This window comes from Octopus sinensis, linkage group LG5 (genome assembly GCF_006345805.1).
Source record: "Octopus sinensis linkage group LG5, ASM634580v1, whole genome shotgun sequence".
NCBI lineage: Eukaryota > Metazoa > Mollusca > Cephalopoda > Octopoda > Octopodidae > Octopus > Octopus sinensis.
This window is the reverse complement of record NC_043001.1, coordinates 44560937-44798436: the sequence shown is the minus strand read 5'-3', so window position 1 is coordinate 44798436 and position 237500 is coordinate 44560937. Positions and strand designations below refer to the sequence as shown.

Here is a 237500-nt window from a genome sequence, read left to right as displayed (position 1 = left end):
GATGGTTTCAAGATTTGGCATAAGCCCAGCAATTTCAAGGAAAGGGCTAAGTCAGTTACATTTGGCCCCAGTGCCCAACTGGTATTTATTTTATTGTAAGTTTGTTTTTGTTTAGTTACAAGTCAGTTCCAATTCAGCTGAGTTTCCAACTAGGACCATCTTGTCTTTTTTGCAATTATTCATTATTCAGACTTCTTGGAAAAAACCATGGAGACTTCCTGGAAAAGTCCATGGAGATATTGTGACTTCCTGGAAAAGTTCACATAGACATGGAAAATCCATGGAAACTTCTTGGAAAAACCCATGGAGATGTGGGGACTTTCTCGAAAAGTCCATGGAGACTTCCTGAAAACGTCTATGGAGACATGGAAGGAGACTTTGAGTTCAGTTAACTTTTGAGTTTACTTAGAATCTCATGTTATAAACTCTGAGCTCTGGCTATTTTCATATTCTTACCAATACCTTTGAAAAAAAGGTATTAGTACTCTTGTCACTGAAGTCAGAAGTAGTTATTAGGTTGCTAGGATTAGTGTCAGTAAATGCCTGTTGACTTTTAGATGGAAATTGTTATATAATGCTTTCAAATGTCCAATTTAACAGACACTAATTTGACTATTTTCTACACTGTAAAGCCATCAAATCAGATTTAAGGACTTGTTTCTAAGAACATATTAGTAGCTTTTGATTTTGTATTTCATTTAACTTGTGTGTGTGTGTCTGTGTGAGTGTGATTTATCTGAAGAAATTGTCTCTTTACAATAATTGCCTCCAGGGCGTGAGTGTGTGCATGCACATGTGCGAGTGTGCATGCACATGTGCGAGTGTGCATGCACATGTGCGAGTGTGCATGCACATGTGCGAGTGTGCGTGCACATGTGCGAGTGTGCGTGCACATGTGCGAGTGTGCGTGCACATGTGCGAGTGTGCATGCACATGTGCGAGTGTGCATGCACATGTGCGAGTGTGCATGTGCGCATCCGTGCACCTCTGCCCATACAAGCATATTTTTCTTTTCAAGTAATACCTTCATGTTTGTGCATCAACATAACCACCATTTAATGACTGAAAGCAATAAAATACGGTCTTTTTTTAAAATAGATTTTGTAGGGACAAACTTTCAATATTTTACAATGTAATTTTTATTACCGCTGCCTCAGCAAAGGTGGAGGTATTGTTTTCTGTCGTGTTTGTTTGTTTGTCCTTCTACAAGATATCTCAAGAACTGCGGGATGGATATGGATGAAACTTTCAGGGATGTTTGGCCTCATGACTGGCATAAACTGATTAGATTTTGGGATTGATCTGGTACCGGACAAGGATTCTGGATTATTTTTCTGTTTTTTTTTACTTAATTTTTGTGAGCAGTTGGGTTCATTTTTTAGTATACTCATTTGTGGCTAATCGTTCAGAGGACGTTGGTGTTGCTTTGGCGGACAGAGGTTTGCGCTTTCTGAGTGCTCATGTTATTTAATGCAATTTTGCTAAGCATTTCCTTTTGCCCATTACTCCTACTCCTCCAGAATTTCAACCTTTTTAAAATCTCCAGTTTGCATACATTGTTTTTCCCATATCTGTTGACCTACATAACTTAATCTTTTATCTTTTACTTATTTCAGTCATTGAACTGTAGCCATGCTGGGGCACCACTTTGAAGGGTTTAGTTGAAGAAATCAACTCCAGTACTTATTGTTTTATAGCCTGGTGCTTACTTTATCAGTCACTTTTGCTAAACTGCAAAGCTATGGGGATGTAAACAAAGTAACACCAGTTGTCAAATGGTGGTGGGGAACAAACACAAAGACACACACACAAGGGGGTGCTGAAAAGTTCCTGACTCTAAGGGTATCATGAAAAGCCTGGTTGGAGGTCCAACCTTCTGGGTTCTTTGACAGGGCTTACAAAAACTAAATGGCCACTGCAATAAGTGTGAATCTGAGAGGAAAATATGTTGAATAAAATCATAATTAATCAGCTCTCCTGTATTTTCTTTTAACCCAAAGTCAGGAACTTTACAGCACCCCATCACAAGTGTAGGTATATGCCCTGTAGATTTCTGTATATCTATGTGTGTATATGCAGATGTTTATATATATATATATATATATATATATATATATATAATATATATATATATATACACATACATACATACACATATATACATACACACACACACACACACACACGAGGGGATGCCAGAAAGTTCCTGGCTTTAAGGGCATCATGAAAGGCCTGATTGAAGGTCCAACCTTCTGAGTTCTTTGACAGGGCTTGCAAAAACTGAAGGGCCGCTGCGATAAATGTGTGAATCTGAGGGGGGAATATGTTGAATAAAACCATAATTATTTTCTTTAACTCAAAGCCAGGAACTTTTCAGCACCCCGTCGTAAGTGTTGGTATATGCACTTGTAGATGTCTCTATATCTGTATGTGTGTATATGCAAATGTTTATACACACACACACAGGGCCAGATGTTAGGGGTGATGTGATCACAGAAATTGTCTGACAGCCATGACTGGGTTATTTTGCTTGTGTGGCATGGTGCAGAGTCCTGTTGCCAGACAATAGGGTCTTCCAGCAGCTACCCTCTTGACCCAGGGCAGCACTACGTCCTCCAGACACTTGATGTAGGCCTCTGTATTGAGTCTGAGGCCATGTGGAAAGATGAATTGGGGTATAATGCCACCATCACTAGTGATCACTCCAAACACCATGATGCTGACTGGATGTTTGATTTTTATCACTCTTGGTACATGTCCTCAGATTTACATACAAACACTCTGAAATGTTCATATTGGAGCTTTCTGCTTGAATTCTAAGCAGTACAGTGTGTCATTTCCAAATTTCTGGCAGAGTGAATTATGGCATGCTGCTGTTTTTCTCACAGATGGTGCTCAACTGACCCAACTATACTGTGTAGTCGACAACAAAATCAAAAACAAACAATGCGCATGCATGAAATAAAAAAAAATATAAAATGGCAACAATTTACCCATCGCACCCTGTATATATATATATACACATACGAGGAGGTGCCGAAAAGTTCCTGGCTTAAAGGGTATCGTGAAAGGCCTGATCGGAGGCCCAACTTTCTAAGTTCTTTTACAGGGCTTAGATAAACTGAAGAACCGCTGCAATAAGTGTGTGAATCAAAGAGGGGAATATGTTGAATAAAATTATAATTAACTGATCCTCCAATATTTTCTTTTACCCAAAGTCAGGAACTTTTCAGCACCTGCTCATAAATATATACATCCACACACACACACACGGTACCATTGAAGTTTCTTAACAATACAACCAATGCCTGCAACTGGATGTCAAACTAAATATAAAACACCTTAACCTTTTTGATATCAACTCATCTGAGATCACTGCTAGTTCTTTGATGCAAACTTCCTGTTTTAAACATTATCAAAATTTGATGTGAATTTATGTCCCTATCGCCAGATTCCTGATGACAAAGTTATTTTACTAAATTCATCATAATTTTCAGAATCAATTTAAATATATAAGGTAAAGACCACCTTTGTTCAAGAATGACCAGGAATTGCACCTAGAAAGTTACCCTCTGAGGCACAAGTCCAGGGAAGGTTGTCTATGGAAGACTAGCAGTCACCCATGCAAAGCAGCTTCCTCTCTTCATGCCACCAATGTTATCCAAGGGAGAGGTGAAGGCCGAGATAGCTTGGCACGATTGATGTAACTTATTTCTACAGAAGAGTGAACTGGAGCAATGTGAAATATAGTGTCTTGCTCAAGAACACAACACACAGCCCAGTCCAGAAATTGAACTCACTACATCATGGTTGTGAGCCTGACACTAAGCCATGTGCCTTTACAATTTAAATATAGGCAGTGCATTTTAGAAATATAGTCCCTCAGACACAATAAACTCTCCCCAGACACAAATAAAGTAACAAAAGTATTAATCATACCATTCTAAGAAGATATGTTTAAAAAAATAGAGGAAACAGTTCCCCATTTTTTGGCTGACAAACAAAAAGAAAGAGAATATATATTCCTTTCTGCGTGTCCTTGTTGTTGTTGTTTAACCCTAGGTGAGCTTTGATCCAGCCGATCTATGATCAAAGACATTCCAGTTATGACTGATCCATATCCAGTTAAGTAAAATTGAGGCAATAAAAACATGTCCTTTATGTCCATGTTCCTCCCACCTCACTACACACACAATCTGTTCTTGACAAATGTCTCCCCCTTATCCCATCTTCCCCAACACCCTCTCTCTCAAATGTGTTCACCACTCACTGTATTTCCACACCCCTATCTCCCACCCTCCCTTGCAGACCTACCTACATACAATACTTCTCTGTCAAATCTATCCCCTGAAACAAACTCTCCTAACACTTCCTCCCTTTACCTCTTCCCACTCACAATCTCACAAACTTACCCACTCACCTTATCCAAGCCCTGGTTCACTTCAATCTATGCACCTCCCTGTAACTTGTGTGTACATCCCGTCCACCCCGTCACATCCTCACTGTCTTATCTCTTTCCAACTGAGGCAGACATGTATCTCCTCTTCTACAAGACACCTATTTCTGTTCTTCTGTTCTTATTCTAACTTCTCATCACATGGCACAAAGCCACCTTCCTCAATATTACTCCCACCTTAGTTGAGAGGTCTTTTGTTGCTAGTTATTTAGTGACCTTGCTGCTGCAGCTGCCAGATAGAAAGCACCCAGGTACAATGTAAAGTAGATAGCATTAGGAAGAGCATCCAGCCATAGAAATCATGCCAAAACAGACTGTCAAACTTGGTACAGTCTTCTGACTTGCCAGCTCCTGTCAAAATGTCCAACCCATATCAGCATGGAAAGAGGATGTTAAAAGCTGATGATGATGATAATGACACAGAATATCTATGATTACATTATCCAATATGTCCTTCCTCTTTTAAGCTAGTGGGATGTGATTTGAGGAAGATTTTGCTGTTTTTTGTAGCAGATCTAGCCACCGCTTACAGAAGCTTTAGTTGTCTATTGTTAAAAATGTATAACTCTCAGTCCATCCTATCCATAAATAGGTAGCACAACGTGGAATAGCTCATGCCTGTAAACAGTGGCAGCTCTATAGAATTACAATTTGTTGTTAGTCAAAAGGCTGAGAAGAATTGTTTCATTAACTCAGATGTATATAGGTCTCTCCCTGCCCATTAGCTTGGACCATGATAGAAGTGGTATCAACAGGGCTCTCTGCTTTCATCCCTATTACCATCTGCTTCAGAAAGGATACTAAAAAGAATTCTGTGTGTGATGCTGGTAATCAAAAATTTTGACTATATAGTCTCCTCCTTCTCTTCCTTCTTAGGGCACTTAAAAACACCCTAGATATTGATGTTCTTTTGAGTTATTGAATAATTATTGACAATGTTTTGATTCATAAATGTAAATTTTTTTGATTCTCTAGTTGTTTCAGACTTTAATTCTATAAGTGGCTAATGTTAAACTTTTGATGTGTGCTTGTAGCAATGTGTTTGTGTGTATGCAAGAGCACTGTATAATTCATTTATTATTATCATTATTATTATTATTATTGCTATCATTATTTTCTATTATTCTTTTTTACAGCACTCCAGATGTTGATGATAACATTGTTTGGGTAATTAAAATATTTTTGATATATTTTCACTCACAAGTACAAGCTTTTTGATTCGATTATTAACCCTCCTTCCCTTCCATATACACACAACTGTAACTCTAAAAGATATCCTGTTCTAACATTTGTCCCTTTCTACATTTCTATTTTTATTTGCAATAAGTAAGGTACAGTGGTGGTGGGGTTAACTTTGGTGCTGGGTGAATGACCCACAGAGTCATAATTTCAGATCTAACCACAGCCATTGTGTTGCAACCCTGAGCACAGTGCATGATTTAGCTTGCTTTTGTTTTGCCTGACTAAATATTAAAAAAAAAGATCTTAATTCGCAGGCGTTACCACAAGGCAGGGTGTCAGCTATCTGTAAAAGCATTTAGTGCAACAACCGAACCATTTGATCTAATTCAAACAAATGTAACTAAATAATAGATATAATACAAATGTTTGGTAAACGCCATACACAAGCATCTCATAAACTGTGTCTGTTGAATTGGATTTTGGATTATCATGATCTTTGAATAAGGCATGAATATCGCAGCTAGTTTCTCCCAATGGATTTTTACATTGGTTACCATTTTGAGTATTTCACTTGTTCAACCAACAAAACTATCTACTTATTGCATTATAGTTGAATAGATGTGGCTGTGTATTCCTGAGACACTTGAACATCTTAACATAATTATCAGGCATAACCAATGTGATACATCAAGTGAAATAGCTGGCCTCTTAATTAATTAGTACAGTCTATCCAACAGGCTTTTTATGCAGTTTCTGTCTACCTAATTTCTTTTACAAAAATTTGGTTGTATACACTTGCTCCAGAGGTTGTGCTGTGGGGTTGAACCAAGGGACATTATGATAGTGAAGTAAACTTCTTGACCACTTAATCACACCTACATTTCTGCTTGGGCAATTCAACAAACTCAGACTGCATGACCAATAAAGCCCTGTCTTTTGTGTGGCTAAAGAAAACAGGTGTTATTATTTGTCTCCAAGTCACTTCTGATTGAGCAGATTTATGATCAGATATTCCAGCTGTGACATTCCTGTTACTTTTCATGCATAGAGCCATCAAGGGAGTTAAATCTACATTTTTAGACTAACAAAGCAGGCACTATATTGTTGCTCAATTTATTAGAAATAGAAGCGAAATCTTCTTGAAATCATATCTTAGTGTTTATTTTTCACCTCATCCTGTATTGTAATATTTGTGCATGTATCTTCTTAATGGAATTGGATTTAGTAAATTCTTATCAATGATCGATTTCAACCATCTTATCCCTAAGACTGGTAAAGGTAGTTGACAAAAACAGTATTATATTTTTCCTGCAGGGCTTCAGTCATAGTTGAAAGATGTTGTTATTATGTAGGGAGATAGACCAGCAGAATTGTTAGTGTTGAACAAAGTGTTTTGTGGTGTTTAGTTGCATCTCTTTATGTTCTCAGTTCAAATCTCACTGAGATTGGCTTTGCCTTTTATCCATCTGGGTTTGATAAGTCCCAATCAATTACTGAAGAAATTTTCATTGATTATACTCCCCATCAAAAATAAAATTTGTGGTCTAATATGTGAAAATCGTTATTTCTTGGTGAATTTAGGTTGGTGGATTGGTAGAATCATTAGAACACTGGATAAAATGCCTTGCAATTTTTAATTATTGCTCTTCAAATCATTCTGAAGTTTCCTTTGCTTTTCATCTTTCTGGGGTCAATAAACTAAAATACCAGTCAAGTACTGGGTTGATAGTATTGGCTATTCCCTCTAAATATGCTACAAACAATCATTATTACTAGAAATCTCTCATTGTTTGGCTTACCACAGTCCTGTCAAATGAAACTTGTTAATTCTTTACAAATTCTTTTAATACTATTTAGATCTAAAAAAAACCCCTGTTTTTTTTCCTCTGTCATTTCTAACTAATAATAAATAATATGTATTTAGGGTGCAGGTATAGCTGTGTCAAGAAATTTGTTTCCCCAACCACATACTTCCAAGTTCAGTCCGACCACACAGCACATTAGTCAAGTGTCTTCTACTATTCTACTATAGTCCTGAGTTGACCAAAGCCTTATAAATAAATCTAGTATATGGATACTGAAAGAAGCTTGTCATAAATATATATTTGTGTGCACATGGGTGAGTGTGTGTGTTTGTGTTTCCTTGCCATGACATTGCAAGATAATTGTGAATGAGTATCACCATCTTAAAAACAGTGTTGATTGTTTCCAACTTTCCAAGAAAAGCATGTCTGAAAATGGGGAAATATTACCTTGCTTGTTAAAAGATAAGGGTTGGCAAGAGGAAGGGCATCTAGCCATAAAATATTTGCTGTAACAGATTTCATCTCATTCATGCAAGCAAGGATAAGTTGACATCAAAGTTATGATGATATATATACACACACACACACACACACACACACACTTTAAGTTTTATATTTTAGACTTGCATTACTGCATGTTACTGTTTTTCCCCATAACTAAGATTTTATTATTAATCTCATAATAAAATCTTAGTCATGTGACAAAATGACAAAAGACCAAGATACCCAGTGCCTTGCTGTACTCAAGAAGATCCATTCTCCACTGCAGAAATGTTAAGGCTAGTGAAGAAGATTGTGTTGTGAGAATCCTGTGCCAGTGCCATGTTAAAAGCACCCAGCACACACTCTAAAATGGTTGGCATTAGGAAGGACATCAAGCCATAGAAAGCAAGCCATATCAGACTGGAACTTGGTGCAGCTGTCCAGCTTGCCAGCTCTGGTCAAACCATCCAATCCTTGCCAGCAGGGATGTTAAAAGGATGATGATGATAATGTGAAATGCAGTAATATAAAACTCAGTATAAAATGTCCATCTTTAATTTTTTAATACTAACTCAAGGTGAATATATTGGGAAATTCTGTCTTAATTTGTGTGTGTGTATGTATAGTTACACACACGCACACACGTATATATACTCACACATACACAAAGCGTACCATCTCCAGGCAAGGCTTGTTCTTTTCCTTAATGGCATGCCAACTTTGGAGAATTTCATTATTATTGAGATTATTTCCCCTTCTCACCTGAAGCTGCTCTTAATTGCCATTTGGTGATTATGATACATCCTCTAGTGACAGAAGTAATTTTAATAAGTCAAGAATTTGTTGTAGAGTAGTTGATACAGCTACCTGTATTTGTTTATACATGCACACCACATGGCTTTTTGTTCAGTGTTTCTCTTCCTGACACCTTGAGCAAGTGTCTTTTACTATCAAAGCCTCAAGGAGTGGATTTGGTTGGTGGAAACTGAAAGAAGCATATTGTGTATATAATATGTAAATGTGTGTGTTAGTATATTCTTTTCTTGACGTCCACATTGATCGTAATTGAATGTCACCTTTGTACAAGCAGTGTTGTTTGCTTGCAATCCTCTATATTGTTTGTGTTCAAAGGAATAGGGGAAATACAACTTTACTTGGAGACAGGTGAAGGTTGGCAACTGGAAGAGCATCCAGCCATAGAAAATCTACCTCAGTGAATTTCGTTTGACCTGTGCGAATATGGAAAAGTTGATGTTAAATTAATGATGATAAGGGATGATGCTGATATGTGTGTATATGTATTTATGTTTCCACTACTATTATTGTTGTTTATGCTGTGTCCTTTTATGTCCTGTATCTTAGTGGATTGACAAATGTTATTGATAGATATTTCTTATACAGAAATAAGCATTAAGGTTGATATGGTTGGCTAAACCTTTGATGACACATCCTCAGTATGACCATAGTCCATTGACTGAAATGAATGAAAGAATAAAAGAATATACATACATTCCATAGCATCTCACTCTGTCTACACACACATGCAGCCACACACACAAACATAAGTATCTGACTAACTTTCTTTCACTCTGTCTCTCTCCCTTTATGTATACACACATACACATAACACTACATAAATGTACATTTGTGTGTTTGTGTATATATAAATATGAAACGAGAGCAGAGACATCAAAATGTAGCCCTTTTCTTTATCATCACTGGTTTTCTGTCTACTTTTCCCTTGTGACATAAGCTGAATAGTTCTAAAAGACAGCAGCTTTGCTTGCATCTTGTTGCTGGTCCTGCATCTTTCTTGTATTGAATGAAGTTTCGATTGAGATGGGCTTTTGTTGTTGTTTGTTTAATGAGTTGATACTCTTGCTATTGTCAATCAGAACATTTAAACAGATGAATTAGTAATTTGATAAAGACAATATAGGTGTGGACATGGCCATGTAGTTAAGAACTTCTGTTTTGACCCTTCTACATGGCACCTTGGGCAAATTCTTTTCTACTGTGTAATCTCAGGTTGAACACGAGTGAATGAAATTTGGTTGCCAGAAAATGAAGGTAAACTGTCAAAGGAAGCTTTCCTATTTTGAGATGGTAGACTTAATTGCTGCCAAGTTGAAACAGTCACCTGGTCCAAGAGTGTCTTTGGTATTGTTCACTCTGTTGCAAGCATTCAAGTGAGATTTTAAGTCTGAACATGACTTCTTTCTATGAGTCTTAGGGGTGAGGGTCTTGCAAAGGGTCAAGGGCACTGCCTTTTCAACTCTGACTAAGCTATAAGAATATATGAATAAATATAAAACGCACTAATGCTATCAGCTAACTGCCATCTTAACAAACTAACTTCAAATTCTTTTACATGCAAAGTTCACAGTGAACCACCTACTCTTCAGATATTCTTGGTTTTGGTGAAAGTAATTATATAGAAAATGCAAAAACTGGTGTCTGAAATATTGTCATCAAACTTCAGTGAATTGAACTTAAATTATTCCCAATTGTAATTGTTATTCTTAGATTGGTGGACAGTAGAATTGGTAGATTACCTGACAAAATACTTTGTGATATTTATTTTCTGTTAATTTTACATTCTAATTTGAAATACTGTTGAGTTTAATTTTGCTTTTCACTCTTTTGAAAGTGATAATATAAAAACCAGTCATATAATGGAGTTGACTCAGTTCACTATACTCTTTTCTCTTGAATGTTGTGAATTTGTGCCTGTGTCATCACTGTTATTATTATTGAACTGACAGAACCTTTAGCATGCTGGGCAAAATTGCTTTTCTTACTTTTGAGATTGATAAAATAAGTACCAGTTGAGCACTGGGTTCAATGTAATTAACTGACTTAATACCTCTCCTGAGCTTGCTGGCTCTGTGCCAAAATTTGAAACCATTATTAAGGCGGCAAGCTGGCTGAATCGTTAGCATGCTAGACAAAATACTTAGCAGTATTTCATCCATCTTTATGTTCAAATTCCGCTGAGGCTGACTAAGGCTTTGCCTTTCATCCTTTTGGGCTTGATAAAATAAGTACCAGTTGAGCACTTGGGTCAGTGTAATTGACAAGCCCCCTTCCCCAAATTTCAGGCCTTGTGCCTATAATAGAAAGGATTATTATTATTATTATTATTATCATTATTATATCAGTGGATCTGTGGACTGATACAACTGGTGGAACACTGAACTAAATAATTTCAAGTATTTATATTTTATTATATCTGAGTTCAAATCTTCCCGGGGTTGATGTTACTCTTCAATCACCACCCTCTCTAGGATCAAGAAAAAAAACAAACTAGTTAGTAACTATAGGTGGCTGCATAAATCATCCCCTTCCTGAGTTTGTATATATGACTAGGACTGCAAATCATCATCATCATCATTATCATTAGAAAGTTGATAACAAGGCAGAATCAGTATAATGGAGGGCAAAATACTTTGCAGTATTTTGTTATGTTCCTTTACATCTTGGTTTCAAATCCAGTTGGAGACAACTTTTACTTTTCATTCCTCTTGGGAGCTGGGTTGATAAAATAGATATCAGTTATATGTTGGGGTTTGATTCAATCAGCTATACACACAAATTTGTGCACTTATGCCAATGTAATAAATTATTATCATTATTATTTATTTATTTATTCTCTTTATTATCACTCTTTCTAATTCGGTGTAAAATAAATAAATTAATTAAAAAAAAAAACAGAATATTAACAAAACATTAATAAAACAAAAAGTAACATTATTTATTTAATTTTTAGCGTGCTGATTTAATAAAGTTATATATATATATATATATATATATGTATGTATGTATAATTTATGTAATATTTATAGATTTTATAGATAACACTCCGCTACATTCACAGCTATTCTGCAGCCTTATTTAAAACTTCAATTTAATCACTTGAAAATGAAAAATAATAAGTGTCTAAGCCACAACAGAAGGGGCACAAACATGTTTATAGTATAAAATTCTAAATACAGTAATATATATTATAATGTAGTATGTATATTTCAAATGCAGCAACCACAGTTGCTAGCAGCACGCTAAAGGTTAATTTTTTTTTTTAAAGCTATATATAAATATATGTATATATTTATATAGCAAATTTACTTTACATTAATGTTCTTTTCCACGTAGAAATTCTTTAATGTTCATCTTGTTTTAGGTTGGAATTCCTTCCTGGTTGGTCGGTCAGGTCAGTGGCTGCTGTTTGATTGGTTGATTTATAAAACAAAAGTGGAAAACAACAAACACAAAAAAAAAGAATAAACAAAATAACTCTCACCAATGCGGCTCAAGGAATTTTAAAAAAATACATAAACTATTCAAAAAAAAAAGCCAAATATTTGTGTGTTTCTTTGCTGATGTCACAAATTTAAAACTTAGAAGAAGATACATACATACACATATATATATATAAAAATACTCACCGACAAAAACACACACTTTTGCTTGGCCATCTAGCTGAAATGTTCATCTGTTGCAAATTTTAGTTGGGGGCTACATGTTCTCTCTCTTTTTTCGTCTGCAAAACCTGACATCCAGCTGCACTGTTGTAATGTGCTTCCATCATAGTACCAACTTTGAATAAATATATACTCATGCACAAATATATAGATATTTGTATATATATATGACACACACAAACTTAAACAAATTTTGAGAAGTATTCCTTGAATACATGCACACACACATATATATATTTACATACACAAACTTTATCACCATCATTCTTCAGAACTATTCTTTGATTGCTCTTGCAGTTTCTGCTCTCTTGATTCTACAACAGCCCAAGATCACACCCGCTTGTTCCTATTTTCCAAACTACCATCTCTATAAGTTTCAAATAAGCAGCCCTAATTCCACACTGTTCACTTATAGTACTTTAATTTTGTCATCACTGAGAAGCCAAATTTAATTCAATAATAAATATAATAATAATGATAATTTAAAACACAAGCACACACACACACACATTACTTGGGGTTTGATCTATATATTATTTTTGTCTGTGGATTTCTGGGGTTTTAAATTTTGGTGTAACTGTCTGTGTGTTTGATGTAAAAAAAAAATTCCATTGATTTATTTTCTGGTTTTGTAGGATACCCCTATCTTGTCCCCTCAACTAACATTTCACAAGAAAAGACGGCACTTAATATTTTTCTCAGTTTTCTCCCTTCGCCTTTTAGCTCTTTATTTTTAAAAAATAATTCCTTTTTATGATTAGAATGTGAAAGTGTTACTTTTGATATATATATCAAAACAATCTGTGATAATCTTGTACTGATTGTGTGTGGTATTTTACATATATGTATATAATTTTGAGCATAACTTGTGTGGTTAAGCATCATACGTACAAGGATAGATACCTTTCTTACTCTTTCAATGCTAGACAAATTGAAAGCTAAGTATTAATTACTTTCTTAAGGGACCCATAACTTTTCCAAAACATTGAAAGTTTAACTGAACTTGATCATATTTTTTCCTTTCTCCCTTTACTCCTATTCCCACATGATGTATTAGAAACGAACAGGAACAAAGTTAACTAATCTCCATGTTATTTATGTCAAATTCAGGGGTTTTATTTAACCTCCAAATTGAAATGTTAAAATTGATGAAATGTCTAAATATCATGAAAGCAAGGACCCTCCTGAATGCGGAGTTGCCAGTTAAGAGCAGTCACTTGCTACTGAGAACCTTGAACATTGAAAGAAGTGGTCTTTGAATATCTGGTGAGAAAGGATGCATTCCGTTGAAAAATTGCCAGTTTTGCCATCGATACTATCTCATTCGATAGAAAAACTGCCAGTTCTCTCAGCAGCAATGCCGTTCCAGGCAGATGGAAATACTCTTGCAAATGTCCCCAAATCTCCTGGCATTGAGTCTTTTCTTTTTGAAAACCAAGAATTTAACAACCCTAATAATAATGATAATATCAGCAGCAGCAGCAACAACAACAATAACAACAACAACAACAGTGATAATATTAACAACAACAACGGGAAAGTAGAACAGTCTACTATTTTAAATGAAGCCACTACCAACAGTTGTGGTGAAAATGACCAAAGTAACATTAAAGATAATGATGACAACAACAACAACAGTAGCAACAACAGCAACAACCACAACAGAAGTAGTAGTGGCAATGGTTCTGGAATGTTTGAGTGTAAATTCTGTTTGAAGCATTTCTCTCATTCTGGTCATTTCAATGAACACCTTCGAACACACACTGGTGTTAAGCCATACCAGTGTAAGTTTTGTCCCAAGACATTTTCACAAAGTGGTCACTTAACAATTCACTTGAGAACTCATACAGGAGAGAGGCCATTTGTATGTAGTTACTGTCAAAAATCGTTTTCCCAGTCAGGCACGCTTTCATCTCATCTACGAATTCACACCGAAGAGAAGCCGTACGAATGCCCTTACTGTCTCAAACTGTTCTCACGAACGAGTTACTTAATAACACATCTGCGAGTCCACACTGAAGAGAAGCCATTTGAATGCAAGTTCTGTCAAAAAAGATTTTCTCAAAGCGGGCATTTGAATGGTCACTTGAAGATTCATACTGGAGAGAAACCTTACACTTGTGATTTCTGCCAAAAGTCCTTCTCATTATCAGGCAACTTGACGAAGCACTTGAGAATTCACACTGGGGAACGTCCGTATGAATGTGACTTCTGCCAAAAGTCCTTCTCTCAGTCAAACTCACTAGTTGTTCATCTTCGTATACATACTGGAGAAAAGCCATTTGAATGTCAATATTGTTTGAAAACTTTCTCGCGTGCTAACTATCTCTCCACTCACATGACTGTTCACACTCGAGAGAAACATTACGAGTGTACTCATTGCAAGAAAACATTTGCCCAGGCCAGTCATTTAAAAGAACATATAAAAGTTCACACTGGAGAAAGACCATACACATGTTCAGTGTGCAAGAAAACATTTGCACAATCCGGGAACTTGACGAAACATATGAGAGTTCATTCTGGTGAGAGGCCGTACCAATGTCCTTACTGTCCTGAGGATCGCAAAAAATGTTTTTCCCAGTCCTATAGCTTGACCACTCACTTAAGGCAACAGCATGGGGCTGTAGTTGACATCAATGTTGATGTAATTGGGCCTCTGGCAAACAAATGCAATGCTTCTGATAGAAATGGATGCAGTAGCCACACTATTGTTGCTGGCAGCTGCACACCAGCAAATACAACTAGGATGTTTAAGTGCAATTTCTGTGGCAAAGAATTTCTCCGTTCTAGTCAGCTCTGGACACATGTAAAAGCTCATTCAATGACAGACCAGCCAGTGAATCCACTCAGTAAGACGACGACCAATACTGAGCCAACAACCACTGAGAGTGTTGTGAGCCACAATAACAGCGGACTGCTGTTTCCAACTTCTTTGTCTCTTTTGTCACCATCTCCTTCACTGGGTGGTACTGAGTTCAGTTCTGCTCTCATGACAATGTCCGACATGATGGCAAGCCCCTTTGGAGGGTTAGCTTCCAGCATGGGCAGTTCGTCTAATACTGAACCAACGTCAGGAGGTGGAGAAGGTAGCCGAGAAGATATTGAAGCTGCACTTGATTCAATTGAGAAAGATTGCAGTAAAACGAAAACTGAGAAACCATATTCCAAGGAGAAGTTGATGGCTGTGATGGAATTAACTCCGACTGAAAAACCACTAGATACCAATTTAGATACAGAACTCTTAACTCCAGCACCACTTAACCTTGGTTAAAACATCTAGGTTTAGTTTTTTTTTTTTTTTGTAAATTTAGACCAGGTGTCAATCACATTATGTGTGTAATAATTGAAGCTTAGATATATGTGGTACCAATTCGGAAGTGGCTTGGGTAAAGGAAAGAAGAAAGAAAGGAAAAACAAAATATAAAAACATATTGACTCATCAAATCACACTGATTATTTTCTTTATTAACAAGGTAGTCTGGAGGGTGTTCCCTCTCTGTATAATTGATACTGTTTACAAAATGGTACTTCATAAATTGGAATATCCTTTTTTTGTTCCTCCTAACACTAATCTTCGTATCTTTTGAACTCACAAACACCATCAGTTATGATAATGAAGTTTCACAAACACGTACTTATCTGCCACACACACACACACACACATACACACACACACACACACACACACACACACACGAACACACACACATACACACTTATCAGTGGTTTATACTAAAGCTTTGTCATCGGAAATTTAAACAAACTTTGCTTTATAAAAACACGAGAATATAAATCAAGAAAAGGAAAATCATGATATGAGACAAAATTTACAAACCCCACTCCCTAAAAAAACAAACAAAAAAAAAATCACGTTTGCAAATTCTTCATTGTGTAAGAACTGTGTTGGAACTACTTGCTTGAACTATGTTTATTTCATGCATTATACTGTGACTATTCCTTTGTTTCCACGGTCCGTTCCTTTTAGGGACCTCAAGTTCACTCTCTAACTCTGTTTTCAGCCTAGCTGAAATGGACTCAGAATGTTTGTAAAGAAAAAGGGAAAAACTGTCAGAAAGGAATGATCCTGTTATTTTTTTACCATGTCTCTTTGAGCGATGTAAAACGGTGTAAGGGACGTAACTCCATTGGAATGATGTCAAGACCTCCGCTTTTTGTGCTTGTATATGCGTGTGTGTGTGCATGTATGTATATAGTATACACATGTATATATATGTGTATATATTTGTGTGTGTATATATATATATGTATATATATTGTATGCATATATTCTATATATATACACATATATTGTATATATGTATATATATATATACACATTGTATATAAATATATATATATATATATTATATATGTCATCATAAGCTTGTATTGTATATATATTATATATGCATGTATTATATATATGTATGCATATATTATATATATGCATGTATTATATATATGTATGCATATATTATATATATGCATATATTATATGTATGCATATATTCTATATACATATATATTAAATATATGTATATATATATATACATATTAAATATATTATATGTATATATATATATATACATATTAAATATATTATATGTATATGTATATATATATTATATATATATATATATATATATATTATATATGCATATATTGTATATACATATATTGTTTGTATGTATATATATATAAGCATATATTGTGTGTGTATATATATATCTTGCATATATTGTGTATATATATGTATATGCATATATTGCGGTGTATGTATGTATATATATAATATATATATATATATATATATATATATATATATATATATATACATACATATTGTATATGTATATATACATATTGTATATGTATATATATACATATTGCATATATAAATACATATTGTATATGTATATATATATATTATATATATATATATATATACATATTGTATTCATGTATATATACATATTGTATACATGCATATATTCCTATTTTATAGCTGTATATATACATATTGGATATATATAGGCATATTGTATATATATATATTATATATATACACACACATATTGTATTTATGTATAAATACATATTGTATATATTTATATATACATATTGTACATATGTATATGTATATATACATATGTATATATGTATATATATATATAGTGTATATATGTATAGCATGTATAGGTATATATAAACATATATATGAATATGTATTGTGTTTATATGTGTATATGTATAGCGTATATGTGTTATATGTATAGTGTGTATATGTATGTATATTGTATACATGTATATATATAATGTATATATGTGTATATATATAGTGTATATGTATATATATTGTGTATATGTATATATATATTGTGTATATGCATGTGTATATGTAGGTAGTGGATATGTAGGTATATGAATATGTAGTTGATATATGTCTATGTATGAATATATAGTGTATATATGTATATGTATATATATATATATATGTATATAAATATATATGTATGTATATATATATATATATATATATATATATATATATATATACATACATATTTAATATATCTGTAATTATATTGTATGTATATATACATATTTAATATATCTGCAATTATATATATATTTGTATGTATGTATGTATGTATGTATTATATATATATATATATATATATATATATATATATATATATATTGTATATATGCACAAATATATATATTGTGTATATGCACATATATATGTTGTGTATATGCACATATAGTATATATGCATGTATATACATATAGTATATATACATGCACATGTGTTGTATATATTGACATATATGTATTGTATATATGCATGTATATTGTATATATGTGCATACATATTGTATATATAAGTATTCTGTATATATATATATTGTATTTATGGAGATATTTATATATATATATATATATATATATATATATATATGTAGAAATATACATGTATATATGCATGTGTTTTATATATGCATATATATTGTATAATGCATATATATATATATCTTGTAGATATGTACATACACACACACACACATATATATCTATGTATTATGTATATTGTATATATGCACAGTCATATATATGTGTGTATATATTCACGTGTTTGTGTATATACATATATATTTTATATTTGCATATAGATATATGTACATGAATATATGCATAAGTGTGTGTACATGTGTGTTTGTGAGTGCATATATATATGTATCCACACATATATATATGTTTTGATAGGTTAAATAGCTGTAATGTGTGTCCTATAAGTTCTGTTAGATTGAATGTAAACTAAATGTTATTTCATATTTTAAAAAATAAACATCTAAATATGAAAATATCCATTAATTCCATATACACTAGTTAGCAACATAAATTATTATTTATTATGCGCTATTCTTTTTAACATTTCTTTTGACACTATAGTTCGAACATTTTGAGTAGTCACAAGTTTTGTATCATGAATTATCTGGTTTGCTATCTCTGTAATCCTGTAAAGCAACATCTGTTAAAATAAGTGTTTAGTGTGTGTATGTGTGTACATATTTATGTGAGTGTAGGTATGGAAGTTGCGTGTGTGTGTATGTATATAATATCAAAGAGTTTTATTTATTTATTTATGTTTTCTTGGTGTTCAGTTGAAATTATCAGCTGAAATAGAAAAAGAGAAATTATTTATTCAAATTTCCTTTGTCTATTCCTCACTTTCAAGCGCAAAAATGATTTCTTGAACAGGGATTGAGCAACTAGATTTGTTTGAGTAGCAAAGTGAAACCTGTTACATACAGGCCTGCATGCATCATCACACAATACATAGACATATATCGAATAGGCACAAAGCAGGTAGATTTCTTTGTGTCTTGCTAAACGAAAGTTATCCACATGCATACATAAATAATATAAAGACCTTCAAATATGTATACCTATGAATAGGTAATTAAACATCTACATGCATGCACCAGCTCACAAACATTTATATGGATACCGCCACACATACATACTTAAGTAGAAGTGAAATTTTATATAAAACCATTCTGTGATTTGATTCATTTAACACATAAATTCCCCAAACAGTCTTACTTGTGTTATTCAGAAAAGTACTCTCACCCCTTATTAACTGTCAAACTCAAAGAAAGCACTATAAATGACATTTACAAATTTGTACCATATTTAGTTTTAAAAAAAAAAGTAACAACAAAAACATTTACCTTTAAATGGACTTTAATTAAGCTACATAGTAGCTTTAAGTCCTCATTAAGGTAACCCTTCAATCCCGGTTTGATTGACATTTTGAAGTCTCCTCACTTCAGTAGAGTAAGGGGTTAAGCTTCACAACATCCCATTTCCTCTGTCCCCTCGCCCCAAATATTTTTTTCTTTTTAAGCTTAATGTAAGAAACTATTACACTGCTTTTTTTTTTTTTTTTTGATTTATGTAATATTCTTTTACTGCTTTCAGTTGTTGGGACAGTGGCCACGAGAAGACACCATGCATACACACATAACTTTATATGTGTGTGTGTGTGTAAATATATATATGTGTGTGTATGTATGTATGTATGTATATATATATATATGTATGTATCTCTTTTACTTGTTTCAGTCATTTGACTGCGGCCATGCTGGAGCACCGCCTTTAATCGAGCAAATCGACCCCGGGACTTATTCTTTGTAAGCCCAGTACTTATTCTATCGGTCTCTTTTGCCGAACCGCTAAGTGACGGGGACGTAAACACACCAGCATCGGTTGTCAAGCGATTTGGGGGGGACAAACACAGACACACAAACACACATATACATATATACGACGGGCTTCTTTCAGTTTCCGTCTACCAAATCCACTCACAAGGCATTGGTCGGCCCGGGGCTGTAGCAGAAGACACTTGCCCAAGATGCCACGCAGTGAGACTGAACCCAGAACCATGTGGTTGGTTAGCAAGCTACTTACCACACAGCCACTCCTGCGCCTATATATATATGTATATATATATATATATATATAAACCTCTCTTAATTTTATTGTTTCCTTGATATGGATTAACTAAGGAAAGGATTCATGGTCTTTATTTTATCTGTATGGGATGTTTTTGTTTATTTATTGTTGTTCTCTTTCACTGTGAATGGGGTAATGTATTTACAAAGTAGCTCAGTGGAGAAAGTATTGTACTACAAACTTACTGCTGTCATATTGAATTTCTGAATGAGGCCCTTGAATCTGGATCCCTCTGCCAAAATAGCTAACCTCTCAGAACAACTGGGTATATTCATACATACCTGGAGAAGGCAATGACAAACATATTAATTGTTTGTTTCTTTGTCTACAATATTCTGTAAATCTGCATGTTCATCAGAAGTTGCTTTCAAATAAATGACATATTTATCTTAGGTTCTTGAGAAAGGCATAATTACATATTCTAACTTGTCCTGCCTGCCTCCTATAGTTCCAAAGAAAGTGCAGATGGCTAAGTCAATTCAAAATTATCAATCATGAGGGTTCCCAGTTTTTCTTGTCACCACTGTGTCTTTGATTTTTGATGTTCAACTTTTAAAAGACCTTGTCCACCAATGCAAAAATAGTTCAGTAATGGCTGTAAAAGTGATGAATATTTTGTTAGCATGCAGTATCTGGATCAACAAGATCTCTGCTTATATCTCAAGTATTGGATATGTCTAGCTGATTTGCTGCCTAGATATATCACATATATCAGACAAAGATACACTACATGAAGAAGATCAGTTCATTAATGCTATTCTTATAATGGCCTAGCAACTTATGAGACTCACTGTAAATCCAAGAGTTCATGCCCACTTCAGTGTATCTATACAAAATCTTGTATATAATCAGCTGGAGTTGCCTTTCAACTTGCTGACTCATTTAACTTACATTTTGGTATAAGAAGGAAGTCACTGGGATTTAAAGATGGCAGTATTAAACCTTCTCCACTGTAGCAACTTTATATTCACCCAACTCTTCAAGCTGTGAGATAAATAATTACATCAAGAAGTTTCACGTTACTAGCAGGCATCTGAAAAAAGTAATAAAATCAATATAATTTATCTCATGGTTGTTGTGAGAGGGCCCTCTGGATAAGGTAGTGTTGGTAGTTAGCTCTCCTACCAAACTGAATGTGTAACTTGGGCTGGATTCCCAGATGCAGCTTTTTACTTCACTTACTTTGCTAATGCTGTTGGAAAAGGCATGCATATTACAACCTCCATTTCAATATCCCCTAAAGTCAAAAGAGCTGACTTATGATCAAAAAGTGTCTAGTAAATTCCAAGGGTCATGCATGACTTATTTGATAGGACACTAGTCAATCGAATGGTAAGTGTTTTGTGTTCTCATGCTGACACTACATGCTGTGTTAGGGTGGTACATTTTATTACATTAAGCAGTGGAAGCATTGTAAAATTATCAAGTGTTTTCTTTGGATTGTAATACTGAACTCTTGTGAGTGCAACCCAAATATGGAATTTTGTGCACTGGTTTCATCTATGAGTCAGCAGTGGCCAGGTTGCCATGCAGTGGTGGATATTTACATCATGAAAATTCAAACTATTGATGAATCATCTGAAAATTTATCATTTTATTTTAGTGATCTTGTGTGTGTGTGTGTTTTTTTTTTTTGCTTTGATGTTTCCCTGTTTGATCATTGTGGTGGTGAGAGGATCAAGTGAAAAAGGTTTTGAACTAGATTCTCAAAGGCATCAATTCAAATCCACTGCACACACATTTCTTGCTTCTAGGCTGAGCAATTTGTTATATACATTGCTTGTGTTCACTTGTGTTTTTTGTAAATATGAGCCAGCTTGTTATTGACTGTCCAAGAAGAGATTAATCTCTTACCCACTTAATACCGTGAAATATCAGCTAAGCACCAGTACTTCAAAAACCCTTACCACCACCATCACATACACCTCTAAAACTAGAGAGGAATTTACAGTTTTTTGACTATGGTAAGGTGATTATCATTGTTGTCACAGTGGTGTAAATGGTAAAGCCTATTGTTACAATGGTGTTGGTGATGGCTGCTGTCACTGTAGCAATCATATTAATGGTGATGGTGGTGATAGTGGAGATGGTTGTTGTCAGTGGTGGTTAGGGTGATGGCTCTTGTCACCATGGTGACATTGATGACAATGGTAATGGCTCTTGTCACAATAGTGCTGTCATTGATGTTAATGGTAATGGTAGATCTTGTCACAGTGATGATGGTGATACCTTGGTTGAAGATTCTTCATAAGGGGTCTGATTTAGCTTAATGTCTTTTTGTGGTTCTTGATCATGAGGATTCTGATTGTGTTAGATGGTGACCTTTACCATTTTCATTCCTCCTGGAGTGTTAATAAAATCAAATCACCATTAATATATATATATATATTATATATATATATATATATATATATATATATATATATATATATATATTAACTCCTCTCTCTCTTTAATAAAATAGCAGATTAAATTCTATTTTAATTCCCTCTCACTGTTAACAAGAATCAAAAGAAACCATTGTGTGCCTCATTAAAAAAATTACTTGTATTCTGTTAAGGATGGTGGTGGTGGTATTATTATAAAAGAATGAGGGTAGGGATGATGGTTGGAAGAGTTACGGACTGGCCTTAAAATAACTTGTAAAATAAAACAAGATCTAATAGTTCACTGGATTAATTTGCTCTTAAAATATAAGCAAGGAAGATTTATGAATGTCACATTGATGCTGAAGTAAAAGAAAAATTACATTTAATAACAATTTCAGCCTTAATTAAAAGGTTTAAAAAATAAGTATCTGAGGTAACTTTTGATCATTTGCATCAGGTAAAAAACAATTTTGAAATTTGTAGAAAAAAATCAAAATAAATTTGTGTGCTGTGAGAAAAGGTGAATTTTCTCTGACATTTTGGGTTGAGCTCTGGAATTTTAACAGATTTTTATTAATATTTCAGTGTACTACCCAAATCATCAGACCCCTCTCCCCATCCCTGCTCACAACACACCGGACCTTATCTTACATATTGTATAAAGGAAAAAGTCCAAGGAAACTATTGTTGAAAAGAAGTGTTCTAGCATTTCACGGTTTGTAATGCCAGAATTAAACTTTCCTTATATTGCACAAACTTACATGATTTTACAAATTTTACAATTAATGCTAATTAACAGCACCACTTCCTTTTTACTTTTCTATTCATTATTTCACTTTTGCATTGTTGTGTTTTTTGTTTTTTTTAATAAGTTGTTTCTGTACCTGGATGTCCTTCCAGTCACTAACTATTTAACTATAAAGGAGATATAGGACTGTTTTTTTAAAAAATATTTTAAAGCATTCTACAGTAACCAGTGATATATTTCTCTCTGGAAACTCAACACAACAGTTGCTGTGAGATTTGAAATACAGCCACTTAATAGTCTTACACTCTGTTTTGACCTCACAGTCAGCATAACAAATAGAATCAACAGATTTATTCAGTCTTTCTTGAGCATTGAGATGACTTTCCTCTTTCTTCTTTACTAAAGTTGTTATTATTGGAAAGCTGTGCTCAACCTCTAAAAGAGTGGTCATTTGACATTGAAGTAGCTATTTTAATGCTTCAATTTTCCCCTTTGTACCCATCTAATCTTTGTTGTGGAACCTAAGATCTGTGACTTAAAATATATAGTCATCCATTTAGCTACTAAATTTAATGGGTGGTTATCATTTATTCCTGGGCCAATGCTGATCTATTGGACCTATAGCGCTTAAATAAGTTTAAGTAAATTGGTGTGAGCTGCTTTATATATATATATATATATATATATATATATATATATATATATGTATATATATATATTTACATTTACATATACACACACCATACCTCCCCTTGGTGGAGAACCATAGTGTGTACTCAGACAGATCGTGGTTTATCATCTGGGGTACTGTGTGGTAGTTTGGACATTACATTTTCTCCATTGTCCACCGGTTTCTGTATACTTCTTATTGATATGAAAGTATTTATTTGTTTATCTCCAAGTTGGCCCTAATCCAACAGGCCTATGATTGAAGGCTTTCCATCCATAATCATTTTTGAGCAGTCACATAAAGGCCCCATTGTAGGTAGGTTAAACAACTAGGTCCACATGTCCATTGTCCCAGATATATCATACCCCTACCTAGTGGAGAACCACACTGAGTTATGCAGTGGATTATTTCTCTATTGCCCAGTCTGTTCTTGTATGCCTGTAGGTTCTGGCGATAGACACAAGAGGTGGGCAAGGTGGACTTGGTCAGAGAACAGCTGTCACTGTTCCTCTGCATTTATCTCTGGTGGTGTGCATCTTAGCACAGTATTTGGAAATTAAAGAGGTTGTTGATGCTGCTGCTTTTTCTGTGTAATGTGCTTGATTGCACCCGTAGTCCTCCTTGTGAATGCAGAGGGTCAAACTTGTTAGGGTATGTTTTGAGTGGTTGTTAGTTCATAACCTGTCACAAGCACTGTTGTGATATACCCTTGGTCAAGACATCAGCTTTCACCAGCCCCGTCCACCTGGCTGCAGGTAGGTGTGTTGACAATGAAAAATAAAATTCATTACTGTAAGAAGCAGAAGCTTCAATAAAAACTGATGAGTGATTTGTTAGCTTGTAGTGCCAAGTTCGGTTCTACCCACAGGAATAGTTGCCTGCGATAGACTGGCATCCCATTCAGGAGGTGATTGTGTCTCTTCTCATGATAACCTTTCCTTTTTGTAGAGGAAAAGTAATGCATCTCTCTTTCCCCACTCCTCACTAAATCCTCAAGTTAGTAGAAAGAATGAATGGCCTGTGTGTGTGTGTGTGTGTGGATGCACATTTATGTATATAGCTATACATGCACACTTTGTCTTTAATGCCATCAACTTCACTCATATTTACCTACCATGATTCAGACCTCAAAAGGGGCTGCCTTCCATATACAGAGAGGATATAAATGAATAAATAAGGAGCACTAGTTGTTAACTGTTTAAAATTTTTAATATTCAAAAATTTTGAACAATGATTCACAGCTTAACCATACAGCTATTATTATACCTTGCATATAAGGCACAATGAATAAAGTTTGAATCTTAAGACAACCAGTGTTGTTCCTCTGAGCAAGGTATCTGTAAGCAGTACTTTTGTGGAGAAAACCTCCACACTTTGTATCCAACTCCCCATTGCACATACTGAATAAACCTCTTTCTGCTCCACCAGGTTCACCACAGCACATACATAGGAAGTGCAAAAGCTTCTCTGTATATTAAAGCCAACATAAGTACTGATAATATTCCTTCCATTACCTTCAAACAATATGCATCAGAGCTATCCTTGCCCTCACCAAACAGTTCACCTCTTTCTCTCTATTGAGATATATCCTGCTCTTTGGAAACACTACAGTGTAACCCTTTCTCATGAAGGGCAACACTTCTGAGACCATGCCAGTTAATCATCTTATTGCATTTATTTCCAACATCTAAAAGGACATGGAAATAACCACTTATGTTTCCCTTTTGCATCTTCTCTATTTCTTTCCCTCTTTACTGACCAAATGACGCGTAGCATAGCTTCAATGAATCCAGATCTATTGGAAATTGTTCTGTTTGGTTATTCACTAGTGGATTCTTGCTCTCAAGAAATTTGGTAAAAACAGGTGTCATTGCCCTTGATATCAGCAAGGCTTTCAACTGTGGCACGTAGATCTCCAGGTAAAAACTAGATTGGTTCCTTCTTGTTGGATTTGACATCATGGAGTGTACCGATGAAGCTCTCTTGCCTTAATTCTTATGTGACCCAGGGCTTGGTTCTGCCTGCCCTTTCCTCCTGTATATCAATTACCTACTTCCTTTTACTTCCAATAACATCCTCTCTTATGCAGATGGTACCATCCTTCAATCCCTGCCTAACCTTCCACATCTAAGTATCATCCACATGTTACATAGTCACCTCAAGCCAAATTTGCATTGAATCCATGAATAGAAATGCTGAAAATATTCATAATGGTGTCATGCCAATCTTGTCTGCTTTAATAGCACAAGAGCTCATTAACTACACATATCTAGAAAATAGTATTGTATGTCTCTTCCTCTAAGCATTGACAGTATACTGCTAAAACCCCAAAATGCGAGGCCTCCTGGTAAATGCACATTCTCAACAGAATTAAAACTGCATCACAAAAACTGGTCTTCAACTTCAGGGCCAGAAAATATCTTAACTCTCAACCTTATTAACTTGCACAATGGAGGACACATTTGGGACTCTGCTGCTGCTACATGCACAGACATCCTAGATCACATCCAAAATGATGGCCATCACACTGGTTGGTAGGCAGTTATTCAATGGCACACTCCAGCATCTGGTTCACAGATGTACTGTCACCTCTCTGGGTTTTTTTTTTTTTTTTTGTACAAGTGTGACCTCTGTTTCTTGGAGCTGGTTGGTTTCATGCTACCTCCACTGAGGTACTCCCAACTTGTTGTTTTTCCTCTTTCTGTCATATACCTTCTCCTTCAGGCTCTGCATAAATTATGCTACTATGCCCAGTATTTCCTTCCCAGAATGTTGCTCACCCCCCATCGAGATTCTCATATTTTTTTTAAGTTGCTCAAGAGGAGTGTTAACAGCATTAATCTAACTAGTTATACAGTCCCTATGCAGGCCATAAGCACTTCCTCTATACCTTACCCTTAAAAAATAAAACCCCTTTTAGATCTGATTTTTATTGCTCCAGTTGGCTTGAAAACAGGCTCCACTCCCCGATTCACAGTTCAGTAGTTATCAGTAGGTTAATAGTTATTGTAAGCCATCCCACCCATGAAAACGGAAATATATACAATATAGTGAGAAATAAATGGCTAATTATGAAAAAAATGCCTGGTCATTGGAGAGTACAATTTGTAGTTGTAGCACACTCCAGCCTTCAGTCCCCTGCAGCAACAACATATTTTGTTTCTAACTGAAGATCTCATTACCATTGAGTTGCCTTGTACCACAGCTGTGTCTGCTAACTGCAAACTTAGTGGTCAGATGGTGTATCTACAGTTTACTGTTGCTGGTAGCCTTGTGTAATGGATACTATGACTGTTGCTTAAAAATTCTGTCTGGAAACCTTGTCAGTTAACCCTTCCACAGGCCATAACTGCAGGCATCACTGTAACAACTACTACTACTACTATACTACTACTACTACTACTATACTACTACTACTACTACTACCACCACCACCACTACCATCACCACCACCACCACCACCACCACCACTACTACTACTACTACTACTATCACCACCACCTCCTCCTCCTATTCTCTCAGTAAACCCTGTTGTTACTTGACTCTTTCATAGGCTCACACATTATGTAATTACTATTACAAGAAACATGGTCATGAAAACTGAATTGTGTGACTTGGATGTAATAGGCATAAAGTATGAGCAACCATACAGAAGACACTTGCCCTTTCACTGTCTTCCAGTAGATTTAAAAAAAAAGTTTTTGTTATTACTTTATTGTTGAACTCTTGCTCCTTGTACACTTATATGTTGTGGGTCAACTATAATTGTTCCTATTACAATGGAAACCAATTTGTTTGTGGTTTCTTCTAATACCCATTTCTGAATGTTGTAGTGAAGTTGCTGAGTGAAATGTGGGTTTTACCATTAATCAAGGTGATCAAGCAGCAGCCAAACAAAATTCTTCTCTAGTTTGAGAGATTTTAAGTTTAGTAACCCAGGAAGCATGGATTAATAAAGACGACTTTATCCCCACAATGCAAGTTGAAACCACTTTTCCACCTTAATCCTTCTGATACAACCAACCTAAGGCCACCTTACATTCTTTAATGATGATGATGATGATTTCTCCTAAATGTACTACAAGATTGTAAGTTGTGGGAGTAAGGTAATGGGTGGGTGGGCCACTTAAATTATGATGTAGTATATGATTAGTCTTTCTTTAATCAGAGAGAGCTGAAAGGCAAAGCCAAACCTGGTATGATTTGAGATCAGAGTGAAGAAGACAAAACTATATTCTGTAAAATATTTAGTCTGATGCCTCAATATTTCTTGCAAACTGGATATTCCCATAGATAATAATGATTATTTTACATTGTCACAAGGTCACATATTAATTGAGGCAGTGTAAGGTGATTTTTTTCAGCCCAAGTTGGTACACACTGGGTATATTTTATCCATTTGGTCAGATTGTATAAGTCCCATGTCTGTATTTACTTCTGTCTATGATTTGATTTGAACTTAACACACAATGATAGAATTCGATATTGCTCTGTATCAAAATGATAATAAAATAATTTTAAGAATTATTTCTAACATTGGCCCAGTTCCACAAAGTTTGGAAGAGGTGAAAGGCAAAGTTGACCTCAGTGGAGAAATTGAACTTAAAACAAAGAGATGTATCCAAATCCTGCAAGAAATTTCATTTCATTATTCTGCTGTTTCAGCTACCCACTATAATAATAATAATAATAATAATTCTTTTTACTATAGGCACAAGGCTTGGAGTAATAATAATATCCAACATATATACTGTCCCATAAGCTCAGAAGCTGAGAGCTGTGAAATTGTCTCCATTACTTGATCAGTGTCTTATATTATCAAGCTGCGGTAGATGGAAAAGCTAAGCACCAGCTGGCAAAATTTGAATTCAAAACAAAGAAATAACATAACCAAAATAAATAAATAAATAAAAAATTTCAAAGTGGCTTGTAGACTTAGTCCATTGCCCATTTTAATATCATCACCTGGTCCCAGTGGAGTCTCTTTCAAACTTTCAGGCCAAGTCTCCAGTTCAAGGATAATTCTTCCCCTCTTTTGCCTCTCATTAATATTAGAGGCCCTGCAAAAAAAAAAAAAAAAAAATATATATATATATGTGTATGGGGGTGGTTATAGTTGTTGCCCTTCCTCCCATGGCTAAGCCATAGAAAATTATAAAAAAGACATTTTGACCAGCATTTTAGCAATTCTACCATCCACCACCATTAGTGATAATAATGATAATAAAAATAATTTCATTTTTTTTTTCACATTTTTGCATTGTCTACCTCAGTATGTATAATGAAGTACTTGCATCATTCCAAGCTGGATGTGGTCTTTACATATCTCATTCCATGTTCCATTAAGTTTCTCCTCCTTTCTTTTTCTTTATCTTTGTTACATTGTTTGATTTTTATCCTACTGCTAAGATTTATAAGTGGCTATGCCTTAGATATATGTCTATGTTTATAATATATATATATATATATATATATATACATATAGTGTATGTGTATTACTTTGTGTGTGTGTATGTGTCAGTGTATGTTCCTTTATATACATACACCTACTCACACAGAACATCATTATATAATATAGACATACGTCTGTGTATATACATACACATATGCTTAGTGCCTGTTGTTACTGATGTCTATGAAGTTGAGGGGACAAGACCATTGTATGGACATTGGCTCTATAGGAGATCAAATGTCAGCCAGCATGTGCAAACTGATTTGCTGGATTCTGGCTGCACTGCACCTGAACTGATAGTGTCATGAATAAAAGCATGCAAAAATGGTAAAATGGTACAGTGTTGCTCCAATCCCTAACAAAATACAGGAAGTCCATCTGTGCTGGCACAACCTCATACTGGCCCAGTACATAGATGTTGCTGGTGTGAATCTTTTAAGACCCTATAGATTGTATAAGATAGTGGAAGAAATGTAAACAGGCAGAATAAATGCCAGGACAGGTAAAAAAAATTACTTGCATACTATGGTTTCCAGGTATTTGGACACAGTTATCTTCAGCAGATTTTTGTATGTTTTTTCAACTACTGCAAAATTCTGCTGAAGATTGGAGTGCCTAAATACCTGAACCTTATCATGAAATCATAGTATGGAAATAACTACAGACACGATACGCACATACATTCACATTCTATGTTCTGAGTATTCAGTACTTTAATATTTTATTACACACACATACCCACTTATTCCTAACCTGCTTTTTAGACCATATATATATATTTTTGTTGTGGTGTGTTGTGTGTGCATGAGTGCATATGTACTCATATAACTGAAGTTTATTGACACATAGCAGATACAGACACCCAGATATTAATCTATACTTGTCAATATATATATATATATATATAGTCTGTGTTATATACCAAAGGCCATGGGTTTTGAATATCTTATAAAAAAAAGATTGTGTGTGTGTTTGTGTAGGGCTATGTATAAGAAAAAATGGATGCACATGCACATAGGGAAATGCACTCACACACTCATGCCAAATGTATTTATATGTATATATCTGGGTGACTGCTTTTGTAAAATAAAAGTTCATTTATAAAAGTGTATGTGTGTGTGTGCATACAAGCAAAAGGCTGACCTTTTCCTTTTAAAAGTTTAATAAACATGTACTTACTTTCAAGTATTGAGTACTCCTTCAGTTTAATATTAAATTGTTTTTATATATGATATAAAAACAAACAAGTTTATATATATATATATATATATATATATATATATATATATCTGTTTTGTGTTTACTGTCAGAAGAAAGAGTACTTGATACTAACCTAGAAATTAATATTTTTTATTTTGGTTGAATCAGTTTCTTGCTACTCTGAGTTTCACCTGTGGATACACAGGGTCTTCAGGCAACGCACACACATACACACACACACACACACACGTGTGTGTGTGTCAAAAATTAAAAGGCAACTGTTCACTTTATTTTCTGTCTTCATTTAAACCATATCAGTATGTTTATGTGCCTGTATATTATACAGCAGGTTTTTATAAATAAAAGCTTGCTTTTGTTTTTGTATGTTTTTTCCTGATCCTTCCCCCCCTTTATTCTTCCCTGCCTTCCTCTACACTAAATTCAAATTGTATTATAATTAACCTCTTTTTTCTTAATTATTTATTTGTACATTTAAAACAAGAAAAAAAAAAATGAAGAGAAACAACAGAAGTAAACAAATAAATAAATACAGTAAAAAATTAATAAATAAAACAGTTTTTTTTTATTGAATCATTGCATCAATATTGCATCAGAATGAGAATTAATTTTGAAGTGTATTATATCACATATGCAACACAGGCATTTATCATATGTAATATGGATATTAGTTATGTTAACTGAGATATTGACAGTGTTGCTATGCAATATTTACCATGTTGCCATATGTTACAGATTTATGTTAATTGTGTAATCTTCATTTCAAATATGGACAGAGGACCATTAATGTGTGTGGGGGTGGGAGATAACCATTTATACAAGCACCTAATACTTCACTGGTACCTATTTTGTCACTCTTCAAGAAAGATGAGAATAAAATTGAACCTTATTGGGACGTTGATTCAAAATGTAAACAGTTTTAATTAAATATTGCATACTCTAATTATTCTGTCCAACAGCTGCCTTAATGTTTAGTGATACTGACTCTGCTGTATGTAAAATTGAATTCTTACATTGGCACAGTTCCAAGGTCATAGATTTGAGAGGGAGAGGTGTTGTTATAGGCATATTGCCTTGACTGGAAACAAGAAAGGTGAAGTTGTCCAAGGCAAGGTGTGCCTTGAAATGTAAAGGGACACTCTGCAATGCATTTTGTTCAGTAGTTGACTTTTCCTATCAATCGCTGCTCAAATGATTATATAATACTGACTTTACCTTTTTGTGATCATATTTGAACCAAAATATTCAGTGTTTTTCTATTAATTTTCAAAATAACAAGAATCTAAAGTGAGAATTCATAAAATAGCTAACATTTAAAAAAAATTATTGGTCAGAACACAAAACATTTTTGTGTAATATGCTCTCACAGAATTTTGTCATGGTAGCAAATTGGATTTCAGAGTGGAGAGTGAAAGACGTGTTTAAGGTTGCTATAAACCTCCATCATCCAGTGTCCATGGAAAATACTTGACTTGGAACAGTGAGACAGTTCATAGATTCATTTGTGTAGAAGTCTATAGGCACTAAGAATTTTCTTAGGAAGAAAAAATGTTAAAGACTTTCAAACCATTACCATCTTTTCTTTCTAAGATGTACAGTGAGATTTGATTGCTAACTCAAGTAGGTCGAGAGATCATGTTAGACGTTCCCTCTTGACTTTACACTGTTGAAACTGGTAGTGAAAACGAACAATTATTTCAGGATTTCGGTAAATAAAATGAAAAAAAAATCAAGAGGAGATAACTTTACTGTTATTGCAAGAGTTTCTATTTTCTATTTCAATGCATGTAGGATAACGAACAAACAGAGAAGTTGGTTAAAATAGGAAAATTTGTAATGAAACTATAATTCACTAGTTAACAATTGGTAAATGTTACTATCAGCGATCTACAAGTGGAATTTCAATATTTAAGGAGGAGTTTTGTTTGTGAATAAACAATTTGGAGAATTTATAGGCATCCTTGAAAATTAAGATGGCTTGGCTTCCTTTACAGTTTTGCATGTTGGCAAACTTTTTACAACGAGAGGGGAGATCATGGGTTCAACTTTGCATTTCATCCTTTCAGGTTCAATGAAATGAATACCTGCTATATACTGATGTCAATTGCACCACTCATATCATATGTTATTTTGTTAATGATTTAAATTATCAACAAAATTTAATTGCTGCACATTGAATTCGTTGTTGCCGCATTTTTGTCAATATCAGTTAATTCTTTCCAAAGTCCTCAGTTAATGTCAACAGTATTATAAAGTTACGTATATCTAAAGAGTCTGTGACACGTATTAGCTGATTCAGTTGACGGAATTTTTGTACAGTCTTCCGATCTGCTAGAAATAGCAATCACCTCTTTTAGATCCTACCCTAATATCTTAAAAAAGAAGGACATGTTGAATAATGTCGTCCATAACACATTGTTTAAACAACGGCTGGAAGTTTTTTTCTTTTTGTATTAAACAAGTCTGGCCCGAAAGGAGAACCAGCAACGATTTTGCTGTCAAGAGTTACCTCCCTTAAACACGTTTACCAGGCTGTTGCAATATAGTTTCGCCAATAATTCTTTTAAGCACGTCTTACTGCTGACACTCGAGTTGGCTTTAATTGAACGGACATATAACCAAATGTGTTCCAGCGATACCCATATCGTTTCATTATCCAATGAAATGCAAGTGTGATTGAAAGATTTGGCTGCTATTTCTACTTGATCAAATGACCACGTCGGTACTTGAAAGGTTAATAGAAACTAGTTCTCAGTTTATTTCTTGTGTTTATTTAAAACGTATCAGCTTCCTATTCCCATCAAACACGTTTATGTAATCAGTGCCATTGGATCACGTGCAATACAGATTTTGGGCGTTGCATACTACGTCTCGTAAAAATATGACAATGAAATTGAGGATAGAGAGCGAAAGAGTATCGTTATAATTAAGGCCAGTGCATGTATTTAGTTGATACAACTGTTAATGTAATTCTATGTATCTTCAGTCCACTACTGTCATAATCTTTGTAGTTTAACAATTACAACCTTAATCAGACGGTTTTTCACAACAGTTTCTTTTTCAAACATGGTGACAGGAATTTAGAGAAGGGAGATAATTCCAGGTGTTTAATGTGAATGCTTTGTGAAATAAATGAAAGATCACTTTAAACATCAAAAATATCTTCTTTTAGAGAGAAAAAAAAATATCCATAGAATACAAATAAAAACTTAATTTAATTGTGTGTGCATATTAACATATGCATCCAGTATTTTGCATGAAAATGTACTTTTTAAGTCGATGTTTATCTATTACGTTGAATCTAAGACGAATTAGAAAGGAAGTTTTATTGTTTTTTTTTTGTTTTTAAAATGTTTTCATGGCTACTAATTGTTGAAAAATTCATTTATTGGAACTATGAAAAACATTGACTGAATCTGTGACTCATAATTTGAGTCACGGACAGCTCAGGAAACGTTATTGTCCTGTTGCGTTAAGTGATATTGGGATTAGGGACCATCAACCTCTAAGTTAAACCAGTGGGAGAAGAGTTGAGGTCAGTACTACCAGCTGATAGAATACTCATTTGAACTTAAGTAGTTAACTGACCTATCTTGTGATAACTATGTGGACTGAGGCTGTTTGGTTAAATTAGTTGACTTGAACATCAATCGTTAATAACAATATTAACTACTGACCCTTCTGTTGATAACTCGGCATTTTGTTCAAATTATGCACACACAGACACGCCCGTGTGTGTTAGTAAATTGATGAAGACTCTCCCCCCTATAAATAGTTCGATCCAATGCAGATCCTATTTCATCCTTAGCTTCTGAGTAGAATTTTCAAATATGGTATATGAAAGGAAGTTCAATAAAATTACTTGAAAGTTTATATTTGTACATCAATTATTGAGTTATCTCAGCTTGGACATGTAATTTATGGGACTTTTGTTGATGCAGTTGTTTTTATAGCTAGATAAAATGCTCTTCTCGATATTATTAATTGAATCTTAATCATAAATTATGAACAAATTTAATCTGTGGTTATACCACGAGAGTAAGCTGGGTTACGCCCCTTGTCGGATAATGGAGATGCCGTGCTGAACTCGACGACGGATGTATTGGGAAGTTTTAAACACTTGATTCTGCCTTTTGACCAGTAATTTAGTCAGTGTTAACACATTCAATGCATGGGGCATTAAAATGAAACAAGAAACAATTATCTGATGGGCAGTGGGTGGGGAGACAAACAAACGAAGAGATCAAAAGTTAATGGTATGGCTGATGACTGGACATATTTTCGTATCATTTCTGACCTTAGGTAAATGCTATGAGGAAGATTTTTTGCTGATAAGGTTACGTTAAAAGGGAAACGTATGGGGATGCCTGCCGTACCTGTACGAAAACAATATTAGTCATTGAAAATATTTTTTCATCACCACATATTTATTATTTCTAGTTAACTTTTTAGTGCTCTTAGCACTAAATATGTTAAGACGAATTTAACCAGAGTTTTTCACGTGGCATCTGTAAATGATATAGTCCAGTATCTTAGTATACCAGCGTGTCTGTTTCTGTTCATTAATTAAAATAAAGTGGTAGCCGGCCTTCATAGTTTTATGGTTTGCATCCTGTTATTTTAAAATAAATGTTTCTTTTTATTTTAGTTGCAATTTTTTTTATTTTATGTATATATATACTTTCCTCCTCCACATCCACAGTAAGTAAACTGTTTTTCCTCTCAGACAGAAATCTTTCCCATCTTTGTATTTCACAGGTGCAACTTCCTCTGATTTTTCTCCTTCAATCCCGAAGCGCTGTCAAATGCTGTTATGGAATTTGTTGCTGTAATATCTGGACTGACTTAGCTGTAGCTGTTGTTGTTGTTGTTGCTGCAGCGTTGAAGAAAACTTAGTTTGGGGTCAACATATACAGACAGAGATTCTTAAACATTGTAGTTGTTGGGGATAATACAAATACGGACGAATCTTTATTCATTTAAACTAAAATAGTGATTAAAAAAAAATTATCTTAAACAAAGCCATAGAAAGTTGCACAGCAATAGTTCCAATTTTTTTGTACATGTGAGGAAGAACATGTTTTGTACATTTGCATTTTTTAATATAGACTTTGCAGTAACAACAATATAAGCACCATGGCAAAACATTCATCTCGAAAAGCAAGCAAACAAAGGAACACTAACGTTGATTACGTCCTTCCTCCAACCCGAGGAGAATCTATTCACCCTTCTCCACCATCAGCTTTGGACACCAGTATGCACCAGAAGACGTCAGCTTCTCACTCAGTTCCAAATATGTCATCGCTGAGTCTTGGGGAGGCGACCATTCAAGACAAAATATCGTCTTTACCCAAGAACAAGTTAATGATAAAAGTGAAAGAGGAACTAGAATGTTCCGAATGCCAGAAAACGTTTACACAACGGAAACTCCTGAAAGAGCACATGAAAACACATGTGAGTGAGAAATCCAATGAATGCTTGATTTGCAACAAGGCTTTCAAAAGTTTAGGTGAACTAACCAAGCATCTGAAAACACACTCGAAGGGTAATTCCTCTAAGAAGAATTCGGATTTCACCCAGTTCTTATCCACAATTCTTTCTCAAGGCTTAAACTCTTTTGAATGCCCAATATGCCTGAAAGGTTTTTCTCAAGCTAGTTCTCTGACAACTCATCTCAAGGTTCACACGGGTGAACACAACTTTCAGTGTCATATATGCAAGAAGACATTCATGCAGTCAAGTCATCTAGCAGGCCACCTGAAGGTGCACACAGGTGAAAAGCCGTACACCTGCGATTACTGCAAGAAACAGTTTGCTCATTCTGGTAACCTAACGAAACACCTGAGAGTCCACACAGGAGAACGTCCATTTAAATGTGACCGCTGCCCCAAGTCATTTTCCCAGTCAAACTCTTTAGCTGTGCACCTCAGAATCCATACTGGTGAAAAACCATTCAAGTGTAACCATTGTGAGAAATCATTTTCTCGGGCTAATTACCTGGCTATACACATGACAGTACATACTGGAGACAAAAACTTCCAGTGCAGGTTATGTAACAAGTTATTTGCACAATCGTGCCACTTGACTGAACACTTTAAAATCCATACAGGTGAAAAACCCTTCAAATGTAAATACTGTCAAAAGGATTTTGCACAATCGGGTAATTTGACCAAACATCTTCGGGTCCACACGGGCGAAAAACCATACAGGTGCCCACAATGCTCGAAAGCGTTCTCTCAGTCTAACTCTTTAACGGCACATCTTCGCATCCATTCCGGTGAGAAGCCGTATGAATGTAAGTACTGTCTCAAACTGTTCTCTCGGTCTGGCTATCTGCGTGCCCATCTCAAGATCCACGTAGCGGAAGGGTTATTGCCTGCCTCAGCACTGGAATCATCGCGTAGTCAGCAAGCTGCTGCAATTTCTTACGATGTGCCTTTATTGCAACAAGACTATAACCAAGAACCGCAACAGACTTTGCGTTCCAAACAGAAAATGTCACGTGGTAGGGGGAAAGGTCGTGGACGAGGTCGCGGTTCTGGTCGGGGTCGGAGCAGAGGTCGAGCAGTGAAATCAGGCAGTACAAGGAAACAGGCAAAACCTCTCCCTGCTGATGATATACAGGACGTAGAACAAGTTACACACCGTCAACAGCAGAACAACAATGGTTACACCAAACGTAATGTGAACGTAATCTATCCTGCTACTCAGTCATCTTCCAGTGTCGTGAAAGAGGAGATAATGGAGATGGAAGGAGAAGGGGACCAAAGCCCAAATCGTTCCGTGTCCTCTTACGATGGTAGTTCCTGTTCTGTGGGACAAAACTCGGTAGATGACGCATCACGGGAGGGAAGCGTCTATTCCGAGGCTTCTCACGGAAGTTACGATGATGATCAGGGGAACGAAGATGATGGAAGAGAGATGGAAGTCGTCAGTGGAGAAGAAGAATATGAAGAGGAAGAAGAAGAAGACGATGGACAAGTAGAAGGAGGAGACGAAGAGGCTGATCAAGAAGACGAAGAGGAAGAAGGGAATAGCGCCTCCGACATATCAGACAATGGCAGTGAGGAAGAAGCTGATCAAAGGGCTCCTCATATCGCTTCGGTTATTAGGCGGGGTAGGAAGGGCTCGCGATTCGTGGAAAAGAGACCGACTTTATCAGATTACTACAGACAAGCTGTAGACAAACAGGCAGTACCCAAGCATCAGATATCACAACATGGAGCTGTATGCATGGAGCCGGCTAGGAGCAAGATGCAGGCGTTCGGACATCCAGTGGATCCAAATCACAGCGCAACACGAGGCCCAGAGCTTCTGAAGCCAACACCCCTGAATGCCCCCAAAAAGAGAGGCTATAGACGTTAAAACAAAAAACTTGACCGAAGGTTTTTTTTCCAAGCATTCTTTTAACGTTATCTTTTGTTTTGTTTTTGTCCTATTTCTCTCTTTTTTTTTGTAGTCTTTATTGAAGAGATGTATGTATAAGAAAATGTGTATGCGTGTGTTTATAAGCCCTAGCATGTATGAAAGGAATTAAAAAGAATCAATTTATTTTTAACATTCTTTGATTTGCTCTTGTTTCTAAAAACATACGAACTTATTTTCCATCATTATTTTCTTCTATTAACACTTCATGACTTAATTTTCTCACCCACATATTATTCATGTAAAACATGGCAAATTGAACATTAAAAGAGAAAAAAAAAAGAAAACGATCGAAAAAAATCACGTGTTATTGTTATTATTTAAAGGGTAGTGAAGTGACTGAATCGTTAGAGTTTCGCACAAAATGGCTTACGGTATTTTTAGTTTGACGCTTTACGTTCTGTGTTCAAATCCCGCCGATGTTAACTTTACCGTTCATCCATCTGGGATAGAAAATATATCGTACCAGTCGACTAAAACCGCTATTAAAATTACTGGCCTTGCGCCTATATTAGAAATTATTAGGAATACGAAAGGCGGTGAGCTGGCAAAATCGTTAGCACGTCGGGGAAAATGCGTAGAGGTATTTCGTCCGTCTTCACGTTCTGAGTTCAAATTCCGCCGAGGTCGACTTTGCTTTTCATCCTTTCGGGAGCGATAAAATAAGTACCAGTTGAGTACTGGGGTCGATGTAATCGACTTACTCCTTCCCCGGAATTGCTGGCCTTATGCTAACATTTGAAATCTTTATTCGGAAGGCGAGGACCTGGCAGAATCGTTATTACGTCGGGAAATATGCTTCGCATGATTTCTTCTGGCTTTTTACGTTTTGAGTTCAAATACTGCCAAAGTCAGTTTTGCCTTTCATCCTTTCACCAGTTGATCACTGAGGTCGACGTAATCGACTTGTCCCCTCCCTTTAAAATTGCTGGCCTTGTGCAAAGAATTTGAGGCAAAGGCGGCGAACTCGCGGAATCGTTAGCACTGGAATCGATGTAATCATCTGCCCTCCCCACTCCGCCAAATTTTTGAGGCCTTGTGCTTATAGTAGAAGGAATCAAGAAAGCAGAGAGTTGGCAGAATCGCTAGAGACGGACAAAAATATCTTGTTTCAGCTCTTTTCATTTTGAATTCAAATCCCACCAAGGTCGACCTTGCTTTCCTTCCTTGTAGGGTCAGTTCAATCGACTAACCTCACAAGCTTTTGCATATGTTAGAAATTTAAGGGTGATAAACTTGCAGAATCAATAGTAAGATAAAGTACTTTGCGGCATTTGTTCGGTTCTTTACGTGCTGAGTTCAAATCCCGCTAAAGTCAACTTGCCCTTCATCCTTCTCGGTGTGAATGTCAGTAAAATAAAGTACCAGTGAGTACTAGAATCAATATGATCGACTAACCCCCTTCCCTCAAATTCCTGATATTGTGTCTAAATTTAAAATAATTTTTATTGCTGCTGGCGGCAGAGTTCTTGAGAAAGCAGACAATATATCTTGTATTTTAGTTCCATCCCCCAAAACTTTTGAGTGGCAATAAAATTTCCTTTTGAGCTGCATTTGCAACTCGGTTTCAGTTCCTGTTTGTAGCTAAGCCAGTTCAATTTTCAATTCATTCCCAGCCGAGACAATCGACGGCTCATATTTGCAATATCCACCGAGTCAGCCAGAGAATACCTCCTCTATTTAAGGCTTTTTACAGCTCAAACCGAATTTCCTCCTCTCTAGTGACCTTGCTGCATTTGAGCGCTTTAATCGCCTTTATGACTTCAGCCTCTGTGACGTTAACCTTCGCCTCTAGATGGCACCCTGTGTCCATCAGATTTTATCATGACCGAATTCAGGAGATTAGCAAAAATTCCTAGCTACTTTCCAAAAATGCTCCTTTCTGTAGAGGGAAGAACCCCAGTCGAGTTCTTAATGGCAAGTATAGAAGAGGCTTTCTTACGAATTTGGCAGATTGTCTGACTTTAGACTGGCCAATAAAGTATTCTGACAAAGTCCAGCTTAACTACAAAGTTCTATAACTTAACCTTGGACGTTTTTACTGTTTCTGCAGCAATTTTCACGCCAATGTGTACCACCTACACTGAAGGGGAGACTGGTTTCCAAGCCAAGCTTTGTAAGCCTCCTTTGCTCAGATGGCATTTTAAACTTCCTGGTTAAACTTGGGGTTTCTTTTACTAGCTAGCACCACACCGCTTTTGTTCAAAGCATTATACAGTTGAAGAAACTACCAAACAAAATCTCCACTCCATTTCATATCCTCAGTTTGTTCAGTAAAGTTTCTGTATTTAGATACATATTTGTTTCTGATCCTATCATCCACCAGAGCTTCCTGCTTTATCCTGTGAGTCGTATTGGACTTACCAGTTTTGAGAGTTCTTCCTGTTGTAGATAATCTCACATTGCAGACAGCTAGGTGGTCAGTTGATAGCTCCATCTTTATTACACAAAAAGGTCCAGTACAGAATCACAGAGGTCAGAGACGATAATAAAACCTGTCAGTGACATCTGTCCCAAAGATACTAAATATACTTATGGATGTCCTTGACTTGGAGGATCGTGTTAATAAAGGAGAGCTCATTTCCAACTTAGAACTCTGGTAAGGCCTCTCCATTCACAGAGTTCAGGGTCACCATTCTTCCTAGTCACTCCTTTGTGTGTCCAGTGATCAGTGTCAACATGTGCTTTGAAGTTCCCTTTACAAATGATCCAGTTTTGACTATATAAAGTTGCAGTGATTTCCTGAAGGAAGGATTTGGACCCGCTGTTTGGTGTATATACTTGCAATAGCCAGTGGTCCTTCTTTCAGTTTAAGCTTGAGGAGGCTAGTGTGATCCATTGTATATCACAATCTGTCAGAGGCTTGTGAATATCCTACCTGTGCATAGTTGACATCACACCTGAATAGTGGACTTCCCATCCTCCATCCAAATCTGTATCAGAGCCACGGAACATTTGAGGAGACACTGACCGTATATGCTGTATGTGTATAGGAAAAGTTCAGCTTCTCCGTTTGTTACGATGTTCCTTTGACACTATGGGACCATCTGTAACCAAAAATCGCAAAAATGATAGGACCTATGCAAGGATCACTCAAGCACTATCCTAGTAAATATTCCATCTGCCACTAAAATCAGAAAACATTTCCCCCCTACTGAATTTATACTGATCTCCGTAGCAGCAGGGTTCACTGCCCTTCATCTAATAACACAAACTGTGTTTCCTCACTTTTGTTTTTTAGCACTATGCCACTAAATACGCATCTTACCTATGACTAGAACACTGACGTATAGAAATTATCAACCAATCGTGGTTGCCTAGTACCCAAGCGACTCTGCTGTCGGTGGATTACCACGATATCCTTTACCTCTGTGGAAGACGTCATGAGATTTTAATTTGTAAAGTCCTTTTCGAATCGGAACTTAAATATAGTCGAAATATATTTTAAGACCCGATTGGAATCCTTATCGTTAGCCATTATATTTGTATGCTGGCAAGTTCAGTCATATGATCCATTGGGAGAAAGCAAAAAAAATCGGACTTTAGTGAAAAATATTTTTAAACCATTAAGAATTGTTCAATAAGGATTTAATTTGAAACGAGTTACATCTACAAAGTTATAAATAATAGAGTTATGTCCCCAGGAAGTTAGTCTCGCTGTGAAATTAGCGTCTCCACCACAGAGGTAATGTTCAATAACTGGGGATAAAGACCCAACCAACTGGTTTCATAGTTTATTCATGATCAGTGTTGCATATTCTATCCCCCATCCAGGCTATCTTTATTTTATTGATCCTCAAAAGTGAAAAAAAAAAAAAACTTAGTCAAATATGGTAGATAGCAAAGGATAAATTATATCATCTATCTCTGAAATACGGCCTCCAATTTTAGATAAAAACCAATATTAGATATTTTGTCTGTAGTATTAGTGCTCTAAACAAACCACTTGCACCCACACCTAGTATTTTAGACATTTTGTTGCTGGGCTGTCACGTGGTGATGGACAAATTTAATTAGAATATATCATTCCCATGTCAACTGACAAATCTTGGTCTGAGCGTTTTAGATGAAAACTAAAACGAAAAAAAAAAGGCGAGTGCAGTGAATTTACAGAGTTTCAAAATTAATTTTTGTCTATTGTAAAGCAACCCAGATCGTGTGCTTCACTTTGGTATGATACTTTCCTACGGCGGCTGTCGGTTTATTCTACCTTAAGCTTTCTCTTAAGTTATATTTATTTAGGCTTTCCTCCGAGTAAGGGAAAATATGATTTATCGTCACTTATACTAAAGTGTTATTGTATCTTTAACCCTAACTGCAGTTGTAACGTCATATTGACATATACGCATGGAACGCTAACTCAACGACCATGTATGTTGAATATTTTAATCGTGTCCTTTAAACCGCTATAAGAAACATAAAACAAAGATTACAGAAATGCATATTTATCTATGCTCAGTTGAAAAACAAACGTGAAGAGAAACATTTTCTTTTTAATTATTTTATTTCTATAAATATAACATTTTATATTTATTTACAAGAAGAAAGATAACTTAGTCGTGAAGAAAAACGACTTTAAATTCCTTAGCTAATTTCTTTTTCTATCTTATACGTTAACCAACAAATCAAAATAGATTTGTGATTAACGTAGACATGGCATAAAAATTTACCGATGTCTCCAAAAGAGTGAGTGTCGGAGTTGAATGACTACCGAACGAACACTAAAGTCTCCCCAAATCTAGGGTTTTTATAACTGCTCAACCTGATCAAAAAGAATCGAAACTTCAGGACAAACATTCTTTTCGAAACTTCTAGAATCTTTATACGAGCAGTTACAGTAACCAATGGGAAAAGAACGAAAATGACAATTCCTCGGCAAAGACATTACGTCATATTGCCAATTCGCGCCACATTTCAAAATGGCTATTGCTACATCAGCCTCTCGCCAGAAAAATTGTTAAAATTTTGCGAAAGGAAATTTGTAATACATATTTTTTTTATACAACATTTGAATTAATGGTTACAACATATCTATATATACAAATGCATTTATAATTTACATGTTAAACATATGAAATTAGCCTTTCCAATACGGCTTACAATTATAATGTTCATATATATAATTCATTTCATTTCACTGGAAAAATTTTTTAAAAATTTTTTATATAATCCAGGAATATAAAAACTTTTTTGAAAATCTTCAAACAAACTGAGAAAGTTTTTTTGGAAAATGTACCATTCTACCACTTCTAGTCTTTTTCACATCTGTAGGTAATTTCAAAATTGACTTTGTTTTTCCATTAACATTGGATTTGTTTCTTTGAATATCATTTTGTTTCAAGTTATGTTGATATGTATTGCTCACATCTTCATGACATGAATGTTGGTCGAAATAAGCTTTTTTTTACTCTGTCGACACTGACAATTTCTTTTTTTCCATTCATTTCCAAAGTCATAGTTTTGTCTCTAACTGACAAGACTTTAAAAGGTCCGGTGTATTTATATTTCAGTGAATTATGAGCAGCATCGTTACGTACAAATACATGTGTCCAAGATTTTATATCAGAAGAAACGAAGCTTTTAACATTTTGCAATTTTCTTGTAAAAGAAGGAATATCTGTAAGAAATCTCTTAAGACGAGTTACATAATCATTAACATCTCCATTGAAAGAATTAGTTTCTTCGAACATTTGAGCAGGTAGAGTTAATGTTGTTCCGTACAAAAGTTCAGCAGGAGAATATTGTATATTTTCTTTAACAGCACTTCTAATTCCTAACAACACTACTGGTAAGGCTTCTAGCCAACTGTTAGAATCAAAAGAAGCACATGAACATTTAAAAAATTTTTTCGAAAGATTGACGAATTTTGGCATTGTGATAAATCCATCGAAGTGTATTTTTGGTGAACTCACCATATCTTTTCTGGGTCATCTTATAGATAAAGATGGAATTCGCCCATTACCAGAAAAAGTTGAAGCAATAAAAAACTTTCCTGTACCGAATAATGTAAGGAAGCTCAGAGAATTTTTAGGGATAGTTAATTTTTACAGAAAGTTTATTCCTAAAGTCACGGAAACCTTATATCCCTTAACTGAGCTATTGAAAAATAGAAAGAAAAAAATGAAGCCATAACTTTAAAAGTAACAGAATTACAAGCTTTTAAAAAAATTAAAGAGAAACTGTGTAAAGCAACACTTCTAAACCATCAGGTTCCTGAAGCAAAATTATCATTAATAGTTGATGCTTCCGATGTTGGAATCGGTGGCGTTCTACAGCAATTTCATTGTAATTCCTGGCAACCATTAGCATTTTTTTCAAAAAAATTCAAGGCACCAGAAACTAAATACAGTGTGTTCGGCAGAGAATTGTTGGCAGCTTATTTGTCAATTAAGCATTTCAGACATCTTGAAGGTAGGTCATTTACTTTATTCACTGACCATAAACCATTAACATATGCGTTAAAAAGTTCTTCGGAGAAATATTCTCCTAGAGAAATTAGACACCTTGATTTTATTTCAGTTTACTGTGGATATACGTTATATCAAGGGTGTTAAAAATTCAGCAGCAGATGCACTTTCTAGAATGAATGTAGATGCATTAAATTCACTAAACACTATAAATTTGGAAGTAATGTCTAAGGATCAAGTTGCAGATAAAGAATTTTCTTTATATAAAAATTTCAATTCAACTTCTTTAAAATTTAAAATGTTGCCGATCCATTCGTGTAATTCACATATTTGGTGTGATATTTCTACAGGTTTTTCGAGACCATTTGTGCCTGAAAAGCATAGAAAAAATGCTTTTTTCTAGCTTACATAATTTATCTCATCCAGGTATAGAAGCTTCATTAAAGTTGATATCAAGTCGTTTTGTTTGGCCTGGTATGAATAAAGATATTCGTTCTTGGGTTAAGTCATGTATGCAATGTCAAAAATCAAAAGTACAGCGTCATATCAAAGCACCATTAGGTACATTTGCAAATCCAGATGCGAGATTCCAACATATCCACATCGATATAGTTGGACCTTTAACTCCATGTGAGGATAATTTATATTTGTTGACGTATCGATCGCTTTTCGAGATGGCCCGAGGCTTATCCGATAAAAGACGTATCTGCAGTAACTATAGCAAAAACCTTATTTACCAATTGGATGTCTAGATTTGGCATTCCAAATACAGTGACAACAGATCGTGGTAGACAATTTGAGTCTAGCCTGTTCGCAGAATTCAATAAATTGTTGGGGATTAATAGAATTCGTACAACTTCATATCACCCACAATCTATCATTCCGTTAGATTGTGGGTGATATGAAGTTGTACGAAACTTCTAGAATCTTTATACGAGCAGTTACAGTAACCAATGGGAAAAGAACGAAAATGACAATTCCTCGGCAAAGACATTACGTCATATTGCCAATTCGCGCCACATTTCAAAATGGCTATTGCTACAATACCAATCATCAATGCATTTACGCTTTTGGTCCAACTGTACTGGATATATTTAAGGAGAAAATGAAAATACACATTTTAAAATCAGATAACACCATATAAGATGAATCAATACAAAAATTGAAGCAAATACTCTTATTTACAATGGTATTAATATATTTCGTTTTTACAATAACTTTGAATTTATACATCATTTGGTGCTATACATCATTTTATGATTTGTATATAACATGATTTTTGACATCGGGCTCTATTATGAGCGCTCGAAGTACTGTTTGTTGAAAAAACATGCAAACTTCTGCAATCTATTACGAGGCTGATATTAGTAAACACTTGTTGCTGGAACAACTCAATGTTAAATCATTAGCCACAAATGTTTACGAAAACCTGGCCCAAATGCTTGCAACAGAATTAACGTTAAAAAATTTAAAAAAAAGCCAGAACTAAGTGGTGGCATTAAAGCGAGCAACATATTAAGCGTACCAACCAAAAATTCAGAACAAAGAGCCGAGCAAATACCGCAGGATATTTTGTCTTGTGCTCTAAAGAGTGCAAATTTACCTTTCTTCGGAAAAACACTTTAGGCTGGTGACTAGGCTTCATGATGAAAACTATATAAAGCCTGTTAGAATTATTGTTCACGGTAACTATGTATCAGCTCTGACCACCATGGCGATTATGATTGCCATTTATACAAATCGCTCGTGTATGTTTACAAATTACGAGATGAATAAAAATTTGAGCATCCTTTACACGGATACAGACAAGCCAACGTAAAAAAACCGATTCAGTCCCTCTACCTGCTAAATAAAAATAACTAGACATCTCAAATATCACCCAACCATTTCATAAAAAGAACAGGACATGGGGGAAAATATAAAGACAGGGAGATAACATGGGTTTAAACAACAAATGTAGGCATGCACGTTATTCATAGCTCTGTCTTGTTAGAACAGCAACAAAATATTTACATTTGACAGATTTGTCCTCATCTTGTTTCTTGTTACCAACGTTTCAGGTGTCCTGAGGGAATTTCGAACCTGGTTCTCATTCCTAAGGTATTTTTCCGATATTATTATTCTGATCACTGCCTAAAATTGAACTCGAAATCTTGGGGTTAGCTCGTGCTCTTAACCACTACGCCATATATCCGTGGACAATTATAAAGTGAATTTTAGGGCTTATAAATCTATTATTTTCCTATCCTTCCTTAATACCGGTTCCCATATGCTATTCATATCTGCACCTAATTACCCACAACCATTTCAACGAAAGTATGAACCAACTGAAATAGATATCATTTGGGGCCTGTTTCTAATATTTTGCTCTGCAAAATAGATTTTTTTTTATACACCATTGAAGCGACTGACTTGTTTCACCAGCTAATAGAACAGCAATTTAATCAACCTATTGGCTAAAGATGTGGTGGATGTAGTAAATGACCACCATTTAGGTTAATTGGTTGGATTCTATAGAGAAAGTTGAACGCTTGTGATTTAGAAACAATCATTAGAAAGCGTTAGTAATGTAATTTTTTGATGAATTCACATGTGATATGTTCTGGAAACTAAATAATGGAAGGGAAAAAAATGGAAAAAGAAAGAAAAAATTCTGAGGCAATATGGCATTCAGTCAACTTTCCGATAGTTTTAAATGTAGGAGTGAAAAATTAAGAATCTCGTCCGTAAAAACACTAAGACTAGATCATAATATTAAGAGTAGTCATTTCATTAAGCTCAAAGAATGCCCATGGGCCTGTGCATATTCCAGTTTTGATCTAGGACGTCATAACGTTCGTCAAAGCTTAAGTGCGATACGTTACAATACATTAATGCATGGACCTTCTGTAAAAAGAGTATCAAATTTGCTTTCATAAAAAGGGCAATTTTAATCCATTTTGTAAAACCTAGAATGTCAGGTCACTTTCGAGTGCTACTGGTAACATGTAACCCAGTACAACCTGTTGCATGGTCGGGTCGTCGGCGACTAAACCGGCAACCCCACCAAGCTTGCTTGGTGAGGAGGGTGTTTATTGGACACCCTGCGGGATGAAAAACAAAACCCGTCAAAGGGCGGAGGACCTCTTGAGAGTCAACGGCCATCCAATAAATGTTAGCACGGGTACGCAGAAATTCCGGGGTGATGTCCGGCGTGCTGAAAGACCACTGGGAGTGAGGCGCCCCTCAGCTTTTGTTAAAGCATGCCTCTAGGATAAGGTCACTGATATAAAACCAGATATGCAGGAAATGGCATTGGACATTTTGGGGATCTTTGGTTTGTGCTAGAGATCACGGCGCTCCCACATCCCTGAGCCTGCGACTCATTGGCACCAGACATCTTGCTCCGGCTTGTCTCTGGATAATGTCGAAGTGGAGAGGGTCTATGAGGTGTTGTGCAAGCCTTATTGGATCTAAAACTCTGCACAGGCATTGCCGACATCTGCTCGATATGTGCATTTTTTTTATTGCGACCTACACCTCAGCACCAATGCAAAACGAAATCCTCGAATTGTTGAGAAGACACACTGTCAGGTTCGTGGTCGATGTTTATTTGAAATTATATAAAAATAATGTTTAAAGATTTGGCTGTTATCTCTAGCATATAGAAATACCTTTTAGGCTTAACTATTTGCTTCTTGAAAATCATTAAAAAATATTTGAGTCAATACATTCAACTAAAAATTCGAGGTGATACCCCAGCATGGCCTCAGTTATTACAGCAAATAAAATATAAAAAACAATACAATTTATATCAGAAGTTTTGACCAGGTTAGGCGTCAAGAAATGTGGGGGCGAAAAAAACCCCGAAAAATATAAGCATGGGGCTTTTGTCCACTTTCACACTTTAAGTAGGAGCTTTTGTCCGTACCCCTGTTCAGCACCCCCAGTTGCAATCGGCTAGCTACGTGGCTGCTAGTGACTTAGAAGTAATCAGACGTTAGCAATAATTTTCAGATGAATTTACACGTTATGAAAACTAAAACTAATGAAAAAAAAAAAAAAAGCGAATACAGAAGATGGAAATATGCCATTCAGTGAACATTCTGATCATTTTAAATGTAGGTGTGAAACATTTGCTGTCCTCATTTTCATAGTCCCCTTCGTAAAAAATATTGGGAGTAACGGTCTCCAATGTCAAGTTCCAATATCATGATCTAATTTTCTGGTGAATTGACTTGCGACATGTTCAGAAAACTATAAATAACGACAAAAAAAAAAAAAAAAAAAAAAAGAGACTAGGCCACAACGGAGACTAGATCATCCAACACTAGTTCAAGTAAATTTGAACCAACTGAAAACAAGCATCATTTGGTGTCAAAATATTTTTATGCACCAATGATTCTACTATTTACTGGCTGGTTTCACCAGCTAGTAACAAGAATCTGGCTAGTTTAACAGATTTAGAAGCAATCGTTAGAAATATACGTTTATGAAGAATTCACATGCGATATGTTAAAAAAACTAAACTATAAATACAGGAAAAGGAAAAACGATATAAAAATAAATGTGGAACTTCTTGTCAATATACCATTCGGTCAATGACTTTCAGATAATTGTAAACGTATGAATAAATTCGGAGTCCTCATTTATAGAATCTTGTCCGCAAAAATCTCGAGGCCAGTCCTCCCATCGAGATCAAACGATACACTTGGACTGTATATCCCAGTTTTGAAAATGGTACATTAGCACAATGATGTCCACGTAGGCCATATGCGGCATCTACATCCGAACTAGATCGTGATATCTCTCGAGGGACAACGCATGTAAGACCGAAACTCCCGGGGCTAGAAATAGCCTTTCTCGACCTAGCCAAAGCCTTCGATACTGTCTCGCATTCCCTCGTTTCTGCGGGCATGAGGAGGCTCGGTTACCACGACCACCTGATTCGATTAGTGGGACAGCTATACGAGGGCTGTACCACTACCTTCACGATAGGGACCGGTAGTAGCGCGCCCATTGAGATAAAGCGCGGTGTTCGACAGGGAGACGCCCTATCACCCTTTTAACATCGCGACCGATCCACTGCTGGACAGCCTGCCCGCAAATATGGGTCTGCAGGTCGGAGGTGCGGTCGTGGCGGGCCTCGCATACGCGGATGACTTAGTGCTAGTCTCCGGCTCTAGCCGGGGTCTACAGTGCCTCTTAGATCGGTGCTCGGAGTCCTACCAAGCGGTGGGGCTCTCCATTAACGTTTCCAAGTGCGCGTGGTTCTCCATTCGAAATTGGAGAAAGTCTTTAGTCAATGCGTCATCGCCGCCGACACTATGGTTGTCCGGTACCACGAGTCGAGCCGGATGAAAGCGTGCCGTACTTAGGGATGAGGGTTCGTCCCCGGTCGACACAGAATAGGGGAACATCAGATGAGAACATAACGCGATGCATAAACGAACTACGCCGGGCACCGCTAAAGAAGTTTTTGATGCTACAACAGTATTACCTGCCTAGTCTGTTTTACAGGCTGACACAGGCGATACCCACTAAGGTGGCGTTAGAGAAATTGGATATGATTGTACGAGGTGGGGCGCGAAGAATGCTCCATCTCCCGGACTCGACCTCGAAAAGCTTCCTGTACAGCGCAAGAAGGGACGGAGGGTTGAACCTCTGTCAGTTGGCGCGCGCTATACCGAAGAACGTGATTCGTAGGAACCTGCGTTTACTGGGCTCCGAATATGACGCTGTTCGCATGATAGCTCAGGCTGCCGATCTCGCCCATCAAAACGAGGAGCTATCCGCCCTGTTCGATCTACCATCTGTCCGAAATGATGGCAATCCATACGCCCCTGACCTCCGCCTCATCCATGCCAAGAGATGGGCCTCGCAACCGGTCCAGGGAGTGTGTGCTGCCGCCTTCAAATCGGACCCGATTGGAAACAGTTGGCTGACACGACTGGGTTGAATCTCGGAGGGATGCTACTTGGGGATACTCAAGATGAGGACCAACACGTTTCCCACACGTGAATGCCTCACCCGTGGAGGTCGTGGCGATAGCACCTGCAAAAGGTGCGGAAGTGCGTCTGAAACGATCTCCCACATCAGTGGCCAGTGCTCACGCCTCAAAACAAAGAGACTGACCAGGTACACTCGAATATGCCGACTGTTGGCTAGGGAAGCTGAGCGGTATGGGTGGATGACCGGCTGGGAGCCGGTTTATCGAGTATCGGGGTCCAGATATATCCCCGATTTAGTGTTTCACAACTCTAGCGAGGTTGTCATCGTTGATGTTACCGTCCGATATGAGCAGGACACGGCGTTGAGTGACGCTGCGCGCGAGAAAGAGAAAATACCGGCCGCTAATTCCGCTCCTCCGAGGGGAGCTGGGTGTACTGGTACGAGTGTTCGGCTGCCCGATAGGGGCCTGCGGCGCATGGTGCTCAGAGGCCGAGGAAGCATTGGCAGCACTGCACATTAAAGACAAACGTTTCATGAGGCTGCTAAGCAGAACTGCAATGATCTGCACGTTTAACATGTTAAGGAATTGATAGGCTTAAGGAATTGATGCCACTCGAGTTCCTGTCGGATCCGACACGGAATACCCCTTCGATGAGGTCCTCACCTGGATTTTTTTTTGAGGACTGGTGTGTCGGAGACCCCTCAGTTTTAAAAAAAATTTTTAAAGTTTTATTTAATTTTTTTTCTACGAGGTGGTAGCAAGGCCTGTGTACCTTGCTTCGGCAGGAACTTTGATTTATATACCGATTTTGAAGAAAATTTTGTAGTGTCCCATCTATGTCGCCCCCTAGTGAGTAATAAAGAAAATCATTTGCAACACCACTATCTCCTTCACCAATTCGTTGTAGAAAAGAGCGAAATTAAAAGTACTAAACTGCTGAGAATTTGTTTAAGAAACTTCGTCAAATATCTCTTATAGACCAACAATACGGAAACCTAAAGGTAAGTTCACCGTGAAGAAAATTCACCGAGGAAATATATCCATAGTAAGAGTTAAAAACTATTTTATCGGAAAAGAGAAAAAACGGTGAATTTTCTTTGAGATGAATTTATAGCGGTGAACTTACTGGATATAGCTCTCTTTTTTTTTTTTTTACTTTGAATTTATTCGATATATTTTTAAATATTCAAATGCTTGTAAGAATTGTAAACTGACTTTATAATTATTTTTTTTATTTTATGTGCAAACATAGTAATGGAATGGTTTGGATTCAGTAGATTACATTGTAATTTTATCTTGCAGTAACATTCTATCCAGGTGTAAAAATATTTCTCTCGCAAATATTAATTCAAAAATGTATTAATTTCAATGAATACTGTCTTTCAAATCACGGTACTACGTGCGACAGACGAGAATACCAAGCGACGCCACACCACGGATGCCGCCCAGGGGGCGTTCAGATGGACCTGACGGGGGAGAGGAAAACCCTGGACTCGACATAAGAAAGAAAGAGAAGAGGAAAAAGGAAAGAAGAAAAGAGACAACAATCGTCTGACAGACGAGAATACCAAGCGACGCCACACCACGGATGCCGCCCAGGGGGCGTTCAGATGGACCTGACGGGGGAGAGGAAAACCCTGGACTCGACATAAGACCCGGTTATGACAACCGCCGAAATGAAGTCTGGCGCCGTGAATTCGATCACTGGCCATGGCAGAGCGGGACGGGCAAACATCGGATGGACAGCGTGCGCGTCGCTATCGACGGAGTGCGTGTGGGACCGCCCACATAAAATAACAGGGAAAGGTTGCTGAATCGCAAGTGTGAGAAAAGTATTTACGTACCAGACGACACAAAAAATCTCGAGGCCAATCCTCCCATCGAGATCAAACGATACACTTGGACTGTATATCCCAGTTTTGAAAATGGAACATTAGCGCAATGTCGTCCACATACACCATATGCGACATCTCCACCCAAGCTAGGATGTCATAACGCTCGTCAAAGGCAAAGTGTGATAAATTACTTCGCCAGAAAACACAATGCCACCACTAGTTCAACGAAAGTGAACCAACTGATGCATATCTGCGATATCATTTAAAATATTGAGACTAGCTCGGGAAATTGGGGTTGCATCTCCTATTCAGCACTATCGATACACTTGGGTTCTGTATATCCTAGTTTTGAAAGTGGAACATTAACGCAATGATGTCCACGTAGGCCATATGCGACATCTACATCCGAACTAGGTCGTGATATCACTGGTCATAGATAGAGTGTGAGAAAAGTATTCACATACCAGACGACACAATGCATGGACTGTCTGAATCCGTGTAAAATTTTTCTCCAGTATGAAAGTCGATTTTATTAATTTTTTTCTAAAATCTAAAACATTTTCAAAGCAAGCACCGCACAGGACTCGGTTGTTCAGTGTCAAGCTCATCTTTTAGTACAGAGAAAGAAAGCCATAGTGGAATGACAACGAAAATACAGATTTAACGTAAGAAGGAACATTGAGGTGGCGAGTTTAGCAACTGGCGAAGTGAATAACAAAATGAAAGGCGTGAATTTTGCAGCAGCGGCAGGGAGTTAAACTCGAAAGATAAATACCAATAATTAAAAAAATCACAGAGTTGTTAAAGGAGGGGACTGAAGTGAAAGTGGTCCCTCCTCAAAATATCCAAACTGACGTGTTAGAAAGAACAGTGATATTCAAAACATACGTGGAGAAAAAGAAAATCGATTACGTCAACGAAAAAGAAATTGAAAAATGTTTAAAGCCAATATGGCAACACACAAAATACGTAATTCAAGGGAAAAGGTATGCAACAATAGAGGTTCGTATGGAGTCGGCCGAGAAGGTGAAATAGTACTCGGTCGAGCCATTGCGAACAGAGGTGGTGGTACTCCTTCAGATATACATGGGGAGGAGAACCTCGAGGATCAGAATAGCGAACGTTCCGCCGGAAATGGAATCAGAATGGTTTGTGGCAGCAGTCTTACTAAATTTAGAAGAAATACTGCTGCTATCAGCCGAAGAGCAGAAAACCTGGACATGGTCCTGGTTGCGAAATCGCACGATGGTCTTCAGGCTCTTATCGACAGATGCTTGGAGTTCTATCGTGGGGTGGGCTGGGACTTAATGTCGGAAAGTGTGCGTGGTTCTCCATCCGCGGCAGGAGCAAGTCCTGCCTAGTCAATCATAATACTCCGCCGAGCATTGATGGTATCGCTATAAAACAAGTAGAACCAGGGGAAAGAGCATCCTATCTAGGTTTGAACATTCCCACTTGCACTTCAAACTCATGTCGGGAGTTTAGTTTAGAACCAGTGGAGCATATGTCTCTGGATATAAATAAAATATGCAGAGCTCTGCTGAAACCCCGACAGAAGTTTCTCTTGCTGCAGCAATATTACCTGCTTAGGCTCTTTCATAGTCTAGTACAGGTGCTGCCGTCAAGGGGAATTCTTGAGCGGCTTGACACGGCCATCCGTGAGGGGGCTAGGAGGATGTAACATCTCCCTGAAACTACGTCCTCTTCCTTCCTCTATTGCAGCCTGCGTGACGGTGGGTTGAGTCTTCACCAGATGGTGAGACATACTAAAGTGCGCCATTCGCCGTAACCTTCGCCTGCTGACCTCTTATGTCTGTTAGGAAGGTTGCGGATTCTGCATGATTAACCGAACAGAACCAGCAACTTATAGTATCCTACGATTTGCCGTTGCTAGCTGCGGGCGCTACCGAGTACAACCCTAATATCCGGCTGGTTCACTCCCACAGATGGGCGGCCCAGCCGGTGCATGGGGCGTGCGCGGCGGCGTATCGTGGCGATGCAATCGGTAATAGTTGGATAAGTAGGCCGGGTAGGATTACGGAGGGGTGCTACTTGGGTTTACTCAAGATGCGCTCTAACGTGGTCTCTGTGGCGATTCCACGTGTCCGAGATGTAGATTAGGAGCAGAGACCATCTCTCACGTCAGCGGAGTATGTGGCGCTCTTAAAGGGCCACGACTCGCCAGGCATAAGATATGTAGCCTGATGGCGAAGGAAGCTGTGGACTATGGCTGGAGTGTCAGTGTGGAGCCTTCCTACATTGTAGGTGGCTCCAGGCTGATCCCTGATCTGGTCTTTAGCCGTCCGGAAAAGTAGTGGTAGTCGATATGACCGTCAGATTGGAACAAGGGGATGCCTTGAAAGAGGCATCCCTAGAGAAAATGCGCAAGTACCGACCGCTCGTACAATTGCATTTGCAGGAGTTCGATCGGCCGGTGGAGGTGCATGGGCTCCCAATCGGTGCCTGTGGTGCTTGGTGCCGACCTGCGAGTATGGCACTGGACGCCCTGGGCATAAAAGACAGGTCATTTCGACGACTACTTAGCCGGACGGCTATGATCCTAATGTACAATATGCTGAGAGACTAGCTTTCAGCATCGGGGGATTCATGCATGACCCCAGTACGATGACATAGCTTAACCCAACTGAATACGATAATAAAAAGAAAACCGAACTGACTTGTAAATACCGATACCCGCCTTAGAGAATATTTTAGCTATTTTTTATCTGTTTTAATATTGTTCGGGACAGTGGGATCGTCTTGGCTTGGCATTTATGCCTGTATCCTGTGCGCGTCACTAACGGCGAAGCATAAAGTGGGACCACCCACTATAAATAAAGGGAAGAGAGACTAAAAAGTCTATAATACCATAGCCAAATGCCTCGTCATCTAATTAGTGACGCGCATGAACGGATCAACGAGATTCCTACTTTCCCTATCTACTGTCTAGCGAACGGGCTTGGACGGATCGGCGGGGAAAGAAAACCCTGTTGAGCTTGACTCAGAAGTCATAGACATTATGAACACAAAACTGGGAGTGATAGTTGAAGAGAGAAAACCTCGCCGTTTTAAATGTGGGCTTTGAAGGTCACGTAAGGACTGAATGCAAGAAAAAAACAGAAAAAGAAGGCGAGGAGGAAGACAACCAAGTGGCAACAAAAGAAATAGAGAAACAGAATGATAATCAACAGTTATCGCCAAGCTAATTTGGCAGTCCATAAATATAAGACTGCAGATGCCTGACCAGCAAGGGGAAGCGGCTGACCTCCCCTTTTCAATGGTTATAATGGACACATGTTCGTGTGTCATATAGCTAGCTAGAGGCGATGGCCTCTTGGAGCTAATCAACGGCAGCTTTAGTCTTATAGTTCACTTGGTCAGTTACAGTGATCATAAATTTGTCATTTGTAAGCTGGAACTAGATAAGTTAAATAGTAGAGGCTCCGGCTACTGCAAACTCAATAAGTCCCTTTTGGCGATTGAGGAGTATACGAAACGGATTAAGTTATTGATATAGAGGGCATTGACAAGAAGCATAATTTACAATAAAAGGTAGTACGCCCTAAAAAGAGCCATCAAATTTGAGTATTAGATATAGCATAGGTTTAGTGAACGTAAGAGGGAAGTAGAACTAGCTAAGACCTTAGAGGAAGCCGTGATGACTGGCAGTACATCTCAGGTGAAGGCAAAGAGACTGGAATTAAACCAGCACCTCGAAGCCAAACACATGGGGTGTATTGTCAGGGCTAGACTTCGTGCAATGGGTTGCGAGGGGATCAGAGCCGCTGGATGGGCCCCGAGTGGTGGAAGCCCAACGTGGAAATGATTCCACAATTCGATCTTTGGAGAACCTACAAGGTGAGTTGGTAAACGAGCCTGAGGAGATATGTAAGACTTTTCAGGAGCACTTCGCCCAGCATTTCGGGGGTGGGGAGCGATGGACCGGATAGTGCTTCTCGGAAAGCACACGATGAACGAAAGTCTGAACCAACTGAAATATGTTATCAGTTGGGGGTTTCTTTCTGCTGGATTTTGCAAAATATTACTTTTTATACACCATTGTATCCACTGACTTAACGATGTCATGGATGCTATATATGATCACCACCACTAGAGGGACATTTATCTTAACTTTTCCAATGGGTTGGACTACGCAGAAACACTAGTTGAGTATAAGAAATTTAGAAGCAATCATTAGTGACCGTTGGCAATAGAATTTTCTGATCATTTTACATGTAATATATTTTTAATAATAAAAGCAAATATGGAACAAATTTAGAATTCCAAGACAAAAACATTCAGTCGACGAATTTCAGAATGAAAAATTAAATGTCCTCATTTTCATATTCTCGTCTGCAAAAATATTTCGGCTAGATCACAATATTGAAAAATCTGAAATAAATTTAGGATTTCTAAGCATTATACCATTCAGTCGACTTTCAGATCGTTTGTACCGTACGAGTGAAAAATTTAGTGTCTTCATTTACAGAATCTTGTCCGTAAATTCTCGAGACAAGACCTCCCATTGAAATCAAACGATACATTTGAGCTCTGTATATCCCAGTTTTGAAAGTGGAATATTAGCGCAATGATGTCCATGTACTCAATACGTGAAATCTGTTAGGGTGTCATATCGGTCATCAAAGTGAGATAAATGAATTAGGCCTGTAACAGACATGATTTGGGGCTGGTTTCAGCAGTATTTTGCTGGGAAAAATATTACATTTTTTTTATCGACTGGCTCGTTTAAGAGATTTCGAAGTAATCATTAGAGACCATTAGCAATATAGGTTTATCAAGAATCCACAAGTGTTAAGTTCTGAAAACTATAAATACAAAAGAAAATCGATATCAAAATAATTTTAGAACTTCGTGGCAAGATACCGTTAGATCAGTCATCAATGGCCAGGTCGAATTTTCTCGTCTGTGTTATTCTTGATAGCTGAACCAACTGTTTTTGAGTGTGTTTTCTGGATTGTTAAATTGTTTACCCTTGTTATTTGGATTTTACCGTGGATTGTTATTTGTTGCCTTTTTTGAAGGAAGGGTAGGCCTAATGATGGCCAGCCCGACGGCGGACCTAACTAAGGAAAGCAAAAGCCCAGCTAGCCGAATGGCGAGCCCAGAAAAGGAGCCAGAAAGAATGGGTATACCCATTTTCTCAGAGACCGACGAGGAGGAGGAGAGTGCGACTAAAAAAGAAAAAATACGTGTTCGCTGGAATATTGACGTGCCAAGCCTGGCAAGAAAGCAATTGAACTTTGCCGAAGCGGCGGGCACGAAGGAGAAAAAAATCGAACTCTCAAAATTAGACGACCTGAAGAAAAACAAAAAAAGAAGGATACGAAATCAAAATATTGCAACCACAAGAAGTTAGGGAAGACAGAAGAAGACTATAAACTACAAAACCTACAGAAACAAAGAAAAGAAAATAGAATTTTCGTCAGAAAAAGAAATTGAAGTCTGTTTGAAACCCATCTGGGATAAAATAAAGTACATAACAAGAGGTAAAAGATATGGAACCGTGGAAGTAAGGTTCGAATCAGAGGAGGAAGCAAGAATACAATCATTGAATCCAGTAAGAACAGAGACTGTAACACTCCTTCCCGTCTATAGGGGCAGGAGAATTTCGAGGGTTACAGTGATGAACATTCCCCGGAGATAGAGCCAGAAAGGATAGTGGCAGCAATCACCATAGGACGAGGAAAAATTAGAGATGCCACTGTAGAGGATGCCAAAAAGTGGCAGGGCCAGAAAGTCAAAATAATGCTACAGGCAGAGCCGGCCGTACTCGAGGAGTACCACCGCAGCTTTTTATTGTACGTTGGTAGAGGCCGGAAATGACGATGCCATAGGAAGGACCTTGGGCCTCGATAATAATCAGTTAGACAGCCTGTTCCAAAGGACATTCGGGCCGAAGACGCTGGATAATTTTCAGAAGTCTTTGACTTGGCAATGTTTCAGAGGAGCCTTACTCGTTCGGGATAAGCTCACAAGGCATGGTCACGGTGGACCACATCGAACTGTCCAAGATGCGAGCGGGATGTGGAAACTGTCCCGCACGCTATTGCTCAGTGTCCGGAAATTTCGGACATGTGGGTTTATGCAGAACACCTGTTGTCAGACGGAAGAAGAGTACAGCTATTGGCTGAGACAATTCTAAAAATTGACTCGCCTAGCTTTTTGACAAGCGAAGGTAAGCATTGCTTTCTCATCATAGTAGCAGTAGCGAAAGAGTGTATATGGAGGACTAGAATGAAAGGTATAAAGACAGACACCATGATCTCTGGCTCCGCCTCGGTGAACGTTTTTAAGTTCCACCTAAAAAGAAAGGTGGAGCTAGAGAAAAGGTGTGTCAGTATGCGAGTTCGAAAAAAGGTGGAAGCGTGTCGCACGATTGCTGAGAGTGAAAGTGACCACATGAACACGCTGTAAGTCAGCTGCCAAGTTTCAGTGGGAAAAACAGGGCTCGTGGGGTCGGCAATCCTGGTTTTCCCACTTCATGCGTCGTTTAATGTTTGTAGTGTAAAAGTGTGTATCATTCGATTTTCTCGATTTTTGCAAATTTTTACCGTATTTTTCACGTTCATTTTTATGTAATTACCATTGTTTTAACATGACCCCAAATCATGTGTTGTCCCCTTCTATGTTGGCCCCTTGTGGGCAATAAAGAAATTCAATGGAAGAATAAATTGGTTGTCCTCATTTGCAGGGTCTGGTACGTAAAGGTCACGTGAGTAGACTGTAAACTCGAAGTCAGACCCCCCCGCCACGTCGAAATCAAACGATACACTTGGGTTCAGTAGGTTCCAGTTTTGAAAGTGGAACATTAGTGTAATGGTATCCATGTACACCATACGTGAAATCTCTGGTTAGAGTGTCAAAGAAATTACCAGTCAACGCCTGAATGCATGGACAATTTGCAAAAGAGTAGCAAATTTTCCTTCAATAAAAAGGCAATTTCGAACATTTTTGGAAAATCTAGAACGTTTTCAAGCAAGCACTGCACAGGACACGATCAATCAGTGTCGAGCTCATCTTTTAGTATTGAGAAAGACAGTAGTACTCTCGGTGATATCATGAAACTAGCAAAGCTACTCAATCAGCTCACAAGGAATAAGCAGCTAATCATCCACGACCATTTCAAAGAAAATCTGAAGCAACTGAAGCCGGTCATTTATTTGTGGGATGATTTACGGTTTGTTTTTGCTGAGGAAAATATTCCTTTTAAAGCTACTCTCTACTGAATTGTTTCACCAGCTAGTAGCACAGCAATTTAACCAATCTACTGGCTACCGATGTGACGGATGCAATACATGACCGTTAGTGGAGGACATTCATTTTAACTTTGCTTCTAAATCTAGTGTTCAAAAGTTTCTGTATAAAATCCAACCAATTGGCAGAGCCCGTTACCAAAATCATTTTCTGATCAATTTACATGCGATATATTTTCAATAAAAGCAAATAAATAAATAAAAGGCATCGGAGGGGTGATGCATACACGGTGCGCAGATAAATTTCTTTAATTGTATGGCTGACAATGCGTTACTTACACATGCTTTTAATTGTATTGAATTAATTTCACCGGAGTATAAATATCTATAATGGTGATACTAAAAAAATAAATAAAATAATCAGCTCTTAAACGAATCCCTCGAATTCAGTGTACACAGAGTCGCATATGTATGCATGCATGCATGTTCTTGCTCCCTTCATGATGAAATGTCTTTCAGGCTGCAAAGAACAACTGGTTCCTTCAGGTCTCGAGTCGTGTCTAGTTCCAACATGGCATCACAAGGCGAACAAAAATTGCTGTGTACCGTGCATGTGTACTGACATCGCTCATTTACTCATGTGAGACATGGACCCTTTACAAACGCCATGTAAAGATCCTTGAACGCTTCCGTCAGAGATGTCCGAGACATTCTGAATGTTGGCCGGACCTTAAAAATCACAGATACACAGGTCCTGAGGAAAGCCGATATCCTGAGTATTGAGGCTATGGTGCACAGACACCGGTTACGATGGACTGGACACCTTGTTAGAATGAATGATAGCAGGATCCCTAAACAGATGCTATATGGGTAACTTGTTAGGGAAAAGCGACCCCGGCAGAAGCCAAGAGAGCGATTTAAGGACTGTGTAAAGTCCTCATTAAAGGCATGTGAAATGCCGGAGGCTGAATGGAAGCTACATAGGTTTGTCAAGAACAGGGAGCACAAGTTTAAAGTATAAGGTAGTCTTGGACACACAATGTACCTAAAGGTCAGTAATGGTGTCTACTCACATAGGTACACTATGAGCTATACATACGCCGACGAAAATATGACCATTTTGCTTATCGGGAAATTTGTACTGCAAGGTAGAAAGTGGTCCACAGATTAATGACGTGACCGGTGTCGGGTGCTCTATATTGCGCCCGACTGTGATCTATACCAGAAATAGAGCGGGCATATTTAGGCTAGATTACACAACACAATCTCTGATAGTGAAAGGTTTTCAGCTCCCGCTTAGTGGGGACCATGTAGTGTATGGGTGATCCTGATTGGGAGGTGTGAGCCTCCCCGCTAGGGTGGGTAGGCAGCCGCTGTTCTGCCCACTAGTAGTCCCGAGGTGGCTAATTAAATGCTGGCCAGGTTTAGCTTTCCTTCATTTAATGTGCAGGATGTGAGGGTTCCCATCGGGAACACTAGGAATTTGGTCGGATCCATTCTTAGAATTACTGGGTGTTATCCTGGTTGTCTGGGAGGGACTTGATTAGGTTTCTGATGACTGAGTGTTTGTTGGGTTGGCCTGGGACACTTCGGGTGGTTCCTCGATAGGGATCGCTAGGTTGCTCTTGGACCCGATTGACAATGCCTGGCAGTTATGACCCAGCTAGTGGTTAGTACTCGCGATAGACCACTTCTGGCAACGGGTGGATGCACTGTCAGACGGAGCCTTTCGCGGCTTGCAATTGAGTGTTGGTTAGTTGGCCGGTGGGTACTCTAGTCGGTTGGGGCGGTGGTTGCTAGCCTAACTAGGTGGGGGTAGTTTCACGCCATTTTTTAAAGTTTAAATTAATCGGTTCGGCCATGTATTCATGGAAATTGACGCATAGATATAAGTATGAGAAACTAAGAGTTACTAAACATACAGTAGCCAGGCGCCGTTAAACTGGTGGCCTGTGGGTTCGGCACAGAGCCAGCAGGTCAGGCTGGACGTAATACCCAAATACGTTCGGTCGATTCGCGACCTTCCCCTGTAGTGGACAACGGGCTATCTCCACTGCAAGGTAGAGTTAGTGCCCCACAGATTAATGACGTGACCGGTATCGAGTGCTCTATATTGCGCCCGACAGTGATCTATACCAGAAATAGAGCGGACATATTTAGGCTAGATTACACAACACATTCTCTGGTAGTGAAAGGTTTTCAGCTCCCGCTGGACCTAATACATGACCCCATCCATGACGTCCATTCTCTTACTTTAGAAATGGACCGAGAGGAGGTAGTGAGGGTATCAAGCCTCACTCCAGCAGGGAGCAAATTTTTGCTGCCTATTCCCTGCACGTCGTGCTCAATAACCTGTCCGCTATGTCCTCTGCGCTTCTCTTCTCCCCAACGATAGGGAGAACATAGAATGTAAGCATGGTATTAAACCTGTCTACAGATGTAGCAAATGTAGGGAAAGCAGACACCTCTATTCGATGATGTGTGACGCCGGCTTGTGTAATGGTGCATCTGATGCGCCTGCCCCTAGTCCTACTCGGTCCTTCTTCCAATGTGACCACTGCAGCCGTTCATTTTTGACGGCTGCAGGCCGATCACAGCACGAACGCCATAAACACCTTGTGGCTGCGAATGCGCGCAGGATGGCTGCTCAGAAAGAGCGGCTGGCAAAGAAGCGTGCTGATCGGGCAGCCGCTGCCGAGGCCTTAGACGGAAGACGCAGAGGCTGTTGGTCAGACGAGGAAGTAACGGTCCTCGTCGAGAAGAGGGCCGAGTTCTTGAAGGCAGGGGTTAGGTTAATCAATGCAACCATTGCACGGTTCCTACCGGGCAAGACTGCCAAGCAGGTAGGTTCCAAGAGTGTGGCCCTGGCCAAAAAGGACTCGTGTGAGTCATCAAGGGTCAGGGCTGCTCGTGGCTGATTCCCAGCCACAAGTTGAAGGAGGACCCCAGTCTGGTTTAGACTGGAGAGATCGCTTCCTCGACGATGCATGTCTCGGGCATACCCATTGGTCAGCGGTCTTCTCCGAGGCCCTATCGGAACTCATGGAAGACAGGACAACGGTCGCCTGGGGCTCCTTTGTCAGAAGAGTAGAGGACTGGGCAGAGCACTTTAAGATGCGTAGGGAAGATGCTGCCAGAGGAAATAGTAATAATATAGCTAAATATAAGCCTAACTTTCGGCGGTGGGGTAAGCTCATAAGATACGCCCGCCACCAGGACTTGTATAAGAAGGATAGGAAGAGGCTCTTTGCGGTTGTGCTAGGCGAAGATACGGAGCAGGGATGCCCAATCCCTATGTATGCTATAGAAGAGATCTATAGGGGAAGGCCAACTGCTCCAGGCCCTGAGGTCGATCTCTCCGACTACCCTTCCTCCTCCCAGGTTGAGAACGGCCCTATTTTGCGGCCGTTCACGGTGGAGGAGGTTAAAATTAGTCGGAGACGAATGAACACCATCTCAGCGACGGGTCCTGATGGACTCACAATTAGTGAGATTAAATCCATGGAACCAGTTATCCTCGCGAATGTTTGCAACTGCATGCTGCTGGCGAGTAAAATACCCGATATCCTGAAGCATGGTAGATCCGTCCACGTATCAAAGAGGGCGGAAGATCTATATGATCTTACAAATTGGTGACCATTGACGATATGATCCGCGGTATATCGTCTTTTTACTAAAATGGTCGCCAAACGTATGCTTCAGGTAACTCCCCTTAATCCAAGCCAGCGTGACTATCCGCGCTGAGGGCTGCAGTGAAAACTCGTTTCTCCTTCGGCAGCTCGTCAGCCGCGCGATGGAGAGGCCAGCACGACTGAGAATACCGCGGCTGGAGGTTGCCTTCATGGATCTCTCCAAGACCTTTGACACAGTCTCGCACTCTTTAGTGTATGTGGGACAGCGAAGACTTTGGTTCCACGAGCATATAATAAAACTCGTGGAGGGGATCTACGAAGGCAGCACTATCAGATTCTCATCCGTGGGCAAGTTAGCGAACCCATCCAGAATCGCCGGGGTGTTTGACAGGGGGACGCGCTCTCACCGTTCCTCTTCAATATTGCAACTGTTGAGGGGATCCGGACGGATGGAATCGCATACGCCGATGACATGGTCTTCAGACTTATCGACAGATGCTTGGAGTTCTATCGTGGGGTGGGCTGGGACTTAATGTCGGAAAGTGTGCGTGGTTCTCCATCCGCGGCTTGGGCAAGTCCTACCTAGTCAATCATAATACTCCGCCGAGCATTGATGGTGTCGCTATAAAACATTCCCACTTGGACTTCGAACTCATGTCGGGAGTTTAGTTTATAATCAGTGGAGCATGTGTCTCTGGATATAAATAAAATATGCAGAGCTCTGCTGAAACCCCGACAGAAGTTTCTCTTGCTGCAGCAATATTACCTGCCTAGGCTCTTTCATAGTCTAGCACAGGTACTGCCTGCAAGGCGAATACTTGAGAGGCTTGACACGGCCATCCGTGAGGGGGCTAGGAGGATGTAACATCTCCCTGAAACTACGTCCTCTTCCTTCCTCTATTGCAGCCTGCGTGACGGTGGGCTGAGTCTTCACCAGATGGTGAGACTTATACCAAAGTGCGCCTTTCGCCGTAACCTTCGCCTGCTGACCTTTGGATATGACTATTAGGAAGTTTCAGGATTCTGCAGGATTAGTCGAACAGAACCAGCAACTTACAGTATCCTACGATTTGCCGTTGCTAGCTGCGGGCGCTACCGAGTACAACCCTGATATCCGGCTGGTGCATTCCCATACATAGGCGGCCCAGCCGGTGCATGGAGCGTATGTGGCGGCGTATCGTGGGGATGCAATTGGCAATAGTTGGATAAGTAGGCCGGTTATGGTTTACGGAGGGGTGCTACTTCGGTCTTCTCAAGGTGCGCTGCAATGTGTATCCCACCCGAGAAACTGACATGTGGGTCCCGTGGGGAATCCACGTGACAGATGTATATTAGGAGCAGAGACCATTTCTCATATCAGTGGAGTGTGTGGCGCTCTTAAAAGGGCCACAACTTGCCAGGCATGACAAGATATGTAGCCTGGTGGCGAAAGAAGCTGTAGACTATGGCTGAAGTGTCAGTGTGGAGCCTTCCTACATTGTAGGCGGCTCCAGGCTGATCCCTGATCTGGTCTTTAGCCGTCCGGAAAAAGTAGTGGTTGTTAATATGACCGTCCGATTGAAGCAATCAGATGCCTTGAAAGAGGCATCTCTAGAGAAAATGCGCAAATACCGACCGCTCATACAATTACTATTATAATAGTTTGATCGGCCGGTTGAGGTGCATGGACTCCCAATCGGTGCCTGTGGTGCCTGGTGCCGTCCAGTAAGTGTGGCACTGGACGCCCTGGGCATTCGTGACAGGTCATTTCGACGATTACTCAACCGGGCGGCAATGTTACTTATGTACAATATGCCGAGGGACTGGCTCTCAGCATGGGGGTCCTGCATACATGACCCCAGTACGATGACATAGGTTCGACCTAACCAAGAAAAACAAATTAAAAAGAAAACCGGCTATGACTAAATAACGATACCGTTTCAGAGGATGTTTTAGCTTTTTTTTTTTAACTCTTTTAAATATTGTTTGGGACAGTGGGATCGTCTTGGCTAAGAATAAAGTAATGCCTTATGTCCTGTGCGCGTCACTAAGACGAGGCATGAGTGGGACCACCAACTATAAATAAAAGGAATCTGTGACTTAAATGTCCATTTCAAACTAGCCAAATGCCTCGTCATCTAATTAGTGACGCGCGAATTCATGGACAGTTTACAAAAGTGTAGCAAAATTTTCCTTCAATAAAAAGTGCAATTTCAATAATTTTTGGAAAATCTAGAACGTTTTCAAAGCAAGCACTGCACAGGACACGATCAATCAGTGTCGAGCTCATCTTTTAGTATTGAGAAAGACAGCAGCAGTCTCGGTGAGATCATGAAATTAGCAACGCAACTCGATCAGCTCAAAGAACGAGCACCTAATCATCCACAACCATTTCAAAGAAAATCTGAAGCAACTGTGGGATGATTTACGGTTTCTGTTGTAGTTTGCCGGGCAAAATATTTCTTTTGAAGCTACTGAATTGTTTTACCAGCTAGTAGCACAGCATTTAACCCATCTACTGATTACGGAGGAAAGATTTTGAACCTGTGTGATTATTTTTATGAACTGTAGCCTGTTAATTTAGAAAAATTTATTGTATTTTTCTGTTACGAAAAAATGTCAATTGAAATTAAAGCGTGAATGGCTCTAGCTGAAGAAACTCCCAAAACAACTATGGCAAGTACAGCTGCCAGAGATTTTGCGGCAACGGTCGCGGTACATCAAGAAAACATGTCGATCCCACGGTCGGAGTACCAGACAGATTATGAAAAGTTAACGCTGAGGCCGAGGCATCTGAGGTACTACCTAGTTGGTGAGCAGCAGTGGTCTCCGTTCGTCAGATGGCTGCTTCCTAGGTTCACTAGCTTTAGAGAACTAGAACATTGGATCCATCGTAGACCAAAGTACGGCGAATGGCACTTGGAGTGTCGACAGGCACTCTAGTTTCTCTCTCATACGGGCAATGCCAGCGGCGGGGGCTCTACGTCGTTCTTCCATAGAAGATTGGTAGAGGCGAGGAATGATGACGGCCTGGGGGAGACTCTAGGCTTCGACGAAAATCAGTTAACCAGCCTGTTCCGAAGAACATTCGGGCCAGGGTCTTTGGATAACCTCCAGAGATCTAACCTAGCAATGCTTCCGAGGCGCGCTACCGGTTCGCAATAAACTCGCAAAGCATGGTGGCTCCTGTTCACCCCTGTGCCCAACATGCAAGCAGGACAGGGAAACCGTTCTGCACGCGATTGTGCAATGCCCCAAAATTATTGAAATGTGGGTTTATGTAGAAAGTCTGTTGTCACGACTGGCAAGAGTACAGCTGTCTTCCGAGTCAATCATAAAAATTGTCCCTTCTTCCTTTCATAAAGGTAAGGCTTGTTTTCTCACTGTAGTAGCTATTGCGAAAGAAGTCGTGTGGAAGACCCGTGCGAAAGGTATCGTGACAGGCACTTTCATTTCGAGCCTTGGATTGGTGAGGTTCTTATCCTTGCACCTATAAAGGAATGATAGAGAAGGAGTGCCTTTCGCCGGACGTATACAAGATGTAAGGTTGTCACGAGTGAAGGTCACCACCTAAGAGTGTACAGAAAGTCTTTCTAAAGGTAGCAGTAGCGAATCGGGGCTTGCGGGGCCGAAAGCAGAACCCGTCCCCACTTCATTTTGTGTCGTAATTTCATCCGATTTTATTATGAAAAAAGATTTTTTATAGTTATGTTTTTTCATCCTGGCCCCACTTCATTGTATCGTCCCCTCTATGTCTGCTCCCCTGTGGGCAATTAAGAATTAAGTCGTTGTAGAGTCATTGTACGAGTTAAGATGGAGTTAGTGTAGTTATATATTTGTTGTCAAAGTGTGATAGAGTTACCAGGCAACACCTTAATGCATGGACTGTTTGCATAAGAGTATCAAATCTTATTTCTCTATAAAGGGCAATTTTAATCATGTTTGGAAAATCTAGAACGGCTTGAAACTAGCACCGCACAGGACTCGGTCGGTCAGTGTCGAGGTAATCTTTTAGTATTGGGGAAAGACAACAATAGTCTCAATGAAGTCATGAAACAAACTTGTCGATCAGCTCACGAAGAGCAAGCACCTAATCATCTAACACCAGTTCAAGCAAAGTCTGAACCAACTGAAACATTTGCGATATTAGGGATTTGTTTCTACTGTGAAAAATCTTACTTTTTATATACACCATCGAAGCCACTGCCTTGTTTCACGAGCTAATTTCACAGCAATTTAAACAATCTACTGGCTAACGATGCGATGGATGCTATACATGATGACCAGTGGATTAACATTCATCTTCAATTTACTAATTAGTTGGAGTCTATACAGAAACTTGTTAAACAGCTATGTAGAAGTAGTCATTAGAGACCGTTAAAATATAATTTAATAAATTTACATGTACTAATTTCTGAAAACTATGAATAAGGAAAATAAAGAAAATGAATACGGAAGAAATTTAGAATCTCTAGGCAATATGCTGTTCAGTCAACGACTTTTAGGGCGTTCTAAACGTACGAGTGAAAAATTTAGTGTAACTTTCAAATCCTCGTCGGTAATAAATTTGAAATTAGATCATGATATTGAGACTAGACAATCCATTCAGTTCAGACGCCATATGCGAAATCTCCACCCTAGCTAGGATGTCAAAGTTCCCCAAATTTAAAGAGTGATAAAGGAATTACCAGACAATGCATGCACTGTCTGCAAAAGTGATTAAAATAGCTCTTTTAATGAAGAAAACTAATTTAAAATCTGGAATGTTTTGAAAATAGCACTACACTGGACTCGATCGATCAAGATGAACTGTCGCTAAAGGCAAAGACAGGAAGAAAAAATATATATACCCCTTAAAGCGGATCTGGGTTATTCTTCTGCTGAACTGCTGTAAGGAGTTATTGCCTGGCCAGATGTTAGCATCAACGGTTACGTCTACTCAGGATCTTTCCATCCATGTTAACCGATTGTGGCCATACTTCTGATCTACCGTCGATGAAAACTGTTACAATCCGTGAAATCCGCCGTCCCGAAGGACATTGCTTCGTGAACCCACGTATTCTTGCGCAATGACTATGACAGGCCTCTCACACCATCATACACAAGACCTTATCGGGTTCTTCCTCATAGACAAGCTCTTCACTATTGACATTAATGGTAGTAAAGAGACTGTATCGGTGGATAGACTTAAGGCGTTATCACAAAATAAATCCCCTAAGTGAAAGAGAAATTTAAAACAAAATTTAGCATACCCCATTGATGTTTTATACAAGAGAAAAAAGTTGAATGAGAAAAAAATAAGCTCTCATTCTAATTTATTTAGCTTAATAGAGTTTGCTCAGCTGGAGAGGGTTGTATTAAACTCATTAGATGGAAGAGAATAATTAGAGCACCAAAATAGAAAGGGGTTTTGCTTTCAAAACAGTTTAAGATAACCTGCAGACATCCTTTTGGTATCCGTTCATCCTCATCAACTGAAGAAGACAAACGTAGCGGAAGATTTGGTGAAAATAAAACTATTGAATTACAGGTTAGTAAGCCCAATAGCATTTCCCCCTATTGTGATAAGACTAGTGTTGCACAGTCTTGATAGCCAATAGCAACTCAACATAATTTAGACAAAGAATCTCTGAAGAATACTCCAACTTGGGGGTTGCTGAAAGAATGAGTTGAAAAAAAGAAAAACTACCACCAACATATGTGGACATATTTGACCTGACCTATCAACGCTCTGTAAGCCGGCCTGTCTCGCACGATCAAATCTCCAGGCCACGCAACTATTTCAGCAAGTCATTCACAGAAAATATTCATCAGCTATAAAACCACCGAGACAAAAATGTCAAATGGATGAGATGTTTACAGAAGTGAAAAATTCTTTTGACTAGAAATGCCTATTTTGTAGAAGATAAACCCAGTTAAGGCGAGTTAAGAACGAAGCAATGTCATGATTATCGTACAAATTAACTGGTGCACAAACTGTCCACCGGCGTACCAATGCAGAAAAGCAAGTAATTTAATGTGTAAAAATAAAACCTGTATTTGGAGGAGCACATGACAAATACAACGCAGTAACACAGAGCGAGACTTTTTCGGATCAAATTCTGTCTTTTTTCCTCGTATAGATTTTATGAATATTTGTAATTTTTCCCCATGAGATAACGTAGTAATTTTTATCAGGTAAAAATTGTGAAAATTTTATGAACAGAATAGGAGCAATTAGTAGCGGTTACACTAACAACCGCAAGGTAAAATACTGTATATCACATGCGAGTTGGAAAACCTCAATCAACTGGGATTACCCAAATCGGACAAAAACTCCCTAATGGAGATCAAAGTCTAAATACAAAGCGAGATAATGCCAATAAATTCAATTGCTCTGAACAGAAAAAAGGGCAGCGTCAGTGGGAGGGGTAACCTTTATTGTATAAATTCTACCGATGTAACTAAAATCTAAGTAATTCGGGTGTTCTGTACCACTAAATAGATTGTAACAAATTTGACTAACCACTTCGCGAAGGCGATCGTTAGCTGCTCAAATTACTCGAAATTGGACAATACAAAGAATGGGCTGAAAGAACGTTTGCACGTACCCGAGTCCTTACTGCAGATAGATTATTTTTTCCAACGTAGATCACTTCCACCAGCTCCTTCGGATTCCAGATTTTACTGTATTACAGTAAATTGCGACTCTCTCTTAATATGCATCATCTAACGCTACTCAAGTTTTACTAATACACAAAAAGTATCTACATGTTCACACACCGAATAAATCGTATTGACATTCACCGTTCATCTCGATGACGCCTTGCACAGTTAACCGACATCTCTTCGATTTCTTGAACACAAACTACATTCACAGCTTGCTTAAACCCGATTTTTTAAATGGAATTCGTTTTTCATTTTTTTCATTTAGAGAAAATACATGATTCTGTATGAAATTAAGTAAAATTAAATACTTACAGGGAAGGCAACAAATGAGGTACGAATACTTTCACTAAAATAGTAAAAACTAATAGTAAAGTCACAAATACACTTGAATCTTAAGCATCAGGGGAAATCTTGACAATGTTAAAATATCAGGTTGGTGCAAAAGTGATGTCCGATTTCTAGAAAAAATGTTTGAGAGCGAATTTATCAATTTTTTAACCTCATAGTTTTAAGAGATCTCTGTGTCTGTACTATTTTCTTTCAGATTATCTAACTTCTGACCTTAATTCTCAGAAAATTTTACCACTATGTTTGTCCCATTTAAAGATCACATAAGAAATATTTTACTCTACAAGTTTAATAAAGATGTTAATGCAAGTGTGGCAGCAAGATCCATTCAGAGCACTTATGGGGACGATGAAGTGAATGAAAGAATGCAGGAGGTGGTTTTTCCCGCTGCCGAAGTAGCGATTTCACTTTGAAAGACCCGAAAGAAGGTCGTCCAAAAAAAACTTGATTCCGAAATGTTGGAAGCTCTTGTTTCAGAGAATCCTACCGTTACCACCAGGGAACTTTCAGAACAGTTAAACGTGGCCCATACAACCGTATACGCCTGCTAAAACACATTGGAAAGGTTTCAGCGTCTGGAAAATGTGTCCCTCACGAGCTGTCTCCAGAGAATCGACAACAGTGTGCTGCTTGTTAATCATTGCTTTCGCGACACTTTCAAGCAACATTTTTAGACAGGTTTGTTACAGATGATGAGTGAATTCTTTAATTATTTATGCGCCCTTTCCAAGCCTAGCTAGGCTCATGGGCCCGGTTTCCCGGTTTCTATGGCGTACGTGTTCCTCGCAGCTGGACGGGACACCAGTCCATCGCAGCGTTACTCAAGAAACAGGAAGAGCGAAAGAAAGTTGGGGCGAAAGAGTACAATAGGGGTCGTCTCCCCCCCTGCCGGAGCATCGTGGAGCTTTAGGTGTTTTCGCTCAATAAACAACGCCCGGTCTGAGAATCGAAACCACGATCCTCCGACCGCGAGTCCGCTGCGCTAACCACTGGGACATTGCGCCTCCAAGTGGATTCTTTACCATAACGTTAAACGCCGCCGTTCTTGGATCAGTTGAAGAGAACGGCCAGTTCAACAATCGAGAGCTATGGTGGGATATTAAAGGAGTAATTATGAACTGTTGGACAACAACCAAAACAATGCTAACCTTTACTGTGAGCAACTTCGTCGTTTGAAAACAGTTCTGAGCCTAAAGCGAGCATCCTTGGTTAACAGAAATGGTGTCATCTTCCATCACGATAATGCTCGTCCTCACACAGCTCAACTGACCAAAACTCGCCTGGAAGTACTTGGCTGGGAAATACTGCCTCATCTTCCTGGCCTTGCTCCTGATTACCATTTGTTCCGAGGACTACAGAAACATTTTGATGGACTTGAAAAGAGATTGAAAATGAGTTGATTCATATTTTGGTTCTAAATCTACAGAATTTTACAAGCGAGGCATCTATAAGGTTGTTAAAAGATGGAATGAGGTCATTCAAAGCAATGGAGAGTATGTTAATGAATAAATATTTCCATAGTCATTGGCTTATTCATTTAACCTTAGATCTTTAAATCGGACATTACTTTTGTACTAACCTGATATAATCACGTGTTTTCTTAGAATTCAATGCAAGCCTAGGAAGTGTGGTATTTATGTCTAATCTACCTAAATATTACCTTTAACAAAGCAATCACTTGGGAAATACAAAAAATATAAAAATGACATCAGCAAAAAAAAGAATACCTTAGGAATGAGAACAGAGTACCCATTAGTCAAAGGGTTGAATTCGAAATTCCATCAGAACACCCGATGAAGGTTGGAGAGTACATAAGCCGAAACATAACAAGGGGAGGACATCTATCCGTCCATTGTAAATATACATAATTGCTCCTCTCAAAAATATAGAATAAATATAGGAGTCAAAGCCCTCTCAATTTAGAGGCTTTGGTGCTCATTCGTCAATGATTCTTAGTTACAGATCAGGGAATCCTTCAGTGTTGATGGAACGTCAATTAGACATTGACAATATTTGCTATTGACCATTGATTATGGTATGTCTAAATCAGCTGCTATTCCTAAAAAAAAACAAAAAAAAACTCGATACTTGATGCAAAATGACAACTGCATCATTATAATGTTCATTTATTGCTCCTTATAAGTGGTCCTCACTAGTTATTAACCAACCTTGTTAGCCACGCAAGTAGTTCTTACGATACTACAATAACTATAGTTGGCCTCATGACATTTCATGTGAAGACATCATCTAGCGATGGTTATGCATTAAGAGGTTTATCACTCCCTAGGTTTAACTGGCACGCCACTGATTAAGCCATTCGAATTAAGAGAGCAAAAAAAGCAAAGGATTGGACTTGAGGGTCACAGGCCACACAATACACAAGAGTGTCAGAAATATAAGAACTAAAATAGGTCATGTGAACATTAAAATTATTCCAGCTGTATCACCTCCATCCCACTCAAGTTTAAAATAATTGTCGAATCATGTTATTGAAAATATATAAATTCGCTATCTACTGCAATTAATAACTCCACGAGCCAAGGAGAGAGCCTATCCATGCTAGAAATAGCTACATTTCCGAGATAAAACAAAGAATGGACACGGTGGATAAAGTCTTAGATACACTGCTAGTAGATAGATGAAAAAAAAAATCTGCTTCATCTGATCCGAGCTAAACAATATCTAGTGCTGAAGTTATCTAAGAAAATAGCTTAATTTTAATTTCGTGAGCAAGTCCCTTGGAAATCAAAATTTAGATACAGATTACAACACCATCCTGTTTATATTTGTGAAGTTCAGTATATGTCATCGTTGATAAATATTTTACATATACCCGAGTTCATACTGGTGTTTAATGAAAAGTGATGCCTGATTTAGAATAATTATGTTCAAAAGGCATTCCAGGCCTAACCAGTTTTTTGTAGTACAGACTATGGCTATTGTATCCTTTCAAGACGGCAGGGTGTGATTTGAAATTTAGTTGCTTTATCTAGCAGATCACGTGATCAGATTTCTTCGTTGGTTCGTATTTATGTTTATATTTACTATGTTGTACGTTAGACATTTGTCAAAATATGAACCATGAAGCCCAAACCACATTCGCACACGATTGTGAGTGACTTGGTAACAAGTAACAGGCTTTCACCGACTGTTTTAGGCGCCTGTATAGTCATGAGCCGGCACAAACCCTCTCGGCCCTCCTACATTTGACCAGTGGAAAAACGAGTGTGATGTTGGGGAAGCAAGCAAAAATCTACCAGAACAAACGAGCGTCTAAAGTTAACTAAAAACCCGCGGAGAGATGAGTAATTTATGTTCATGGCTTTTCCCAAACATCACCATCAACGCCACTTAAAAAATTTCAATACGGTTTCAAATCTGAATACCCTGGATTTTAATCTGTATACTCTCCTTTAAATTTTTTTTTATTTTAGTAGAAAGACAGGTCACTAAGGATGGGAGGTGGGGGCACCATAGAGAAATGGGTTAGCAAGTTTCCCTACTGTGTGCACTCCATCTTAACCACTTGATTTAAGAAATCAAATGAAATCTCTAGCTTTCCTGTAATATTAAAACAAATACAATAGATTAAACGTACTTGGAGGGGTTTATAAAATATTAGGTTAACAATACAAAGAATAGCCTGAGAACATTTGCTGATACTCAACTAGATTCGCAAGAAATCCCTATTTTTAGGACAAATCCAATAAATTTTTGATATGGAGATCAATTCTATTACATGAACCCCAGTACTCAACTGATATTTTATCGACTCCGAAAGTACGAAAGGCAAAGTCGACTTTGGTGCAATTTGAATTCAGAACCGGAAGAAACGGTGCTAAGCATTGTATCCGGCGCTCTGACGATTCTGCCAGCAAAGAAAAAATAGAAAATGTATAAAATATTTTAAATGAATTTGCATTCAAAATCTTTTCAGAGATTTCACAGGCCAAGTCTTATGTACTATGATCAAGGCGAATACAGCTCACTCAGCTATGTAAATTTAAGATCATAGATATAAATTACTCACGAAGACTCGCTGAAAAGTTAAATGGACGATATATGTTGGGTCACAAACGTACTCGATTCTGACCAGACTATCGCGACGACACAAGTCGACAGAAAAGAATTTAGTGCTGCCCCCCAGCCCCCGAAATTCAATGTAGTCACAAAGCATTTTATCGCGTTGTATTCAGATGGTTACTTCCAACAATTATTTGCTCATTCCACAGTATTGATTTCTGACAAACACTGATCTACATTTGGAGGTGTATAGTCAATTACATCTCAAGTGGTTACCTAAAACGTTGACTGACATTAAGCTTAATTTCTTTGTATCACATTAAGCAAAGAAAAAATGCATAGTTGCATGTATAAGACAAACCTAAGTCGCCTAAATTATGATGTGATAATCCGTACGAAAAACCATTGAAGATCGTCATAATTATAGGACAACCTCAGAAAAAGACTCATTTGACAGAGAGAAGCTCTTATGGTCAAATGCGTGTTAGTGTTCCCTTCACTGAACATCTGCACTATAGCCATCTCTGCCGAATTGACAACGTAACATGACTTCAGACATGTTAAGACGAACAATCATAATTGTCACAGTTGGTAACAAGTTACACTTATCGTACGTGTCAGAAATCAGATGGAAATTTAAAAAAAAACTCCCATCCATCATCACTCTCACTCAGTTGTCAACACTAACTGTAGTGGATTCTGTAAAGTAAAAATAAGATTTTATGGAATTGTAATTAAATCAGTACCGACTACAGTCAATAGCAATATAGATTCGTAAGGAAAAAAAAAGGAAAACGGCAATTCAATAGGCAACTGAAAAGAGAGAGACTATAAGTAAGCCTATGGGCACAAAGTCTAATTTTTTGGAGGAGGGTCACATCGACACCAGTACTCAACTGGTATTTTATTGACACCGAAAGAATAAAAGAAAGTCGACCTCGGCTGTATTTGAACAGAACGTAAAGATAGAAATGCCGCAAAGCATTTTGCCTGGCCTACTAACGATTCTGCCAGCTCGCCGCTTTATATTCAATTAATGTAGAAAAATCTAACTTCGGAAGAAAGTAAGCATTACCTGTATAGGAGACCTTTTTTAACGGTCTAGTTGTAGGTTGAAAGAACATTAGCTTAGACTGAATATTGGCAAGAGTGGCGAATTTATTTGCACACCCGCATGTTTGTTAGTTACATTCGTAACTGATAAAATATAAAAATATATAGGAATAGTTACAGAATTATAAATAAGTTATGGAGAGTCCTGATGATTGGGGCTGCAGTTAAGACATGTTTCTGAAAAAGACAGTCTCGAGAACGTTAAACGCACCTCATGAAACATGTGTAGAAGAGAAATTTGGAACTGAAATAAGTATTAAAATAAAATTCTATGATATGGTGTGATGTACATTAGGATTTGATGAATTGCATGGGGACTTCTATCTCTAAATGACATATTTTCTTATCGAGAAAAATTCAATTTATTTGAATCCCCGTGACGCCGGAATTTTTATTCCCTAATTATATATATATATATATATATATATATAACTAACATGGTCACCTTTGTAGATAGTAGGGATTTACATTTGGTCACTGTACCAGTCTTACAGAATATTCAGGTTAAGTAGAGTAGCAGTTCAGTATGGGAACTGGAATTTCTGAAACCTTCGGGAAGCATCATTTTCAGTTATTTACCTGCTATTTATGAACTGGACAGAATCCTTTGAGCTAGTTTTTAAAGAAACTACTTACATCAATAAGGTGCCACCAGAATAGATGAGGACAGTCATGGATCAACACTACAGAACTCGTTTCGAAGAGCGGCCAACCAGAGTCGCATCATTTTAACAATAACAAAAAACAAAAAAACAAAAAAAAAACTAACGTACTGCAATAAATTCGAGATTCAATGACCAAGAGTTTACCAACGATATGAAAACTTATAGGAACCGGAGTATAGCGTCAAGAAGCTATGTAAGAAACTCGATTTCACCTTTTGACAATCTCCAAATTGTAGCGAAGACATTGAAATTGATTTACATATGCTCTAGACTCGGTAAATGTACCGTAGCAATGTTATACAGTAAAGAGAAATCTAAGTAGTGACAAACGAACATTACACATGCATAACATTTCTGAAGTATTCCTTCTCAAAGGGTTCACTGAATTAAGATGTATAGCGACAAAAAAAAATCTTTCAGTTAAATTAGTGTATAGTCCATAATATAGCTAGAAATACAGCTAGGGAAAAAGACGATGTTAGTAAACTGATTATTTCCATTTTCAGCAAAGCACGGGAAATACCTTTGAACAGGTTTTTGAAAGGTTCTTAGCTCTTCAGCTAAATATAAGTAGCTTAATTAGTGCAGTGGTGGCGAATAAAAAAAAATCACTAAATATACAATTTTGCACATGCATATTCTAATGTTTGGATATCGTCGATTGAGTTATAGTAGAAATAAAAATCTGACAAGCCATGACATATTGCAAGAACCGATAAGTTTTAGTATTTGAGTTTTGCAAACTGCGTCAAGCCATCAAATTGGTTAATCTATAGCCGATGTCACTGGAAGCTACAGTTTGTTACCAAATTCTCAATCTGCAAAGTTTAGACAAAATAGATAAGAATGTTTAGCAGGTATAAACTTTAAACAATTTTAGATATAAATAAAATGAAATCGAAGCCAAATTTACCTCCTGATTATCATCTTGTTATGAAATATTTCTAACATGAGTATAACTTATTTTCTCTGTTGGGGGATTTTAACTGAGTTACTTAATGATTTCTTTTTGCTTAGGCACGAAAGCATTATTTTTGTGTTATAGAAAGAACAGAGTTTCACTCTTCCTAAAAGGAATTAACAGTGGAGAATCAGTCATGTAAACTTGCACCAAACGCGAAACGAAGTTGTGCCTCCAGAAAGTACACTTGCTGCACCATGTTCGATTTAACTTTCGACTAAATATAGTTAAACTTGTACTATTTATATAGGAACTGCACAGAGTACATATTTTAATGATGCAAAAATTTGTAAGAATAAATGCAAGAAAGTAGTTTTGATTAAACAAAAACGAGTAAATATATATATATATAAAAAAAAAAAAAACTGACCGAATAGTGGTGGTTTCAAATAGACGTGTAACCGGAACAATTTGAAATTACATTAATTCTACTGAATTTTTGGAGGGAGGGTACGAGTTTGAAAATTAAATGTTTTTATATCAATGTAAATATGATCATTGACGCAGTTTCAATTCCTGGTTCAAAATAGTTTCTATCACTGGAATGAAAGATTTTAAATTAAAAAAGATATTACAAACATAGACGACAGAAACAGACAATTGATGTGGGATGTTATAAAAAAAAAAAAAAAAAAAAAAAAAAAATACCCCACTTATTTTGAGTCAATAGCGAGGTGCCCAGGATCCTAGATAATTATTTTGTTCACTTACACCAATATATATATATATATATATATATTGGTGTAATTGGATGAAACTGCTTAGCTGTTAAATTTTGCCGTTGTAGGGGAGCAGGACAAGAACATCTTGATACCGAAATAGTGATATCAAATTATTTCAGCGCAGTTTAGGACAGTTGATAGCTTTCACTGGTTATGGCTTCATATTCCTACAGGAAAGAACCAGCTTAAAATCCTACGAGAACTGAAGGGATAGCACAACGGGCAATTAAAAAGTATTGCATGAGCAAAGACAAAAGTAGAATCCTTGTTAACGCATGGAGATAATGTATTAGTGTCATTAAATGAAGACATTACCACAAATTACAATATCCCGGTATTCAGCTGCTGTGCAGTGATCAGAAAGGACCACGGAACAATGTATTTGGTGTAGTGTTGCTCGTTTAGTCCAACTATGTACTACAATATTGAACATGGTGTACATATAGTTGTGAACTGAGACTGGTATAATGCAATGTAGCATGAAATAAATATTGGTGCAGAGAATAAAATATTTCCAAACTGTTGTAACAGAGGATAAATTGTAGAAAGGTGATTTGCAATAAGCCAGCAGATATGCAGCCTGAAGTAACAGTTTTTCGTGAAAGAGCGTGGTAGAATTTACAAACAAATCTGAACAACAAAAATTGGCAGCACAGTGGGGCATAATCAACTGGTAGTTATCGCGTAGAACGAACTTGCTTCACGGTGGAACGTAACAAAAAGGTACGAAATCCAAGTGGATCAAAGCATAAACAATCCATTGTACAGACGCCGGATGACATTCTGAACAGGGGTAGATCCAATGTAAGGTAACGACGAACTGGTCCAACGACTCAGTGATAAGCGTTTACGATTGGTGGCGGTAGTAATTTTAAACCAACAATAGTAAAATGGTTCGGTGGAGTAGTTTAGTTCAATAATTAGTGTGGTTTGACGGTTGCAATGCTAAGCTTATGACTGCCCATGAAAAATGACAGCGTGAATCCAGGGCATTATCCTCCTCCAGTACATCACTTCTAATAGGAGCGGATGCGACTGACAAGACCGATACGGAAGGACACTGAAGGCAACTCCAAACAACGGCCTGTTGATGACGTCTTTCTTCGTGCATACGGTTTCAAAGGGAACTATTCCAGCATCACACACAGACTTCCATGCCTTCCGATTAACGGTCAACGCCTTCAGCCGATTGGGAGGGACACTGCATGAAACGAGAGACCACGACAATGGTGGGATAATCAAGAGAGCTGGCATAACAGTTCTTCAGTGACCAACAGAACTGGGGTGGTGGTAGTGCACTGGATAAATTACAACAGCATTAATGTCATAAGACAAAACAGAAGCAACACTGCAGAAATGACAGTACAGTAGGGACACATAGCACGCAGAATTAATGTTGGTACAGTAGAATTGGTGGTGCAGGAGTTGCGAAGAGATATTACAGAAATTGTGGTTCTGGTAACGCTATAACAAGGAAGCTCAGAGCAGTAAACGTAGTTCAGTGAAAAATTGATCCAAAAACGTAGTAACCGCTTTCACTGAGGACTTAAGTATCTATCAAAAAGGAAAACGGTAGACATTTCACGTCCCCGCCTCACATCTCATTAAACAAAATCTGCCGGAGTTACGCTTCCTCACTTCCACATCTCTGATTTTTTTTTTTTTTTCTTTAACATTTGATTTATATAAATAAAAGACAAAAGAAAAAACACGTGATTGTTTGGGGCTAAAGACGGTGGCGGGGGAAGATGTGGCATCGTCGGTTAATCTTGGACGAATTTATTTAGAGAAATTATTCCGAAATGAAAAGCGGCGTGTCAGACAAAATGCTTAGCAATATTTCTTCCGATTCGTTATGTTCTGGGTTCGGATCCTGTCGAGATGAACTTTGTCTTTCGGAGTCGGTAAAATAAGTTGATTTTTATTGTCCACCAGGGGCCGACATAGAGGGGACAATACAAGGACATGTAGGGACTTATAACAAATTAAAAGAAGAAACAAAACCGTATGTTACAATGAATGACAAAATGAAAATGAGAGATGAAATGAAGTTTTCTCAGCCACACCTCAGAGTTACTTAATTTTTACCTTTGTTCATGTTTTCTTTTTGTACTTGGTGCCTTCCAAGATGTCAGTAACTGCATGTAATCCATGTTCCATGGTAATTTTTCAATGTCTAGTTCGACTTCCCACATTTTAAATCCATCTTTGAGGTTTTTAACTTTTTCTTTCTGGGCCTCGTCCAACAACAGGCAGCAATGCCACCCTTGCACATTGTCAAACTTGCGAGTGTCCACCACTCTTATCTTTTCCCACATTTTTATCTCCTCATACAAGGCCTTATTGGTATTGTGATACATAACCGCAAAGTTGCTTTTTTTTCTTTTTTTTTTTCGGGAGGTGAGGAGGTTGAACGGCTTGTGTCTGAATGTATTTGTGTGTTGGGTGGGTGGGGTGGGGTAGGTTCAGTGTCTGTAGGGAGCGGGTGAGAGGAAGAGGGTGTGGGTGGGGTGGGGTTCTGTATTTGTTTTACCTGATTTCTTCCTTTTTCTTTTTCTTTTCTTGCCTTTTATCACACATTCGCCTTCTGTTCCATTTTCTGTTTCTGCTGGAGGTGGTGGTATTTTTTTCTTTTTTTTTTTTCGGAGGTGAGGAGGTTGAACGGCTTGTGTCTGAATGTATTTGTGTGTTGGGTGGGTGGGGGTGGGGTAGGTTCAGTGTCTGTAGGGAGCGGGTGAGAGGAAGAGGGTGTGGGTGGGGTGGGGTTCTGTATTTGTTTTACCTGATTTCTTCCTTTTTCTTTTTCTTTTCTTGCCTTTTATCACACATTCGCCTTCTGTTCCATTTTCTGTTTCTGCTGGAGGTGGTGGTATTTTTTTCTTTTTCTCTTGTCGGTTCTTCTTTTCTCTTTTTGTCTTGTAGAGGGTAGTTTGCTCTAATGTGGGCTTTCTGGCCACACTTGTAGCATCTGGGAATCCTGCCCTCTACTTTAGCTACCATTATTATATCGTCAAATGCTATTGTTTCTGGCAATTCTTCTATTATTTCTTTCGGTCCTTTATCACCATGTTTAGGGATTGACCTTTCCAGTTTCTTGTTTCTGTCTTAGTGGCCTGGAGAACCGCTATCTCTTCCTCGTTATCGAGCAAGACAGCGGCTGCTATCCAGGCTACGTCGACGTCTTCCGGGGTCCCCTCTACCCTGACCCTTATGGCACGCCTTCCCCGATATATCGGCAACATCACCACTTCATCGGTTTTTAAGGTTGTTGTCGCGTTCAAATTTACTACTGTTGCATCCCTAAATCGAACTTCAGTTGTCCAAATTTACTTCCTCTGGTTAGATACTTGATTTCCTTCCAGACTAGCCTTAGTGCTTTCTCCGATGCTAGCGCCGCCTTGACTGGCTTCTGTGCCTGTGGCACGTAAAAAGCACCAACCGATCGTGGCCGTAAAAAGCGCCCACTGCACTCACGGAGTGATTGGCGTTAGGAAGGGCATCCAGCCATAGAAACACTGCCAGATCAGACTGGAGCCTGGTGCAGCCTTCTGGCTTCCCAGATCCCGGTCGAATCGTCCAAGCCATGCTAGCATGGAATACGGATGTTAGACGATGATAATGATGATGATGACACACGCGCGCACACACACACACACACACACAGAGCACTGTTGTTTCTCCAAATTCTGTCTTAGGGCCTTATATAACTGCAATTAAGACTTATATAGTGCAAATGGATTTATTTTTTCATACCAATATATTAAGACATTGCAAGGGAGGTTATTAACGGTGAGCAATATATATAATAATGAACCCTCTCGTCGAAGACTATGTATGAGTGGTCAGCATTTGCCAATCGACCTGCACAAATGATTTGTTTATAGAGATCAAATGTTCGTGCCCCACATTAGCTCACTCTCTCCATCAAATCAACGTTGTCTGAACAGGTGCATGCTATAGCAACACGTTGAAATGATTGCAGAGTAACGTGAGATAAAGTGTTTTGCTCAAGAACACAGCGCACCACCCGGTCCAGGGATAGAAATCACGATTGTTAGTACAACACCCTAAACACCAGGCCATGCACCCTCACGAACGCCATGATAGATCGTTAGCCACTACACACATTTTTTCCCCTCCTTGTTTTCTGTGTCCCTTTCTGTAGAAGAGCGTAGGCTTGAAACTTAAAATACTTTTTCTATTCCTGAGCGTCATACTAATACATCTGTTTGTTTGGTACACCACCTGTCTTCGTCTTTTGTTGTTTTTTTCGTAAACTCTCCCTATATATATATATATTATATATATATATATAATATATATATATATATATTTACAAAATAGTATATTATATATGCATTCCTAATTATACATAGTATATATGTATGAATCTATGTATGCATGTTTGTTTATTTTTGTTGTGTGTGTATAATTTCCAGGATTCCAGAGAATCAGGTACTTAAATAGTGAAAGCACCAATGTCATGTCGGTGATTGCGTTATCGTGTACAAAGAATATTTAAAGATAAATACATACTTACTAAAGTAAACACAGATTTGTATTCTGGTTATGCATACATTCACAAATGGCCGACTGAATACACAACAAGTCATCAAGGTCACACATGGGTACATTCATTGCACCGCCGTCTATACACCCTAGATCCAAATGGATTGCAGGTTCCATGTTAGGTGAGGTATAAACAAATAACAACAGATGGATTGTGGTTCAATACAGTTGTTTCAGACGTGTTTTTTTTTTATTGATGAGCAGAAGTGTTACATCAAGCAAAAAGAAAAACATTTTCATCAGGTGAATATAAGTAAGAATTAAACATTTAGAACTTCTCAAGAACAAATACATAGTACCATATCACTCTACTGACCTAAAATCAGTCAGAGAGTGAAGAGTTTAAATTAGCATTAAGTTTATGAAGAGGAACTCATTAAAAGGTTCCACTTCCCTCCCCGATCCAGGCCCTTTAACAAGTTCCTTTTCATAAACACGATGCTAACTTAAACTCCCCACTCTCTGACCAAATTTTGGTTGGTAGAGTTATGTAGCACTATGTACTTGTTCTTGAGAAATTCTAAATATTTAATTCTTACCTGTATTTACCTGATAAAAACGTTTTTTTTTTCTTTGCATGATATAACACTTATGTTCATCAATAAAAATCGTGCCTGAAACAACTGTAGGGAACCATAATCTATGTTATTTTATATATATATATATATATATATACACACACACATAACTTTGGAAGTATACTTTTGCCACTTTGGGTAACATCAGGAAATATGGCATTACATATAATAATTAGAACTTAACCTGTATTAAATTTATTGATGCTTAAACAAATGAAAAAGAAACAAAAATTATTACTTAGCAGTCATTTATTCCCTCTCTGTCTAATTGATTTTCTCTCTCAGTGTATGTATGTGCACACACCTGCACAACATTGCTTAACTTATTGATTGCCACCAAGCCTAGTATGTACACTCAGCTTGCCCTTCTCATGCTAACTCTATATCTTACATTATGATATAAAGTGTGGCTAGAGCAATCACATACAGAGAAACATATAGAAATGTACATATACTCATACATACATACATACACACATATATATATACATACAATCCAAACAAACTATTTGCACATACGTCACTGGATAGAACACCTATGAACAATGAACCTTCCTGATCTTCTATGTTTTCATTTATCAGTGATGTTTTTCAGTAAATCTATTTACAAATTTTCACATCCATGCAGATATGATGACCATTGCACAGATTAATTCTCCATGCACTTTGTGGATAATTAAAAAAGACAGCTTTTGCACATGTATATATTTTTGTATATGTGTGTGTATCTATGTATATATATATTATGTGTGTGTATGTGTGAGTGTGTGTGTGTGTGTGTGTGTATATATATATATATATATATATATATAATATATATATATATATATATGTATATATATATATAATATGTATATATATAATATATATATATATGATCTCCTGGAGGACGAACACCATATCTGTTGTGCTGGTCAGACCTGGCTGCGGACCATGATGTCTGGCACCACACAATCTTCAACGCAGTCAGCAAGTTTGAGGAACAAAGAAGAGACACATTTAAAGACAAGAGACACAGGAGGAAGGCACGAGCCGCCTCTGACACTACACCGGATGTTACCTTCGTCTGTGGACACTGCTCATGGACTTGCCTTTCCCATATCAGAGTTGTCAATCATGAGTGTGCATGCACGCGACGTGGACAGCCTTCCTGATCTTCGTTTGCGAAGCCAAGCCATGATGATGATATATATAATATATACATATATATATACACACTGGTGTATAAATACAAATGCACACATATATATGTGTGTGTGTGTGTTTAATAGAATTTTGGATACCATTCTGGAACCCAATGATTCAGGCTGATAGAAACTAGCATTTATTCATCCAGAATTCAAATCACAAATGCCATCCTACCATGTAATTGATGTCAATTACAATAGCAAAATGTAGTTTATGATCTGAATTCTGGAAAAATAAAAAACAAAATAAAGCAGATTGCTGTCAGCATGAAACCTTGGGTTTCAGAAAGACAGCAAAAATTCTATTGAAAGGATTTGTTTATCCACCTTGTTAGTGTTAAGTTTGTCATTATTATCATTATTACCATTATTATTAAGGTGGCAAGTTAGCAGAATCATTAGCACACTGGACAAAAATGCTTTGCGGTATTTTCCCCATCACTATGTACTGATTTCAACTTTGCCTTTCATCCTTTCGGGGTTGATAAATTAAGTACCAGTGAAACACTAGGGTCTATGTAATCGACTTATCGCTGCCCTTGTGGCAAAATTTGAAACCATTATTATTATCATTGTGTGTGTGTGTACATATTTTATATAAGTTTACAAAAATGTATATCTAAAAACAAAGGGAAACATTGTACAGGATAGAAAATTAAAATGATAAAAAGATACGCTTTTAATGCAAGATTTTAACAGGGATAAAAAAATTAAATGCAAACAAAAAGTGAGAATAATTTCATTTTTTTTATTGTTTTCAGAAATACATTATTGTTCAGTCCTAGCTCAGCCCTAATTCAGCAGATCCATGATCAAAGACTCTCCATCGGTGAACCCCCGCCTCTTTATTTGTGATAGTGTATCACTGGTTATCCAATATCTTCTTTTTTTTCTTTAAGATTGCAGTGTGTATGATTTGAGGGAGATATGGATGATCGAGAGAGAACAAGAAACAATATGTTCGCTTGTTAGCTTGCATAGCCAGTATATACACACATACATAATACATGTATGCATATATAGGATATATATATATATATGTATGCATGTATATATATATATGTATATGTGTGTGTGTATCTATCTATATATATATGTATATATGTATATATATATATATATATATATATATTTATATATATATATATATATATATATATATATATATATATATATATATTGATATAGGATACTGTAGTTTTTCATTAACTCCAAGTGAACAAAGATCAAGGAGAACTATGATCAAGGGGACTCCAGCAGTGATCCTCTGTCAATTATTTCGGACATTGTATGTCTAGGATTACATTACAGAATGTGCCATTCCTACTTTTAAGATAGCAGGGTGAGTTGAAAGAAATTTTTTTAGCTGCCTTTACTAGCAGATCGGTCAACAAAGCAAAAGCTCCTTCAATTACTTTTGTGACTGTTGGTTTAAATTGCAAAACAAAACAAACAATAAAATATCTCATCATGTACGAGAGTGTATGTGTTTATATATATATATATATACACATATATATATATATACTATATATATATATATATATATTATATATATATATATATATATATATATATATATAATATATATATTATATATATATATATATATATATATATATATATTATATATATATATATTGATATAGGATACTGTAGTTTTTCATTAACTCCAAGTGAACAAAGATCAAGGAGAACTATGATCAAGGGGACTCCAGCAGTGATCCTCTGTCAATTATTTCGGACATTGTATGTCTAGGATTACATTACAGAATGTGCCATTCCTACTTTTAAGATAGCAGGGTGAGTTGAAAGAAATTTTTTTAGCTGCCTTTACTAGCAGATCGGTCAACAAAGCAAAAGCTCCTTCAATTACTTTTGTGACTGTTGGTTTAAATTGCAAAACAAAACAAACAAATAAAATATCTCATCATGTACGAGAGTGTATGTGTTTATATATATATATATATACACATATATATATATATATACATATATATATATATATATATATATATATATACATGCATACATACACATACATATATATATACAAACATATATATATATATATATACACATACAAGGGTTGGACAAAATAATGGAAACTCCTGGCATCATAATTTTGAAATATCTATAAAACTGTCAAAAACTTGTTTCTTTTTTTGTTTTTTGATTTATTATTAGTGTTGATTAATAATATGTTTTGCTAAAATTGCAATTTCTTTCCAGATATCAGAAAAAGGCAATTAAAATTCATTAAAATGACAGATCTATTGGACTTTCATAGAGGTCAAATTGTTGGTGCTCATTTGGCAGGTGCTAGCATAATGAAAATAGTCAAAATGTTTTGTGTATTAAGAAGTACTGTCTTGAAAGTAATGACAGCCTTTGAGAAAGAGGGATAAACCTCCTCGTCAAAACAAAACTCTGGAAGAAAGCCAAAACTTTCAGATAGGGACTGTCAGACTCTTACGTGAATTGTTAGAAAGGATCACAAAAGTACAGCTCCCAAAATTACTGCAGAGCTTAATGATCACCTTGAGAACCCAGTTTCCACAAAAACTGTTTGCCAGGAGCTGCACAAAGCCAGATTTCATGGGAGGGCTGCAATTAGAAAACCACTACTTTCAAAAACAAATGTTGCAAAGCATTTAGAGTGGAGTAAAAACCTACAGAATTGGTCCCTAGAGCAGTGGAAGAATGTTATTTTCATGGATGAGTCATCCTTTACCTTATTTCCGACCACCGGCCGAGTATATGTGTGGAGACAGCCAAAAGAGGCATTTGATCCAGACTGCTTTCTTTCAACTGTTAAACATGGAGGAGGATCTGGGTGGGGGCTACATCTTGGAAATCTCCCAGCTCAATGGTTTCCCTTCATGGCAGAATTAATAGTCAAGACTATTTAAGCGTTTTATCAGATCAAATTCATCCTATGGTTGCAGAACTGTTTCTGGAGGGAAACACAATCTTTCTGGATGATAATGCACCAATTCACACAGCTAAAGTTGTTACTGAATGGCATGAGGAACATTCTAGTGAAGTTGAACATCTTAACTGGCCAACACAGTCTCTAGATCTGAATATTATTGAACATTGATGGTGCATTTTACAAAAACAAGTAAGGAGCCGATATCCTCCATCATCATCACTACAAGAACTAGAGACTGTTTTAGCTGAAGAATGGACAAAAATTCCTTTGGAAACAAATCAAACTTTGTATGAGTCCACACCTCATAGAATTCAAGCTGTAATAAATTTGTTTGAAATTTTATGGTATTTCCATTATTTTGTCCAACCCCTGTACATATATATATATATATACATACATATATATACATTATATATATATATATACATACATATATATACATACATGTACATGTATACATACACATATATGTGTATATATATATATATATATATATATATATTTATATACATGCATGTATGAATTATTAAAGAATTTGCCTCATGATTATAGGTTCCAGTTGTATTTTAAGGCAAGCAATATGGTTGACCCAAACCAAGCATTCTGATGGAAACTATGAGGAAGCTCATTGAATGGACTACATTGGTAATTGAAAAAGGCAAGCCTTGTTGCACATTGTGTCCGGCTGATTCTACTAGGGGATACACTAAGTATACAAAGGTCTGTGGAATACTCAGTCATTCACAGATAATAATTCAATGAGTAGATACACGGATTGAGCATAGAAATGGAGCTATTCATTGGCAAAACTGACATAGATCCTTTTCATTTTACTTTATATACGAGAGACGTTTATGGAGTCTCTAATATAACAGTTCTGAATATACATTTCAATGAACCTTTCTTGTGTTTTTCCATGTATGAATTGTATTTTTTTTCAGTGTGTGAAAATCTGTTTTCTGTTTTTAATATATTCAAAATTTTCGTTCACTTTCCCTCTTACTCTCATGTAGAACAAAAAAAAAAATCATATTCAAATATGTTTGTTTTGTTTTTAAAAAAATGATTTAAAAAATTTATTGAATCCTTTTTTTAAATATTCAAATTGTTTTTCTCACTTTTTAATTTTTTTTAAAATTATGAATGTAATTTTTTTCCATAGCAAATTGAAGTCCAAATATGCTTCTGTTACAAAAAAAAAAAAGAAAAAAAATGTCTGAAATAATTATTTTATTAAGTTTTTCTCTCAGATGTATCATTATTTACAATATTATTAATATTATTTCCAAAATGTAAAATAAAAAACAAAAAATAAAATGCAAAAAAACAAAAATTTGTATTTCCCCAAAGATAAAACTATTATTATTATTATAGTGGCAGATTGGTATAATTGTTAGACTTTGTGGTAATTCTTCTGGTTCTTTATGTTTTGAGTTCAAGTTCCAATGAGACCAAAAAAGCCATTGCTGACAACACATATTCTGCTAAACTCTACCAACTTGCTGTGAAATGCTCTCTTATATATGGCATATATACATATGTATATATAGATATTTAATAAAGATCATAATTTTAAGTCTAGTTTAAACAAAATGGAGCACTTACAGATATGGTATCATAGTAGTGAGGGTCAAATCTTTCAAAATCCATGTTGTCTGGGACTATATATATATATATATATATAAATTAATATAAGCAGCTACATGCAAGATAAAACCATAAAGTGAACATTTAATTGCCACTAATTGTGACTAAGGGTGCCAAATAGCACCTATATTGCTAAAAATAAAAGTTAAAACCCTTAAAACTATGTAAGTGTACATACATACATACGTATATATACGTACACACACACACACAGGGGAGATAACCGCTCATGAACAAAGCTGGAAAATTACCTAGACTAGAAAAATTTCACCTGTTAAGCGTAGACTCATCAGCAGTGTCTATCCTCATTGCTAAGATATTCAGCACCATCAGTCACAATTAGTGAAGATCTATATGTATGTATGTATGTATGTATGTATGTATGTGTGTGTGTGTACACACACATACATGCAAAGAAATAAAATAACTCACGAGACATTCTCATGCTACATAGTTTGTTGTCATGTTAGATCAGGTAATATTGAGATGATACTTGATTGAGTAGATCAATGAGAAACTTTAAGCATATATATATATATGTGGAGGCACAATGGCCAAGTGGTTAGGGCAGCGGACTTGAGGTCGTAGGATCACGGTTTCGATTCCCAGACTGGCCGTTGTGAGTGTTTATTGAGCGAAAACACCTAAAGCTCCACGAGGCTCCGGCAGGGGGTGGTGGTGATCCCTGCTGTACTCTTTCGCCACAACTTTCTCTCACTCTTTATTCTGTTGGCCTGCTCGCTTAGCCAGCGGGGTGGTGTGATTTGAAGGCTAAAACAATGCGAAGCGCATTGTGACCAGCGATGTGTAGCAACATCTGATAGCCTGGTCGGTCATGTTGATATATATATATATATTTATATTCCCATTGTTTGCTACTAATATATACACACACACACACATATATATATATAGGGAAAGTTTATGAAAAAAAACAAAAGACGAAGACAGGTGGTGTACAGAACAAACAGATGTATTAGTATAACGCTCAGGAATAGAAAAAGTCTTTTACGTTTCGAGCCTATGCTCTTCTACAGAAAGGTACACAGAAAAAACAAGGAGAAAAAAAAGGAGAGATATATATGCACACATAAAGAGACACACATGAAGACTTTTCATAGTTTAATGTGACCCATATATTTCTTTTACACAATTTAAAAAAATAATTTCCTTACTCCTATTGTATCTTGTAAACATGGTTTCATTTTCTTTAGTATAGAATCATCAGTACATGCGAAGAGTAAATCACTATACTTATATACACATTTTTTACTGACCTTAGTTACTCTATTTTAATTTTAAAGACTAAGTTTTCTTAAGAGCATGAATGTTACTCTTCCAGGATGACCAATCTTATTCTCTGCAGTTTATCAGTTTAGGAATTGTTATTTAGCCCAAATGAACAAACCTATGATCAAATATATTCAAGATCCTTTTTGTTTTTAACCTTTGGGCTGTATATCTGAGGTATACATGTCTCCACTTTTTAAGAGTGTAGGACATATTTCTGAGAGAAACAGCTGCTATTTCTGGTTCCCACACTTTCTTCTATGTTATTTAATTTTATAATCCATTTTGTTTTTTTTCCTTCCTTATACACAGGTCTCCTATAAAGATAGAGTATTCCTATTGTTTCAATACCACACCTCCTTATCACTTCTAGCAGCAGATCTTCATTTTTATGCTTCAACTTTGACACTTGCATCTCATTATTATAGTTATTATTAGACTATCAATTATTGTGACCTTAAGTGAAACAGGAGGCTGTTGGTCCACTGATCCTCAAAAGGCCAATAATGTAATATATATATATATATTTCGTTTTTGGATTTAGTTTGCAAGATTCTTTAGGTGTGTTCGTGTGTTGAAGCATATTCTGTTGTGTCTGGGGAAAGTCATTCTCTTTTAGTGCCTTATAATTTAACACACTCACGGGTAAAATTTCTGCTTATTTCTTTTCTATTTTTCTAAAATTTTCGTTGTCTTACAAAGTTTTCAATAGTCAAAACTATTGAAAAGGTTGCAAGACGCAACGAAAATTTTAGGAAAATAAAATAGAAATAAGTGGAAATTTTACTGGTGAGTATGTTAAATTAAAAGGCACTAAAAGAATGACTCTCCCCAGACACAACAATGTATATATACATATATATCTATATATATAAAGCTGAAGTTGTCTGTGCGTGGCAGGTTTGGTAGCCTTCAACTAACACTATCTTCTCCGAGACCCTGTGGCACAAGTTGACCAAAATTGAGAGCATGATAGAAGAAGGCTTGCTCTTCATTCAGTAGAAGATAAAATTCAAATCGGACCATGTTAACACCAAAAATTATTTACATCAAAAAGGTTACTTTTTTTTCTATGAAAATCCCTATTTTTTACAATTTTTTTATTGCTGTGTCACCATTTTTCAGCGCATTTCAACCAGAAAAATGTTCACTTAAAGAGAATAACAAGGTACATAAGGCAAAATTTTTACTTTTCAAAAATTCTAATTCTAAAGGGTCGAAACAAACCCGAGCAACACCAGGCGATATAAATTTGCTGACTAGAACCAATCTAAGGGCAACAATCTATCCCACCTAATGCTCGGACAATATATATATTTTTACAAAATTAACTGACTAACATTTTTCTATTTCCATTTTGATGAGCTGTCTATAAGGCTAAGCACTTTATGGATGCGAAACCATAGTTCACTCTCTGATTGGCCATATTTCTTTACTACCCACAAGGGGCTAAACATAGAGGGGACAAACAAGGACAGACAAAGGGATTAAGTTGATTACATCGACCCCAGTGCGTAACTGGTACTTATTTAATCGACCCTGAAAGGATGAAAGGCAAAGTCGACCTCGGGGGAATTTGAACTCAGAACGTAACGGCAGACGAAATATGGCTACGCATTTCGCCTGGCGTGCTAACGATTCTGCCAGCTCGCCGCCTTTATGATTGGCCATATAATTAACTTCCTATAAATATATATGAACTTTAGGTGAGTTAAAATATGTTTGTGACATTGTTTAACTTCAAAAGGCAAATTCACTGCAGTTAACATGAAGGAAAAAAATTCTCTATTATGGTAAAAGGTGTAAAAACTCCATATCTGCCATGTGTACACATAAATACAACAGACTCATATGTATATACAGCTGTAGTTTTAGGCACCATGATGGGACAAAATACATATCACTTTGAGATACAGCAGCAGTGATAAAGATAACACCAGAGAGAGAGTAGTTGTAAATAGGTACCACAGTGAATGGTAACAATAAAACAAGTATACAGAAAAGTATGCGATGGCTCATGGTTTAATGGTTAGTGGGGATTCACTCACGACTGTAAGGCCATGAGCTTGATTCCTGTTGGCGCATTGTGTCCTGGAGTATGACACTTTATTTCACATTGCCTCACTCCACTCAGCTGGCAAAAATGAGTAGTACCCATATTTCAAAAGGCCAGCCTTGTCACACTGAACCTCTCTGTGGACTACTCAGACATTTACAGATAGATATTCTACTTGCACATTAATTTCATAAGCAGGCTGTTCTATTGATTGGATCAACTGGAACCATCATTGTCATAAGCAATGGAGTGACAGTTTTTTTTTACAGAAAAGTACAACATTGTAGAATTAATAACCGGTTTTGTTTTTTTTTCCCCTCACCTATTATCTTACAGTATTAAGCTCAGATAAACTAAATCTTCAAATGGTCTGAGAGGATTATAGAAACAGCACATTATTGTTGTTGTTGTTATTACAATGGAAGTAAGTGAACTACTAGACTTAAAATGCATTGCATTTTATGTAGTTATAAACTTTTTTTATTTTGAATTTTTACTCCTACTGAGATTAGCTCTACTTTCATGACTTCAGGAATCATTAAAATACTGGTTGTCCACTGCGATAAATAACACCCCCCCCCCATCTAAATTAGTGGTTTCATGCTAATGTTTCAATTCAGAATATAAGGATATTAAACTAAATATCACGATATTTTGTTAGCCACTCTAATGATCCAAGTAATCATCACCTTAAAACATAATAATAATAATGGTTTAAAATTTTGGTAGAAGGCCAGTGATTTCGGGGGAGGGGTAAGTTGATTATATCAACCCCAGTGCTCAGCTAGTACTTATTTTATCAACTCCGAAAGGATGAAGGACAAAGTCGACCTCAGCAGGATTTGAACTCAGACCTAAAGACGAATGAAATACTGCTAAGTATTTCACCAAGCGCAGTAACAATCCTGCTAGCTCACTACCTTAATAATAATAATTATTTCTACTATTGGCACAAGGACTGAAATTTTGTGGGGAGGGACAAGCCAATTACATCAACCTTAGTGCTCAGCTGGTACTTATTTTGTCAATCCTGGAAATATGAAAGGCAATGTTTATACCATGGCAGCATTTGAACTCAGAATGTAAAGAGCTGGAAGAAATGCTGCTAACATTTTGCCTGCAGTGGAAAATATTCTGCCAGTTCACCACCTTAATAATAATAATCCTTTCTACTTAAGGCACAAAGCCTGGAATTTTGTGGGCAGGGACTTGTTGGTTACATTGATCCCAGTGTTTCACTGGTACTTAATTTATCAGCCCTGAAAGGCCAAGTTGACCTTGGTGGAATTTGAACTCAGAACATAAAGACGGACAAATTGCTGCTAAACATTTTGCCTGGTATGCTAACGATTCTGCCAGCTCGCCACCTTAATAATAATAATAATAATCCTTTCTACTATAGGCACAAGGCCTGGAATTTGGGGGGTGGGATATAGTCAATCACATTGACCTTAGTACTTGACTGGCGCTTATATCGACCACAAAAGGATGAAAGGCAAAGTTGACCTCAGCAGAATTTGAACTCAGAATGTAGTGGCAGACAAAATACTGCAAAGCATTTCATCTAGTGTGCTAATGATTCTGCCAGTTCACTGCATAAATAATAAGGATAATAATATTAATAATAATTATTTCTACTATAGGCACAAGACCTAGCAGGCTAGTCGATTATATCAATCCCAGTGCATAACTGGTACTTATTCCATTGACTCCAAAAGGATGAAAAGCAAAGTTGACCTTGGCGGAATTTGAACTCAGAACGTAGCAGCAGATGAAATACCGCTAAGCATTTCACTCAGAGTGCTAATAATTCTGTCAGCTCGCCATGTTAATAATAATAATAATAATAATAATAATTTATTCTTTTTAATAATTCTTTCTAATTTTGGCTTAAGGCCAATAATTTTAGGGGTGGAGAAAATTTGAAAACATCAATCTCAATTCTTGACTTACTTTATTTTATTGATTCCAAAAAGATGAAAAGCCAAGTTGTCCTTGGTGGGATTTGAACACAGATCATAATAATAATATTGGTTTCAAATTTTGACAAAAGGCCAGTAATTTTTGGAGGAGGGGGTACATCGACCCCAGTGTTCAACTGGTACTTATTTTATTGAGCCTAAAAAGTATGAAAGGCAAAGTCAACTTTGGCAGAATTTGAATTCAGAATGCGAAGATGGATGAAATGCCACAAAGAATTTTGCCTGGCATGCTAACAATTCTACCAGTTCATCACCTTAAATCATGATAATAATATTAATAATAAAAATCAAAACAATTCATATGAAGATTTTATCATGACGTCATCTAACAGTGTTTTAACAGCACTGATCAATCACACCAAATTGTCCTATTTTTTTTCTTCAATTCTTTAAATATGCAAGTCTTGATACCATTATGTGCACACACATATAGGTGTGTGTATGCACATATGAGTGTGTGAACATGTATGTAAACTTATAAATTCATTAATATAACACTAGCAGGAGGAATTTATCCATCAATCAATTTTGTGATCATGTCAAGTTACTGCTCACTCAGTGACTGACCAGTAAGCTAGTCAGTTGGTAGGTCACCATTAAAAATTTGATAGGAGTGGTGGGTTGGTGGGTTAGATGAAAGCAGTTCAATTTCCTTTATTTTGGTCACAAGGATATAACTGCTATTATGATGATGGCAGCAGTAGTAGTGATGATAATAGCAGAGGTTATGGTGACAGTACTAGTAGAAGTGGTATTAGTAGTGGTGGTGGTGGTAAGTAGTTGTCATGATAATGGTAGTCATTGTGGAAATAATGGTACATGCTGTTATCATGGTGGTGGAGGTATCTAGATATGTTCTGAATCCAGTAAGGCCAAACACACTGTCTTACCATTCTAATGAATTCAAAAATCAACTGTTGTTTATAATTATGATTTGTCACTTTAGCATCAGGCCTCAAATTGTACCCCATCACTTGACTGCTACATTATTTTTTTTGGACCCTAGACGGATGAAAGGCAAAGCTGACCGCAGTGGGATTCAAACTTAGTGGTAGCTGTAGTAATAGTTGTAGCAGCAGCAATTGTAGTAGAAATAGTTGTAGTAAAAATAATAATAATAGTGGTTTCAAATTTTGGTACAAAGCCAGTAATTTTAGGGGTAGAGTAAGTCAATTACATTGACTCCGGTATTTGACTGATTTTTATTTTACTGACCCAGAAAGAATGAAAGGCAAAGTCAACTTTGGTGGAATTTGAACTCAGAACATTTTTAGCCAATGCACAAACAATTCTGCCAACTCTGCACCTTAATAATAATAATAATAATGATGATGATGATGATGATGATGATGATGATGATGATTATAATATAAATAATAAGATTATAATATAAATAATAAGAATTTCTTTACTTTTTAATTAAAATAATTATTTATGGCAACAAAAGTGAATAGCTATATAGGCTGGGGGGGGGGGGAGAGGTATCTGGGTAGGTAAATATGGAAAAAAAAAAAAAAAAGGAAAAAGTGAGCAAAGATCCATGAAGGTATGTGTAGGCAGACAGTTGATAATGTAACTGTGTGAGATGGATGAACAATTGAAAAGCTGTGTTGGATGCATGGGTAATTATATTGGAAATGAATGTGAGATTAAATGGGTGTGAGGCTGGCTGAGTAGCAAAACATGCAAGCAGATGAATGTTGGTAGTCAGCTGGAAGTGGGATATGTAACAATGGTGTATAAGAGGAGATTACAAAGGAAATTGTATAAGATGGGCAAGTAGTTGTCTGTGTGTATAGGTAGGTAAGCTTGTTGCAAATGAAAAAAAAAAAAATAATGATGAAGAAAATTACATAATGCATCATATAAGATGAATTTTAAAATTCTTAATGAAATTATATTTCAAATATTTCTAGCTTGAAACAACCCCCAAATTATATCAGAGCAACATTTAAAAAGATTATCTTACATAATATATATATATGCATGTGTGTACTGGAAACTGAAAATTTCTCAAATCATTGCATCATGTTTCTTGTTTCTAATCTTTAGACAAAAGGAAGAAACTAGAACGTTTGGAAGATAATTAAAGGTAACTATAAACAAATAAAAAGAAATCAAAATGAATATATGAATATATACACACACATACACATAGATAAATATATATATACATACATAAATTGATATGTATAAGCATATGTATATATATATATTATATATATATATATATATATATATATATTTATGTATATATCATATATATATTTATAATATGTGTGAGTGCATGCGTGTGAGCATAAAAATTTATATAATATATATATTACATAACACTCCATGGAACATATGAATTTATTAATTCTATACAAGAAAGTATTTGCAGTTTTGTTCTAAAACAAAGCTTTGAGATGGTTATAACTATTTTAAAGAGGCCATTGGAGTCTGACTCATGAAGCCTTGTAATTTAAACTTGGTTGGGTCTCATCCAGTGCCAGTATAGTCGTACAATCAGAAACATTTGAGTCCCCCCTTCCAATCTGACTATTTATATCTTTTACTACATGGTTCTGGCAGCATGGAAACTGAATGAGAGCTAGCAAAAATTGAACACAAAATCTCTCAGTTGTCAGATGGTTTATGTTTTTCTCTATAAAAAATAGATGGCTGCTATAACCCCCAAAATTATTTTAGAAGACTAGAAATATTATATTTGTCAAATTCATTATCTGGAGAGAAGTGGGTGTGGGCAGGGTTGGTAGCTGGTAAAGGAAGGAGAGAAAGAAAGAGGGAAATAGAGAATGAAAAAGAAAGTAAGAGAGAGGAGGAAACACAAAGGGTGGGGTATGTGTGCTGGGGATGGTGTCTATCCATCAATGAGAAAATAATTATATATTCTATTGTTTGACCTCCTCACCACCACCTCTACCACCACCATCTTCCTCTTTTCCTTCACCACCAATTCCACCACCCTCCACTTCAACCCTCTACAACACACTGAGGTGTTGTATTGTTTCTATTGTTATTTTTCCACTTTTTCCACTTATTTTTAATTTTCGATTTATTTAGTTATTTTTTTTTTTGTTTTGCAATATTTATTCGATGACTTCAAGGTATTCTGTAGATCCGGTAAATTCTACAGTAGCATTCAGTGGCTGAGCTTCATCCTCTGGTACAGAAGGATCATTGGTGGAGACACTGCGGAGGGCAGTACAGATTTCAGAAAAGGCTGGGCGGTCATCAGAGTCTTGCTGCCAACATCGTAACATCAGTTGGTAACTGGAGAAGGAAGAAAAAAAGAGAAAGTTTTAAAAAAATAAATAAGACAATAAAAACTAAATAAGAAACAAAAAAATTTCTGGTTTCAAATTTTGGCACAAGGCCTGCAATTTTTAGGGGAAGGAGATTAATTGATTACATGGAGCAACCCAGAGCTCCCAGTGTTCAAATGGTACCTTATTATAAAAACCCTGAAAGGATGAAAGGCAAAGTCGACATCAGTGAGTTTTGAACTCAGAACATAAAGAGTTGGAAGAAATACTATTAAGCATTCTGTCTGGTGCAGCAACAACTCAGCCAGCATGCCACCTATGATGCTGATGATGTTGTTGTTGACGACGACGATCCTTTCTACTATAGGCTCAAGGCCTGAAATTTTGGGGGAGGGGACTAGTCGATTACATCGACCCAAGTACTCAACTGGTACTTATTTCATCGACCCCTTAAAGGACAAAAGGCAAAGTTGACCTTGGTGGCATATGAACTCAGAATGTGAAGATGGACGCAATACCGCCAAGCATTTTGCCCAATGTGCTGTGATTCTGCCAGCTCACCACCTTAATAATAATAATAGTAATAATTGTTTTTAACATAGGCATAAGGCTTGAGACTAAGATGAAGAAGAGAAACAATAATAGCAACCCCAGTTTTTGACCCAGGAAGAGTAAAGGAAAAACAAATTTGATCCTGGTAGGATTTGAACTCAGAACAAAATACTGCAAGGTATGTTGTCCAATTTCTAACATAAACACAAGGCTATTTATTTGAGTAGAAAAGTGTGATTGGTTTAATTGACCATTAGCACTAGTTCTTGTTTATTTATGTGCAGTAAATCAATCAGTCAAGTTTAATTTCACTGCCATAATTTATTCTTGTGAAAACCTTTCAACATAATCTTCATTTATTTTTGTTCCAAGTATTGAATTACTTTTGTTGTTTTGTCCCAGGTCGCCTCATTCTGAGAAAACCTTTAATGAAAGGCATACCAGTCTTGATCATCTCACTTGCCCCACCATCAGCACTAAGGATCTATTATACAAAGAGCTTTGCACTGGTTTAAAGTGGTATTCCAAAGCAATGCAGGATTGACATAGCTGTGTTTGTGTGTGTGTGTGTGCGTGCATAAATGTGTATTTATTCTTTTACTTGTTTCACTCACTGAATTACAGCCAAGGTGGGGGCACTAGTTGAACAAACAGATTACAGCACTTAAGTCAGATATTTATTTTGTCAGTCTCCTGTTTGCTGAATTGCTATGTTACTGATTGTCAACTGATGGCAGTGCAAAGATGCACATAGATAAATATGTGATGGGCTTCCACACAGCTTCTGCCTACCAAATTCACTTTCGAGGCACTGGTCAGCTTGGAGCTATAGTAGAAAATATTTGCCCAAGGAGCCACATAATGAGATTGAACCTGGAACCATGTGACTGTAAAGGAAACTTCTTAATGACACAGCCATGCTTGTACATATAAATATTTTCTTTATCCACTACAGGCATCTTACCTCAACTACAAGGAATTATCATGACAACAATAAGGATGGAGTAAAGGGAGTGGTGGTAGTACAGGTTTGAAGCAAATGTTGGTACTTACATGAATTCTGGGCAATGTTTTGGCTTCTGCATACGTCGTCCACTCTGCAAGTAGCTATGCACATCCCAAGGTACAACATCTGGGTAAGGGGTAACACCTCGGGTAAGCAGTTCCCACAAAACCACTCCATAAGACCACTGCAATGATGATATGTAGATAGATTAAATCACATATACACACACGCACACAAAGACACATAAACACAAATGCTTATGATAATGTTTCAGTCAATGAAGGACTTCTACACAGCTTCTTCACATATTAGAAAAAGCCACTGAATTCCTTCAAAATATACCCTACCATCTTTAAAAATAGGTAAGAGACATACTGGATAATGCATTCCCAGATACAGAAAAAAGATACATTCATACACACACATACACACTAGTATAAATGAGCGTATATTTGTGTGTGTATACTACACAGCTTCTTCACATATTAGAAAAAGCCACTACATATATGCAATGCATGTCTGCAGAAATATGTACACACACATACACAAGAACGATATACTACTGTAGAAACTCTGAGCCAAAGCTGAAATACTGTAGAAAAATGTAGTCTTTTCACTTATTTCTTTATTTCCCACAAGGGGCTAAACATAGACAAAGGACAGACAAGGGATTAAGTCGATTACATCAACCCCAGTGCGTAACTGGTACTTAATTTATCGACCCTGAAAGGATGAAAGGCAAAGTTGACCTCAGTGGAATTTGAACTCAGAACGTAAATCAGATGAAATACCGCTAGGCATTTCGCCCGGTGTGCTAACATTTCTGCCAGCTCGCAGCCAATAATCTTTTCAATTGTTGCATCCAGTTTAAAAGTCATGCCAGCATAGAAAGTGGATGTGAAATGATGATGATGATGGCAGTGATGCAAGGTGTGCATATGGTAGATAATCAAGTACATATGTATATAGGCATTTGTATCTATGTGTCTCTATATTGGTTTCAAATTTTGCAACAAAGCCAGCAAGCTCGGGCGGGTGGGGTAAGTTGATTACATCAACCCCAGTGTTCAGCTGGTACTTCTTTTATTGACTCCGAAAGGATGAAAGGCTAAGTCGACCTTGGCAGAATTTGAACTAAGAATGTAGCGGCAGATGAAATACTGCTAAGCATTTTGCCCGGCGTGCTAACATTTCTGCCAGCTCGCTGCCTATACTTGTACTAATAATACTTGTGCTGGTGTTCAACCAGGATGTGTCAAAACCATCTTCAACCAGTAAATCTCCAGTATTGCAAACAGAAGATGCTAATGTTTAGCAACCACACATGTCTAATGTCAATGTTAACAACCAGTTTCTGATTCCAATATTGGATACCATGTATGCAAGGACCAGATATCAATTTAAGATCTGATTTAATTGTATTAATCAATGTTTTCGGGTAACCCCTTTGCTGTATCAGGAGAGGGTTCTCAGCTTGAAGGCATCTCATAGTGAAAAAGGGAAAAGATGGTGCTCCAGCATGGTCTTGGCTGTGAAACAAACTAAAGAATTAAAGAGCTTACCACATCAGTCTGGGTGCTGAAGACAAACTGTTCCACACTCTCAGGTGCCATCCATTTCACTGGTAACTTGGCAGTGTGGTCCTCGGTGAAGTAGAAGTCCTTGCTGAACAGTTCATTGGTCAGGCCAATGTCAGTGAGTTTTACCGTCTTATAATCACACAACCTGGTGGATAGTAAAATAGACAAGAGAGAGTAAGTGAGTGAGATGATATCAGACTGAGAGAGAGAGAGAGATGGGAAGATAGAGTGACACAGAGAAAGAAAGAGAGAAAGGATGTTAATCCTGGAAGGATGAAAGGCAAAGTCAACCCGGAAGATGGAGAGACATAGTTAAATACCATAAGGTATTTTGACCAATACTCCAATTTTGATTAAGTAATAATAATGGTAACAATGGAGGTGGTGGTGATGATAATAGTAGTGATGGTAATGATGATGATTGTGATGGTGGTGTAGATGATGATGATGATGATTAAAGTTATACTTACAAACAATTTCTTGCAGCCAAATTGTGATGTACGACCTTCAGTTCAGATAAGTAGGTCATTCCTTCTGCCACTTGGAGACCATAGTCTAATAGAGTGCACACTGACAATGACTGGCAACAAAGAGAGAATTGAATAGGGAGTTTAAGGGTCAGGCATACACTCACTCGTTTTTAAATTAAAAAAAAATTCTTAATTGTAGAAAAAAATTTTATGACAAAAACAATTTATTATAAAAGTCACTTACTTTGCTGGAATCCCTAATGTGGGTGCGGAGGTCTACTGTTTCCATATAAGGAACAACAACCACAGGATCATCACTGATGGTCAAGCAGACACCAATTATTGGTAGGACATTCTTATGTTGGAGTTCCTTAAACACCAATGAATCCCTCAGAAACTGTTGTAGAGCCTTCTGGTCAGTGTTAGTGCCTGTGGTAGCAGGAATCAGAGAAACAGTGTTTTAAAGTAATCTAAATTAAAACCATTCATCAAAATTTCATATTAATTCATGTTCCAAACACCAGTTTAATAATCCTTTCAGCTATAGGCACAAGACCTGAAATTTTGGGAGCAGGGGCTCAACAGGTACTTATTTCACTGACCCCCAAGTAGATGAAAGGTAAAGTTGACCTCAGAAACATTTGAACTCAAGTCATACACTACTTTAATAGTAAAGTTATTTTAGTAAATTTATCATTATTCTTTTTTTAATGAATTAAAACAAAGGTGGCGTGTCCTTCAAGAAAAATATGGTAATATAATAACTTAAACCGCCTCGTCGTCGTCGTCGTCATCATCATCATCATTGTTTAATGTCCGTTTTCCATGCTGGCATGGGTTGGATGGCTTGACTGAGATCTGGAAAGCCCACAGTTGCAACAGGCCCCAAACTGATCTGGTGCAGCCGCAGGCTTTCCAGACCTCAGTCAAACCGTCCAACCCATACCAACATGGAAAACGGACGTTAAATAATGATGATGATGATGATGATGGTGGTGGTGATGATGATGATGATGATGGTGGTGGTGGTGGTGATGATGATGATGATGATGATAGTTAAATTATATTTCATTAGAAAATGGAAAACTGGATCAAAGCCAGACTGATGATGATACATATTTGAGGTCAACCAATTAGCAAACAAAATAAATTGGCATAGATCAAAGAGAAATTAAGGAAAACTCAAAGAGTAGAAAACTCCCAGATGAATTGATTCTAACGCCATAGATGGATGAATTTTAAAATGATAACAGAGTTGACACGAAGATTATAGATTAATAGGTTTAAAGATCATACATGACTCAACTAAAAGATCTTGTTTTGCTGTATTTGAAATTTAAAAAAAAATATCTAAGTTGGAGAAAGGCAGCATCCCAGACTAACAAAGTGGCTGAGGTTGGCTTGACCTTTTGTAAGTGAATGGTTACAGAGAAAAAAATATAATAAGGAAATTCTAGACTGAATATGTTCAGGGAATGAATGACTGGGTAAAGTGTTTAGTATGGTGTTTGGAGTGTGAGAAGCAATAATGAGAAGAAGAAAGTCTAGCATGTTGTGTAGAGAAGGCGGCGAGCTAGCAGAACCGTTAGCACGCTGGGCGAAATGCGTAGCCGTATTTTGTCTGCCATTACGTTCTGAGTTGAAATTCCGCCGAGGTCGACTTTGCCTTTCATCCTTTCGGGGTCGATTAAATAAGTACCAGTTATGCACTGGGGTCGATATAATCGACTTAATCCGTGTGTCTGTCCTTGTTTGTCCCCTCTGTGTTTAGCCCCTTGTGGGTAGTAAAGAAATAGGTATGTAGTTTACTACTATAGAAGCATCGTAATTGCAGTATAAGAAGGTCGGAGAAGAAACACCATATCTGTTAGTCTTCTGTCATCTCCCAATTTAATTGGCAATGGGTCTCTTTTTCACAAACCATTGACAAGTTGTAAGGGATTCACCAGCATACTTTACACACACACGCACGCACACAACTATACATAAATGTACAATACATTGCATGTATAATTTATAAAATTAATTTACCTTGTAAAGACTTGACAGCAACAGTCATAGGTGGTTCACTGTCACATTTAGTAAACTGGGCCTTGTATGCAACACCAAAGTTACCTGTTGTGAATGAAAGTTAATATTGCAATGGAGATGTGTTTAACATTGAAATCACAGAAAATATTAAAATAAGGGAGTTTTGAATTAAGGAGACAAATTTATGATGGTTTCATCTATTAAGTTATATAAACTGAATGTATATAAATAGGAAAGAGAAGAATAAAAATAAGTTATTTAGTCCCAAGTCAGCACTAAGATCAAAGCTGATTTAGATGTGATTATCTTATTTTCTTTTTGTACAGTGATTTAAGGGAAATTTGGCTGTTGTTTCTAGCATGTTGAACAACCATGTAAAGGTTCTCTTCTAGGCTGGTGTGTTCATGTCCTACCACCACCAGCACTAGCACTCTAAATAATAGTCACAGTTATCTCAGTAGCAGAGTTTGCCCAATAACAGTCAGAAAAACTCTGATAATTAACTATTTCAGTAACAATTGCAAGAATTATCCCAGTAACAGATAGTCACCCCAGCGAAAGAATTTCTCTGGTAATACTCAAGACTATAACAATGAGTTACTCCATTAACAAAGTTATTTCTTTAATAATCTCATTTACCTCAGCATTAACTGGTGACCCCAGTTAGCAGTTAGAGTTATCTCCTGGTGACATTACACAGCATACCATTTAACAACTAGAGTTATAGCAATAAAAAAAAGTTATAGACTGAAAAGAGTTATTGTGGAGGCTTCCCTTCCTTCTCTGACTAATCCACCAGCACCTCTGATCATGTTTATTTTTGTTTGTTCCTTCTCGAGCCATGCCGGGTTCATAAGGGCTAGTTTCCTCACAGTCGCAGGTGAGCTGCAAGATGCAGGAGTGAGAGAAAGTTGTGGCAAAAGAGTCAGAAGTTTGCCATTACCTTCTGTCGGAGCTGCATGGAGCTTAGGTTTTTGCTCATAAACATACACATCGCCCGGTCTGAGATTCGAACCTGCAATCACTTGACTGCGAGTCCACTGCTCTAACCACTAGGCCATTAGCCTCCACTGATCATATGTTTGGTTTATCAGGACTGAGATAAGGCTAAACAATAATGATAATGCCTTGTAGCTAACCATACAGTGGTCAAACTAATTCTACCATTCTAATGCTTACCTTTACCAAGGAGTTCTCCAATGTCTAGCTTGTTTCGTGTAATGAGAAGTTCTGTTATTTGCTGTCGTTCCTGTTCATCATCGAAGCTGGCCAGGAGTTCACTGATGTACTGTGAGGAATCTAATGAAAATATTTAAAAAAAAAGAAGAAAAAGCCATAAAACGAATGAATAGCAATTTCTAATTTTGGTCCAGGGTCATACATTTGGGGGCAAAGAATTTAGTTGATTTAATTAACCCTAGCACTTGACTTAATCTATTCTATTGATCCTAGGGGAATAAACTACAAGGTTGACCTTCATAGAACATATCACATGCACAGACAGATGATTGTATACATACACATATTAAGACCACACACACATGTTAATGACTATACAGATGTACAAAGATGACTACACACACACACACACATACATACATACAAGCAGAAGTGTAAATATATACTTGAAAAGATCCATGCACAAATATTGACAAGTGGGGAAACATATTCTGTTTAAAAGCATCTTTTCAGTGAGTATGAAGTGTAACATTATGGATTCATATTATTGTGTTGCTGTTGAGTTGCATGGACATAAAGAGAAGACGGTAGAGAGAGAGAGAGAGAGAGAGAGAGAGAGAGAGAGAGAGAGAGAGAGAGAGAGAGAGAGAGCGAGAGAGAGAGAGAGTATTTCTTTATTCACCATAAGGTTGAGAAAAAGAGGGGACAAAACAAACGTTGGGGTCAGGGTATTGAATGAGACGAAATGTATGAATAAACAAATAGTTAAAATATATACAATTAAATAAGAATGAGTGAATAACAAAGAAATTAAGCGGAGGACGCGGTTGACCCAGAGAGACAAAGAGAGAGAGAGAGAGAGAGAGAGAGAGAGAGATAGATAGATAGAGAGAGAGAGAGAGAGAGAGAGAGAGAGAGAGAGAGAGAGAGAGAGAGAGAGAGATGGAATGTTGCATACATCAACAAATAAACATGAATTCTGACACACACAATGCCAGACACCTACCCATTGTACCAGCTGACATGTGGTTCATCCCAATGGCTTCTTCATTTTCTTTCTTGCCCTCATAGTCCTTGAGTACATCAGGGATATAGTTGTCGCTGGGATCATGCTTCATATGGCGCCTCACTACACATACTGTCAACAGGATGATGATTGTCAGCATCGGCAGAGCCACACCAAGGATTATGCCAAGGGCTATAGGTCTTTCTCCTTCCTGTTCCTCGTAGTAGCTCAAGTAACCAATGTCTGACTTGTACTGACCAATATGGAGCTAGAGAAGGAAGAACAGAAAGAAAGAATTAAAGAAAAAAATGACAGTTCAGTTAACCAACCATTAGGATGTGAGGCAGGGTATTATTTGAGGGGTGGTGGTAAGAAAAATGAATCCTAACAGAGGTACTTTATAGCATTTGTAGGCATGGATGTACCGGTGTCTTGGTTCTGCAGTCCTAAGAAAGAGCTAAACATCACTGTCTTAAAGCCTTTGTTGCTATATTTCTGATGAAATACACTACCTTTGCTTCAATAAATTTTGAAAATAATGAAGGATTTAGAAAAACAACTTTGTCATTATTAAGCTGGTGTTTGGAGCATGGATTAGCATGAAGTTTGGAGGGAAGGTTTAAATTTACATCGCTTTGAAACAAGAAGTTTGTGCCTTAGAACCTAGAGTGGTCTCAGGTAGGTTGGTATCAAAGGGTTAAGACAGTTAGGTGAGACAAGTTGACGCTGAATCAGCTTCACTGACTGACAGGTGACGGTCGTTTAGAGAATGCGTGGGCTAAAACTATGCACCTTCACTAGTCAGTTAAGGTGAGACAGCGTCATGTGACAACTTGCTGGGGCTGCCTGCTGGAGCCTATGCGGCAGGTATTTAATGGGAAAAAATTTGACAAGTCAGTCAGTCACCGGCTAACACTCGCTGACGATACATCGAAGAGGCCAGGGAACAGAAGAAAGAAGACATGCATCCAACACCAGAGCTGAAGACACCTCCGAAAGTGGGGGCCTGCCACATCAAAACGGTAGAGGAGTAGGGGCCAAAACTGGACGTAGTTCCTCCTGATGATGTCTTGAGCTAACTGGATCCTGTAAAGGAGCTGTTGGGGTGGCAGACCACGAAACACAGTTGTAATTCCTCCAGACAGTTGAGAGGGTAGTTTAGATACAAGTGGAGGTATTTTAATAAAATGAAAATTCCAAGGTGTCTTTTTGTATTTTATATGCATTTTTTTTTTACATATTAGTTTAGGTGAGATTTTATCTTTGTACAATATTTTTCATAACTGAAGTTTCCTTCCCAATTGTAAAGCACTCATCAGTCAGGGGAAACTGGGACTTGTCATCTAGGTAGTCTGAAGTAAGCAGGGTTACATACTTTCTGCAGGATAGTTGACCCTTGTGATGTGCTTTTTCGGGATAATTGCTGAACTGTAAAGTAAGAATGCAATCTGTTTTGCCATCAAGGTAGAGAGAGGCTTACAGAATAAAGTACCTTATCCAGAGGCAATGGCTACTTAAATGGGTAGAAAGTTTATAAAAGAATTTTGAAGAACTGTTAAAAGAAGTTTTCAAAAAAAAATTTGAGGAATAAAGGCTTGGATTTGTAGGTTTAGAAAGTAAAAGATGAGTTGACTTACCACTACAGGTGCATTGCCTTCTTTGTCAACACCACTTGGTGAAGAAGGTGGTGTGCACATCAATGCTGTGTCATGTGGTTTCAGATCAGTGCATAGACTGTTGCCTACATGTACATACACATCAGTTAACAGCTGGTTGATGCTACGGAATTTACCCTGTGAAAATAACACACAATTTAGATATAGAAAAACAATTTGGAAAGTAAATCAGTGAATTTGAAGAAAAATAGTGTCCCCTAAACCTTTAAAATAGTTTGATTTAAGAAGTAGGAATTTTATTGCTCCTTTTCTCAAGGGCACTTAGTGTTCCAGTGCCCTAATTTTTTTGTCTGACGTGAACAATGAAGTACAGAACTAAATAATTGTAAAGTATCAAGATCACTGTGTGTCTTTGCATATACTAAAGTAAGAATCCCTATTTTACTATACTTTCTCCCACTAAGAACCCCACCAGATTTTGCTTCATACAGTTCACATTTTCCCTTCATTTCTACGTCATGAAACAAAACAGAAAAAAGAATAAAAGAGAATATAAAAGATAGATTTCATCAGCAACCGAGAGGCTGCTCATTCACCAGCACAGGATGGTAACTAGTTGAACTGATCCTTCTTTTTCTGTCCATGAAGATGTATAAAGGCAAGTACTAAAAATCTGGAGATATATTTCTGTAGTAGAGTAAAGCACATAAGTGTGTGTGTGCATGTGTGTGTTATCTACATTTCTTTCTTTCTTTCTAGCCAGCTATAGAATACAATGCCTGAAGAGATGTAAGACATATGCTATCAGTGAGACTGCTGCACCTGGCAGCATCACATGTACAAAAAGCAAACAAAGTGCAGATCACTCATCAAAATAAAAAAAAACAAAACATATGAGTAGCAAGGGCCTTTGAAACAAGTATGAAACAGAACTGCTGCAAATCTTTGCTTTCAATTTAATAGGCTAACATTTCATGTTAAATTTTATTTAATATTCTGTTTTTCAATTAATTCTGAAAATAATCAAGAATTTGGAGATATTCAGTAGAGTAATTAACTTCTCATTATTAAGTTGGTGTTTGAAGTTTCTCATGTAAAATTATGATGGTCTGTTTTAATTTAAATGTAATTTTTTATGCAAAGATTTCTATCACAGAACCAGAGGCATTCTGAAGGAAGTTGTCACCAAAAGGATTAACTAACAATAAGGCTACTCTCTTAAACAGTCCTTTAGAATGTTGAGACACTATTTATGACCTACTGGGAATAATCTACATACATTAACTCATAACATGGATTTAACTGGAAATCTTTCTTACAGAGAAGTAATATAATCAAAGCTTTAATATTTCTTTTCATTATGAAGTACACACTTAGATTCAAGGAAAAGTATATAAATTGGAAGCAGACTAAGATATATCATTAATCACTGGTACAATTTAAGTTATTTAGAAACCATTGTGATGTGGAGTACTTGGTGCTAGTAAGATATGAAGAAAAATATTGAAAATAGAAGAATAAGAGAAAAATTGATGGAGGAGGAAAATGAGACAAAAAAAAAAACAAGATGAAAGGAAATAAGGATAAAAAAAGAAGAGGAAGAGAGAAGAGAGGATGGAAAAATGAAGCTAACAGAAAGATATAGACAAGAGGATAAAGAAAAAAGAGGAAGACAACTAAGACAAAAAGTACAGAATTGGAAGACAAGTCAGACGAGGAAGTCAGTAGAAGACAAAAGGCAACAAAGTAAAATAAAACAAAAACGAAAAGAAAGAAAAATGGAGACTTCTCACCTCAATCACTAATTTGTCACCTTTCATATATTTTTTGGTATTCCTTTCACCGGTGAAAGGCTCAGCAACAGGGTCAGGGAAGTAAAGAAGAGGGCGGAACTCTGGATTATCTGAGAGATTTTTCAGTTGAACGACACCATCCATGATGAAACCGTACTGCACCTCTTTGGGGCTTGTCAAAGACACCTGGTTTTCTCCAAAGTCCAATGATGGCATTCGGCATTCCAGCATGTTCTGGTGCTTTGACTTGCAGGGCTGTTTTAATGATGTTTGGAATTTTTGAAAAAAAAAAAAAAAAAAAAAAAAAAGTGAAAATAATTCTAGACTCAATGTACACTCCACTTAACTTTTCCATACTATTAAATAAACCCCCTAAAAAATCATCACTTAAACGTGGTTGTTCTTTTATGACAAACTATACTGCGGTAGATACCATGAGAGAACCTCTCATAATGACTTTTGATGCAAAATGAACACTTGTTTATATTGCTAGCAGGGAGATAAATTCCTACCACCTCCAATGCCAAGACCACCAGACCATGTACTATTAGAATAAACTGTATTGCAGTACATATTTTTCTCACATATGTAGTCAATATTTAAATCATTTTCTCACTACTCGATTCTAAACAACATCTGAAAGAAACTATTGTTTGTTCCTTCTTGAGCCACACCTGGCTCATAGGGCTGGTTTCCTTGGCGTATAGGTTCTCCACCTGGATAGGACACCGGTCCGTCGCAGGTGAGCTGCAAGATGCAGGAGGAAAGAGTGAGAGAAAGCTGTGGAGAAAGAGTCAGCAGAAGTTCATCATTACCTTCTGCCGGAGCCATGTGGAGCTTAGGTGTTTCGTTCATAAACGCACACATCGCCTCGTTTGAGATTCGAACCTGCGATCCCTCGACCGCGAGTCCGCTGCTCTAACCACTAGGCCATGCGCCTCCACAAAAGAAACTATATTGCAATATAATTGTATAATGTGAATGTATCATTATACAGGTAAACCTTTTAGCATTATAGATTTTTTGATTTTTCATATTGAATAAAATCAACTTATGTACCTATAATCAAGATAAATTGTGACACAAACTAATTTGAAACAAAAAATACATAAAAGGCTTCTTTATTTTGCTTGGAAAATTACGGACAAAAAATTCTAACAACCTTGTTTCTAAAATGCCACCCAAACAAGTAAAACACAAAAACAGGGGTGGTGAATTTGTAAGACAGGGGTGGGATATAAGTCACAGGATGCAAGAGATACAAAACTCTATGTCAACATACTGAACTCTTAAGTGACTGCAATCCACTTAGTAATATATAGGTACCACAAGTTAGGAACAACAAAAGTATTAGCAATTTAGTAAAATTGACAAATATAGTATGTTAGTTTGCAGAATACAGAATTGAGTTCCTCTGGTCAGATTGTAGATATCATTCCAGAACTCAGCTTCAACCAGAGTTCACCAATTCTCAAAGTCGGTTTTGCTAGTGGATCCAAACTGTGATTCTGATTATAAGTTGGGAGTGATGGCTGATATGTGCATAATTGTTAGAATTTCCTATATCAGTTTATGATGATGTAATTTTAATGCTTTTACTCAAAGATGCACATTAGTATAAGTATCAGCAGAGAAAATGTATTTTATTTGGAATTGTTCACATCGACAAAGCATGTTTGTTTGTGTCAATCCCAGTAGATTGTACAACCCTGTGCAAAGTTAAGTAAATATAAGGTAGCTCAGAAAGGGGTCCCAGGGAGTAGTGTCCATGCCTTCCTGAGCTAGTTTTCCACCAGATTTCTTAAAAATTGTGGTAGAGGCCTTGGTTTTGGGACCACTCATATCTAGAAACTGAGGTTGGGGGTAAGCAAGGGCATGCTCCCCGTAAAAAATCCAGCTCCAAAAAAGCCTCATGATAGCAAAGGAGAATGGGTGCTAGCCAGCCCAAAGGTTGGGGGTGGGCTGCACCTGCCTGCTTTGGTTGCTATGGCATTGAGTTAGATCTGGCCACCCCCGTTAACGGGGACAAAACCTGGATTTAAAACACTGGATGATGATGATGATGAAGAAACAGAGGTCTCAAACATGTGGCATCTAAGAACAACTATGCCTGAGATCATTGGAGCTTTGGAGATAATTCCACATGGCACTCTTAAATACTACAGTAAAGAGTTTAGGAAAATCACACAAGGTGAAAAATGCTGGACATTATTTCTTTTTACAACTTAATAAACTAAATCATAAAAATAATAAATAACTAATTATAAGAGGTTATACTCTATCAGTTGATAACATTTTATATACAATGTGAAAATCAGATATACCACTGACCACTCTTTAGTGTGATCCAAAATAAAGCTGCAGAGCCTTATTACATTGAAGGAGATTTACAAAAGACATGCATTTCCTAATATCAGATTTAAGTGAAAATATTGACTTAGCGATGGACAGTGACCAAAATACAAAATAAGACTGGTCAGTGAAGAGTTCACAATCTGTTATGTTATGAACTGCCATTTATGGAAAATGGAAGAGAATGTCAAAGAAGATGTGTGCACATGTATGTGTTGTGTGTGTGTGTGTGTGTGTAACAACCGTTCATTTGATATGACAGTCATCACACACAGGCATGTACCAGTGACTGGATATTTTCTTCAGCCACAAAGAATTACTAATCACATACAATTGTCACTAAACACATTGGTAGAGAAACTAAATCATATAGAAATCTCTAAAAGACGACTCACTGATTCCTTCATGGTGCTGTTGTACTTGATAAACAGTTTTGGTTCTTGAATAAGATTCAAATTGGTTCCTGTTACAGTCAATGTTGTCCCTCCACTAGTGAAGAAAGAAACAGAAGAAACAACAATAAAAATAAAAATAATGATAATAATAATAATCTTCCACTATATCTATTAGAGCAGAGGTTCTCAAACTTTTTGGGTCACCGCCCCAAATCATGGCCACATAATACCCTCAGCACCCCCACCCCTATTTTTATGCATAAATATTTTATATTATACTAATTTATATATACTATGAATCATTTGATATTTGATATAATATTATGTAATTTGTATACAATACTATAATAATATAATAAATTCATAGCATCCCATAATTCACTTCCTTCCTCTCGATGCTTCCTTTTCCCCTCCCACTTAGGGACCAGCACCCACCTGGACTGTCTCAATGCCCACCAGAAGGCAGTAGCACCCACTTTGAGAACCTATGTACTAGAAGCACAAGGCTTGAGATTTGGGGGTGGTGGGCTAGTCAATTACATTGTCCCAAGCACTCAGCTGGTACTTTACTTCATCACCCTCGAAAGGATGAAATGCCAAGTTGACACTGGCAGAATTTGAAATCATGATGTAATGAATCAGATGAAATATTACTAAGCATTTTGTCTGGCATGCAAACAGTTCTGCCAGCTTGATACCCTAATAATAATGACAATTTTGACTATAGGTGCAGGCATGGCTGTGTGGTAAGAAGTTTGCCTCCTTACCACATGATTCCGGGTTCAGTCCCACTGTATGCTACCTTGGGCAAGTGTTTTCTACTATAGCCTTGTGAGTAGATTTGGTAGATGGAAACTTAAAGAAGCTTGTCGAATATGTATATATCTATGTGTGTATGTGTGTGTGTATGCGTGTGTCTTTGTGCCCGTGTTTATCCCCTGCTATTGTTTGACAACTGGTGTTATGTGTTTACATACCCATAACTTAGTCAAAAGAAACTGATAGAATAAGCACCAGGCTGGAAGAAAAGAAATACTGAGGTTGGTTCATTCGATTTAAAATTCTTCAAGGTGGTGCCCCAGTATGGCCACAGTCTAATGAATGAAACATGTACAAGATAAAAGATAAAAGATACTATAGACAAAAAAAAGAGGTACCTAATTTTGGGGTGGTCGGATTTGTAAGACAGGGGTGGGATATAAGACATTTAGTCACAGGCTGCTAGAGATATAAAACTTTGTGTCTGTTTCAAGATATTTAACCCTCAAGAGAGCCCAATCCACCTAGCAATATGTAGGTACCACAAGTTAGGAAACAAAAGTATTGACAATGTACCAAAATTGACAAATAGTATGTTAGCTTGCAGAGGGCTGAATTGTTAGGAAACAAGACCTGAAATTTTGATTACGTCAATGCCAGTACTCAAAAGAATGAAAGATAAAGTCGACTGTAGTGGAATTTGAACTCAGAACATAAAGCCATAAGAAATATTGCTTAGCACAGATAAGAAGAACCTCCTGTGTGATGAGTGTGTACAATATGGATAATAGAGAGAAAAATGAAAAACAAGGCAGGTGTCATACCTGAGAATACTTCTATTAGGTTCCACCATTGTAATGGTTGGATCATCAACAAATTCAAACTTCTCATCAAGGTGCTTCAGTAATCCTCCGAAACTTACTGACACATCAGCTGATGTAATGGAACCCTCTGCTGAAGTAACACACTCAATAACTGAGGCGTTTTGACTGTGAAGATAAAAAGATATTTAAAAAAATCAACAAAAATAAAATAAGAATTGAAGACAGTGAATAAATAATGGTTTAAAATTTTGGTACAAGGCTCAACAGTTTGGGGAAGGGGCTAAGTTAATTAAATTGACTCCAGTGCTCAACTGGTACTTATTTTACTGACTCTGAAAGGATGAAAGGCAAAGTTATTCTCAGTGGAATTTGAACTCAGAACATAAAAATAAACGAAATGCTGCAAAACATTTTGCCCAGCAAACACACTACACTTATACTTTTTTTCCAACTACTGGTGGGGTATACATTTTACTGGAAAGTTATAGTGAGGTCTAGCAAAAACATAAGTTGGGGAAACACTGATCTAATCCTTCCCCCCATGCACTGATACCTGGAAGTGTTCTCACTTCACTCCTGCCAATGCTTTATCTGCAGACATTGACCTACAGTTGTTCAAAATGTACATCAACAGCAGGAAAGCCACTAGGAGAAGAAAAGCACTGCTCAGTCTCTTCTAACTAACAAAAAATTACAAAGTAATAGTAATAATACTTTTTACTATAGGCACAAAGCCTCAAGTTTTGGGAGTGTGGACTAGTTGATCACATTGACCCCAGTGCTCAACATGTACTTATTTTACTGACTCCTTGAACGGACAAAAGACAAAGAGGGCCAAGTGGAATTTGAACTCAAAATATAAAGTTGGAAGAAATGTTGCTTAGCCTTTTGTTCAGTGTGCTAATGGCTCTACCACCTCACAAAATAAAACAATAATAATGAAACTATTAAATATCTTACCTTACAACTTCACAGGGGTTGCTACCAACAATGATGTCCCATCTACTACCTGCATTCATATGGTCGCCATGGATCATCACATGAGTTCCACCAGATTTTGGACCTTTTTTCGGAGTGATCTCCTTCAAAGATGGGGTCTGTGAAAGAAAATTAGAAAAATTAAAAGAAAATGATTATTTATAGTAATTCACCATGAATTCTTAGGTTACACAAACATGACAATTAGTGATCTTATATGAAATCTATGCATTGTAATTTCACATGAAATGCATGCTAGCTTTCCAGACCTCAGTCACACCATCCAACCCATGCCAGCATGGAAAATGGACATTAAACAATGATGATAATGATGATGATGATACATACTTTGTTTGGAACAGTGGATCTCTAAGTATATAAAGCTATTAATAACAGAATGTAAATATTAGCTTGAAAAAATATTTTGGATAGAAGTCCCATGGACAGCCTTAACTTATTCTATCCAAAATGATTTTTCAACCCAATATATACATGTTATTATTAATAGTTTTATGTGTTCAAAATCCTCTGTTTTAAAAAATAGAATGATTTCACATTCTCTCAAAAGTTTATAAATTCTTATGATAACAACAATATATATATATATATATATATCATCATCATTGTTTAACATCTGTTTTCCATGCTAGCATGGGTTGGATGGTTCGACCGGGATCTGGAAAGCCAGAAGGCTGCACCAGGCTCCAGTCTGATCTGGCAGTGTTTCTACAGCTGGATGCCCTTCCTAATGCCAACCACTCCATGAGTGAAGTGGGTGCTTTTTACGTGCCAGGCGAGGCTGGCAACAGCCATGATCAGTTGGTGCTTTTTACGTGCCACCGGCATGGAAGCCAGTCAAGGCGGCGCTGGCATTGGCCACGTTCGGATGGCACATATATATATACATATACATAAGTATATATATATATATATATATTAGTAAATAGTAAGGGATTATTCCAAACGTTTACCAGTTTGCTCTCAGTCAGGTATTCAAAATAGTTCTATGTAAGGCTGTATATACACAAAAAGAATTAAGGGTAATGCTATGCCACTTCGTAATAACCCTTATTATTATTATTATTATTATTGTTGATATATGCTATATAAATTATAAAATCAGGAGGTATGAGAGGTGAATATATTTATTTAACCACTTGCCATTCTTAGGATTATGACCATTTTGCAGCCTTTTCCATGTAATAATTTCAGCTACATGGAACTCTGAATTATACTACTCTGTATCAGATTGCTATGTAAGCCAAGTCCACTGGAAGAGCTTTCTGTGATAGCCACATGATTCTATGAACCCATATATCACACAACAAATCCCGTGAGGGATCGATGCTAGATGTGTCAAAATAATCGTCATGATTAATAAAAATTCTTGTATCTTGCATCTTCTGTCTTTCATTTACCATACACACACACATATATATATATATATATATATATATTCTGTGCTTGAGGGGACCTATTGAGTCAAGTACATCAACATCAACATCAAAAAATCAAATGGAAATTGTAGTTGTAATACCTGTGCCGGTGGCATGTGAAAAGCACCATCCGAATGTGGCCAATGCCAGCGCCACCTTGACTGGCTTCCGTGCCGGTGGCATGTAAAAAGCACCTACCAATCATGGCCATTGCCAGCCTTGCCTGGCACCTGTGCTGGTGGCACATAAAAAGCACCCACTACACTCACGGAGTGGTTGGCATTAGGAAGGGCATCCAGTTGTAGAAACACTGCCAGATCAGTCTGGAGCCTGGTGCAGCCTCCTTGCTTTCCAGACTCCGGTCAAACCGTCCAACCCATGCCAGCATGGAAAACGGACGTTAAATGATGATGATGATGATGGTATATATATATACACAGATCCTGTGATCAATGTAAAACATACTGCTATTAAAACAAAAATATAAAAAGCCAACTTACGAGGAAACTGAAGAAGCTGTCAGATTCTGCAGAATATTTCTTGGCTACTTCCACTTTAATTGTTCCAGTTTTGGCATTATTGACAACCTCTGTTTCGCAAATAAACCTTTAGAAATAACAAAATAAAATGAACCTTAAATTTTCAGAACACTGGGAAATCAATGGATTAGTAATATTTCTATCTATTTATTGCTGTTGCTTACCAATCTTTCCATGATCAATAGAATAAGTACCAAGCAAATACTGGGGGAGATTTGATAGACTTATTCCCTGGCCCAATACTTCAGGCCTTATGAAGGTAGTGGATGATGGAATAGATAGTTAAATTTATGCAAATTCTGACTGTGAATCATGTTGAGGTTAACTACATCTTTGAGGTCAAGAAAATAAGTAGAAGTCTGGAGTTATCTAAAATTTGTGGCTTTGTGCCTACATTACAAAACATTAGTTTTATGAGGGTAACCATTGGCAGAATTGGTGAGGACAAAATTTAAAGAGACATAAATTCCTTGGGTATTTATGGTCAACTCTGCTTTCTGCATTTCCAAGATTGATTGAATTGTTCTTAATATATGATTAGTATAGTTCCTTTTGTTTTTCACTCAAGTGGGATTTGAAATTAAGATATAGCTGTAAGTAACAATGTACTCAAGTCGTTTAATTTGGTACTTTACAGTCTCTGTTACCCAATATCCTTAATAAGAGTAATTATTTCTAACAGACATACAGTAATAAATTAGAGGTGAGGGGGTAGGGTTGATTAAATCAATCCCAGTATTTGATTAATACTTTATATTAATACTCGGGGGATGAAAAGCAAAGTTGACTCCTGCAAGATTTGAATTCAGAAAATTAAGGGACACATTATGATGATAATAATAAACTTTCTGTCCTAGCATTTACTCAACTTTAGTGCAGGGTCCATTTGCTTTTACACTGATGTAACTGAGGCACTGTGCTTCCCGTCACAAAAAGGTCAATGGGAGAGGCAGAATTTGAACTCAGAATACAAAGAGCCAAAATAGATTCCACAAGGCGTCTTGCCCAAAGCTCTAACAGTTCTTTGAAATTCACTGCCTTAAAGTATTGAAAAGGTAGAAACAGTAAAGTGTCAGACAAAATCCCCAAAAGGGTTTACTTTTATTCTCGTATGAGCTATGATATGAACCACCCTAAAGTTAAGTGACTTTGCCAATGGTCTACTCACTAGGGAATACAAACTTGATGGTTTTGTCTGAATGACTGCAGCATCCAAAACGAGAACACTAGTTTATATAAATCAATGTATAACAATTGCTTTTTTACTTTTTTTATTGTGAATAATATTGTGTTAATAGGTACAAGTGTGGTTGTGTAGCTAAGAACTTTGGTTAGCAACCCTGTGGTTCTAGGCTTGATTCTGTGATAGGGCACTTTGAGTAAGTGCTTTGTACTGAGCCTTGGTTTGACAAATATCTTGAGAGTGGAATTTGATTGTCAGAAACTGTGTGGAAGATAAGATCATGCATGTATGTATGTACGTGCATACGTACGTATATATGTATGTATATATACATATATATGAAGCATCACATAAAAAAAAATTAAAAAGTTGTCATGTGAATGAAGTAGTTGCTATATGGCCTTTTGACCTGTTAAAAAAAAGCCAAATCTACCTTAAGGCAGCTCCTATTGTACACAATGGATAATGATATTAATGTTACGTGGTATATCCTGTTCCCAGGATAAAAAAAAAAGAGGATGATCATGGGTTGAATGTCTTTTCTCAAAGTTCTGCTCAATGTGGACTGATCTGATTTACAGCTAAAACAAGTAATAGGTAATTGAAGTGGCTTACTCTGATGATTGTTGATAGTCATGGGATAGCACCTTACACTTCATCCCGGCAACCTTCACTCCATCTTTAAGGTCCGCAATGTGCTTTCCTAAATTGATACCTGTGATGGTGACATTTGTCTTACCTCCAATGGGTCCTGATATTGGGCTGAACTGTAACAAGAATTTAAAAAAAAAACCCAAATAAACAGAGTAAAAAATAATGATTACAAACATTGGCATCAAAGCCACAAAATTTTGGGGAGGAGTTGCTATTTGTTATACTGACTCCAGTAGTATCCTAGTATTTAGTTTTACTAATCAAAGAATACTGAGAAACGAAGTTGACACTGGCTGGAATTGAACTCAGAATGTAGATCCCCACTTGTCCTGACACATATTCCTCAAGGTCTTTTCTGCAATTATCACCTGCTTCCACAGCACAGAAAAGTAACTATGAGCCAAGAGTTCACATTAGCAATGGCATTTGTATTTTTCATGCTCAGTATTATGGAACCATCCTGCAAGCAGCCTTCTTACCTCATTCTCAGTCTTAAATAATAGGCAAACATTTCCATATACCATTCCTTGTTGATGGAGTACATATCCTGTCATATGCTGACCAGTTTTCTCCAACTTCTCTTCTGAGGTCATATGAAAGCTTCTTCATTTTTTGAAAAACAAGTATCACACAATGTCAAAGCAGTAACACACACACACACACACACAAATAGGCTTCTTTTAGTTCCCAGCTACCAAATCCATTCACAAGGTTTTGGCCTGTATATTCTGTATATATGCAATGTATATAGTTTAAACATGCATCATATTCAATTCTTTCAGCAAAGCAACAACATCATACACTCAGACTCACATGCATGCACACATGCACACACACAGAAAGCAGGAGCAGCACTGACAATACCAGATTTCCAACCAAGAAATCTGGTGTATATGTCATCGACATCTACACCAGACTAGAGAAAAAGGTGAAAATCAATTAAAAGGGTAGCTTCTTACCCGGAGGATCCTTGGATCGGGGCACGTGTCAGATCTCTTCAGGACTGTTCCAGAACATTTACTTGCTAGCATACATTTGTTTGAGCACCAGACACAGTCATATTCCTTGTCCATGCTGAGGCATTTACCACAGTTTGTCACCATTAGTCGGCATTTGTAGGCACGAACTAAACAGAGCAAGAGAATGAGATTCAGAGAGAGATAGCATGAAAGGTAAAGTAAAGTGATATGTGTGTGTGGTAACAGAGTGATAAAGAAAGAGAAAATTACATAGAGAGATAAAGAAATACACAAATATCAATGATAAAACGTTTTACTAACACTGTTTAAGACAGAAAAAGAGAACAGTGTCACCCACATAACTTGAACCTTCTATTTATTACCAACTGGTTACACAAAAGAGACCTACCCATCCTTATTTTACCAACCCTGAAATGATGAAAGGCAAAGTTGACTGAGGCGGAATTTGAACTCAGAACATAAAGATAGATGAAATGCTGCTAAGCATTTTGCCTGGCAAGCTAATGATTGTACCAGCTCGCTTCTTTCTAAAGCCATAATTATTCATTATTGAATATAAAGTTTACAGTTTCTATATAAACATGTTAATTTTACTAAGGCAATTCAATGTATAATTTGTAAACAACTATTATTTTGGTATTAGAGAATCACAATAACTGTTGCCTTTCAAGCCCAATGTAACACGTATTTGTGAACAAAATTTAGTGGGCTATAGGAGGGGGTGCTGAAAAGTTTTAGGTAAAAGAAAATACAGGAGGATCAGTTAATTATGATTTCATTTAACATATTCTCCTTCACACACTTAGTGCAGTGGTCCTTTAGTTTTTCTAAACCCTGCAAAAGAACTCAGAAGGTTAGGACTCCAACCAGGCCGTTTGCGATACCCTTAAAGCCAGGAACTTTTCAGCACTCACTCATAGAGGGAAGACATCATATGTAATATTACATGGCATGTACCAAATCTTAAGTTTCTCGATTCTCTTTCAGAAGTATTTACAGCATCAACATTAAAGATTCCAGTTAGACATAGAAAATGAAAAAGCATATCAAATTTGTGACTTGAGCCATAAGTATAGCAAATCAGAGATCATTGGCTTCTTGAATGTCACTTGGTCATTCTACTGTTATAGTATGAGAGACAGAGAGGAGAAAGGAAGGGAGAAAAATGTAAATTACCTTGGATGTTGTCTGGGTTGTCCAGTTGAAGGCTTTGATTACCCCATACTACACGGAAAGACACTGGCACATACGGAATTTCTTGGTCAGTATAAGCAAACTGCAGAAGAAAAAGATCAACAAGAATAACAACTAAAACAAAGAGAGATAAATTGTTAAATATTTATATTTCCACAGGGGAACACCTACTCCTAATATATCACAGTGGCAAGTTACAAACAAATGATTCCTTCTGTTGTCTGTCTGGTATCATACTAACTCATCCCATTATACATTTGGGATAATAAGCTAATCTTTTTACAAATCAGAAAGGGCTTATAGAAATAGGGCTGCAATTAACTTTGGAGGTTTTTAGTGTTAATATCTGGAAACCAAATATGAGTGTAGACATAGAAAATATTTATTTCAAATGAGCTTTACTCACTCATAAACCCTTTACCTATCTCAAAAGAATGGAAGGTAAAGCTAATCCTAGCAGGATCTACACTCAAAATGTAAACAGTGAGAAAAAGTGCTACAAAGCTTTTTGTCCAACATGCAAACAATTCAGCCAGCTCTAAAAAATTAATGAAAAGGTGCAATTGGTTATATATAAGAACAATCTGGACCTTTACCAAATATCCTCACTAACTCTTTTCCTTTTAGATGTAGAATACAGAAACCAGTCTACTCATCCACCACTGAAAACTCAATTCTTCCTGTCAGGAGAATAACATCAAGTTTCCTACCCACCACTAGAAACCACCTCTTCCTGTTAAGTTTAAAAATTTAACACTGTCACTATCAAAGTCAGCAAAATAAAAACTAATTTTAAAGTGACTGTAGATATACTGGGGCAGAGGCAATTAAATGTGTGTTGTGTACAAATGGTAAAATTAGGGGAAACTCCAACTAGACTCCATATGGGCAAGGAACATATAATTCAAATTCTGAGTGCATCACAGCAGGGTGAGTAAATGCAGTAGGAATATTGTTGGCAGGAAAATGAGTGGATAAGTTAATTGAGATAGTTGAAGTGTGTGATAGAATAATGAAGCTTAAATTAATCATGGACAATACAACATTAATCTCTGCATACATATTAAAACTGGCAGATGAACAGAAGAAATACTTTTTGAGTACCTCCTGCAGACTACTTCAATAACAAATAACAGTGACTTCCTTATTAAGGCTGCTGTTTTTAATGGACATGATGGCTTCTCTAGTGTACATGGAAGCTATTTTTATAATACAAGGAATGAAGAGAAATCAAGGTTCCTGGAGCTCTGTGGTGCAAATGATCTTACCATTTGCTACATTAACTTCAGGAAATCTGCCAGCCAGTTGATCACTTAACACTTTGGCAAACACACAAGTCCGATAAATTTCATACTCAGCATGAAACAAGACAGAAAGATGGTTGTGAATACTAAGCCTTTCCGTAGTGAAGAAAGTACCACATGACATAGATAAATAGTTATTAATTTCTGAGTAAAAGCTAGATGGACCAAGTGAAGCAAGACAATCTGGAGAATGAAGATATGGAAACTGAAAGACCCCACTCCAGGCCCAGCCAGCTGCAGGTTTAAAGAATGTACTAGTGCAGTACTTCTATGGAAGAGAAGTAGTCTGGAGTGAGGAGGACAACTGAAAGTTTCTATGAGAAAACCTGCTTATGAATAACAGATCAGATATGTGGCTGATGTAAGACAAGCCTGGAAACATTGATAGAAGGGAGTAAAGAAAAATGTCAAAGAGAAGTATATCTATTTCTTTACTACCCGCAAGGGGCTAAACAAAGAGGGGACAAACAAGGACAGACAAACGGGTTAAGTCGATTACATCGACCACAGTGCATAACTGGCACTTAATTTATCGACCCCAAAAGGACGAAAGGCAAAGTCGACCTCGGCTGAATTTGAACTCAGAACGTAACGACAGACAAAATACGGCTATGCATTTTGGCCGGCATGCTAACATTTCTGCCAGCTCGCCGTCAAAGAGAAGTATACCAGGTATACTTGGCAAGGGGAAAGTAAGAAGTTTGCACATGTTTTACCATGTGAGAATCAGAGGTGTATTCCAGATTGCAAGAGAGTGTACAAGAGGGAATTAAGACTTATTGAAGAGAAGAGTATGGAGTGATAGCAGTGCACTCGTCTTTGGTGACACTAAAAGGGGAAAAATAAGAGAATAGGAAAATTTACAACAGGAAGTTGTTAATTAAGGAGAAGATATTAGGAAGAGAGGGGATCAACTGCAAGTGGACACAACAAAGGGACCAACAGCTGAAGTTGACAGTTAGACTGTCAAAGATAGTTATTGAGACACCCAAAGTATCTGGCAAGGGAGATCACATACTGGTATCTTGCAAAGTCAAACAAGTAGTAAAAGGCAGTGACATATCCTGTTACTGGTATAGAAATCTCATCATCAATGGTACTCCCTTTTCTAGTTCCCTCTCACTTTGGTTCTCTCTTGGTTATGTTACCTTGAATGAGTGGTGACAAAGTGACAAAAAAGTGAGGTGTAACATTAGTAATAGGTGAGAGAGTTAGAAATTGGAAGCTAAGATGTACATAGGGTAGGGAGGATTCTTTAGTATTACTGGGAAGAAGAGAATCTCTCAAGAGCTGGTGCCACAATAAAATGCCCCCAATACAATTCTGAAGATAGGTTGGTATCAGGAAGACTGATAAGCCACAAAAACCACACCCAAAATGAAACATATAAGAAAGAGGTGGCTCTGGATGCATTTGGAAGAGCAGTAACTCTAAGTAAGATCTGATTTAGACTATAACAACTTGACCAATCCAAACCAACAGGGAAAAGCAGACAAAGTAATGATGACGATGATGATGATGATGATAATGTCATTCCAAACTAACCTCTGTTTTCTGACAGACAAGGTCTGGCTCAGAGACATCAGCACGTACTGTTTTCTTCTGACCCAAATATTCAAAATGGCACTTCAAATTCTTCTTCTGTTCAGGCTGAAAATGTTAGACAAAAAGCAGTTGATTAAACCAAGGAAGACATATATGAGTGTGTGTGTGTGTATGTGTTGACAGTAGTTGTGACATCAAGGCATGGAAATCATGACAAATTAAACAGCAGAGTTTGGTGCAATCCTCTGGCTTGCCAGCTCCTGTCAAACCATCCCATCCATGCCAGCACAGAAAATGGGCATTAAATGGTGATGGTGGTAGTGATGATGATGATGATGATGTTTGTGTGTGTGTGCGTGTGCGCATGCATGTGTCTGTCTGTCTGTCTATCTATAAAAGTTACGAAACTCCACACAAGGACATTTATATTCAAAACATATTGCTTACATTTTTGTCAAAAGATGCTTCTGGCTTCAATTGTTAAAACAATATAACTCATATCAATAGAAAGGGAAAAATTAATTGAATTAAATCAATTTTTTACGAAAGCAGTTTTATACAAAATTTTCATGCTAGTAGTCATTGGTCACCTTCTGGTAGCTATCATAGTCATAGTAGTAGCAACAGTTATCAGATGGAGACCAGCAATGACCACTATGAAAATTCTGTATGAAAATCATATGAGCTTTCAAAACTGCTATCACTGAAGATTAATTTAGTTTAATTCAATTAATTTTCCCCTTTTATTTTAACAATTGGAATTAGTAATTTATACGTGGTCTGATCAATAAGTATCCGGACTGTTGCCATAGTAATGAAGCTAAAGCACACAGAATAAAGCCATTTGGCACAGATTGACCTTGAACTCCGCTGTGTATGCACACTAAGTTTTAGTGTTCTAGCTTACTTCCGCTGTTTACAGCAGAACTTGGAAGTAACATGTATAACATGTGTTTGTTGTATGTGCACATACATACACATATACATGCAGTGTACACAAATTGATATTAATGTATGAGCACTTAAAGTGGAAGTAAGTTCTGGAAGAGGGAGATCCAGGAAGACATGGGACGAAGTATTGAAGGCCAATCTCAAAATACTGAACCATACGAAGATGACAGAGGACTGAGATATGTGGTGCATTGCTGTACTTGAGAAAACCTGTCCACCACAACAAAATTGAGATCCTAAAACCAAGGTGCTACATAAAAAGTTTTTGGTACCACATAAAAAGCACCCAGTACACTCTGTAAAGTGGTTGGCATTAGGACAGGCATCTAGCCACAGAAACCAAGCCTAAACGGACTATGGAATGTTGTATGGCCCCTGACCTTGCTAGTTCCTGTTAAGCTGTCCAACCCATGTCAGCATGGAAAACGGATGTTAAATATTGATGATGATGAATTGTTGATGTATGAAGGTTGCAGCTACCTTACAGGTTACTGATACAAGAGATTGTATTGACTTACCAAAAGATTCTCTACTTTGACTCTGACTTCTTTCTTTGTTCCAGAATGTACCACAATATCAGCAACTGGGTTGACAAGTCGTGGACACTTATTGGGATCGCTGATATCAACTTGGCGCTAGAATAACCAGAGATAACAAAATCATTACTATTATTATTATTAATATTATTATTATTATTGCTTTTATTTCATCCACCTAAGGTTGAAAAAATAAGTACTATGTATACACTTTGACTTATTTAATAAACTGTACATCAGCATTATTTTACATTTTTTTTTCTATGATTAAATGATCATGCTGAAGATCTTTCACTGGCTTGTGTAATTCCCATTTCAAATAGAGAAAGAAAAGCTTGTATTTTAGTATATATTCAGTAAGTCAAGCCATGCTTGTGGAAGCTATTTTGCTGGTTCATCTGCCCATCATTATAAAGTTGGTGACGCGCTAGTTGAAAGAGATTTGGCTGCAACATTCACCATTTTAAATTGGTCTAAATTAAAACCAATCAACAACATTTCATGTTAATTAATTTTTCAAACACCAGCTTAATGACAAAGTTATTTTACTAAATGCATTATTATTTTTAAAATTAATTGAATAAATTGAAATAAAGCAGCACATTTCAACAGGAATATGGTAACAGAAGGGTTAAACAGACTGAATGGCTGAACAAAAATATCTCTTTGCTGGTTTGTGCAGTCACTATTTTGAAGATGGTTAATTACTGATTCAATGAGATTAATTTGCACTATTCTCCAGGCTGTGTGACTACATAGGAGTTCCCTTGCTAAATCAGTAGATAAATTGGGCTTCTGTACAATTTTTGTTTACCAAATTACACAAACAAGCATTGGTAGTCAACTCAAGACTGTAATAGAAGACACTTGGCCAAGAGCCTGCTTGCAGTCAAACCTGGAACCACATATAACTGAAGTGAACTTCACAACCAGACAACCATCCTTGATAATCACAACAGACTAACAACTATTTTGTAAGAATTCAACACACCACCCAGTCCAGGAATTGAATCCATGAGTTCACAATCATGAATGCAACAACCTAACCACTAGGCCATGCATTCTCACTCATGTCATATAATCTTGTGTTGAGTGCACATTTATATTTTACATTGCTGATAGTCATGAGATCTGAGATATATGTAGAATGAAATGTAACACTGAAATACACAACAAAACCTCATGCAGTGGGTTTGAACCCAGTGCCTATAGGATTATAGTTCTAAGCCATATCCAACGAGCCATATCTCTTTTTCTCAATGAATCAGGTATGAACAAAAGGGGGTACTTACTCCAGACTGTATGGTGTTGGTGTCAGAACAAGAACTGCTGGAAGAATCAATGCATGTTCCACTGAATGGACACCACTGACAGGAGAATGTGCTGCCTGTGCACTCTGTGCAGCTGCAAAAATATTAGTAAAACAACATAAATAAATAACAAATAATTTTGCATAAGAAGCCATTTTTAACCTTGTTTAACCCTTTGCCTGTCAAAATTATTTTCATAAGTTTGTCCTAAATATCTAGGTTCATTTTCAGGCTTTTAGTTAACCTTTGTTTCATGTTTGAGTATAATAAAAAGCTTTCCTCTCATAAGTCCCAAGTTACTCTGGTGATTGAATATATAGGAAATGTGTACCATATATGATGCATGGATGCCAGGGAAACATGTCCTGTGTATCACACGTGATTTGCAAAACTGGCAAAGGGTTAAATGTTGTTGTTTAGTCCCAGGTCAATAGTGTTCAAGCAAACATAAAACTATTAGGGCCATGACTGTCCTCCCAAATTTTTACCAGGCTTTGTGTGCCCTGAACTACATTTATCCTTGTGACCCTTTTTCTTTTTAGATGTTAGAGTATGAGTTGAAGGAAATTTGGCTGTTCTTTCAAGTAGAGGTTTCCTTTTTGACTTTTAAGATTTAGGTCTTTTGGCTGTCTTTAACAAAATTCTCTTTGATGCAAGCTTTACAAGCACCAGACTCTGATTGCCACCTATCTCAAGTTTCACCTGGAGATATTGATCACTTTACCACCTCTTTTGACTAAGTTACTTCAGTATATTTTCTTGTCTTATAAACAACAATCCCTGACTTTCAAACCACTTGTTGTTTGGATGATTTGGTATAGATACAGCATAACAATAATTTCAAAAGCAAGGTGTAAGTCATTATAACAAGTAAAAATATAGAAAGTTAGGAAGAACACTGATAAAATTTGTAGTATTGTCATTTCAAATTGTATTAACGCACCTTTTATGAACACGACAGTCAAAAACCTTGACACTTCTCTTCACTATAGACTTGCCGTCAACTTGAAACTCAAGATTGACCTCAGCATTATCTGTAAATATTAGACCAGGAATAGAATCATAAATAAAATAAAATAAAATAAAATAAAATAAGCAATTTGAATGGGATGGAGAAATGAAGATAGAGTAGGATAATAAGTTAGTATTAAGTTAGTATATAAGTATGGTATTAATGGGATGGATGTTAAGAGAATGAGTATGTAAGCATTAACACAAAATAGGAAAAAGATTGTAGTTAGTAATCCTGTTACTGCTTGTTAGTGATATGTGCCTAAACTCACCCTCACCCTTAGGAATTCTTGGTAGGTTCCTGTGATGGGGAAGGGGGCAGATCACAACATTCTTTTGAATCAAAGCTTCAGTCTGTTCTTTGGAATGGCCAGATAAGAACAAACAGCCGATGTTATCAGATGATGGTGGCGCCTTCATCTGGTCAACTTTAAAACGCACCTGTAAAAAAAAAGGTAAATAAATTAAAATAACATGCTTATATGATACATATACACATCCTGGACTCTTTAGTCATCTTGATGAACGAGGGTTCAGCAGACCACAGCAGCGAAGTGTTCTTAGTTCAATGTTTTGTTATGTTGTCTCTTGTGGGAATTCGGGCATATCTGGGATTTGTAGATCCACTTGTAAATGTTGCAGTAGTGGTCTCCATTATTTGGGTGTAGATTGGATCCAGCTCTATGCTGGACATTTTTCTACTTCAAAGTGTTGATGACTTGGTAGCGAGAGCTTCTCCACCAGATTATATTCAGTGTTTCCAATTCCCATGTCTTCAGATTTCTCTTGTAGATTTTCAAGCAAGTCCTTAGAGCAGTAAGTAGCCTTGGTGCCTGGCACCAGAGCTAAGCTGACTATAGAAGAGAGATTTAGGTAAGCTAATATCTTCCATGCATGCCATATGGACAACCTCCCTCAGCTACACTTTGATAAAGAAACTCTCTGTACCTAGAATGTCATAACTTGCAGTAGATCTTTTTCTTTTGCGCATGCACCTGTGTGTGTGTGTAAAATTGAATGTAAACTCTTCATTGCAAGAAGGAAAAAAACTGAAAGTAGTGTCAGAATACATTTAAAGCTAAGACTTTAAATTTCAAGACTTTGGGTTTCATGTCTTTGATCTTGACTCCATCCACCTCAAAATTGCTGGCCTAGTGTCAAAATTAGAAATTACTACTACTACTATTACTGCTGCTGCTGCTGCTGTACAAAACTGAACTGTTGATAATATTCATTCAAATACTTGAACGGTAGTTCTGAGTTCCTCAGAATTTGAGGAATGAAACATTAATAAGAAAATTCAGATAACAAAAACTAAGAGGAAGCATATATATATATATATATATATATATATATATATATATAAAGTGAGAATTTACAAAAACACAAAAGACAAAGTCAGGTGTGTAAACAACAAACAGATGTATTAGTTTAATGCTTGGGAAGTGAGAAAGTCTTTTACATTCGAGCCTACGCTCTTCAACAAATAAATGTGTGGGGGGATGGGGTTGTGTGTATGTGTGTGTATGAGGAGGGTGTACACATGTGTTTGTGTGAGGGTTTGTGCATATGTTTGTGTGTGTGCGTGTGTATGACTGATTACTACAGAAGAATTTGTAGGGCAATATGTAAAAAATATTTTTAAACCTACCTGATCAACTCCAGCTTTGGATGTGATATTCTGAAGGCTTAGTTCTTCTGGTAGAACTTCCATGATCTGAAGACAGGAACCACTGGAAGCTGACACCCAATGTGGTTGAACTTTGGATGCAGCACATTCAGCAAGGTTGGAACATCTGGAACAGACAGACAGAAATGTGTTTATTGAGGAAGTGGAACAAAATTACCCAAAATATAAAATGATAAAGAAATTAAATAATGGCAAACAAAAAAAACAAACAAAACAAACAAGCAAAAAAGTCAATGACGATAATGAAGATGATAATATTGCTCCTAACCCAAGATAATCCTAATTGAGCAATTCTATGATCAAAAGCATTCCACTCAGGGCCATCACATCTTTTAGGCGTGACCAGGACTATATTATTGAATGTGTCCTTCTTCTTTTAAGATGGTGAGGCAGAACTGGGTGCTACTTCTAGCAGTTCAAGCAAGAGTGCAGAGGTTTGTTATCATTATAAAGATGATAACAATAGCGATCAGTGTTGCCAAATGATAATGTTCTAAAAGGAGCAGAAGTATTCAAGAATAGAAGCTAAAAAAAGTGCTAAATATGCAAGGTTGAGGCTAACAAAAGAAATATAAAACTATGTTCTTAACATTAACTAAATATGTATAACATTAAAATACAAATATCTTTATGAATATTTTCCAAATGTGCATATATTCATTTTAAAATAGCATTATTCTTACATTATAGAAGGCAGTGAACTAGCAGAATCATTAGAGTGTTGGACAAAATGCATAGCAACATCTCTTCCAGCTCTTTATGTTCTGTGCACAAATTTCATTGAGGTCAACTTTGTCTTTTATCCTTTGGGGTCCATAAAATAAAATTCCAGTCAAATAATTGCCTTACTCTGTCCTCCTAAAACTGCTGGGTCTTGTACCAAAATATGAATCCATTATTCTTTCATTATTGGTATGTGAGATTTTAACAAAACAAAGAACGAACCATTTTAGTAATGATATTAGATAGCAAATATGTAAAAATAGTCCCTTAATTCAATGTTCTTATGGAGGTGCAGTGAGAACTGAAAAGGTGGATAATTGTCACCTATAATAAAATTAAGACGACTGGTTTCAAAACTTTAAACTTGTCTAACATTACAGGGAAACAAGAAGAATTATATGGATGCAAACTCAACTTTCTAACATAAGTCCGGTCCTTGTTAAGACAGTGATGGCTTGTGTGCCTCAGTGACTCTAAGAGCTATGCCAGTAGAGCACAAGTTCTTAGTAGGGGCTCCCAAGCTGGACAGGTCAAAGGTTAGAGGCTAGACTAATATGGATAAAGCTCTTCCCAGAAGTAAGAATGGGTTTGCATAAAGCCAACAACCCTACATAGATAAAAGTCAAGTTACAGATGTATTGATGACAATTCAAAACCAACAAAACTCAGAAGATGAAGAACTTCCCTCAGGAAAGCATATAATGCAATGAAGCAAAATCCAAAATGAAATTAACATCCAGCAATACATGTCAGGCCCTGACCTGGAAGCCAGTGAGGCAGAAAAGAAGATTCCTAAAATAGCTGGAGGTAGGCTACTGAGGTAAAGTTGAAAAAGCTGGCACCTAACTGGAAAGAAGCAGAAAAGATAGCCCAGAGTTGAGGAAAGTAGAGTATAGTCATCAATGATCTATGCTCCATACAGATTAAGTAAATAAACTCTATTTTGGCTTCTCGTTAATAAAGAGTGGGAAGTAGGGCAACAGATTTCTGTAAATTTAGAGTAAGGCAGGTATTTGTCAGTTAGAGGGCTGCTGCCTTAATTGCACTTCAGAAAAAAAATTCTTCCACACCTGTATTAGTTTTATAAACTGAAAATGTTACATTAAAGAGAGAAATTAGCATGCTAACTGGACTGCCAGGTGCTGATTAGGCCACACTTACACAGAAACTAATTATTTTCAAAACTATGCTATAAATGCATTTTAATTATATTTTACAGGAATAAAAGAAAAATGTCAAGAACCAGATTATTAAAACTGGAACTAAGCATAAGAAAACCAAAAAAGACCTAGGTTTAGCAGTATATGAGCTAAATTGATAACAATTAGTGAGATGATGAGAATTATGCTGGTGATGACAGTGAAGGTGGTGAAAGAAAAGGGTGATAATAAACATATACGTACATTGTGGAATCCCTTCTGGATTCCACAATCGCAAAGAGGTATAATGTTTTGCACATTGTACATATATGTGTGTGTGTGTGTTTACCTATGTACATTTGTGGGTGTTTTGTATGCATGTTTTACTTCTTGGTATTTATTTATTAGAATTTTTCCTCAAAGGAAGCAGCTGGTTTCTAACAAAGAAATAGAATGTTCATCCCTAGAATTTGGATAGCAACAACTCTTGCTTTATATTGAACTTCAGTGGCGGTGTGGTAAGTAGCTTGCAGGAGTGGCTGTGTGGTAAGTAGCTTGTTCACCAACCACATGGTTCCGGGTTCAGTCCCACTGCGTAGCACCTAGGGTAAGTGTCTTCTACTATAGCCTTGTGAGTAGATTTGGTAGATGGAAACTGAAAGAAGCCCATTGTATATATGTATATATATATATATATATATATATATATATATATATGTGTGTGTGTGTGCGTGTATGTTTGTGTGTCTGTGTTTGTCTCCCTAGCATTGCTTGACAACCGATGCTGGTGTGTTTATGTCCCCTGTCACTTAGCGGTTCAGCAAAAGAGACCGATAGAATAAGTACTGGGCTTACAAAGAATAAGTCCCGGGGTTGAGTTGCTTGATTAAAGGCGGTGCTCCAGCATGGCCGCAGTCAAAATGACTGAAACAAGTAAAAAGAGAAAAAGAGAGAGAAAGTGTTGCATATTTTTACTCTTCTGCTTACACATCGTGTTCGTAAAGTGGCTGTTAGATGATCTTTTACCTTACCTGAAAAGTAAGGTCACATAAGACATTTACTAAAGAAATTGTTTACTTACTGGCCTTCCATAACACACCACCCACATGCTGGGTTTCCTTCTTTGATACAGGCATCACATGTAGTCTTGGAGTCACAGTCAAGGAAATCTATCATGGCTACCTGCAAGTAAAGAACAGAACAATATTGGTCAGTTACATGGAAACACAAAGGCAATAGTTGAGTAGCTCAAAATAAAAATTATATGGCTTTGCTAGTTGAAGGGCTCTATCTAAGATCCTTTATGGAGATCCTCTGAGATTTGTAAGGTGGAGGGAAAAAAAAGAGAAAGATTTTGATAGAAGCCCATCATATATATATATATATATATACTTTATTTAAAAGCAGTAGAAATATAACAAAAGCTGTTACTTGGAGTTTCACGTTCTCATTCGTCGGACAGTAAAGCATATTACTCTACCACTGGTACTTGAGTACTCTTTTTTCCACCTTGTTTCACATTTATGTGCTTACTCCGGTATATATATATATATATAAAATACAAAATGGGACAGGAATGCAAAACATCTGGACAACTGGGTGATACAAAAAGGGACAACAAAACATCCAGATAGACGATACAAAAAAACAAGGATGGATCACTTGAAGCTTTCTATCCTCAGTCAAGAACCGGATCATCCTCACAATTTTGGCTGATTAATCTTGACTCATATATATATACGAGTGAGAGGACAAATGAAGAAAAGGGCACTCAATACATTTATTAGGAGTTACATGTATTATTCAAAACAGTGATTCAGAATCCATGCCACTTCAAGTTTTGCAGGCCCCCAACAGAGCCTGTTTCTTCAGGCCAGTGGAGACAGGGTCTGTCAGGGGCTTGCAAAACTGTTTTGAATAATATATCAATTCAAACTAAAGTAATCAAACAAATAATATACCAAATCAGACACTTATATTTATACTAAATAGTGACAATTATAATTCTCCTTTTTGGTGAAACCTTACAAACTGCTGTTTATATTAATTATATATATTATATATAAATATATATGAAATAAGTATATATATAATTATATATATATATATATATATATATATATATAATAATAATAATAATAATAATAATAATAATAATAATAATAATAATAATAATAATAATAGGGAGTATAACTCCAAACTTACAGGGAAAAATTCAATTTAGTATTAAATCAATTTTCACAATATAAATATATAAAATATAAATTAGAGATAAAACCTCTATTATGCAACTCAAACAGTGATAGACATAAACCAATATATAAATAACAAGTAATATATATTTAAAAAAAATTAATTATTATATATATTACTTGTTATTTATGTATTGGTTTATGTCTATCACTGTTTGAGTTGCATAATAGTGGTCTTATCTCTAATTTATATTTTATATATATATATCAAAATAAGCAACAGAATATCAAGAGGTGATGCAGTAAGATTGTTTCAAGTGGCTTCATTTAATTGAACAATGCAATCATTACATCAATTTATAAACAATCACCCATAGTACCCCACGGTAATATTTCCTCTGTATTCAGTTAAATGGAGCCACTTGAAACGGTCATACTGAATCAACTCTTGATATCCTGTTGCTTATTTTGATTTTATTCACCTTACTTTGAATTGTATGGATAAATACTGCACTGATTTGGTACTTCAACTTAAGTGCCTAATTCAACTGAATCTCAGTTATTTCTATATATATATATATATGTATGTTTAGTGTTAGTCACCCACCACTGCTTGGCAACCAGTGATAATTTGTTTACATTCAGATAACTTAGCAGCTCAGCAAAAGAGACTGATAGTATAAGTACCAGGCTTGAAAAATAAGTACTGGGATTAATTTGTTCAACTAAACTCTTCAAAGTAATGCCATAGCATATCACAGCCCAATGACTGACACAAAAATACCCTACACACTGTGAAAGCCAATTAAATAGAAATAAAATTCAAAAATTTATTCTTTCTCTGCAGCCTGGTACTAAATAATCCACAGCCCAACAGTTGGGGTCCTTGCTGCAGACGATATACTACTACTGTATAAAAGATTCCCTTTGGTCATGAATGACCATAGGATTGCACCTAGAAAGTTTCCTATTTGAGGCACAAGTCCAAGCAAGGTTGTTTACAGAAAACCAGCTGTTGCCATGCATACCAGTCTCTCCTCTCCATGCCACTGATGTTATCCAAGGGAAAGGCAAAGACCAATACAGCTGGGCACCAGTGACATTGCAATTCATTTCTACAGCTGAGTGAACTGGAGCAACATGAAGTAAAGAGTCTTGCTCAAGAACACGATACACAGCCTGGTCCAGGAATTGAACTTACTACCTTATGATTGTGAGCCCAATGCTCTATCTAACTACTGAGTCATATGCCTTCACATATGCTGCACAGTATAATCTGCATATATATATATATATATATATATATATATATTATATATATGTTCACACACCTGTACACTCATAGCAATACTGCTGTATACATACATTTGTAAAACCACCTCTACATTCCTACTTGTATATAATGACATATACATACCCATATCTGTATATTCCAAATATATACCCACACTTGTGTATCCATGTCTGTGTCCTCACAATAGTGTGATACAAATATATACTTGAACTTGTGTAACTACAATTATGTATTCACACCTGTATTCCTACATTAACAGAGGAGCCAGCTGCACAGAGACATGAATGGTTTACCTTTAACGGAAATCATATTCTTATATGCATACACTTATACACCCATTTTCAGATATACACACATATACACAAATACACTGTAAAAGAAACAGAAGATGAGAGAGAGAGAGAGAGAGAGAGAGAGAGAGAGAAAGAGAGAATGATATAAAGAGATGGAAGTGGAAGAGGGAAAACCTGGTTGGAGTGGGGTGGGGGTGAATGAGAAAGTAGAAATGGGTGTGGGGAAGAGCGAGAGAGAAAGAGCACAATAGAGAAATAGATAGTTAGAGGTTATGTTAATTAGCTGATGTTAATTAATTAATGTTGACCAAACAAACGAAGAACTGAAACAAACAACAGTGACATCATGAGCCTCACCTTGTCTCGAGTCATCAGGTACAGGTGTCGTCTGTCCTTTGTGAAAATCAAGTTGGAGAGAATTTCTCGATGGTGATCCACCAACAATTGCTCAATGATTTCAGAGCTGCCATCGTCCTTCACAATAACCTGTGTAAGAGCATAAGATATATATTTATGTCCATTTATTCATTTTGTACATACATATGTATTGCATATAAACAACATTCATTCATTCATTCATTGTTGTTTTTTATATACATTATTCCATACTTGCATCCGTTGGTCAGATCTTCTCCAGCACAATGTCTTGTCAATTGTTGCAGGGCCAAAGCTTGTCAACAGCATCTTCGTACAACATCTTGAGATTAGCTGTCACTGTTACTTTCACTTGCAGATAATTTGACCAAACTGCACACACACACACACATTCTCTTTCGCTTTCTTATTCACATGTACACACACACACACACACATGCATACGCACACACACATACACAAAATGACCATATTACTCACCTTATAGATATAGCCAGTGTTGGTCCCTAAAAACATGAGTGTGTGTTGCCCCACTATCAGTGAAGCAATAGCAGTGAAGTAGGCCCCAGAATGTTCAAGGACAGGACGTGACATGATGGGTTTTCTGCCATCCAGAGAAGCATGAGGTGTGAAGTTGGTCCCACAGAACTGCAATGGGTCAGTCTGGAAAACAAATTAAAAAATTGGAAATGGTAACTATTAAAAGGTTAGCTTCATGGGGAACATGTAGGTGTGCATGTTTGTATAATGGAATGTGTGTGTTCATGCGTTGGAGTGTGTGTTTTGGAGAAAGCTACACACACACACACAGAGGATGGATACAGATAATGTAGTTCTATGTTTATTATTATCATTATTGCAAGTTGGCAGAATCGTTAGCATGCTGGGTAAAATACTTAGCAATATTTGGTTTGACTTCATGTTTTGAGTTCTAATTCTGCTGAGGTTGATGCTGCCTTTCATTCTTTTGGGGTTGATAAAATAAGTACCAGGCAAAGTTCATCTGACATACATGACCTACATTAGTGTAGGGCAGCAGTTCTCAACCATTTCTCACCTGTGAGTCTTACTTCACTCTACTGAGCCACTATTGACAGTTGATATTAAAAAAAAATTCCATTATATTATTAGGAATTGTATAAAAAAATTTATTAAAATGTTTTGTATATTGTAGAAGTATAACTTATTTATTGCACATACAGTCTGACAGCAAAATCTTATGTGGACCCCCCCCCCCACTGGTGTAGGGGCCGAAATGCCTTTGATTAATTATGCTTGATCCTGTCTGAGCAACAACAACAACAATGCTATGACAAGTACACAGACCAGTTGTGTCTATTCTCTTCCTTTTTCTATCACTACTACAACATCCCTTACTTTTCTGACTTAGCATTCGGTTAGTTTGTATTGGTGTTATGTCACTAACAGATTCTAAAGAAAATATAATGCTATCTAATTTTGGTGCAACACCAGCAGTCTTGAGATGATTACGTTGACCCTGATACTTGACAGGTAATTCATTTTATTGACCCTAAAAAGAAGAAATGCAAAGCTGACCTCAGTGAGATTTGAATTTAGAATTACCATTTAAGTATTTGAATGAATATTATCAACAGTTCAGTCTTGTGCCTTAGTAGTAGTAATTTCTAATTTTGGTACTAGGCCAGCAATTTTGAGGTGACAGGGGGAGTCAATTATATTGGCCCCTAGTACCTGAATGGTACTTTATTTTATCAAGGAATGAAAGGCAAAGTTCAACCTGGCAGAATTTGAACTCAGAATATAAAGAGTTGGAAGAAATACTGCAAGGCATTTTGTCTGAGACTCTAACCATTCTGTCACTATCACTATCATCATCACTACCACTAATAAATTATTATAATAAAGAGCTAACAAGAGATTGGCTTTTAAAAATCTGTCACATTTGGAAAAAGAGAATGGTAAAAGTGTGTGCGAGAGAGAGGGGGAGAGAGATCCATACTAGCATATGCATACATACAGACATTCATACAAACACTACTGATGTGCACACACACATACATGCATGCACACACACTACAGTTAGTTGTGTATGCGTATGTGAGAGCAGGAGGTATGTGTATATGAACATAGACTATTAGTGAGAGTATGAGTGTATTTGCCAGTAGCATTTGTTTCAGTCTCTCTCTATTTACTTGACAATTTAATGCATGTGTCTTAGAGCAAATCCTTGTCAGAAAGACTGAACATCCATCTGTCCATCCAACTATCTCTATATTTAATAACTGTACTCCTAAATTTCTCTGTAAAATGTGTGTAGTGAAATATCCTGGATACAGTTTACCGACTATCTTTATATTGGTTTTAAATTTTGGCACAAGGCCAGCAATTTTGGGGTTGGGGCTAAGTCAGTTAAGTCAACTGGTTCCTACTTAATCAACCTCAAAAAGATGAAAGCATCATACTCAGTAACAAAACAGGCAAAGGAATATCTAAGTGAATTCTAAATACAACAAATCCCAGAATTAGATGTACTAGAAACAAGCACAGAAAAAGCTAAGCGTATGAAAGCCCATGCTAAAACTGCTGCCTCAGATATTCTTACTGATAAATGGCAAGAAAAACCTCTCAATGGCAAATACCCAAAGAGAGCTAATAGTACCAAAGCCCTTACTTATCAATGGTTAGTGTCTTCTGGCTTAAAATCAGAAACAGAAGGGTTTATCATAACAGCCCAAGATCAGTGCCTACCTACAAGAAACTACCAGGCCAACATGTTAAAGAACGGCAGCTGTCCAACATATCGTGTATATCAACAACAAAATGAAACCATTGATCATGTTGTCTCCATGAGCAGTCTTCTTTCGCCTACAGAGTATCTCAATAAAGATCTTGAAATAGAAATTAGCAAAATGTGGAACCTCAAGACTAAAACAATACCTGTTGTCATAGGTGCCCTAGGAATGATAGCAAAAGGGGCAGATTGCTACCTAGCTCAGCTACCGGGAAATCTCAAAATAGTAGAAATTCAAAAGATAGTACTCATGGGAACTGCCCATATCCTATGAAAATACTATCTATGTAATCTCAAACTTTAAAACAAACTCATAATTTTCTCATGCTTTCTTAAACATTCTCTATGTACAAAACCAAATATATGACATCCTAGGCATAAAAACCGACATGAAATTCTAACTCGTTGTCTCTTGAGGTCTCTGGGTGAGACTTGGAGCTAAGTTGTAGAAATACAAAGCAAAAGTCAAACATATAATAATAATAATAATTCACTGCTGTCCTTCCAGGCATCGTTTTGATGTTACTCTTTGAGGCTAGATTCTAAAAAAAAAAGTTTTAAAAGCAGGAGAGAATAATTGTTTTTGGATTATTTCCATACAGAGAATATTTGAATACTGAGCGTCATCACATACAGAACAAAATGTTCTATTGTTAAACAAATTTTATTTTGTTCTATTTTGTTTATATTTAAACATTTTGCAACAAAATGCATGGACTTTGGAAGTGGGGTAAAAAAAACTGAAGTTTCTGTAGTGAGAGGATCCTAATGATACAGTCTGCAAAAACAACACAAACACACACAAATGCATGCACATGCGCGTGCATGCGCACACATGCATACACACACACACACACACACAAGATCTGTCAGATTATAAGAACTTCAGAGGAAGACCAGTCTTGCCATTTGCAAATGTAACTTTGAACATGAAACATTTGGATGAAAAAATATTGAATATTGTATGAGATCAGTATGTTATTAGAGATCTTCTTGGTAAAGGACCAAAGAACCTCCCATAATATAAGAGGTGAGAGACCTTGCGGACTGTGTGATGTATGAAATCATCCTTTCAGACACACTGTATTACAATTTGATTTTATTTTGGGGATTGTGGCTCATAATGATATCATTTTTATAAAGAAATGTTACCAAAGGTAGACCACTACAGAAAGTGAGTGGAGCCTACCATATGTAGAAATGGAGTATACTGTAGATACTCTAGAACAATATGTTGGATTACTGTGGGAATATTGTCACAGTTTAGTAAATACACTACCCCAATAGGTGTGTGGAACTGCTATGGAAATGCTGCTTTGATGAGTAGTGTTCGTTGTAAATATACAACTACAATAAGTGTAATATATACTCTTTACTCTTTTACTCGTTTCAGTCATTTGACTGCGGCCATGCTGGAGCACCGCTTTTAGTCGAGCAAATCGACCCCAGGACTTATTCTTTGTAAGCCTAGTACTTTTTCTATCGGTCTCTTTTGCCGAGCCGCTAAGTTACGGGGACGTAAACACACCAGCATCGGTTGTCAAGTGATGTTGGGGAGACAAACACAGACACACAAACACACACACATATATATACATATATATGACAGGCTTCTTTCAGTTTCCGTCAACCAAATCCACTCGCAAGGTTTTGGTCGACCCGAGGCTATAGTAGAAGACACTAGCCCAAGGTGCCACGCAATGGGATTGAACCTGGAACCATGTGGTTGGTAAGCAAGCTACTTACCACACAGTAACTCCTGCTTTTTTTTTTTTTTTTTACATAAGAGAGGTTTACATGCCTTTTTTTAGTATCAAACCAATGATATAGATGACTACTCTATGATCAAAGGCATTCTAGCTGCAACCATCCCATCCGTCTCAGATTACATTTTATATGTCCTTTTTCACTAAGCTGTTGAAGAAAATTTAGCTGCTATTTCTAGCGATTTGAGTGCCCTCATAGAGGCTCCATCATCAGTCTGTCATTATTGTTATAAGAACAAGTTATTTGTTGTTAAAAATACAGCAACACAAACACAACACCTGGAAATACAGTGGTGATATTACAACAATTATTGCAATTTACTGTTGGCACAGTACCATAAAAAAGTGCATTTTTATTGAGTCTTCATTAAATCCATGACCTTGTGATTATAATAGTAGTAGTCAACATAATTATTGCTGTTGCAGGTGAATTAGTCTCAGTCAGCCTTGCAATATTTAGTTAAGTCTTTTATATTCTGAGTTCAAATTCTACCCATGATGAATTTGCCTTTCATCCTATTGATAAAATAAAGTACCATTTACATATGGAGGTTGGTATAATTGTTTATACTAATGAATTCCACCAGTTACCATATCATCCATCATTTATTAAGACATGAATTGTCATTGTTGTAGTTTTAATGCTTGCTTTTTCATGCTTACATGAGTTAGAATTGGTTGATGCTGACTTTTTACAGCCAGATGTCCTTCTTGTTCCCAACCTTTGCCTGTCTCCAAGCAAGGCAATATTTCCCCATGGCTGTACATGTTTTCATGGCCAAGTGGAAACAAGGAAAAATATAGACTCATGCACATTTATATATACCATCATTTTATGTCTATGTTCCACACTGGCATAGGGTGGATGATTTAACAGGATTTACTGGGTCTAAAGAACCGCAATGTATTCCAGTGTATGCTCTGGCATGGTTTCTATGGTGATTTATCTCCCTAATGCCAACCACTTTACAGTGTGTACTGAGTACTTTTCTTGTGCTACAAACACATACACACGCACACAAACAACAGACTTTTTCAGTTTCTATCAACAAAATTCAAGCTTTGGCCAGCCTAAGGCCATAATGGAAGACACTTGCCCAAGGTGCCACACAATGGGACTTAACAAGAAATCATGTGGTTGGGAAGAGACCTTCTGAACCATACAGTTATGACAGCACTTATCTCAGATTATGTTTTCTGATATGTCTTTTTCCAAGATGGCTCACAAAAATTCAGCTGCTATTTCTAGTAGGATGAGTACCTTTGTAGGGGCTCTCTCATCAGCTTGTTATTGTTATAAGACCAATGAGTTAGGCAAGTCGGTAGAGAACTGTCTATCTAAATTTGGTTTTTAATTCCTGGTGATACCCTTCCAGCCTTCTGATGTTATTAAAATAAGTAACAGCAGTTTAAAGAGGTTGATTCAGTCGACTATATTGCCTCTACCTTTTACATTCTGAGTTCAAATCCCACCAAGGTCAAATTTGGTTTATTTCTGATCTGATTGGTAAAATAAAGTAACAGTTACATACTGGAGATCAACATAATTAACTATACTCTCTCTCGCTCTCAAATCATTTGGTTTCTCTATATTAGAGATCATTATTGTTATTAGAAGGGCAGTGGATAATAGAATTGGTAAACCACCAAAATCACCATATTCCTCACTACCACTGCTACCACTTCCGCTGATATTACTGCCACCACCACCATCACTACCACTGTTGCTGCTGCCACTGTGGTAGGAAGACACTTGCCCAAGGTGCTACACAGTGGGATTGAACCTGAAACCATGTAGTTGTGAAGTGAGCTTCTTAACCACACAGCCCTTGTAGTATCTAGTTACCTCTCTTTTCACTCAGTGTTTAAATCTTTCTAGGTGCAAATCCTTCCAGAATCACGAAATAAGTAAACACTAATCACATGCAAGAGTGGATTTAATCAGCTTATAGCCATTCCTTCAAGCTTATGGTCTTGTATTCATGTCAGAAATCATGATTATTCAATTGTTGCTGTTTAACCCTAGGACATCCTTGATTGAGAAAACCACCCCCTCATTTTGTATATCCAGGACTCATTGCCTAATGCTGCTTTCCTTTTTTAAGAAGATATTGGTATGATTTCAGGGCAATTTGGTTTCTACTTCCAGCAAGTCAAGTGACTGCACAGTGGCTCTTTCATTAGCTAATTCTAAAATGGTGGTTTGGTGGAATCGTTAAAGCATTAAACTAAGCATCTTGCAGTATTTCTTCCAGCTCTTTATGTTCTGAGTTCAAATCGTGCTAAGGTCAACTTTGTCTTTCACTCTTTTGGAGGTCAGTAAAATAGAGTAGCAGACAAGTACTAAGATTAATTTAATTGACTAAACTCTCCTTGCAAATTTCTGACCTTGCACCTACAGGGGTTGGACAAAATAATGGAAACACCTAAAATTTCAAACAAATTTATTTTAATATGGGGTAGGCAGGACCAGCTTTCGCAGTAATTACAGCCTGAATTCTATGAGGTATGGACTCATACAAAGTTTAAATTGTTTCCAAAGGAATTTTTGTCCATTCTTCAGCTAAAACAGTCTCCAGTTCTTGTAGTTGTGATGGTGGAGGATATCGGCTCCTTACTTGTTTTTGTAAAATTCACCATAAATGTTCAATAATATTGAGATCTGGGGACAGTGGTAGCCAGATAAGATGTTCAACTTCACTAGAATGTTTCTCATGCCACTCAGTAACAACTTTAGCTGTGTGAATTGGTGCATTATCATCCTGAAAGATTGTGTTTCCTTCCAGAAACAGTTCCACAACCATAGGATGAATTTGATTAGATAAAACGTTTAAATGGTCTTGACTATTAATTCTGCCATGAAGGGAAACCATTGGGCTGGCAGATTTCCAAGATATAGCCCTCTAGATCATCACAGATCCTCCTCCATGTTTAACAGTTGGAAGAAGGCAGTTTGGGTCAAATTCCTCTTTTGGCTGTCTCCACATGTATACTTGGCTGATGATCAGATATAAGGTAAAGGATGACTCATCCGAGAAAATAACATTCTTCCAATGCTTTAGGGACCAATTTTGTAGGTTTTTACTTCACTTTAAACACTTTGCAACGTTTGTTTTTTGGAAGTAGTGGTTTACTGATTGCAGCCCTCCCATGCAGCTCCTGGCGAACAGCTTTTGTGGAAACTGGGTTCTCGAGGTAGTTATTAAGCTCTGCAGTAGATGGATACTGTGTCTCATTCCCAAGCTGTCCTATTTTAGAGATGCAATTATATAAATACTCCAAAATCTGCCACAAAATCTGAAATCTGTAACACTTTTGGTACAAGAATTTTGGATAAGGATTCTCAAATGTATTTAGTTTGAACCCTCTAGGTACAGAATTCAAATTCAGCTAGGAGCTGACCTTACCATTCATTCCTACGGGAGTCAATAAAATATACACAAGATTCATATATTTAGCCATTTATTGGGTTGGCAACTAAGTTCCTGCCTGTGCTGTGTATGGAGAGGGTGCCATAGCTGAATGAACCACTCGTGATTGGTATGCCAAGTTCAAAAATGGAAATTTTAACCTCAAAGACGCATCTCATTCTGGCCATCCAGTTGAGTTTGATGAAGAGCAATTAAACCAACTTTTGCACGAAAATTCTCATCAAAAGACAAGAGAACTGGAGGAGAAAATGGAATGCTCCCACACTGCTATAGAGAAGCATCTTCACTCGATGGGGGAGCATGGGTTCTGCTTGCTTTAAGTGACAACAACAAAAATCAACGAGCCACAATCTTCGCTGGTTTGCTTGCTCGTCACCGCTCAACTCATGGACACAAGCAATGATTTCTTTATCGAATTGTTATTGGCGACGAAAAATGGTACCTGCATATCAATATGAAGCAGTGTAAGGAATGGATTAGCCCCGGTAAACAAGCGATATTGTGCGTGAAACAAGATCTTCATCCATGTAAAACAACATTGTGCGTATGGTGGGACTGGGAAGGGATTATCCATTATGAATTGCTTGAGTGGAACCAAATGGTCAATGCGCAACTTTATGTTCAACAGATGGAACGACTCAACATGGCTATTCAAGAGAAAAGACCTAATCAGCAGCATGGAGTTCTGCTGCATGACAACGCCCACCCTCATATCGCCAATATGACCAAGGAAGCCATTCAAACGTATGGCTGGGAAGTGCTGCCACACCTACCGTACTCTCCTGATTTGGCACCAACTGATTTCCACCTCTTTTGATCTCTTTCAAATGCTATGCGTGGAGTTTCATTCAATACTGATGCAGAATTGAAGACTTCGTTGGATCAATTTTTCAAGTCAAAATGGGGTGATTTCTACCAATGAGGTATTGAAAATCTTGTTGAATGTTGGGAAGAAGTTGTAAACAGCAAGGGTGAATACATTATTGATTAATTAGCTGTTATTTTTTATTAAACTTTAAAAAAAATTTAAATTTAAAAAAAAAACCGGGGAGAACTTAGATGCCAACCCAATACAACCATTCTCTATATATTAGTGGTATTGGGTCAAAGAGAATAATCATTATTACTATATCTGATAACATTGTTGAAGACTTGGTCTTTTGATTTGTCTGTACCAAATACAGTGTCGTTCAATCCTGTTAGAAACAGCAGCCAAATCTATCCCAACCCACACTCCACCATCTTCAAAGAAGAAAGGACACATTAGATAATTTAGTTCTATATGATGCTATTAAAAAGATGGGGCAGTCTCTCCCTCATCATAGCTTTACTCAGAGTCTACATAATGGTTAAGCAACATGTTAAACAATACCAGGTTTTACAGCAATTAATCTATGCAAATATATATCTGTGTGTGTGTATTGGGTTATCCCATAAATAATGTGGTTTTTTCAATTGCATGAACTAAAACTCAGAGGGGGACAAGATAAACTACCTGCATCAACTTGTTATAAAAGCAGGTAGTAATTTTACTTTTTACTTATTCTTAGTGCAAGTTTTGAAAAGTGCAGTTTGATTTTAATTGTTATTTTTTCAAAGCTATAACAGAAGTGACAAAGGAGCATATTCAGCATGTTTTGCTTTATGAATTCAATAAAGGCAACAATGCAACAGAATGTGTGAGGAATATTAATGCAGTATATAGGAATCGGACAATAAATGTAAGCCAGTGTTAATAGTGGTTCCAAAAATTCTAAGCAGAAACTACAACCTAGAAGACAAGCCTTATCCTGGAAAATCTGTAGAGCATAATGAGGACATCCTGCAAACCCTGGTGAAACAAGATCCCATTGTAACTGTTGAGGAACTAGCAGAGAAGCTTAGATTTAGTCATTCAACCATTCATCGACACCTGCGTGCCATCAGAAAAGTTAGCAAATTGGGTCAATGGGTTACTCTAACTTTCCGAGTCTAATCGCATGCAGAGAGCGAATGTGTGCTCTTCTTTGCTATCACATCTAACAAATGAACCTTTTTTGGATCGAATAGTGACCAGTGACAAGAAATGTGTTCTTTATAAAAATGTCAAGTGCCAAAGATACTAGGTAGGGAAAGAAGAGACACCTGCACCCTAGGCTAAAGAAGGTCTTCACCCACATATTGTGTTGTTATCTGTTTAGTGAGATATGAAAGGTTTAGTCTACTTTGAACTTTTAAACCCAAACCAAACAATAACAAAGGAGATCTACTGTGAGCAGCTTGAGTGGCTTAAGTCAGCACTAGAAGAAAAACGACCATCTTTGGTTTCAAGACGAAAGGTGTTCTTCCATCAGGATAATGCTTGGCCACATACAGCAAGGATGACGTTCCAAAAGCTGGAACAGTTTGAATGGGAAACGATGTCCCACCCACCATATTCACCAGACATTGCCCCATCTGATTATCATTTATTTTGCAGTCTTCAAAATCATTTGGACAGAAAAAATACGAATTCTGTAGACCAGGTCAGAATAGTACTGGAGGAGTACTTTTCATCATGGACAAGTAAATTTTGGAACAGAGACCTTGCAAGTCTACCAGATAGATATAGAAGCATTGTAGAAAATGAAGGAGAGAAAAATCTTAGATTAAAAAAGAATTCTTTTTATTTTAATTTTGAAAAATAAATGATGTATAAAAAACCTCATTATTTATGGGATGACCCAATATATTAGCTATTAGAACCAGCTTTCCATGGCACCACTGGTTGCTCAGCCAACATTATTCTACATGGATTTGACTGATTTCCTGTCTGGCATATGGGTTGCTAGCTGCCACTGATAATCTACAATATGGTTAAATCACACGATACCGTAGTGCCATCCACTGGTGTACTGATGAAATTTCATCAACTAATAATAGAACTTCTATGCTTTTTAGCATGATTTTTCGGGATGTTTACCACAGTCTAAGATGTTATAAACAACACATCCAGGTTAGTTGAGATGTACTAAGTAATGTATGTATATATATACTTGAGATGACTTGTCAAATCAAGTGAAATCATAGATGTGGCAGGTGCTGGGGACATGTAAAAGGCATCCACTACACTCTTGGAGTGGTTGGCATTAGGAAGGGCATCATGATGTAGAAACTAAGCCAAATGTAGATGGGAACCTAGTGCAGCACTCCAACTTACCAGTTCCAATCAAGCATGGAAAGTGGATGCTAAATGATGATGATGATATATCAACTTCATCATCATTGTTTAACGTTTGCTTTCCATGCTAGCATGGGTTGGACGATTTGACTGAAGACTGGTGAACCAGATGGCTGCACCAGGCTCCAATCTGATCTGGCAGAGTTTCTAGAGCTGGATGCCCTTCCTAATGCTAACCACTCTGAAAATGTAGTGGGTGATTTTACGTGCCACTGGCGCGAGGGCCAGTCAGGCGGTACTGGCAACGACCACGCTCAAATGGTGTTTTTTATGTGCCATTGCACAGGAGCCAGTCCAGCGGCACTGGCAACAACTTCGCTCAAATGCTTTTTCACGTGCCAGGAAGGCAACGCTGGTAACGATCATGCTCGAATGGTGCTTTTTATGTGCCACCGGTGATATATATAAAGACTATTTTTAGGGGTGAAGAAATATTGTCAGAAAAGAGGAGAAAGACACAGCAAGTGAGAGGTAGCAACAGAATGAACCATCTATAAAACTAGTAAAAAGTAAAAACAAATAAAAAAGAAAAAAAGAACTTACTCGCTTCTCACAAGGTTTTGAATGTTGTAAATAATGAAGTCCTGTTTCTCCAATACCATTATGACATTCTCTGATGTTTTCTTCAAATTTCGTAATCACATCTTGCATATCATAAATACAGACTGCACTATAAGGTAAAGGTGCATCTGACTGTACCTTGCCCATGGCAAATGCAACATACAACTTCCCACCACTTTCTTTTGATAAGTAACCAGCTTGGGCAAGATTGTACAACTTACTGCCACGACGACACTCCAAACGAACTTCTACATAAGACTCGAACTTCTTGTCCTTCTGACAGATCCGAGCTAGTTTTGTGACGTGGGGGGAGTTTTGGTCTTTTGCGCGTGGCTGGGTTGTAATGAAGTAAACAAAACCTCCATGTGAGAATGCATGAACTGGGTTCACGAAATGCTGTGTTCGGTACTTGGGTAGGACAGTAACCTTGCTGCTTCCAGATGCATCTCTGTATGTAAACTCTAGAGTTTGCAGGTTTCGACTGCTGATAGAGGGCACGAGGTCACGGTAGCGCTTGTTTCCATGGTTACTGTAGCGTGAAGCGACATAAAGAGCATCACCATTTGGCCCTGGTGCGGTGAGGAATACAGTTGAGCTGTCTTCATGATTTGATACAATAGGTTTTGGCATTTGTTCATCAACAGCAGTAACATTACTCAGCTTCCGGACATGACAGGCACCATGGAACAAGGACAGACAGACGATAATTGAGTCACGACTGTAATCAAATACTAACCCCTGATTGTGGCTGTTTGTACTTTTCTTTTGTTCTTTGCAAGGTAAAAGTGGAGGTGGGCATTTGGGGTTGTCATCGGCAGGGCCTGTGATGACATTTTCCATCAGTTTCAAATCAGCAGATAATTTAAATAAATTATTAACAGCACCAACGTAAAGCTCTCCTGTTTCATTATGCATGATCATTCGCTCAAGTGGGTGCTCAAAAGGGTCACGGAACGTCCTTTCTATTACCATGGCATCAAGTACAGTTCCAAGACAGACAAGGGTCATCCAGCAACAGAGAACAGCTTCTCTGTTGATAAGGGACATTTTCAAATAATGTTAAAGTTCAGTCTGAAAAGAGAAAAAAAAAAGCACCATATAAGTAAAGTATATACTGATATTATTCATCACTAAATGCGTGATCATTGTCATTATCATTAATACCAGCATGCATACATTAAATAAACAAACATACATGGAGGTGAGGTGGAAAGAGAAAGTGAAACTAGAGTATTTGTTCCATATCTATGACATATCTAAATACAGATATGTTTTGTTGCATATGTGTATATGTACACACACACACACTCACAGGCATAGTTGTATGGTTGAGGAGTTTGCAATCATATGGTTTCAGGTTTATTCTCACTGTGCAGCACCTTGGATAAGTGTTGCCTATTGCAACTATAGGCCAATTAAAGCCTTGTGAGTTAATTACACAGACAGAGACTGAGCAGAAGCTCATAGTGTTTGTGTATGCATGTGTATGAGTTTCTATCTCACTATTTGGCAACTGGTGTTAGTTTGTTTGCATCTCCACAGTGTAACTGTTGAACAAAAATATGCACCAGACTTCAAAAATAAGTACAAGGAGTGATTTGATTACATAAACCAGTCAAAGTATTGCTCCAGCATGGCTGCAGTCCAGTAGCTGAAACAAGTAAAAGCATGAAAATAATTTTGTTTTCCAGTCACATGCTTTCTGGTTTTAGCTCCACTGTGCAGCATCTTGGGTAAAATTTGTCCATAGCAGCATTGGGTCAATCAAAGCTTTGAGTAGATTTGATGGACAGAAACTGAAAAAGAAGTGTATGCTTGTACATGTGTGTGTGTGCATGTGTGCGTGTGTGTGTGTGTGTTTGCATACATGAGTGTTTATCTTCAAGCAGTATTACTGTCGGCAGATCCCCTGTTACTAAATTGTCTACTAGCTTCACACCTTTGGAGAAGTATGCAATAAAAGATTCTTTACTTGAAAAAAAAAACAGTTAAAGGTTAACATCAGGAGGGGTGTCCAACTGTAAAACAATACCTCAATGACATATTAGTCTAACCCAAGCTAGCATGGCAGAAATCAGATGCCTCTACTCTCCTGAATCTATACATCTCTACACACTCCAAGGAACTACATGTAACCCACAGCACCTCACACACCCATACCTCTCTCTATGTCTCTCCCTATACAGATATCCTCCTACACATGCACACCACCCTACCTCATCCTCCCTTCCAAACTCCACCCCATAGAACCACATACCATTTGGTTTTTAACCCCTTTCTCCTTTTTTCCCTCCTACCACCTTTTCTTAATTTTTGATTTTTTCCTGATGAAGGACTAGCATCTGAAACGTCAAGGCTTTTTCTCTTCCTTTTAAGCATTCAACTTTGTTAAAGCTTGATCTTCACATGTTGTCTTCGGTTTTTTTTTTGTGTTAATTGCTAAACGTATAAAAGGTTTGAAAAACAATATCAAAACATATAGTAATTGATGCTAAAATGTAGAATGATGTATATAGAGGAAATGTAAAATGAATTAGTGATCACCCTGTAGTTACAAATTGTTTCATGTTACAAAAATATTTCATCAGACCATGTTTATTCAACCATGATATGAAAATCCTATCTTGTCAATCATCTGCAGATTGGAACAAGAAACCTGTACTAATGTTCTGTAAAGTTTTCAGCTTCCAATGGTTCTGGATTCAGTCCCACTGCATGACACCTTGGGTAAGTGTCTTCTACAGCCTCAGGCTGACCAAAGCCTTGTGAGTGGATTTGGTAGATGGAAACTGAAAGAGCCAGTCATACACATACATACATATATGTGTGTGTGTGTGTGTGTGTCTTTGTGCCTGAGTTTGTCCCCCACTATTGCTTGACAACTGATGTTAATCCTAACCCTAATCAATAACTTAGCAGCTCGGCAAAAGAGACCAACAGAATAAGTACTAGGCTTACAAAGAATAAGTCCTGGAGTTGATTTCTTTGACTAAGAAAAAAAATCTTTATGGGTAAATGACAGAAACAAGTAAAAGAATAAAAAAAATAAAAGCACAATGTATTTTTTTATACACAAAAGATAAAAACACACTCAATGTGATTCTTGATACACACACACACAAAAAAAGACTTGATGGTCACTTCTGGTATACTTTTGATCATAGGTTTGCTGGGTCAGCACTGACTGATATTTTAAGAATACAATCATTTTTCAGGGAAGCTACAGTTTATCTACATCTTGAACAGAGGAGGAGGAGGAGGAGAGGAAATACAAACCCGCAACACATACACATTCCGCACACATAGAAGTACAAGCTTTTAACACATACATATTCATAAAACCAAATAGAAGGCATCTACACATATACGTACATACAAAGAAACAAGGACAGAACACATTGCAGAAAAATGGTTTCTTTATATATCAAAAGGAAGACAACAACAATAACAACAGATACAAAATCAGCTGCTCTGTTTCTAGAACATCCAAAACAGGAAATTATGTATTGCGGATGATGATGGTAGTGGTGGTGGTGATGATGATGGTGGTGGTGGTGGTGGTGGTGATGATGATGATGATAGTGATAACGGAGATAGTAGTTGTGCTGATGATGATGACAATAACAATGGCGAAGGCAATGATAATAAAGAGAATGATGATGAAATTAACGATGGTTGTTGATGGTAATGGCAATGGTTATGAAGGCAAAAATAATGACTGATATGAAGGCAAAAATAATGACTGATATGAAGGCAAAAATAATGACTGAGTGAACTTATGGACCAAAGGCATTCTAGCAATAGCCACCCTGTCATTTTTTTTTTTACATCAAGAGACTACATTGGCCAATGTCCTTCTTTATTTAAGATAGAAGAATGTGGTTTTGAGGGTGATTTGGCTGCTAATCTTAGCAGGTCAAGTGACCATGCCGAGGATTCTTTGCTGATAGGAGTGGTGGTGGAGGTGGTGATCGTAGTGTAATAGTTGTGTTGATCATGATATTGATATTAGAAATTGATGACGATGCTGATGGGAGTGATGAGGCACTGTCACAGTTGGTATTTCTATGATTGGAACTAGCTATCGTAAACATCATCACTTTTTGTTTATCACTGAGTAGTAGTAGTAGTGGTGGTGGTGGTGGTGGCAGAGGCAGAAGTAGTAGTAGTAGTAGTAGTAGCAGCAGTAGCTGCTGCTACTGTGGTAGTGCTACACATGTTCTTTCTGTACTCAATGACCAGCAATAAGATGCATTACATTCATCAGATTCTAACTTTGTATCAATACACACACACACACACACACACAGACACTGCAATTCATACATTCTTATTGCAGCTTCTGTTTAAACAGATGTTGTTGCTGGTGCTGTTGGTCTTTTTGTTTGGTTTTGTTACATGTTTAAAAAAAAGGCAAAAACAAAATGCATGCAGAGTGAGAGGGCCATAAATACAAAGAACAAATAAAAAGAAAAAGAAAGAAAATCTAACATATGCACTTAATGTGGTGCAGACATCAAATAGTAGAATTTATAAGCATGTATATATTATATATCCACAACAAGGCACATGGCTCAGTGGTTAGAGTGTCGGGCTCACAATCATGAAGTAGTACGTTTGATTACTGAACTGGGTTGTGAGTTGTGTTCTTGAGCAAGACACTTTATTTCATGTTGCTCCAGTTCACTCAGCTGTAGAAATGAGTTGTGATGTCACTGGTGCCAAGCTGTATCGGCCTTTGCTTTTCCCTTGGACAACAAAGCTGGTATGGAGAGGGGAGGCTGGTATGCATGGGTGACTGATGGTCTTCCATAAACAACCTTGCCCAGATTTGTACCTAGGAGGGTAAAATTCTAGGAGCAATCCCATGGTCATTCATGATCAGAAGGGGTCTTTACTCCTTTTTTTTCATAAACACAACAAAGAGTAGTTCTTGTTGCAGGATGACAGCTTATGTGCCTCAGTGACCCTGAGAGCAATGCCAGTAGAGTGAAAGCTCTTAGTAGGGCCTCCCATGCTGGACAGGTCAAAGGTTAGAGGCTAGACTAATATGGATCACTTGTACCCAAAAGTAAAACGGGTTTGCATAAACCAATGACCCTACATAGATAAAAGTCAAGTTACAGAAGCATTGATGACAATTCAAAACCAATGAGATCTGGGAGATGGAGCCCTTCTCCTAGGGACACAAACATATAATAGCATTGAGGCAGAGGTTAAAAAGTAGGGATCTAACTGGAAAAGAACAGAAAAAAACAGCCCAGGGTTGAGAACAATGGAGTGAAGTCATCAACAAATTATTATTAATAATAATAATAATAATAATAATAATAATGGTTTCAAATTTTGGCACAAGGCCAGCAATTTCAGGGAGGGGATAAGTCTTATATTGACTCCAGTGTTCAACTGGTACTTATTTTATCAACCCTGAAAGGATGAAAGTCAAAGTTGACCTCGGTGGATTTGAACTCTGATTTGAACACGAAGATGGACGAAATGCTGCTAAGCACTTCACCTAGAATGATAACAATTCTGCCAATTTGCCACCTTATAAAATAATGATGATGATGATCATCATCATCATCAACTCTCCCGTTGAAGATGCTGTATGAGTATTCAGCTACTGCTGAATGACCTTCACAAATGATTTGTTTATCGTGATCAAACCAAATGTGTGTACTGCACATGAGCTCACTCTCTCCATCAAATCAACATTGTCTGAACAGGTGTACAGTGTACCATGCGTCAGGTGTCGGAGTGTCACAGAGCAACATGAGATGAAGTGTTTTACTTAAGAACACAATGCACCACCTGGTCTAGGAATTGAAACCCCAATCTGGTGATCACGAGTGCAACACCTTAACCACTAAGCAATAATAATAATAATAATAATAATAATAATAATAATAATAATAATAATGATAATGATAATAATAATAATAATAATAAAAAAAAAAATGAACGAACTATTGAGTTTGGTTTAATGGCCTACCAATGTATACTATGAGTTTCTTTGCCCTAGGAGTCGGGAAGACACTCGGCAAGAAATGGAAGCAAATTTGAAAGAAGAAAAAAAAAAGTAATAATAATAATAATAATAATAATAATAATAATAATAATAATAATGCCCTGATGCAGTACCAGGCAGTGGCTCTCATGGCTTCTGATCTTAACTGATTGGAAGTGTTATCATGTACATTGTTTTGTCTTGGTATAAAAGATGGGCTACAGCAAATATTCTGCTCAATACCACAGATTTGCTTGTCAGTTGTTTGACCGTAACCAGTTGAGCATGTCCCTTAGTGGCTGACAATATGTGCATCTCTGATCACGAGCAGAAGTAGTGGGGGAGCATCATAGCCATGTGTTGAGAGGGATTCTTGGGGTTTGAATAATTCACCTCTGGAAACATGGGTGGTTCTTTCAACATCCTTAAACAACCCTTATTCAGGGACCTTTTGAGCAGGATGGGCTACTCAACCTGAAGAAAATTCTAACTGGGCCCCACCTGCAAGGTCATGTGCTGTTTTTTTTTTTTATATGAGATCACCATGTTGCGCACATATGGTTGTGATGCATGTGCCTGGTGTCCCCTTATCAGACGGGTAGTCATGATGGGTATATTGGGCTTCGTATATTTTACCCCAGTATCACTTTGATGGCATGAACTGCTCTCTCACTCAATAATAATAATAAACAACATCCATCTATGAATTTATTGCTGTGAAAACAACATCCATCCATGAATTTATTTATTTATTAATTTTTAAATACATATTTTGTCTGTGAATTTGCGCGTGTAATCTGGGAATGCATACAATGAGCTTCTCTGCCCTAGGTGTATGGAAAACACTCGGTGAGAAACAGAAGAAAATTTGGAGAAAGAAGAAAAAAACATAATAATAATAATAATAATAATAATAATAATAATAATAAAAATAATAATCATAATCCCAGGATCATAAAGAAAGAAGATGAAAAACCAAAAAGTACAATCCTTTAAAATTTGAAATTGCAAGAATTTGGAGTATGAAACTGTAAAGATTGTGCCCTGTAATAATTGATGTATTGGGAACTGTAAGCAAAGATATAGACAAATAGTTGAAGGAGATTGGAATAGAATGTCCTGTAGAGCTTCTACAGAAAGTTTGCCTCTTAGGGACAGGAAATATTATCAGGAGCATACTAAGCACTTGAAAGACTATTGAAAGCTAGTGGAAGCTTAAGGTTACAGGTAGCAACTTGGTATGCACATAAATCCTACTGGGAATAAGATAGAACTTGAGTCAAATCAATAATAATGATGATGATAATAATAATAATAATGGTTTCAAATTTTAGCACAAGGCCAGCAATGTCAGGGTAGGGGCTAAGTCAATTATATCAGCTCCAGTATTCAACTGGTACTTTTTTTTATTGACCCTGAAAGGATGAAAGGTAAAGTCAATCTTGGCAGAATTTGAGTTCAGAACATAAAGATGGACTGCCCAGTCTGCTAACAATTCTGCCAGCTCGCCACCTGATAATAATAATAATAATAATAATAATAAACTTTTCTATTATAGGCACAAGGCCTGAAATTTGGGAGAGAGGGACAGTCAATTATATTGACCCCACTACTCAACTGGTATTTATTTTATCAAGTCAACCCCGACAGCATTTGAACTCAGAGCATTTCACCCGGCATGCTAATGATTCTGCCAGCTCACTGCCTTAATAATAATAAGGATAATAATAACAATAACAGTAATCACTGGCTCTCATAGCTTCTATTCTTAACTGATTAGAAGTGTTATCATGTACATGTTTTGTCTTGGTATAAAAGATGGGCTACAGTAAATATTCTGTTCACTACCACATATTTGCTTGTCAGTTGTTTGACCAAAGTGTTATCATGCACATATTTTGTTTTGGTATAAAAGAAGGGCTACAGCACATATTCTGCTCAATATCACAGATTTGCTTGTCAGTTGTTTGACTGTAACCTGTTGAGCATGTCCCTTAGTGGCTGGTGACGTGTGCATCTCTGATCACGAGCAGAAGTAGTGAGGCAGCATCATAGCCACGTGTTGAGAGGAATTCTTTGAGGTTTGAATAATTCACCTCTGGAAACATGGGTGTTTCATTCAACATCCTTAAACAACTCTAATTCAGGGACCTTTTGAGCAGGATGGAATACTTGACCGGAAGAAAACTCTGAGCCCCACCTGCAAGGTCATGCACTGTTTATCTCGATATGAAATCACCATGTCGTGCACATATGGCTGTGATGCAAGCGCCTGGTGTACCTTTACCAGGTAGTCATGATGGGTATATTTGGCTTTGTATATTTTACCCCAGTGTCACTTTGTTGGCATGCACTGCTTTCTCACTCAATAATAATATATTATAAGTACATATCTATTTGAGATGATCAAAGTCTTGCGACTGGATTTGGTAGAAGGAAACTGAAGAAGTCCATCATATGTGTGTGTGTGTGTGTTTATCTTGCATTGTCTTCACATGCAATGAAATGATAAATAAATGTCACCATCAGAGAAACAGTATTCTTTGCTTCCAATCTTCATTGAAAACATGTCCAGCTATGGGGAAATATTACCTTGCTTCCAAGCAACAAATGAAAGTTGGCAACAGGAAGAAAATCTGCCTCAGCTAATTCTATCTGACCCTGATCCATGTAAATATGGCGAAGTGGACACTAAAGCAACAACCATGGTAATGATATAAAGATATACATACACACTAACATTCATAAATGTGTGCACCTCAAACACAAACCATCATCACTACCACTAATAGCACTATTGCCCAAAGTGTTGAGAAGAGATGGTTTATATAATAATAGCTTTCTTACCTCTAAGACATTGATGGAAATAGTGGTGGTAGTGTTGGATGGGGATGACTGAATTTGGAAAGATTTTGCTAAAATATATATTTTTGCTAATATATAGGCGCAGGAGTGGCTGTGTGGTAAGTAGCTTGCTAACCAATCACATGGTTCCGGGTTCAGTCCCACTGCATGGCATCTAGGGCAAGTGTCTTCTGCTATTGCCCCGAGCCGACCAATGCCTTGTGAGTGGATTTGGTAGACAGAAACTGAAAGAAGCCTATCGTATATATCTATATATATATATGTGTGTGTATGTGTTTGTGTGTCTGTGTTTGTCCCCCTAAGCATTGCTTGACAACCGATACTGGTGTGTTTATGTCCCCGTCACTTAGCGGTTCAGCAAAAAGAGACCGATAGAATAAGTACTGGGCTTACAAAGAATAAGTCCCGGGGTCGATTTGCTTGACTAAAGGCGGTGCTCCAGCATGGCCGCAGTCAAATGACTGAAACAAGTAAAAAAAATATATATATATATATATATATATGTATATATAAATATATATATATATGTATATATAAATATATATATATATATATATATATATATATATAAAAGCTAGGTCTGTGTATATGTGTGCATGTTTGGACAAAAGGTGAGTTCTTGATTGTCAAAGGGTTTGTGAGGTATCATTAATTGGTTGGTAGGTGTGTCTCCTTAGTGGAGGTGCCGATGATGGATGATAGATGAATGGTGGTGGTGCATGCTTGTAATGTTGACAAGGCATCACAGCTGAAGTAACAAAGATTATTAAAACTACAGTAGGGAGGAAGGGAGATGTGTGGGTGTATATACAGTTATAAATTGTATACATGTATGTATGTTAATACATATCTACATATGCCTTAAATGCACAAGATTATGTGTGTGTGTGTGTGTGTGTGCATGTGTGTGTACGGCTTGTACTATAATTCTATATATGTATTTATTACACAGGTGTATACACTCATTATGCCTATATACTATGTATCGCCCTCCCTATATTCTAGTACACACAACCATACACACACATACACACAAATATGTATATATTGTATGTGACTATTTAAGTATACATATACCTGAGTTTTTGTGTGTGTGTGGTGTGTGTTCTAATTTCTCTCTAATGACAAAGCAAGAGAACCCGAGAGAGTAAAGTGATAGAAAGAAAGAGAAAGAGAGAGAAACAGCTGAGTAACTTTATACTCAGACAGAATGATTGACGATGGAGAACTGAGGGGAAGATGATGGAGGAGTAACTGAGAGAAGCCAGGGAGGGGCAGTAAATATGATAGGACAGGAGGGGGAACCCATAGCAATATTGTAGTAGTAGTAAAGAGGTAGCCCTCCTCTATGACTTAGTTCACCTATCACCCTACCCACACTACCACTATCTCCCAAACCTCTACTATCATTACCTCTTTGCCCCTGAGTAGTGGGGGGGAGTAGAGATGGTAGACAGTGTTGCGTAACCTCCACCACCCTGTAACCATAGCATCCATCTGCCTCTCCCCACTCCCGCATTATCACAAGCGCGGGGGGGGGGGGTACTCACTGCATCATCTTTCCTCTTCCAGACTTACCCTTCCTCCTCCTCCATGGGCTGGGAAAGTTAAGTGAGTAGTGCTGATGGTACTGCTATGGGGCTGGAAGTGATGTTTAGTTAAGTCTACTCCTTATCAACCTACTCCACCCTTATCATCTTTCTGTAAGATTCCTGAGAGGATTAAGTTAAAACTTGATTCTTAAAAATAGATTAAGTGTTTCAAATATATATATATATATATATATATATATATATATATATATATACATACATACATATATATGTAATGAATAAGGGAAATGATAAATGGAGTTTGCAAGAATCTTTATTCAACACAATGATTGTTTTGACCCATCTTGCATCTGTCCCTTGCGGGTGGGAATCTCTACAGCTGATTGTGTAGCATCCATTGGGTGTCATATTTTAAATAAGATACTTCACTAAATATAATCACTTTTGCTTGGCATGTTGTTGGCTATGATCTAAAACTGTGGATGACACCAGGTAGCCTAAACAGTGAAACTGCTTTCCTCAGCATATTACTCTACATATACCCAAGGTCCAAATAGTTACTGATATATATATACATAGGCACATATATATATAAATATATATATACATACATAGACATATCACCGTGATCACCATGACCGACCAGGCTATCAGATGTTGCTACACATCGCTGGTCACAATGTGCTTTGTATTGTTTTAGCCTTCAAGTGGCGCCACCCCGCTGGCTAAGCGAGCAGGCCAACAGAAGAAAGAGTGAGAGAAAGTTGTGGCGAAAGAGTACAGCAGGGATCGCCACCATCCCCTGCCGGAGCCTTGTGGAGCTTTAGGTGTTTTCGCTCAATAAACACTCACAACGCCCGGTCTGGGAATCGAAACCGCGATCCTACAACCGTGAGTCCACTGCCCTAACCACTGGGCCATTGCGCTTCCACACACACACACACACACACATACATACATACATACATACATATATATATATATATATATATATATATATATATATATATATATATATATATATATATATATATATACACGCAAATACATGAATACATACATATAGATATATATACCTGTACACTGATTTCTAAAAGCAGATGTGCATTATTGTTGCAATTGTCATTGTATACCTCATGTCCATCCTGATCCAATGACTCGTTATTATGTAGATTGTTATTGTTGTAGTAGTAAAACCCACAAGTTGAGCGGACCTATGTGTAAGAACATTCAAGCCATGATCATCCTGTAGTTTTTAGGGGTATCTAGGTATGTAAGACTATATTATCAAGTCCTTCTTTTATGATGGTTGGATATCGGGGGAGATTTGGTTGCTATTTCTAGTAGGCCTAGCAACCATGTAGAGTAGGGGTTCTCAACCATTTTTTTTTATCTATGGATCCCTTTGATTACTATTTTATTCTGGTGGACCCTATAGCCATTTGATGTTTATAAACAAGTTTTATAGAAACTCCTTTTTTTCACACATTAACTTGTGTAGGTTGAACTATGTAAAATGTTAGAGAAAGGAACCTAGTTACTTCTTGCAATACACACGAATACATAACTCTTAAGTAAAATTTTTCAGGGGCCCTTAAAATACTATTGTTGATCTCCAATTCACTATTTTGTTACGTGGACCCCACCCCACAAAATCTTATATGGACACCGGTTGAGGACCATTGGTGTAGACTGTTGTTGTTGTAGTTGTATAACCCCCAATTTATTCCTGATTAAGTAGAGCTGTGAGTAAGAATATTCAAACCATGGTCATCTTGTAGTTTTTAGGGTTAAGTCTACATTATCATGTCCTTTTTTTTTTATAGTGGTAGGATATTGGGGGAAATTTAGTTGCTATTTCTAGCAAGTCTAGCAACCATGTAGAGACTCCCTTGTATTGTCAGTCGTTTAAATTACAAGGTGTAAACAACAGATTTGTTATTCCTTCACCGATGCGAGGAGAACATTGTGTACAGTCATGCAATGGTCATTTGTACAGAGTGCAGCGGAGAAGTCTGAGCATTTTTTGTCTATACCAGTGGCTGTTGTGTTGTCCGATGTCAAACAATCTAGCATTCATATGATCAAAGATGTTGCAGCCATGACCATCTCATCTTTTATTCAGACATTATGCATTCAGGAAACACCTTTTTTTTAACAATGGTAAGGCGTTGATTTAAGTAAGATTTAACTGTAGTTTCTAGCAGTTCAGTCAATGTGTTGATGTCCATTACTCTCTCGTTGGCTCATATGCATGATGTGTGTTGACATAAATTACAAACAAGCCCCTTTGTTGCAGAAAAAAAAAGAACTAACAACAAAGAGTGCCCTCACTTCCTGTCGAAACATTACACTTCACTGCATTTCAACAGTAAATCTCATCTACATATGCCTTTTCTGTTTATATATCTAATCTCATGCACCCCCACCAACTCACTCTATTTCATTATATCTCTCTTGTTCTGTCTGATATCTTTTTCTGTACATCTACACAATTACACACACACACCTTTCTTCTCTCACCCTTTCTCTCTTCGGTTCATTTTGCGTCCATCAATATGATACATAATCTGGCTCATTTTTGTAAACAAGGATAGTCACCAGCATTGGTTGGTTTGCTAGTAATAGGCTGCTATTAGTCATGAATCAATTTGGGGAAACATAAACAAGGAGTGTATGTTAGTGTGCCTCCGGTGAGATGAAGTAGGGGTAAAAAGAGAAGTGTTGGGGAAAGTTGTATATTATATGTATATATCATCATCATCATCACCATCATTTAATGTCTGTTGTCCATCTGGCATGGGTTAGATGGTTTGACTGGGCTGGCACGTTGGAAGGCTGTGCTAGGCTCCAGTCTGATTTGGCATAGTTTTCTAGAGCTGGATGCCCTTCCTAACACCAACCACTCCTAGGGTGTAATAGGTGCTTTTACGTACCACCAGCACGGGTGCCATTTGCATGACACCAGGGTCTGACACAACTGTGATTTTGCTCAGCTTAATGGGTTTTCTTCTCAAGCACGACACAATGCCAAAGGTCATGGTTATTGCCTCCATGAGGTCCAACACTTGAAAGGAATTCACCCACTTTGCTTCTATGAGGCCCAACACTTGAAAGGAACTCAGCCACTTTGCCTGTCTATAAACACACACAAGTACTTAAGTTTTTAAGATAGCTTGTGCATATGTCAGTGTATTCATTTATTAAATTAATGACTTGACTCTTACAGGACTAATTCCGTTTCCTTCTCTTTTGGAATTCATCTGCGTGTCAATAATTGAATACTTTAACAAATGATAATACACCCAAACTACTTTATGTAATACCTTGTCTTAAACTGTCTTTAAATGATGATGATGTTCCCATTTTAAATGAGACGTTCATCATCATTTTAATGCCCACCTTTTCATACTTGCATGGGTTGGATGGAATTTGCTGAGGTAGGTTTTCTACAGGTTTTCAATGGCCAACCTTTACCTGCCTCCAAGTAAGGTAAGACTGATTTCAAATTTTGACACAAGGTCAGCAATTTTTGGAGAGGTACGAGTCAATTAAATCAACCCCAGTACTCAACTGGTACTTATTCTACTGACCCTGAAAGGATGAAAAGCAAAGTTGACTTTGGTGGAATTTGAAAATGGATGAAATGCTGCTAAGTGTTTAGTCCGGGGTGCTAATGATTTTGCCAGCTCACTGCCTTTGGGTAAGATAATATGACTCCTTTCTGAACAACTTTTAACGGAAAATTGGAGAAGAAGGATACTGCTTACATAATGGTGGCACTTGTTTACAACTGTTGTACAATGCCAAAAAGATACTACCACACATATATATGGATGTATGTATGTACGTATGTATGCATGCATATATGTGCATATACATGCCAGTATAAGATGAATCATCTTTCTGTGGTGAAAGATAGCATGTGCTGAGAAACTTTGAGGAGAGAATGTTGTGAATTATCAGCTCTGAATGACTTGCTGAAGGTACACCACAAGAGCTCTTGTAATGAGGTTGAACACATAACCACGAGGTTTGTAGTCTAGCAAGTACTTTAATGTTAGTCATTATGACTCAGATTCAAATATAATAGCCATAATAATGGTTTCTTCCATAGGTGAAGGCATGTGGCCTAGTGGTTAGGATATTTGACTCAAGATTGTAAGGTCATGAGTTCAAATCCTTGCAGTGCATTGTGTCCTTCAGCAAGATACTTTACTTTGTCCCAGTTCACTCAGCTAGCAAAAATGAGTAGTACCTTCATTTCAAAGGGCCAGCCTTGTCAAATTCTGTGTCATGCTGAATCTTCCAAAGAACTATGTTAAGAGTATGCTTGTCTGTGGAATGCTCAGCCACTTGCACTTTAACTTCACAAGCAGACTGTTCCATTGATGGGATCAACTGGAACCCTTGTCATTATAAGTGACAGTCTCAGTTTTTTTCCGTAGGCACGAGGTCAATGATAATGGCAAGCCCCTTAACCCCTTGGTAGTCATTGGGGTGCTGCAGCCATGCAGTGTATCTAGGGTGGGAAAGCTTGGCAGAGTTCATCCCTCTCCAGGCTAAACTCATTTCTACAGCTGAGTGAACTGGAGCGACGTGAAGTAAAGTGCTTTGCTCAAGAACACAACAGATCACCCGGTACAGGGATAGAAACCACAATCTTATGGTTGTGAATCCAACACCTTAACCACTAAGTGACATGCCTCCACAGAGATGAATGGGGTATAATCAATTATATTAATATTAATATTTGATTAGTATTTATTTTTTCAGTCCCGAAGGATAAAAGTAAAGCTAACTTCAGTAGGATTTGAATTCAGAACATAAATGAATATAACTAAATACTGTGAGGCATTTCATCCTGTGCCCAACTGACTCTACAATTACTATAAAAGTAATGGTTTCTCTATTTCTTACAGAGTTAAGTCTACAACCCTGTAAAGTGAAAAGAAATTTAACAACAATTTAATGTTTTGAATGGATATACTACTATCTGTCATAGATAATAAGACTGTCATCCCTTTCGATGACACAATAAACTAGTATATCTTTTACTTGTTTCAGTCATTAGACTGTGGCCATACTGGGGCACCACCTTGAAGAATTTTAGTTGAATGAATTGATCCTAGTACTTTTTTTAAAGCCTGGTATTTATTCTGTTGGACTCTTTTGAAGAACTACTAAGTTATGGGGGAGTAAACACACCAACCTCTGTTATCAAGGGCAAACACATAAAAAGCACCCATTACACTCTTGGAGTGGTTGGCATTAGGAAGGGCATTCAGCTGTAAAAGCCATGCCAAATCAAACTGGTACTTGGTGCAGCTTTCCAGCTCACCAGTTCCAGTCAAGCCATCCAACCCATGCCAGCATGGAAAACAGATGCTAAGTGATGGTGGGCTTCTTTCAGTTTCCGTCTAACAAAGCCACTTACAAGGTTTTGGTTTGCTTGTGGCTATAGTAGAAGACACTTGTCGAAAGTGCCATGCAGCGTGGCTGAGCTTGGAACCATGTGGTTGGAAAGCAAACTTCATGACATGACTAACATTCTTATACTGCTGGTCACATCTGCCTGCGTGGCTGAGAAGTTTATTGCATACTGTACCATAGGAATTTCCCCCTGATAATTACAATAAGGTTACAAGTGTCTACAGAATTCTCAGCCACTTTCTTACCTAATTCAATGAGGAGGTAGTTCATATGAATGAAGCAAGAACCTATTATTGAAATTGATGGAGAATCGATACAGTTTTTATGCGTGTGCTTGTATGCACACGCACACACACACACACACGCACAAAGACAAACACACACAGGTCATTTCTGATCCTAGGTGGAGTTAGAAATAGGGTAGATATGATTTTATCCATACAGTCTGCAAATAATTATAGTATAGCAGGGTCAAACTGCTGTTATCAAGTGAATATGAATCATATCTACCTATCTATCTATCTATCTATCTATCTGTCTATCTATCTATCTACATATCTATCTATCAATCTGTCTATCTATCTGTCTGTCTATCTATCATATATATATATATATATATATATATATATATATATATATAAATATATATATATATATAAGTGTATACACATACACTCTCTTTCTCTCTCTCTCTCTCTCTCTCTCTCACTGTCTTTCACACACACACAGAGTGCTTCAGTTTTCCTTCAATCTTTATTACTATGTGGATCACTAGAAAACAAAAGAAAAAAAACAACACTATCTTGAAGGCAAGAAATGGAAGACATAAAATACACACCAGCATCATCATCATCATCATCATCATGCCCAACCATCGCTCGTTCTTCTCTTTGGATACAGCAGCTATTTATTTTTTCAAAGGTAATAAGATTGTGTGGGGTGAAGGAATAAATGCAGGAGTAGGATTAGGTAAACAAAGTTTCCCCACCTTCTGCAATAATAAGAGTTTAACTTTCAGGTAACAGTACTGCCAGAGGACACACACACACATACACAATTGTACCTACCCCTTTAGGAAATGAGGTGAGTATATGTCTGTATGTGTGGGTGTGGGTATGTATATCCACACTGCTCTCACATCTAACAGTAAGATATGAATTACGTACACATTTATACACACACACACACATATAGTAAATAATAGTTTTAAATTTTGGCACAGGATCAGCAAATCCAGGGAGGGGATAAGTCAATTACATTGACCTCGGTGCTCAACTGGAACTTATTTTATCGACCTCAAAAGGATAAAAGGCAAAGTTGACCTCAGCAGCATTTGATCCCAGAATGTAAAACAGATGAAATGCTGCAAAGCATATTGTTCAGTGTGCTAATGATACTGCCAGCTCACTGCTTTTGTATAGTAAATAATAAGACAAAGTCCACCAAGATATCCAGTTTTATTAGGTTATGCATACTTACATATATTATGTATACTATATACATACATACATATATATATATATATATATATATATATATATATATAGTACCACCTAATTGGCCCTCATGCCGGTGGCACGTAAAAGCACCCACTACACTCTCGGAGTGGTTGGCGTTAGGAAGGGCATCCAGCTGTAGAAACTCTGCCATATCAGACTGGAGTCTGGTTCGCAAGACCTCAGTCAAATTGTCCAACCCATGCTAGCATAGAAAGCAGACGTTAAACGATGATGATGATGATGATGATATATATATATGTATATGCATATATGTGTGTGTGTATATGTATATATACACATATATACATATAACATATATATACATACTCTTTTACTTGTTTCAGTCATTTGACTGCAGCCATGCTGGAGCACCGCCTTTAGTTGAGCATATTGACCCCAGGACTTATTCTTTGTAAGCCTAGTACTTATTCTATCGGTCTCTTTTGCCGAACTGCTAAGTTACGGGGACGTAAACACACCAGCATCGGTTGTCAAGCGATGTTGGGGGGGACAAACACAGACACACAAACATATATACATATATACAACAGGCTTCTTTCAGTTTCTGTCTACCAAATCCACTCAAGGCTTTGGTCAGCCCGAGGCTATAGTAGAAGACACTTACCCAAGGTGCCACGCTTTGAGACTGAACCCGGAACCATGTAGTTCGTAAGCAAGCTACTTACCACACAGCCACTCCTGCGCCTATACATGCATACATATATAAAATTGAATATCTAAGTGTTATCATTAATTAGAATACATGTGAGTGTAAGAGTGTGTGTGAGTGTGTATTATTAACAGGTTGATTGACATCACTTAAGCTTAAAGTTTCCATGATACATGGTAAATGTTTTTTCCTTTATCCATACACATACCACCATATAAGCGTGTGTGTGTGTGTGTGTGTGTGTGTGTGTGTGCACATATCTTTTTTTTTATTTTAGATAGTCAACAATCTATTCAACATCATAGAATTTTCAAATGATGATTTTTGCCTTTCATCTTTCAAGGTGACATCACTAATGCTAGTAAAACAAAAAGAACACTCAATACAATTGGTAAAGTAGTTGGCATTAAGAAGGGTGCCTAGCAGCAGAAATCATGCTAAAATAGAAACGCTGGAGCAAGATGTATTGGTTCTCCAGCCTGCTGGATTCTGCTGAATTGTCCAACTCATGCCAGCATAGGAGGCAAACACAAAATGAGGTATAGACATGAATGTATCATCTGGAAGTGTGCTTCTCAATCGCAAGGTTTTGGACAAATGTCTTCTATTATAGCCTTTGGTTGACCAAAGCTTTGTGAGTGGATCTGGTAAATGGAAACTAAAAGAAGCTAGGAGTACATATACATATATATATATATATGTATATATATATATATATATATATATATAATATATATATATATATATATATATATATATATATATATATTATATATATATATATGTATATATATACATATATGTGTGTGTATATTCTTGTCTTGATATCACATGATAATAGTAAGCAAGTGTGGCCATCATACCAGTGGTGACATTGTTTCCAATCTGCCATAAAAATATGACTGGCCGAGGGGAAATATTACCTTATTTGGAAACTGGTAAGAGTTGGCAATAGGAAGGGCATCCAGCCATAGAAAATTTGTCTGTGATGCAAGTGTGGAAAAGTGGACATCAAAATGATAATGATGATCTCTCTCTCTCTCTCTCTCTCTCTCTCTATATATATATATATATATATATATAGAGAGAGAGAGAGAGAGAGGTAATATTTATCCCCATTTATATGTGGACGTTCTGTTAGAACAAACTATACTGTGGTAAGATACCATGAGAGAAACCCTTATATTACCTTTTGGTGCAAAATGTACTCTTGCTTACATCACTAGTGAGCAGACAAAAATCCCTGCCACCTCCAGTACCAAGACCATCAGATCACAAGATTTCGACCCTCCTTGGTCTTGTCAATGATGGAAGCTCAACCACTAGAGATAGCTTGTTAAAAAATATTTGTTAATACTGCCTCTGCTGCTAATAAATATATAAATATATTCTATTCTTTTCTTTTATTCTTTTATTTGTTTCATCTGACTGCAGCCATGCTGGAGTACTGTCTTTAGTTGAAGAAATCGACCCCAAGACTAATTCTTTGTAATCCTAATACTTATTCTATCTCTTTTGCTGAACCACTAAGTTACGGGGATGTAAACACACCAACATCGGTTGTCACGCGATGGTGGCGGGGACAAACACAGACACAAATACACACACATAATATATATATATACGACTGGCTCCTTTCAGTTTCCTTCTACCAAATCCACTCACAAGGCTTTGGCCAGCCCGAGGCTATAGTAGAAGACACTTGCCCAGGTTGCCACGCAGAGCAACTGAACCCAGAACCATGTGGGTGGGACCCAAGCTTCTTACCATACATCGAGATTCATTATTGAGAATGACCACCTTTTTGTACTATGACAGGAAAACATTGCATCAGTAATTTTAGTGCAAAAACATACATGCAACAGTAGCAGGCCTTTTGTGTGTGCATATATGTGTACATGTACATTTTCTTTGTTTGTTTTACTCACCAGACCATGTTGGGGTACAGCATTGAAGGGTTTGGTTAAACAAATCCACCCCAGGACTTATTTTATTGATCTCTTTTTGTCAAACTATGTTACAGAAAAATAAAAAAAAAACCAACATTGTTGTTTAACTGTCAGGTGTGGTGTAGGGGAACAAAAAGATGGGAACACACCATCGTTTTAATGTCCACTTTTCCCTGCTTGCATGGGTTGGATGGAGTTTATTGAGGCTAATTTTCTTCAACCAGATGCTCTTCCTGTCACCAACCCTCAGCTGTTTTCAAGCAAGGCAATATTTCCCTGTAGCTAGACATGTTCTCACAGAATATTGGTAATGAATGACACTGCTTGTATCACAGTAGCAATCATTTCACAATGTGATGTCAACCTAGAAGACACAAACACACACACACACAAGATGGGCTTCTTTTAGTTATCATTAACCAAATCCATTCACAAAGCTTTGGTTAACCCAAAGGACTGAACCTGGAACTATGTAGTTGGGAAGTAAACTTCTTACCACACAGCTATGCTTGCACCTATACACATATGCATATACATTATATATTTGTGTGTGTTTATATATATATATATATATATATATATATATACACACATTCATACACACACATACACAAGTATGTATATGTGAGTGTGTGTGCCTGTGCCCATATGCACACACACACACACATACACACACACAAGTGCATTTTTCAGTTGGTTACACTGGAGTACTTCATTTTAAATGTCAGCATACTCTCCAATCCATAAATATTTTGAAAAAATAAAAAATATAGTAAAAAAAACAACCATATAAAAACATCATTGAATACTTGCTGTACCTAATTTCCCTCTGTCTCTAATTTGACTGCCCCCCTCCCATCAAAACACACCCACCCTAATCTCCAGTGCATGGATAGGAAGGTGGAGGTGGCAGTGTGAAAGGAGTGGACCCTATAAACCAATCCTCCAATCAACCAATAACCAACAATTCCTTTCCACCACCATCCGTCCTAACCGACCTAACCCAACAAGACAGCCACCAGCTGAGATGTGGTAATTTCATATAACTTAGCCAGGGCCAAGCCAGAAGGCAGAGAGAGATAAAGCTAATTGGTTTGTTGTCTTTTAACATGATACGATAATGATGATGATGATGATGATGATGATGATGATGATAATAATAATAATAATAAATCATTTTAATAATTTGATAAAACTGACAATAATGATGATAGTGGTAATGGTGATGAGGGTTAGGATGATGAGATTGACGGAGCTGATACAGGGATGATGTCAATGACGATGATGATGATGATAAATGAGTCATCCATTAACTACACCTCTCCACCACTTCTCGTTCATCCCAAACATCTCCCCTCCCTCTACTGGTAAGTAGTCTCTTCCAGACTCCAGCAACAGAAGTGTAAGTGCCCTAACCACCACATACGGAGTGCGAGGTTAGATGGGTAGAGAAAATAGTTTCAAGCTATGTAAATATGCTTGGGTGCACAAAGTGTGTGTGTGTGTGTGTGTGTGTGTGTGTGCGCGCACACATGTATGTGTGTGTCATCATCTCATCATCATTTTATGTCCGTTCTTTCATGCTAGCACAAACTGGAAGAGTTCTGCTAGTCCATGTGATTTACATCATCTGGCATACACAGCAACAGAAAAGACAAAAAAAAAACCCCCCAAAAAACAGGTCATCTTTACTGACATGTATGTCTTAAAGAGTGGATTGGATGTATTTTATTGTGCCACTTGTACCAGAGAGGTTCCATCATATTGGAGGATAAGTTTTGAGATCGATTTTCATGTTGTTGGCATGATTTCTCTGAGTGGACGCCCTTCCTATCACCAACTATTTAAACAGAGTGTACTGGATGTATTGCATAATGTTACCAGTACTAGAGAGGTTGTCTTAAACAGGGGGTCAAATGTGAAAAATGCATATTCTCTTTTAGAGTTATAGCACACTTAGATGGGTAACCAATAATGTGGCTTATAAAGTCCATATATTATATTTGCATATAATGCGTGTGTGTGTGCATGCGCATGCGTGCATGTAATTAGGCATTGATAATTTTGAATATCCCAGACAATATACAACTTCTGGTTAATAGACGCAGATGTAAGATGTAAGGAACACAACTTACAACACATAAAGAGGTTATTTCCTGTTGGTGGTAGGAGAATTGAATATATTAAAAAATATGTAATATATAATTTAAGTGGCTTAAATAAGGGTGACATAGGAAGAGTAAAACCAAAACTATTCCCTGAAAATCTAGGTGAAAGACAGAAAATAAACTCATACATTATAGATTATAATATTCAGCTAAACGTAGTCTATATTACATTCAAGGACCATAAAGAAAAACTTGTTTCTTATTTGAAATATAGATTAACCCTTTCGTTACCAACCCAGCTGAAACAAGCCCTATCTCTGAGTACAAATGTCTTGTTTTCTTAAGTTTTGAATTAAAATCTTCCACCAAACCTTAGTCACAATTTATATTCCTAACACTAGCTTAATGATAACTAAGTTATTTTACTAATTTCTTTGTTACATTTAAAGTAATTGAAAGAAACACAGAGCATTTCAAAATCAATACAGTAATGAGAGGGTTAATTAATCCAAATAAATCTGAGATTCGTTTAATTAGCAAGGAAGTCTTCAGCAAAATTAACAGTAATATTAGAATGACAATTAGCCTTCAACAATGAGATAATAGGAGCATGGTCATTAGTTAAACTAGTAGTATTAATAAGAAGCAACTTCAGATTTACCCATATTATTGAATATTATCCTGCTATCTCTACATTCCACCTCACCTAATATTCATTAAGATATTTAACAACATAGTATTATGCATGGCAGAAAAATTATGCCCTCTGACATGATTTTACCTGGGTCAAAAGAATCATACTCCATGTAAGTATGAGGAAAAGGGAGTATATGAGCATGCTGGAATATATGACCTGATAAGATTATCTATCCTAGATTCACAAAATATTTTTATTACAATAATCTTTGGCTTATAAAGAGATGTTGCTGAATCCCCAAATGGTAAAGCAACAGAGCCCAACCTTTTTTGGCATCATGCACTTAACAAAATAAAGTGCATAATATGTAATTTAATTATTACATGTACAACACGCACGCATGCACGCACGCACACACACACACACACACACACACACACACACACACATAAATCAAATTTAAAACTATTCTTTCTGTGCAGCTCAGTACCAAATGATCCACAGTCTGGTATTAGTCTGTGGGTTGGTAGTTGGAGACATCTGTGTTAAAAGAAATGCTTCAGGTATAGAAAAGAACATATTAATATCGCCAATAATTTTGGCCAAAAAATAACAATTGTTACCAACTTAAGTATCTTTAATTTATTAGACACAACCTTCAATTTAACTCTTTTGTAAAACATAACACAAGCTTACATATAGACTCCACAACTTTTAAGAATCAGTTCTGGAATACCAAACCTGTCATCAAATAAGGCTATCCTTGATACACAAACTACAACAATAAACTAAAATCTGGTAGATTCAAAAAGATCATTTATACTCCTAACCCCACTCTGCCATTTCTCGATAAGAATGGAAGCTGTAACATCACCTGATTTACATCCCATTCATCTTTAACTATTAACACTAATATCTGTAAGAATAAGCATTTCATAGCTTTAATTGATAAGGATTTCCCTATTAGCCACAGATACAGAAGATTATTTAATAGAAACAGTCTTAAACTAAGTTATCATCTCATTGCTAACATCGTGAATTTAATAACATATAATTAATTGATGTTAACTGCACACGTCAAAATAATAACACATGCTCCTTTAATAAGTCATGTAATACTAAAGAGATCATGAATGAGGCAGCCACATCTAGCAAAGCAAACCTTGATCTAATACACAAACACAATGTAGGGGTGATGGAAGTAAATCTAAACAATGGTACTGCAATAATGTATTCCTTCTCACATATGGAAAAGAGGAATGCTACAAAACTGTCTTATAACATTTGGCATTTGAAAGAGTGTGCTACAGATTGCAACAAAGATCCTTGAAAGATGTGAATCTTATAAAACTGGAATAACAAACACAATTTACGAACAACTGAAATGAACTTCATAGTCAAGAACTGACATGATTCTGCTAAATGCAAGGTCAGAAATATTTATGAGATGCCATCACTTTGATAAGTGCTTAATGGAAAACTGGAATTTAATATTACCACTAGACTGAATGGATTTACATTAAACATTCACCTACACTTTCTATCACAACTCCATTACCTTCTCCCTTCGAATCCTGAAGCCTCTTTATTTATTTGACTAATTAATGCATGCAAGTGCATATGTTCTATTATACTCTTTTTTTTTTACTTGTTTCAGTCATTTGACTGTGGCCATGCTGGAGCACTGCCTTTAATCGAGCAACTCGACCCTGGGACTTATTCTTTTGTAAGCCCAGTATTTATTCTATCGGTCTCTTTTGCCGAACTGCTAAGTAACGGGAACATAAACACACTAGCATCGGTTGTCAAGCAATGCTAGGGGGACAAACACAGACACACACACATATATATATATACATATATACGACGGGCTTCTTTCAGTTTCCGTCTACCAAATCCACTCACAGGCTTTGGTCGGCCCGAGGCTATAGTAGAAGACACTTGCCCAAGGTGCCACACAGTGGGACTGAACCTGGAACCATGGGGTTGGTAAACAAGCTACTTACCACACAGCCACTAGATCTGTAAATGTGTATAGACACTTGTGGTTATGTGTGTGCGCATGTACAAGCACACATACAAACACACACACATGGAGCCATGGCTGTGTAGGGAGAAGTTTGCATCCCAACAACACAGTTTCAGGCTCAGTCCCACTATGTGACACCTTGGGCAAGTGTCTTCTACTATAGCCCCACACTTATAAATAAAAGCCTTGTTAAAAGAACTGAAAGAAGCTTGTCTTATATATATATGTGTATGGGTGAGTATGTGTATGTTTGTGTGCTTGTGCATGTTACTGCGTCTTTGCCTTGACATTGCACGATAGCTGTAAACAAATATTATCATCATGTAAGCAGTCTCCTTCATTTCCAGGTTGCCGTGAAAACATGTCTAGTCATGGGGAAATATTACTTTACTTGGAAACAGTTGAGGGTTGGCAACTTGGGAACAAGAAGAGCATTTGGCCCTAGAAAATATGATTCAACCATTTCTGTTTGAACAAAGAAAAGTGAACATCAAAATACTGATTATATGCATGTATGTATCTATCTCATATATATATATATATATATATATATATACACACACAAATATATATGTATGTGTGTGTGTATATACATATATATATATAAATTTGTTGACATTACTGAACTCCCTTCATTTAGTACTCTTTAACATTTTTAACTCTCATTATCTTTGTAACATATTCACTTAACCTTTTAGTTAGATTTTTATAATTACTTATATTTTTATCCCACAACTATTTCCTTTTTTTTAAAAATTTTCTTCTCTGGTCATTCACATTCGAGCCCTTTAGGTTATATATATATAAATCGCAAGGCTAGTCCATCACAGGGTCACCCATTTACAGAGGAATGGATTGGAGCAACACAAAATGAAGTGTTTTGCTGAAAAACAACACACAGTCAGTCTGGGAATTGAAACCACTATCTCACAATCCGGAGTGCAACATATTTAATGGCTAGGCTATGTGCCTTCTACCTATTATTATTAATATGATAGAAATGGCAGAGCACCAGAATAGATACCTTTCATTAGTTAACTTTGTCATTCATTCATCCAAAGACCAATAAAGTACTAGTTGACTACTGGGACTGATTAAATTAACTATACCCGCTCCCAAAATTCATGGCTTTGTGTCAATGTTATAAACTGACACCAACTTTGCCTTTCAGCCCTCCAGGGTCAGAGAAATAAAGTACCAGTCAAGTACTGGAGTTAATGGTATCAACTACTACCTCTCTTATCAAAATTACTGGTTTTGTTCCTAAATCGGAAACATCGTCATCATCATTCGACGTCCGCTTTCCATGCTAGCATGGGTTGGACGATTTGACTGAGGTCTGGCGAACCAGTCTCCAATCTGATCTGGCAGAGTTTCTACAGCTGGATGCCCTTCCTAATGCCAACCACTCCGAGAGTGTAGTGGGTGCTTTTACGTGCCAGTTTGGTTATTACTAGCAGTAAGAGTTTGCTCTGGCATTCCATCACAACCTTCTTTTATTTCCTTCTCAACTACTCATCTACCCCTATATACAGTGGAGGTGTGTCGTGGCTTAGTGGTTGGGGTGTTGGACTCAAGATCGTAAGATCGTGGTTTTGATTTCTGGACTGGGCAGCATGTGTTCTTGAGCCAAACACTTCATTTCATGTTGCTCCAGCCCACTCAGCTGGCAAAAATGAGTAATCCTGTCACGGACCATTGCCCCATCCAAGTGGGGAATATATATGCCAGGAAACCAGCCCTTATGAGATGGTATGACTTGAGAAAGTAACTTTTTTTTAACCCTATATACAAAGCAGGGTAGCCATGTATCTCCCCTTTATAGCAAGAGATTCAAGCTTGTCCTTCTATCATATTTCAGCTTGTCAATGCCTGGCATAAAACCACCTTCCTCTCACAAATAGTCCCTCCCTCCACTTGGTAGTGGGAGCTCTTTCCTTGTTCATTTTCTGTCTGGCAAGCAATCTCAGCAACCTCATTAGGGCCAGTGACACAAAAACAACACCCTGTACACATTGTAATGTGACTGACATTAGGAAGGACATCCAATAATAGAAACTATGTTAAAGCTTACACTGGAACTCGGTACAGCCTTGCAACCCACAGGATCCTGTCAAACTCACAACCCATGCAAGCATGGAAAACAGATGTTAAATGATAATGATGATGAGGAGGATGATGATGATGATGATATTTTGTGTTGAAGAAAGCTAGATCTTCTTCAACTCTTTGTACCACATCTCTGACAACAAATAATTCTAGTTGAATACTTCTAAGATTCCATAGCTGAAAATGTGGAAGGTTGGGGTCAGGGTATTAGGATTAAACCAGATTTGTTTCTTCTAGAATATGAAGACACTGACAAATGAGATGTCAGTCATCATAACTTAATGAGGACACTCATTAAAAAATACAACAAATAAAAAAACCAACTAATTTGTTATTTAACTCAACACATTTCTTGAAGAAGTGGGGGATGAGGTGGAGGAGGTGATGATCCATGTGACCTTTTTTAGGAAATATGATAAGCTAATGTTTGTTTCCAAGACACATAAAACTGATGTAGCAGACAAAACAGCAGCAGTAGCAAGCCAACAAAAGAGTCTCTATGTGGTTGCTCAATTTTCTAGAAATAGCAACCAAATCTTCTTTATATTGTACCCTACTATGTTAAAAAAAAAGGCACATGGGATGATATAGTTTGGGTATTCTAAATTTAGATGAGAAAGAATAAATAAATGGATGTGGCTAAACAAACAACAATAGTATCATGAACAATTTCTTACACTGGCATAATGGTAACACCTAACTTGGAATTTGAACTCCAGATCAGTAAGTGATGAAACTATTCTACCATCCATCCAATCAAACTTATAAATAGCAATGATGATGATGACAGGAGGAGGAAGAGAAGATGAAGAAGAAAAAGAAGGGTGTTATAGACAATGTGTGTGTGTGTGTGTGTGTGTGCGCACACATATATGTATACACACACACAATGTCTAAAAGTGTGTGTACGCATCTAAATGCCGACCAGCTGACGCCACTGATGGAGCTGTTGAGCCGTTCAAGTCAGTGATATAACAAGACATCGTTAGAGGCAAAAGATGTTAATTAATTAGGAAACAAGGAATCCGCAGAATGTACAACATTTTCCTTGGAGATTTTTCTTTTCTTTTAATCATTTCTATTTCATTCTTTAATTTTTGTTTATTGTAATGAAATGGCTGAATGATGGTGGTATTGGTGTGTATTGGTGGTGGTAATGATGATGAAAGCTATTGTAGTATTGGCTGTTATTGTGGCAGTTACAGCAGAGATCATGGTGGTGTTGGTGTAGGTGATGGTAGTGATGGTGCTGGAGGTTGCAATGTTACCAATGTTTATACTGTTAGTATATAAAGATGATGATGATGAGAATGGATGTCAAAGAGGATGCTGACAATGAAATTATCTGTACCAAAGAAGTTAATCATAACACCCATTATTTTCTAATTTAGATTCTAAATGGTAAAATAAACCAACACTATCCATGAAATTCAATGGAAAACTTGTGCAATTTAGAAATTTGTCAACAAGACACAGGCATGGCTGTGTGGTTAGAAGTTTGCTTCCCAGCCACATGGTTTTGGATTCAGTCCCGTTGCATGACACCTTAGGCAAGTGTCTTCTACTATAGCCTCAGGCTGACCAAAGCCTTGTGAGTGTCACCATTTAATAACCAGTGTTGGTGTGTTTACATCCTGGTAACTTAGCAGTTGGGCAAAAGAGCCTGATAGAATAAGTACCAGGCTTAAAAAAAAAAGAAGTACTAAGGTCGATTCATTTGACTAAAATTACTTCAAGTTGGTGCTCCAGCATTGCCACAAGTCTAATGACTGAAACAAGTAAAAGATAACTGAAAACTAAATGATAACAGTGAAAAAATTTCCCTGTTTTGTGTAATTTGAGGTTACCAACCTCAAATCCTACTGGGTGACTACCCATCAATAAAGCAAGTTGTGATCAATAAAGCAGAAGAAGGCTTACCAAAACAAGGTATACACTGGCACAATTCAGCTCTGGATTTTGGACCATATTATATGAGTATAGCAAATGAATAGATTCAGATGCCATCAACATAAGTCTAGGTTTCAGTGGCACAACACATGATGTCCTATATCTCTTCCATTGTAGTTAATCCTGCTAGTCTAAATATACTGGACCAATAGAACAACACCAGGAAAGTATCAGAATAACATCAACTTTAATTGCGGCAATGCACAGGGCTTCTAATGAAACAGTCATCACAACAACAACCCGGAATTTGTCTGAGGAAGGAGATAGGAACAAACTGTACTGGTTAGTGATACGTGATGCTGCAAAAGACTTCTACACCCACTACAGCATGTACTCTGAATCAAGGGTAGTGTTCAGAGACTGCAATAATTGTACCCTGCTAAGCTTACATTTGCTATCCCCACCCCTTACATCCTTGACTCTCTCTCTCTCATCTAACTACCTACACACACGAACACAAAGTTTCTTTTCCACAAATTCACTCATAAGGTTATAGTTGACCTGAGGCTAAAATAAAGGATGCTTGTCCGGGTGCCACACAATGGAATTGAACTGGAAACTATGATTGTAAAATGAACTTGTTAACTATATAGCCACACACGCACACAAACACACATACATTGTATATGAGTCAGTGATGGATGCACTATACAACCACTCAGAAAGAGCAGCCAAACAACCCTCAAATTGCATTCTTCCATCTAAAAGAAAAGATAGAAAACAGGGCTTGGAGTTACTGATGCAATAAAGAGGAGGGTCATAAATTGCATCACCAAAGCACCAGAGAGGGCTTTGGTTGAAGAGGACAGACTAGAGGTTTGTTGCTACTCTTGATACAAGCTAAGACTTGATTAACTCCTGTTAAGTCAACTGGATGAGGAAGTCTGATGTTGAAAGACCCAAAACCCCTTGAAACCCAACAAACATCACTGATGATGCACCCCAGTGATTCCATGAGATGTATCTTGGAACTAGATAACAATATCTGCATAGATGAAAAAAACAAAAAAAAAAACAAAACACCCTAATGACATGAAACTAATTTTAAAACTTTTAATGCAAGCATAGCAAACAAGTTTAAAAAAAATACAGTATGAGAAATGTTACATCCATTGATCTTGTTTGGTATGTTGATATTTAAACAAAAATTAATTCTATGTATATTTTGATCCATTAGAATTGCTTGACTTTGAAAGGCTATTTCTAATTACTATATATATGTATATATGAAACAATAATTTATTTTTTTGAACTCCAAATGTCAACAGCTTTTATTTCTCCGACCAAGTACTGATGCTTTAAAGAGCAAGCAGTCCCAATGTGTGTTTTCCTTTGCCATTTGTATGGAGTTAACAAACTATTTCTAAAGACTGACTATATAAAAGAAAAAAAAAATGTTTGAAAAGTAAGTGATTGTCAATATGTACTTCTTCTCTGTTATATAACATCTAAGGCTTCTATTGATCAGTCAGGGCTGACCATGCATCTGCCCCTAAATTGCACCTCCTCAGGGAGAAGGTTTGAGCAAAACGTTTGTGGAAGAACAGTAGTTACCCAAAGCCATGCATGAGGTTGCCCAAAGGAAAAAGGAAAGGGTTGATACAACATAGCACCAGTGTCATCACAGGTAAACTTGGAATGCAAAGAGATAGAACAAATAAATATACTGCAAGACATTCTGTACTACACACTAATAATTCAACCAATCCACTTTTCTAGAGCCCACCACAAGCTCCAGGCTTAAAAAAAAAGAAGTACTGAGGTTGATTCATTTGACTAAAATTACTTCAACAATGCTGAGGGTTATTTCCTAAAATATACATTCTAGGGTGTGAAAACTGTCTTGTTTTGCAAAATTTTCCCGAAGAACCAGTAGATAGGAACTTTTATCAATTTCACAAAAAATATTTTCTTGTCAAAGTTAAGTATTTTTATGAAAGGATTATGAATTTTTATGAAAGTTGCTAAAACTTTCACTGAAAAGTGGTATTGTACATTGTAGGGAGTTTGAGATGTAGGGCTGATGTGCTACATCAAATTGATGCTAGTAATGTTAAATGGATATTTGTGTTTTTTTTAAAGAAACATAATTTGGATTGCTTTTGGATTTAGAAGACCGTCAAAATAAAACAACAGTATTAATGTATTTTAAAAGTCTCATTTTCTTTCCTTGTTATTTACAGAAAAATATTGTTTGATTCACTAACAATGTTTGGATTTAGAAAGGGAATTTCTCAAGACTAAATAAAACAAAGAATTCATATACCTTATAAACTGAACACCCACAACCCAACAAGTAAATACGTATATTGTCATTTGAGTTGCTAGAAATAACAGTTAAATCTCCTTCAAACCACACATATCATTGTCTTTAAGGAAAAAAGAGTTAAGACATTAAATACTGTGATCCGAAATACTGTTAAACAGATAGAGAAATCTCAACTGGAATATCTTTGACAATACACCTGCAGGATCAGGGCTGACTTGGGGCTAAGCACCAAGAATGATAACAACCAGACGATCAAGATCCATTTTCCCTGTCAGATATTGTTGTTTGCATTTTCTCATATTTTCTTTCTTTCTTTTTCTTTTCTTTTGTTTTCAAAAATAATTCCTGTGTGTATATTGATTCTCTGACTCTGTTTGAATTTGGAAGAGCTAATTCTAAAGACTATCCCATTCTGGTAATGAATCCAAAATGGCACTGTACATTGTTTGTTTCTCTTTGGCAATAACATCATGCCTCAAAGGAAGCTAACACCATTCTGACATTTTGGGACAGCTGTTAAATGTGTTTTCTATGTCTCAGTCTTAACGCAAATTTGGCACATTTGACATTTCCCATTATAGATACAAACACAGATAGTTAGTTAGATAACGGGGTGGGGGGAGAAAATGGTAAACAGACTGATAGATAGCTAGTCATATAGATATACAGTTAGATATATATATATAGACAAACAGACAGTTAAATACATAGCTAGCTAGATAGACAGATAGACAGACAGACAGGTAGATAGATATAAAGATAGCTACAAACACAAATAATTAGTTACACACATCACTCACATGTATAAACATAAGAAAATAGTCTTTATATACACACACATATATATATATATATATATACTTTTACTTGTTTCAGTCATTTGATTTTGGCCATACTGGAGCACTGCCTTGAAGGGTTTTTTAGTCAAACAAATCAACCTCAGAACTTATTTTTGTATGCCTAGTACTTATTCTATTGGTCTCTTTTGCCGAACCACTAGATTACAAGGATGTAAGCACACCAACACTGGTTGTCAAACAGTGGTGGTAATGGTGAGGGTGGGGGAGAAACACAGACACAAAGACACACACATATATACGATGGGCTTCTTTCAGTTTCTGACTACCAAATCCACTCACAAAGCTTTGGTCAGCCTGAGGCTATAGTAGAAGACTGAACCCAGAACCATGAGGTTGGAAAGCAAACATTTCACAACATAGCCATGCTTGCACCCATATATATATATATAAATAAATAAATATAAATAAATAAATATATATATATATATATATATATATATATTTAAATATATAAATAATATATATATATAAATAAATAAATATATATATATATATATATAAATAAATAAATAAATAAATATATATATATATATAATATATATATATATATATATATACATACACACACACATATATATACACACACACATATATATGTATATACACATTCATACATATATACATATACACATACATACAGACACACACACATATATACATCCATATACATATACACATGTGTGTGTATATATATATACACACACATACATATACATACATACACACACACACACATACACATTGACTGTGTATATCTGTAGGTATGTATGAAGTCCAAATGAACAAAAAATGACAAATAAAATTTACTCTACAAACAATATAGAACCCCACCATCAGTGGATGTTTTGTTGTTTTCTAGAAATTGATTCACAACACCAAATAAACTGTGTTTACAACTCAAACAATCATTAGTACAAATAATTCCACCATCAGTAAGTACTGTGCTGTGTTCAACCATACTTAAGGCACTTAACTACTGCTGGCTCAACTTTACTAGTTGCAAAAAGGCACAACAAACTTCTATAAGAAGTGAAATTACCAAATAATTTTTGAATACTTATTGACCTGCAATAAGTGAGAACTGTCAATGTGTTTGAGATGGTGTGCTGCTGCAAGACATACAAAGGCACATAGTGGGTGCAAGTTACATAAGAGTACTGTCCATTTTTTAAATGCTAGTGTTCCTACACACACACATTCTACAAACTCATTCTGTTGCCAATACTAACTCCAGGTAAATCTTGGGATGCCATAATTGATGATGTACAGGGATGTACTGAGGCTACAACATTTGCAGAGATTTATCATCATCGTCATCGTCGCCATCATCATCATCATCATTTAACGTCTGCTTTCCATGCTGACAAGGGTTGGACAGTTTGACAGGAACTGGTTAGGCAGAAGGCTGTACCATGCTTTGCTGTCTGTCTTGGTATGGTTTTTACGGCTGGATGCCCTTCCTAACACAAACCACTCCACAGAGTGGACTGAGTGCTTTTTACGTGACACCATCATCATCATCGTTTAGCGTCCTCTTTCCATGCTGGCATGGGTTAGACAGTTCAACTGGGGTCTGGGAAGCCAGAAGGCTGCACCAGGCCCAGTCTGATCTGGCAATGTTTCTATGGCTGGATGCCCTTCCTAACGCCAACCACTCCATGAGTGTAGTGGGTGCTTTTTACGTGCCATGATAATAATGAGCAGGTCTTTCCATGGTTGATCTCTTTGATTGAGCCACAATTCTTGGTCAAATACAGATTGGCATCTGGAATATTGCAAGAGGCTCACTGCACTCTACAGCTAAACAATGAAGTTACAGGAATGTCAACTGTTGCATTTTATAGTGGATTAATGAAGACAATGAGTGACAATGGCCAGGGAATAATTCTAGGTACTGACAGGGACGGTCTATGTATTTGCTTCTGGAGTATGTTCAGGTTTTGGATTATGGACAATTTTCAAAAATTCTTTGTCTTATGCTACAACACTGGGATATTACTTGCATGGGGCATTACTCTACAGACATGACCATAATGAAACCACCAGTAGCCAAACCAATCTGAAATATTTGAAAGATGACCTTATATTAAGTTCAGTGTCTGTGCATTACTGATTTGTGGGGCCATGTTGAACAGCTGTTATTGTAAGTGGGGGACAGACCTGAACTATCTTTCTATCAGCTGAGTCTATAATGAAGATCTGAAGACTGACCCATACCCTTCATTTGGTGAGGAAGAGTGGGTAAGTCTTCTTATGTGTGGTGGTTATGCTTATGACAATGATGGTGATGATGACAATGATGATGGTAGTTGTCATAGTATTCATGGTGATAATGGTGATACTGATAATAATGATAGCAGTTATGATGTTTTTGTTGGTGGTGGCAGCGGCAATGATGACTAGCAGGAACAATGACATTGATGATTATAATGATGACGATGGTAACAATGATAATGATGATGATGGTGATGACAATGATGAGTGTAATAAACAATAAAAAAGACAGCTGGCTTTTGTTTCCTATCTGTTACACAACAGTCTATTTTAAATTATATATATGTATATTTATTTTCATGATTCATGAAAGGGCAAGGGAGCAGGGGAGAGAGGGGATTTTTGCCCCCTTCCACCACACTCCCCACCTTCACACCCTTCTACACACACACACATACTTCCTCACTACCAACATCACAACCACTACTACCTTCTATCTCACCCCTATCCCTGCGTGTGCTTCTGCTTACCATATGCAACCCCCGCCACCTCATTAGTTTTCACACTAGTGTTACACAAACACAACATCCAACACAATAGATACCACCACCACTTACACTAACAACACTAACATTAGTCTAATCATCAATACCGAACTTCCTCTCCATGCGCCCAAGATCAAACACCACACCACCAACACTGTCTCAACCACCACTATAAAAAAAACCATCACCACAACCACTCCTACCAATACTGCCATCAAAATGCCACCATCATTGCTACCAGAGTTTCCATAGGATTACTCGACCAGCAAGAGATAGCACCTAAATGTCATCCTTTTGCTTCAGGAAAAGAGCATGTTGGATAATGTAGTTTTGAGTTCATTGCACATAGCAACGAAAATGGGATGGCCATGGATGGAATGTCTTTCGGGCATGGTTGTGTGGTAAGAAGTTTGCTTTGCAGCCATGCGGTTTCAGGTTCAGTCTCGCTGAACAACACCTTGGGCAAGTGTCTTCTGTCATAGTCCCAGGCCAACAAACACCTTGTGAGTGAATTTGGTTGATAGAAACAGTGTGAACAGGTGGCGAGCTGGCAAAAATGTTAGTACGCCAGGCAAAATGCTTAGTGGTATTTCATCTACTGTTACGTTCTGAGTTCAAATTCCACTGAGGTCGACTTTGCCTTTCATCCTTTGGGGTCGATTAAATAAGTACCAGTTACGCACTGGGATCGATATAATCGACTTAATCCATTTGTCTGTCTTTGTTTGTTCTCTCCGTGTTTAGCCCCTTGTGGGTAGTAAAGAAATAGGTATTTCGTCTACCGTTACATTCTGCACAAACAAATGTTGTGACCTATTATTAAAGCCTGGTAGCCTTCATCCTAGTATTTTATACACACACACACACACACACACACATGTACGTATGTGTGTGTGTGCATGTGCGTAGTTGTGTTTGTCCCCCATGCACTGCTTGACATCCAACGGCATCCACCTAACTTCATGGTTTAGAAAAAGGCTGATAGAATAATTATCAGACCAGACCGAACAAAAAAAAAGTAAAAAATAGGATTTGTTTGGCTAAACGTTTTAAGGTGGTATCTCAGCATGGTCGCAGTCCAATAACTGAAACAAGTAGAAGATAAGAGACAGACCTGCCACTACCACCAGCACCACCACCAACAACAACAGAACATAATACTGGTTTCAAATTTTGGCACAAGGCCAGTAATTTTGGGGGATGAGTAAGTCGATTACATCGAACCCCAGTGGTCAACTGGTGCTTGTTTTATCGACCCATAAGAGAGCATAAACATCAATAACACACAATCACCACCATTACTACAAATACTGAAATTAAAAAAAAAATTAAAAACAGCATCAGCACTATAAAAAAAAAAGATGGTCTTCTCCACCTCATAGACAGCACAAAAAGAACACACCACCACCACCACCACCTTATAGACATCCCTTCATCACCACTGCTACCACAAACCACCACCACTACTACTACTACTACCACCACCACCACCACACCACCACCACCACCACCACCACCACCACCACCACCACCACCACTACTACTACTACTACTCTACTACTACTACTACTACTACTACTACTACTACCACCATCACCATCACCACCAAATCCATTGCTACTACCCTCTCCACAACCATCTCCACCACTTGATTCACCAACGCTACCCCGCACCCCATCCACCACTACCAGCAAACAATATCATCAGTCGCCTGCATGTCTGAAGTTACATAATGCAATATCAAAAGAAAGCAATCAGGTAATACTTGTTGGGGGGGTCATGGTGGTGGTGGCGGTGGTAGTGGTGGCAGAATCAAGGAAGTGGTGTTAGGTAGCATGATGGAGATTATAGTGGTGTTATATTTATTTTCTTCTTTTAGTGATGGCAGTAGCAGTGGTGTTGGTGGCTGTGAAACTCAATGGAGGATATAATACAAATGATACAACATCAGCAGTGACGCCACGACCATGTTTTTACAGTCCTTACATGTGTGTGTATATATGTATGCATGTATGTATGTATGATGTATGTATGTATGTATGTATGTATGTATGTGTGTATGTATTTATATATACATATATATATGTACATATATACATATGCATATATATGTATATGTAAATATATAAACATATATATATGTATATACATAGAAACACACACACATACATACCTGTATATATATATCACCATTTAATGATGATATACATGTATGTACGTATATATGCTCACACACACACACATATGTGAGTATGAACGCAAGCATGCTTAATTCAAGTAAATAACTGTAAAATTTTAAAAATATAATAAAAACAAGAACAGAAAAGACAGATAATCAAAAACCCCTGAAAACATCATAATTACATCAGAAAATCTCAAATACAGTTTAGGGGATGCCAAAGTTGTAAGGATGGTTCCACGCTACATTTGAAACCAATCTGATTCGATGTAACAGAAGAAAGAAGGAAAGGAGGAAAGAAGTAAAAGAAAACATTAGCTGAGAAAGCAATCTTGTAAATATAGTTATTGTGAAAGTTTCCTGGTATCATTATTATAGATTCTAAGAGCAAGATCTAATCAAAAGCCATGTTGGTCGGTGCTATTGAGAAGGGAGGGGGAACACATGTGGTGGAAACATTATAAGAACCACCCATTCCATCTTTAGCAGCACCTTTCACAATTTCAGTTAATTTCTTCTTTAAAAGGTGGGAAAATCAGTTAAAAAAAGCAACAAAAAAGTAGCTGTTTGGTAAGAAGCTTGCTTCCCAATTACATGGTTCCAGGTTCAGTCCCACTGTGTGGCACCTTGGGCAAGTGTCTTCTACTATAGCCTTCGGCTAACCAAAGCCTTGTGAGTTGATTTGGTAGATGGAAACTAAAAGCCCATTGTATATATATATATGTATATATATCTATGTGTGTGTGTCTTTGTGTCTGTGTTTGTTCCCCCATCATCACTTGACAACTGGTGTTGGTGTGTTTACATTCCCATAAGTTAGTAATTCAGTAAAAGGTGTTTACATCCCCATAACTTAGTGGTTCAGTAAAAGAGACTGATAGAATAAGTACCAAGCTTAAAAAGTAAGTACTGGGGTTGTTGATTCATTTGACTAAAAATTCAGTCTAGTGACCCAGCATGACTGCATTCTAATGACTGAAACAAGTAAAAGATTAAAAAAACATAGCTGTGGTGGGCAAAATACTTTTGCAGTATTTAGTTACATTTTTATACTGATTTGTTTTCAAATCTCACCATGGTGTTAGCTTTACTTCCAACCTCCAGAGTTGATGATATGGACTAGCTAGGAAACTTCTACAGTGTTGATTCTCAACCAGGGGCAAATTCATTTCTTTGCAGGGAGCGGGAGTGGGGGTAAATTTACATGTTAGGAACTTAAATACATCATACCTGAAAATTAAGCAAGCCCTTTTGCTACAAACCTATCTAAGACTGTCCCTGGTCCTATGATGCATTCTATGATACAAAATTCCTGTTTTAAAGTGATCATCACCATCATCCTCATCATCAACAATATTAAATAGTGTGTTTACGTCCCTGTAACTTAGCGGTTCGGCAAAAAGAGACTGATAGAATAAGTACTAGGCTTACAAAGAATAAGTCCTGGAGGTTGATTGACTGAAACAAGTAAAAGAGTGTAAGAGAATGTAGTCCTACATGCACTATATCTGGAGAATGGTCATGGGTGGAACATCTTTGATGATAAGTTTGCTAGTTTCCTTAAATTCCAAATTTTACCTTTACTCAATCTGGGGATAAACAACAGCAGAAACTACCTATCTAGAGAGCCTGCTAACCTGCTTGAAAAACAACCGATTCTCCCTTATATTGCACCCAACCATAGTTAGAAACAAAATAACCCCTTCCCCCTCCTCAGCATACTAGATGATGTAATTCTCGATAAATAACATAGGGCAAAAATTCTGGATGGTCGGAACTGGAATAATATTGATCATAGACTTACTTGATCAGAGCTAGCCTAGAGCTAAAAACAACAATACACATGATTATCCAAGACTATAACTGCTTCGCAGACAGTTTACTTGCTAAAACAGCAGCCAAATCTACTGCAAGTCATACCCTTCATGTCTTAGAAAAAGAAGGATATACTCAATATGGTAGCTCTAGATTTATTGTCTGAATAAAAAAGAAAAAGATGGAGATTATTATAAATAGAACATGTCTGGTTGATACAGGGTGGAGCTTTTATTTTTAGCATTTGTTTGATATGGAGGAAGGAGCTGAACCTGTGGCCTTTTAAGACATTCTCCTGAAACTCATAAGATCAATGCATCAATGGTCCTTTTGAACAGCTGCAAGTCAACAACAACAAATAAAAACATAACTAGGGACTAAACAACAACAAAGTACTAATGAAGAACTAGGGTCAATCCATCCATCTATTCATCATAAAAATTTATATATTTATGCTAAATTTAGTAAATACTATAATTTGCAGTTAAGACAAGATCAAATCAAAAGTGTGGTACCATTAACCAAGTATCTTCTACACTAGTCATGAGTTGAGCAAAGTCTTCCAAGTAAAATTTGGTAGGGAGAAACTGAGTGGAAGCATGGTGGAAGAACTGTTCCTATTCTTGGGTGATATATTTTAATTTGATGTTGGGGAGTGAGGAAGCATTCTTTTTATGCAACTTCTACCTGAACTGATTTCGATAACTCCTGTATTAAATATATTCTCCAACCTTTCTCCTGAAATTACATCCTCAGTTGTATGTCTCTAGATTCCATTCCTGCCCATGACTCTTTCCAGTTACTGAACATCTGTCATATTAATACCTAACCTCTAATCCACGTGGAGCCTGAAAGGTTCTCATGGGCAATGCTATCTCTCTTCTTATTCAGGAAAATACATTTTGAGGTAGTATGATAGAGTAGAAATACAATACAGGAATTTTATAACATTAGACTGAAATAACACATTGCCATAGAAACAGTTTACTACAACAATACTAGTTGGCTACATTAGCTTTAGTTTCAGTTTGTAACAAAGGGAGCTTCATTTTATTTGTTATTTGTATTTTAGTTCACTATACTATTTACAACTGAAGTTTGTTACAACGATTTTAGTTTCAGTCTGCAACAATAGTTTGGTTTTAGTTTGCAAAAACAGTTTTAGCATTAGTCTGCAACAATAGTTTTTGTTTAAGTTTGCTACTATAGTTTTAAATTTAGTTTGCTTTTATATAAAATTACAAGAAATTCCAGTTTGCTACAACAATTTCAATTTGTTTGCTATAAAGCTTCAGTTTCTCTGGACAATTTTACCTCACCTTCAATACTTACATTTTTAATACGACATTTTAGATTGAAAAATCATGCGATCATCTTGAGATGTTATGCTTCTATATTTGCATATAAATGTACTTTGTTTGACATGGTCTAAACACAAAATTATAGCATGATTGCCTATTGTGTGTGTGTGTATGTTTGTGTCTCTTTGTTTTAATGTAACGTGATTATTGTAGCTAGGTCTGTGGAATTAAAACCTATGATCTTCATCATGCATAATGTTATTAATCAACTTTGCTTTTATGCAGGTATCATGCAGGTTAGAAATTGAGGATAACAGGTTCAGGTGTGGCACCTTGGATATATGTCTTCTACTATAGCCCCAGGCCAACCAAAGCCTTGTGAGTAGATTTAGTTGACAGAAACTGAAAGAAGTGCACTGTGTGTGTGTGTGTGCGTTGACATCACATCATAATTGTAAAATGATTATCACTACCATACAAGCAGTGCCATTCATTTCCATTATTCTGCAAGATCATGCCTGGCCTGTAGAGAAATATTATCTTACTTAGTGAGGGTTGGTGACAGGAAAGGCATCTGGTTGAGGAAAATCTGTCTCAAATAAACTCTATCTGATCCATGCAATCGTGGAAAAGTGGACATTAAAATAAGGCTGAGGATGATGATGATGATGATGATGATAATGAGGATGATGAGAATGATGGTGATGATGAGGATGAAGATGAGGATGATGATGATGATGATGATGATGATGATGAGGATGATGGTTTCATCTACATTACTGGATTCAAATTTTAACACAAGGCCAACAATTTTGAGAGAAGGGTAAGTTTATTACATTTCGCCCCTGTGTTCAATTGGTACTTATTTTATTGACCCTGAAAGGATGAAAGGCAAAGCTGACCCCAGTGACATTTAAATTCAGAACATAAAGATGAATGAAATGCTGTTAAGCATTTTACTGGACAGGCTAACATTCCAGCCAGTTTGCCACCTTACATGTTAATATTACCATGTGACAAGTACAACTATATTGGTAACACTTTTAAAATACCTTAATATACTGTACTACCTCCTTATTTCCATAGCAAAAGTACAAGCGGTAGTATTTAAACCTACAAACCTAATGAACAATGAAAAATGCCCTACTGAGCTGTTGATTCTAAGAAAAAATATATCAGTAATATATATATTTCACACTTAATTTAAAACATTTACTTATGCATGAGTTGTCTTACAAATAACATAAATAATATAAATGCTATGTTTATAACAGATTGCCTTCAATTTTGTTTGGTAGATTAGCAGTCAGTTGCCTCATGAATAATATAAATGGTGTGTTTTTTGATTCCATTCCATAATTACGATGTTTCTTTAAAGTGTTACATACATAAACAGTAACAGAATAATATAAATATTAATGTTCATTTACATACACCTGTATGTATACATTTGCATTATATCCCTGTATGTCTATGTCTATACATGCATATATATATATATATTTTGTGTGTGTGTGAGAGTGTATATGTATACTCACACACATACACATACAAGCACATGCAGTTGTAAACATGGCTGTGTGGTGGTGAGGTTTACTCCTCAAACATATGGTTTTGAGTTCAATCCCTCTATGTGACACCTTAACCCCGAGAAGATCAAAGCCTTGTGAATGGACCTGATAGCTTAAACTGAAAGACGCCTATTGTACACAGGCCTATTGTGTGTGTGTGTGCATGTTAGTCTTGATGTAATGTGATTGTTGTAAATGAGTGTCACTGTTATACAAGCAGTATCATTCATTTCCAAATAGTCTGCAAAAATATGTCTGGCAGTGGGGAATTATTAACCTTGCTTGGAAACAGGTATGGGTTGGTGACAGGAACAGAATCCAGTCACACAAAATCTGCCTCAGTAAACTCTGTCTGACACATGCAAGCATGGAAAAATGGACATTAAAATGGTGATGATGACAATGATGGTGAATGTGACTGCAATGTCTTTGACCATTGGCCTTCTTGATGTCCCTCAAATTACATCCAAATGTCTTAAGAAAACGGAAAGAAATACTGAACAAAGTAGCCCTATTTCTTAAAAAAAAAAAAAAAAAAAAGACAAGATGGTCCAGGCTGGAATGCTTTTGATTAGCAGTCTGCTCAATGACAGCAAAATCGACAATGATAATGTTTGCAAAAACAACAACAATGTTTGCTACTATCACTATTACCATACTACTGGTTAAATTACCATATTTAGGGTGTCTCTAAATGGACACTCCAACTGCTAGAAATAGCAGCCAAATCTTCCTAATATCACAGCCTACCATCTAAAATAGAAGGACATGTTGCATAATATAATCCTGGATATACACAACGTCTGATTAAAGTCTTGTACTTTATCAACATTTTCTGTTGAACCACTAAGTTACAGGAACATAAACAAACTAACATCAGTTGTCAAGTGGTGGAGGACAAACAAAAACACAAAGACACATACATATATAAGTACACACACACATACACACACCACATACATGATGGGATTCTTTCAGTTTCTGTCTACCAGATCCATTCATGAGGCTTTGAACACTTGCCCAAGGTACTACAGAGTGGGACTGAACCAGAAACCATGTAGTTAGAAAGCAAACTTCTCAATTGCACAGCCAAGCCTATGCCTATTTCACTAATTGCATTATTTTCACCATTGCATCTACTACAACAACCACCACTACCAACACTACAACAGACACCACTAGCAACAAAAACAACGCCAATACTACTACCTCCACCACCACCACCACCACAACAACGACACTACCAACAATGCAACTATCATATTCTACCATTCTAACACTCATTTCTACAACATACCTAATACTTTCACCACTACACAACAATGACACCACCACTGCAACTATTACCATCACTACCACCACCACCAACAACAACAACAACAAAACGACAAAACTATTTCTAACAACAACAACAACAACCAACAATGTCAGATTCCTTTTGAAGTCTTTGTAGTGATGATGGCTTTTGTTTGGCTTCAGATTGGGACATCTCTGTAATGAAGAGGGTGGGTGGTATCAGCAATGCTGAACAAGGGACAAAGAGGGAGAAAGAGAGAGAGAATACAGACGGGACGGGAGGGGAATATGTGAATAGAAAAGGATAGAGAACAGTTTCAAGGTTAGTGTGGATAGAGATAGCTTCTTGAGAGAGAGAGATGAAGAGAGAGATTGGAAAAGTAGAGATGAGAACAATAGAGAAGTGAATAAATTATTGAGAGGGGGAGAGAAAGAGATAGATATATAGCTAAAGAGAGAGAGAGAGAGTGAGAGAGAGAGAGAGAGAGAGTGAGAGAGAAAGAGAGAGAGAGAGAACAGTTGAAATGGAGGAAGAGCAAGTGTGTATGAATGTGTATATAAAAAAGGAGAAAGGACTTTTGAGAGAGAGAGAGAGAGAGATAAAAAGGGGAGTGAAAGAGAGAGAGATAGAGATAAAAAGGGGAGTGAAAGAGAGAGATAGAGATAAAAAGGGAGGGAAAGAGAGAGAGATAGAGATAAAAAGGGGGGGGGGGTGAAAGAGAGAGAGAGATAAAAAGGAGAGAAGGGGGAAGATAGAAAAACTGGAAAGGAAAATAAGCAATATAAGGTGTGCGTGTGTGTGTGACGTGTGAATATCTTGTTTAGGTTGTTTAGTCCCAGGTTAACTGGGGTAGTCTATATTTGATACTATGTACATACATGAATACATTATCTAATATGTTCTTTCCTTTTAAAGACAGCAGGACACAATCTGAGGGAAATATGACTGCTATTTCTTCTAGGTTAAACAACCACATAAAGGCTGCTCTAGGTTGGTTACTGGTTCTACTTGACAACAATACAATCTCAAATATAAAGCAACCCTCAATTTCTTTTGCATTCAGAAATTAATGTCTTTTTTATTATTATTTTGTTTCTTACATCCCAGTGTAATATCACCCCTACTCCAATCGTAGTTTCAATTCCAGAGTGAAGCAATTCCACTCCACTTTGACTTAATCCGTCATTCAGTTTAACATCACCTGGTCTTAGGTGCCTTTATTTGTAAAGGTCACAATAGAGCAAGTAATTCCCTTTCTTCTACCCATCAGTTTTAAATGTATGTAATGCAAAATCAAAATGGAAATTAAAATGATTATTAGAATAGGACAAAGAGTGGATCTTTTCGGTTTGAACGGCAGTTTTTTTTAGCGGTGTCATATGAAATTGTCACCCATAATTATGACCCTAGTATCGATCTATTGCATTTCAATCTGTTTTAGGGTTAGGGCTAGGGTTGGGTATCTTTTTTTCTTCAGAAATGTAAATAAACCCAATGTTTCTTAAACGAGGGACACATTCATACGGCACAGAATGTTTTTACCTCAATAGACGTCATTGATTGGTTGAAATTGCAGAAAAAACCGCAACAAATATCTTACAAACTATAGAATTTTCTCAATAAAGCCAAGAGAAAAAGATGTTTTATAAACACATTCTACCAGTATACAAAGTTCAAAAGTGTTTAGTTACGTGGAAATTATTTTTAAAAACTGCCGTTCAAACCGAAAAGATCCCAAAGAGTAAACATGGAAAGCCTCTCATCGGCTATAGAGAGACCAGACTCAAGTGTAATTTCAGTCCTTTTAAAGTTCAAAGACTTTAAATTCTACTGATATGGTTAGGTCAGTGATATACTGAATATCACTGAGGTGATGGACGAACAGGGACTAAAAGTGAAGAACATACAGGCAGGACAGAAAATTATGGACAGAAGCAATTTAAATAGTAACAGAAATTATACACACATGCAAGTGTGTGCATATATGCTTATGCATGAGTTTGACTTAGCATGTTCATGCATTTATAAGGGATTGGGCAGTAGAAATGTGTTTATACCAGCTCACTCCTTGTGGAAACATATAAAAAAACGGTGTGTGGGGGGATATTTGGTTGTATAGTACCTTTTCAATAAGACTCATCTAACCCATGCTAGCATGGAAAACTTGGATGTAAAAATGATGATGATGATGATGGTAATATAGATATGTATTTCTTTACTACCCACAAGGGGCTAAACACAGAGGGGACAAACAAGGACAGACAAACGGATTAAGTCGATTACATCGACGCCAGTGCGTAACTGGTATTTAATTTATCGACCCAGAAAGGATGAAAGGCAAAGTCAACCTCGGCGGAATTTGAACTCAGAACGTAACGGCAGACGAAATACGGCTACGCATTTCGCCCGGCGTGATAACGTTTCTGCCAGCTCGCCGCCCTTAGATATGAGTTTATGTTTGTGCTTGCATCAGGTTGTTAGTCATTACATCAATAAGTAACCAACCAAGCCATTTACTAAAGAGATTTTGATGAAACATACTGGACTGAAATATAACTAGTGGAGCTTTATAAAATCAACTAAATCTATCGAAAGCAGTGCTCTAGCATGGCCAGAGCCCAGTGACTGAAACCGATAAAAGGGTTATAGAATGTAATCCTAGATATACCATGCTCGAATGAAAGAGAGGATGGCATCAAATGTAACTTTGCTCATAGGTTTGCTTGATCAAGACAGACCTAGGGCTAAATAGCACCAACACTAAAAAATTAAACGTCCTTTATTCACACAAACTTTGTCCAGTTACACATCACATATCCAAACACACATACATTACCCATTTCCTTTACAAAAACAGACCCTTGCCCTACTAGAAACAGCAGCTAAATCTCACATGAATTATGAATACAATATGTGTGAGAGTGTCTCTCTTTTACTCTTTTACTTGTTTCAGTCATTTGACTGCGGCCATGCTGGAGCACCGCCTTTAATCGAGCAACTTGACCCCGGGACTTATTCTTTTGTAAGCCCAGTACTTATTCTATCGGTCTCTTTTGCCGAACCGCTAAGTGGCGGGGACGTAAACACACCAGCATCGGTTGTCAAACAATGCTAGGGGGACAGACACAGACACACAAACATACACGCACACACATATATATGACGGGCTTCTTTCAGTTTCCGTCTACCAAATCCACTCACAAGGCATTGGTCGGCCCGGGGCTATAGCAGAAGACACTTGCCCAAGGTGCCACGCAGTGGGACTGAACCCGGAACCATGTGGTTGGTTAGCAAGCTACTTACCACACAGCCACACTGAAACAAAAAGACAAAAATTAATGTTTGCGTGACAAACTTTAGGGGTGTGAGTTGTGTTTGTGGTGCGGTGAAATAAGCAATAAAAAGAATATGATATCATGTGATATGACGCGATATAACACGGTGTGATTGGGTACTGGTTTCTGTGGTAGTGGTGGTGGGGGGAATGGTGTGTTGTTGGGAAGAAGCAGATTTAACTATATCACACGACAGACAACAGACAGACGACACAGTATAAAGGTATGTTTGAAGTGATGACGAAGATAATATGCAAAGGAAGGAGGGCTGTTAACAAGACACAAACAAATCCCACCCACCCCCCTTAAAATATTAAAGATACATCAAAGGAGAGAAAAGAAAGAGAAAGATGATTTATTCAGTGTTTTCTTTTTTTTTTGTTTTGGTTCGTTTAATATTGTTTCCTTTTTTTTTACTATTTTTGCTTAATTTTGGCTGTTTATTTCGTTTGTTTATTTTTGTATTGCGTTTTATAACTTCGTTGTTTGTTTTTAAGTTTATTCTCATTCTTTTTTTTTCTTCTTCTTAGTCTTGTTCTAATGAAAGACGAAAGTGAAAGAATTAATAAAAATATTTCGGGAGATGAAAGGCAAAACTACAACAGTTTCTCCTGACTAGACACAAAAGCCTTAACTAGAACAACAACAACAAACTAGAAATGACTTGTTCGTGCCTACCCCCCCCACCCTTACACACATCAATATACATGCATGCAACCCTTTTCTGAAATTTTCTAAGGTACAAGAAACAATTACCCTTTATTTATGTATAACTGTTTTATTTTACAGCATATTATTATTGTTGTTGTTGTTATTGTTCTTGTCATCTCTTTTCTCACCCAATCCCCCACTTACCTGCCTCCTTTTAAAAAGCATTTAATTCGTAAAAATAGAATTTTTGAATGAAATATGAGAACAAAATTTTCTTTTTCCTTTCTTCTTCTTCCCATTCCTTTCATTTCATTTATACCGAAAAAGATGAAAGGATTAATAAAACCGATGATGATGATGATGAAGAAAATGACGATGGTGGTTGAAATGGTGTTCTTGTTGGGGACGGCGCTGGTGGTGGTGGTAGTGATAATGATAATGAAGAGGAGGCTGATTTGATTTCTTTTGATAAGACATAAAGAGCTGTAATTTTAGGAGAAAGGAGAAGGAAAGAGACTTGGTAAATGATGTGAAATTCATGCCTTTCCTAAGGGAAACAGTAGCTTAAATGACGCAAATTACATTCATTAGCAATGATAATAATAATAATAATAATCCTTTCTTCTCGAGGCACAAGGACTGAAATTTTTTAGGGGGCGGTAGGGCTAGTCATTAACATCGACCCCAGTACCCAACTGTTACTTATTTCATCAATCTTGGAAGGATGAAAGGCAAAACTGACCTTGGCAGAATTTGAACTCAGAACCAAGAAGTGGACAAAATGCCACTAAGAATTTTATCTGGTGTGCAATTGATTTTACAAGCTTGCTGCCTTATAATTGATGATCATGATGATGATGATGATGGTGGTTTCAAACTTTGGCACAAAGCTAGCAATTTAAGTGGGAACAATTTAGTTGATAACATTGACCCCCCCACCAGTGTTCAACTGGTACTTATTTTATTGACCCCCAATAGGATGAAAGGTAAAGCTGACCATAATGAAATCTGAACTCAGAATAAAGAGCCAGAAAAAAATGTTGCTAAGAATTTTGTCCAAACTACAAATACAAATGCTTCTGCCAACTTGAATAACAAGAACAAGAACAATCCAATTAACAACATCTCTTTTACTTGTTTCAGTCATTTGACTGCGACCATGCTGGAGCACCGCCTTTAGTCAAGCAAATCGACCCCAGGACTTATTCTTTGTAAGCCTAGTACTTATTCTATCGGTCTCTTCTGCTGAACTGCTAAGTTACGGGGACGTAAACACACCGGTTGTCAAGCAATGTTGGGGGGGGGACAAACATAAACACACATATACAACGGGCTTCTTTCAGTTTCCATCTACCAAATCCACTCAAGGCTTTGGTTGGCTCGAGGCTATAGTAGAAGACACTTGCCCAAGGTGCCACGCAGTGGGAATGAACCCGGAACCATGTGGTTGGTAAGCAAGCTACTAACCACACAGCCACTCAACAATAAATATTTCAATAGTGGAGGCACATTCTGAAAGTATAGTTTTCAGATTAAGAATACAGTGGAAAAAAAGATCAGGATACTTTTATCTTTAGTGACAACTAAGGGTTTCTTTCTCTGAGCAAAGAACAAATTGCATAATGCTTGAGTAGGAAATATAATGTTGCAGGATAGTGTAACATGGGCTTTGACTGTGAGGGATGTGTGAAGGATGGAAAGACATGAGACTAGTATACATCGCTGGGTGTGTGCAAAGAATATTGGGACACTAGTGAGCTGAGGGTAAAACTAAAAACAAGAAGAACTGGATGAATTGTACAAGAAAGAAGACTTTGTTGGTATGGACATGTGATGTGTATGGAAGATGGCTATTGGGTAATGATGTATCAAGTGATCTAAATGGAAGGTAACTGTGGTAGAGGAAGACCAAAGAAGATATGGGAAGAAGGGGTGAAAGCTGATCTTGGGAGGCTGAACCTCACTCACAAAGGAGATGATAAAAGACTGCAACAAGTTGAATGATGAATAGAGATAGTAGACAGCTTCTGTTACCTAGGTGATCAAGTTAGTAGTGGAAGTGGATTCTCAGAGAGCATAGCTGTCAGAATAAGATTAGGCTGGGCAAGGTTTAGAGATCTCTTACCTCTGCTGGCAACAAAGGGCCTCTCTCTCAGAGTAAATGGCAGACTGTATGATGCCTGTGAGTGAACAGCTATGCTGCATGGTAGTGAAACATGAGCTGTGACAGCCGAGGACATGTGTAGGCTTGAAAGAAATGAAGCTGGTATGCTTCGCTGGATGTGCAATGTCAGAGTGCATGCTCAACAGAGTGTAAACATCTTGAGAGAAAAGTTAGGCATAAGAGGCATAAGATATGGTATGCAAGAGAGACAAATGTGCTGGTATGGCTATGTGATGCATATGGATGAGGACAGCTGTGTAAAGTGCCGATCCCTAACTGTGGAGGGAACTTGTGGTAGAGGTAGACCCAGGAAGACATGGGATGAGGTGGTGAAGCATGTTCTTCAAACTTTGGGCCTCACAGAGACAATGACTAGTGACTGAAACCTTTGATGATATGCTGTGCTGAAGACCCGCCAAGCCAAGTGAAATTGCAGTCGCAGCTGATGCTGGTGTCATGTAACTAACACCCATGCAGGTGGCATGTAAAAAGCAACTTTCGAGTGTTGAACCTCACAGAGGCAAAGTGGTTGAGCTTCTTTCGAATGTTGGGTTTCACAGAGGCAATGACAGGGACCTTTCACATTAGGTTGTGCTTGAGAAGAAGACTCATCAAGCCAAGTAAAATTGCAGTCATGGCAGATACTGGTGTTACACAAATGGCACCTGTGCTGATGGCACATAAAAGCAACTTTTGAGCATTGGGCCTCACAGAGGCAAGGACTGAGACCATTTGGCATTATGCCAGACTTTGAGCATTGGGTTTCACAGAGGCAATGACTATTTGGCATTATGCTGTGCTTGAGAAGAAGACCCATCAAGTCAAGTAAAACCACAGTCATGGCAGATACCAGTGTCACCCAAATGGCACCTGTGCTGGTGGCATGTAAAAGCACTCATCTTGGAGTGGTTGGCATTAGAAAGGGCATCCAGCCATAGAAATCAGGCCAAAACAAGCTGGAGTCTGGTGAAGCCTTCCAGACCTGGTCAAACCATCCAACCCATGCCAGCATGGACAACAGACATAAATGATGATGATGATTTAAAAACAGAATTATAAAATTTTAGTTTGAGATAAGAAAAATCTTCCACAAACAATGTAAACACTGAAAATGTAAGCATATCATAAATGTGTTTTTATATTTATATGTGCATACATATAGTATACATGAATCCTTTGATCAAACGATGGGAGACAACTTAGTGCTGCCCACCAATATCAAGTAACAGCCACATTCTTGTTGAATAAGACATAATGAATGATATCAAAGCTAGGAAAAATATGGTTGTAAACAACAGCATCTTTTTCCTGAGCCAGTATGTATTTTTTACACACACACAACACAGAGTTAGAATAATCCATCTGACATAACTCAAAAGTGAATGCCAATGAAATTATTAAAAACATCAGATTCAACTACAATTCTTGTGAGTGATTTTTAAAAATATTTTGTTAATATTCAGTTTTAATACATTTTATATGCACTCATTTTGAGCTCTACTGCCTTTTAGTATTGAGTGCTTGTGTGTGTGTGTGCATTCGATAAATTACTCTTGGTAAAACTTTGAAGTTAACTTTTCTAAAATATGTTTTTGGATCTATCTTATGTATTGGGTCTTTTCTTCAGTTAATATTTGTTGTCCATTTTTCTGTCAAGATCAACTTAGCCTTTCATCCTTTCGGGGTTGATAAAATAAGTACCAGTCAAGTACTGGGGTCAATGTAATTGACTAGTCCCCTACCCCCAAAATTTCAGGCTCGGTGCCTTTAGTAGAAAGAAATATTTGTTGTCCACAATGATTAAGAAACCCTTATTACTAATATATAGATTTGTGAAATATAAAAGTATATAATATGAAGATGATGATGATATAGTTGTTGAGCCACAAGTCTGCCTTAACTGAACAGATCTACCTTCAATCTTTTACTTGTTTCAGTCATTAGATAGCGGCCATACTGGAGCACCACCTTGAAGGATTTTAGCTGAATGAATCAATTCCAGTACTTCTTTTTAAAACCTGGTACTTATTCTATTGGTCTATTTTGCCAAACTGCTAAGACATGGGATGTAAATATACCAACACCGGTTGACAAGCAGATACAAACACACATATATATCTTTGTTGTTGGTTTCATTACATATCCAAGAATTTACTTTCTTCTTTATGGTGGTGGCATTGACGACTAAATAGATCTATTCTTGCACAGAAGACTCAAAGGTATTGACTGCATAGTAATGTTGTTAGAAGATGAGATTGATTTTGTTGAGCCTTTCTCTCCTGTTGTTTGATTTCTTCCTTTTCTCTCTTAGTTTCCATCCACCAAATCCGCTCACAAGGCTTTGAATGGCCCAAGGCTATAGTAGAAGACACTTGCCCAAGGTGCCATGCAATGGGACTGAACCTAGAACCATGTAGTTCACAAGGAAACTTCTTACCTCACAGCCACACTCGCGCTTATCTAAGATCAAAGGTTTTCTAGATCTGACCCTATCTTTCTGTATTTCTTTTTAAAATTTGACATATATATATTCTTTTACTTGTTTCAGTCATTTGACTGTGACCATGCTGGAGCACCGCATTTAGTCAAGCAAATCACCCCCAGGACTTAGTCTTTGTTAGCCTAGTACTTATTCTATCAGTCTCTTTTGCCAAACCACTAAGTTATGGGGACATAAACAGACCAACACTGGTTGTCAAGCAATGGTGGAGGGACAAACACAGACACACAAACATATACATATATATATATATATATATATACAACGGGCTTCTTTCAGTTTCCATCTACCAAATCCACTCACAAGGCTTTGGTCGGCCCAAGGCTATAGTAGAAGACACTTGCCCAAGGTGCCATGCAGTGGGACTGAACCCGGAACCATTGGTTGGTAAGCACGCTACTTACCACACAGCCACTCCATATATATATGGTGTGTAATGTGTCTACTTTCTTGAAGATAAGGTATAGTGTACTTAGAGGGAGATCTGGCTGCTATTTCTTAGCAGGTCATGCAATCACTCAAAGACTTTTCTCTTAGATTTCATTATGATGATGATGATGATAACAATGACAGTGCATTGGTTGTAGTGATTTTGACAATGATTGTGATGACTAGTAGGAAACAAAATAGGTGGAAACAGATTAAAGCATTAAAAGCAACCACCACCACCATTAACAATCTATCACCACTGCCACCACTACCGCCAGCATGAATACCAATAAAAACAACAACAATAATAGGCCTTTAATGACAAGAAGAAAAGCAAATGGAATGCAAAAATCTTGTAGTTGTTGAAGAGAGAAATATTTAGAAAAAAAATGTCCTCCTTCTTCGGTTATTTTTCTCACTTTTTGCTTTATTTCTTTAACTTGTGTTGTTGTTTTTTTTTTTTGTCTTTTTTGTTTGTTCATCTGATTCAATTTCTTATTTATTGTTTTAATATTTCTATTTCTAAATTTATTTTTTCCACCACTTCAATCCCGAAATTAGCAATGAACTGAAGACAAGAAAGAGAAAAGAAAGGCTATATATATATATATATATATATATATATATATACACACACACACACACATATATATATATATATATATATATATATATATATATATACACACACATATATACATACATACACATTATACACAGAGAAAAGCAAGGAGATAGAGAAGGAGAGAGATGTATGTAGCTCTGATTTATGGTGTGTGTGTACATGACCATTTGTGTATGTAATGCAAGAGAATATAATTGGAAAGAGAAGGTGAGAAAACATACGAAAAGTGAAAGAGAGAGAGAGAGAGGAGAGAAGAAGAAAATAGAGAATGAAAAGAAAACAAAAGCAATGAGGAAGACTAAGATGAAATGAGAAAAGATATATCGAAGAAAACAGAGAGAGATGTAGGCAGAGATGGTTTGCGTGGAGGGAGAATAAAACTTGAAAGATGCTCGCACTTAGTGAAAAGAAAGCATTTAGTTCCAATGAGCCATGAAGAAATAGACTGATGATGATGAAAGAAGAATGAGGATGGAGGGAATGGCATGGTGATGGGGATGGTGGTGGTGGTGGGGGGTAATGTCATATGGTGGATTGTGATATGGTAGAGTGTTGGTGTTGGTGTTGCTGCTGGTGCTGTTGTTGTTGCTGTTTAACCCCAGGTCAGCTCTGATCAAGCAAACATGTGATCAAAGGAAATCTCTAGCTGCAGTCAACATATTTCTTTTGTTTGTGTATGAGTGTGTGTGTGTGCGTGTGAGTATGTGTGCGTGAGTGTGTGTGAGTGTGTGAGTGTGAGTGTGTGTGTGGTGTGTGTGTGTGTGAGTGTGTGAGTGTGTGTGTGTGTGGTGTGTGTGTGTGTGTGTGTGTGTGTGTGCGTGCGTGAGTGTGTATGTGTGTGTGTGTGTGGTTAAGAAGCTTGCTTTGCAAACATGGGGTTTTAGGTTCAGTCCCACAGCAGCAACATTGGCAAGTGTCATCTAATTAGCCCCAGCCAACCAATGTCTTGTGAGTGAAGAAGTAGCATACAGAAACACACACACAATATGTATATATATATATATATATATATATATATATATCATCATCATCATCGTTTTCCATGCTAGCATGGGTTGGACGGTTCGACCGGGGTCTGGGAAGCGAGGTGGCTGCACCAGGCCCCAGTCTGATCTGGCAGTGTTTCTACAGCTGGATGCCCTTCCTAACGCCAACCACTCCGCGAGTGTAGTGGGTGCTTTTTAGGTGCCACCGGCACAGAAGTCAGTCAAGGCGGCACTGGCATCGGCCGCGTTCGGATGGTGCTTTTTACATGCCACCGGCACAGAAACCAGTCAAGGCGGCACTGGCATCGGCCACGTTCGGATGGTGCCTTTTTACGTGCCACCGGCACAGAAGCCAGTCAAAGTATATAATATATATATATGTATCTAGGGCGGGTAAAATTCCTGATATATATATAAATATATATATATATATATTACATACATACAAGAGGGATCACCACTAGCTGGACATCCAATATGCTAAACGTAAACCCCATATGGTGTGACCACTAAGAAAAAATTGTTTTCAAGAAAATTTGGCAAACTTCAGAATGTAAGTGAGCAAGACAAATGAAAAGATACAAAATACACCAGGTTTCATTGCTACTATTTACATATTTACATACGTAAATGTCTGCAATTCATCAGTGCGACCATCATATAAAATATAATTTGCAGAACTGTACATGAGATGTCCACATGGAAGTGGACAACTAATGGTTTCATGTGGAGAGATCTTCACAATGCATGAACAATTGTGAAGATCTCTCCACATGAAACCATTAGTTGCCTTGTTAACCCACAAATAAAGAATTATTTCTCAAACATATTCTGGCAGAATTGTTAGTACATCAACCAAAATACTTAGCAGCATTTCATCCGTCTTCATATTCTAAGTTCAAATTCTACTGAGGTTGAATTTGCCTTTCATCCTTTCGGGGGTCAATAAAATGTACTGGGCAGATGTAATCGACTTAGCCCCTCCCCTGAAATTGCTGGCTTTTTGCCAAAATTTGAGATCAATTGTATTGTGGTGTGGTGCTATAAAATATATTGTGATGTTTGTTTTAAAGTGGGTTAACCCTAATTTAGCCCTGTTTGAGGTGTTCTAGCTTAGATCCTTTAGTTTTGGACTTTTAACACATAATATTCAATGTATCCTTCAGTTTTGAGGGAGATGTGGCTGTTATTTCTAGCAGGTCAGTAGCCATGTAGGTGTGTGCAGTGGTGAGTCATGTAGCATAAAGTGGTGCAGTGTAATCTAATGTAGCAAGTGTGTTTTAGTGTACTATGGTGTACTAGATGCAGGCTTGGTTGAGTGGTAAGAAGCTTGCTTCGCAACTGCATGGCTCTGGGTTCAGTTTCACTGTGTGGAACCTTGGGCAAGTGTCCTCTTTGGTCAGCCTCAGGCTGACCAAAACCTTGTGAGTGGATTTGGTAGATGATAACTGAAAGAAGCCCATAGTATGTGTGTGTTTGTGTCTGTTTGTGTCCCATCATTGCTTGACAACTGGCATTGGTGTGTTTACCTCCTTGTATCTTAGCAGTTCAGTAAAAGAGACCGATAGATTAAGTGCCAAACTTTAAAAAAACAAGCACTGGGGTCGATTCATTCGACTAAAAATTTTTCATGGTGGTGCTCCAGCGTGGCCACAGTCTAATGACTGAAACAAGTAAAAGGTAAAGTGGTGTAGGATAGAATGGTGTAGAGTTGTAGTGCAATGTGATGTGGTCTTACAAGAAAACTAGTAGGAAAATGGCTGCATGAGAAAGAGGGAGGGAGAGGGAAAGAGAGAGAGAAAGCTGGCAAATGAAAAAATGCATTCACACATTTACAGGCTTATCACATGTAAGTAAAGCACACATGTACATGCACACACATGCATACACACATGCGTGTGTGCATGCAATATAACAGAGTATGAACTGCAAGGTATAACAGAATATGAACTCTAAGGAGTATTTTGACTAGCTAGAAATAGTAGCCAAATTTTTCTCTTAATGACATCCCAAGGTCTTAAATAAGGATGGACATACTATGGCTGAAAATAAAACAGGAAGGAAGGTCGTGAATGGAACACCTTTGAACAACATTATAACAGAATTTTAAAAACCACCACTACAGCCTTATCAACGGTATCACCACAACCACCTCCACTGCTGTTACTACTACTACTACTACCACCACCAGCACCACCACTGCCTTATCAACATTATCACTGCAATCACTAACACTATTACCATTACAAACTCACAACCATCATCACTAACGACTATATGCTATCTTCACTACTCCCATTAACAATCATAACTTCCACCACTACCACCACCACCACCAACAACAACAACAACAACAACAACAACAACAACAACAACAACAACAATAACAACAACAATTTCACTAATACCATCAGCCATATCTCCAAACCTCTACCAGCACCATCTCTACCACAATCTCACCAATACTTCAAAGAGTCTTTTATTTGAAACTTCCCTGCTCCTCTCCCCGCCACCATTTAAAAATATTTATTTCATATTGTAATTCTGTTTTCTTCTTTAAACCTCTTTAAAATTAATCTCAGTTAATTCGGGGTGTGGATTCAAGGTAAAGGGTATGAATAGTAAAGAAAGAAAGAAAGGAAGAGAGAGAGAGAGAGAGAGAGAGGGAGAGAGAGAGAGAGAGAGAGAGAGAAAGAGAGAAAGAGTCATCAGCAGGGGTTATAAAGACAGCCCTGCCCCCACCAAGTAGGGGATGAAGTCTCGTAATCTCACTCCCCACCTTTGATGACTCGGCAATATTGGTGGTGCTTTGGTCTCTGAAGCATTGTCATTCTTCTCCTCTTCCTCTTCCTCCTCTTCGTCATATCACATTCGTCATTTCTCATCGTCATCATAATGATCAATTTTCATCCATCATGTTTACATTATGTTTCATCTCCAGACATCAATACAATCTGCAATTATCACATACAATCATTACTACTACTACTACTACTACTACTACTACTACTACTACTGGTATCACCGCCACTACCGCCACCACCACTGCCACATGTTGTTCACGCCATCATGACACTATACAGGTCACAATCCACCACCAGTATGCACCTGTACCTCTGTTTCCACACACTTAAAATACATGTTCTTATCACCCTCTTCATACCACCATAGTGGTTACCATCTATTAGTATCAGATGTACATACCATTATAACATACTGTTATACTAGTTATCATTCATTACCATTATGTGTCCATGGTAACCAAACATGACATAATATGGAAACTCTAGAATGTCATGAACTTATTATGTATTTGTTTCACAAGATTCTTTGTGTCAAAAAAAAAAAAAAAGCTGAAACTGGTATTCGTTTACATTGGGAGGATCATTCTCCTAATATAGATGCACACACTGGTTGTAGTTCACTTCTTTATTGTAATTGATTATTAATTATATTAACTATATTAATGGCGCAGACATGGCTGTGTGATATGAAATTTGCTTCATAATCACATGGTTCTGGGTTCAGTCCCACTGCATGGCACTTTGGGCAAGTGTTTTCTACTATAGCCTTGGACTGACCAAGGCCTTGTGAGTGAATTTGGAAGAGAGAAACTGAAAGAAGCCCATTATGTGTGTGTGTGTGTTTGTCTGTGTTTGTTCCCCCTGCCACCAATTGACAACTGGTAGTGGCGTGTTTACATCCCCATAACTTAGCAGCTCAGTAAAAGACACCAATAGAATAAGTACTAGGCTTAAGAAAAGTACACCTTGGGGTCAATTTGTTTGACTAAAACCCTTGAAAGTGGTGCTCCAGCATGGTGCAGTCAAATGACTGAATCAGGTAAAAGATATAAAAAAAACAAAATTAACAGCAGTAAAGATGTGAAATAATGTTCTGTTAATTAGCAGAATGACCTCCCCAATCCTTTATTACATAGTCATATATTATCAAATTAACAAGTTCAATCATAGGTGAGCCCAATTCAGAGACAAATGATTAAAGATTTTCTTAACTCGACCATCTTATCTTTTTCAGCATTTAGTATTAAATAGTCTAACACTTCTTACCTTTTTTCTTTTTAAAACAATAGTAACCAGTTCTGTTCTGGCTTCTTCTGTACTTTAATCTCTCATCTAACATAAAGCCACATTCCTCTTTATTGTAACCCCATTTACTCAAAAGGGAACTTTAGACTCATGAACTGCATGGCAACCTCACAAGTGCTGGTGCCATGAAAAAAGCACCCAATGCCAAAGTTGGCTTGGAGTATGATGCAAACAAACCTCAGACACACTGAATCCTCTCAAACCGTCCAACCCATGCCAGCATGGAAGCTGGTTAAATGATGATAATGATATGATTTGAAAGAAATTTAGTGATTTCTGTAGGCTCTTTCATTAGCTCATCATAAATTATACCCAATATTATAAGCAGTGCATGTGTGTGTTGTTGTTGTTGGCTTGAGGTAAACTTTGTTATTGTTTATTATCAAATCAGTTATATTCAAACAAAACTATGATGAAAATAATTTTAGTTGTGAGTCCTACAGCCAGGAACCATATTCTTCAATATAACATTTATTTAAGATGTGATTAGTGAGTTTTGGTTGCTATTTTCAGCAGGTTGAGCTATCATGTGCCAGCTGTCTGTTGAATAAAATTGCCATTTCTCTCACCTTCTACACCCTTAAGCATTACATTTGACAGAGTAATTTGAAGGCCAAAGGGTTAATGTGCTGGACATGTACTATAATAGTCATTGTGAACAGGGTCGTTGCTGTTAGTGTTGTTTAGCCATAGACTGCGAAGATCTATGATCAAAAGCTCACCAGCATCCCCTACCTTTCCATGAATAGCAAATCTAGAAGTGCATTATTCTGTGTATCACTACATTTTAAAAGACAGTAGGGGGTAATTTATGAAGTTTTGACTGTTATTGTTAGCAGACAGAATGACTTTCAACAAGCTCTTATCATTGGTTTTCCCCGAGTGAGATATATGACTCAGGTTTCTTCAGTTGATCTGACTGAACATCAAAACAGCCCAAAGAAATTATTTAATTCTTACTTTACAATTGAGTGCTCACCAATGGGGATGGCTATAAAAAGAACAGCTCCAACAAAACCATCCCATAGATGAAATCTAATATATATATATATATATATAATATATATATATATATATATATATACATATGTGTGTGTGTGTGTGTATTGTGTGTATATAAAAAAATGTGTGTGTGTGTATATATATATATATAATGTGTGTGTATGTGTGTGATATATATATATATATATATATATATATATATATATGCATATAACGTTATATGTATCTGTATAGTTCATGCCTATAAGATAAAGACCAAAAGCTGAGAGCCAAGAACAAATCCTCAGAGAGTAGCGAAAAAATAGTTCCAGCATGACTGGGATTGGTACAGCTGCACTCAGCTTGTTCTCATGGCTCTATGGATAATTGAGGGGGGAAAAGTGTGTTCCAGTGTGGCAGAAAGAACCTGGGTACTCCCTTGTAGCATAAAAGCAGCTTGCCACTGTAGGAAGAAGTGATTTACTTGGAAGGTTTCAAAAACATTGAAATCTTTAGTCAACAACTGATGAAGGAAGAGACTTGCAGAGCAAGCTGGATGGAAAATAATAAGAATAATAATGATTTCAAATTTTGGCAAAAGGCCAGCAATTTCAGGGGAGGGGATAAGTTGATTACATTGACCCCAGGGTCCAACTGGTACTTATTTTTATCGACCTCGGAATGGATGAAAGGCAAAGTTGACCTTGGTGGAATTTGAACTCAGAACGTGAAGACATGAAATGCTGCTCAGCATTTTTGTCTGATATGCAAATGATTCTGCAAACTCAATAATAATAATAATAATTATTATTATTATTATTATAATCCTTTCTGCCATAGGCACAAGGCCTGAAATTTTGGGGGAGGGGACCAGTCGATTACATTGACCTCTAATGAATGAAAGGCAAAGTCAACTTCCGTGGCATTTGAACTCATAAAATAAGAAATCAAAGCAAATGCTTACATGTTCATATGCATTCACAAGTCAGGTTCAGATCTTTGTATGGCTGCTTACAGATGTATACATCTGCATGTACATACATATGTGGGTGTATATACACACAAGAAGCCATTGTATGTGTGTATAAGTCATGTTTATATATACACAATTTCCATATGCATACACATGTCTTTCTATGTATATGTGTGTGTGTGTGTGATAGAGAGAGAGAGAGAGAGAAAGAGAGAGAGAGAGAGAGAAAGAGAGAGAGAGAAAGATAGAGAGAGAGAAAGAGAGAGAGAGAGAGAGAGAGAGAGTGTGTGTGTGTGTCTACACATGTGGAAAGTACATTTTACATTTTTATTTAAAATTAAGTTTCCAAGAAGCATGTAATCAAAATTATTAATATGAATATGTGTGTGGGTGTGCATGTATCTGAATGCAAAATATAAATAAAAATGAAAAAAAAAAAATAACCATAAATAAAAACAAACATAGAAACCAAAAAGAAACAAATGAAAAAGGATAGACTACATATATGAAATTTGATGATAATTATATTCGGCTGGTGAATGAATTAATGTACAATATTATATACATGTATGCATGTGTGTGTGTGTGTGTGTGTGTACAGAGAACTCATTCCCTGTATATCCTGGTTTTTACAATATGAACACTGCATTCCTTTGCGTTGTGAGAGAGAATTTAAAGGGTTGACATCAGGAAGGGCAACTCTGGCTATTAAAAACACTGTCTCAGAAAGTCCAGTTTACCACATGTCAACATAGGCACAGCATGCCTGTGTGGTAAGAAGGTTGCTTCCCAACCACATGGTTCTGGGTTCAGTCCCACTGCGTGACACCTTGGGCAAGTGTCTTCTACTATAGCCTCGAGCTGACCAAAGCCTTGTGAGTGGATTTGGTAGACAGAAACTGAAAGAACCCTATCATATATATATATATATATATATATATATATATATATATTTGTGTGTGTGTCTGTGCTTGTCCCTCCACTGTTGCTTGACAACCGATGTTGGTGTGTTTACATTCCTGTAACTTAGCAGTTTGGCAAAAGAGACCAATAGAATAAGTACTAGGCTTGCAAAGAATAAATCTTGGGGTTAATTTGTTTGACTAAAGGCAGTGCTCCAGCATGGTCACAGTCAAACGACTGAAGTGAATAAATAAATGGTAAAACACATTTGAAAGATCAAAATACTGATTCTATACATGCATGCATGTACACACACACACACATGCACATAAACATTACATACACACAAATGTATGGAAAACGCATGTTAAATGAAAATAATGATGATGATGATGATAATGATAAGGGTGAGCGGACAAATGAAAGATAAAGGTACTCAAAACATTTAGTAGGTGTTACATGTATCATTTAAAACAATTTCATTCTGTAATCTAAACCTGAAAGAGATGGGCTTCTTCCAGAGGCCCGTGAAATTTTAAGTCACATGGAACTAAATCAAACAGTTTTAAATAATATATATATATACACACACACATACACACATATATATACACACACATACGTTATGCATACAATCGTACGTATATATATGTTTATGCTGGTGGCTACCATACATGATGCGGTAAGCCAAAAATAATTTATCATCGTTTCAAATTTATAACTGCCATGAGCAGGAAATCCATTAGTGTTAATGAACATTTCTTTCAAAAGAGGCAAGGAAATGAACTCTTAAAGCTTCAGTTAACTTCAAATTAATTGAAAATATGTAGAAGGAGGAAGGTCATACAGATCTTTAGTGGTTATGCTGACAGCCCTAGAATAGTTTTGTTCTCATTAGCCCAGCTCAGACAATCATAGCCAACACAAATCTACCTGATTACAGAGTGTCAAGAAGTATTGAATATAAGTACCAGTGATACACTGGTATCACTTCAATGAACTCTACCCTTCCCATGCAAAATTGTGGCTGTGTGTGTGTGTATGTGTGTATATGTATGTGTGTATATATGTATATATATATATATAATATAAATAATAATAATAATAATACATATATATATATATATATATATATATATATATATATATATACATATATATGCATATATACATACATATATCTATACGTATATATATATATATATATTATATATATATATATATATAATATATATATATATATGCATATGTGGAGACAAGGATGTCATGAAACATGTACAACAAAAAAGTACGAAGCACGAGTACATGGAACATGAACTATTCTTTCGAACAATGAAAGACACAAATAGAAAACAAAACAAACATGAGAGGGTGCTGAAATGTTCTTGGCTTTAACGGAATTGTGAAAGGCCTGGCTGGAGGCCCAGCCTTCCAAGTTCTTTTACAACACTTAGAAAAACTGAAGGACTGCTGCAATAAGTGTGTGAATCTGAGAGGAAAATATGTTGAGTAAAATCATAATTAACTCCTGGACTTTCTTTTACCCAGGAACTTTTCAGCACCTATATATATAAATGTATATATATTTCTATCTCTCTCTCTCTCTATATATATATATATATATATATATATATATATATTATATATATATATATATATATATAGAGAGAGAGAGAGAGAGAGAGAGAGAGAGAAATGAAAGAAAGAAGCACTCAACATGTTTTGTAGGTGTTACATGTTATTATTTAACCCTTTAGCATTCAAACTGGCCAAAACCAGCCATATCTGGCCTAAATATTCTATCTGTTTTATATTCAAACCAACCAGATGCAATCCCTCACACCTACCCCTGAAATGTCCTTCTAAAAATAAGCAATGACATGATGAAAATCTCAAAACTGCAAGGATGATGCATGATTAATTCAAAACAGTGTAAATAAATAAGCAGAACATTTGGCAGAGTAATCTGAATGCTGAAGGACTAAAGCAGTCTGATTTGGCCCCATGCAACTTACAGTTTTGTAGGCTTGTCACAGGAACCTAGCTTGTAAAGCAAGACCTCTTGTGATGAGCCTATGAAATGAATGCTGTTTTAAATAATGTGAATGATAATAACAATCCCTTCTAATTTTGACAGGTTTGGTGAATTTGTCTGTTGCTGAGAAGAGAATGTCTTCTACAAAGAAATATGTAAAGGAATGCAATAGGGACACCATCTTTGTATTCTCACCTGAAAATCCCATGACAAGCACATAGTACTTGCCAAGGAAGTCATCAGGATTTATTCATCAATCTGGTGTTACAAGGAAAGAAAAGAGTGCAATGGAAAACAGAATTGGTAAAACATCGTACAAAATTGTTTGTGGCATTTAGTTTTGTCTTACTATATTCAAATTCTGCAGAAACCAACTAAATCTTTCTTCCTTCTGGGGTCAATAAAATGAAATATCAATGAAATACTAGGATCAATTTTGTCAGCTTTTCTCTTGGGCAAGTGTCTTTTACTATAGCCCAGGGCTGACCAGAGCCTTTTGAGTGAGTTTCATAAATAGAAACTGAAAAAAGTCCACAACGTACTGTATGTATGTGCCTGTATGTTTGCATGAAGTGTGCGTATGTTTGTATATCCTTGTCTTGACATTGCATAAGAGTTGTAAAAGAGAGTCACTGTCAAACAGTGTCATTCATTTCCAATATCCTGTAGAAACAAGTTAAGCCTTGGGAAAATATTACCTTGCTTGGGAACAAGTAAAGGTTAGTGACAGGAAGGACACTTCGTTGTAGAAAACTTGCATCAATAAGCCCCATCCAACTTATGCAAGCATGGAAAAGTAGATGTTAACATGATGACAATGATGATGATGTACTTAAGCTAGAAATCATTAAACAATAAAATTTCTAAAATAAATACACAATTTTGGAGTGCAGGGGGCTCCATTACCTTTCCTGTAAGTCGTGAAGCTATTCAGTTTATACTGCATGGTTTTTAAATAAAACAAGGCCAACATGCTTTTTCTTCTAAATAAACATCCCATATTTCATTTATGTTGGCACTGTTTCATATTTACAAATCTTCCTTTTAAGTATAACAAGCAGAGAAAGCAAATGGAAAAACATTAAATATTTCCTTTATTGATTCTTTCATTGGTTTCAGTCACTGGGCCATGGCCATGCTGGAGCACTTCCTTTGAGAGTTTTATCTATCATATGAAATCCAGTACATATTTTAGCCTAGTATCTATTTTATTGATCTCTTTCCTCAAATGACTAAGTTAACATAAAGGGCTTGAACCTGGTTTACACTGATAAACATACACATAAATATAGACACAAAAACACTTTCTTTTAAGATATGTAGAGGAAGAAGGGGCAGCCACCATTACTTTTGTAGGCTTTCTAAGTATGTCGAGATTTATGCAATTAATATCTATCTTAAACATATAAAAGTCAATGTTTGTAGGAAAGGTATGTACAGGGGTGGATGTGGAGAGTTCCAGAAGACTGTTGTTCTGAGAAGACCACAATCTTCTGGAAGAGAAGTGCTTAGCAAAGGGTCAGGTGGTGAGTCTGAGTAAGTGTGATGAGAGAGAAAAAGATTGCTTAAATAGATAGGTCTTGAAGTAGAAGGTACCCATCCACTACTTCAAAAGAACAGAGGACAATTTAGCAGAATCACAGAAGAGGTAGGGAGAAGAAACTGTAATTCAATGAAATAATGATTCTAGTATATTGGTGAGTAAATAATTACCAATTAGAATGGATGGCCTTCTTTGAGATATAATCAAGGATAGAAATGGACACCTTGTTCATGTTAGAAGGCCAATGTCATCCAACAAGGCCACATTTCAAAAAGAAAATTTTGATGCTGCTAAACCAATTAATTTATAAAATACAAATATTCATTAAAAACTTTAACAAAGTGTAAAAACAAAAGTAGATTTTCAGAATATATACCTCCATTGTAATTTTTTGCAAAATTTCTTTGGATTTCCATGTTTTATATGCAATTGTTATTATTTTAAACACTACAGCTATAGATAAAGAAATATAAATTGGAGTTTCTTAAATTCACAATTAATTGAAAAGATATGCTTTAAATAAAATCAAAATCAACAAAAAAATATATTCCAACATATCAGTTTTCCCCCAAATGTAGTACTTCATTTAGAAGCTCAAAAGTAGTCAGCCATTAGGCTACAGCTCAGGTCCCTCAACTCTGGTCTAGCATGTCTTAATGTGAAGCAGCCATAGCACAGACCCATACAAATAAGCAGTACTCCAATGAGGGTTTTTTACTTATGCTTTGTTAGAACTAAAATGTGGAAGATTCACTGGGAACAAAAGTCTGTAGGTGTGTTCCTAGCTGAAGTACAAAAGCTGTGAGATTAAGATGCTGGACTAACGGAGAAATATAAAGTCAATAGTTCAGATCTTACCACTGTGTCTGATATGTACAGTGTTTGTTTTTATGTTTATTAGTATGATGTATGTAAATTGTGTGGGTATTGAGGTTATTGTTTACCCCCAGGTCAGCTCTGATCAACCAGAATTATGGTAAACAGATATCTTGCTGTGAACAATCCATTTCTTTTCAGATTATCATCCAATGAGTCATTCAAATTTAAAAAAAAAAAAGAGTAGGGCTTGATTTAAGACAGATTTGGCTGTTTTTTCTAGTAGACTGGTCTGTCATGTAGAGATGAGCTTAATTATTTCTTTGTAAACATCATACATTATTGTGTGATATTAAAAGTATGTAACTGATGAATGCACATTGTGTGTGTGTGTGTTTGATGAGTATAAAGGATATATGGTTGATGAATATGGCCAGATGGGGTGTTAAGAACCAGATGGCAGGCAACAGATTTTATGTTTATGTGATGCATAAGAGAATGAGAGGGGAAGGGGAGAGAGAGGTAGATAGAGTGAACCGAGTGTTAGTGTGTGTGATTTATTTGGGTAGCAATCCTCATACAGCCATGTGAGGTTTTAGTTATTTACCATTTTTCACTATGCACTGGTTGTAATAAATGGAACTTAAAGATTCAAAGAAAGAACAGCATAATTTGGTTGTTGTCTATTCTTGTTTAGTTACTCTTATTATGAGATACGTTTCAGCTGAACAAAGCAATTTATTGTATTTCGATTCTGTCGGCTTTCTTGATCATATATGTTGATTCTCTTCCTTTGTCTCAACAACATTTTTCAATCATATTACACACGATTAAAAAACCCTTTATTTCAAGCATCCACTACACTCTCGGAGTGGTTGGCATTAGGAAGGGCATCCAGCCGTAGAAACTCTGCCAAATCAAGATTGGAGCCTGGTGCAACCATCTGGTTTGCCAGCCCTCAGTCAAAATCGTCCAACCCATGCTAGTATGGAAAGCAGATGTTAAACGATGATGATGATGATTATTATTGAAGTGGGTGCTGCTGCCATGTAGAAGGCACTGCTGTTGGTGTCACTTAAAAAGCACTGATGATGGTGCCACATAAAAAAAAACACCCAGTACACTGTGGAGTGGTTGGCATTAGGAAGGGTGTCCAGCTGTTGAAACCAAACCAAAACAAACTAAGGAACCTGGTGTGACTCTTGGTCTTGTCAGCTCCTGTCAAGCCATCCAACCTATGCCAGCATGGAAAATGGATGTTAAATGATGATGATGATGATGATGATATCATCTTTGTTTTAACATCCACTTTTCTATGCTTGCATGGGTTGGGTGGAATCTATTGAGGTGGATTTGCTATGAATGGATGCTTTGTCCATTACTAACCCTCCACCTGTTTCCAAGTAAAATATTTCTGCATAACCAGACATCTTGGAAACAAAGGACACTGCTTGCATGTTGGTGACGTTTGTTTACAACTATGACATGATGTCAAGGCAAGGAGACGATAACGCACACACACAAACACACAAACATATATGACAGGTTTGTTTCAGTTTCCATCTACTAATCCACTCACAAGGTTTTAGTTGACCCAGGGCTATAGTGAAAGACATTTTCCCAAAGTGCCATGCAGTGGGATTGAACCCAGAACCATGTGGTTGGGAAGCAAACTTCGTACAATACAACCACACTTGCGCCTACATGCATAACACTACTTCTACCAATTGTTCGACGTAAATCTTGTTTCTTATAAATGTTCTAATTAAAAACTTGTTAATTTTCTCTGAACGAATTACTGCTTCTCTTCAAACTACTTTTAAGAAATTTTGGAAATGAACATAAGATTAAACTAGATCGATTTATTTTACCAATCTTTTCTGTTTGAACGGCAGTTTTTTCTAACGGTGTCATATGAAATTGTTACCCATAATTATGACCCTAGTATCGATCTATTGCATTTCAATCTGTTTTAGGGTTAGGGGTGGGGGGAAGGGTATCTTTTTTTCTTCACAAATGTAAATAAACCCAATCTGTTTCTTAAACGAGGGATATATACATACGGCACAGAATGTTGTTTACCTCAATGGACGTCATTGATTGGTTGAAATTGCAGAAATTGAAGAAAAAAAACAACAAATATCTTACAAACTATAGAATTTTCTCAATAAAGCCAAGAGAAAAAGTTGTTTTATGAACACATTCTACCAGTATACGAAGTTTAAAATTTTTTAGTTACCTAGAAATTATGTTAAAAACTGCCGTTCAAACCGAAAAGATCCCATCTTTGCAACTGAAGTTATGTAAAAAAAGAAAAAAATAATAAAAGAACTTGAAAAAATACATTATTTTCGTTGCCCTTTTTACATCCATACTTTCTACATATGGATGTAATATATATTAGATGCCCTATATTTATGAAACAGTAGGGTTATGATTTTTCGGGAGATTTGACTGTTATTCCTAGCAGGTTTAACGACTGCATAGAAGTCTTGTATATGGATTTATATGTAAGTATATAAAATGCGTGTGAGTATGTGTAGGTACACATGTTAAACGCTGAGACCTAGACAGACAAATGGATACACACACACGCACACATAACCACGTATGAACATAATGAATATTCTCAGTTAAAGAAAAAACATACACACTGTGCATATGGGAGCTTATAAATTCTACAGCAAAAATTGTGCTGTGATTTAGTGTGAATGAATGTGCTTGCCTACACATAAGTATATATACGTATGTGTGTGTGTAGTCTACCTTAAAGAGATGGGAAAGGGAAGTGAGGATAGAAGTGTGTGTATATATATAATGTGCGTGCTTTTTTTTTTAGCAGCTATATACATGCTATTCCTAACTTACACACTACTAAATGGGAGAGCGTTGGGATATAGGGAATATAAACCTCCTTCCTTAAACAGGGTGACGTTGGAGAAGGTGTTAGTGAAAAAGGATAGCGGTGACGGTGGCGGAGAGCCCAGAACGACCGTGGTGGGGATGCGGTGAGGTACAGAGGGCGGAAAGGGGCTACGAGACAGAGGTAATAGAGTAGAAGTAACTATTTAGCTGCTGTTTCACTAATCCTCAAACCTAACCTACACCGTCTGTGAAAAAATAAGACAGGGAAGAAACAGATAGTGTGTGTGTGTGTGTGTATAATGTATAATGTATGTATATATATATATGTGAGTGTGTGGATATATATGTGTGTATGTATGTATATATATATATATATATATATATATATATATGTATATATGTGTGTGTGTGTGTGTGGTGTGTGTGTATACATGGCGCAATGTCCCAGTGGTTAGCGGACTCGCGGTTTCGATTCCCAGACAGGGCGTTGTGAGTGTTTATTGAGCGAAAATACCTAAAGATCCACGAGGCTCCGGTAGGGGGGGGGGGTGGCGATCCCTGCTGTACTCTTTCGCCACAACTTTCTGTCACTCTTTCTTCTGTTGGCCTGCTTGCTTAGCCAGCAGGGTGGCGTCATTTAAAGGCTAAAACAATGCCAAGCGCATTGTGACCAGCGATGTGTAGCAACATCTGATAATGTTTTACTTGTTTCGGCCATTCGACTGTTTCAGCCATTCCGGAGCACCGCTTTGAAAGGTTTTAGTCGAACAAATCGACAAATCAAGATATATTTCTTAAGCCTAGTACTTATTCTATCGGTTGCTCTCACCGAACGCTAAGTTACGGGAACGTAAACACACCAACAACTGTTGTCAAAAACGGTGATGGGGACACACACAAAGACACAGGTACACACAACACACACATATATATAAATAAATATATTATATAAATATATATATATATATATAAAAAGGAAATGAAGAAAATGCTGACAAAATAATTTAAGTAATTTAATTAGGTGAAAGTTCTTGAGGAAAAAAATCTGTCAGAAAGGAACTCTATCTCTCTTAAAAAAGCTCTTTTGATAAGCATAACAAATGCGCAACCGGTAAAAAGAACTTTCACCTAATTAAATGACTTAAATTATTTTGTCAGCATTTTCTTCATTTCCTTTTTTATATATCACAACTCGTGTTCCACATCTCCTTTTTTAAATATATATATATATATATATATATATATATATATATATATATATATATACATACATAAGTATAGACAACGGGCTTCTTTCAGTTTCCGTCTACCAAATCCACTCACAAGACTCTGGTCGGCCCGAGACACTTACTCAAGGTGCCACGCAGTGGGACTGAGTCCAGAATCATGTGATTGGGAAGCAAGTTTCTTACCACACAGCCAAGTCACACAATAAAAGCAGACTACATATCGAAATAAAAAACAACTTTTTATCTTTTACATGTTTCAGTCATTGGATTGCGGTCATGTTGAGGATTGAAGGCTTTCGTCGAACAAATCAACCCCATTACCTAAGCGCTTAATTTAAGACTGGTGCTTACTTAATCGGTTTCTTTGTCAAACCGTTAAGTTACAAAAACGTAAACAAGCTAACACCAGCTGTCAAACGGAGGCGGGGGAGCAATGCTACACAAAGCACAACATACATCTCTGTCTATATATCTACCCTCTCTATAATATTATCAATTAATATGAAAATATGTATTAATGGCGGTGCCCCAGCATGGCCACAGCTCGTGAGCTGAAACTAGAATCAATCAATCAATGGAAAACCTCTATAAATGGCTGATGATTGCTCAACATTTTAAAACTGCTGTAATACTTACAATGTTTAATAAAATGATGTAGCGTGAAACGATCGTACCAAATTACCGAAGATATTCTTGTTGCTTATTTTGAGTATATATATATATATAGGCGACGAGCTTCTACGCAGTTTCCATGTACCAAATTCACTCACAAGGCATCACCCCAGCGCTTAACCAAGGTGCCACGGAATGGGACTGAAATCGAAACCGTTTGGTTGTAAAACGAGCTTCTTAACCAAACAATCATACCACCCGCGGTATGACTTCATCGGACACGACTGCGTTTCTAGCAGTCAGATGTTCGTAGAAATCTATGAACAAGTGGTACCTTCAACAATGAGAGTGCAAGCAGAGGTGATTTGTATCAATATTTTACTGTTAACCGACACTCCAACGTAGAAATCGGTGAGAGAAGCAATGGGGCATCAAGAACACAGATAATCTTAATCTGGTCTGAAAAAAAGAATTCAATCCTCGTAAAGTCTTTTCTTGTATCAAATATTTTCAAGTGTCTCTTCGTATTAGTTGTATTAGCGCGATGTTTCTTTTTAAACTTTTTACTGAGCGCTCTGCTAATGGCTTTCGTTGAACAAAAATATTTCCTTTATATTTGCAAGGTATTAATACCTATATATATATCTATATACACACACACTCGTGTGTGTGAGCATAAACATACACACACACATGCAAACAGTTCATTTTTCTCTAAATACACATTATAATGTTCCTTCTCTCATACACACACAACCATATGTATAAAGATATATATATATATATACACACATATATATATATGTATGTATATGTATATGTTTATGTATATGTATATATATATATATGTGTGTGTGTGTGTGTGTATATATGTGTGTGTGTGTATATATATGTGTGTGTGTGTATATATGTGTGCGTGTGTGTGTGTATATGTGTGTATATATATATATATATATATATATACACGTGTATGTGTATGGAAATATATAACTTAAATGTGCTTACATAGATACGTACACATACACTACACACACACACACACATATATATATATAGACACGCATACAGAAATACACACACACATATTTAAGATTTTCTTTTTTGCTAATATCCTACCATAAAAGAAAGACTAAATTTGATTACGCGTGAACACACAAAAAAATACTGAGACATACAGCACACACACAAAAACACAGACACACACACACACACATTCATGCATACGCATTCCTCTGATTTCCTTCCTCCCCACATTTCTCTCCAACAAATGCGAACTTAATCCAGACATGTGTCTTGGTAGTAGTAGCGGGTGGTGCTGGTGCGATATGCGTGAGTGTGTGTGGGTGTCAATGTGTGTGTGCGAATGTATGCGTACACATATGTGTGTGTGTGTGTGTGTGTGTGTGTGTGTGTGTGATAAGGGAGGGCATTTAAAGGCTGGAGGAGACGAGGGGGAAAGAGAACCGAACCGCCAAAAAAGATATTGTGTACGAATGGGGGAAACAGCACAAACCGTTGTTGATGTGTATGTGTGTTTGTGAACGTTCAGTAACAGACTCATATACACATACGTTCGCAAAAGTAAGGTATGGGTGCGCGTGTATACATACATCTTAGGGATTCTTAGATAACTACATAGCTTTATATACGCACACATGTATGCATGCAAACACAGACAAAAATATAAATACATTTGTTCGTATACAAATACACACACAGACACATCTGTCTGTCTGTCTATCCAGCTCGCATTCTCCGTTTTAGTGGAGAAAAAACAAGTAAAATCACGAAGATAATACAAAACCATACACACACACACAATAATATGTATATATATATTATATATTATATATATATATAATATATATATATTATTATATATATATATATATATATATATATACATACACACACAGTCTGACATACGCACTTTAAAAGGGGTGGTTGGTGGTAACGCATTATACTTTACTTCTTTCTTATGTTAGGTGTACACAAGTTACAGCTCAGATGTGGGGTACCCCAATATGCCTACCAAATGTATGACGGGTGGGTAACGTGTTTGACTAGTCTCTGTATGTACAATGTTTCTATGTGTATGTATGTATGTATGTATGTATGTATATGTATGTATATATATATGTGTGTGTGTGTGTATTTATATACAAATGCCTGAAGGTAGGCATTACTTGGCACTATTACGTCACCGAAGACGGGGTCATTGTAATGGGATTACGCCACATTCCTGGGAATGACTGTAAATATCACCCCCATCCACACTGCAGACCTTTGCGTTCTCTGTCGAAACACACGCACAAACATACAAAATGTATGTATTTATATATAAGTGGAAGCCGTCTGCTGCGGTCATTTTGGGATGAAGCCTTTCGATAACAACAACTAGCTGAAAATATTAAGCATAATAAAGTTGGAAACCATTAATTTGGATAACATTAAGGTACTACTTAAGAAGTGTGGTCCCGGTGCGCGCACTCGCGTACTCATGTATCCGCGCTAGCTAGTCGTGACTAGTCGATCCTTACTTTGTGTTTTTGTTTTATTTACTTTGTGTAAAAAAAATGATTTATTTTGTGTTTTATTTAGCTAGGTAGTCGTTGTAGGATCGACTAGTCACGACTAGCTAGCGCCGATGCGCGAGTACGCGAGTGCGCGCACCGGGACCACTCTTCTTAAGTAGTGCCTAACATTAACCGGTTGATGGCATTATTCGTGATGATAATACGCAGCTTCCACCGAGTATGCATGTGTGTCTTATAAACATTCGAATGCGCAAACGAGAAAATTGTTTTCACCAACAACTGTAGTTTAGCCCCAGGCTAGCTCCTGTTGAAAAGACTTATGACTGCGACCATTGCATCCATATGCGCGCACACACATACACACATTAGTTTACAAGCTATGTACACACGTGCTTGTAAACCGACAAATTACCTATCGGTCTTACGTTTCACGGCATTCCTCCGTCACTAGCAGCAAACACCTATATATTGTAAAGACTAGCGGTTTCCACATGCTCGATATAATCTCCTAAACAACTAAACAATAGTTGACTGATTAAATCTCTTCTTAGATTTCACTGGTCTCCCCTGTTCTCTCGTCGAATCTCTGAGGGGTCAATTGTCGCCTGTATCGGAGACAGTATATTATGTTAACTTCAGTTCTTATTTTATCGATCATCGAAATCGACACCAGCGTGATCTGAATTCGGAATGTGAAGAGGCCAAAAGGCATTTTGTCTGACACTTTACTGATTTTGCATAAACTGCACGAGCCAATACGAACCCCTTTCGATCTGCGAGAAATAGCAGTCAATTCTTAAAACTACACCCGCCTGTCCTTAAAAATGTGGTGCTCTAGCATGGCCTTGTGCGTGTGGCGGGTAGAACAAACTAATGAATATTAGATAATAGTAGTTCTAGACATATGATGCCTTAAAAAAGATGTGAAGAATTTGGCTAGAATATGTTTGGTCATGCCTGTTCAGAGAGATCCAATATGGTTCAAAACAACGAAGTTGCACATCTATATAAAAAGAATTATAAGCGTAAAAATAGTTATAAATTTTTTTTAAAAACCCATTGTATATATACATCACTCTATCGATTAGACTATCGGATGCTGTTATACACCACTGGTCACAATGCGTTTCCTCGCATTGTTGTGGTTTTCGAGAATGATGCCACCCTGTTGACTAGACCAACGGAACACTAGTCTGTCGTAGGGTTTACACAGTTACTGCTGAGTGGAGTGGACCAATGTGTTTTTACAACGCAGTGCCAGTCTTGGAATCGAAACCACAATCTTGCAAACGTGAGTGCAATACCCCTTACACTAGGCCACGTGCCTACACACACACACACACACACACACATCTATGTATGTATGTATGTGTGTATAACAGAAATATGCCTACAATTTTTACAGAAATGATTAGAAAGCTAGCAACAATGAAACTAAAGTACTTAAAAGAAATTCCGCTATTCATTCATTCATTTAAACTCTCAGTGTATTGAGGACAAACGGAAGAGCTTTATTTAGTGATTTGGCAACTATATCTAGCAACCAGATGATTAATCCCCGTCGGTTCGTATATCTGGTTGTTTAACCACAAGTTAGCGTAGACCAAAGATCAACAGTGACTAAGTCTTGTATAAGAGCTATGTAGTACTGCATTACTTAATGCGCCCTTTTTTCTTGAGACGGTAGGAAGTGATATGAGGGAGATTTAGCTGCTCATGCGACCTCACAGAGGCTTCTTCAGTAGAGCTGTTTACCCACATATCAGTGCTGAACCAGGAGACCTCTGATAAATGACGTCCCAGCTCTAACTACCCCAACCTATTTGTCCCAGCTGTAACTACCCCAATCTGTTTTCAGACGTAGTGTATACCAGTTTTTTTTAAGGCAATAGGGTATCGCTTCGAGAGATTTTTGGCTGTTATTTCTAGCCGGTCAAACGACTACATAGAGCAGAGGTTCTTATCTTTTCTACGAGTCTCGACCTCAAAGAATTGGCCAATATGCCATCATACCCGCTTTGCCAGACTATCAAAATCATTATCCTAATCCAGTTATATTAGACGTGAGTTTAACTTTACAGATAACAAGGAACAGAAAAGAAAATCAATCATAAGGCTTTTTGAATTTTTCCTCTGTTTTCTTTTTTTCTCAGGGTTCGAGTGGCATACCCTCAGACTTTTGGTTTTTGGTTCCCATTTTAAGACTGAACCCTTAACGTGGAAGCTCCCTTGTTGATTCGACACCTCACACTTATTCTCCCATATATTCAAAACTGGTTTCCCTAAAGAGTGATAAAGTCACTAAAAATTGCCGCTGACTTCTTTCGTTGTCGAAGAGGCGAAGGCGTTTTTCTAATCTTCCTTTCTCCCGTTTTTTCTCCTCTTTCTTTCTTCTGCACAATGGAAACGTGACGGGTTTCACATTTAATGGTTTTCCAGTGTTAATCATGTCCACTTACTTATTTATTTAGTATTTAGAACTAGTTCGTTGTTATTTGTTAGAATTCGCCTCTGGGGTTTGGAGATGTATACAAATATAATATATAACATACAACATAGGGATACAGTGATTAAATGAAGGTAGAAAGACTGCTTCAGAAACATAATGCAAGCATAACACAAACTTAACTACTTCAAATAAATAAAAATCCGTGTCCGTCTGTCCCTATCCTTCTATCTCTCTTGACATATATACTATGTAACATATTAATGATATACTTACATTATATACAACTACTAATATAACTGATACCTTCCACACCCTTATCTTGTTATACCATCATATGTTAAAATGTTTCATATTCGAGAACATGCAAATATGAAAACATTTTACGAACACGAATGTTTGCAAGTGTGAGATCTAATAAGTTTGTGCATGACTTTCTACCTGTGTTTCTGTGTTATAGTTTGGAATGTTTTTCTTCTAATCGTTGTCGCCTGTAAAACTACTGTGTGTGTATTACATCTCTGTTTTTCTCTTAATGAAGGTAAAGAATACGCACACCCGGTAATTAGGATTAGAGTTTATGTTACACTGAAAACGGGTGGTGTGCGTATTCTTTACCCCCTTACACTCTTTCACTCTCTCTCATATATATATATATATATATATATATATATATAATATATATTATAATATATATATATATATATATATATATAATATATATATATATATATATAGGGAGAATTCACAAAAGAAAAACAAAAGACGAAGACAGGTGGTGTAGACAACAAACAGATGTATTAGTTTAACACTCGGGAGTGAAAAAGTCTTTAACGTTTTCGAGCCTACGCTCTTCCACAGAAAGGAACATATATAATATATATATATATATATATAATATATATATATATAATATATATATATATATATATATATATATAGTGTGTGTGTTAGAGAGAGAGAGAGAGAGAGAGAGAGAGAGAGAGGAGAGGGGTAAGAAGAGAAAGAAGAAATGAGAGCAAAGACGAGAAAAAGTATTCGAGACAAAAATATCGAATGATCACAATTTAAGGTACAACTTTTGAATATGGAAGCAGTTTTTGCCTGACAATCCAAAGGGTGAAACTCTGGAGAAGTAGTTTCAGTTTTAATTATCACACACACACACACACACACACGCAAACATATCGGTATGAATGGACAAGCGTATGTGCGATTGTAAATGTGTTAATGTATGTGTGTGTGTTTTGCAGTCAGTAAACAGCTTCCGTCGATCCAGTTTCACACACCAACACCTGGCCCTTGTGTGCCCTTATAGCAGATTTCAGTCTGTTGCAAGCATTTAGGCCAGATCTCCGATCTGGGGACAATTTCTTTCCAGTCTCTCATCGGTCTCAGTGATCCTGAAAATGGTACTGGAGGAGGAGGGGGTTACCCTCCCTTCTATGACTAACCCCCAAAATAACAAAAATGAGGACAAATGTGTGTGTGTGTGTGTGTGTGTGTGTGGTGTGTGTGTGTGTGTGTATAGAGACACGCACATATCTTAGTGTGTGACATTCCCAAAGCCCTTATGGTTTAGGGAATGAAAAAATCCGTAGACTAGGTAAAACAGCAAACACTAACAAGTCACATATCACCAATGATGGAGTGAAGCATAAAAGGTACAGCTTCTCATCATACCTCTCTGCACCTCTCCTCCAGTATATTTTACCTTTCCTTACCTGCTAATAATTATTTCTTAAACACATGCATTCGAATCAACGATGGTTGCTTGTTTAGTCTCCCTCCAATCATATCCTAATCTTTTAAAAAGAAAACGGAAGGATACATTATATAGTTATATCGTCTGGTGCTCCACTGCTTGAAAATAAAAACCAGTGGGATCGTCACGGCTGGAAGGATTTTGCCAATACAGGTTTGTACGCTCGATCAAAACAGTAAAACATATACACGCACAAACACACTCGCACATATATACATTTAGAGAAGGAGATGATGTATGATGAATACATACAAACATATACATACATACACATATATATGTTTGTGTTGTGTGTGTGTGTGTGTGTAAAAATGTGTGAGAGAGTGAGTAAGAGAGAGAGAGAGAGAACGCGCGTGGGTGTGCATACTGGACAAGCAGACAAAAATACAGGTAGAGACGGCTACATCGATTGCCAGATGAACACCTGATAGACGTTCAGACAAAACAAAAAAAAGTTAGGAAGTAAAATAAGCTAATTTAGATAACCATAGAAATGTGAAAGTTTTTTTTTCCTCCCCACCATGTTTCCGACGAATTCTCTCTATACATAGTCACTACAAAACGTCAGTTTTTAAGAGGTCTTCTACCTCCCGGCAATATGAAACTGTGAGACTCGTGCATTTCTTGCGAAAGGAAAATATTTTTAGTCGTGTTGTTGGACTACATTTGATCCAATGTAGTAAATCGAGTTAACAGAAAAAAGAAAAAGCAGTTGAATTTCTCATATTCATCGTACTTAATAAGGAAATGAAGGGCATATTAGATAATGTAGGCCTAGACATACAGTTAAGAAAAATATCATAAATCAGCGTTGACCTGGGGCTAAACAATATCAACGTCTGTATCAAACGATGGAGTGTGATTTTTACGGGTGATTTGGCTGCTAGTTCTAGTAGCACGAGCGACTGCGAAGACTCCCTTTGTGAGGTGCTGTTTAACTTTATATATATATATGTAGTGTGTGTGTGTGTGTGTTGTTCTTTAACATTAGATAATGAAACCACATTGTGTAAGTTGGCCAGTGAGAGAAAGAGAATGAGTCAAGAACAGTGGGGGTGGGGAGGCACAAGATTAGAGAGGCACAGGAAACGAATAAAGCGGATGTTGTGATATTCATCCCGTTTTCAAATACAAAAACAAAATATAATTTTTTCAACATAGGCACAAGCAGACCCGGTTTAACCATTAAGCAAAATATGCACGTGCTTAGAGTATCAAGGGAAGGGGGCACCAGAGTTTTCTTTTTCTCGTCCGGATCTGCTATAGTGCCAATGTTGTAGATGAATAGGGCTCCCAACAAGAAAGCAATAAAAAATTGTATTATTTCCCGTTGCCTTTGTTATAAGTAAATAATTTACATCTCTTAATTGGTATTGAAAAAAATAATAATAAAACAGGACATATTTAATATGGATGTGGGTCTGCTGCAACTAGCCAGGGGACGGCTTAAACGAAAACCAGATTTTTAATGATTATTGCATATTCAACAATCAAACAATAGAATGGCCGAGGAGGTACCATTGTTGGGCTGTGCTTAGGGTATGAGATGGCCTTAATCCGAACCTGGGTACACAGGTTCCTTTTCAGATATTATTGTTTGTCCCTAGGTCAGTCCTAATGCAGCAGATCTATGATCAAAGACATTCCAACTATGGCCACACCGTCTTTTTTCTTAAGTATACCTCAGATATTATCCGATGTGTCATTCCAGTTTTTAGACCTTAGGGTGCAATTTGAGGGGTAATTTGGCTGCTATTTCTAGCAGATCGAGCGACCACGTAGAGACTCTCTTACTGGGTAATGTAAGGAGGACAGAATGTTAAGTTGTGGCGTACATGCCTTTCTGAAAGATAGATATTACCAATCTCAGACAAAGGGTGTTCGATGGTTCAGATATCGATATGCTATTTGTTGTTAGTCCTGATTGAACAGACTTATGAAAGGTATTCCAGTTGTGACTATCCCTTTAAGTGTAACAAGGACTACAATATCTATATTTTTGGTTACCATCTTTGGTTGATATGCTGTGATTTGAGAGAGATTTGGCTGCTATTTCTAGCAGACCGAATGACCACATAGTTGGCCTTCTCACTGTAGCGCATTCTTGGCTTACGAAAAGTAAACATGAACGAGTTATAACATCACTCACGAGACCTTTGTAATTATTAGAGAAGGGTGAGAAGGCGGGGGGGGGCGGAAATAAGGGGTACGCTTGTGAGGTGCAACCCATATCGAAGTGGAAAGAAAAATTCAACGGATCCTTAACATAAAAAGGACGCCGAGTGTGGGGGAAATCGGAAATATTGTGCATGCTTTTCTGAGAGGTAAAAATGAATGATTCCAAGAGAAGGTTCAAAGCTTAAGGCTTAAAGGCGGGAGAACAAAAATGAGATGCTGTGGTGTTTAAGATTTTCTGAAAGCTTTTAAGCAAATAATGAGTTTGATGTTGTTGTTTATCCTCAAGGTAATCCAAAATCCTACGCTTACTTCAAAAATATACCAGCCGTGACTGTTCCGGCTTTTTTCCCTCATTAAGTATAATATATCTAGAACTACATTATCTAACGTGTCTTCTCTTTTTAGTAAACGTTAAAGGTAGGGTATGACGAAGAAAATTTCACTTCTAAATCTAGCATTTACGGTGGGTGGGTGGGTGAAATTTTGTAGGGAAAGGAGTTCAGCGCCGAAAATATGGATCCGTGTATAACTGCTATTTCATTTTATCGATCTCAAAAGGATACAGAATTCAGGTTTATAAAAGAAATAGAAGAAATGAGATTATGTGATGTTCAGGACTTTTTCAGGAGCCTAAGCGACATAACTGAAGGGAGCTATCGCTACAAAAAACCCCTAACTTAACATCCCCTCAAACTCCTGAATTCGAAACCGGGTCGCAGACTAGATTCACCGGACCGGAAGCTTAGCTTTCGTCTCCATTACTCAACGGTGCCCGCCACAACAACAACAACAAAAACAACCACAACAACAAAAATAACAACAACAAAGGAAGAACGAAAAATAAAGTTAAAATAAAGACTTTTACAAACCTGTTTTTTATATATATATATATAATAAGACACGGGTATATATAGACACGAGTATATAACAATATTTAGATAGCCTGAAGTGAATATATAACAAAGCGTTCTGGTAAAGTAGACTTCCTTTGCTTGTAAGATCTCGATATTGAAAACAATGATGATAATAAAGATGATGTTGATAGTGATAATGTCGTTGTTGATAATGATAATAATGATGTACTTGTTATTGTTACTGTAGTTGTGTAAGAAACCATGAATAATTTTAGAAGTTGTTGGTAATGAATGGGACACTTCCCTCTGTTAAATATCCATGTTTGTGTACATATATGTCTGTGAATATATATATAAACATATTGTAATATATATATATATATATATATATTTGTTACTATATATAAATACTAAATAATATTAGTATTCTAGACATTTTTCATAGATATATATATATACATATATATAAATATAAATATATACGTATATATATATATATATAATTTATCTATATTCATATATATATATATACAACATTTATATATACACGCGTGAGTATGTGCGTGTACAAGTCCAATCTTCTATGCTGCCTTTCAACACGACTAACCGCTATATACACACAACCTAGGACTGACAGGAAAAAGTTGCCGAGTGGTGGCGATGGAGGCTACCTGGGATGAGAAGAAGGAGGGGGGAGAATATAGAATAGGGCTGCAATAACGGAGAGAAGAAGAGAGAGAGAGAGAGAGAGGGAGAGGGAAGCAGGGAGGGGCTTAGAAAAAGTAAGAGTAATGTGTGTGTGTGTGTGTGTGTGTGTGCAGGGTGGAGGGAATATAGTTAGCTTTCCCTTTCAAACTCTCTCCGTACATCCAAACTGCACCTTCCACCACCCTCGAATTTTCCGTTCATCCGAAAATGGTGACGTTGTAGCTGGTGGTGGTAGTGGTGGTGGTGGTGGTGGTGATGATGATGCTTGTGCTGCTGAGGTGTGTGTGTGGGGGGGGCAACAGGAGCGATTGTGACTATAGGAGTAATAAAACCAAGTATTAAAACTCACCAATTCCCAACCTCTATCACAGCCCCCCCCCAAAAAAAAAAAACTGAAAACGAATAGAAGTTTAATAAAGCAATCCTCATGCTGCTCCTCTCGATCTTTTTCTCCGTCTCTTTTCCTAAAATTTTCCTTTTCTCCACCATAATCATGATAGCGGCGACGGCGGCGGTAGCGGTATCGATGCGTGATTTTTTTTATTCTTTACCTTCTGAAAAAAAAAAAAAAAATCAAATTAAGCCTCCCTACCACATTCATCTCTCATTCTTTCTCTCTACTTTTTTCTTTTATTTCCTACCCCTTACTCCAGTGAAATGGTAATTGCAGCGGCGCTGTACGTTGATGATAATGATGATGGTGATGGAGTTTCACAGGGGAAAGATAAGAAAAGGAAGGCAGAGTATATAGTGGGCAACAAACTGCTCTCTCTCTCTCTCTCTCTCTCTCTCTCTCTCTCGCTCGCTCGCTTGCTCTCGCTCTTTCTGTCTCCCCTTTACAGACACATACACTCATTTTCCGCCGTTCAACCGTTAATAGCAGCGGTGGAGGAGGGACGAAATAAAGGAAAGTTTAGGGATTCCCACCCTTCGGTTAAGCCCAATAGTAATGACTGAAGTAGCGATGAAGAAGGTGGTGGTGGTGGTGGTGGTGGTCATAGGGGTGGGTTTAGAAGTAGTGAAGGATGTGTTGGTGGTGGTGGTGGTGACGATGGTGATTGTTATAGTAGCAGTGATGGTCACAGTGAGATTGTTGTGGTGTAAGATGGGTTATGTTATTATCTTTTTAGCCCGGTTTGTCCGGACTGGGCTGACCTGAGGTTGATTAACGGCGTTTCAACAATGACCATTCAAACAGTGTATCGAATATTCAACGAGACCGCTCTTGTTTAGGATGATGATAAACTGAGATTTCAGGAATATTCGACTGCTATTTCTAGCAGGTCGAGCGACCACTTAGATGACTCCCGCTTTATTGTAACGGGTGATGGTGACGACGATGGTTAGAGAAATTAATTCTACCGAGAGTAGTGGTGTTGGTAATCAACGTAATACTGATAGAAGGATGATGGCGATAGTGATGGTGATGTTAATAGTGTTGGTTATGGACGAATGATGGTGGTGTTGATAGTGGAGATTACAGTGGTGATGATGGAGGTTGTGGTGGTGGTAAATCACAGTGGAGGTGGTAATGGTGGTAATTTTTGTGGTATTGGTAATAGTGGTCGAGAGGGTGGGGGTGGCATCGTAATGAACGGGGAAAAAGTACAAAACAGAGAGAGAAAGAGAAGGTGTAAGAGCGAAAGAGAAAGAGTATGTCTCATTTCTGTTATCTCTCCTCTCTTCCCTCTCTGCTTCTCTGTTTTCCTCTCCAACCCTTCCTTAGCTCTCCGTCGCCCTTTCTCTTTCTCTTTTTTATCCGTGTCACTCCGGCGTCTGTTTTAATCGTTCCTCTTTCTCCACTCCCTCGGACTCTTTCTCTCTCTCTCTCTCGAATCCGTCTAGACTTCGTCTTCTCTTAACCACACTCATCATCCATTTCTCTTCCCTCCCAAATGTCTCACCCTTCTTGCACCCTGTCAACTCTGTAAGCCATAAAACCTCCTTCCTTCTCCCATAGACAAACACGCCACTCTTTCCTGCAACTTTCCTTTCTCTTTCACTCTCTCACTTATTCTTTCTTTGTTACTTCCCTATCTATTACTCTGTCTTTGCCTCTCTTTTTCTGTTACTCTCTCTCCTATGTCTTCCCAATCTAAGAGAATAAGTGCAATAGAGAGGAAGAGACAGAAAGACAAAAGAGAGAGAAAGAGAGCGGGAGGAGGGAGGAAAGAGAGTAGGGAGGGGAAGGAAAAGGGATTGGAGAGAGAGAGAGACGGAGAGAAAGAGATAGAGATAGAGAGACAGATAGAGAAAGAGAAATTAAGTTAGAAGTTTGAAGAAGTAGAAAGGCGATGGAGAGGAAATATAAGTAAAGATAGAGAGGGATAAACGGAAGAAAATGGGGATTTATAAAAAATAGAGAAAGACTAGAGAACGAGGCCGGAATTTCTCTCTCTCTCTCTATCTATCTATCTATCTATCTATCTATCTATCTATCTATCTATCTATCTATCTGTCTGTCTGTCTGTATTTCTGTTTGTCTCTTTTATCTCTCACTTATTTCGGTCAAATCGACCCCAGTACATATATTTTTTGAAGTCTGGTACTTGTTTTATCGTTAGTTTTGCCGAACCGCTACGTTACAGGGGCGTGAACACACCAACAATGGTTGTGAAGCGGTGGTGGGAGAGGACAAACACAAACAAAAAGACACACATGGATACACGCACATACACACATATATGACAGGCTTCCACACAGTTTCTGTCTACCAAATTCACCATACATATATATATATATATATATATATATATGAATATAGATATATATTAGAACACGGTTTATTCGTGCTCAGAGGCGTTCGTAAACCGAGGTTATTATTGTATGTGTGTATATATATATATGTATATATATATATATATATATATATATATCTATATATATATATATATATATATATATATATATATATATATATATATATAAAGGAATACAAAAAATGGGACAAGAACGCAAAACATCCAGACAGATGATACAAAAAAGGGACAAGAAAAAACAAGGACGGGTCATTTGGAGTTTTCTTTCCTCAGTCGAGTTCCAGATTATCTTTGCAATTTCGGGTGGTTATACTCGAGATTGCTCCAATCTGGCCAGCTCCAAGGAAAAAATAAGCTAAGAGCACTAGATTCCTTGGAAGAAAGCAGCGAATGTATACGAAAACAAGGGCGAAAAAAAAACCGGAGAAATGGTACACAAATACAAATGCAAATAACAGGGCATAACAACAGGTGTCTTTCGACTAAGGACGAAATATAGAAGTGTATGGAAGTGAAGCCTACATATATATATATATAATATATAGATATATAATATATATATATATATATATATATATACTATATATATATTTCCATGTTTTTGTTTTTTATGTTTTCGTTTATCATTGTGCTCAACGTTTTTTTTATGTCCTGTACCCATATATGCATGTATGTATACATATAGATGTAGGTATGTGCATATATGTATGTATGTATGTATGTATGTATGTATGTATGTATGTATGTATGTATGTATGTATGTATACGTATATATGTGGTAAATACATACATATATACATGAACAATGACATACACACACTCACACGCACACAGAGAGGAAGAAGAAAAGATGGAAAAGGTCTGTTTTTGCAAAGAATGGATGAATGAAAAGAAGAAAGTAAAGAGAGAGTGATGAGACGTAATATAGAGAGTGAATGCAAGAGGGGTAGGAAAAGGGAAAGATATAGATAGAGAAACAGTAAACCGAGAAGAGAAGCCGGAGAAGAGTAAGAGTGGGGGAGAGAAGGAGCGAAACGAAGAATTAGGGCAGGCGGGAGAAGAAAAATTGAGAGTATCTAGAATTTAAGTTATTAAATCGAGAAAGAGAGAATGGGACAAAGAAAGAAAGACCAGCTGAAATTAAAGAAAGAAAAATGTTATTCGTTGCAGGAGTGGCTGTGTGGTAAGTAGCTTGCTAACCAACCACATGGTTCCGGGTTCAGTCCCACTGCGTGGCATCTTGGGCAAGTGTCTTCTGCTATAGCCCCGGCCGACCAATGCCTTGTGAGTGGATTTGGTAGACAGAAACTGAAGAAGCCTGTTATATATGTATATATATATATATGTGTTTGTGTTTGTCCGCCTAGCATTGCTTGACAACCGATGCTGGTGTGGTACGTCCCCGTCCACTTAGCGGGTTCGGCAAAAGAGACCGATAGAATAAGTACTGGGCTTACAAAGTATAAGTCCCGGGGTCGTGTTGCTCGACTAAAGGCGGTGCTCCAGCATGGCCGCAGTCAAATGATTGAAACAAGTAAAAGAGTAAAAAAAGAGTAATAGTAAAACAAGCATTAATAAACTTGGTAATGTGAGCATGATAATTTTAATCACTTTTGTAATTAAGACTGTACTCTTAATGAGGAGAGACAAACCTGCTTATTTTTTTCCCTTTTACTTGTTTCAGTCATTTGACTATGGCCATGCTGGAGCACTGTCTTGAAGGGGTTTAGTCGAACAAATCGACTCTAGTGCTTATTTTAAGCTTGATACTTATTCTAAGAGTATCTTTTTGCCGAACTGCTAAGTTACAGGACCTTAACTAAACAAACCAACACCGGTTGTCAAGCGATGCTAGATGGACAAGCACAAAGACAGATACATGCATACGTGCACACATATATACATGCGTGCATACATAATACATACATACATACATACATACATACATACATACATACATACATACATCATACATACATACATACATACATACATACAAGAAAGCTACCCTCTAGACACCAGTGTGGTTAGAAAAATGCAAGAGAAGGCGGGTATCTATGGACTATTTATAAGGAGTTTGAAAATCCAGTAGCCAAGATTCACTTTCAGTTTCATACCAGTTATTATTGGAGCAACAGTATGCATACAAATCAGTCTGGAGCAAAATATCGTTGAATTTGGGTTCTTGGGAGAGAATGCAATTCCTTAATTCATATGCTACAAAAGATCACGATATCTGGGATGATAAAAATTTGCAAGACCTTCTTAAGATTTAAAGGATGCTGACTAAAACAAGACAGTTTCCTTCAAAACCTTGTTACCAAATTAAAAAGAGAAAAAGAACAACCAGCATCGGAATTAGTAGTTGACTTCACAATCCACTCCCAGTATCCAGCATTGTATGATGCAGGGCACAAAACTTGGGATAGGCTAGAGTGCAGAGTAAATAAATAAAAATAAATGCGCCCTTTTAAAGCCTAGCCAGGCTCATGGGCTCGGTTTCCCGATTTCCATAGCGTATGTGTTCCCAAGCTGGATGGGACGCCAGTCCATCGCAGCGTTACTCATTTTTGCCAGCTGAGTTGACTGGAGCAATGTGAAATGAAGTATTTTGCTCAAGAACACAACGCGTCGCCCGGTCCAGAATTACGATTATGATGCTGCCACCCTAACCACTAAGCCACGCGCCTCCACAGAGTGCAGAGTAAGATCATAATAATAAAGAAAAGTAATTAGCAGAAAACGTGTGGTTTCCAAAGCTTTATAGGACATACACAGATTTTCATCAAAATCCCGAAAACATAATATATCAATAGTAGAAACATTATGCAGTCAAGCAAATCACCTCATCAGTATCCCGCCATACATACATACATACATACATACATACATACATACATACATACATACATACATACATACATACATACATACATACATACATACATACATACATATACGACAGACTTCTTACAGTTTCGTTTATCAAGGATTTTGTCAGCCCGGGGCTATAATGAAAGACACTTGCTCGAGGTGCCGCCCAGTGACACCAAACCCAAGACAAAATGGTTGGGAAACAAGCTTGAAAATATCTCAGAATAAATATATCTTTTAAAGTATTGTTGAAGCACTACAGCCTCAATACATAACATCGAAAATAGCTATTAGTAATATGAATTGTAAATATAATCTGATCTTTAGCAGACGCATTAACTCTGAACATGTTTCATTCTTATTAAACATCATCAGCAAGACATGAATAAAACTGATTCGGTTAAGTAGGTAAAGCATTAGATAACTAACATCTAGTTTATGAATTCAGTACGACACATGTGTACCTCATCGTTTATTTTGTGTCTCATTGTTCTTGCTTAGTTTTAGGTCAATCATGATTGAGCAGACACACACGCACACACACACACACACACACACACACCACACACACACACACACACACACACACACACGCAGACATGCGCGCACGTACACGCACGCGCACACACACATGCATACATATATATATTTATATAAATCTTTAGTTAAATATATTCGATGAGAATATTATATACTGAATTTATGTTGAGTGCTTTATTGTATCAAAGTATTAATACTATTAAAGTATTTATGTATTTAATACAAGCGATTATATATATTTTTTATTATATATTATTATTAATATCAGGAAATCAACATTAGAAAATTCTTCAGAAAGATATATACGTGTGTAAAATAATTGTTGTATTAAAAATATAAATATATATAAATATATGTAAATATGTATAATATAAATATATAATATACTAGCAGTATCGCCCGGCGTTGCTCGGGTTTGTAAGGGAAATAACTATATAAGCATTTTTAGAGAGTTACTTCCCTTATAAATTCGGGCTTTCTTAGCCATTTTTGTTTTGGTGTCTTCAAGCCATGAAGTCGTTGTTCTAAAAGAACGCTGGTTTCCTTCACAACGCATTACGACGTGATTTTTGTTACACTCCTTCCCCACAGCTTCACGAGGGAGGGAAGGGGGAGAAGCAAACAGGTGCAGCTGTGAGCGTGGACGCCAACTCCGCCGCCATCGACATACGATGCATTTTATGCATTAAAATGGAATAAAAAATGATGTTAAATTATTTTTTAAATCGTAGACTCATCGTTGACGCGCGCTAATAGTCAGACGGGCTCGATATGAATCACGACTATAAGATACCCGAATTTGTTTAAACTGGCACCGCAAAATGTGGGAGGAGTTAGGAATCTAAATCGAAGGGGACAGACACTCCACACAACTAGAGTTTTATATATATAGATATGACAGTTTAAAAGTTTTGAATTAAGTTTTTAAAGCATCTTACAATCGTTTCGCAGAAGTGCTGTCCCTATAATGGAATCCTCTATTGATAAGCATTTATAGACAACTCTTCTGCTCTTCAGAGATATAAAAGTTGAATTTTGTATAACATATTGAATGGTAGTAATACTATAAAATGGTGTTTGTTTGAAATATAAATTAAAAATTACTGCTTTTAATTTTGATAAGTACACTTTAGTATGAGAATCTTTAAATCCATATATGCTTCCTTGGTAAGTCTTCTGTAATAATCCATAATAGTTATGCGTAAAATCCATTATATTGTCCTGTATTTCAAATATAGTTCATAGACTTTGATAATATAGAATAGGTGATGGTGTCAAGAACCTTACAATAGGTTCTTAACACCACCGTTCTCTCAGAAAAAATTTTGCAACCACTGTTTGGGGGCCACTACTTGCTACTCCAAAACAGTATTTTTTGTTGCCATATTGGCGAAAAATAAATAAAATGTAAAATGTTCAAGACAAGAGTTCAAAAATTCAAATTAAAGTCAATAATAAACACAAAAAAGAATGGAAAGACAGAGGAGAGAAACAGAACGAAGGAAGACAGTTCAAATGGCAACGCAATTCTGCTACTCAGGTAATCCACCGTGTTCCGTCGCAGCACAAAATTTCGATTTTGGTTTCTCACAATTAAGTGAGACACAAAAAACAGTAATTTTCCTGGCGTCCCAGTACTCCCGGCCTAAATGGTAATTCATGGGCACAAAAACAGTCAGAAGCACCAGTCAAAAATAGCAGTTAAAACAACACAATTTTCAGGAGGGACTCACCTCCCAAAACAAACCTCTCACAACCAAGTGAGACCTTAAGCACGGCCACTGGCAGACAAATGCATGGAACCCAGTGGAGACCTTTTGTTCGAAAAAAATAAGTAATACGAGCAACAGACCCCAAATAAATCCCAAAAGAAAAGATGTCTTACCTAGTAGTCGTACTTCACTATTTCCCGACGTTGACACAACGACATGACTTCCACCGCGAAAAAAAAAACGCGTCCACTCTGTACTGAAGTAAGCAAGCTACTTACCACACAGCCACTCCTGCACCTATATATATATATATATTATGTGTGTGTGTGTGTGGTGTGTGTGTGTGTGTGTGTGTGTGTGTGTGTGTGTGTGTGTGTGTATGTGTGTATATACATATATGATAATGATGATGATGATAATAATAATAATAATAATAATGATAATAATAATAATAATAATAACAACAATAAAGATAATGGTTCCAAATTTTGCCACAAGAGCAGTCATTTTGGGGGAGGAGATGTGTCGATTACACCTATCCCAGTGATCAACTGGTACTTAATTAATAAAGCTCGCTGCTTTAACATTAACGGGTTCTGGAGAATATAATAATAATAATAATAATAATAATTAGTATCTCAGTCTACATTTACTCTACATTGACACATTACACCCTTTTGGAATCAGGATGATCCCGTCATTGAAAATCTGCTCTTCATTTGGTTCTTGAACATTCAGTATTGAGATCTGGTTTAAAAGCATTTGGGTTGCTACTTCTAGCAGGTAAAGCTTGGCTGATTCACGCTTTCTTTGTTGGCTTTTGCCAGATGACGTCAGAGATCAAGGGGAGTAGATAGACAGCCGACAACTGATGAAGGGTTATTCTTTGTATTACTTATCCTTTTCTCGTTATTTGCGTATTTAACTCATTTGTTTTCGTATTTCATGTTGTTTACTGTTGGTGGCGTCCTGTGCCCATATATGCATATATTATATATAAACACACACACACATATGTATATATACAGGGTAGGCCAAAAGTCACCCAACAGTAAATCAAAACCATTTAATTTCAAGATTTATTTATGTTTAACAACTGAATGAATTTAATAAAAGCAACTAAATATGAAACATCATGAAAATTGTTCAAACTGAAGTACTTCTTGAGCGACACATTTTTTCCATCCGAGTCAATACAGAATTACAGATGGTATTTATGGAATTTTGATTTACTGTCAGGTGAATCAAAGACACCATCCGGTCTCCTTTTCCAACATGGTGTATCCAGCCAAGACATTATCTATCTATTGTGTCCCCAAACTGTGAAAGAAAAAGGGTCAAAAGTGGTTCTTCCAGAACCCTGTACTCATTGGGGCCAATTTCCCGGATTCTGTGGTGTATGTATTCCCCACCTGGATGGGACGTTGATCCGTCGCAGGATTTCTCATTTTAGGTAGCTGAGTGGACTGGAACAACGTGAAGTGAAGTGTTTTGCTTAAGAACACATCACATCGCCCGGTCAGGAATTGAAATTGTAATCTTACGATCTTGAGTGCAAACACCCTAACCACCAAGCCACGCACCTGCACAACTTTAAAGCAGTAAAGCACGATTTGAAGGAATTTGGCTTCTGTTTGTAACAAATCGAGTGATTATGAATGGTCTCTCTTGTTGAGTCGTCTTTACTGATCGTTTATTTGGGTGCGGGGTGCGAAGCGGGTGGGAGATTTTATCTGCACTCAGATGTCAAAAATGTGTACCACTCATCGCAACAGTTTTGCTGGCCTGTTTCCTGTGTTCCTGTGTCGGGCTGGGGACCTATCCAGGGATGAATTTATCTCACACCCGCTTCACGCTATGAACCCCCTACTGAGAACTGGGCCTCAAAAGAAAGACGTTGGTGTGTGTGTGTGTGTGTGTGTGTGTGTGTGTGTGTGTGTGTGTGTGTGTGTGGCGGTGGGATGGGGTGGGGGGCGGTTATCGTTCAGGGGTTTAGGGATCGTTTAGATTATTAGAAATAACGATCAAAGAGAAAATTAAGATAAAAGAGGGGAATTTGATAGAGAGGGAGAGAAAGAGAAAATAGAAGGAAAGAATAAGTGTACGCGCGTGTGTGTATATGTCTGTGAATGTATTTATGTATATACATATTATGTGTGCGTATTTCTTGCTCTATATCCTGAATATTATATATATATATATATATATTATATATATATATATATAATATGTGTGTATGTGTGTGTATGTATCAATATATATGTATATATAAATTGTGTGTATATATCTATATACATATGTGTGTGTGCGTGCGCTTATGTGTGAATGTGTGTGAAATGGGAAAGCGATGAAAGAGAAAAATAGAAAGATAGAGGGGAGAGAAAGAGAAAGAGAAAGAGAGAGAGATAAGGTGAAAGGTAGAGAGAGAAGGATAGAGAGGAAAGAAAGGAGAAAGACAGCAATAGGTTCAAATAGAGATGATGAACGTAGAGCACAGCAATTGGAATAAAAGGGAGTGGGAGAGTAAAAGGGTTAGAAGTGGCGGAACGGGAAGAGAAAGAGGAAAAAAAGAGCGAGTAAAAGAGAAGAGTGAGTTAATACCCCGTGTGACTTGAAGGATGATCAAAGAAAAAGAGAAAGAGAAACAGAGCGAGAGTGAGAGTGAGGGGGCGGGCAAAAGAAAGAGAGAAAGAAAGAAAGAAAGAAATGAGAGAAAGATAAATGAAGTAATGGGTGTGAATCTCAGTTCTCAAGGTTCGTGAGAAATGGCGGTAAAGCGAGCGGGAAGAGCAGAGATTGGAGAAGAAAAGAAGGAAGTTTAAGTAGAAAGTGAAAGAACAGAGGAAAAGAGAGAGAAAGAAAGCAAGAGAGAGAGAGAGAGAGGAGAGAAGAGGTGAGGGATGGAGAGAGCAAGAGGGTGACAGAGAAAGACAAGCGGGGAGAAACAGATACACAGACAGAATGAGAGAGAGAGAGAGAGAGAGGGAGGGAGAGAGAGAGGAGAGAAAAGGTGAGGGATGGAGAGAGCAAGAGGGCGACAGAGAAAGACAGGCGGGGAGAAACAGATACACAGACAGAATGAGAGAGAGAGAGAGAGAGAGAGAGAGAGAGAGAGAGAGAGAGAATGTAGTAAAGTTAGAGAGCGAACGAAAGAGAGAGTGGTGAAAAAAAAGAGAGTGGAAAGAGAACGAAAATAAAGAAATAGTAAGAAAATTAATGAAAGCAATCAGAAAATTAGAAAGTGGAAGATAGAAGAGGAAGTTGAAGAGTAAAGGCTGAGGGAGAGGGAGAGAGAGAGTATAGATAAAGAAGGAGAGACTAAAGGTAAATAGACTGAGAAAAAGAATGGAAAATGGCGGGAGGAGAGATGTAAAAAAAGACTAGAAACAAAAGGAGATAGGCGGAGGGACAGAAAGGAAACAGACTAGAAAAGGCGTAAGAGCGGAATGAGAGAAAGAAAACGAGAAAAAAAGAGAGGAGAAAACCATGTTTGTGTGTATGTGTGGGGATAGACAGGGAGTGAGAGAGAGGGGAGAGAGTAGGAGAGAGAGAGAGGGAGAGAGAGAGAGACCATAGATAGGGATAAAAGAC

The 237500-nt window shown here is 37.2% G+C and overlaps 3 protein-coding genes and 2 long non-coding RNA genes across 11 annotated transcripts in view; 2 read left to right on the top strand and 3 right to left on the bottom strand.

Annotated features, from left to right (window-relative positions):
• Window positions 1–38579, top strand: part of LOC115212133 (zinc finger protein 83) — a 66899-nt gene extending 28320 nt beyond the window's left edge. Inside the window, exons 2-4 of one of the 3 annotated variants that reach the window (XM_036503375.1) lie at window positions 5593–5623; window positions 12107–12136; window positions 35642–38579. In XM_036503375.1, the coding sequence (XP_036359268.1) occupies window positions 36020–38248 (2229 nt within the window). In that variant the 5' untranslated portion in view covers window positions 5593–5623; window positions 12107–12136; window positions 35642–36019 and the 3' untranslated portion in view covers window positions 38249–38579. Of the gene's footprint in view, window positions 1–5592; window positions 5624–12106; window positions 15688–35641 lie in introns of all 3 variants that reach the window. The other 2 variants (XM_036503376.1, XM_036503374.1) reach the window with 2 other exon arrangements.
• Window positions 16067–31171, bottom strand: LOC118763653. Its single transcript, XR_004999420.1, has 3 exons — window positions 31109–31171; window positions 27885–27887; window positions 16067–16122 (listed from the first exon to the last, which is right to left on the bottom strand). It is a non-coding gene; the product is annotated as an uncharacterized LOC118763653 (long non-coding RNA).
• Window positions 38580–43677: 5098 nt separating the features above from the next.
• Window positions 43678–45717, bottom strand: LOC118763556. The gene is made up of 2 exons (XM_036503126.1): window positions 45713–45717; window positions 43678–44113 (listed from the first exon to the last, which is right to left on the bottom strand). The coding sequence occupies exons 1-2, from the start codon at window positions 45715–45717 to the stop codon at window positions 43678–43680; spliced, it is 441 nt and encodes a 146-aa protein (XP_036359019.1).
• A 2397-nt stretch (window positions 45718–48114) lies between these two features.
• Window positions 48115–56554, top strand: LOC118763652. Its single transcript, XR_004999419.1, has 3 exons — window positions 48115–52453; window positions 52923–52934; window positions 55341–56554. It is a non-coding gene; the product is annotated as an uncharacterized LOC118763652 (long non-coding RNA).
• A 39815-nt stretch (window positions 56555–96369) lies between these two features.
• Window positions 96370–225695, bottom strand: LOC115212076 (plexin-A4-like). 5 transcript variants are annotated; one of them, XM_029780884.2, is made up of 28 exons: window positions 225332–225695; window positions 145903–146991; window positions 134671–134853; window positions 134173–134301; window positions 131118–131218; window positions 128136–128280; window positions 126757–126925; window positions 126417–126507; window positions 125456–125567; window positions 124146–124262; window positions 122677–122781; window positions 119810–119909; window positions 118613–118779; window positions 117615–117766; window positions 115778–115883; window positions 113824–113960; window positions 112864–113028; window positions 111281–111374; window positions 108534–108788; window positions 106762–106917; window positions 105125–105392; window positions 104119–104238; window positions 102940–103023; window positions 101153–101337; window positions 100909–101018; window positions 100421–100583; window positions 98906–99042; window positions 96370–97307 (listed from the first exon to the last, which is right to left on the bottom strand). In XM_029780884.2, the coding sequence occupies exons 2-28, from the start codon at window positions 146965–146967 to the stop codon at window positions 97124–97126; spliced, it is 4800 nt and encodes a 1599-aa protein (XP_029636744.1). In that variant the 5' UTR covers window positions 146968–146991; window positions 225332–225695; the 3' UTR covers window positions 96370–97123. The 5 variants fall into 5 exon arrangements, with proteins under 5 accessions (XP_029636744.1, XP_036359266.1, XP_036359263.1 ...); XM_036503373.1 differs by lacking the exon at window positions 225332–225695 and adding an exon at window positions 179834–179850 and having other exon boundaries at window positions 145903–146993; XM_036503370.1 differs by lacking the exon at window positions 225332–225695 and adding an exon at window positions 166450–166467 and having other exon boundaries at window positions 145903–146995.
• Between the last annotated feature and the right edge of the window lie 11805 nt (window positions 225696–237500).

Bases quoted from the DNA above. Each gene is read 5' to 3' on its own strand.
- LOC115212076 (XM_029780884.2), bottom strand. From the start codon at position 146,967: ATGTCCCTTATCAACAGAGAAGCTGTTCTCTGTTGCTGGATGACCCTT. The intron at 115,884-117,614 runs GTAAGCCACTTC...TTATTTCTAAAG, and splicing joins GACTATCAACAATCATCAGA to GTTTATTTGCGAAACAGAGG. The intron at 99,043-100,420 runs GTAAGCTCTTTA...TCATCATTGCAG, and splicing joins TCAGCACCCAGACTGATGTG to TGGTCTTATGGAGTGGTTTT.